The sequence below is a fragment of the Excalfactoria chinensis genome, chromosome 12 (genome assembly GCF_039878825.1).
Source record: "Excalfactoria chinensis isolate bCotChi1 chromosome 12, bCotChi1.hap2, whole genome shotgun sequence".
Taxonomy (NCBI): Eukaryota; Metazoa; Chordata; class Aves; order Galliformes; family Phasianidae; genus Excalfactoria; species Excalfactoria chinensis.
Genome location: NC_092836.1, coordinates 5609552 through 5897909, shown reverse-complemented (window position 1 = coordinate 5897909; position 288358 = coordinate 5609552). Strand labels below are relative to the sequence as shown.

Below are 288358 nucleotides of genomic sequence, written 5' to 3'. Positions count from 1 at the left end.
CCGGTATCTACGTTTTGCAAAATAAACATGGCAGAACAAATCCCTCCAGAAACCGCAGGCTACAACTTTTACACGCTGAGTTTTAAAGCGTAAGAGCAACAGAAGGGTGCAATTTGGTTTTAAAACCTGTTCCCAGGCTAAAACCCTCAATTATGGAGTGAGATTAACATGGACGGAGGTGTTTACAAACCTCTCCATGAGGATTTTATACACAGAACAGCTGCCACCAGCTGAAGGGCACCCCTGAGAGCTCTGAGCATTGCACTGTGCTTTTCCTGTCCCCAGAGGTGACCCATCTCTTGCAGTCTCACACATCAGCGTTAATTTGGGACCAATGACTCATGATTCCTGTTTTCCTGAACGTTCAAACCAATATTATGAGGAAACCTGGTGTGTTGGTTTTTTTTTTCCTCCCCTCAGAGCCACAGGAAAGGTAGGAAGAAGTAAAAGGAAAAATAAAAGACCAACAGCCCAGATGCAAAATTTCTCACGTACCTCTTCCAAAATCACACCGCTGGGGAGGAGTATTCCAAAACATTAAGCTTTCATTTGGCCTAAACAAGGAGCCTGGCACCAGAAATGCTGAAATTACACACAGGGAAAAGACAAAAGAAAACAAAAAGCCACACAGCAATACAGGCAGGCCACCCTGGGCCTCTGGCCATAGAATGCCAGGCTCTGCCTTTGGCATCCTCTCCCTTCAGCAACATGAAGGCCAGCTGACACTGAAGCTGGAAGACTTCTGCACTCTGCACATTCAAAACACTCTGCAGAAAGCAGGCTGGCAGTTGGAAGCCCATCCCAGGTGTCCAGGTCCCTGTGCAAGCACACAGTGCCAGGCCGAAAGCTGAAGGCTTTACTGGCTGCAACTGTGAAGATGCAGACAGGCTAAGGCTACACACGTGGCACAGACGGATGCTGTCCCTGTGCCCACACACCTCTCTGCCCAGAGTCCCAAGGTGCAACCTCATTCAATCAGTCTCCGTGGGATCTCTGCCATTAATTATGACCAAACATGACCCTTCTTTATTTCCCAGCAGCCTCCTGCCCACCTGGCATGAATTGGGGCAGAGGGAGGTTGACAAGCACCAAGGCTGCTCCCTTGGGGCAAAGCAATTCCAGTGGAAAGCATCCCCAGCATCCTTGGTATTAAATGCTTCTGGCAAAGACAAAAATGCATTCAGCTTGCATTTTTTATCTCCAAAGTTCTGCAAGAGTCACATCTTTCCCAAAAGCTGCCCTCACAGGCTGGAGCTGTGGGAAAAGGCAGATCTCACACAAACACCAGCCAGTTCAACTCACTGACTGCCTGGGGCCACTTATGCAGTCTGGTTCCCCAGGAGAAGCACAATTCAGCACCCACACTACACACACAAAGTGCTGAGCTTATACCCATCGCTGTGTCACCCCAATTTCCTGTGATTAAACCTCTTTCAAACCCTCATCTAAATACAAATGGAAAAACAAAACATGCAGTCAAGCCAACATCTTAAAAAAAAAAAAAAGCTTTGACTACAATTTGGCTGGACAAGAGCATTATGAGGAGCAGCTGTTTCTTCCCCCAAGGTTTCTGAATTATTTTATTAGCATTCCAAGAGCTCTTAGAAGAGGCTGACAAGACCCCATTAAATCACCCAACATTTAACAGTCCCATTTATTACATTTTGCCCTTCCCCCTCTGCCCAGCACCAATCAATCTCTTTTCTTTTTCCTTTTGCTTATTTCCCAACTTCATTCACTCTGCACACAACGGATTTCTATCACAATATTGGATGGGGAGCACCTCATCTATTAAAATGCCATCAGTATCAGCTCTGTACATGATGACTTCCGAGAGGAAATAACATTGTGTTTTGTTTTTTTTTCCTCCTCCTTTTTTCTCCTCTTTTCACTCTACAGCTTCACATTTTCCCATTCTCTTGCAAGGAAAAGGGCAGTGTGCTCTGAGACTGGAACTCAAGAACAAAACCATAAAAAACCTATGGAACAAAGAAAGGCCTAAAAGCCTCAGGATGGGCCATTCTGAACTCCTGCAGAAAACAATGCTTTTCCTAGCTCGAAGAAAATGTTACCGGGGGAAGATACTGGATGAAGGAAAAAAGGATTAGAGGGTTTTTTTTGTGTGTGTGTTTTGTGTGTGTGTCCGTGGGTGTCAATTTGAACTCTATTCAATTTAATCCACAATGTTTTTATAAGGCAAAGAATCAAAACATTCCAAACCAAGCACAGCCAACAATCATGTTTAAACCCAAGCAAAGCCTGGCTCAACAACTCTTCTGAGCAACCTGAAGCCAGCTTCCCAGGCACACCTCCCATCCAGGAATAACATTTGCCCCAAAACCAAGTTCTGCCCTGCACTACCCAGCATCAGATCTGTGTTCTCCAGGCTGGACCAGGACAGCTCACTGGATGGGGTAAGATGTGCTAAGATGCTTCAGAGAAAACTTCTCAATGTCAATTAATATCCCAGAGTACAAATCCCAGCCCTTTCAACGTTGTTAATTTCAAAAAGTGAGGGGTTTTGAGGGGTGGCTTTTTACCTTAATCTTCAACTATCCCTATAGGCTGTTTAATTACTGGCACTGTCTCAGGCACCATTGAATTTCTGGCCCTCAGTAACACCCTATGGTAAGGAGCTCAGTAAATTACCACAGGGAAACCATTCCTTTATTCCTTTGGAGTTCAGCATTATGGCTGCATAGCCGAATTCCCAGAGGTCAGGAAATGAAAATATGAAATACTATAATAACCTCACTAAAGAACTCATGTTTTACATGTATGTCATTCCAATGAAATATTTTTCTGATTTAGTCATTTAGGGATGATTAAACCCCATTGCAACTCCTTCTGGTGTCAAAGGCTCAAACACATAAGAAGAGAACTGAAGGATCACACACAGGAATCTAGTACAGGGTGTAACATAACCGGGCAACCACTACTGCAATACTTCAAGTTCAGCTTCACATTGTCTGATTTTGTTGATTCTAACTAGACAAGTTTAATGGCACCGTAATTATATAAATTACCTGGAATATATGTCACTGCATAAACACAGTAAATTAACTGTTGCAGAGGAAATGCCAAAGAAATATTACAAACTGAGTTTCTCTTTGGTTTTCCGCCTAAAAAAACAAAGGCTGTGCAACTGCAGCAAAACAAGATGAGCAAAACCAAAGCTTCTGCGAGAAGGCTTCTTTCTGCAAACCTGTGCTTAAATCTGGACAAGTGAAGGACTTCCAAGAGCCTGAGGACTGCAAACCAACAGGGACATCTCCCCCAAAATTGCCACATGAAACAACTCAATTTTCTTGTCTTTTTAACAAATGGAGATGGGGCAGAGAAACAAATCTGGATGGGAACTGCAGCCTTACTGGAAAAGGTATGAGAAGCCCCTTGTATTTCACATTAACCCAACAGCCAGGTGGGTAATCCAGAGCCATACAGACACTCCTTCTCTTGACACTCATTCTCTTGAAGGAGCAAAAAGGCCTGCAGACTGAAGGGGGGAGCATAAAGTTGATATACATCTGTACGTACATTAAAGAAAAATCAAACTGTAGGCTTTTGAATACAGCCAGAAGAATAAAGCATCTGACTTCAGTCTTCAAAGAAAAGGAAATTCAGAAATAACACTGACTCCTGTTACTCATCCCAACTGTGCTTTGTTACGATACACACAGGCCACCCAAAGTTAAGAGACCTCCAGAAAAACGTTCAACTCAAAGGGATATGTAAAAAAGAAGCCCAAGGCAGGTTATGTGGTTGAAATATAATGCACAGCATCCATCAAGAGTGCTGTATATGTCATTCCTGAACAGCAACGGTTACATTCATATGGTTATAATTTACAGATTAACAGTGGTAAAATGAGAGTTTCCTCACGCTTTGAGCTGAAATGCCAGGTATTTTACCCAGAATTAACTTTGTCCTCCCTTTCCTTTTTGGGATTGACTGCCATTTTTCATGGCAGTGGTGTATCTCTGGCAAACATTAAAGCTCTTAACTCTCCCGTAGGCGACCGTCTCATGCGCAGCAAAATTGTCACAGACTAAAAAAGCAGCAGCCAATTTTGTCTGACCCATTCATATAACAGCATGTCAAACGTTTTGTGTGCGCACCCACAAAATAATAAAGAGAAGTACAGAGGTGACAAGGAATAAAGCTCAGGAACAGGCAATTTTATGCTAGTCCAGCTCTCTGTTCAGGGCAGCAAACAGAGGTACTGCAAGAGCACAAGGGACACCAAGAGAAGAGACTGTCCCACTGGAGGAAAACACGAAAAGCTTTTCTTCTTCCAGTAGCAGCACTTTGGCTGTATTTAGGTGGTGTGTCATCTCCCATATGTGGCAAAAGCAGCAGTTGAGGCAGGTGGAATTTCTGCAGCTCACTGCCTCCTGGTGATGCGTGCTCCCCGTGTGATCCCAAAGCACACCACGGCAGCTCATTGCATTGAAACATCACCAGCAAGTCAGTGCAGTCCCAGAAACCCAAAAAGCACAAGGACATTTCCACAAGGCTCTTGCTGCAGCACTCTGTGGGGCTGAGCAGCATGAAGGAGACACGTACCCACATCACTGTGCAGTGAGCATAGGGAGAGGTGCAGTCATGCTGGCTCCCACTGCCTTGCAGACCAAGGCTGCAGCAAGGAGAGACAGTGACTCAGGAGCAGTATGTGAGCACCATTAATTACAGCTCCCACATAATGAGGTCATTCCTGTATGGGTCCTTCCCAAGCCCTCCCTCTGTTCTGGCTGTGTGACGGGAACAACAGCAGGAAGGTGCTTGCAGCCACATAGGCTAGGAAATGCAAAACACATGATGGAAGCCTTCCTCTGTTCTATGCTAGCCTAGCTCAGGAACAGCATCTCTGCAGAATGAAACAGCTCAAATACACCCTTTACCACAATGCTGGTTTAAGCTCCACCAGGCACAAAGCCAAAAACAGCTTCACACAGGGCTAAAGATGATCTTAACTCCATCAGCTCATTGGGACAGCAGAAGAACTGAACACCCCAAAATTCACCTGCCCCATCCTCACCCTGCAGACTGGTAAGAGCTGCTCCAACCCTGAGAGGTGGCTTCTCACATTGCAAAGTCCTGTCTGTGCCAGGACAGCCTGCAGCATTATCACCTTCAACTTTCGACCACACAAGGTCCCCATCTGCACAGAGCAGTTTCTCCTGTTAGTGCTGCCGCAGCTCTGCTCCCAGCGGTTTCTACATACTGCTTAAGTTGAATGTGAAAAGCATTGCAAGCAAAATCACTAAGCGCTGCTGGAACTTGCACCAGTGTGTAACAAAATGGCTTAGAACCAGCGTTTTCATAAAAGGTGCTTCTGCCTCACCCTTTTCCTCTTGGGAAAGAGGATGAATATTAGACTCAAAACCAGCTTTGAGCAGCAGCTCCCAACACAGCAGAAAATCCGTCTGCTTCACAGTATGACCAGAGCATGATATTCCCTGGGATGGGGGCAAAACCAGACCTGCAAACATTCAAAAAACTGAATTTCTTGTGCAAAAACTACACTGATCTTGCAAGCTACTACAAAGAATTTTTCAGAGCGGTGTTTGCATGGCTAACCAACAACTTTACAGCAAACCACGTAAGTTGATTAAATACCACTCTGCAATGTGAGCAACACGGTGACATGGATCATCCAGCACTCTAACAGTGGAACCACTGATTTTATTTAAAGGCAACAATCTGCTAATAAATACAACATCATGTCCTGGCTGGCAATTGATAGCATTAGAAAGTATGTGTTGCACAAATCACAGAATTAATTATAAAGCCATGTCAGACCACTCGGTTGGAAAGCAATTATTTCGCTTCACGACAATGAATGAAAGACAGTATCCCACCTTCATCAGCATGCAAATTGCAGTGGATTGCTTGGGACTAATCCAGCAATCTTCAGCACTGGCAGACACCCAGAATTACCTCATAGACTTCTTAGGGGTGAGATGGATGAGTATCACCTGGAAGAATCTGGTTTGGCAACAAGGAAACCTCAGCAGGTAAAGATGGATGGCAATGAAAAACCACAGCTCTGGTGAACAAGTTCTAGGTTACCTGCAGTCAAGGAACATTCCAGATATAGCAAGTGTTGGCATCATTACTTGATGACAGAAAATCTGTATTTACAAGGCAAAAAATAAAAACTAAATCAGGCTCTCTTCCTCCCTGAAACATCTGGCACAGTTGATGCCATACAGAGCAATGCACACTGAACCCCATCTTGTTCCTCTGTGCGCTTGCATCCTGCTTACCTGCAGCTTGGCAAACAGCACAGCAAACTGAAGGTGGCTCCCAAGGAGTAGTTGAGAGATGTCAGATATGGGGGTGTGTAAGATTTGTAAAACTAAATTAAATATACTCATATTTGCATACAGTAGCGCTGACATTTCATTATCAAGGCAAACGGCCTGGCCCCTACGCATCCTAAGGCCTTGGGGTGATGGGGAGGTGTGGATGCTGCCTGGCACACAGCTGCGTCCAAGGAGTTTTCCAAGTTAATCCCTGAGCTCCTGCCTCCGGATTTGCCCCAGCATTGGTATGTGGCTGCCATCAGCGATTCAGAGAAGAGTGATCTTGTGCCGATACAGGGGGATCAGTTTGCATCTCAAAGCACAGAAGGTTTAAATCTCCCACCTGGAAACTCATAAAGATGAATAAACATTATGCAAATCCTCCTATTTAAAAACTGGGTGAGAAAGGAGTAAAACTGCTTGCTTTGCAACGGGTAACACCCCACCAACACCACGTACACTCACACAATTATACTAACAAAAACAAATAAATCAGACCGACTTCTCCAAGCCATAACAAAGCCAAGAAGTCAGCAGACTCCGAGCAGCAGCGTTGGAGGCATTATCATTTCTGCATAGTTGCGGGGAGCTCTATTTTATATAAACACTTGCTTTGTTTCTGCTGCAAGCGCAGGGATGGCAGTGAGCTCCACTGTCTCACCCCAGCTTTGGGACACCACCGGCCTGTTTGATCTGCTTCATGCTGCCACCCGGCTTTCCCACTCCAGATGAGCCTGGCTGCATCTGAACTGCACACGAGCAACAAGTGTCCAAACTCCCAGCAGCCCCTCAGCTGCAGTTTGGGTCGTATTGTTTAAAATGATTTGCAATTCTTTTCATAGCTATTCACTTTTAATTCTTTTTTTGTTTACTGTTACTGATCTTCACCAGTCCGCCTTTGCTTATGGCAATGCTACTTGTCTTTTTTTTTTAAATGAAGTTCTAAATTTGGTGGTTTTTTGCTGTTTTAATCAACTTCTTTCTATATTAATTTCCTCTGCGATTCAGACAAAGTTTAGTCATATCAGTTTCGCGTGCTCTTCTCCTTGTTGAATACAACTCAAACATACTCATTTCCTTATGATAGATTTCTTTAATTAGATTTGAATCCTCTTTGAGCTATATGTCATCTCTGGATGGCTTCCATCCAGAGTTTCACCTTTTGTGTAATGACGCCAGGGCTCAGCTCCTCACCAACCCAGCTCTCTGTGTGAGCACACAGGAGCACTTCAAGCATCTTCCTCCTATCAAAAGAGTTTTGCAGAACATACTGGTTTATCAGGTTCCACAATTGAAACTTTGGCTGCAGCCTAAGCGAGTTTAGATGGTTCATAAAATATTGTGGGTAGGCCAGATAAATGAAAGTATTTAAATTCAGAGTGATGATTAGACATTATTTATTTTAAGAATGCCTACCACTTCGTATCCCTAATGAGACTGTGCCACAAAAGAGGCTTTAAATGAGAACAGGTGAGGGATGAAGGAGGGCTGCGACGGAGGTTTGGAGGAGGAGCTGCAAGGCTGCTGAGCAAGCAGAGCGGTTGGGACCACTGCAAAGCAGAGGGTTGGAGGAGTATGATAATAAGGAAGGAGGCTACAGAGAGCTTCAGAAGTGGTGACATTCCAGATGCTATGATAGGAGACTCTCAGCCATCACACAGAGCAGCTGCAGGTCTGCATGTGATCTGTTTCATCTTGAGCACAGCAGATGCACAAGTCTTGCACACATTCAAGGCCAGCCCTAGGAAGGCAGATCCACCTGGGATCTGTGACCACAGCAATCTCTGGAGCAGGGAAACCCCTCTGGGCTGAGAGAAGCTTAAGGTTGGGCATGCTCAGAAATCCACAAAGTTTCACTCGAAACATCCAGGAGGTGCTCAGCAGCTTTTGCAAAAGATCAAGACAGTTGATTCATCGTGTCCTTCATTTGTTAGTAATTTCCAAAGGCATTTTGAAGACGTCTGAAATGCAACTTCATCCAGAAAACTTTCTGTTCCAGATCAGATATTAGCAAGCACTTCACCAGCAAGTCCAAGGGGTTTTGTTCACAAGCTCCCAAGAAAGAAGACAGCAAGCCACAACCACCATTCCAGAGTGCTGCCTTTGTGATGAGAGATGGAAATAAAGTGGGGGGAGAGGGACGATCCTTGCATTGGCTGACATTTTGCGGTCATGGCCCAACCAGCCAGACGATTCCCATGAGAAAAGTCTACAGTGAAACACTGACTGGCCAATCCTAATTAAAAAATAAATACATCCTTAATGTGCGGAGCCAGGACAAGAACACAACCAAAACCTGCAGGATTAAAACTGATTGTGTCAGCCCAGTTTGATGCATCTTAAATCCTCACTCAGAGGGTAGGTCGCCTAATACTTTCTGAATAACTTCTCTTCACTCCAATAACCACGCAGCCGAGATCTGAGTCTTCAAATCATTTTTAAATTCCCTACTGTCTGCAGTTCTTAAAACCCGAAATAAGCACTGCCTCTCGACTTGCTCATCTGCAGGAGACAGTAGCAGCTTTTGTTGACAAATGATAAACTTGGTCAATACGAGGCTAAGGGAAGAATGGACCGAGCATATTGAGGGCCTTCAGCTAAGATGCAGAAGTAATTCCAGCTGACAAGCATTAATATGCAAAACTCAGCCACCTCCTGTTTAATTAAGTTTTATCGAAAGCGCTGTTATTTTGCGCATCTTGAAGAACTGGGTGTGCTTCTGAGGTACTCGAAGGGTCAGCGTACCACAAATCTTTAAATGCTTAAAGTACTTCTGTGGGTTCTAACTCCACTTCCATGGATTTTCCATGGTGCTTTTTCATCTACTTTCATCTCTGCTTGATTTTTGAGCTGTTATCATATTGCTGTAACGAAAAGATTAACTTCCCCGCTAACCGCAAGTAAATACTTTTAACAGTTCAAACCGGTGAATCTGAGGCGCAAACCATTCTAGCTCAGCCAGCCTGGGAGATGGTTTTGTCTCACTCTGTCTCAGTAACAAACGGTTTCAATCAGATACCCTCAACTTTTGTCCATCAGATTTAGATTTGTCCAGAAATGCAAGACAGACTTTGCTCCCACCCCCTCCCCCTCCTTGCAGAGCCAGAAAGCACTGAAAGTCTGAAAATTAAAACCTGCTGCTTTATCCTTCAACATGGTACAAAATGTAATAAAAGGACAAACTTCTCTTTGCCTTCCCCTCCTCGTCAAGTTGAACTTAAAAATAAAAATACCCAACAAAAAGCAGGAACGTAGTTGCAACTCAGCCTATATCTCCGATAGCCAAACAGTTATGCCACAATAGGGGTATTTTGTTCACTCAGAAAAAATCATCTAATGAAAAACTATGTTGGTGGTTGAATCCGTTTCCTTTAGGAGGAGCTGGCTGTAATCTCAGTGGGACTTGTGGTTTCAGCTATTCATACTGCTCATAGCAGTTTCTGTTTTTTCTCAAAGCAATGTAACCCAGCAACGCAGAAAAAGCTGTGATTAACTTCTTCTGAGATAGGAGATGTCACAGCAATGCAAGTTGCCTCTTTGCTGCAGAGAATCATAAATCTCAATTGCTCTGTCTTTACTGCAGGGCCATCTCACAGCCCAGACAGCGTCTAAAGGGAAGTTTCGAGTCACTGACATTTTCTCTCCTACCCCAGCACAAACTGACTGTAACACTTAGACCAGGGCTCATCCTTCAGAGCTGCATTTCTTGGAGCTTAATCCGTAGCTCCACTTCCTCGCCAACCGCAAGAGCTTTAAAAATAACAAGCATTGTATTAGCGGACATAGACCAATGAATAGCTATCCACTGTCTATAAACAGAAAACCTTCCTTTTACTTGGATGCAAACATCCCTGCGCAGTGGAATGAAACTAGAAGGGAATGTGTGCACGTGGAAATCTTAAATAAACTGTATACTCATAAAAATAATGCACTAAAAGCTGGTGTCAACCCTAATAAATACAAAAAGATCTAAGAGAATAACATCGTTTAGGTAAAAGAAAAAAAACAAACCTCTTTCCCCACTCTGATGATCCCCATAGCACAAAGCCTGCAAACAGAAGTGAACTTTAGGCTCAGCCAGGCAGAACACTGAAGCCTGGTGCACAGGGAGACTATGGGAACCCACCACCCACCCAGCAACGCTGCAGATGACCCATCCAAGTGCTGAGGGCAGCCAGCATCTCCAGGCCAGGGCAGACGGAGCCAATTTTCACACTAACTCATGGCAGCACGACAAATGCCGGAGCTTCTGTCAGAGCAGCAGCCGGCCACGTGCTGCAGCGGGACTGCAGCCCCACGCTCCTCTATGGCCAAGCTCCGCACCCTGCTCTGGGCCAAAGAGCAGCCAGGCATTTCACTAGCAAACATTCTGATGCAGCCACTTTTTTATGCTCTGAGAGGTTTACTTTTTTTTTTGACAAGACAGGTTCTATTATCTGCCCCATATAATAAAACTGGCCTTTTGGCTCTTCCATTAGTACCAGACCCCCAAGCCAGAGATGAACTTTGAGCAACACAAAGCTGCATTTCCAGATCAGGGCAGCACTCAGACAGCGCATTTGACGTGGCATCTTTTCACATCTCTTGGGTAATTTTTTCCCTCTTGCTGCAGTCCTAACTCAGGGTTTCCAAACTGCTCTCCAGCAGCAGATATTTATTGCTGCTCTGTCCTACAGTGTCATTTCCCAACCAGCCAGGTGCTGTAGGAAGAAGAAAGATGCCATTCCCTGCTATCAAGAGCTATGAAACGTCTTGAGAAAAACTTGTGAAGGTTAAGCAGGTGGGCACAAGATGAAAGCAAAGCAATCCTAAGACTGAAAAGTGCGACTTCAGTATTTTGCAATGTTGAACACTTTTTTACTTTTAAAAGAAAATAAAGAGAGAGAATCAAACTTCTCACAACCAAAGTAACAGTGAAGAAAACTCTCTCCCATCAGGATTAAAATACACTGCTTGCCCACAACTGGACACACACAGTGGGTCTGGTTCCCAACCAGGACTCACAATACTGATGCCTGTAACTCTTCACATTTACCATCTCCCTCTGCTTCCCTGTGCAGCACCCAAGCCTGCCCCTGGTGAAACGATGCCAACTGAGCAGAAACAACAAACTCAAAGCAGGCAGCTCCAAAGAGCCCTATGACATGTGGGAACGGCACGTCTTTCTCCATCTGTGCTACCCTGTTTGGGAAGCAATCCTTCAGGAGCCAGTTATCAGCTCCTAATGACTAGTTTTGTTACTTACGGGCTTCCACAATGAAATAGAGGGCGGCTGAGGTTACCACGCTGTGGTAATAAGGAAATATAAGGGGATTAGAATCATTAAAAGCTAATCAGGGTAGAATTATATATTTTTAATTAGCAGCTGCTGTGTGGTTAAAGCACTAGAATCCCCTCACTGCTTGCTGGAAAGTGCAACCAACTGAACGCTATTTGAAGTGCAAGAAACATACTTTTACATGGAAAATATATTAAGGAAAATTTTAAAATGGCTTTAAAAATAATAGATGTTGTAAAACCTCATTATAGATCATTCTTTTTGCTTTCAGCATTGGAAAGATTCTTTTTTTAAGCCCATAAATTCTTGTTTTTAATCTTAGACTGAATGCAGGCCAAATATATAAAAAGGGAATTGTTTACAATACATTGCACATATTGTTTCTTCAAACCACAAAGTAGTTACCCGTAAATCCTCCAGCATTTGGTATAAACATATAGTGTTTGTCTACTCATTCTAAGTCTAGAAAAGGACATATTTCAGCAGAGCCTGAAGAGGTATTCGCTGCATGAATAACAGAGTGAATAAAACTTGTCATCTGGATTTTCTTGTAACAACACACTTTAATCCACAACTCCCAAGTACAGAACCAGATCTCTGTGGTTTCTATAACCACTCCTGTTCATACCGCTGTGTTTTTAAATTATTCTTTAGTTGCATTTTAGCTGAGAACCTTCCTACATTATCACTGAGAGACTCTGCCAGGCACCGCTCCCCAAAGACTTTGCTTTGTTTAAATCTGAAGCCAACCCAACAGCCCGTCATCTGAAAAAAAGCTTGTTTTTTGTTGCAGGGAGTTCAGCTCTAAGGAGGCTGATCACAGCAGGCAGATGCTTGCCAACAAGAGCTGCTCTCTTAGCACCTGAATCTGGCAGAAGCCTACTGAAAAACCCCAAAGAGCAAAGCAGCTGGTCTTGCCTTCAAACAAGTCCTTCATATTCCTGGTGTTAGCTCAGCCTCCTCCCCAGCCCAACAGCTCTGTCCTGTTTTGGCCCAACAAAGGGCAGCAGCAGGACAAGCCCCTCGTACCCCTCAGCTCTGCTAACTGGTTCTTTCCACTAATAAAAATGCCAATAAAAACAAGATGCTGGTGGGAATCTCCTGCAGACCCTTCCCACTCACTCTTACCTAAATCAGAAGTAAAATTAGCACAGAAGAGGGGAAGATTCACAAGGACCATTAGCATACGCCAAGACATATGTTTGCATGGTACTGATGAGGATCAACAAGCTCTTTGCCCTCCAAATAATCTAATTTTGACTACATCACATCCACCAAGGGTGGGCATATCCCCAAGGCCAGTCAGCTGGACAGCCTGGTCTGGTTCCAGTACCAGTGGTGGGCATCATCCTGCCCAGGAAGGGGGACAATTCCCAGCCTCCCAGGCATCTCTCAGGGAGATCATGTAAAGATTCTGCTATTACAAAAGATAAATGTCTTTAGATTTGACTGTTTCTGATAAAAAAAACAACATTTCCTCTGAAACATCTGCAGCATAATGCAGTCAGCACAGTGTCTGCTAACAGGAACTGCTGCTTCAAAGAGTTATCAAGTCCTGGATGACATCCGCTGCCAACTCAGGAGGCTTTGACTAACTGTCGGGAAAAGCCGACTCAGAAAACCCAACAGCCATGAGATGACTTCAGGACCAAATACTTCAGGACCTCTGCTGATTCAGACCAACACAGCCTGCCCTGGAAAAAAGAAATCAGCCTCCTCCTTGGTAAATTGTTGGGCCTCAGAGATGGGTGCTGTTGGTAAGTCTGTCCTCATCAACACCACACAGAAGTAACACCCAAACTATTACCATAAACATGGCACTTTGAAGTCAGCCATCCCTGCAGACACCCCCTGCCAAGAAAAGGCGAGCAGTGGAATCAAAGGCTTCCACACAGCCATGACATGGAGCTGCACCCAGGCAGGCAAATAACGGCCGACGTTAATTGCCCGTAGCATGACATGACTGCACAATCCTAGAGGTATTGACTTCTTCGCGACATCTTTCTTTCAACTCCACCCCATGCTGGGACTTTAATCTGCAGGGCTGTGATGGCACTATCAGCAGTGTTAGAGGCGAGACTAAAAATAAACATGGGACAAGAAAAATGCAAAACTCCTCCTCCCGGCGAGGTCTGGAGGGAATTTCCTGAGTCAGGCAGACTGCTCTCTTCCTTGTTTACTTGTTACTAAGTATGAATTTTCACAGCAACGTGTGTGGTTTTTCAAGTCAAAGCCAACAAGACTCTTAACGTCCTAACACTGAGCATCACTAACCCTGTCTGGAGGGATGAGATCCTTGCTGCTTCCCTACCACACTGCACACTGCACTTCCAGGTCAAATATACAAGTTGTGGGGCAAACACAATCCACTGGGCCACAGGATGAAGGACATCAGCTCCCACAATAGCCCGCAACACCTCTAGCACCTGAGATACCATGCTAGACCCATTAAGGTGTGTTTACCACCAAGTAAAGAAGGCACCACCCCACACTGAGAGGAGCTGGAAGGGCGGCCCTTCCAAGAGGCACCACTTCAAAGGCATTCTGGGGAGCAAAACTCAGCTTTTCTCCCTATGACAGCCATGGAGCACACAGCAGCCACCACTACAACTGACTTCAGATCTATACAAAAAAATTGGCACAAAGATTGTTTATGAAGAGCTAAAAATTAAGTTTGATTTTAAAATAGCGCAGCCACCAGTAACGGCTCAGAGGGTCACATTCTTCTCCCATCTCAGCCTCCTCCCCTTTGAGACCTCCTTTTTGCCCAGAAGCCTTCCCAAAATGGCCTGCAAACTGGGCAGAAACCCCCACCGAGAGGGGAGGGGGGAAATGCCAGCCTGAAAAGCTGAAGGAAAGGAGCAGACTCATGCAAGGATGCTCAGCAGCTCATGGAGCGCTTGCTGTTTTCTCAGAACCAATGCTGCAGCAGAGGCCATTCCTGTCTGCAGAAACTTGGTACATTAGATGCTGGGGAATTTCATGAAAATTTTAGGAGATAATTGCAGGTTCCTGCCTGCTCTCAAATTCAATCAGGCACTTTTTCCACTTCACAACATGCAACTCTCCATGTACCCTCGTTCACCTTCCCTAACCCTGAGCACACACACAAGGAAACACAACTCTCCAACTCCGCAAACCTCCAGCCTAAGCCAACACTTTGGAAAACTATGAGTTAAACGCAGGAACACTTCAATCCCAACCCACAAAGGCTGTAAGAAGTGTGAGCTTTACTTGGTTGGTAGGGTATCTAAACAGAATCACAAACTGGCTGATTGCTAAACGTCTGCCCCTGTCTGCAATGCGGTGTCCAAGAGCTAACTCAGTACCCATGGAAAGAATCAGAGAAGCATCTAAGAAAAATAAAGCATTAGCCCAAAGATAGCTAACTGGCATTACACATTACATGCCTTCTCCCCAAAAAGATTCTAGTCATCCAGAGATCTTCCCCTGACCACAGAGGGATGGACTTCTACCATGCAGTATACAACACCCTCTGTTACATACCCCTTGACCTTACATACAATTGAAAATCTGACTTGTTAGAGCTACTAATTTCCAAAGGCTTTGCTATGTACTTAAAAATCTCATTATCTAGAATTAGAAATTAGATTCTTTGAATAAATACATCAGTCCCAAATGACAGAAACAGCCTCTATTGAGCAAGTGCCACAGGTTTTGTGGCTTCATTTATCTAACACAGTCTTCACAGTTATTCACACGTATGTCCAACTTTACACTACTGGCATTACAAAGCACACAGCAAGTTCTGTGATAGCTCACGTGTAACTTCAGAACATTTGAAAGAAAAGCTCTGAATCCCATAAAACAGCTGCAGTAAACTTTAAAGCCACAGTATTTTCAGTTAGCAGGGATGCCCTTCTAGGGTTAATGGAAGTTTTACAGTTTATTTCCTCCCTCTACTTAAAACCATCTTGTACCCGAATGACACACCAGGCAGAGTAGATGAAAATGGCAAAATAAAAGAAATCCACAATGAGAACATTAAGGTACACATCTTGTAAATGCAACAGCCAGCTGACCTAAATAAAAGCAGCACAGGGGAGAAACACAAGGCACTATCTTTGCACAGACAGATGAGGAATTGCTGCTCTCAGCCTCTCCTCTTGAGTGATACGCAGCCCTCAGTGGCAGCTCCTGCCGTGGCCAGGGCCAGGCATGGGACTGCAGCCCTGAAGATGCAACAGAGATGAACTGAAATATCTCAGCTAGCTCAATTGCTGGCCACAGGCACATATATTCTGTTTTTACTTGCACGGCTTTGTTTTAAACCAGACCTTGTCCGCAGGGTTCCAAAATAAAGCAGTTGCTCATACAGCTTTTAAAGAGTCAGAAGCTTTGGACACGTTGGGACAAATCCCACCAAATATAAGAACAGTGTATTGTACGGATTAACACTGCCTTATGTGGCCTTCGAAAGACAGGCAGGAACATCTGCCTCAACTCTGCACAGAAGGATGGCCTCAACCTGAATTCAGGCCCATATATGCTAAAAATTAAACCAAAACAAAATGGAAGTTGATGCAATCAAAGCCTCTCCAGTTGCTCGGCACTATGACCAGGTGTCTACATCAGCCTGCCAAACTTAAAGGTTGGCAAACTTTTAAAGGCATTTACTTCTACTTTCGGTGTATACTCTTGTCCTGAATCATTAAAACAAATGCACTGAGCTCACTCTCCCCCTGCCCCCCATGCAAGTAGCAAAACTTCATTAGTGGAACAATAACTGCAGCGTTTCGCTGGGAAGAGACTGGAGTGCAGGGAGGAAAAATGGTAAATGGGGCAGAGTTATTGAAGAAATGGGTTAATTATCAACCACAGGCATGAGAGTGTGGGAACACAACAGCAACCTGGCCTGGCACAATTTGGACAAGCAGAAATTGACCCGAACGTGTTGCAAGAAGAGAGAAGTTGGTTTTGCAACATATCTGCGGGGTATTTGGGATGCACTAATTTTATTAGCCAGGGATGCAATAGCCAGTAGGACAGGTTTAATAACCATTAAAAAATACATTTTATGTCTGATATCAGGATTCAGAAACAGATCAGACATTTCTTCACATATAATGAAGAGCCAAAAGCATAATTTATATTAAAAAACAAAAGGAAGAAAGAAACACCATAAAGAAGGACCAGAAAGCCTCCATGCTTCTGGGCACAAACTGCCTCTGTGTGCAGCACACCAGGACAGTCTCGCAGGGACAGGTTTGTCTCACCAGTGGGTGCCAGTTTCTAATGTTCTCTTCTAAAACGTGCTGTATTCACAGCAATCTGTAACAGGAAACTCACTGAAAGGCAGTGATGCATCCTACAGCAAAGTAAGCCACAGCATTCCAGCAACCAGTTCGTTTCCTGAACCTACTCACCAGAAGGAAAACAAAGTCAAAATGCAAAAATCAGAGCAAAAATTGTAACTAGCAAAAATCACTTTACCACATCAGCTCAAGTTTGTCAAAAATGATGGGCTTATAACAGATTTTAAAAAATATATATTACAAAACTAGTGGGTATAAATAGAAATGCCGGGATATGACATGCCTTCAAGATATAGAAAGCATCAGGATTGTCCTCAGATTGCCTCCTGACTGCTGCCAGCATCCCTTCTGAGCAATGGGGCTTCCCCAGGCAGAACAGTGGGTGACAGCGACCTGGTGCCACACAGGGCACAGCACCTCTGGGCCAGGAGGAATGATGGGGTTGTGCCCTCAGTATCACAGCTCAGGTGCACCCAATGGAGCTTGGTTCATCACAGCAGTGGTTGGCTGCGCACACATGACATTCTTTAAGAGAAAACAGCCTTTTCAATTGAGCAGTTCTGACATTCCCAGCAGTTACCGCCAGCTCCATGACTTTGCATCCAGCACCTGCCCACATACGCTCCTTCTGGTAAAGCATCAGCTGCACAGAAGTAATTGAAAACATTTAAGCAAAAAACCTTTTGTCATATTGCAAAATGTTAACACCACTCAGGGCACTTCACTGCTCTAAAGGACAGTACAGCCACGTGGCTGCAGACGCAGCTTTTCCAGCCTGAATTATGGATTTATAACACTCAGAACAGTGAGTCCAAAAAGCCAAGACTTTGCAGTGTTCTTCCACTGCTTTTCCTCGCTGTCCCCATTGACTTAAGCAGGGAGATAGTTGATTTTTCATGTCTAAGCTCAGGCACTGAAAAAAGTAAAATGAATCCTCATCCAATGGGAAGTTGAGGAACGCAAATCCGAGCAGCTGCGTGTGAAAATTACATGAAGGCAAAAAACCACTAAGTGTAAGCCTCGGGACAGAGAAACATTCAGTCAAGTGCACAAATGCCTTCCACGTGTTCTGGATGGAAAGAAACTGAATTTTTTAAAGACCAACATGGAAACTGCTTTAAGCAATTTGTCATTTTCAATAGAGCTTCTGCAGCAAAAAAGAGATGTGGACAAGTTAAACAAGTTCCTACAGGAGCAGCTGCATGCGATGCTTCAGCTCCTGCTTTCAGTCTTCTTAGAAAAGAAATATTTATAATTTTGCCATTCAGGAAGACTTTGAAACATCACTGCCGTTTGATTTTACTTGTTAGGAGGAAATGCAGAGTTGAGAGCAGAAGAAAGCACTGCAAACACCATCCTGTATTTTATACGCTTTGGTTCAGGCGCTTTGGTGAGCAGGTGCCAACACATGAATATTTCCCATTTACCTAAGAATGAGGAACCTCAATATATTCCCTGTAAGCATCACAAATTAAACCTCACCTGAAGCTTTGAGGTACATGAAATGCAATCAGAAGGAGGGCTCTGTTTTAGAGCATCCAGGTGCTCGGCTTGACCTTGGGACAATGTTCTCATGAAAAAAACATCCTCCAAAGTTGATTCACCACAACGCACAACGATGCTGGGGGTCTCTCCTGCATTGGGGATTTGGGGGAATCAGACACACAATGAACATTCCCCACTATTTGTGCCACTGTTCTGACTGCTATTGGCATTCAGCAGTGGTCAGAAGGCTCTGAAGAGCCTCTGGGAGAGAAGCAGGCTCAGCACAGCACGGAGGTGCCCAGGAAGATGCTTGATATCTCCTAAAATCAGAGCAACAGAAGCAGAACAGTAAGCACACAAATGCCCACAGTGTGACTGTTGCCTGTTACAGTGAATTGTGCCTCCATCCGCAATCAATACACCACTTGTCATTTAAGGACTCAAGGTGGCTAAAAAAAAAAAGTTCCAGCATCTCTGGAAAAAGGCTCAAAGCAGAATGCAGATGTAACCTTCCCTGCCCAGTTAATGCAGTGTGGAAAATACTTGTATTTGCAGTCAAGGGTAAGATACCATCCCATCAGTGCAGCTGCCATGACAGCAGATGTACCCAACAAAAGCAATGTGAAATAGGGTTTGGTTAATTCATCACAACCTCTAAACATCAGTGAGCTCTCAAAGATGATGACACCGTGCCCAGCTTTTATGCAAACAGCAGTTTGCATGCTGGTTCAGACAAGCCTCAGCACCTTTTATGGACAGACAGACAGACGGACAGAAGAAGCCCTCTGTGATCTACTTACTGTGCTAGCACACACTTAAATTTAAGCCCTCTCATTTTCACTGGGGCTTTTCTCCCATGTAACAGCTTCAGCAGATCCAAATTCATGTACTCGCTGCTTACCACCCCATGATGCAACCAAGCTATCCTATCCCAGCTCAGTACTATACAAAGGCTGCCTTAGCTCCTGGAAAACCTGATGTGTTTTCTACTAATAACTGGAAAACTGAGAGCAGAAAACAGAACTAAATGGAAAAGCCACCTTGGATAGTCCCCAGGTCATCTCTTTGGCAGATAAAAATCTCAGTTTTGCAATACTTGGCCAGCACACAATCTGGCGTCACTTTGAGACTTCACAACCCCTCTTGCCCGTCTCTCTTGTCCCATATCCAGGCAGGGACAGCTCTGTGGGTGAATGCACTGCCAGCAGAACAGCCTCCAACACTGCCAGGCTTAAAATATTGCCGTAATTGACCCAGGTCTTCATTTCTTCTGCCACTCTCACAAAACCAATCACCATCTGTTAAAGTGTAACTTTCACCTGCCTTTGGAATGAGGGAGCTTAACCAACTGCATTGCCTTTTAAGGGCCAGGGAACTGCCAGCAGGGTGGAACCAGGCACCTTCCTCAGATAACCCTTGGAGCAATGCTCCAGTTTTCCCTCCCAAAATGACTCAGGGGAAACAAGGAAGGTCATGGCAGCAGCCACCTCATAAGCACCAGTGGGTAAGGAGTCAGGGTCCTGCCCTACTGAGGGCTCAGGAACACACATACCCCATGTTCCTGCAGGGACTTATCCAGGCATCACTAACTCACCCTCACCACGTGAACAGCATGGAGCAGATCAGGAATGTTTTTACCACGTTCAGATGCTGCTTGTGCATCCCATGAAAAGGGAATGGGTATGGGAACTGTTTGGGGCCACTACAGTGGTGGTTTTATGCCGTCAAATAGCTGTTGCACCGCAGTGTTTTGCCATTTACTGTGAATTTTACAGCATTGGCTGTTTGACAGCCTGAGCTGCTGCTGTCATGGGATAAGTTTCCACTAAAAAGAAAGAAAAAAAAAGAGACAGAAAAGATGCCAGAACTTCTTACTGAAGCAGCATTTGACAATAAGAATGCTACAGTACAAAAAATTGAAAATATCTATATAAACACACACAGGTCACATGTCTGAGGAGCCTCACCCAGGAATTCGAACTATTTTGATAGGTGATGCACAATGTTTTCTCAGACTCCTCCTGTTTAGCTGAGTGCAGACTGAAAACTTTCCCCTACACATAACCCTTGGACCAGCACAGCCCTGCTGTCCTCAGCGCCCTGTCTGGGTTTTCCTGCTGTGCTTCCCGCAGCAGGCAGCTATGGGGCTGAGCAGCCTCACTCCTTGCAAACACAGCCTCCAGCTATGGGAAGGACTGATGCAGGCTGTGCTTCAAGTTCAGACCAAAAGACCTCCATGTGAATTTGGGTCAGTGATTGATACTCTCAGCCAACCCACGCTTCTTCATTTATAACTGGAAAAAAAAAAGAAGGGGGGTGGGGAGTGGGGAGGGAATCCAGCTATGGTAAATGTAGGACAATACTCTTCAGCACAGGTCTCCATTCGGAAGCAGTCTGGTTTAATAGCAGCAGGTTGCACAGGACTGAGAGGAACCAACAGAACATACAGACTATGCAGAAGTTGACAAAGCGCTGCACACCGCTGCTATTTGCACATAAAACTACGACACAGAAATTGCTGGGATATGGGCAGAAGACAGTTCAATTACAAAGAAAATTAAAAGAAACAGTCAGCGCCACGATAAACAAGTTGTGATTTACTTTGAACATAACCCCTACAGAGTGCCCGACTGCTCACCCAGCAGTGCCAGAGGACATGCTCAATGCAGTCACACTGCTGCCAGTCCTTTCAACCACAGATCAGTGCAAATTAAGACATTATTCTATATTAGTCACTTCATTGTTTAAGGAAAAACATATACCAGAGACAGAGAAGAACTTGACTCTTTGTTGTGCATGAAACCAGCCTCTCTCGTCCTGAGGGTAAGGGAGGACAATGCTGGAGCAGCACCGAAGGCTGCCAGAGCCCTGCAGCTCCAACACTGCACAGAGGATGTTCAGTGGGGGGGACAACCATGTCCCCAAACACAACTAGAACAGATTTGCCCCATGTCCACCAGCTATCAGCCAGCCTAGGGCACATTGTGCCACATGGCCCCAGCTGTCCTCATGCAGGCTGTCCTCTAGCAGCAGCCCGGGGCAGCACAAGCTATTTCAGGCACCGCATCCTCACGGGGATCCCACAGCAATGCTGCATCCCAGATTCTACATCGATGCAGGCATTTAGGGTGAGCAGAACAAAATGATTTTTGCCCAGACTGCCCTGGGAGAGCTGTCTGTAATCAGCTGGAAATACGCTTCTCCAGTCCTGCAGAAAGCTTTCATGCCTCTGCTTTTAAGAGACACGCTGCTGTACAGCAGATCCTCTCCCAACACCCATCTCCCATTTAGAGGCAGGAGACAGCTGTGGCACTGGTAACAAATCCAGAAGGGAGCATGGGGAAGTCTCTCCTGAGACCAACGCCTGAGCAGTCCCCTCTGTCTCTCTCCAGCCACCCCCAGCTTCCAGTGAACTGCCAGAGAACTGTTCCTCTGGCAGTCCAACCCCCATGAGGTCCTCCTGCATCCCTACATCACTACCTGATAGCTGCATGCACACCTTTGGGAATGGAGGACTCCATCTGTTCCTTACACGCTCCCCACTATTTTTAAGAAAGATCCTCTCACAGTTACTCTGAAGCCCGGATTCTTACCTTTCCAGTTCAACCTGTTTGGAGACTGCTTACCCATCTTTTGCTTATGCATCACCCTCAAAATAAAGAAAAACAAATCAAGGCATCTGTGTCTGTCATCAGTTAGGGCTAATATCCGCTCTGTACAGGATCCTCACCGCAGCAATAAGCGGAGCTGAACATGAAAGTGTTTTTTTGAAAGCACACAATATCTGCACAGCTTTGTTTGTGTTGAAGGAGTGGCTGGATTTTAGGCAGCCTCACTTTCAAAGGCTTTTTGTTAATAACTAAGTGAAAAACCCCAGAGCTGAGGTTTTCCCCTGATTTAAGGATATGAAGAAAGAAAAGTCTGGTCTCTTCCCAACCTAATTGTAAGGAGGCACTGATCTTCCAAAATTACACATGTGCAGTCCAAGACAATGGACTCTTTCCACAAGGATTAGCAAACTACAGAGCTGATGCCTCATTCAAATGCACTGCAACTGTGAGTGCATCTGCTCCACTCTGCAAGGGAGACTCCCTTGTTTGCTTTGGGGGTTTTGTTGTTTCATTCACAAAGGCAGGAGGACACCTTGTGCTATTTACTTACCAAGCAGCACTGTTTGGCCTCAAGAGGACACTCAATGAAAACAGTAAAGACATTTGTTTGTTTGTTTTCTTTTCAGTTATGATACAAACCCTGTGCAGCACAAAAACAGGAACTGTTCTCAGCCAAAAGCCAACTCTGCAAAAACAGAACCAAAACAGCAGGACCTGAAGAAAAAACTGCTTTGCTTCTGAAAGGTACACTAGGGGCAATTAAAAATATATGTGTAGGCTTAAAGTATATTATTAACACAAAACAGCTCAGCACAAATGATGCCAAAGGCAGAACCGGGAATTAGAAGAGAATGGTGCCATCATTCCAGCCTGCAGCAGCTTTGGAAACCATGGGAAATGTCAGGGCACGAAGGATGGATGGAGTGTCTGACCTTTGGAAAGTGGAGGGTGGATATGGACAAAAACATCCCAGCTCGCCTGAGCCACACCATTCTAATGGGGCCAGGAGGGATGCTGGCCCACCTGTCTGGTCCGGAAGGAAGAGACATGAAAAATATATATAAAATAATAATAATAAATCCAAGCCTGACAGCATATCAGCCTAGGGTGAAGGCTGCCAAGATGCTCTGGGATTAGGCAGCTTCTGCCACAGCTCTCCATCAGATCAGCAGAAAACAAACCCTGGCCAGTAGCCCAGGCTGAGGTTTGTTTCCCAACACCGGCTCCCTGAAGAGCACCTCACACTTAATGCACAGCATGCATTTCATGTGTGGCTCTCCGGATGGAGCAGAAAGCCCGGTGTTCTTCAGGAGCTGCTCCTGCACTCCTGGCAGTGCTGCTGCTGTTGCTGTCCCACAGGCAGTGCCTCCAGTGACGTTCATCTGACACAAGGAGGATGGTGCACCCTGTGCCTTTAGTGTAAAAAGATGACTTAACATGTAGGGAAAAAATATACATATCCAATCTTGTATATGACTTAGAGATCTATTCTGCAGGAACATGAAGCCAGAGGGGTCAGGATTTTGCTGCTCCAGGGACTGGTACCCATTGCAGGAGGAGGGGGGGACATTTCTTGGGCAGCAAAGAAAGAGATACAGCAATGGTCAGAAAGTTCATGAAGGATCTTGAGCCAGGACGAGATGACAATCCCAAAGACAACAATACAATGAGCTACAGATAGTTTAGTTTTCAAAGCTGTTAAGAGGTTAAATTGAAGTTTCTAACAAGACACGCAGAAGATGAACCTTAAATCTCACAACAGCAGCTCGGTAATTCACTCGTGCAGAAGTTGTAACTGTCTTAAAAAATAAGCTGAAACAACACACGGGATGGTGTTAACATCTTATTTTGCAACACTGCTGCAATACTGCTCATAATGAGACTTTAATTGTGATTTAATTGCACTGTGATCTGGCTGTCCATAAAGAGGGAGCCCGGAGTCCCATCACAATGAGTGGAAAGATTAACCTCATTGTAAAAAACATAATCCCGTTTCACGCCATTAGAAGGATCGTATTAATTCCAACTCAGGGATGCAGCACTGAATCACTGCCCCAAGCAGGACGGCTGCGCCCTACCACAGCAGCATCAGCTTCTGCACCCTTGCAAGGAGAGGGCCCTATAGTCAGCACAGCAACAGCCAGACAGCCATCCAGCAGCAGCATTTCAGCAGGCAGGCGGACATCTTTCAGATGATGCAGGCAGTGCCACTTTAAAGAGTGAAGATTAATGGTTTGCAACAAAATATATGAGAAGCGACGCGAAAGAGAGGATCTGTCCTCTTTTATTTTACATCTCGGTAGTGACTGGCCCTGTCTGATGCTCATCCCAGAGGGGCAGCATTGAAAACAGACCTTACCAGTCTAAAATGTACCAACATCTCCGCACTTGGCATGTCGGAGTTTTCACTCTGAATCCACTTATGTTCTCAAAGCACTTTTCTCACAAACCATCTCTAGGAAGAAAAAGCCCAACCTCTGCTCACGCCAGCTTTTGGGAAGAAGCTGTTTTTATTCACTTTGGTGAGTGAAACTGATCTCAACACTTCGCTGCTATGGCAAATGCCAACCTGATGTTGCAAGTGTTCACTCATCCAACCATGCCTGAGGACTTACCTCAGGGCCAAGTTAATGTTTGAAAAGGAAGGAACAGAGCCCATATCACAGGGTAAACAGCCAGCAGTTCCATCTGGGGCCACACCTGCTCCTGCTCACCCTGAACGTGGCTGACATAAAGCCACAGCTCCTCAGGACCAGCCCAGCTCCAAAGCACTACCAGAATCATTAATTGCATCGACCTGATGGAAATCCATCACCATTTCACAGCCATTGGTTACGCAGGGAGTTAGGATCCTGAGAGAGACTTTTTTCAGGAGCAAAGAGTTGAATGAAGGACTGAAAAAAAAAAAAAAAAGCAATTTAAAACTAAGCATACGGGAACAAAAGCTTCAGCAGATCTCCTGCCCCAGCGCCTGGCTTGGGCAGCAGCTGGCACAGGTCACCAACCAGAGTACGAAAACAAAAGGCCAGAGCCCAAAAGCTCTATAAATGCATCTCTCCCTCTCAGGGGGAGAAAGAAAAGCCAAACATCATGCCTTAAAGGAAACGCCATGTGGTAGATATGAAGATACAGCCTTCATTCTTCCCTCGTAAAGACAGTATGATGAACTGCTGCTGCGTTGGGCCACACTGCCGTACTCCCACACAGGGTGCCCAGTTTAGCACCCTGCCACTTATTTCTGATTTCTCTGAGCGAGCTATTCTGAAAACCATGAATTATACTTCAGCTTTAGCAATACAGCCAAGAAACAGCTGTTACAGCAACACACGTTTTATGCAAGAACGTGCTACCACCGCTCCTATAATCCCATCTATTCATTCTATACTCTCAGACCAAGTAATAATAAAACAGCATTCATTAACCACACAGGAGTTCATTGCCAGTCTCATCAGAATGAAGGCACGGATGTAAGATGAAAACAGTCATAAAAGCAGTGCGTGTTAACGGAGCTTCCCTTTGCACCTCTGACAGCTCTGAAAGACACACGGCAGCAGATTCTTCCTCTCTCTTCCCCAAAACAACCCACTACAGTGGTATTTTTTCACCCTCAAACATAACACCAAAAAAGGGCACAAAGGCTTTTTTTCCTTTCTCTCCCCCATAGAAGTTCTTTAGCTCCACACTCTCCCTCTCTCAGGGTAAGCGAAGGACCAAGAAATCCCACGCCAGCAATATGAAATACTGCTCTTCCAATTAAGCAAATTCATGAACGTTCCCCATTTTTGTACTTTGTGGGAACCTACTCAAACTTACAGCTCACAAAAGAAAAAGAAAATATTGCATGTAGACCTGCAAGTCTATAAACCTCAGTTTAATGACAGAACACGTGCACAGCTTATTCGACCTTAGTTTCACATCCCAGTCCCTTGTTGTCCACTAACTGCAAGGTCAGAACACCTATTTTCTCTGTTTGTGCTCATAGATGACTGACTCATTTATAGTAAATTTCCTGTTTTTCCAGCCTTGTAAATGTCATACGAAATAAACCAGGCAGTAAAACGTATACATTTCCAGGCTAAGATCACCCTAGTGCTGCAGCACCAGCAGACCAGGCACCACGCACTGGGAAGAGGAGGAGAATCAATTAGATGTGTGCTTCCACCCTCATCTTCACATTCCTTCACTGCCTGCTCCAGTGCCACACGCCTCCTGTCGCGTGACAGCTGCCATCCCCACAATGAGCTTTTTAATCAGCAAAGAAGTCATGTATTTTAATTGAAACACTCTCCTTTCCTACGCGTGGAATCCCGACCCACGAGGGAGCTCCCTGCTCAGTGTAGAGCAGCACACAGATGCCAGGCTATCATTGAGAGGCACACGGAATGATTTCCAAACCACAAAGAAAGAAAGAAAAATGAACAATAGACAAAACTATATATTTCTATTCTACATTTCATTCTAACAAAGCATTCAAAAAGCAATCATCATCACCACCATAACCAGGCTTGGCTCTCCCCTCTGGGTACGGATGATGCAAGGCTCAAGTGCCTGCCCTGACTTCAGGCACAGCTTTGAACTTTTTCCTCCCCAGCTCCAGGAAATCCCAACCAGCACCCTACAAACTCCTGCTTCAACCATCCTGGAGCCAAGGTGTGTTTACCATCAAATTCTGTCATTTCTGGTTCATTTCAAAGATAAGTTTCTATTTAGACTAATGTATGTTTTCAAAACAAGCAAAAGTTTAATCACCAGTCGCTTGCTGGGAAGGACTCACACACCTTCCTTCACACACCAACCACAATGTAACATCGCAGGCTGTATGTTAACACCTACAACAACTGGTACACCAAAACCTGCCCTGTTTCCCCATACTTCAGCCTCCTGCTCTCCCCCCCCCCCACCCAATCTGGGCAGCCTGCACCAACCATTCTGTTCCTCAGCAGCAGGGAGAGCAGGCGTTAAAGACAGCTGGGTTTGGTGGAGTTTGGCACTGTTTGCTGGAATATCTCTACAATGCAAATGTTCCTAGAATCACTAAGGTTGGAAAAGACTTCTAAGATCATCCTGTCCAACCATTCACCCACCATCAATACTGCACTACCATTATCAGCCCTTAACCACCTCCACGGACTGAGACTCCACTGCTTCCCGGGGCAGTCTGTTCCAAATGTTACTGTAACTGCACATTGGTAACCTGTTTCGAATTACAGATGAATGGCTGTGCTTCCATGCAGCTCCACCCACTGCACACCCCCAAACTTCGCGATGTGCCGGGACCACGACAAACTTTCTCCTAACGACTCTCCCTATGGAACCTGCCCTTCCTTCCTCCCTCCCTCCCAGCTGTCATCGCAGGTGTCCATCTGTCGTCCCACCCATCCCATAGCAGCAACACGGGCACTTTCCTAGCACTGAATTCCAGTCCTGCCCTGGAAACTCCAAGTTGGTTGCCACGCTTTTGACGTTGACCTGTTGTACCACTGCAGGGTGTACATGGATACAAAGTGGATTCTAAAAGTATCTTGCTGTTTCGCTCCCCAGCTCAGCTCAGAGCTATACCTGTGTGTGCCCTCACCTAAGGGGCAGCAGCCCTACGCTGGGCTTCACCCGGCGAAGAGCAGCCCTAAGGGATGGGTGACAGCACTCCCCCTCTCACAAGTGACGGTCCCACACAGGCACGGAGCTCACGCTCACTTCTGGCCAAGTCTCCATCCACCATCGCTGCAGGGAGCGATGCGGAACTGCGGGAGGGGAGGAACCCAGCACCCGGTGCCCCAATACCAGATGCCGGCCCCGGTCGCAGGGCGCGCGGAGGCCAATCTCATGCAATCACTTAACGCAGGCTGGGAACGTGCGAGGAGGGCTCGGAACAACGAGCCCAGCCGTAGGGATGCAGGCGTCCGGACGCACGCTTGCACGTGGCAAAGGTGAGCACGCGCGTGTGTGCAAGCGTGACACGGGCAGCAACCTCGCTCCTCGCGCAGCCTGCGCTGCCCAAAGGGAAAACGTTCACCTCTCCCTTCCCGCACCTTCCCCACGCGCGGACACCTCCAACCCCTCGCACCTTGTCTGACGGCTTTCACCACGATGGGCTCCTTGCAGCTCCGGATCACCTCCAGCACGTCGTAGCGCGGCAGCCCGGAGACGCGCACCCCCTGCACCTCCAGCAGCAGCTCCCCCTCGCACAGCGCCTGCTCGCCGCCTCCGGCCGCCACCGCGCCCGCGTAGGGGAACTCGCCGTGCTCCGCGCCGCCCAGCAGGACGAAGCCCAGCTGCCCGCCGGGCCCGCGGCTCAGCGCGCACTGCCGCACCCGGCTGGCCCAGTGGTTCTTCTTCTGGACGACCCGCGACATGGCGCTGCGCGGCTCTCCGCGCCCGCGGCGGCGGGTTAAGCAGGTGCGCAGGGGCTCCGACCCGCTGCCTCATAGACCTCTCCGCGCCGCCCGCTCACAGCCATCACCGCCGACGCCGCGCCCGCATGGCTCCGCGCCCGCGGAAAGGACTTTAAAATGATAATAATTTTAAAAAAAATAATAAAAAAATAAAAACTAAAAGAAAAAAAAAATGTAAAAAATGTAAAAAGTGCTCAGTAAGCAAATCCGGCTCGTTCTCGCCCTCCTTCTCTCTGCCGCCGCGGGGCCGCTTTGTTTTCTCTCCTCCACCCTCTGCTCTCTCTCTCTGTCTCCGCGGGCGCGGACTCGGCGCCTTTAAGGCGCTACAAAGCCCCGCTTGTTTTGTTTCACTTCGCTCCGTCCCGCTCCGCCGCGCTCCGCACCGCCGGCGCAGGCGCCCTGACACGGCCCGCCCCGGCCCCCGCCCGCCTCCCCGCCCCCGGGCCGGCCCCGCACCCCGGGTCGAGCCGCGCGGGGCTCCGGGCGGGTGGAGGCGGAGCGCCCCTCGGGGAAGCCGTGCGCGCGGCGGTCGGTCCCGAGGGGCGGTGGGTGCCGCGCTTGGCCGCGGTCCGTGCGAGTTACGCAGGTGCGGGGTGGGCGCCCACCTGTGCTTTCGGGAGGACGCGGTGGGAAGGTTTGCACGAGCTGTGAGCGCGGTAACGAAGCGCTCGGCGGTGCCGGGAGAGGGCTGTGCGCGAGTCCGCGGTTCTCTGCTCGTCTGCTCCGGAGTGCCCGAATTTCTGATGTCGGCGATGTTCTCGCCTTTTGTTTTTTTTAATGCAGTTGTTTAGACGCAGAACAGAGCTGCACTTTCTGGTGGGGAGAAATGGTGTGCATCCATCCAGCCACCTTCGGCCACAGCTCTTCAAAGTTACCCAGAACTCGTGCAAAAAACTCTAGTGGGGACTGTCAGCGTGCCTGCACCAGCTGTCCCTCCCCACTCACACTCTGTACCGCCAAACCTGAAAGCCAGGCCACATTTTGAGCAGTCTAATGCATGACTGATCCCCGTTCAGCAAGGAGTTCGGTTGTCAGATGAGTACCTGCCCTGTTTCAGTGCCAGTCAGAGATGAGAAGTGACACTGAGGAGCAAAGCCTCTTCTTGTTCCCTGCGCTGCCCTCTCGTGTGCCCTCATCTCTCCAGTCATGCATGCACCCAAACGATCTGTGATGCCAACAGGCCGGGGGATGTATGCAACAGCTGTGGCTGCAGCTCAGCTGGACTTGGTTGCCAGACCCCAAAAGTGGGGTGACAGCAGTGCCTTTCCCAGCCCTTCCATCTGTCCCAGTTGAAAGAGGGGATCCCATCCTTCTCTCACACCCAGCATCCCCATCACTGCTACCCTGCAGCTGAGATCCCTCCCACAGCTTTTTCCCTCAAATTCCCATTCACTGCAGGTAATGCTCTGCACCCACAGAAGCTGTGCTCTCCAGTCTGAGTGGCACAGCCACCTTCAGGCTGGGGAATGGGCATGTTTTGTCCCATTGACAGAGCACAGCAGCACAGCAGTCAGCCCTGTGCTCTGCATGCCTCCATGGGAAGCTTATGGGATTGCCAGAGCTCAGAATGCTGGAATGAATAACAGAGCCCCTTCCAAGGAGCACAGCAGAGTCTGCCTCCCTGAGAGCAAAGGGAAATGCAGAAGTGAAATACAAATCGGAACGGAACAAAATGGAACAGAGTAGAATAGCTACATTAGAAGGGACTTTCCAAAGATCGTTGAATCCAACGTCCTGAGGGTGTTGTCCAAATGCCTTTTGAACACTGACATGCATGGGGCAACATGTGGTCCCCCAAAGGGAAGGCTGCTATTGACTCCCTCCAGTCACCGCAAGGAAAGCTGGGCTGCCCTCAGGAGCCTTGCAGCTGGTTGGCACTGCAGCCCTTAAAACCATCCAGGGCACTGACCTTCTGGTATATGCAGAGCAAGACAGCTGCAGCAGGCAGTGTGAGGCCAGCATCAGTTCTCTGTTGGCAAGTGTCGGTCTCTCCAAAAGTAATGCCTCCTACCTATTTCTATGGAAAATACAAAAGATACAAAGAGCACAATGAACACTGTTGAATAGAGCAAATTCTCAGCTACAAAACACCATTTTTTCCACCACAGTCGCCACCATTAGCAGCAGTTTTGCCAGCAGTGAACAACAGCCTGCATGCTGCGCTCATAAAAGTCTGCACTGCTGCTGAAATGCAGCACCCACCACTTCACTGTGCTCACATCCACTGTTTGGTCTCCATACATGTTCAGCAGGACTTGATAAATGTCAATGGGTGCATTTCTTTCCTCGTGGAGGAATTCAGGTCCACCCCTTTTCTCCATACAGCCCTCCATATCAGACTTCGTTTTGTCAGACCGCCCCTCTGCAGTCTTAGACAAGAAATAGTTTTCCAACCATTAGTGTAAGCAGTTACGAAACAAAGCTGCCAAAGGTAACATTGGATTCTTCAGTGCTAGACATGCTTTTATTAAGACCAAATAACTCTTGAAAGAAATTTTCACTATCATAGACAGATAAATGTGCCCTCCATTTCTCTAAAAGGTTTCTTTCCACTTGGAACTTTATTTCTTACCCACTGAAAGCTGTGCTGATTCTCTAGGTTGCTGCAGCTGTAGCTGCCTTAACATCTGCATTGGCTGGCTGTGTAACCAGCTACCCAGTTTGTCACTTTTAGGATCAGGGTACACTTTTTATTGTGCCTTGACCAGTAAGAACTGGATCAGTGATCAAGCTAAGCCCCCGTAGGGAATGAACACAGCAGCGTGGCTGAGGGGAAGGGTTTGTATTTCATCTGCCTGCTGGCTGATGGTTGTGTCACCCATGTGAGATCACAGCCCACAGAACCTCCTGTCTGCAGCTGGGACCTGGGCATGACATATTCTCATCACCACCGTTGTGGGTGATGTGTGATGTGACAGCCCCACAAAGCTAAAATTCATCTGGGACCCACGTGAGTGTCACATGAGTTGCGGCTGCCCTGAGCAGAGCTTACAGAACTGCTGGTGCCTCATGGAAAAAAAAAACAAATTGAAGAACATTATTTGGAAAAGCAATTTTGCTGGTAAGATTTATGGCACAGCAGATTTAAGAGGGTCGTTTTCTGTTTGCTTGCAAACACTACAAAACTAATGCAAGTGTCATCTGTTCCTGTTGTAATGCTAATGCTGTACTGGTGTCTGGGCCACTGTGTTCCCAAAATTGTTCTTTCTGGTAATGAACAAAAACCACAAACTTCACCCAGTGCTTTCTCTTAATTTTAGGACCTTCCTTTCAATTTTCCTCCACACACACAGTGTTTGACTGACTTCCTACCACAGGACAGGGAGAAGCACAGACAGCTCTCACCCAAGCAAGGCTCTCTGCAGTCATCCTGCCTCGCCTGCTGCTCAGGCCTCACTCCACATGGGATGCCACACACTTCAGCTTCCAGCCCATCACACTGCCATGAAAAGCTGCTTTGGACTGGCTCAGAGCTCTAAGCAGAGTCCAGTTCCCTTATTCTTTCATCTATAGTAACTATGGTTTGGTGGCCCATCTGTCAGCAGCCTCTAATCTGTTGGGATAAGTGAGATGAGGCTTTCTTCCTCCTCCAGAAGGGGTTTTGTGTGCTCTGAGTCCCACTGCAAATATACAATAGAAGCTAAAATGGTTCTTCCAAAAACAATGTCGATCTGCAGTCTTGGTCTCATAAGCATCTCTGAAATTTTATGCTTAAAAAGACACTGATTAAGGCTACAAATGAAAGCATAGATTACTTAATACAACAGAATGAATTCTTAATTCCAGCTAAAAAAAGAATCCTCAGTACTTTGATATCAAGGGCTTTCAGGCTTCAAAAGCCCGAGCCTTTGGATCCTGGGACAAAAGAGACAAGAGACCTTAAACAAGGTCTGTCTGTTTTCCTGTAGGTACGTACACTCATGCTGCCAGCATCCATCAATAGACAAGTCATGGTTTGCTGCACTTCTGTAAGGTGAAATGGTACAAAGATGGCAACAGATATTCAAAAGGTTATTTATAAGGAAAACTCACCAATATGGATGCCTTCACTGGGAAATGCTGAGGCAATCTCCACCAGGGAGCAATCTCCAAGAGATGCTGCCTTAGTGGAGGTCAGCCCTTAAATGAGGTCTAGAGGAGGTGAAGTCAAGCTCCACCCCTTCTGGGAGCACAGCTAAATTACTCTCACCTGTGCTCCCACAGCTGACCTGACACTTGCCTCAGCTGATTAATCAGAGGTTCAGGCTGTGATTACCAATTTCCCATACAACTTCCCAAATAGGAATTGTTGTTCATAGTAATCCCAGCATCTACCAGAGAGGAACTTTCTGCCTTGTATTTCTGTTCAAGCTGGTACTGCTCCATGGTAGGTGCTGCTACTTGGAGGAAAGCTCCAGATCCAGACACACTCAGATCTGCTCAGTGCCACAGAGCAGCCAACATGGACACGCTTGAGGTTTCTCTTTGGCTTGGGCACCAACCCACAGCATGCTCAACAGAAGACCATATGATTTTGGGACCATAGGATCCCTCCCCGGTATGCACTATCACCCTCCTCCACAATTTATTTCAATAATATCACACTCAGTGGAATACAAAGCTGATGATCAATCTCATAACCATATTAAGACACTCCGGGGTGTATTTTATAGGGCCATTAATATACTTCTTAGGTGGTTAAAGTCACCCACAGCTTCAATTAATGGCACCATAAAGAATGCTCTGTCATATCTTATGGCTTAAATAACACCCAGCAGGCTGGGCATGGAGGAAGTGGTTACGCTTGTTGGATGCAATGCAAAGGCACAGAATCTGACTGCCTGGCTGTGGGCACAGGTGTTCTAATGATAGCGTGAGATCAGCAGTCGTTTTAAAAAGCAAGACTTTAAAAAACCAAAAACCTCCCCAGTTAAGAAGCGCAGATCAGTTTAACTCCCACTGGCATTGTGCTCCTGAGCTTAACAGCTTCTTTCAGGCATACCTTCCCTACAGAAGCTGTCGCTGTTCCAGGATGTGATTGCTGTGGGTGCGGCTTTTTGGCACAGATGGAGTCTGTCTGTTCCCAGCCTTGTGGGGCTCGAGGAGTCCAGAGCAGAGGAGATAGGGCACAGCCTGTTGGTTATATTAAGGATCAGAATTACTTTGCAAGGGAGGGTGAGCCTGCCACGTTTTAACTTTCCAAAAGATAGATGAAGGAAACCTCCACACAGTATTTGGGGTAGTGAAGGTCTGGGACATGTAGGAGCATTTACCACTAGTATTTTCAAAATGGAAAAAGCCTTTTTTAGTCTTTCTTGTCTACAGAAGGAGGGAGTTCCTGCCCCTAGTCTGGTACATATTAAGTTTTACCACTTCACATTCTTCCCTGGGAATTTTTCTTTTGCTATTTTAATGGACCCACATGAGTTGAGAGGGACTTTTCAGTAGACAATAGCTTTGCTCTACTATCCTAGTTCATTTGTGCCAGCTGATAAACTTCCCTCTTTCTGCTTCTACTGATAGAAAACAAGAAGGTCTACCGCTGATTTATTCTGTTGGAAGTTAACACAGCTGCCCAGGGCCCCAAGAGTCCCATCCTGTCCTCCTTTATTCTCCCTTCCTTCTGAAGATACATAGTAAGCTTCTTTGCATCTTCAGACTCACTGCCAGCTTTGCTGAGGCAGAAGAGACAACATTCCTTATTCTTCCACTGCTTGGTACACACTACCTCCCTGTCCCATTCTCTCTATCATCTATTTTCTCCATGCATCTTCAATGCTTAAAACTTATTATTCTTTCTCTCTTTAAAATGCTGAAAGCTACTTGGAGACAGCTAAATTAGGAAAGGCTTCTGCTGTAAGTCTTTACAGTACCATAGGTTCACATCTTCAGTACTGTGTTCTGTGTTGGGCCCCTCACTACAAGGAAGACATCAAGGCACTGAAGTGTGTCCAGTGAAAGGCAACTAATCTGGCAAAGGATTGGAGCGCAAGTCTTATGGGGGATGGCTGAGGTAACTGGGAGGGCTCAGTGTGGAGATGAAATGGCTCATAGGAGACCTTACTGTCCTTTATGACTGCCTGAAGGAGGCTGTGGCAAGGTGAGGGTTGGCCTCTGCTCCTGGTGATAGAACAAGTGAGAATAACCTTAAGTTGCACCAGGGGAGATTCAGGTTGGATGTCAGGAAATTCTTCTCTGAAAGAGTGGTGAGGCACTGGAATGGACTGCCCAGGGAGTCACTGTCCCTGGAGGTGTTCAAGAAACATATAGATGTGGCATTAAGAAACAGGTTTTAGTGGGCAATAGTGGTGGTAGGTGGATGGTAGGACTAGATGATCATGGAGGTCTTTTCCAATCTTAATGATTCTACTATGACAGAGAGGCAGAAACTGAACCTTGGAAAGATGCTGCATGTTAAGCTGCAACTCCTTTGCAATGGAAACATGTTCAAGTCTGTCATCCTAACTGTGGGAAAAAGCAGGAAGGGAAGGCTCAGAAAACCCCACATCTCCTCTACCTGCAGTGCAGCCTTGTTCAGAGAGCTTACATGGAGCCAATTAGAAGTGTCCATGCAATTATTTCATTTCATGATAAAACTAGCTTCTGTTGCGGTAGGACAAGGGGAAGAGGTTTCAAACTAAAAGAGGAGGTATTTGGATTGGATACAAGGAGAACATTGTTTACAATAAGGGCTATGAAACAGTGGCACAGTTGCCTTGAGGTGGTGGATGCCCTATCCCTGGAGACAGACAAGGTCAGGCTGGACAGGCTCTGAGCACCTGATGGAGCTGTGGGTGGCCCTGTGCATAGCAGGAGAGGATGGGCTAGATGGCCTTTAAAGGTTCCTTCTGACTCAAATGATTCTGTGAAATAAAGAAGTCACAATAAGGCACAGTGACAGAACATGATAAGGGTTTGGGGAGGAATTCCTTCAGAGCAGTATGGACACATTCTTCCTTCAGCAGTGCTAAGCAGCTGGTAGGTCACAGCTGTACTTCTGGCAAAAGCCACAGCAGGCAAGGCAGCAGCACAGCCCTGATCCTGCAACCATCTGGGGAACGGCTTTGCTTTGCTTTCATGAGAATGATTTACAGGCATCAGACAAGCCACATGTGTAAGGCTGAGCACACACATAAATGTTCTCAGAAGCAGAGCCAATTAACACACCACAGATATCATTCAGTGATTTGGGAGACAGATATACAACCCATCTCACTTTTTGAAGCACAAGAATTCATCACAGTGTCTGATGTTGTGTCTTCACAGAAGTGTCCCAGATCAACTTACTGCTTGCTGGTCCTGCAAAAGCAATGTTACACTGAAGCAGCACCTACTTCACACAGAATCTTGATCCAAAAAAGCAGCATCTTGGATATGAAGCACTACCCCTACAGTGCCTTACCCTCTCTGGAAAGATTACTATCTTTACTATTTATATATAATAAAGGCCAGACGCCTCAGCCAGGATGGACGGCCCCCAGGTCTGAATCTGCTGAACATCAAGGGAGATATTCTTCTTCTTCAAGCAGCTCCAAAGAGGGACTCAGGGCCTGGGAGCAGGTCAGTGGCAGTCAGGATTAGGATTCCTGACTCCCTGCCTAGTGTCCTAATATTAGCTTGCATTGTCTCCCAGACTGTCTCGTAATTCTTTCACATGAACCACAGGCCTGAATTAGCATGTCTCACTGCATAAACTGCCAGATCATCCTGCACACTAAATTAACCAGGGGCTGAGAAAACATCATGGGAACAGCTCTTGTATATTGTATGCGGGCTAAGTTTTTCCTGCAGTGTTGTTTGCTCTGTATTTTCCTAGCATTATCATGGAAGCATGATGGACTGAGGGGCTGGCTGTATGCTCCCTCCTGCTGCAGTCTCTCATTTCTCTGCAGCCCTGGAGATTAAGCCTGGCTTGGCAGCAGAACTAACAAGCCAAATCCAGTTGGGTGTCAGATGAAATAGTGAGCAGCAGCACAAGGGCTTGTATGAGCAGCAAGCAGCCTGTCCTCATGGCACACGCTGGCATCCTTCATGTGGTATTTACAAGCTTCTTCCCTTGTTCCACATCCAGCTTGACAATGGGCTTTCCTCTGCCACGTGGGCATCTTAATGCAAGTTTCAATGTACTCTTGTGGAGAAAACCTAGCTTTCCACTGCCAGTAAGACTTGAATGAGCAGATATGGGAAAACAGTGCAAAGCCCACACAGGTCACTTGTCTCCTCCACTGGTGAGGACATGCAGGCTCAGAACATGAGCAAGGCTGGATCACAAGGAGGATATGGAATGTTCAAGATGGCCTGCATAGTTCTCTAGCCTCACACAGCTGCTTAGCCATGGGACTAGAAGATGCATGGGGCCTTGGGCAGGAGCAGAATGACAAGTGACTTGCTAAACACCATCCCTTCCTGGCAGCAGGATCGGCACAGCCAGCTGTGACATCTGAGTCACATCCCTGGGAGGATTCAAGAGGAAGCAGCTCCACCTTCTTGCTCTGCCCAGCCCAGATCCAGGCACCCGCAGCACTGCCCTGCCTTCTGCCTATTGCCAGACCTGTCATGGAAGAAATCTGAGTGCTGTCTCCATCAGGCAACAGGAACAGCTCAGCTCCAAGTGCTCAGCTCTCAGCATGAGATCTCAGAGGCTTTCCACAATCCAAGGCTGCTCAAAGCCCCACACAAGAAACACATTTATATAGCACCACAAGGATGATGAAGATTGCCTCCCCTACATCTATGCATGCCAATAGTCACATCTCAGCACTGTTAAGCTCATTTCTTTTTTTACTGCCGTAGAAGTCTTAACACTTCTGACTTGCATCAAGTGAGCTTTTATTTGAAGATCTGGATCCATGGAAACAGAACGACATCACAGTGCAGCAAGTAGTTCACTCAGAGGATCAGAACTAGGAGAAAGCCCATCAGAGATAACCTTGCATGAGATGTTGATGCCTGCTCTTATGAGACATTGCTCCTCAATTGCTCTTCATAGGCAACATGCAAAGCAAAAAGTTATCCTTGCACTTCTAATGTGCTGGTTATAAACTGCTCCTAAAGTACATGGCTCTATTTTCCATCTCCTCTATGTGTCACCAGGCCCTACGTACAGCTCCTCTGGCTGGAGATGAGTCACATTCATCCTCCACAATATGACAGGGATTAGACTCAAGGCAGAGTGGAAGGTTTGCTTTGGACAAAGTCCAACTTCAGCATGTCGATAACTTAAGAAAACACATTGCTCTCCAACCAAGCAAGTTTCAGTTCCTAGATGATTCAGCAGCAGCTCTATAAGGAAATATGGATGTGAAAAGTTCCCCTAGGAATTCCCGCAAAATTCTTCATTAAAATAAAATGCCTTGGGCCCAGCAATTGGATGGAAACTGGGAGATGATAATTTTGTGCTTTCATGTCTGCAGAGACTCCTAAGAGCTGGGAAATTTTTTGTGAAGTTTCAGGGCAGGAGAGTAAAAAAAAACCATTATGGGTAAGAAGGCAGAAACCAGAAGGCTGAGCAGGAGAAAGGAGGGATATGCAGCCCTGGGTTTTGTTCCAACCTCTTCGCATGGGCTGTGACTTTGTGATCACTAAAAGCAGGAAAATACTGTGAGCAGGTAAGGGGAAAGTTGAAGCGAGAAACCTTCAAAAGTTGTATGCAGAAAGCAGCCTAAGAAATGTGAGGAGGCAAAGACAGCTCCAAAGCCCATCTGAGCAATTTGGGTTTTGGATGAGATCCAGATCTACTTAAAAAAAATGATAGTAAAAGGAAATATAAAAAACACCCAAGAACTGCCTGACACAAATTAATTTCTGAAAGGGCACGGTAAGCCAAAGATGAAGCATTCATCTCCTCATCTGTTCTGACCTCTTCCAATTCATTATCCTGATGTTAACTTCAGCACCACACTTAAATTCTGCCTGCATGCAAAGTCAGCAGAGACCAGCCAGCCCTTGCTCAAGGTGTAAGAGCTTTTCTGAACACATTTCAACAGCAGACATAATGGAGGGGACTGAGAGCTATCAAACCACTGCAGCAGCAAGAAGTTTCTCCAGTCAGTGTTTCTGGGCAAACTGCTGCATGCTTGGAAATACTTTCCAAGAGATGCAAGAGGTAGCACAGCCCTGCTCCCCTCTTTCATCATTAGACCCTAACAGCCACTTGACCTGCTGTGCCCAAGAGTTTCACAAGGGTACATAGCACTTTCTGAGCATGCTCCTACAGAGCAACATCCTCTCATTGGGTAGTTTTTCTGCTCATGCTCACCTACATGCAGCCTTTAGGGAATCCATCATCAATTCCATAAAGGAAATCCACTTAAGTTTCCCTGTGTAGCACAGAGCTGACCCTCCATCCTCCAGGAGTCCCACCATGGCTCCCAGCAGCCAGTGCTTAGCCCCACACTTCTGGGCTCTAATTGCTGCTCAACACTGACATTTCAAAGGATGCCACTTCATTCTCTCATCTGTGTAGAGCTTGATTGTGTTTTTTGGGTTTATTTTTTTGGCTTAGTGCTGCCTCTTCCCCAGAGCCCTCACTAATCAATGCAGCATGTTAATGACTTCTCCATTATAAATAGTTTAATATTTTTAAATAAATACAGGCTGGTGCTACGGTTGTGTGGGTATTTCACCCAGTCTACAGCACTAAGAGCTAGATCTGACAGAGGCAACCATTGCTTTATTTGTCTTGCTGCTGCTTATTCATCAGAGAAAGCAAGGAGAAGGGGCCAGCACCCCCATCTAGCAGTGTACAGCAGTGGAAGTCTTATTATAAATGCATCACAAGGAGCAGCTCCTCATCACAGTGCAGCAGATGGATGCAATAAGGAGAAAACTTTCTGGTTATTATCCAGTTACTTGAGATCTACAGCACTGCAGAACTGTTAGTGAGCCACAGAATGAATCAGAGGAAGGTGCATGGAGGGGTTCTGTTATATAGGTTTCCACTGCACTGCAACAGAATTAACACATTAGCCTGACATTTAGCTGATACAATTTATTCCTAATATGGGAGCAAAAAGCATCCTGAGCAGTGGTATTAAAAATCAGAAGCCAAGCCAAATGTGACAATGAGAAAAGGGAAAGAGCCCACATTCAAGTCAGATTTTGCGATACATTGGATTTTTCAGCCCAGTAAATTTTATTGTCCTGATTTCCCTTCCTTCCCTCTGTGTGTATGCAGATGTACTACACAGATCATGGTGGGTTCCATCCAGACATATTTGTCCCTCACAGATATCTTCCTTTTCAGCAAAAGGCTCACAGGGCTCACCCAAGCAGTACCCAGGGACTGTGCTTGCTCGCAGGTGGCACAATGCCAGTCCTGATGCTCCTCATCTTCCATTCCCAGCCCACGACTTCACCAAAGCACAGGGTGTGAGCAGGGCCCACTGCCAGCCGAGTCACTTACAGCAATAAAACCCATCCCTGTGGACAAGGAGGAGCAGAAATAGCTGATACCAGCTGTTCTCCAAATGTTCTCACCAAGAAGGGTGCTCCTGGGCTTAAAACACATCTCCCAGAGCTGAGAAACCTCAGCCCTGCTGTCACACACCTCCAAGCATTGGGCAGGCCAAGGCTGCAGCGCTGCAGTTAGAAGCAGCAGGATACATAGGCACACACCCAGGGTGCCTGAGTGGGCATGGAAGAAGCAAAAGCTCTGCCACCCAAAGACTCACAGCAAACAGATGAGTAGCAAAAAGTCTCTCAACCAATTTTCTTTGCAGAGAGCAACGCAAAACCTGCCTCAGCCTGAGAGCTCAACTCAGGACAGCAGAGGTATAATTACATAATTGCCAGTAAATCGCGTTATATATTAAAGTGCTTTGCATAGTACAGCAGCCTTCAGAGGAGGCAACCCCTGCCATCATCAGGTCCCTCCACGCCACCCTGCCCGTCAGACCAGCTCCTGGGGGAGGTGACAGCCTTGGGGACTTGTGGGTGCTCACAGCCCCCGCAGCGCCCTCTCCTCTGCTACCCGATGGCCAAGCACTCATGCTACTCATGGTTCACTGAGTGCCTGAATGGTGATTCTATTATGTAAGAGAAGCTCATGCACATACACATGTGTGTATATATATACACACAAAGCTCTGTGGAGTTAACCTGCCCTGCAAGACAGGGTGGGAATAAGTGCTGTGTTATTAACCTCTGGGAAAAAATAACTGAGTGCATTGGCTAAGAAAGGGACAACAGCCATAAACCATCTTCCCCGCAGTTCCTGAAGTGCAGTTCATGAAACATTACATTCCTAATTACAAAACCAGGAAGTTTTAATGTCAGAAGTGGCTTCTGGGACAAAGCATAGGTCTTTCTGCTCATTAAAATATGCACTGCACATAATTTCTTTGCCCTTAATTGTGGACTTAAAGGTTTCTCCACAGATAGTTAATTGGCACAGGTCTCTCCCCATCACACAGCTCTTGCGGCACTACTGGTCTGGCTGCTGCTTTTCTTCAAGTCCCTTTGGGGACCACAGCTGTGTGTCCCCTCATGCACAGCACAACATGCTGGAAAGCTACATCCCAGCTCCAGACAGCTCTTGGGCATTGGACAACTCACCTCCACTCCGGAACCAACCCACCAGCCCCAGGGAAGCTCAGGGAAGATGCTCCTTAATATCACCCATACTACCCGTACACAGCACGGCAGCTCAAGGCACATCTCATTTGAAAAGTGAAGACTATCCGTGAGTTATTTCCCACTGAAAGAAAAGCAATAGGGTTTGTTAACCAGATTTATTCACAAAGACTAAATAAGGCCTAACACCAAGATCACCTGCCTTCCAGCCATACTTCTCTGACAATCTTCTTTCCATTTGTGTTTGAGATGCAAATTCATTAAGCCCTGTGTTTCCTGCACTCCTCACAACAAATGCAGACATATCTGCAATCTCAGACAAGGGAGGAAATGCTTTGTATCAAACACTTTCTCTCTGTACTATAGCTGAAGGACCTAAGGACTCCTGTCTTACCCCAAGGTATTGCAGGGATAAGGAGTCCCCGCTTCTCTCCAGAAACCTTCTGATACCTAAGGAGGGGCTATGAGAAACAAGGCGATGTACTCTTTATCTGTGTTTGTTGTTACAGGATGAGGCAAAATGGTTCCAAACTTAAAAGAAAATAATAATTTTAAAAAGGGGGAAAAAAAAGGAAAAAGAAAAGAGATTTCAATCAGGTAGAAGGAAAAAGGGGTTTTGGGATAAAGGTGATAAAGCATTGGCATAGGCTGCCCGTAGAGGTGGTGGGTGCCCTGACCCTGGAGACACTCAAGGTCAGGCTGGACAGGGCTCTGAGCACCTGATGGGTCTGTGGGTGCCCCTGTTCATTGCACAGGGGCTGTAGTAGACAGCCTGTAAAGGTCCCTTCCAACTTAACTCCATACCTGCTCTAGATCACCATGAGCATAGAGTGGGGTTAGAGAGCAGAGGGGATGGGATATATCTATCACATGTGAGCAGCCACTGAACTCCACAGCAGCTTCCCTGCTTGCAGAGGTGGCAACAAACCCATTTCTTCCTCAATGAAGAAAAATAAGATGTAAAACTAAGTTATACTCTGTTTATGTACCTAATTCCCTGCACGCATAGATAAAAGCGTGCCTGTGGCCTATCCTATGCTGCATCTGACTCTCATTAGGTGCAGTGATTCCTGCTCAATATGGTTTTATTGCTCCCAGTGACACAACCCCAGCCAGGCAGCTCCCTCCCTGTGCCTGCTCCAAGCAGATCCATGTCAATGAAGCTTCCCAGCAGAGCGCAGGGAAAGCTGGAGGCACTCAGGGATTTCAGCTGTTTGGGCACAAACCCTCATCTTAAGGTGTCTTAATATTTCATTTTTCAATTAGTTAATTTGATTAAAGAAACTGATGTTCTGTAATGGGAACAAAAACAGAGTTCTTACTTGTGTTCATGGCCACCTTCAGCTGTGGGAAAGGATGTCATATAGAGTGCTTGGGGCACTTCACAAACATCCATCCTGATGGTAATCCTGCTTATAAAATGCAGGTTTACCTTGCAGAAAAAATCCCTGCAGTAATCAGCAAGAGAATGATTTAATGTATTCACAGTTTTTTTTCCCCTACTGGCAAGGGAAGAGCTATGGATTTACCCTAAACCCAAAATTCTTTTGTTAACTCTGAAGAGACTGGGGGAGTTACTCATACAGAACAGAAACATCAGCTATCCATTGCTGTAGCAGCAATAAAATATACAAGTTTAAGCTGAAAAGAATACATCAGTTTTTGATCCACAGCTGAGATATCCTCACAGCCCCAGTTTCATAGTACTCTGCACGACCAGCCCCTGCCAAGAAAGAAGCAACAAAGAAGTTCCTTACCACCTTCCTGGCTCAGAAGAGTGGAAGAGCCCCCTCAGAACAACCACAGACACCTGAAGCCCACAGCCTCACTGGGGTTGCACCAGAGCCGCCAACTTACTGCAGCAGAGCACCAGGCACCTCCTTCCTGCAGGGAACTCAGGGATACTGTGCTGCTTTTATACCCCTTATCAAACTACCCCTCCAGCACCTGGTGGCAGCTGTTAACCCAGAGTCAGAGGCAAAAATGGTTTGGGAAGGGGTGATTTTTAAGTGAGAAATAGAAGATACATTCAAATGCTGAGGAGAAGTGAGGCAGGAAACATTCGTGTACCATGCAAGTGAGATGGCTAATTAAATCAGCACAAGCATAGCGGCTGTGAGTGAGCCATGGGTCAGAGATTGCAGAAAAAAGCAGGCATGGAACTGATTAATTGTAGGTAGCTGTGATCTGTCTATCTATAATTCAATCAAGCAATTAGTACTGGGCAAGGAAATGTTTCTGCACTTGGAAGATTTGGAAATATTTCTCTGTTTTATCTCACAACAAAAGAAATGTGAACTGAAAAGGAAAAGAAAATTCAGCTGAAGTCTGGCCTGAATCTCTAGCTTAGTTTGAAAAGTACCTTTTCCACTCTGGCCTTATTGTAATTACTTTATAATTATCTTACCTCTGAATATGAGAAAGATGACTCAGTGTGGATATCTGGAATGTAATTTCATTTTAAACATTGAAAATATTTCAGGCTGTTAAATAAAGCTATATTGAAACCCATCTTCTTAAAGTGAAAAAGACATTTTCAACAAGTCAGCATTATTTTATTTTATTTTATTTTATTTTATTTTATTTTATTTTATTTTATTTGAGAAAAAGTCTTCCAGCTAAAAATCCTTGACCCCCTCAGTCATTACCCATGGCATGTTACCAGAGCTCTAAAGGCAACAGCATGGGGGAAGGTCATGTTTTCTTAGTTATCTTAAATGAGACACCCTGTCAAACAGCACTTATTAATTATCCAGATGTTGAAAGCAAAATATGACCAAGGGAAGTGGGACAGAATGGTCACAATCCACATCTCCCTCACCTCCTTAATCCACTACTTTTCTTCTTTGTTTTAATCGTTTTAGTTATCTTAAATGAGACATCAGTCAAAAACACAAGCATTTCTCCAAAGAGAAGACGGAGGAGATAAGATTTCATTTGAGCCTCGAATTCACAATGGAGTGACTCAGTTTCCCATGACAAAAAGTTGAACTTGTTAGGCAATAAGATTCCCCAGAAAGTCAGGAAAAGGCCAAAGCAGAAGCTCTCCTGCTACAACACCGCACAGACACAGCCTCCAGAACAGAGCAAAGCATTTTGGAAAGTGCTCTTTGGATGAAGAGCCCCAAAACTGCATCCCAGCACCCATTCTGCTGCCAGAAATTGTTGATTGTTGATGGCAGGACGAGGAGGAGCCTGAGGCATTCCTGGCTCCAGGAGAGGAGCAAGCAAAGCAAGGTGCCCTCACACATAAGGGCTTCTCTCCTTGCAGAGAAGGCACCTTTCAAACACATTTCAGCCCAGCTCTGGTCACAGCATCCTGGTGACACATCCCTGGAGCAAAGGACACTACACGGAAATAGCAACATGTCTCAACAATTGGCACGCTGCTGGAAAGGTGACTTCAGTTTGCCCTTCGGCCCAGGGACAAAGGACTGGCGGTGTGATGATGGAGCTGTTCGAGTCCTGCCTGGCAAGAGGGAAACTGACAGAAGCACCACCTGGCTTTTTTGAAGCAAAGAAACAAGGTCAAGGACTCAGCTCATTCCATCTGTGGTATTTTTACCCTGTAATTTATTTAACAGTAGGAACAAGAGGCCCTATCAGAAACCAAGACCCTCATAATCCGGGAACAATAGCAGAGACTGAGACCTCAAAGCTGCTGTGCTCCAACGCCAGCTCCCCACATCCCCATCCTGGGAGGGTTTTGCCATCAGTGATGATGGATCTCCATCCATCCTTACTCTGCAGAGAGCCCTGAGCAGCCGCCAACAAAGTCCTCACAGTTCTGCCTCCAGCACGGATGGACCTCATTGGGCACAGGGTAGGAGACAAGGTGGATGCAGAGGCATAGTGGGTCAGCCCAAAGGGTGGGAACCAAGATTCAGCTGTGTCTTGCCTCATTGGGCTGTTACTGTACAGAAACTTGCTCCCTTCTCCCTAGACACCTTTGCACTTCACTGATGGTATTGTTATGCTAGCCTAAAGCCTCTTGGATGCTGTAAGCATCCCCCTGTATGAATTATGCTCTCAATGAAAAAACAACTTCCACTCCCAGGTACATCAATATAAGTCTTCAAATGGTGATTTGAGCTTTGCATCACTGCCTTTGACAGACATAGACTCCTTGAGCCAGCTTGGCTGTGGCTCAGACATGGATTGCAGCAGAGCTGCGCTGCAGACATAGCTTTCCTCCCAGTCTTAACTCTGCTCAGCTCTCTGGGAGAGTTGGGGCACAAAGTGCACCTTCTCCATCTTTTCACCCCATCTTATTCTTTCAGCATTTAGGGAAGGCTTCTGGTCTCCTCATTAATGCCATAGAATCATTAAGGTTGGAAAAGACCTCTAAGATCAAGTCCATCCCTACCATGCCCACTAACCATGTCCCTCAGCACCATATCTCCACAAAGCCAATGGACTCCTGTTGGAGATCCATCTGCCACACATAAAGATTGCACCCTGAACAGAAAAGAGTTAGGTAAAGGCAACTGCAAGCACAGCCCAGGAAAATCTGGGGTTATGGTTTACCTGGGTTCATTTAGGAATCGTGGTCACTACAACATGGTCCTTTGCTGTGACATGTCACTACTGAGACATTTGATGTAATCAGCTTGGTAAAGCCAAACTCCCTCTGAAATGCAAATAGTTTTTCCCTGGGCAACAAGGGTGTTCAATTGGCCCTAGAAACTCAGGATAGTGGTTATAGATAGTTTTAAAAAATAAAAATAAAAAGGAAAAGAAGCAAAAAGAAAAGAAAGAAAAGAAAGAAAGCTCCCTCTGGATTTAGAGTCTAGCCATTAACAAGGTGTCCCACAGGTAGAACATGATTTATTGAAAACTAAAGAGAATGTCCTGGTTTTGCTAGAATGGAGGTTTTTGTTCTACTCGGGGCACTTTATATGAAACAGATGCACAGTCGATAAATCACGCTGTCCTGCAGTAAGGATAGACTGCATTTTCTGTATAAATTATCTTGCTCTCTGTAGGCAAAAGCTAGGGATGAATACAGGGGTACTCTCACATCCTAAAAATCATTGATTATTATTGTTGGAGAAAATAAATCCCTTGGCTTGCAGAATGTAGCTGTGGCAAGAACAGCCAATGCAAAACTCCCTACAGAAATCACTTCCAGAGTAAGAATTTGATTAAAAGATGAAACAATGAGGATACTTGAAATTTATGACCAGCAGGACAGGCTGCTTTCTCAAGTTTCCCTTAGAGTGATTCAGATGGCTGTCCCCCAAAAAAGCAAGCACATTCAGATACTTCTTCAAGCTGAAAACCTATTTACAAACATTGTATTTTTTATTTGTGTCAATCCCATTGATCAGTGCTCGGGCAGCTTAAAGCACCCTGCGAGGTTTGGAGTGATGCTGTGTGGAGGTGTAGCTGCAGGACCCACCAGCTGAGAGAGGAATTGTCTCTGTTGGAGAGCTGCTAAAATATGTATACAGAAAGCCATAACGTGGGTGGCTTTATACAGAACTTAGAGTGCAATAGGATATTGCAGTTTTTCAATAAAACTAGTGAGGAGCACTGCCATGGGACAGGATTTCCTGGAGCTTACTGCTTACCAATGATAAATATGTAAGACACAAGGCAGAAGTTCACCAACTGCCTTTTCTATGTGGCTGTGTTTAAATGTGGTGTTTAAATGTGTTTCCTTGCTTCCCTTCCCACCACGTTCAGTGAATTGTTTGGAAATGGGGTGTTTTCTTGAAAATGCCCATGAGGATGGTGAGCATGGATGGTGGTATGGCACAGAGCAAAGATCTGAATGGAGCCAAGCTGGGCCTGCCTCTTTCTTTGCTTTTCTTCATTTAATCTGCATAAGCTGCAGATGAAAAATATATAAATAGGGATTCTATATATAGTCCCAGGATAAAACTGTAGTTCATTTATGACAGCTGACAAATCTAAAATGGGCAATGTAAGTGCATTACAAAATGATTAAACCTTAAGTTCTCTCCCCTCCGGCTAGAACGGCGCATTAACATTACATTACCCGCTGAATAATGTAATCTGCTGCAGTTTTCTGCCAATTCAGAAATATAGCCAAAATAGCCCTTTCTCTTCTATTTACAGATGGAGTCTCAAAAGCCATCCTCCTTGCGGCAGATACAGCATCTACTCATTTAAGTTTGCTCAGATTCAATAAAATCCGAATCCTACTGAGTTAAAGTTGGATTCAAGCATATTCTTGGTTTTAAGCCATACAAATGGCACGCACGCCTAGGCTTAGGCCCCTGCTCATGGGATTTCGGAGGTATCGGACTACATATCCCTGGAGTTGAGACTGAAATCAATACCTGGCACTTGTGAGGGATGTAATGGATTCAGTCTGACCAAAGCTTTAATTGCGTTTTTCATTATGATACAGACTTTCCTATGTCTTGTGTTTAGAAAGAGTATTTCAGAGCACTACATAGAGGATCATCAAATATCCTCATCAATCAGTCTCCTGTTCAGGATGCTGCTCTCTGCATCACAGCAGTCAGACAGGTGGATGGAGATGGGGTGTCTCAGGTGTCCCTTTGGCCATCTTCCAAGCTGCAGGGTGCAGAGGTGAAGCAGTAATAATTTACTCCCAGATTTACAATCATAACTTGATTTTAAGATACACTGACATTAGCTCTTTTCTAGTTGCAGTCTCATGGTGGCGTGATATGAGTTGAAGGATGTGAAACAAAAAAAGTATGTTGAGTATGTTGGCTGTCTTGCAGAGAAGTTTAGGTTTGTTGGTTTGTTTTCTGCTGGGGTCTTACATATGTGCAAGGGACAACAAGTTGCTTAAGAAGCAGATTCAGAGAGTTCAGAAAGGAGTAATGGTCCCTTTGGATTTTTGCAGGGCTGCTTCTTCACCTCATGGTTCAAACCTTACTTTATAGCACTGACACCACTTAATACACCATGGTCCCCTTCAGCTCAAGATGACAGGTAATGAAAGCTGTGCTGGAAATGGAGCAAATCTTATCTTTCATCTCCTGTGACCTTCAGGATTTGGCCAGGGCTTGTCCAGGGCACACATCTCATCCAGCTTCCCAGAGAAGGCACCAGATCAGAAAGCCCTGGGGGAAAACCCCAGAAACAGAGTGTGCTCAGGTCACGTAAGCAGTACCTGTTTTTCCAGAAAACTCAAATCCATGCCTATAAAGAAAGCCAGCTATCAGCCTTCTTTTTAAGCAGCTGTAGAGCAAATAGGGAAGAAATAACATCATCCCATTTACATATGGAGTCTATTTTTCCTAGGGAAAAAAAAAACAAAATATAACAACTCTTATTCCAAAAAGTGCTGTTCTGTCAATACTGCTGCTGTTCACAAAGAGGAGCTATCAGACAATTCAAGCTAAAACTGGCATCGTACTAATATCTCAGTATCAAGACTTGAATGAAACTGAGCTGAGAGCACTTGCCATATTATACTTAAAACAGCTGGTTTTATCTTCACAGCGCTGATCCCTGCTCCATCCAGGAGGTGTGAAAGCTCCTTCCACAGCACACAGCAAAGGGAGAAAAGAGGGACTGCCGACCACAGTGTTGTTTACTTAGGAGCTGCATGCACTGCACAGTGTTCACCCTCAGGGATGCTGATCCCAGCATAATTTGCCCTGTGCCATCCAAGTAGGTCCCTTGCGGGTGGTGGTGCCAGGAGACACATAGACATGCAGAATGTGCCACCACTGTCAGCACCCTGCAGTCCCTGAGAGTCACCCATTTCCTTTGACTGCTTGGACTCATAAGGTGCTGTTGCTACATTGCCACAAAGTGTCATGAAGTGGAGAAGCTGATACCCAGAACACGATGTCTCCTCATCCTGCCCTTTGGCTGTGGTTGCAATTCCAGTTGTATGTTATTACTGATAAGCCCCTAGTTATTACTAGTAACCCAGTGCTCCATCCCTCCTGTGCCCATGAAAGCTGTCTCTGGATGGGTGCCCATTAAAGACCCCCTGGGATGACATGGCTCCAACTGCCCAGAGCCACTCTCCCTACTGAGTCCGGTCATGCGGTGCTGGCCTCATGCAGCCCAAATGTACCTGAGAGCATCTCCTGACTCCACTGATATTCTACATTCATGGCTGCCCAGCAGCTTAATGCAGTACTACTGGCTGGAAAATTCACAGACCAGCATGTGTGCCCAGCTGGGAGTCTCTTAATGGAGACCTCTCGCCTTGAACGTGATCTCAATGTTAAGCACAGCCACAGAAAGGTCTGAGAGAGCTTCAGTGTACAAGTGCTGGGGAAAAAAAAAAGAGTTATTATCAATGTGATTTGGTGGTGAAGTTTTCTCATATCAACCAGATTTTGGGTTTCAGCCTGCCCTGTGTCCTGTGCTGAGCTGCATCCTAAGATCCCTGCCCTGGCTTGGGAGCTTTGGCCAAATGTATTACCTGTAATAATTTGCTTCATATACACAGCTGCCTTTCTATATATATTTTGAAATATTTAATGATGTGTGGCTGAAATATAGTGATATCTTCCTAATGGAATGCAGGGGAAAGCTCACACACACATGGAGACATCTTATCTGTCTTGGCAATTAATAACCAGGAATTAAAACAAAGCATAAACCCAAAGTGTTTTAGCTGAAGCCATGGGATATGAGCCCACAGTTCCAGTCCATACAGGCTTCCACAAGGCTTTGTTGCAGTGGAATCTGGATGACAGGGAGCTCTACCTTTTAGTTATTCATTTCTTGTAGGCCGTGAGTTTCTTGGTATTTTGGTGTCCCTCAGCTCTCTTAACATCCATGTATTTGTAAAATCACATTGATAGAGATTTTTCTCTCACTTCAATAGTCTTGTTTTAAATCAGAATGGTCAAATGTGAGGTGTTTGAGTTATCAAAAGTCACTGCAGGCTGCTCTGGACATGGCACAAGCGTTTGTTCCAGGATCCAACCCTCAGCAGTTCACCTGCATTGTGACTCCGGACTTTATGGAGTATCTAAGCCAGCTTCACCAATGCTTCTCATCAATTTGACAGCCAATTAATGAGTTCAACAGCTATCACCAATGCTATACCATTAAGAAATCCATTGCTTTAGGTGACAATTGACACAAGATGCATTCTCCAAAGCTTATGCGAGCTAGATGAAAAGTCTGTACCTAACTTGATTAAAATAAGTTTGCTATGAGAAAAATATACCACTGGAAAAACCTGGATTGCATTAGGTTATCCAGCTTACCAGGCCAAATAAGAAAAATATTGAAAATGCTGCTCTTTGATTTTGCAAAATTACTTTAGTGGATTCTTCTTGTTGCAAAGAAAGAAATCCAAAGGCCAAAAGTAATTTAGTCTCATCAATTCATTTTTAAACACAGAGATCTCCTGACAACCCTCAGCATATTGCTCTTACATGATCAGAATAAGTGAAAAGAAAAATTTCCATCTGCTAGCAAAGCTAAACCTCTTCCATTGCTCTTGAATACAATGAGAAATTGCTTTTCAGTATTAGGCTCACAGCACGCCTTCACTAGGCAGAAATACTATTTACATTCTTCCTTAGCAAACTTTAAATTAAAATCATTAGCTACCTTACATAATTTAAGCTACAAAGAAAACAATATATAATTAAATGTAGGTCACAGGAAAGTGACTGTAAAATTGAAATATAAATGAGCAATTTCAGGCTATCTCCATCTCACCAGGCTTCATGGTGTGTATTTCACCCTCCCTAAAGTTTTAATAAAAGCATTGTACTGTCAGCACTTAGTAAATATTAAAATAATAATATATGCCATAATTACTTTCTAGACATTACTAACGTGTTCCCATCTGCATAAAGCTTGGTTCTCGAGTTACATCAAATCCTTAGAGAAGAATTGTTTCCTGTTCTGCACCCTTCAGGAGGAGCCAGCGCAGCACAAGGGCTGGGTGCCAGGGTCCTGGTCCTTGGCCCAGGAGGCCTGGAGGGGAGCAGACCATAAGTCAGAGCAATGTTAATACGGTTCTTCCCCTCCCACCTCAGCTGTACTATGGCTGTAGCCTCACAACCATTTTGAGGTGCAGACAACCCAGTTGGAAATGCTGTGGTTCCCATCCCACAAACAGCTACAGGTCTATCAGAGGGTTCATAGAATCACAGAATCATTAAGGTTGGAAAGAAAACACTAAGGTGGCCAAGTCCAATAACCCACCCATCCCCACCATGCCCACCAGCCATGTCCTTCAGTGACACATTCCCATGGTTCTTGAACACTGCCAGGCACAGTGACACCCCACCTTGCCAGTGCCTCACCACTCTATTGGAAATATTTCCTAATATCCAACCTGAACCTCCCCTGGCACAATCTAAGGCCATTACCTGTCATCCTATCGGCTTATTTGCTTTGGCACAAAAATGTGCATTCTAACACAAGGGTGGCCCATTGCTTTGCTCCACCTGTGCCACCTATGGCCCTTTGTTTTCCTTTTCCTGTTTATTTGGGATATTCCTGCTGATGTCCCAGCTAGGGTTTTGAGCAGTTGGAAAGAGGAGGGTTTACAGCACTGCTGTTTATTGGGGCCCAGTGCCAGACATACGAGCAGTGATTAATTGGTCAGCTGGAGTACATCAGGCAGTTTCCTGACCTCGCATTTGTGTCCTGTTACCACACAAAAGCTTTCAGAGAACGAAACTAAAGGTAAGAGAAGAGACAACGAAGCCCTTAGTCAACAGGAAAAGGCTCTCAGTGTGATGACTGCTGCTGGCTTCAGGGTCAGCATCCTCGGCACACAGCTGGAGTGGCAGCACAGCTGGAGGCAGCTCAGGTGACTACTTCTCATCTGGCACATCCTAAGCACCTGGTGTGCACTTTGGGAATGACACCAACAAGCTCTGAATGAGCAAATGCTTCAGGAAGGTGCTAGTGGAGTAATGCACTGTAATGCCCAAGAGGTCAAGAAAAGTACTTCTGATTTCTTTTCTAGGCTACATATAATTTCCACACCATTGCCTTAGCTGCTTCGGATGGAAATGGAAGCACATTCAGATTTAATATTTTAGGCTAAAACCAGAAGTAAGTGAAAACACGGGTTGCTCTGACTCATTTCCATTGCAGCATAAAACCATGAGCACACCATGTCCCTTTGCAAGGTCCTTAAGGGGAACCAGAGAGTTCTCCCTGCAGGTAGGTGGGACAACTCCAGCACAAGGTTTGGAGACTGCAGCCTGGAGGAAGTCTGGGAGTAAAAGAATCACAGAATCATTATGGTTGGAAAAGACCACTAAGACCATCAAGTCCAGCATCTCCCCAGAGACGGCTGAGTATATGGGATCTTTTGAGTCACCTCTCAGAGGCAGAATTACCCCACTGGGCAGTGTGGACATGTTATTAGTCCAAGCTTCCCTGTTGTTTGGGTTAGGGAACACAGCTAAAGAAATGTGTTCCCATTCCAGCCCACATTCATAAACCAGCGTGTGCCATCATCTCTTTATATTTGCTAAAGTTCTCTTCTGTTCAGTACCTAATGCTGGACATTTTCAGTTTTACAAAGACTTAAAAAGAAATGTTTGTGCTGTAATTGTAATAAAACGATAGTTTTAATGGGAAGAAAAGCCAACACATTTGCAATTTCCTTTCCCCCAATATACAGTAATTTAGCAACGCCATCATGAGATAATAATTACTTTGAGAATAATTTTCTTTTAATAGCTCTGTCTGAAGCAGAGTAAAATTCCTTCCTACTCATTACAGCTCCTGGCCTGCACCAAATGGTTGGAGACTGAGCAGGAATTGAAAGGCAGCATCCTGCTTTCACACACACACAGTGCATACCATAACCAAACTTAAAAAAGCATTTCACATCCTTGGCCACAGTGCTATGCCTGCACTGACTGTCCACTGATGTGGTGGATGCCTCATCCTTGGAGACACCCAAGGTCAGTCTGGACAGGCTCTGAGCACCTGATGGAGCTACGTGTGTTTCTACTTATTGCGGGGAAGTTGGATCAGATAGCCTTTCAGGATCCCCTACAACTCAAACAATCCCCTGATTTTCTGAAAAGACTTTCCTTCCAGGAGCCAGGGTGCAGTGAGGCCCCAGGTAACTGAGCACTTTCTGAAGCAGGGATCCTGAATGAGACATGAAGTCTCACTAGCTGTGTTTGACCTCAAGGCTTTCAGTGGCAGCTTCTTCTGTTTCAAGTTTCTGTACCTGTCACACCTAATATAAGCTTCCATTCTTTAAGTGTCCACAGATCCTTGGCCCTTTTCAGTGTGAGATATTGCTTTGTTAATGTGTATAAGCCTGCTGGTGTGAAGTCTGGCTCTGTAGACTTTCCAGAATCTGAGAGATATTCAGTCCCCATCTGCAGTGCAGGCCACGGCTGTCCTTGTCCTACCACGTTCTCCTTCACTGCACACATCATAGCTGTGGGGCTGGATCGTAGTGCCAGTTTACAAATACAATAAATTGCATTTAATTTTTAGCAGAAGCAGAACAGAAGTCTCAGCAGACGTCTTATCCAATTGTTATTTATCAAGTTCCTCACTCTCTTCTGCTCCTATGTGAAATCTGGCTCCATTGCATTATCTAATTATGATGGATATTTTTAGATCTACAGTTTATCATATGGAACTTGTATCTAACGAAACTGTTTTTGTTCTTCCCAATACAACACAAGGACAAGAGCAACAAATTTTCCCAGGCACTGCTGGGGCAATAAATGAGACCAAAGGACTCCTTCCCTATGGAAAAGTAAAATCTAAAGTCAGTCCTTTTTGCTTAGTATGAAGATTTACAGCTTTTACTTTGGCATTCAACAGAGATTCCCAATCCAGTTTTCAGCTGTGATCACCAAATAAACTGAATTAAAGCCTGAGAATGTTATTCCATTTTGAAAACAGAACGAGAGCCATCCTTCTGTGTGCAGTACTTTTGATCTTAATGTTGAAGACATTAAACACAAAATACCACATTATCATTTCAAAATTGCAGGCAGGACACTGAGCATTTGTACCAGAAAAAAAAATAACGTAAATAATGAGTATGTCTTGATCTAAGGCCATGCAGTTCCCTTAGTGTTTATGATAGAAGGAAAGCAACCACGAGCATGTAGGGTAACCTCAAGTCCAAAGAACCTGAGTAGCTCCAGCTCTGCAGGATATTGGTCTCATAGTGACACGGGGATGGACCACATGGAGGAGCCAAGCCAAGCTTTGCCCATTCCAGGCCAAGAGGTGACCAGATGGCACAAAGTAAAGTGCAAGTGGCAATCTTCATGGCAGCAAACAGCTGAGGGTGCTCGTTCAGCTCCCCCTCATCCATGCACACTGAAAATGCTCCTTATTTACAATCAAAGGTGAGCAGTTCATTAGAAAAACCAAAGCAGCCTAACTCCTCTACTGAGTTCAACAGCCATGGTAGCCTTAAGACACTCTCGGGCATGCATTTCATTGATATAAAAGGAGCGATGGAGGAGTTTACTGATGAATCAATTAGAAAAATCAATATGATATTTCAGAAAACAGAATTTCTTCATTTAAATTAGGCACATTCATTTTCCTAAGGAGAAAGGGAAGAATATTTCAGAGGCGCAGGGCCCCCACAACATCTGTTATCTCTAATGAGGACTGTGGTTACTCAGCACTGTCAAACCAGAGTGTATATTTCTTTCTCACTTAATTGCTGTTTTAGTTCCACATTATTGATGATGAGCATAAAGTGTCCAAATATGCCGCCAGAAAAAATATTACCTTTAATTGAAAAGTTCAGAAGTTAGTGATGATGGGAGCAATGATTCATGTCCTCCAAGTAAAGTGCTGGATTAACAGCTTCAATAACACAGCATCCAAATTGCCCATTCAGAAAAGCGTCTGCAACATTTACAGATAACATTGATTGTTATCTCAGTTGAAACGCACATCGTTATGGCCATACCTGAATTGGCATCTTGCTCTAGTAAAATTCCTGACCATCAATAGCAATTAACAGAATTTGCAGCTGTCACAGCTGATATAATACAAAGTTCTCCCTCAACCTGTCACACCTCTTGCATGCCCAATTGCCCTGCTTGTGGCTAAACCCCAGTGCCATTGGCACCATATGGTAACTGAGTATGTTAGTTATCCATCAGCTTTGCCAGCAGTGAACGACCTTCTCATATTTGAGCCAACACAGGAAATAACCCTAAGCACACCAAGTTGAAGCTCCAACTCATTTCTGACTAACTCTCCAGGTACATCTCTCACTGGATCAGTGGTTGAATGCTAGGGAACATTGTGGGCAGGCATTAAGCAGTCACTCAGCAGTTTGTTAAAGACTTTTTGCTCTCACAAAGAGAGCAAAGCCTCTGCAGAGGCAAGCTGCAAGGTTCCCCCAGGCTCTGGCAGACATTTCATGTGATAGCTGAAGGCTATTTCATAAAATGACCCAACTCTGAAACAATGCAAACAAACATCTGCGCAAATTGATCAGAAACCTCTGTGCATTCCCTGATCTGTTGCTAACACAAACCTTCATTCTAAAGGAGGGAAGCAGAGATGTAGGTTATCAGTGTGCCTCTGAAAGAAAGCAGAGCCCAACTTCTTGAAGATTGCTTGGTTGTGGGAACGAATAAATACAGCAAAATGTTTCCTTGATGAAAGGTTTGGATTATTCTGTGCTTGTTAATTGGTTTCCATATCTAGCACACAGTTTCATTTTTGTAGGTGGGCTGTCAGACAGATTTAATGGGGAGAAAACTTTGCAAATGCTTTTTGGCTGCAGTGTGACTGTGCTGTTTACCCAAAGGCTCTAATTCAACTAGTGGATTACTACTTGTGCTCCATTTGTGCTCACAGATCTTGCTTTCTGAAGAGAAATAAAGCCATGTGCACTGATTCATACATGCTCATAAAGCAAGCTAATGTTTGCTGTGCTCTTATGCTATACTATGCTACATGAGTGGCTGAGCACGTTCTACAGTGTTCTTCATGATATTCACTGCAGAAAGCTCTGTGCTCCACATTGCGCTGAGGCTTGCCTTAAGTGTCCTTGAAATCGGTGGCCTGGTGAAACACCCTTCCTGAGGACAAATATAAGATCGCTTTGCTCTTTATGGAGCTGGAAGAGGAATGACTGCCCAAGCTCACACGGGAGGCAGGAAGGCAATGGTGTTAGCAGGTGTCAGTGGCCAGGTGACGCTTATGAGCATGTGGGAGAGCACAGAGACCATGACACAGTGACAAAAAAAGTGAATAGCAGAAAGGTTTGGGCAAGGCAGGGTGGCAGAGAAAATGCAGCTTTTGCAGAGGGCTTTGTACATGAAATTGTTATCCAGTCCTTGGGAACTGGAGAAGAGAAATACATTGCTGGACGTGCAGTGGTAATGGAAACAAGGAGTCAGGCCTGTCTAATGAGAAGGTAAACACCACAGAATTCATTAATTTGGGCTTCTGGAAATTAGTTTGCTGAGCATACTTAAGGTCTAAATACAGGAGTAAAGCCCAGCCATTCCCACGGTAAATTACATGGTCTCACCTACATACATAATCACTGTCTATTTAGGGCATTTCCATACAGCTTGCTGTTACCATATCCAGGCAATGATTCTCATACTGGTAACTCAATTCCTGTTTTTACTGTACTGCTGAAGTACTAAGTAGTGCTGCTTTAGTCTGTCCTAGAATTAATTCCTAATGTTACCAGAGGAGCAAATGCAAAACCTGATGTATTGTTCCCCAAAGGTTAATATCATATGTTTCTGATTGACCAAGGAAAAAAAATCATTTCCTTACAAGATGGATTTTGTTACGCCTCTCATACAGGCGTGGAGGAGGGGAAAGCCCTCAGAGGATCAGTAACAGGACTGGAGCTTTTGTCCTTGTGTCAGAGCCAGCCTGGGGCAGTTGCTCCAGAAAGCTGTGGCCACTTGATGCCTTCTGTCCACACTCTGGCAGGCAGGTGTCTTCATTGCAGGTGGCAGCACCAGTGGGGAGGTCAGATCCTGGGATGACACCAGGCAGCAGATCACCCAGTGGGACAGCCAAGCCCTTGCAGGTAACTAGAGGGTTTGACTGAAGCTTGCTTTACTTTTTCTTCTGCTTAGACAGAAAGGAGATTGTCAGTCTGCCTGCGGGTCTGAACATCCAGCAAGAAAACTTCTAGCTTTGCAGCCAAAGTGCTCCTGACCCCATCCAACATCCAGGGCATTTTACTGTGAACAAGCAAGCAAATGGACCCTGCTCTGATGCTGGTACACAATCAGCCAGTGCTTCTTTTCAATATACTCTAAATTGCATGGTGGAGTATGACTCTTAACAGCTAAGTGATGATTCATTTATGATGGCACCAGGACAATCCAAGTGAGTTTTTACCTTTTATCCTAAATGTAATGTGCTCCATCTTTTACAGTTTCAGCAAGATCTGAGCAAATTCAATAATCAGATCAGTATTCAGCTCTCTTTATGCACAGATCTATGCACAGAACTGCTACTAAAAGTTTAACGAGACCAGTCTTTTGCATTACTACATAACAAGAAACACAAGGCTTAGCCTCGGGTTTTGTGAGCACTGTCTCTCTACAAGATGTGTAGGCTTTAGTTTCAGGCTATGGAGCCACAGAACTTGGTGTGTTTAACAGCTGCAAGAGGAGACAAAGGGGTTCAGGGCTCCCCGGTTGTGACTGTGAGCTGTGCACTGGGGAAACACCTGGCTCTGCTCCAGCTGCTCAGCCCCATTAACCCACAGCTCAGATGCATTAAGTGCATTCCTGCTACGGCTTTCCTGTGTAAGCAAATGTAAGTGGGGAGGGAGGTTATGTGATTGGGAGTGAGGCACAAGGCAATCTTTTAGTGAAGATGTTGACCATGATATGAAAAGAGTTAGAGAATGCTTGAGTAATACAAACATTCCTGAAATAACAGGAAAACTTCAGCAGATGTTTCCTCACTCTGATTTTCCCTCCTCCTTCCCCTCTTTTTCTGTGTGGCTTTTCAGGTCTCCCAGATTTCTAAAACTCCTTTTTGTATGAAGGGTCCACATTTATGTGTCAAGTCTTATTTCAACAAAAGACAACTGCCAGAAATGAAACCCTAAATGCTCATTTCAGCGCTAGGCAAGGATCCCTCGGGACCTGCTGGGAATCCCACCCATATTTCTGATTAGATTTTTTTTGTCAGCAGCATAGGAGCCAAATTCTCAGTTGCCAAAAGGCTTTCATCTAGATGAGAATCAGACTTGGATGCGTTCTGAGGTATCAGATTATATTCACTATCTGTGTTAGTTATTGTCGAGGCATCTGGAAATACCTTGGGGTTGGTGCTTTGCTTAGAATTTGGTCGGGACTTTATAAAACACAGGTATGAATGATCTGAGTTTTAAGCCAAGAACTCAGCATATTTGAGGAAGTGGACATTTATATGTATGAGAGGAATAACTGTTAGCAGCAGTTTACACAAAGAGCTTTGGAAGGGATCAAAACCTTTCGATGCGCAGAGCAAGGCAATCTCCGACAATCTGGGACTGGGAGAAGCCTTTTGTAGGATAATTACTCTGCACAATTTCCTTGAGCATCCTCTAAAGCCCCTGATCATAACTGGAGCTGGGAGACTGATGTAGACTGTGGACCAATGTTGATGTGTGATGTTGATCGAAGGACATCGTTGCTCCTGTTTATATCCAAGGTGGCCATGGGTCAGCCCTGAAAAGTCTCACTAAAGCCCCCATTTCAGTGGGCAGACATAAGGACTGTGAGCTATTCATGTACAGAAATATATAGGTGGCAAGCAGGAGAGGGTTACATTGTCCAAACTGCCTCTTCCACTGCATCCGTGGGGGTCTGGAGCAGCTGGCTATTGTGAAGGGAAGTGAGGATGGGGCTGTGGGCAGGCTGCAAGAGGGTGGCTTTGCCCTCTGCTGGATGCAGCCAGATATGCCTGTGGAAATTCCGGAACCTCTGGGTAGTTTTTTCCCCAGAAGATAGCATTTAGAAAGCAGTTCCAGCCTAACAACCACTTTCAAGTCTGCTATCTTACTCTATAAGAAGATAACTGTAAATTTTCACCCAGTATCTGAATGGGTTGAGAAAGAAGGAATCCAGTGTCACTGATAGGAAGTACTGGGAGATACTGAAACTGCACTGCACAATAAGAAAGAAAAGGAAGAACAAAGTGGCAGGTTGTGACCATTTGACTCTCGTCCTTTGCTTTTGAACATCCTTTCTTGCCTGCAATCTAATATACTGACAATAATCTCAAATGAGCATATCAAGATGAGCGTATAAAGCAGATCCAAATTACTTTCGACAGTTATTGATTTAAATACAGCAAAACCTACATGAAGTAAGAGGATATGCCATCTGCTTCTTGCAACAGAAAGGCCAGAGAATTCAGTTCCAGGAACATGGAAAATTTGAGCATTTTCTACCCATTTCTCTTGCATGCCTGGCAACAGCCACTCACAGTCATTCTGGGGTGCAGGGAATCCTTTTGGCCCCCCAGGCTGGCTACTCACGACCACAAGGAATGATTGAGTAATAGAATTGTCTGAGTTGGAGGAGACCCTTAAAGGCCATCTGGTCCAACTCCCCTACAATGCACAGGGACAACTACAGCTCCATCAGGTGCTCAGAGCACATCCAGACTGAGCTTGGGTGTCTCCAGGGACAGGGCACTCACCACTTCTCTGGGCAACCTGTGCCAGTGCTTCATGGTGCTGTCAGCGGATAGAGAAATGCACTAAATCACTGCACAGCAGATTCCAGCCCTTCAAAAGACTTGGTTTCTGCTTTAAAAAACATCAAGAACTAATTATAATACAGCCACTATTTCTCTTCCTTCTTTCATAGTTTAAAAGCCCTTCTTTAATTTCAAGCCCACAAGTTCCCAAAAGATAAACAAAATCTACAGAGGGTAAATGATTTATCTGAGGTCACCCAGAGTAGCACTTGTAGAGTGAGAGAAGAAACAAAGAGGTTCAGGCCCCCCCTACCCCCACCATAAGAAAATGGTGGTAGCTGTGTTGTCTTTTCCTTCATCAACTCAAAACAAAGCCAGAAAGAAAAATACAAATGCTTCTGGGGCATCATTGTCAGCTGAACAGTTCTATTCCAGTGTCATTTCAGAGAGCTGCAGTGCGAAACCCAGCTTTTTCTCATCCTCTGTGCTGCACTCAGGAAGATAATAACATTAATTTTAATAGCAACAAACAGCCTTAATTGAAATTGCAAAATAAATACATAGATGTGCAGCTTTTTTTCTAAGCAGGAGTTTAGCATCAATCTCTATTACTGTTATTAAGTGTTTGGAGACCAGAACATTTTGATGAGTAATAACGCTGTGTGCCCGATCAATGCGTATTTAAAATATATGTTTACAAAAGGCAGTGGCATGAACATATGACTGGTGAGCTCTGAGGCTGCTATGGCCAGATAGATTAATACCAGTAATTCATCATGTGTGTGGGGATTGCTGAGATGACTGATTGCCATGGCTCTCTGGCATGCAGACTGCAGTGACATCCCTGCTCCATGTCCCAACCTCTCTGCTCTCATACCTCATCCTCAGAGTTGTGAAGTCAAGCTCAAAGATAAAGTGACTTTGCTGCCTGTTTATGGTCACTTGGAATGTTTGTTTTACAGAGAATAAAAGCAGGAATCAATTCTACATTCATTTGCCTGAGACGAAGCTTGGGAAATTCTAGCTTGCTTTATTTTTTCCAGGGATTTTCAACAAGTAAAATGGGAGTTTGTATTCCTGTCATGTGAGGTACTGTCAGCAATGACCCTGACCCAAAATAAAAGAACAGAGCTTACTTTAAAATGGAAATTCAGGCAACCCACAGTCAGGATCTTGCTCTGGACTCAGGTTCATAGATTTGGAGGTACCACTGTGGTCACCCAGAAATGTAAGGACCTCAAATTATGTACCCAGCATTTCCCATATTTAGTCCAGGAATTTGTGGATGAAGCAGAAAATATGCACATAAACCCCCAAACTGCACCTTGCCCTTGAAGCTCATGGGAGTCATACTATGGCCCACTGATTTGTAAAGGGATTAAGTCTCCTCATACGTGGGATATCCTGACCTGGCCAACAAGGATCCTAAAAAGCTGGTTAAATGGACTCCTAATGCAGAATGCACCTCTCCTTGAGAATCCCACTGCCAGAAACCAGTGATTCATAGTGAAGTAAAAGTCCCTGTGTGTTTTATCCTCCCTCATACCGGTTAATGTAAAGCAGTTACACCAATGAATCTCACTAAGAATCTCTTGGCTGTGATTTAAATCAGTGCAGCTCTATTGAAGTGACGGAGCTGTGCATATTTATTATCAGCTGTGGAGCCAACCCTATATATTTTCCAGAGAAACAGCAGGGCTTAAGACAGCAGAGTAAGTTCTTCAGTGATGGAACCAGAACAAAACCCCAAAATGCAGGGAGCACTAAGAGCACAAACTAAAACAGACAAGTGGTCCTGATGCCTGATCCCACCTTTTGACATGGACAAATCATTTGCTTTGATGCACAATGGTAGTGCTACCCTCACTGATATGCACGGGCATTTTGCTGCAAATATCATTGTGGTCAGCCCCACTTGATGGAGTCTCAGTAGGAAATAACAAATCCAGCTAAATCTCACCTACAGTTTTCTTGGGGAACTATGTCCATGCCTTACCCACCACAGGCATCCTCCCCCAGAAACGCACACAGTTTACATGCCTTTGGTATTTATCGTGGTTCATTTCTAAAGGTAATTTATGACATGTTTGTGCTGCTACAGTACATCACTTTGTGATTTTCTGCAATAAAACCATTGCACCGACTAGTCTTAGTTCTTTATTACATTTGAGGTCACTTAGAAGGGTAATTTCATCTACTGAACATTAAACCCTGTAATAATTCAATACTTTCAAGCCATCTGAAAGCAGTACACTCCTTCACTTTTACAGGATCATGTGGCTAGCACCGAGGGTAGCCATGGCTGGGAATGGCACGCAGCTGTGGCTGGAAGGAACTGCTATGACGGTTGCAAAATACACTCTGGTGACAATTTCAGAAATGCTAAACATGGTTGAAATAGCTTGTATGGAAATATTGAATGTCGGATCCTTTATTAACAGTTATTATGAGGACACCCTGCTGAGCAGAGTCACAATTTATAGGAGAAGCTTTGGTCCACTCCCAATGGAATTTCCTTTCCAGATGGAGTGAGAACTAACTGAGGGCAGGTTGGGTGCTGGGTGCAGATCCATAGGCTGGCACTCAGCTGAGAGAGGATTACTGTTTGGTTTCTGCCCATTGACCTGTGCTGAGAAGCCCGGGCTACTTTGTTGCAGAGTTTGGACACATACAGTTCAGAGAGGAAAATGATAATGAGCAGAAAGCTGGAATGTCTCCAGTGACTTAAAGAGGATGCTGTAATACACACAAATGTGCTGATTGCAAGGGTTGATGTCTGGGATATGCTAAGGCTGGAAGCTGTGTGCCTGTATCTCATTAAGCAGATTTTTTTTCCTTTCCTAGAGAGCAATACAAGCCATTAGGCCCCAGAAGCAGCTTCTCCTGCCCTCTGCTATTTCTTCTGCCCTGTAAGGTTTTCCACTACCTACATTTCTCCATCACTCTTGTTTTCCTTCTAATTCCTGTACTTCACTGTTGCCTCTCTCTGGCCTTCCTTCAGAACAAGAGGGCAGGACTGAAGGTAGGGGCTGTCTACAGGGAGTAATTTGGTGGCTCACCTTTGCCACTTCACTCTCTGGCTTCGTAAAGCACTGTTGATCACAAGGATTGGGGGTGATTGCAAGAGTGGTTGGCCAGCAAAGAGGCTGGGACAAACTGATGACTTGGATGCTCTAGAGGAAAAGCAGTCATGACCTCTGCTCTTTGGTTTTACCAGCTCAGTGCCTTGCTGCTTCATCCCTGTATTTGTCCCAGCTGCAAACCAGGGATTGAAGAGGCTTCAGAATCCCTGTGCAGGAGAACTTAGATGAGAGGTTACCTTGGGGATCTTCACTTTTTACCAGTCACTAGTAGCTTCTCACTTCAGGGAAAGAAAGCAGCCTCAGCCCTGGATGTTCGATTCGTGGAGGAAAGAACACAGACAAGCTCTCCTTGTTTCAGCTGAGCTGTTCGTCATCAAAATAATTTGTGATCAGTCTCCAGTGATTCTCAGCTTTTGCTGGAAAAGCCCGCACTGCTGTTTCCTTCTGAATTTCAATCAGGTGCCATTACTGTGCATTGCCCACCTTTTGCTCAGGACAGATGCTTCTCTTAACCTAGTGGAATTGCTCAATGCAGTGAACTTATTCTCTTCAAGAATCTGAATCACTCTAAGTGGCATTGCTTACCATCTGCTTTTTTGATTTGCTTACTCTTCTCCTGCTCATACTGTCTGCAAGAATCATTTGTTTCCATGCCTATAAATTAGTGGTCCAGAAAAAAAACTGCAGTATTGTCAACATATTATTGAAATACAGCTCCGAGAATGGACCTACAAAAGAGGTTTGGAAGCAAAACTTAGCAGAGAGCCAGACTATCTGTAATTGGATTTTGAGACCAAAACACTATAATGAACACAGAGAGAGAAATAAACAGGATCATTTATTTTATTTGATCGTTAGCAAAACTCCTCGGTTACATGTGATAATTACTGGTGAAGATTTCCGTACAGAGTGAGTGCCAGAAAGTGTTCAAGCCTATTTCTTTATAGCACACCCACTACCAGCATACCAATTACATGACATAAAATGCATCGAGCTCTGAGAAATCCCACAAGGCTTTCAACAGCATAACCTGCTAACCTTTCTCTGCTCTGTGCTTGGGATTGTTTGCTGGATGTACTGATTTAAGCAATGAATATACATTCTCAGCAATCCATCATGTATGTTTACAAAATTATCTCTAGAGAAACTTACAGGTTAACCTGGAAATGAGAAGTGACACAAGATCAAGATCTTCAGTCTCTGCTCTGATAATTTACTAATAGATCATAATGAGAGATTTTGTGTAAGCAAGGTATTGGATACTTCTCCATTAAGAACTTTTCTTTTCATATTGTGCTTTAAAACTGCAAAGTTTAGAACTTTGCTAGAGTTTATGTTTGTTAAAGTAGAGAACAGAAGTCCAGCTTGTGTCTCTGAGATTCTACAACTTCAGGGGCTCATAGAAAGGTCATTGACTGGAAGATATGTAGAGATATCAGTATTTGGATCCAGTGTGCGAAGATCATTAAGGTAGATGCAGGGAAGGAAGGAAACCTCCATACCCATAAGTATACAGAGATTCACCTTTGGAAGAAGGTATTGTTTGATTGGCTGTATTTCCACATATAGAGAACAAGAAATAGGAAAGTGCACATAGCTTTCACAACTGCCATGTATTTTGTAGAGTGGCTTAATGACTTTCTGTGGAAAACAAACACAAAAAGAACCTGTTAAGTCTTTGGTTGTGTAGCCTTTGGAGAAACAAAAACAAAACCAAAAACCAACAAGCTTTCTACCCAGCTCTCCTGCAGGCTCATTGCAGAGAAGTGGAGCAGCAAAAGGAAGATGGCCTTGACAGATGTCCAGTCTTGAGCCAGGCCAGTCATCTATTAAATGAAGTATCTGGGTTAGAGAGCCCTTTGCCCAGCTTGCAGCTCTAGATATCACTTTGGCTCCTGAGGCACTTTCCAGGTGACACAGAAAGGGAATATCGTAAAGACAACAGAGCATCTCCTTCCATTGGTTTGGATGCCAGTGAGGTGAGGCTAGGGCCATGTTATTAACAAGCTTTGGCTATGGAAATAGAGGAAATCTTGGGAATCTTTTGCTATTTTGTAGATTAGAATCCATACCTTAACTTTTTTGGACATTAGGAGGGATATCTAAGATTTTCTGGATCTTGTATACTTTGATTTGAGCCCTAAAGCTCAGGAAAACCTCTTCTTCAAAAGTTCACAGAAGTTCTGAGAAACAACATTTTATGTATTTAGTGGAATGATTTAGCAGAAGTGACCTGTGGGATCAGAAAGATGGGAAGAACTGGGTATCATCAGGAAGCTAATGTGACAGGCTGGTAACAGCTGAATGGCATTTCATTGCTCTGAGACTCTTTGCTGCAGCCTCACAGGGAGAGGATGTGCTGACAGGAGCTGATGTGCCCTGTGCTGCCTGAGTCTTACCCCAGCCCCTGCTGACAGTCATTCCTCATCAGCCTGCTGAACACGTGTCTGGCCGTTCTAGAGGATGCATGAAGGCAGATGGACATGATTTTCACAAGGATGTTGCTTTTGTCTACTTCATCTTTGTATCTTAAACACACCAGGCTGGTGTAGCACTGAAATAGAGCTGTTGTCTGCCATGCTTCTTGTGTTGCAAAGACATTCATGGCATCATTCTGGACACTGTGCAAGAATGACAAAGATCAAAATCCAAAGGATAGTTCTGAAATTCACATTTGTAGGTGAACAGAACACAATATCTATTGCTTATATTTTAGTTTCCAAAGAAACTCTGCTTTGTTTTGTGTCATTTCATTCCCTCGCACTGCTGTCTTTCTTTACTGGAAATGCACATCTTGTGCCATTTTCCCTGCTCCATTTTAGTCCTAATATTGCTGGTAGAATGGATTAATGGCACACTATTTTCTAGCCTAGCAATCTTTGTCACAAAAGTGAGTGAAAGCACACAGCAAACATGAAGATCTATCAGCACTGCCATCATACTGATGGCTCACTCTGATTGCTGACACTGAGATGAGAAGATGAAAAGAAAGAACCCTTTCTTATTTTAATACCAAGAACAGTACACAGCACCTGTATCCATCTTTTTGACAAAGATGTAATGAAAACGGTAGCATGCTGGGATGTCATCTTACCACTGTAATTTCATACCCTTATGTGGGCACCACGGACAGTCAGTGGTCTCTGTGTGGGTATGCAGGTTAAAATGCCCTTCACTCCCTGTATGTTGCATCTTGGGATCACCAGATAGTATTTCAAGCTCCTCACACTACACAAGCTACAGCACATCCAATTTTCTACAATTGGGCAGGGACAAAAAGTACAGCATGCAACTCATGGACTCATGCAATTCATTTGCCTGACACAATGTATCGTCTGCTGTCAGCACAACATCTTGTTGTCTGCAGGCTCTAGATGCAAATGCCACATTAATACACCAACTCTTTAATACTTTAAAAACCTGTGAGACGGTCAGATCATTGATCATTAAAGTGAGTCTGAGGATGAGGACTGGCAGCCTTTTAAAGGGTAATCTTTTTAACAAGTGATTATCAAATCCCTGGCTTAAGTTAAAATAAAACAAAACAAAAAAACAAACCTAAAACTCTACTGTGAAAACTTGACTTAAAACCAGTCAAACAAGGCTGAGCATGTTCTGGTTCTTACTGACTCATTTTTCATGCGAGGGCCATAATTTAAATTGGATCTCGGAACTGTCCTGGGAGGAAACCCTGCTCTACACAGTTCTGCATTCTGAGATATTTGAAATGCAATGAGGAATGAGGCAGCTCAGGCAAGCCACTGAATGAGAAGTTACAAAATGGATGCATAAATCATTTATCCTAGATTTCTGAGGCAAGATCTCTAATCTTGATTCCTGGGACATTCGGGTCATTGTCTCCTGGCTGAGAGCAGCACACAGGACTTTACAAAGGTCTTCAAAGTAAAGAAGTGTCCTGTAAGGGCAGCTGAGGTTTTGCAACTGGACTGACCACATCCCTTGGTCAGAGCACATCTCTAAACTGCAAGGGTACATTAGTGGGAAAGAAATGGCTGCCCGCACTGCAAATTCAGGTGGCAAAAATAGCTTTGAAACATGCCTCAAGTGAGTCCTATTATAGCACCATAAAGAAAGTCAAACATTTAGAGCAGCTGAGTGATGCATACCCCAACTAACTACATCCTCTCTGCAGCACCAAGTCTTGCTAATCTGTAACAGAATTCACTTGAATCATCAGATGAACAGATTTTCATTTAGTTTGCTCATGCAGGCTGGTACACGTGGCCATGTCATGCCTCCAGAGCCTGCTGGGGACACAGAGCATACACATGTGTTGGCTGAGCATGCTACATACAAGCTGCCCCAGAGCCATGCACCAAAGACACTGGGAGGAGACTCAATGATAACACCTCAGACATCTTCATCCTCTCTTTGAAATGCATTTCTGCTGAGCAGAGCTGTATTTCTCCTAGTTAGAATCAGGACATCATGTGCAGCCAGCCACCAGCATATACCCATAGTATGCCTTTGCTCAGTGCCATTGCTGGCTTAAGCCCGAGTTTACAGTGATTAAATTAAATTTTTATTTGGCCTGAGTTAATATTGAAAGAAGCAATGTGACTTCAATGAGCTGTTTATTTAAACTTATCTTGGAACTAATTACTGAGAGACGGAATAGCTGCAGTTCTGTACCCTGTAGAATGACTGAGCCGCTCTCAGTACAGGCACCGCAGTACCTTCCTGCATGCCATATAGTGAACACAATAGGACAGTTCTGCTCCTCTCTGGATGTGCATGACTAGATCTTTGCTACACTGAGGTTCCTGGCTGGGAACAGAGTCACTGCCTTTCATAGCTTTAGCACCAGCAGGGAGTTAATCAGCATCCTCCATCAGGAATGTGCCTTTCAGTCTAAACCTGGGGCTGCATGCCCATGTAGCTGTTCTCTATCAACATGTAGGTCCTTTGGGCACTTAGAATCTTTTCCAAGGTACCTCTAAAGTGATGGCTTATTTTGTTCAAAGAAATGACGTTAGCTACACCAGCAAAAACACACCGACTGTACTTACAGTCATAAATTATCTCTAGGACCAAACTATGGATAAAAGTTTTGCCAACACAGCAATAATCCTTAAGAATGCAATTTTTTTACGACATTTCTGTGCCAATAGAAGTCCTGTGAATGCAGCGATGCCAGCATAACATTTCTTTTGCCAGCATAGAAGTGCTGGCCAAAAAAAATCTAAACTCTTAACACTTATTTCCTTCCCAGGAAGTGTCTCTAGTGTAGAACAATGTATTTTACATTTGAAATCACTTCTTTCAGCTAGATAGGGAAGGCACCTCCAAGAGCATTCATATTGCATGGGTTTGTGTTATTTTCAGTGTCCCGGCAGTGCATCATTTTCCCAGGCACTTATGTATCTGGAGTTCTGCACCAAAGATAATGTGCCAAGCAAATAATTTAGGAGATGAGCAGCTTCATTTGTGCTCAAGGAAACAAACTGTCGGAGAGGAGCAGGGCAGCTAATGCTGGAGCACTGGCTAGTGCTAGAGCTTGGTGTGGTACCCTGGGTGAGATGGGACCTTGGAGGTGACCCACACTAATGTGCTTTCATGAGAATTGCTTGCTATAGTCTGCAGCAGGGGACAGTGCCCGAGCTGAGGTCTGAAGTGCTCAGGCATGTGCAGGTGAAACCAGGCCAAAAGACAAAAATCCAAAGTCAAATTCAAGCTGCTGCAAGGACACTATCAGCTACAAGAGGGACAGAGAGAACAGGGGGGTCCTACTGAAATGTAACAACACTACAGCTGATACATTATGGGAAGGTGTTAGGCAGCTCTCCAAGGGAAATGATAGCTTGTATAAGACTTGTGATGCCATGGTCAGACTGCTTGAGTAGCATGAAGTAGAGGGGATGTATCCAAGTGAAAATAACAGGGCTTGTTCTTGTGCTAATATTCAACTCATCTGTCTCATCCCATCTCTCTAAAATAACCCTTAATGGAGGAAAGATAACAAGGCATTTAACTTGCACATTAGGAACAAATGGCCCTACAGTAGTTAAGCATCAGAATGAATTCACAGGAAGCTTGGGGAAGCCTTTTTTTCCCCCTAGAGACGTTTAAGCGCTGGTTAGATGACATCTGCCCCAGAGATGGAACAGCTCCAGCACAGGGATGTGTGAAACAATCTGCCCCACTGTGATACTGCAAACCCTGAGCCATCCCATGGCAAGCCACATAGGAATTTAAAAACAAACAAACCCTAAACCATGGGATCCCACCACCCCAAACTCCTCACCCTTCATCACCATTTAACCTTGGTGTGCTCTGAGCTCAGTCAGCTCTCAAGCAGGAGAGGCAGCACTTGTTCCTTCTTGAAATTCCTCAGGAACATGCATAGATGCAGAGTCTGTTTCTGGCCGTGCTCTCTGGATTGTAGTGTTTCTACTATCCTCTGGATGCAGGGCAATAAAATTAGCATTCACATTCAGATTTATAACCCAGTAAAAGCAACTTCCCTCTAATAAAAACATGCTCATTTATGAGACCAGATTTCAGGCATGACTTGCAAGAGGGAAAATAACATCCTGTGTAATTCTAATGGCCCATTCCTCAGTGAGAAGACGTGACACATATTTTTCTGCAGCTCTGTTTCTGCAGTCAGCCTCCCCTGTCTGCAGTGTCTGTGGGTCTGCACAAGTGTGATGCACACTTGCTGAGATATGTTTTGATCGAGTACATCCTCATGCAATGAGACAACTTCTCACCCTCTGTGCCCCTGGCTTACTGATCTCTTTTCTTACATCCCATATTAAGGCTATGCTGGTTGGGAAGTGCATAACCATCCACATAGCAAAATGAAGAAAGAAGTTGTGAGTTTAAGATCTGATGTTACTGCGGCATTGCTTGTCCTGCCCCCAGTTCCCATCTAACAGGTTGCCATGTAAGATTGCCCTGGTTTCATATATTTCACAGTTTCCATGGCCTGCTTATGCTCTCTTGAGCTCTCATGCTCAGCAGCAAGCAGCATGAACGTGGGTCACTTAAGCAGCATGAACATGGGTCACTTAAGCAGCATGGGAAGGAGACAGCCAAGTGTGGGAACAAGGGGACAGCTCAGGGCACTCACCAGAACAGATTTTAGCCTCTGATACAAGGAGAGTTGTGAGTTATGGAGCAGGAAAAGCACAAGCAACCAGAAGACTAAAGGCCACCATTTCTCTCTCTGTGTTTACTATACCAATAAAATATCTTCATAGCAGCTGGCTGTAATGTAAATACTCTTTAGGGGGTAAAAATTGTATAGGGGACCATTAAAAAAACAGCTCCGTCATTAAGGCTCTGGCTGGGCATTTGCAGATGCTGTCCCTCTATTACACAGAGCTGTGTGCAGACTGCCTTGCTCTCTGTTTCATCCTGCCATCAAAGTCACAAGCCCACTGTAACCCAGAAGGGATGCTCAGTGCACATGGGTGGCTCTGAGAGCATCTTCCAGCCCAAAGCCCTTCTTGTGCTGTGACTTTCTGCAGCAGCACGGCCCCCTGCTGCATTTCTCTGCAGGCCTGTGATGTGCTGCTCTCCAGCAAGCCCTGCCTCAGGCAGGCTTTCCCTGCCATCTCTGTGAACCCTGGGTATATTTTTCAGAGTCTTTGCAACATAACACTTTCACGGACACATTAAGAAAAATAATAATAATAAAGTCAGGTATCACCTGAAAAGCCATTGATTAGCTGCAGAACCTGCTCCTTTTGAAGAGGTAATATAACTGGCTGTCTCACTCTTTGTTCCTGGGACATCTGACTTCAATCTAACACCTTACAGGCTTGCAGAACACCCATAATGCTAAGTTCCTGACAAGCAGCACTTGGAGTATTCTCTTCTGATGCACACAGAAGTAAGTAGAGAGGACCCTGTTTATCTCACTGCATCCCAGGGCAAGACTTGAATTCTTAACACGTAATGAAACAAAGCTGCCAAAGGGCAGGCAGAGGGCATGCAGAGGAGTGCAATGGGAGTGATCAGAGAAGGAAGCCACTGACACAGCCCTGTTTGGTGGCTTCAGTTTGATTTAATCCATGTAGAAGGGTACTGACAAAATCAAAGCACACTGTAGGGGCAGAAGCCAAGGGCACTGCACTAATTGAAGAGTATTTGCTTGTTCCTCACAGTACAGCATCCTTCCTCAGCCATTCCTCCCAGCACCTTGCTTCATGCTGGATCCTAAAGCATTCTGGCATAATTTCACTAAGCCCACACACAACCAACCCATGAGCAGTAGGATGAGCCTTTGCCCAGCAGCCTTGCAGCATGATATCCCTCAACTTCCCCCATTTTTTAATCTCCAGTGTGTCAGGTTGGGCAGTGGAGATGTGTCCACCTGCACTTATTTGCCTGTGCTCAGGCCAAGGGAAAAAGATAACTGCTGTCCACTTGCTGTGCTTCCTCCTGCTGCAGTCAGCTACGTCACTTGCTCTGCCTGGGAACTGAGCACACCAACAGCTCTGAGGTCTCTTCTCCACCTTGGCTGATGCTGACCAGTGGGTCTGGAGGGTAGTGAGAGGAAGGAACAGACAGACAGATGTCACACTGTTCATTTTGACCATCACCAACCACAAAACATTATAGATGCTATGGAGCCGTGGACTGCCAGCTTTGCCATACCATGGGTTGTGCTAGTGACAGTCTTTTATTTTTGGGATGATGAGGCAGATGATGGGCCCAGCTCACCATAATTCAGATTCTTCCAATAACTGGGAACAAAATTCCTGATACTGGCTGGACCCATCACAGAGCTGCGGCTCAGAGCCATGCTTTGCAATCTGCTTTGGAGCAGGGAACCTGGCACAAGGTTCAGCTCCCCTGCAGCATTCTGGCTGGCGATCACCTGGCAGGATTTAACAAGTCATGTTCGTGAGATCCAACTCAGCCTGCACCTGCTGACCTTGGGCCCAACACATGCAGTGTTACAAATGAACACAGGCTTGCAGTTCCATTGCTTTCTTCTTCTATGAACCAGTTTATCATTTATCCAGCTCATCCTGGTGACTTCTGTGCAATCAGCGCACAGATGTCTGTTTCCTTTTCTTAGGAAGAAAAAGAAAAGAACAACCATGGAAGAGACAAATGAAAAGCAGCTGCATTTTCACACTTTTAAAATGGATGCCTGAAGGCAGACCCTCAAAGAGGTTTCACTGAGTTAAGGGTTCACACTATCATTGCTGAGATTTTTAAGATACACAAAAAGAGCCAGAAAAAGATGTGTCAGTGCATAAGGGACCAGATCCAAATGGAAGCTCATTCATTATCATACTTCGGGATTAGCAAAAATGCACTGTATTCTTCAGGACTTTTATTTGGGGGAGGTCAGCTTTCACACCAAAGTAGAGGATTCTTCCTTTGCAGAACTCATCAAGTCTTTGCTACAGACCCATCCACAAATAATAATGCCACCTTGGCTATAAGAAGTTCTGGTTTGTTCACAGTATGAGTGAATTCAGCTGAAATTCCAGTAGGTGTCATCTCACATTGACTATGCTCATATTATTTACAGTATGGAAATCAGATGTTGTAATTCTCTGCTTTTACAGCCTACCAAAGTTTTCACCTTGATCATTAGAAACCACAGTGTGCAACAGATGGCTAATGGGCACCGTGTAGTTTGCCTTTAATGCAACATTTCTTCTGACTTTTTTGGGGCGGAGGTGACTCTTAGAATTTCAGATGCGAATCTCCTTGTAAATCATGTCATAATTTTGACACATAAAATCCACAACTGCGTCATCAGGAGCTGGAGTTGTAATTACACGTTTTCTTCTCAGAGTTCCAACCTGATAAAACGTTCCTGCATTTCCATGCCTGGTGAAACTCATCATGGGAGCAGGCAGCCATGAGATTTTCTGAGCCTGCTTTCCAAGCTTGGTTAATCACATAGTTTTAAATAGCAATAAATCACTATTTCAACAAAAGTCTGTCTCTTCAGCAGAGACATGCAACTTTTACTCACAAAGGTGTGGGTTTATCATGTTTATTAATAGACTTGCTCTACTACTTCGCAAACTGCAAGTGGTGACTCAGCTACCATGCCATGGGCACACAAACATCATTAATAAAACCTTATTCTGCCACAGTTAGACAGATTATGTACAAATGATAAGGAGGTATTTGCATACGAGCCATGCCATCAGAGGTACATGAAAGAGGTTCATATTTTCTGGTGCATTAGATATGCCATTTTCTCTGGAAAATAATCTGAAATTCAGGTGGTTCATCACAAAGTGCATTATACCCTCAAATATGGTAAACGCAGCTGCTAGTGTTCACATCAGTACTTTGTTCTACCAGTAACTGGGACATGTCAGGATACCTCCAAAAGAGGGTTTACAGCTGGCAGCAGGGCAGTGCAGTGTGCAGGTTCTGCCTGGGATGCAGGATGAATAAAGCTACTCGGTGAATAGCAAGAGCTTTGCTCTGTTTAGCCCCAGCACACACTGCGGAGTTAGAAAAGCTTTGTACTAAAACACCTACAACTGCTGCTGTTAATTTCAGGAAGCTGACTGTTAGAACTGCATGGCAATCATGACTGAGTATCCCCTGAGTCCCCACAGAGTCAGGTCATCCCAGGAGCCCCACTGGCACCCCGCTCTTCCCAGGGCTCTGCTGTAGGAGCAGTGGTGATGTTTTGTTGCACAGGGAAACATGTATCTTTGAAAATTTCATCCAGGCAAGATTTTGTGGCAGCAGAACATCCTGATCAACCCCCAAATCTCATTGCTGGTGTAGGAACCCTGTGTGAAGACATCTGGCTCCACACTTACTGCTGCATGGCAGGGCTCTGCTGCAAAGAGAGAACTGCTGATGGTTGTCAGGTCCCAGAAATTGTCTCTCTATAGGGGTGCTTTCAGTACCTGTCTCTTTGTGAGCCTAATAAGAACCTCCAGCATACGAAAGCCTACAAAATACAAGTAAACAAGGCTTGCCAGGAGGGAGACAGACTCTCTTCCCTTTCCCTCCTACCCTCTCTCTGCATGCAGTCAAAATTTAGCACTGAGCCAGGATTTACAGCTTTAATTACGAACTTTAGCCCAAGCAGTTGCTCTGTAACTATCCTCACTGGGGAAACAGAGAGCTGGACTCAAGCATGCACAGTGAGGTGTACAGCTGTGCTGCTGGTTAATTGTACTGATTCTGGTCCTTCATTAAGTTGATTTCATGTGAAGGGATTTTATCTCCCCCCTACTGCTTGTGACAAGCAAAAAAGAGAAAAAAAAAGAAAAAAAGTTATCTCAATTTGTCTTTTACTGTGTTATCCAATAAACCAGCAAAACTTAGCATCAGCAGCAAAGATTAGCTCTGTGTGTGTGTGCTTTCAGCTCATGCACCTTAATTAACCATGCTGAGCTCTGGCTGGCATCACACTCACAATGTTTTACACTGTTACAAACATTATTTTACTGTCTAGTCATCCTTATTTTTACCCATAATGATGACCAGGACAGCCTAGCAACAAGTTGATCATAACGGTGGGCCACCACTTAGAAACACACTTGGTTGTTTCACCGGGATTTCAGATAAGAAAGGGATATTTGGGGAACATCTTCAAAAAATGAAATCACATATGAGCCATTTTATGGTGCAGAACACTGCCACAGTGACGCGTGGTCTTTGCATTGAGGTACATTTTGGATGTACAGACAGATGTATGGTTGCAGAAATTAATGACAAGATATGTTTTTTCACTGTATTTATTACTCAACAACCACCCTAGAAAGGGGACTCACAGCTCCCCGTGGGGACAAGACGACCAACACCATCTCAGAAAACATCACACCAGCCCCAGTCCCTCTGGGCAAACCACCCTGTGGCAGGTCCTGGCACAGGAGCAAATAGCAGCATTCTGGCTGCAATGACATGACATGCTGGGACATTCCATTATGCTACATTTGATCATACCAGCTTTCCTAATAGACTGTTCTTGTCATTGGGACCTAAAAAATGCATCACCTTGCTGGTATTTGCTGCTCAGCAACAAGTGCGAATCTGAACCTCATTAGCTTCATTTGGGGGTCTCCAGCACTCTGATTTAAAAAGTAATTTCAGAGGCTAAAAAGCTTACGTTTTTTTCCCCTAGAAATATTTAATTCCTAATCTTTTTGTAAGAAAGCATTTGCAGTTGAGCAGTTCTTTTAAACTACATTTCACTCTTGATAGGAAAGAAATTGAAGTGCATTAGAAAACATTCAACCAAATCAGCCTTCTTAAATATTAGCGTGCAGCAGATACAAAAAGTGCCTTTCCTACCTGTGTGATCCAAGAAAGGGACTGAAGGGACTTCTGAAGCCTTTGCTCTGCATCCGTGGTGTGTTTCCTCATTTCAAATGTCCTCTTCATTATTCTTTGAAGACTCTCAGCTGGCTGACACCTAGCTGGTCTCGGTGATCTGTATAACAAAAAGTCAGTAGTCAGCAATAGAGGTCATTTTCTCAACAGTATACTTTATTGTATCACTTCTTGATGTCCCTTTTGATAACATTCACATTACACTGAAGATACTTGCAAATATATTTACTAATTTTGAACTAATTCTGTTTTGCAAAGGTCACACGATTTGTCCTTCTACCAGCCTCTCCTAAACCACTTCTAGACGTAATGCCTCATGATGGCTACCTCTCAGAAAAGAGCATATGAGCATCGCTGCCACTGATAGAAAATTATCTTTATCCCAGCTAGTACAGTACATGCACTCTTTTTAAACCATCATCCCTTGATCAAGTGCAAGCAGAAATTCAACCCTTTGTAAAGTCCAGTGTGGCATTTTGGCTGTTCCTTGCCTGCCATCATCCCCTCCTGAGACATCAGCATGCCTGCCTCTGCTGTGGTCTGACCTCACTCCTGTGGTAAGCAGACCTGCCAGATCTTTGATAGTCCCACAGACAGAAAACTCAAACACCAAAGTATTTGGGAATAGCCCAGAACTGAAGGGATGGGACATGGACACTAGGGATAGCCTTTGTTGGCCAGGCCAGACTGTGTCTGCATTAACAGATGTTGCCTCTGAGGAGTGAGCAGGAGCTGGCTGGAAGATTGCAGCTGGCATCAGCTAACAGGTCTGCAGCATAGGCTCACTTCCCTGTGCAGTCTCAGTACAGTGTTTTATTTACGGCTGCACTTATACGTGAGGAAAAATGGACATTGGAAGAACCTATGAAGGAGTTCTAAAAGGCTATGCAAATATTCACCTTAACCTCCTTTGTATACCTACACCTTCACTCTTAGCACCTCCCTCAAAAGTTGCCATGAAATTGCATACAAAGGCTGTATTTCCTTTACTAGGGAAATTATCTGGAAGAAATATTGAATTAGCTGGAGTTCACTATTGCACAGCCAAAGGCTGTCATTAAGTAATACATCATGCATTAAAGATAAAGTTAAGGGCTCTAAAACAGATTTGGTAAAGGAAAATTTAACTTACAGTAAATTACCTATAGGAATAACTCTCCTAAACATTAACTTAACTCATTATGATTGGTACCATTATAATAAATAGCAGATATATTCATAATTGCATGACATTTATCTCTGTTTAATGACCCATAGGAACATTGTTACATAGGTTCCACCCTTTGGTTACTGTATATTGAAGTGTTCACTAGGCTTGCTTGCAGTTTCACCTTCATCCCTACCAGTAGGTATTTCTGAGCTCTCCTGCAGCATGGACAAGGTGTGGACCAGCTGATAGCTCAACATTCACCACTGTTGGCATAGCCTGCCTGAGCAAGAAAGCAACTCCCTTTTTATTGCTACTGCCTGAGCAAAATAATAAAGGTGGCCACGAGTCCCAGGGATCTTTTCTGTTAGTTGAAGGAAACAGGAATCCATCCACATGCCTTGTGAGCTTTAGGTTTTACAGACAAGCCACCAGACTGGTGCCATGTTGCTAGTACTGTGTGCAGCTGCACTGCCAAATCCTAGAAGGCAGGCATGAGCTTACCTCAGTGCCAGGTTTTGGGAGCTATGGTCCAGGAAGCTAGCTGGCTGAGTGCCGGGTTAGAAGTTGCCAGCTTCTTTTTACTTTGTGAACTTGTTTGGCTTCCTTTACCAATAATTAATTCAGTTAGTGAGGGTGTTTGAGGTGCTGTGAATTTGAGCACTGAGGGGACAGGTGTTTCACAGCCAGTTCAACACTAAGAGAAGTGGTTGGTGTGTCAGGTGGTTGTGCTGCCCTTCAGAGGGACCTTGTCAGAATGGAGAAATGGGTCAACAAATGCAAAGCCATGCACCTGGGCAGGATAACCCTGGGCATTAGAACAGGCTGGGTGCTGACCGGCTTAAAGCAGGTCTGCAGAGAAGGTCTGGAGACCCTGATGGATACCAAGCTGGACATAAGTCAGCAGTGTGCCCACAGGACAAAGAAGACTAAGGACATCCTGTGCTTCATTAGGTGGAACATTGCCAGGAGGTCAAATGAGTAGGGACAAGGCAACCTCCAGAACTGCCTCTCAGCTCCAGTCACTCTCCAATTCTGCAGCATTCCCTATTTATGAGGTGAAACTTACTTTCAGCAGGGTAAAATTCACCTGAAAATATTTCTGTCATTATCTGAATTTCTACCAGAAATTGGCTTTCCTGTTTTTTTAAGAGCAGTAACTATCTGTCCTGATTCCCTGAATGAAAGCTTTTACCTCCTGTGAGCAAGAATACTAGGAAAGAAACAGCAAAGACTGGAAGCAGTTTATTGTTTGTTTGTGTCTGAGTGAATTCATATCATCTCTTGAAAGTGCACAGTCTCACGGATACTAATTATTATCCTGGATATCCCTCATGTAGGTATAAGTACCATTTCTTTAAATCTATCCACCCATAACTTCATGGCCTCAATGAGAATTCCTGTGTGCAAGAAGTCCCTGAAAATGTTAATAAATACTGAATATATTCCCTAAAAACAAAAACAAACAAACAACAACAACAAAAAAAAAACACCAAAAAAATAACCTGAGTCAAGGTGTGATGGATTGTGCAAAGATTTGCTTGGATTTTTCAAATAAAAAAGCTGATTCAAGGCCTGGTGATAGGGGAGATCTGCAATTGAAGCAGCACGGTTACCTGACCCCTGACAGAAGAGTGAGATCCAGAGAGAATGGCAGCAACAGCCTTTCATTCCAGCATCGCTGTTGTTCTGGTTTTATTTAAATTGGAAAGGCAAGAGGGGTTGGGAAGCTGCCAACATTAACGCTATAGCCACTGACAGTGTAAAATGTGACTTGGGAAGATACACAGCTCTCCTCTTACAAAGGTGGCTGCCTCACTTTAAAGCTGAAGCTAAGCATCTTCACAGAGCAGATATGAGGGGCAGTGATTGCTTCAGTTCCTGGCCCAGAGACATTCAGCAAAGATTCAGCATCTCCAGCACAGTCAGCCCCACTGCAAGTGAGTAGGTAAGGGTCCAGGATGCTCTGCATGGTGTAATTGCCCACAGCAGCGGTTTGCTGAATTACAGCTAGCACTCACCACTGTTTCATCATGAGAAATAGAAGCCAATAATGAAGCAGAGCATTTAGTCAATGGTGGTAAATAAAAATAATTTCTCTCTTAAGCAGAGAGATCCAGAAAAACATGTAGGAGTCAGAGACAGGTGATCAGGCACTTCTTTTCTTCTTAGAAACCATCACCAACCAAACGAGGAGTTTTAAGGAGTCAGATGCTCACCCAGAAGTTTATTAGTGTGGCAGAGCAGATTCCCTTCTGACTTGGCTCTGCCATCTCAGACCTTAAGCCTATTCTCAATTGGGCATGCATTTTAAGAGATGTTACTTCTCTCTTTATTCCCTCTTGCTTTAATCTCCTGCTCTTAGCAGAATCGGAGTCTCCCACAGAAGCAGAAGCTTCTGTCTTCCTACCCTCAATGGCTGGACTGGCTCCCTGTGAATGTCCCGGTGGTTTTCACTGTCCTTAATATTGCTACAAAGGGACCTGCTGTTTGGAGGGCCAAAGAAAGACTGAGAAGAAAAGGACTCTGGTTGACAGCAGGATCCCACCCACAACCCCTCCAGCATCTTGCTTTGGGATTGGGTCCAGCCATTGATTGTTCAGGAAGGCTTTAATTATATTTAGGAACTAAAACAAGTAACCAGGATATCATGTAAGCTCTTACTGCCTGCACAAGAACAATTTACAGAGTCTGTTTAGAACAAACAAAATGCCTTGGGATGTTGCTGGCACTGCTTGGTTCCTGTGTACTTACTCATTAGTTCTTTGTATGCTTCTCCTACAAGTGACTGCTATCAGCTTTTGGAAGGATGGTTGTGTACCAGTGCTGATCAGGCTTCCTCTGTTCTGCACCTCATTAGTTGCTCCTGGCATGTTGAGAAAATATTCTCTCTGCTGCGACAGGTTGTGAAGGAATCGGCATGACACAGAGGATCTCCCCATGCTGTACCTCATGTTCATGTGACAGGGGGTAGTTCAGATCTGTCTGGGATCACCCAAGCACCTTGCCCTTGTGAGTAGGCCTGTGGCCATGTTTGGGCTCATCCAGTGTGAAAAACCTGGGCCTAAGTGAGGTCTGGAGCAAAGTGGTGGAAGCTGAGGCTCACCACTGGGCTTTTCAAAGTGAAAACACCTTGTTACTGCATGTGTGTAGCCACACAAACAGTGAGCCTGGGGTGTGTGAGTGTCACCCCAACACACAGCACATGCACTAGTAAGAGAAGCGGATGCTTTCTGCAAGCCTTCTGGTGACGTATGGCTGCCAGCATTAATACAGCAGGATAAGCACTGCAAACGTCTGCAGCACTGACAGCAACCAGGCTTGATCCATGGGAGCGCTGTGCATTTTCAGCAAGGATCAGGAAATCAGCTTCACGAGGAGAAAAACAGAAAGCTTGTTGGTTAACACCTCATCTTTCCATGTCCTCCCCAGGATATGGATGCCACATTTTGGCTCCTATTTCACACAGCTCCCCGGAGGACAAAATGGCGGCCTCCAGAGCAATGAGGCACCACCAGCAAGGAGTGCGGCCTGCCCTGCGGCCTGATCTTTGGAGATACTGAAGCATCTCAGCTCTTTCTCCAGCACAACTGCTTTATGTTCTCCATGGGGAGATGAAGAAAGGAGAATAACTGCATAAATTACCAGTAGAAGCAATTTCTTCTCTGACAGTCTTCTCTGCTTGCTCCTGAAGGGCCAGTATATAGCGATGCTAATCAGGCTGTCTGCTCGTGTGGGGAATTTCAACACCAGCAAGGATAGGAGAGACTCTGCTTTCAATCCAGGGAAAGATCTCCTGTAGCACAGATTGCTCCCCTGTGGCACAGGCCCTTTATCCCCATTGATCAGAGGGAAAAGTTGCTCCCAGGCACTACCCAGACCCCTTGCCCATCATTTGCACAGCGTTTGCAAGCAGAAGGACATGTGAGTGCCCCCTACAGGTCCCATCTCCGAGCCCAGAGGAAAATCACTTCGTCTTTTATTGGAGTTAAGAAATTTCAAGGGTTTGTAGTTTTCTGTAAATTGTTTGCAAGCCTTGCAGAGGCAACAGCTGCTCTCTGCATTTTAGCACCTGCAAAAACCACTCAGATCAGCAACTTGCCAGAGCTACAGAATACATAAACCTAGTATTTTTGCATCTCTTTAGTACGTGCTGTTCACAGGAACCAGCTGAGTAGGTTCCTGTTTTTTTGTGTTTGTTTCTTTGTTTTTCTTCAGGAAAAAGTAGATGACAAAATCCCTTTTCTTATCATTTTAGAAGAAGGCTAAGAGAAGCCACTTCTCTCTCCTGCATTAAACATTCAATAGGGCTCGGTATTTTCCACATTTTTGTATACATTTAAATAAGCAACAACTGCAGCTGAAAAAAAACAAACACCTGCATCCTATAAACCATGAGACACTCATCTGAGCTGACCTGTCCTTGCTCTGTGCACCAGACCAGAAAGCAGAATACTGATACCTACAAAGCGAAATCAAGCCTTGTGTCAGCTGAGGTGGGACCAAGCAGGCCCTTCGGCTCAGGTTTGCATGAAACAATTTTGTTCTGTATACACCAGTATTTTGCAGCCTTCTCACAAGTTGTGAAGATTTGGGGGGTTTTCTAGGGAAATGGGACGAGAAAGAAAAGAAATAAGCTGATTCTGAGTTGTTACATGTCATCTAAAATTGAATGGCTGGAGCATGATAGGATCCTGCAGCTGCACATCAGGCTAGAATCGGTTATTTAAGTTCTTGCTTCTCCTCCTTGGGCACCACCTGCTGGCACATAATTGAATTAGCATCACCAGCCTGATAAACTCAGCAGTTCCTGAGAATATGCCAGGTTTTATACAGATTAAGCAAATCGCCTTGCATATTCCCAAGGTGCACAAGGTATGCAAGTATACCAACCAATGCTTCTTATAAAATTAAATACATTTTTATATATGCATTAATGTATATATCTCCTTGCACTCATCTTTTGCAGTGTTCAGACTGTGGCAGGGAGCTCTAATACAGAACATTTCTTTGGGGGACTTGCTGCTGACAGCAGGCAGGACTAGCTGGGGATGGTATCTTCTGTGGGGCCAGCAGCCTGGGGACAGCACCAAGGCTGTCCCTACTGCTGCCTCTGTCCCCTCAGCATGTGTATGACATGGACTCCCAGCCACCATGAGACCAGCCAAAGCACAGATAAAAATGGGAGTGAAAGAAGTCAGGGTTTCTTGACTTACTATAGCCCCAGACTAGAAAATCACTTAGCTGAGAAACACTGTCCTCACTCAACTGGGCATCCCTGGGTAGCCGTTCACGTGCTGGCAGTACAGTAATCGACAGCACACACCATGCAGTGCTCCTCCCAAGGTATTTCCTACTCAGCTTTTGGCTGGGAACTTTACAGCTGGTTCCAGACATGCTGTTTTGTTTCTCCTTATTGAAAGGGAAATGATAACCAGGGCCTCGATTGGGAAAGCTGAGGGGAAATGAGAATTGACATCCAAATGCCTCATTGCTTGCAGGATGCATGCACACCACAGGAGGAAACAAGAAAAGAAAAAAAGAGAGAGAGAGAGAGAGAAAGAAAATTAAAAGCTCTGCTTATAAGAAATTGCATTGAGAGTAAAACCCTCCCAGCTATCATTTTTGCTGTAATTCGCTGTTGAAGGCTCACTGGGTCCCTGGTGCTGTGGGATTGCTGCATGTCAGGTGGCTCTGCAAACAGAAAGGAAAGTCCTTGGAGGCACACGGAACCATTTACACAGTACCTGCCTTTAACTGACTGCAGAATAGCATGACTTTTATGAGCAAGGTTGCTTTTGGGAGCTCTGAGCACTCAGCTACATTCACAGTTCATCCATACCACCTGTTTCAACAGCATCATTCCCAGAAGCCTTTTAAGAAGGCAGAGAAAAATATACTGAGTTGTACTAGAAGTTGTTATTAAAGAGTAAGATTCACTCACAAGGTAACTTTGCAAAAATATCACTTCCCAGACCTTCACGAGAAATCAATGCATAAGGCCAAGTAAGAATGTTTCCTTATCAGGCCCAGAGAGAGAAATCCAAGCGTTTTGAAGTGAGCTCTGGAAAGGCTTCTGCACAATGCAGGGCATGTGGGGCTGCAGTGTAATTTGTGCAGAAGGGATACAGCATGATCTCGTGTTTGTGAAAGGATCCCCAGGCTACACACATCAACACTCATGTACCATGATGGGGCTTTTGCTTGGCAACCCAATGCCTGCTCTCAGTCACTCAAATCTGAATCAGATCCCTGCACAGATAGGAGAAAACTTTTCAAAACAGACAGAAAAAAGATTTTTAAAACATAAAGCTGTAAGCTTCCTCAGCACACAGAGCAATGCATTCCTGGAAGAGTCTTCCAGCTCTTACAGAGACAAGAAGTGAAAACAGAACAGCAGAGCAATTGCATTTGTGATGAAAATTGCACCCACATGCAGAGGAGCTTGGGCTTCCTCCGGTCACTGTAATTTCCTGTGGGTCTGCCAGAGCCAATTACAGCAGCATAGAAGGAAGCAGCAAGATGCAGTACCTGGCACAGCTGTGATTTCTCCACTTCTTTGTTACTTCAGCACTGATTTAGTGCTGAAGGGGAAATGGTGGCATCAGAGGGCAGCATGGGCATGGGGCTGTGAAAACCCATGAGTGCACTCTCTTTGCTTGTAGAGACCCAGTGTAGCTGCAAGGCTACATACTCAAAAAACAGCAAGAAGGATTTGAAGCATGTTTGGACAGCAGTAAAGCTTCCCCTGTGTTGGCTCAGTCTGACAATCTGGCCTTATACAAATTTCAAAGAAGGTTTTGCCCTAGTGAAAACAGAGCAAAAGGCTCTCTTTTATATGCTTTTTAAATCCTGTGCAATCAAAAAGCTCTTTGAAGCTCCAGGAGCCCGAAACATTGTCTAGAAACATCTGCTTCTATTTTTCCGCTGTAATTTTTCTTGATTGGAAACAAAACCAATCAAGCCTTGGATAGAGGCAGCACAACACTGACAGCCTGGGTGCTGGCTGGATTGTAGCACCTGCACAAACCAATATCACCCAACTTCCAATCTCAAGCTCAGCTTTCACTGCCTCTTCCCTCCCTCAAGCTCATTGCCAGGAAGCCCTTCTCTTTGTTCAGCCCCATCTGTGATGAAGCAGAACTCAATGGATGGCAACAGAAGGCTCAACACTGTCCCCATTCTGCAGTCCTCACAGCTCAGAGCAGGGGTGATGTTGGGCATCTCAGGTCACCACAGAGAGCAGTCTGAACTTGCCATATTCAAGTGAATTGGAGAAAACTTCCATGCATTTGCCATTGGAAAGCATTTTACAGGAGGAATGCATTTTTCAGTGCAAAAGCAAAAGCTTGGAGAAATTATGGTCTGCGAGCATTATTCTATGCTTCTTTCACAGCAGGTCTGAGCCATCTCATCTGGCATCCTATGAGGAAATTATTTTACATTTCATAAGAAAACTGATGGCTAATGGAGCAGCTACCTTGCTGCTTCTCCCAAGAGGTAATTGCTTAATACAAATGTCCCACTGTCTTCAAAGAAAACTAAAATCACCAGGCCTGTGAGTCATCTTCCACATCCATTCTCTTCAAGTGCCCACAGATGCCGTGGGTGATTTCTAGCACCATCGCTGCTTATGTATCACAGTTGCAAAGTTAATGCCACTGAGAACTGCTCCAGTACAATATACATGAGCTGGATTCCCGTGGTGCCAGACAGGGCAGCACATCTCGAGTCCTGGAGCAGGCAGAGCAGCTCACATCAGGTCAGCTCCAAAGCTCCTGGCCTTGAAGGACCACTGAGCCTTCGGTTTCTGTCCCTCAGCCCTTCTTTCCCATGGAGGCAGGTTCTTTCCAATGGCCAACACCAGCTTTCAGTAACTCGGATTTTTGCCATGGCAACCTGTAAAATTCTGTACTTGGATTGAGGCTGAAAATTAGTGTGCTCCCCATTCATTCACCTGGTTCCTTTCCTCCCTGTTAGCTCTGCATTGAAACATCACACAGTGTATTTCTGTAAGAGGGGGGCAGGAGCGAGGATGTGGCTTTCAGAATGATGGGAAGAAACCCGCGTGAGAGAAACACAAGCGAAACAGGAAGGTTATGAGAAAGATCCAAAGCCCTCAACACACACTTTCTAGAAACACACGGGAAGTCGTTTTTAACAGCGAGGCCGACTGGTGATGATAAGGGGCTTGCAGCGCAGCACCAGCCGCATCTAGTGGCAAAGGAAAGTAATGCTTCTCCTTGGGGGAGCAGGATTGTCGCTTAGTGAAAAACCAAGCCCAGGAGAGGAACAAGAGCTTCCTTCTATGCTGCTCAATTCTGGAGCCTATGTTGCAAGTGTACTGCCTTCAGGAAAAAAAAAAAAGCAGTTCACACTAAGAGTCACAACCCTCAGCAATTCAGCCAGGGCTGGTTTGGAAGCTACAGAATACCAGCCCTCAGGCTACTTCAGCCTCCTTGAAAAAGGCTGCTGCTCCCTGCACCAAGCAGGGCAGCATGGGCAGAAAGGCACCAAATGCAGACCAGTGCAAGAGAGTTGCATGCATTAGCCAAGAGCTAAGCACAGAGTAAGGACAGGGGGCACAAGCTGGTTTGCACAGAGCTCTATGAAGTCGTCTGCCTCATAGCTGCTTTGTTACAGGAATGAGGAAACGAGGTGAGAAGTGATAGGCTGGCAGATAGAAGGCTGCTTTGGAGGAGCAGTGTCTGCAGAGCAATCAGGCTGGAGGGGAGTCTGCTTTGTCCCCAGGAGTCTCGCTTTACCAAGGGACTCTGCAGTTCCATATTCTGCTCAGGGCTAAGTAGTCCCTGCTTGCACATTATTAGGATCCTCAGCATTTCCTCCAGTAAATCTTGACAGCATGCTGACAACTCAATTTGAAAGCCAAGGTATTTCCTTGATGTAGGACTTGTTCTAAACAGGAGACAGAGTACATCAACCCATGGCACGATTCATTACCCTCGGCTCAGAATTTATGGCATATCAGGGATACAGCCGTGAAGTTTTGATTTATACAGGCTAATCAAGGAAAAAGCTATTAACCAAGGGGCAATGGATTATTAAATAAAATGACAGGAGGAACAAGATGTCAAGATACCCAGTTCTGACTTTTGGAACATGTAATTGCTCTTCCTATCTACATCAAGTCTTCACTATAGAAGTTAAAGCCACCCCTCCAGCACAGATAATCACGCAGTTTTAAGTATATTGAGGACCTGATCTAGCCTTCACTTCAGTGCTTAGAGCATGGTAAAATACTTGCTGATCTAAATAGCTTCACCCAAGGGCTTTCACAAGTGTTTTCAGTAATGAGAAGCTCAAAGATGAGGACCTGGGTGCTACATACTGCAACAGCTTTACTCCTCCTGCTCCAGCCCTGACGCTCTTCCCGATCTTGGCCCATTCCTGCCAAACACCACTGAGAACTCTCCATGTATTCCCACCATATGCTTATAAGCCATATTTCAGATCTTCCTCTAGACTCTATGTTGCTAGCTATGTTGATAATTGTATATTTAATCACAGATTAAGTGCTCTTAACCAGTACTTTTATGACCTGGTTAGAGATAGTATACATTAGAATGCCTTACAACAAACTTTCACTTATAACAGTTCTAGTCAGACATAGCATATAACAATTCTTAAGTGATGCAAGTAACAGAACTGATCTTTAAAGAAACATAAATACTCACATCCTATTTGTCTGCTTCAACTCTTTATCTTACTTTTACATATATCTGCCTTTTTCTTTTCTTTAGGTTCCCTTCCTCCAAACTACAACCTATTACTCTTCTATCTCAATATCTATTTTATAACAATCTAATAACTGCTGAGCATCTTTCTTCCCTCCTTCCTTATTTCCCTTTCAGGGCGAGGAAGTCACAGCTCTCCCTCTAGAGTGCTCTCCTCCCTCACCTTTTAAAGGACTGTCACTCCTAGCCAAGGCAGTATTTACCTTTGATTCCTGAATGATTGGGATCAATTGAGGACAGGAAGAGTCTGTGATCCATCACAGATAAAGATGAACCCAGTTGCCAGCAATTTCTTCTCCCCACCAAAAGCTTTTTGGTCTGGGTGCTGCTTGTTGATACAGAGCAATGAAACAAGCTAGAAATCAATAAGTGAACTCTCATTTTATCTTACTGCTCCCTTAAGATCAAGGGGGTAGCAAAGCTTTCCTTCTTGCAGTGCTCATTTCTCAAGATGAAGGAGATGAGTGCTGCTCTGTATTGATCTTCTTTGCACAGTTAGCTGATTGTGAGCCTTTCCTGAGTACTTTTTAGTTCAAAGACAGCCTGTGTATTTTACTGGGTGATAACAAATAAGTCTGGAGTCGGAATTCTGGGTTGTGTTTGGTTGCTTACACAGGGCAACTCTTCATAAGCTGATTTCCTAGTTTTTATGATTGGTCAAACATTTATGAGCTGTTCTGGAACTACCATGACACGTGAACATGTGATGAGCAGTAGATGAAAGTCAGTTGTCCCAGAATTCCTGCATGGAGTCAAAGCACTGAAAAAAGGCTCTTGTGCATACTGCTATTTGTAAGCTTCCACCATTTGTTATTTTTTAAGTGATCAGCCTGGAATCTCCCTTGGGTCTTGATCTCCAAGGGTCACCATGCCCAACTCAAGCAGTTGTGTGGCTGTTGGAGGCCCTGGGAACTGCAGGAGCAGGGGTTGATGTGCTCCCTGGCTCCGTGCAGTGAGAACACTAACAGGTAAATGAAAGGGAGAGAATCACAGAATCTTAGGAGTTGGAAGGGACCTCCAGAGATCATTGAGTCCAACCCTGGAGGGGTAGGAAAAACTCTGCTGATATCACCCCCAGGCTGGTGGAAATACTTCTCTGAGTGACCACTCAGGTTCCTCTTATTTTTGTGTTATCTTTGGCAAAGGAAAATGTTGGTGACAACTCTGCCTTGTAAGGCTTTCTTTAAATTTCATGATACTACTTTTTCCTAAAAAGGATTTCTTGGCTGCTGCCACACAGCCAGCATCAAGAGAGAAAGGAGCTATCAGGTTTAGATGTCAATAACGTCAGTTTAATGCTAGAGGGAATTACTTGCCTGCCTGTCAGTCCTGAATGGGTTTTCCATTTTCTCATGCTCTGGCTGTAACAAGTGAGAGAAACCATTGCTTCAGCAATGGTCTTTGCTTTGCAAAATCTCTTACCAATTGCTGACCAGAACACCTTGCTGTTCTGATACTGCCTTCTTGCCTAGAACCATCTTCCTCAGGCCTGCAATGAGATTTGGGTGATTTCTTATTAGCAAAGTGATCTAATTGGACAAGTCTGGGGACAGCCTGTTTCCCCCAGCAGGAACACCAGGCTACTTGTACAGCTCATACTGTGATAGTCTCAAGCAGGTGCTGTCAATAATCCCGGAGCTCCATTAAACTGACCATAACAATGCATCTGCAAAGGAGCTGGGATTCTCTTTATACACAGTGCTATACACAGAGAAACTAGCCAGATCTTTGTACATATTATTCATGATAGAAATCTGTGACATCCCCTTTGTACTCCTGCTTAGGAATTTGGGTCATTTACAGCACTGTCTCTCTCCATTTTCCAGGTGGGACAAACTGAGACAAGGACCCTCCTGTCTGCAGGAACCAAGTCCAAGCCTCCCACAGAAAGTCTCTATGCCTCCTTGGCTTAAGTTAATTATTTCATTTGCCTCAGTTGTTTTATGAACTGGGAAGCGGTCACATTTCCCAGGCATTTGTACATAAGATGTTTTGTGGGATGAGAATTCTGGGTTGGCTCTAAGCATCCTTGATTGCTGGCCCCAGCACAGATGAGCAAACAGTGGATTTCTACTGGGAAAGATTTCCTTCCCTTCTGCCCCACTGTGAAAGAGCAGAGGGCTCTGCTCTCCAGCAGCCTATCCCTTTACTTTGTTTCTACTGCTCCATGGCAGGAATGCCTCAGCTCTTAACCTGGCGTAGCCAAATTCTCTTTAACCTATGCTACTGGGCAGTTTTAATTTTCAAATGGCCTTATCAGTCTGAAAGAGCTGATCAGGTGAACTGAGGATTACAGCTCGGCTGTCTGAGCTGCAAGAGAAGTCTGAGATACAAGCTCTCCAGTGGACTGTGAATAATTTAAGTGAGCTGAAAATGAAAGGCAAATGCTCTGAAAATGGTTCAAGAGCATTGATACCATTAGCCTGAGGATGTCCAGACCCTCTTACAGCACTGTGAAATTGTCAATTTGAAGAAATAAGATACCTTTATACTTTCAGCATCAAAAGCAATGTAATGGCTCTTCTTTGCTGTCAGTGGGTTAAAGGCTTTCTCCAAACTACAGTGTTTTCAGTGGAAAATGTATCTAATGAGCCCGGCATGATGCTGTCTGTCACAGCTCATTCAATATCTACAATAAAATAGAGCTGCCTGAACAGTCCCTAATGCAATCTTTTTTTCTACTTGAAAATGCTGTTACAGCACATTGAAAGTGTAAGTGGAGGAATGGGAGGAATTCAAGGCAGCTTCATTTGGAAAGGCAGAAGAGTTTTTGTTGGTCAAAGGGGAATTTCTCTTTTTTTTTTTCTTTGTTGGTGTTTCAAAACTACTTCGGAAAGCATAATTTGTATTGTGAAAAGTAACTCAATAACAGTCAGAAGCTTGAGAAGGCACTTTATTAATTCAGAGCATTTAACATTCACAGTGTTTTCCAGTTTCTCTTTCAGCAACCTGGCCAGAACAGGGAGTCCCATTCCCCTTGCAGGACTTGAAGATCACTTGGTATCTCTTGATATGGGCTGATTTTGCAGCAAATCTCACCTAGATGATTCAATATTGCTGGAATCACCTTATATATCCAAGGTGTACTAATACCAGAGTAGAAGTGTTATCTGTTTTACTGGACCTTTGGATGTCAAAGGTGGGAATCAAAGACATCCATTAGGCTTCCTGCAAAAGTTATCATTAAACCGGCTCAGTTCCAAGTTCATATAAGCCTCACTGATTTTTCTGGTCAAAAGCAAACAGGAAAATAAGATGGCATCATATGGCCTTCGGGCTGTCTCCTATTTGTACACGTCTCAGGAGATGAATAACTTATGATAATGTAATTACAGAAGAGGACAAACGGTTGCATTGTACAATTTTTCTGCCCAAAGGAGCCGCAGTCTGCCATCAGGACACTAGATGGTAGTGTCAGCTCAGGAACACTTGGCTAAGCCGTAACAGTGAATCATGGTTCTTTCAGTGGAGTTTGCTCCCTCCAGCACTCCAGGTGAAACGAGGAAGCAGTGCTGCGGAAATCCTCCTCACAGCCCAACTCTTTGCAGTTGGGTGTTGAAGCTGGTAGCCAACTTCTGGCTGGTGCACAGAAAAAGGGAATCTCAAGTCTGATAGTTTTTGCAGTTAACTATTCCTGAAAGTGCTGATGTCAGAACTGTGTTTCTAATGGCGTGAGCACTAAATCTGATCCAAAAAAACAGTCTAGTTCCAAAGGATGTTGATTACTGGTATCAATAGGATGTAGGAGACATAACAATCCTTTTTTACCCCCAGTTTGGTGCAGATGCATGAGCAAGTATTACCTAACAAGAAGAAACTGCCCTAGCTTGGTTGTTTTGTGAAGTTCTCCTGCCATACATTTGAAATGAAGAAAATATGACCACAAAGCCAGGGTAATTTCATTCTATGTGATGATTGTGGCATAGTTTACTTAATGTAACTCATTAGGTGCTCACTGTATTGCTTCCACAATTCCTTTGAAGGAGGCAGGCCAGAAACCTGAACTCGTATCTTCTGTAACCAAACCCCAACACTGCAAGACATTTCCTTTCACCTGCTTTCCCCCTGAAAGCCATATTTTTTAAAGACTTCCTACTGCAGGTATAGTTACATAAAATAAAATCCACAACTGCCATAACAATTAATGAGCACAAGAATTTAGCAGTGGTGAAGCAAAAGAGGCGCAGTTGGCTCCATTCCCCACTGAGCAATATTGAGGCTACTGCAGATGTGCTGCTTAGAGAGGGAGCTTCTTCCAGCTTTCCCTGAATCAAAGAAAAGATTTCCTTTGACGGTGATGGTAAGGAAAACTCAAAGATACGTTCCCGCTTGCTTTGTTCAATATATGTTTAAATGTGAGGTAAATAATAATAATAAATAATAATAATAATAAAAGTGTAAGAGACTTGAAAATTGCTTCTTAAAATTATGAGATATCATAGATTGACTGAAAACTGAATCCAATTTTCACACCGGGAATAGAATGCAAAGAGAAATCAGGCATACATTACTGGTAACTCCAGCATTTCACAGTTTCAACAAATTGCAAACTAGTATTGATTTCTATACATCAGCTGAGAACAAACAAGAATTACAAAACTTTTAAGCGGCCTGAAAAGCCAATATCGACCAACTTAGAATGGCATTTAGCACAGCAATGCTTAGCTGATGAAAATAAATGGCAGTAAAATAGCTTCTCACTTGTAATTTTTATCTAATATCGTATCAGGTCTGTAATCCGTTGCAAGTGTCATCTAATGCATCGCTGGCAACCAGAGAAATGGACAGAATGCATAAAGAGATGCCTGGTTGTGGAATGGCTAACTACATCCAGCCTTCCTGAAAGGCTTCCATTGGATATGATATTCTTCTGATGAACATATAAGATCTACCCAATTCATACAGCAAGCCTTATTCTTGATATAAAGCAAAAGTAACACTTTAGGAGAGGCCCCAGTTTCACAACGCCCATCCTGTGAGTGCAGCCATGAAGTCACACAGCTGCAGTTACAGCACTTCTAACAGGACTGGCTATGGGGCTGCAAATGGAGATTAGAATCAAATTTGAGTATTTTGCCATCTCTAGGTAACTGAAGTAGAAGAAGCAACGGTTAAAGAATGAGAGTGACTTGTCAGGCTTCTCATGAAGGGAACTTTCTGACAGGAATCAGAACACAGCATGGATAGGGGTTCCTGGGATACTGTGAAATGAAAAGGCGTGTCAGAAACCCCCACATATAACAAACATTCCCTGGAAGAGAGGCAGATTTGTTCCTCTGGAGATACCTTCTTTCTGTTCTACACAAAACATCACTGTTGTAGCATATAACGATCATTCTTAGCAGTTAAGGGAAAAAGAACAAGAAATTCTTTCTTATTAACACAGGCCAATCATCATTTTGCATTTAAACCTTCCCTGTCGATGTTTCAGTTTCTTCTGTTTTAGAGCAGGCTAACCTGCAGAGCACAGCATACAGGATTGATCCCTTTAAACATGCATCGGCAAGGCCTGCTTCCTACAGTAACCCTGGTACAGAAGAAAAGAGCCTGTGCAGCAGGTTCTAGGTCTCTGAATGCATCTGCCAACAGAAACCACTGTTCCATGTATTAATTTTGTGTGGATGCAAGCTCTTGCTTAATATGGGAGGTAGCTGCTTTCAGTGGGATGGATACTGGTGTTTCAAGTTCAGCACACTCTGCCAGACTGGAGCTCAAACCTTTATCAACGTTTGGCTGGTTAGAAGCAAATGTAGCTCCCTCCCTTAGGTTAGAAATATTATTGCTTGACTGTTATCTCAGTTTGAAATTAAATTAAACTGAGAAGCAGGTGTTGCATATGACCAGACAAAGTTCAGTGAGCCTCTATCTGTATTTTCAAATCAAGATGAACTTTGATAAACTTGGTTATTGAAAAAACAAGCAGCATTTTTTCTTCCTTGTCTGACTTGCAAATGAAGCTAAACTCGCATTATCAAATCTGATTGGAATTTATTTTTCAACTGAAGAGTTTACCACAGATTTAAAAGACTAAAGCCAAGAGTGTAATTACACATTGTGGATTGCCCCTGCTGCAAAACTTTGGCTGATTTCAGAGCAAAAATCTACTCAGTGAAAGGTTTTTATTTTGATTTTTTGCTCTAACCGAATAGTTAGAAATGCAGTAATTGATGTTTCTCATTCAAATGCAGAAAGAATTTTGATTCCGATCCCTCCTCCCTCTCTTTGAAATGCTATTTACCTACATCAGAGTCTAATAAGGTTAATGTGCTAGATGTTCCCCCAGTGTAAATTGTATCAGTGGGAAGAATGCTGCTTGAATAGAGTCCTCCAGCTCTATTCATTTGCTTTCAATGTGTCAAATTAATTTTGCCACATGGGTAATAAAAGCTGTGCTTCTGTGTATTTCTGTAAACATTGTACGATTTAGAAAGTGTTTATGATTTCTTTTAACAATGAAACTTAAACTGCGCACAGTCCAATATCAGCAAGTAATTTCAGGAGCGACTGAGGCATGTAATTGAGTTTGTCAGTGTAATTGTATTTTGGAATAGATAGGGGTATGGTTTTTTTAGTTGTTAGTGAGTCTCATATTTAGTGCGCTGATTAATTCTATTAGAGAAGTTAATTAGACTGAGAGGGTGGGGGTGAGAATGGCTACAAATCACTTTAAAGCACTGCATTTAACTTGGAGTTGATTATTCTGTGTACAGAGAAATGATGCTTCTCCCTGTTTCAGACTCACGTGTGTGATTAGAGTTCATCAGGGCAGCCCCGTGCCTGCCACCAAGGACGAAGGAGGAGTGTGGATACAATTCCTTCTCCTTTCAAGTGTGACCTTCCAAATTGAGGCACTGCAGGGTACAGAGCTGACCTGACTTGAAAACAAGCTTCCGTGTTTGCTCCAAAATAATAATTACAATATCTATTTCTGGCACAGCCTCTCCATATTGGTTCCTGCAAGGAATAAAAGGCAACAAGGAATAAATAGGTACCACTTAAGGGCACTCTGGCTTTGCAGACCTAAGGGAAGCTCGGGCTCAAGTCTTTGCTTGCGAGATACAGGTTTTCCAAGACACTTGGATGCTGGAGGTCTGGCAACTGTAATACCTACCCTAAAGGTAGGAGATATGAACCATTTCTGGAGTGCATCCGCAGCTTTGGGATGACAAATGGAGGAAGGACAGATGTTGACTCTCCTTGGGAACTGCACATAAAGTGCACCCTTAGGAGAAGCAGAGTGTGATAGCTCAACCACAGAGGAGCTGATGTGGCTCTTCTGCACCTGGGCTAACACAAATCCAATGAGATGAACTGCAGGCAGGCTGAGCTTGAGACCCTCTACACTTCTCCATCCCCACAGTGTGCCTCAAAGCATTTCTGGGTGTGAAATGAGAGGGACTCAGGAAACCTGGGATTAGCGAATTGAAATAGCCTCCTATAAAGCCAAAATATGTGAAATAAATCTATAGAGAACAGATTTTAAGAAGCCGTGTGTAAATTGAGTCACCTGAAATACTTCCAACTAGACAAACACAAGATGCTCTCAGAAGAGCACTAAAACATGCCTTTGAGACATCATCTGAGCCGGACAAAAGTCAGGCTCCCTCTATAAAACTGACATACATATTGGAAGCTCATGTTATTTTCTGGAACAAAACAGTTTGGGTAGATGTGGGGGCAGGATAGCGTCAAGTGAAGCAATCAATGGTCAGGACTACACAAAACCCGGCTCAACAGTCTGCACATTTTCAAGAAACTCAGATATCGTGTCAGGGAATGATGGCTCACAGCCTGCCTGCCCAGGCCATTATGACGCTGTCAGTACAATTCTTATCTTCAGACTTTTTCCTCATATAGATTATCCAGCCGTGGTCAGTATGGGGCATATTTTAGTAAGATTCAGAGTGGTAACATCTGGCAAATTCACATGTCATGTGCTTCTTCCCCGTGTACAAACAGCCTGTGTTCCCAAGCTTCTGTGTTTCCCTTAGATAAAGGTTTCTCTGCAGCAAAATACAAACAATAGGTTATCTGCCAGGAATGGCAATGCATCTCCTGATGGCATGATATGAAGGAACGATCAGAAACTTTCACTGTTGGGAAACTTTAAACCGGAAGGTGGCTGTGATAATCTTATTGAAAGGAGAAGAGCAGGCGAGGTTCCCTTGCTGCACAACAGAAGGAAAAGGAAAAGGGCCCTGGAAATTCACAGCAGGATGAACAAGAACTTCTTGTCATCAGCCTCCTTCCTCTGTTCCTGGGAAGGACCCTTTGACTGTGTCTCACCAAAGGGTTGGTCTGCACAATGTCAAGGAAAATACCAAAGATGTTGTCTAAAGGCTTAAGTATCTCAGTGAAGAATTTAAGTTGTGTGGAGGGAGAAGTCAGTGGGAGCCTCATGCAGAAGAGCAGCAGGGTGGCTGCTCAGGGATGTCATGTGCTTTTAGGATAAAATGCCTGGGTTCTTTTTGTAATGGAAAATCATGTCCTGACTGCTGGGCAAAAGCTGAGTTGTTGGGCTCAGTGGGGCTCAGTGCCTGTTGCAATGATAGCCCAGGGCTACGTGTGCCTACAGCAATGCCTCTAAGGCTATTGCCCAAGAAGTCAACAAGAAGTCTCTGCAGTCAATGAGATTTATTAACTTGAAAATGTTTAGGAACCACTGAGACTCTCAATATCCTGTTTTATCTCCTTTTAATATCTCTGTTGTGTAGTTGGGATTTCTGATGTGTAGAAACGTGTGGTACATGGACAACCATGCTCTGTGTGCGGTACTGTGGTTTCTTTGTCCTTTTCTGAGTGGCCAAAACAGACTGAGAGAGACTTTGCCTTGAATTACAGGATACTAAGAATGAGTTATATCAAGTACACAGCACCAAGCACACAGCACAAGTTTTCTTAAAGCAAATGTCATTATTTTTATAGTGTACATTTAAAAAATAGCTCCAGTTTACATGCTGAAATTCAGCTGTTCAAATAAACCCTTAAGCTCTCTTCTTCAGCAGCAGCTCCCCATAGGTGTATCATTTTGACTGCGGTGTCTGATCTATATGTCATTTTGAGCACTTCCCATCAGCCATGCACCGTGGGAGCCAGAGAATGAATTTAGCTGATAAAAACCTCAGAGCTGAGCAAACAGCTGGCAATGAACTAATTTTCTAAAATATTTCTCCTTGTCTGTATGGAAATGATTGCAATTTACTTCTGCCAGGAGGCTGATGGAGTTGAATGGAGGTGAGGGTCACCCCTGTGCCAGAGCCACACGCTTCTCCTTGGTCAGTGCTGGGTGGTGGTTTTGGGATGCTGGACCTGCTGGCACCAGGAAGGAAGCAGGCAGTCTTGTGCTTCACTGGGGAGCAGGATGGGGCCAAAAACCAACATAAAATTCAAGGAAATTCAATTAATCATTCTTTACAAAGGCCCAGCCAAACTGCCCAATGGGAAGCTGGGTCTCTACCAGGAGGGCTTTGACTCCTGTTGGTCCATATAGGTAGGAAAGGGAGGGACAGAGGGTCTAGAAATAATGTTGGACCCACTCCTTCTCCTAGGAGAGCACAGCTCACCCTGAGTTTCATTCATCCTACCTGCAACATCTGGCAAAGACCAGGTCTGTTGATCATCTAAAACAGAGGAAGGCACTTGGTCACCAGAGGAAGGAATCAAGCAATTTGGTTGCTGAAGGATGCTGGTGTCCTTGTTCCAGCCATTACTGAGGAGTGTCAGAGATGTCCATCTGAGGCAGTTTGGTACTGCACAACTGCCTGGGCAGTCTAGGGCCATCCTGCTGCAAACTTTTTCTTAACTCTGCTTCCTGAGTCATCTAAGTAGTTGCATCAGCCCACAAAACGAGCTGAGAACAGATGTGAGTGATTTTAGTTGTCCAGTCTTTGGACTATAACCACAAATGCAAGCATAATTAAGATTTTCCTCCATTTCTCTTACGTGCTAAATGGAAATATTAAATCAGTTCAGCTATGCTGTAAGGCAAACTGCAAAGTATCTGGAAGATGCTCTCACATGGAAAAAGTCACTGCATTGCCACTGGATTGTTATTTCACTTACTTAACCCAGCAGTTAAAAAGGACATTTTGTGTCTTTCGCAGCCCACTCAGTGTCCAGGCAGCCAATAAGGCGGAATAAATGAGGATCATCAGAAGGCTGTATCATTTAAGTCTTTCTATCATTATGCAAAATCTACAACTTCATTAATCACTTTTATCTTAATGAATTTGGGGACTAGCATTTCTGCTGCTAAGTACTCACAGAAGTTATTAAACCCCTGTCTGTCTGGTTCCCCCATCTGTTTCCATAAAATCCTTCTGCAATTAGTATTTCAGCAAGATTTCTAACACCAGACAGACTTCTTAAGAACGCTGCTGTAAGAGACAAGGGGAGCTTAAGGTATGCAAGGAGCAAAAAAAGAAAGGGCTGTAAAATCCACATTGAAACAACCTTCCCTGAATATTGCAAGAGGATCAAGGCAGTAAGGGGGAGACTGATAAAACAGAGAGAGGCTGGAGAAAATGCTGCGCATCCAGGTCCAGCTGTCTGCTGCTGGTGAGATGTTGGTGTAATATTGAATTCGTTCTCATTTTTCTGATGGAAACAGATCCAGAGGCCCATGTAACAGCCAAGGACATGAGCTGATGTCCATAGCACTGCAACTGAGCATGCAAAGGGGCTATGGGGCACTGGTGTGGCAGCTGGAGGCAAAAACCAGTTCTGGGGTATGCATTGGGCATGCTTCCTTGTACCTGGACACTCAGTCTTAGGTTGCCTCTGAGATTTTACTGTATTGAAGCTGAATTAACAGGATTCCTATGCCATTCTGTGTTCCTGTAGTGCATTGCAGCCCCTTGGGTACCACATGTGGGCACATCTTTGAAATCCCCCTCCAGCTGGCCTTCCTGGCCCAATTATGTACCTGCTCGGGATTAAATTAGGGGGATCTAAGAGTCCTCATTTTTACTGAATGCCAGGATATTTTTTTGCAGCAGATAAATTTCCATCTGCTTTTCACAACAGTGGGATAGAACCAGTTCCTCAGGAAGGAAGAGTTGCAGGGTGTTGTCTGAGCTGAAGCAAATCCGATGGTCCAAAGGGGGGCTGGCTGACTGGAAGAGATTGGCTTGGCCATGCCTGAATTGCCCAGGAGAAGGATAATAAACAGAACGAGGAGAGCAATTGCTTTAATAAATAAACTGGAACACGTGTGTGACTGATATCGCCAGGGGCTGATATATTCCAAAAAGTCTGTTTTTAACATCTGGTCTTCAACAGCCTTAATATATTCTGACCAGATCGATAAATCTTTTGCTGCTAGTGTCAGACTTCCCACAGCAGCTAGAGACAGAGAAGGAATTACAGAGTAAATAATATATATACATACAGATACATACATGCCTTTTCCTACAGAAATATCCACCAGCGGGAGGATTAATAATGTGGAACTGATCCAAAGTAGTGCTTGAGTAGCTCATAAAGAGAGGACCTACCAGTGCCTTATACTCATTCCCTATGATCTGTTTTACTTAGAACAAGCCATGGTGTCAGCAACACATATGCAACTCAGGGCACCCACAGTTGCAGTATGTTCTTTATCATGCTGTGATTACACAGCTTTTCATCTCTTACCAAAGCTTTTACGTGCTGCAAAGGTTGAGGGAAGCAGGTGAGGTGCCATATGCATAATGGTCATTTTTAAGAGCACTTTCACCAGCATGCAGCCACAGGATGAGAAAGCCTTTGAAAGTGAGGAGTAGGAGATAAAAATGGAGATAAAAAAATGGGCTGTGAAGTTGGAGGCTCCTGGGTTGCAGTGTTTAACTAAGGACAGAGTGCTAAAGGGGAGAGGAATAAAAGAAATTCTAGAGGCAAGAAGAAAGTGTGTGAAATTATTCAATGCTTGAAAGTCCTGTGGGTGAACTGAATGAAAAACTTGAACTTATGTGCCATAATGGGAAGCAGGACTCTACAACAGCAGGGTAAGCAATATCTGCTGTCCAGTGCAGATACGCATTCCTTATGCTGCTGCTCGGCCCATCTTTTCTGCTTGCAGTAGAGATGCTGTGCCGTATCCATGGTGTTTTCTCACACGGAAGAAAGGATGTGAGAAAATGGATTTCTTTTTCCACTCAACTTACTCCACAAGCTCAGGGGGAGTCCAGTGAAGGACGTTTGCACAAAGACTAATGTTTGGCCTGCAGCATTAAGCAGAACTTGTTCATTTAAGACAAGATGGTGGTTTGGAAGAACAAGAGGTTGTGGCCTCTCCAATGCAGCAGCAGATCTTCAGACAGAAGGTGATAAATAAAAGAGACTTTCACTGAGAGTACTTGAAAGCTTTGTGATGAATGATGTGAAAAAATTCTTGCTATGACCCCAAGCACCTTTACATCAAGAGACACATGTGGAGAATGAGGTCTCATTTTAAGTGCTGCCACCAATGGATTATTACAATTCATTTACTGCAGACATCTAATTTATTATTATTATTTTATTATTTTTTCCCCTGAATTTCACTCTGAAGTACCTAATTTAATGACAGACATGGACTTGGAAACCAAAGAACTCTCAGCTTTTTTGTTTATTTAGCCATTTAGCCAGAAACTCAGCTGGAAACAGTAGATTTCAGATTTTACTTCTATCTAAACAGCAGGGTTCTTTCAGCAAGCCAGGCACTCTGCTGGGCGCCACTCTAATAACTGCTCAGTCCAGTCTTCCCTACACTGTAGCTGATATATGTAACTATGGCTCCTGCTTCTCCAAGGAAACTGAACCAAGGTTTTCAACAAGTAATTCCCAGGATAACAAACTGCTTCTGGTTGACCCCAAAGCCCATCCTAGAATTCACGTGTTGGAAGAAAGGTGGTCGAGCAGCCATAATATAGACAAGAGTGCTACTATAGTCAAAGAAATCCACTATGAAACAAGGAGGTGACCTTCAATGAACACAGCAAAGCCTAAATTAAAATACCGATACCCCACAAGGTTCAAAAGTTGTACATTAGGACCAGAAAGCCACGAGGACAGCCTTAAAAACCAAATGAGGCTGAAAAATAGAATAGATTCAGGTTCCCTCTGTATTTCAGCAGTATTATACGCAGCAGAGATGACCCCAGAATAGAGGCTTCACTTGTTTCCCTACACACTGCTCGGACCTGTTATTTGCAGAACAGGTTTATGGGAAGCACGAAGGTGTCATCAGCGCCTGCAACCCCAACCCTATAGAAGGACAAGAAGAACGCAGCACTAAGCGCTGCTTCCTCGCTTCCCACCGTGCGCATGCGCGGCGCCCAAGCGCAGGCGCAGTGGCCACACACAACCACCTGACCACCGACCGGGGGCAGCAAGATGGCTGCGCCCATGTGTGCTTGGAGGTCGGCTATGGAGAAGGTCTAGTTTTGTACTGTCACCGGTAGAAATAGACTCTCCGTGCTACACCGTGTCGCTACGTCCTGCTGCCATCCGTGCATGGAGCCGCGGGAGTCCTGGGCGGCCTTGGCGGTGAGTGCCCGGGTCGGGACGTGCTCGTTGTCATGGTGACGCCTTGGCAGTGTCTCTAGGCCTCTGCAGACCGCACGTGGGGCCTGATTTCACTTTAAGTGGCTGCAGTTTGCTTTAATGACGGCACTCAAGTCCTCGTAAAGGTGCTTTTTGTTGTTGTTTGTTTGTTTAACATCTATTATTCTCAGTGCTAACATTGCTGAGAGGTGGGGAAGAAGGTGCAGTTTGCTTGTTTTATTTAGGCGCTGTCATCACAGAATCACAGAACGACCCGGGTTGGAAGGGACCTCAAGGATCATGTAGTTCCAACCCCCCTGCCTGGCAGGGCCACCAAACATACGCCTTTACTAGATCAGGTTGCCCAGAGCCCTGTCCAACCTGGTCTTGAACACCTCCAAGGACGGGGCATCCACAACCTCCCTGGGCAGCCTGTTCCAGGACCTAACCACTCTCCTAGTAAAGAACTTCCCCCTAACATCCATCCTGCCACAGGTGCCCTGTGATCTGCTTCTTGGACTTCAGTGCCATTGGAGATAGAGAAACTAGGAGACTGAAGAAGCAATTAGTCGCTTTTGGTTTGTGTTTTAGCAGGTGGCTGGGTGAAATCAGATTCAATGTGGTCAATGCTGTTTTGAGCAGATGAGGATTTTGATGAAAAAGAGTGAAGAAAAAATCAATGCATGCAAAATAGCCAGATAGATTAGAAGAGTAATTAACTTATCGATTAGAACTCCAGCGGTAGACACCTCTTTGAGTCCTCTGTTGGCACTGAAATAAAATAGAGTACTGCAGCAGAATGATTTGTTTTCAGGCAGAATTAACATTCCGTGCTTGTTTCTTGTGTGCTGCACTTCTTCAGCAAACCATGCTGGCTGTTCCGAATCACAATGAATAAATAATAAATCACACTTCTAGTAAGTGGTACTTTATAAAGGTTATTTTAATTGAGTTCTTCAGTTTATTTGAGTCCCTTCCTCCTGTTTTCGGAAACCAGTCAGTCACAGTCTGTGGAATCTCTTTTATAAACAAAATCAAGTAGAGACCCAGGCTCTAAGAAAGACTGAGCTTTATTTGAAATTGCCATTACAGTTTGGTATTAAGAATTGCTTTGGAAAAGGAGAATGCATTTCCTTGTGATTGTGAAAACATTTTGTCTTCTTTTTCTATATGCTTTTGTCAACAGAAGAAAATAAAGTAGTTTTATTTATGCTGGTGAGCAGGAACACTATAAATGAAGAAATTTGCTATGAAATGCGAATGTGCATTCTTGAGGTGGTTGCAGGGGAAGCAGGATTGCTTATGTCTTCCTTCATCTTATCATATGGTTTCCTGGAGGCATTGGTTATTCTGTTCTGTGGCAATTTGACATCTAGCATTTACTGTCTTGATTCTGTGTTTGGTAAATAAGTGTTGCAGTGATTACTTGTGATTCTCAACACAATGAGGTTATTTCAGAATTACCTTAATATGGTTAAATGCTGTAACCTTTCTTTCTCTTGTTATAGCTAGTGAACTTACAGAGTCTGGGTAAGACTATCTGTTTGTAATTTGACTTCAGAAGTTATATATTCAATAATAGTACCTTGGCTTTGGTGTGCCTCAGTTGCTTAGACAAGCATTGTATATTAACTCCTGTAAATATTAATGTACTTTAGTCTCTGATTTTTATCTTAAAGGCTGGTGGAATTGCTGGTGTTTTTGTCGACTTGATCCTTTTTCCTCTGGATACTGTAAAAACCAGACTGCAAAGTGCCCAAGGATTTAGGAAAGCTGGTGGCTTTCGTGGCATCTATGCTGGTGTTCCTTCCACTGCTATAGGATCCTTTCCAAATGGTAAATGTTGTTTGGATTATGCTTTGTCTTCCTCAGAGTGGGTACTTACATAGAATAGGACATTCATGTCTGTGGCTTCCTCTCCTGCAGATGATTACTTTGATTCTGTGAGAGAACACCCAGCTGTGAAGAGCAGGTTTTAGAATTGTATGACATTGGGAAACGTTCTGAGGGTGCCTAGAGGAAAGGCTGCCACACTGAAAAGCTCTGTTGTGCTTCTGACCTTAGTGCTGTATTTCAGCTTGGAACTTGCCCGAACAGAAATGCTTGCAAAGCAATTGCAATTCATATTTGTCTTTCATTGTTCTTTAGTTAGTTTAGTACTTTGGTTTCACACTGTAGTTAACTTTTCTGGAAGCTCTGATATAAATAGATCACTGACAGCGGCTCTTTGATAGGGAGTGAGTGGGATCTGGAGTCTGTACCTGGATTTGAAGAAACTTACTTATGTCATGGGCTGTATACATCTCTCATGTGGGTTCTTTTTGCTCCCTTCCTCATGTGTGTCTTTTGTTGTGTGAAGTGTCTGCATCAATCCTACTACTGTAAACCTCAGTGTGGTGACAGTATTACATACGTGACTGATTAGTACATCCCAGTTCTTTAGACATATCTTAGATGAGCTCTGCTCTGAAGTTTGCACGTGGGCAAGTAGTACGTAACTGCTGGTGCTAAATGTTACTGGTGCTTTCCTGTAAGTCTCTTACTCTTTGGAAGTGTTCCTGGATTTGTCTTCTGATCTGCTTTCTATTTAATCAGGGCATTCTGAGGTGCCGGGACAGAAACTGTGCTTGCTCTGCACACTTTTGTCACGACAGCATGAGAAACATATCAGAATTCATTGGAATAAATCAGAACGTGCTTAAGCACTGGAGGCCTTTAAACTAAACGGATGTTATGTGTATCTTTTTTCTCCCTAAGAAACTGCTCTGTACCACTTAAAGTCAGAAGACGCCAGGAATACTTTTGAAACTGAAACTTTAAAAAAGTAAATGTTTGTCCCTGCAGAGGAAAAACATCTAAAATTCATAAGGCCTTTGTCCATTTTGTCTTTGTAGTGAAGGAAGAAAAACCACCAAGTTATGCTGTTAGTAGTAAATGTTAGGAGAACTTTGCTGACAAATCCCTTTACACCTTCAGATGTTTGATGTCCTTCATAAGATGATATAAAAAATTCAGTTCTTTATCTTGTCTGCTCTGTTATCTTCTTTTGAGATGATAAGCATCTTTTGATTAGCAGAAGGCGATTCACGTAGTCCTTCCTTACAATTAAAATCTGTTCCCCCGCAAGCCATGTCAGTATTTTCAGGATTTACATCTTCAAAATCTGAACTGTGGTTTTATCTTTCCAGCATATGACTGAAAACCAAAACTGTCTTTAGGAGGAGTAACCCTTAGGGTACAAGTACCTTTGTTTGCAGTTGAACGTTGCTGTGAATAAACACTGTTTATGTTTCTAAGTTCAGTTTAATTTTCTGTGTTTCTTGTCCGCTGGACAGGAATTTTGTGAGTCCTTCAGAAGCTTTGAAGGATTTATTTCTGGGGCTAAGATGCAAAATATTGATCTCATCATAGCTGGGAAATAGTTACTGAAAACTGCCACTGAAACTGTTCTGTGAGACAGCAGATACTCGTATCAAGTACTTCAGTGGCTTTTTTGTTTTTTATGGTCATCTGTCCAGTTCAACCAGGATTGAACAATCTCCTTTCTGCCCTTCCCACCTATATGGGAAAATATGGAAGACACGTCTTAGCAAAACCTGCTGGACAGTCATGACTAATTAAAGTATTTTTCCTTATCTTAATTCTGAGTACTGCCTGAAGCTCTGGCACTTCTTATATCAATAGGCGTCTTTGACATCAAAAGGGGTTTGCCAGTCATAACTGAGGGCATGAACTTCTGAAGGAATTTCCCTACAGATTGCTTTTATGTATTAGTACTGTTTTGGGTAAATAAGTAAATGTCCTGCTTTAAAAAGTGTTCTTAAAATAATAGGTGACAAAATTAACCTCTAAATGTTTTTGTGCTAGTTCTGTAGTGAGAGAACGGAGAAACAATCAAATGACTTCACGTATGCTTAAATTTCAGCTGCTGCATTTTTTATCACCTATGAGAATGTGAAATCTGTGCTGCACAGTGACTCTACATCGTACTTGACTCCAGTAACACACATGGTGGCTGCCTCTTTCGGGGAAGTGGTAAGAAAAAACTTCATGTATTGCGCCTGTGTGGGAGGAGAGGAAACCCAGTATAAAAGCTCTGGTTTGGTGCCATGTCTCTTTTGAGTGTTGACATGTTTGTGCCTGACAGTTCTTGGGAAAATACTGATTTTTTATGAAATATTGACATTTGAAACAAACTCTTACAAAGTGTATATATAAGTTAGTAGGCTTACTGGTGAACCTTGCTAAGGACGTAGATGGTGAAAGTTTGCATTGATCTGAAATATGAATACATCTTCACACTATAGTGGTTATGCATCAGCATTAACTTTCTAGAGGGTTTTTTTGGTGGTTGTTTTACAACCGTTCAGCATCAGTTGATTTTTATTTTTTCAACCATAAGTTGCTACATCACTTCACTTACCAAATTATATGTCCTGCTTTACTGACAAAGCCTGTCTTAGAGGAAAGTATCATGTCAGGATGACTGGACAGTCCATAGAGCTATAGAGCTGTTTAGCTCTGCAAGAGCTAGTATGTGATGTTCAGTAAAAGAAGGAAACTTCCTTTGCAGTCTGCAGGTAGCGTTGAATGAGAACACTTCTTGATGTGATTGAAAAGTGACCAAAGCCTCCATTCCTGCCTGATCCAGATGTAGACTTGTCTGCACTGCTCTGTGATGCAGCCTAGAGGCTTCCTTTCCTTTGTGGCAACATTCACAGACCAGCTTGATTACTGCATTTCAAAAACTTTCTGAAGTTTTTGTTCACTTTTCTGAGCTGTTTCTGTTCCTTCTTGCAAACAAAAAGAGCAGAGTTGCTTTGGGTTAGCTGAATCAAACGTTTTCCACAGTCAGCAAAATCTTTCTTTCTCTAGATGTCCCTCTTGTTTTTAACTGCAGATTTGGAACGGTGCCTTGGCAGTGTTGGGGCTGGGTGTTCAGCTCTAAACAGTTCAGTGCTGTGCCTGCCAGCACTCTGTCCACCTCCTTATTCCTGTTTTTGTCACTCTGGGTGTTTCCTGGCATTGTAGTGATGAAATGGGGTGTGAGCTGCTGTGTTCCCACAGGTTTAAGGAAGGACAGCGAGCTCTAAAGAACTAATAGCAGCCTGGCAAAGCCACTTCCCATGAGAAGCGGTTCAACTCTTCTTACTCTCCATGGTTTCAATTTTGATTCCCAAGTAATTTTATTTTTCTGTGAAAATGGTACTGGATAGCTCACTGTCTTAATTTAACGTACCAGGCTCATGGAGATAGATGAATGCAGCATACTGCTGTGGTAGTGATTATGTGCAGGAGTAGGTAGAAGATTATAGATTGAGGGGTTGGTGGGATTGTGTTGTCAGTGTGTTTGTGCTGCTCCCTCAGGCAGATTCTTTTTATCTTGATGAGATTCTGCTCCGTTAGCTTATAACTTCTATCTTTAGGCAGTGCACAGGCTTTATTTCCATGGAAATCCAATAAAGGCTGTTAGGAATCAGCAAGAAGTTCTTCGCACCATAGTAGTGCCTAGCTCTGAAATTCCTTGTTTGCTTGAAATGGCACGGAACAGCAGATCTAAGGGGTGTCTTAAGGTTCTGGAGTGCTGTTTCAGAATCGAATAGAATGATTGGATTCATGAAAATGTGCCAGTGTTCTGTAATAAAATTGTCTTCTTTTGCAAGTGGATTATTTATAGTGTGCCTCCTCTATGTGTGAGTGTTCTGTAAGAGAACCATAACTGGATAATTTAATCATCAGCCAAAGAATACTTGGCTACAGATAACTTCTTTGTGTGATTACAGAACCTGTTGCCTGAGTGTTCCAAGGTGGTCTGTGTTCTCATGATCCTTATAAATCAGGCACGTACTGCTTTCATTTTCAGGTTGACAAACTGAGATGCAGCACAGCTAAATGAGTTGCTCGGGGCTGCCTTTGTCTGAGCCTCATCTGTTTGTCTCTTGCTACCCTAGGGCCAGAGAAATGTATAACGATAGCCTTTAAAATGGTAGTCTGATTTTATAGTGTGGGAATCACGATGTTGTAACAGCCATTTCTCAGCTAATAAGGTTTTGCCTTTTGCTTGCTTTTCTCCACTTGGTTTTTATGGGAGAACTGAGCTGTAAAATAATTGAGGTAGGGATTTAGACTTATAAAAAGTCTTAATATCTCTTGATTTATCAGTTAAGTTAAAAAGGTTAAGACTTTTTATAAGAGCAAAAGTAATAAAACATAAAAATATATATAACTATTCCAGGTTGCATCAGTGTGAAAATTATAGCTTTATTGATCGGTCATTAAGGTTTAATCAAGGCATAACCAGTGGGTTTGTCAGCTTTTCTTTGTTGTTGTTGAAAACATGCCTTCCCTCCTTTGTATGCTTTAATAATTACTTTGATAGAAATTACTTTGAAATAGGAAACAATAAGCTGAAGACTCATTCATGTTAGGATTACCAAGATACCTCTTTTCATTTCCAAACTTCTTTTTACAAACAGAGAAATTAGGATTGAGAAGAGGAGTTTGGATTTCTAGGCTTGCTGGTCATTCTCTGGCAAGCATAAATGAGTCAGCTACTTTCTTGTGCATTAGTAAAATGTCAGCATACCTCTAAGCTTAGTGAATATTAATGCTGACTAATTTGCGTTTTGTATGTGCACAGCTAAAAATAACAACAGAGGTAATAGAGGATTTAGAAAACGCTGCATCAAAGCGTGGTGAAAATGAGATCAATTAGTTAATTGGGAGATCTTTTCAAAATCATAGCCACTCTTCAGTATTGCTCACAGTCAGTAATATGACAGTGATAATAATAATAAGGTTTCATCTTCAGGAATGAGATAAAGAAAGGTACATGCAACATCTGACCCTATTAAACACAGTTATTTTTCCCTTTAACTGAGCCTCACTGTATAGGGACATTGGATATCCCATAATACTTGAAAAATGACTTAGAAAGACACAGCTAAAACTCTAGAGGAGAGATGTAGGGTATATCTTTAAGGAAGAGAGAAGGTTGAAGAATACAGGAGTTACCAAGGGGGGAGAAAAAAACCCTTAGTATGCTGCTTGTCTAACTGAAATTTGGAGATAGGAAACACTGCGTCCAGGGCTTTGGAATTGTATTTATTTAGGTTCTTTTTATTTGACTTTGTCCTCCATGTTTAGTCTGCCTGTATCTTTACGGTGAGCTGCCAAATGTGCTTGGAAAACATGATATCATAGTGGGTGGAAAGGAAAACCAGATGTTATAAAATTGTACTTTTCATACACTGAAGCAGTGTGAATAACTCCGTGAAGGAGCAGCGTGTTTAACCTCCCAGTGTTCTGTTTTATAGTAATGGGGTGCTTTTTACAGATCCTGAGTTAATGAAATTTGTAAAGACTTTTGTTTAATTTTGGTGTAATATGGCGGCATATACTATTAATTACAAGAAACCTTGGTAAAGAAATCACCATCAGCCTGCCCTTACCAGCGTCCTACAAATGTGGTTTTATGAGACAAGTTTAAGGTTGTCTCAGTTTGTCTGATGAGGTTTCCTTCGTGGGTGCCAAAGTGCTTGGATTCGGCACAGTTAATTTTACATCCTGCTGGCTTTTCCATGGAGGTGAGAATAAAGTTGTTTGGATCTCGTTCTAGAGAAGCGAGCTGACAGCAGCCTTTTCCATCTAATATTTAGATATTGTTATGGTTACGATCTGAGCTTTGGAGGATACTCAGTGAAAGTTTGGGGCTTTTAAGTATCATGTCTATTCTTACTGTTTTTTTCTGATTTTCCCAAGGTTGTGGGATCCCAGGTTGCTTGCAGTAAGGTGGTCTGTCTTCACAGCATGTGATAGCATGAGACAGAGAGTAGCTTAGACCCTGAAAGATTCCTGGTCATATTAGTGACTCTATGCTTGCATTAATTTGCTTGTGAATTTTTAAGCTGCTGTAGCCTCAATACTGTAGTAGATTCATTGGCTGGCTTGTTTCCATCCTGCTTCAGTGTCCGTGCACTGTGCTCCCATATGTCATATAAATACTGGACAAGCTTTCAGGTGCAGAAAGGCATTTCTGGTCTGACTCCAGGAGCGCTGTACCTCAAGCTATCTACCAGGCTTTGCTGGAGCATGAAGCTCATAGGAAAAGATGGAGCCATCAGCTGTGTTCAGAGATAGCTCTGAGTGTGTAGGTAGAGACTGCTGCCTCCAGAAATGATAGGCTTGGCTGGCTTCAACATAAAGACTTATGGCTTAGTCTCATACTTAACTGTTTTTCCAGAATTGAGAAGTGAGGGATGTTTAATGTGTTTAAATTGAAACATCCAGAAATTTGTCTTTTCACTGCGGAAAGGGCATGAGAATGGCTGACTTGTCATACTTCAAATAAATTAAACAAAGTAGCAGCAGAAGCAGATTCCAGAGAGAAGTAACTAAAACTTAGAAATGCATTTGTGTATTCATTTCACTGCCTCATCTCTGCTTAAATACGTAGTTGGGAGGTGTGCCATTGTCACTTCATGTGGCTCCATGGGTCAAGGTGAGGACGTGTTTCAAGGTGAAATTCCAATCCCCCTTGTGTTATACTAGTTTGCTGCCACTTGCGGTGCTTCTGTGATAAGAGCAAAGTGTGTGGTTCATCTATGATTAGCATCTGACCCTCAGTATTAATAACTTGGATTCGTATTATCTGCTTTTGAGATGTGTCAAATAGAAAGGCTTCCTAATGCAGGAATTAGCTCTCTGGGGAATTCAGCAAGCTTCCCCTACTCGTCCTAACTTGTTTCTTAGAAGGAGCAAGCCCGAATGTAAGCAAGTACAGTTTGTAGATCACGGTTCTGTAAAAAGACATTGTGAATGTTTGAAAAGAAGGGAAGTGAGTGTTTTGTATTTAGGCTTTTAGTTTCTGAAACAAAAACAAGAAAAAAAAAAGCATTTTAGACATGATAGATGGCACAAAGCCTTCTTTCTCTGTCCACACAATAACCTCTTCTTTTTCCCTTTGACCTGGCATTATCTTTTTGTAACTGTTAACTAGTTCTGAAAGTATATCAGTACGGATTCCATTAGACTGGCTGGGTCGGTCAGAGGGGAGAGTTGCTATTAATGCCCATTCTGAGGAGAACACAGAAGCATGAGCCAGACAAATCCACAAAGAGTAATGTCACAAAAGCCTCTCCAGCAGGTTAATTAGCTAAGTGTCTGCAGCATTGTAAGCTGCTGAAGACCAACTTGCAGGACTCAAATCTGACAGAGATGGCACAGCCATTCACATCAGACGTGGAGTTAAGATTTTAGCTGTTTGAAACTCCAAGAACATGTTGGAAGATGTCTGTTTCAGTTCAACAACCAAGTTGGACACAAGGGAGAGCTGCTTCTAAGTCAAGAATCATTTGCTGGAGCAAAGAGGTGATTTAGCACTCAATCTGTCTAGACTTTAGGATACTGGCTTTGAATTTTTAACCATCATTTTTCTAGGAGATGAACTAAGAAATGAACAAAAGCTGTTTTTTCTGCTTTGCATTGTATCTGTTCCCTGCCAGTTTAGTATGGGCTGGCAGACTGAGGAATTCCAAGTACCTAAAGTTTAAAGGCAGTCAGTGTTTGACAGCAGTTCCACACTATGTGTGTGTGTGTGTGTGTGTGTTTTGTTATGCTTTTTTCAGTGTCATGTCATTTGGGGTCTGATTCTGTGCTGTACACAACTGGCTGCATACAGACGGTGAGCAGTGGAACCTGCTGACCCTAGCAAGACGAGCAGTGGTGGGGAGTGCAAAATGTATGTGGTCTTTGGAATTAATTGTGATGGATTTTGAGATATTTTGAGATATTCATAAACTAATGTAGTTGAGGTTGGGTCTGCTATGCAGACACAGTCGGATTTTTGCCAAGCCTTTATGCAAAAGCACAGCTGAGCAATGGTTGTGAGATGGTTGTGAGACTGATGCTGTTAAGAGCAAGGGGAGAAGAAGCAGAGCGGATGGGAACTCAAAGCTGCATCTGGAAATTGGTTGTAAATAAAGACAAATGGAGGCATGGATTCACAAATGCTGCCAGCAAATTCATACATTTAAAGAGTGAAACAGCAAAATAAGAACTGTCAAACACCTAACCAGCTACCCAGCTGATTTTTATTTTATTTTATTTTATTTTATTTTATTTTATTTTATTTTATTTTATTTTATTTTATTTTATGTTGCATTTAATTGCATGTATTACCTCTTCTTCATCCACTGCCCTTTCCAGATTGCTTTGTCTTATCAATTCAATTCAGGCCAATAGGAACATGCTTCTTTCATTTGTAGAGTAGAAGCCTGATGGTGGTTGTCATCTTTTTTTCTGGGCTCTGCCATCTCAGAACTGATACACAGCTGATTTAAGAATATTTGTAGCTCAACAAACTCATTTATAGAGGAAAAATTGATTTGGCTTGAAGAGTATAAGTGAGAAATAGATAATTAAAAAATATTTCCTGATTTGCAGTGTATTCTGCCAGAGTCAGTTTTGGAAATGACTGAGATGGCTTTGAAGTAAGGTACGTTTATATTCCACTGTAAGATTATGTACAGGGTTTCTCAGCTATTTCTGAACATCTCCATATGTGAGCAAGCCCATAATTCTTAAGAGGAAAAGGCTGTAGGAAAGACTAAGGGATCAATTAAAGGAAAATACTTGATAAAATACAGTGTAGTTGAAATTTCCATGTTCTGGGCCAATGTTAACCCCAAGAGACTGAGCACATTGTAAAATACTAGTCATCTTTCAACAGGAGACTTAATGTGTTTTCAGAAAATACTGCCTGTGTTTTCTTGCCTGGAATGTCATTAACGTTTGTCCTCCTGTAACACAGTCTGACCCCTCCTGGCTCTTTGGAAAGAGTTTTATGTTGGATGTGATGCACTACACGAGTCTGGGAGGGAACTTTTGCTGAAAGAACTGTTTGGCTGGTGGATGTCATTAGTTCCTTAAGTCTTTTAAAATAGATTTAGCAGGCTTACAGTGGTGAAATTGTTACAGGGATAGATTGGATCAGGCAGACTGTTCTGTACATTGAATTAAGGCCCTTCCCTTCTTCAGCCTTAAGGCTTTTTGTGTTTAGAAGTGGTAGTAACTGATTCAAGCATCATCATGGCTAGGGAAAACGAAGACTGGAACTTCAAAGCTATTCAGCTGTCAGATTTTTGCTCCTCAGGGATTTAATTCAACTGTTTGTAACTGTACTGAGGAACATCAAAATTGGTGGGACTCTTGGTCTGTGCTGGAGTACAAGATGGACGTACATAACAGTGGGACATTCTGCTAAGTTTGAGGTTCAGTTTTACAAAGGAAACAAAACTCTACAGTGATTAATCTTGCAAAGACCAATTTAATTTTGCAAGCTTGCGTGTTCTATATAATATCTGTAGGAATAAGTAAATGTTTAAATGTGAACCTTGTCAGCCTCACAGGCTTTCCCTGTTTGTTGCCCATTAATTAATACATCTGGGATAGCAGAATTTCTCCTTGCTGTGAAGAGTTTAACAAATTCCTGCTGTCTGTGGGCAGAAGATACTGGTCAGTTTTCTAAGGTGTAGCAGACGTGGCTGATGGAGTGGTAGGCAGGGGGACCACAGCATGAAATTTAGGGCATCTAGATGGACAGTCAAAGAGCTGTGTGGGGGGAGAGATATCCAGGAGCCCAAGTTGAGAAGCTACTGAAATGATGGCCAAGTAGACAGCTGAGAACTTCAGGCCACTGGGCTCAGTCAGTACAGCCTGTGTGAAGAAAGAAAGGTGTGGCAGTGTGGATAATGCTCTAGAGTAGGAAGAAGGGAGCTCTGGAAAGCATTAATAAGGAGGTGGCATAGGTTTGGCAATGATGAAGGGTGAAATAACAGTCTGCAGAACAGCTGTGTAAATTCCAGGTAGTCATCTAAGGTGGAAAGTTGGAGGAAGTTGCAAACGTTAGTGCAGAAGCTCCAGTTTTCCAAATGATAGAGACTTTCAGGCCCTGCAAAAGGTATCATCTCTACAATAGTATGTTTTTAAGCCCTGGGAAGTGCTGAGATCTGAGGAATCTTGCTGGGTGAGATTGCTCTTTGAAGAAATGTTTCCTGCCAGCATATAGGGAAACTGCAGTTAAATTAATGAAGGCCCTGTTGTGTCAGTCAGAGGAAAAGGGGGGACAGAGGGCTTGGCAGTTGTCTAAACCTTCCCATCCAGGGCCCATTAGTAATAACTTATTCCCTCTGTGGGCTTTAAATTAGGAGTGGAGTCACCTGTTTGTGACCCCAGCAGCTTTACATAGAACTGAATGTAACTCAGCTGGAAGGGCACATTCATGCTGTGTGTGAGTGTGGGAGGAGAAAATAAGATAAGCATATTCTGAGCTATTATTTTAAAGATGAACACTTTTTTTTTTCTTTTTTTTTTTTTTTTTTTTTTTTCTTTTTTCCCCTCTGAGACTGGCACTTAAAGCAGAAACTGAGAGCTGACTGTATGTTTATAATGGGCAGGTCCTGTTCTCTGTGGGGACAATTTCCATACTGAAATAGGTGTTAATGCTTCAGCTCTCCACTTCCATTGTGCCTTAGCAGGTAGCAGAGCCTGCTGATAAGCATGCGAGGAAGGGTTTACTTGAGCTTGTGATCCACAGCAAATTACAGACCATACTTACATTTTTGTTCTGTTGCCTAAAGGGCATCAATTATTTAGCTGAACTGGTATTTGAACTGCTAGGAGTCTGTAATTGCAGCAGATTAGGCTTCATTGTTTAAAGAAAATATGAAACAAATCACAAATGCGTATTTCATTTATTCCCATTCTTCTGTTAATTTTCATGGTGTTGGAAGGGCTTGGGCCTTTCATCTTGAGGTCTCAAATAGAGCCTTTGTCCGCCACCTGCATTGCTACTGAACGTTCCCAATCCAGGAGTTGTGGCCAGAGTTTAGATAGTTATTTTTTGTCAATCTCATAAAAATGCATTGGAAACACTCAGTTTTTCAACTACAACAGAGCAGAGTCCTGGTGAGCTTTGAATAACCAAACATAAATTTACAAGCAGAGTTTGAAGAGTCATGGAAAGCTGGAAGTTCAGATTTAAGGCTTGTCAAGAGACTCTGACTTGAACCCAGATGAATTTTTTTTTGTTGTTTTGTTTGTTTGTTTGTTTTTTCAAATCCAAAGGGAAATCCATGCAGTTCATGATCTTTCTAGTTTTAGTTTTCCTATTACTTAAAACAATCATTCAGTTATCTGACGAGTGGGAAAGTAAATACGTCCTACATAGAGGGAGCATCTGACACAGAAACTGAGACTCTTGGATTAAGTCCCAGTTATTAACCTATATTTTAAGCAGTACTTTTCTCTGAAGCAAACCTGAACTGCAAGGTAGCTTTTGTCAGCAGGAGTACAGGCAAGGCTAATGAAAAGCAAATTTAAAATGAAACTAAACTGGAGGTAAAAAAAAATGAACACCTGAAAACAAATAAAACAAAAGAACAGACAAAAATATTTTGTTGCTTCTTCCTCTCGAATGGCGTTTTAGAGTTGATTTTTCTTGGCTTTTCTGCACTTTGTTGCTGCAGGTGATCTTTCTGACCATGAAGAATAAGGTGAGAGATGGGGATTTTCTTTCCAGAATGGCTATAGCCCAAACAAATGTCCTTTGCTAAGTCACGGCCTCTTTGTTACCGCTTCTGTGCAGCAGCTTTTTCTCCTGAACGGCTGGCTTAGTGATTATCTTGCATTGGTACTCTGAGGTTTAGTGTAATGTCTTTGCTCTCCAGCTACAAAGCTGTATAGTGTCACACATTAGATTCTCATTTGATTAAGAACAAATTTATGCAAATGAGATTTAAGAATAACTCTCCCCAGGTATATTCCTTTAATTTTGTCTGAAGTATTAAATTACATTTATATGGTGAACATCAATTAAAGCTTCCCGGCTCACCTGAATAAATCATTAAAGCTAACTTCCTGCTCAGGTAAACTAAGATCCTTTATAAATACAGTGTTCTGTGTTAGGAAAGTTTTCTGAAGTGCACTGTGTTTTTCTGTACCTGGTTTTCAAAGCAAACTTAAGACATGTAAGTTAGACTTCACTCAGTCACTGAGAAAAGATTCCTAAATCACCAGGCACTGCTGTGTTCCAGAACACGTCTCTGTCCTTACACTGCTCTTCTTCCCCTTTGCAGCAGACTGGCTGGCTAATTACTGTGTGGGAAAAAACTTGGTCTTGATCCTCACCCACACCCTTGTTAGTACAGAGAATGGATCAGCTCATTAGCCAAGAGCACATCAAGTGCCAACATCTTGATAGACTGGGCTGTTGGTCTTTGCACTTCAGTCTTCAGAGTATGGGTAATCTCTCTCTTATTAAAAGTGCTCAGACTTTAATGGGAGTCTTAAATTGTGTGAGCCAGATCATCTGCTGTGCTTGGTCTGTGCCAGGTTGCATAAGGAAATGCTTTTTCAAGCTGCTTCCCTTAGAGGTACAGGGCTGTGAATTGTGTTGTAGCAGCTGTGTCCCCAGTTCTGAGTAACACCTGCAATGCATATACCCAAATTGCCTGCATAAGCCCTTAATAGCAATGATAACACCTGCTCTGACTTATTTCAAAGGTTTCTGGACAGATCTCCTGTGCAGATCATGCATACAAGGTTAGTGATCAAACTAGTGTGTTTGTCTAAAAACAGGTGCATAAATGTGATGCATTTGTTGTGGATTCTCTCCTTAATCCACAAAATATAGTCATGTAGAATATGGTTTTTAGCCTGGAGCACGAAGGATGGAGACAAAAGTTTGATATTTAAATGAGATCATGCTGTATATAAGATTTAGATTTCTCATAAATTGAAACAAACTATTTAAATCATTACATATGAAGAGGCGTTGTGTTGATTTCAGTGCATTTCTGGGACTTTAAATGCACTGATCGTTCATCAGGGTCAGTTGAGATGTTAGTCAAAGCAACCAGGGAAGTCTGATTCCAACATAAATCTGACCAGGAGATGGCAGCCTTGATGCATGCAGGGAATATCAAGTAACAAGCATTTCTTCCAGAACCAAGAGAGAAGAAATTATCTTCTTTTAATGGGGAAATATAATGTCTTAGCAATACCTAGGTAAATGTTAACAAAATAATCCTGTTTTGGCTTTTATCTCTTAGCCGGCCAATGCAAGGCAGTGAATTACAAATGTACTTAGATTTAAATCTGAATACCTGAGTCACCAGTTCAATCTGGTAATGATTTCAGACAATGATTTTGGGCTTCTGTACTGTTTTGTGTTTGTTGTTGTTGTTGTTCAGAATTATTTGCAGTATTAAAAGGCTAGACAGGTAAATAGATGCTAATGTTGTCACTTCTGTATATTTGTTGTGTAAACTAATAACTGGAATCTACAGCTAGAATCAAAGCTATTTTCTTAAAGCTTAAATCTAAAAATCCTTGAGCTTCTTTTTCTTCATTCCCATCCTGCCCATGCGGTGTGCTGATGCATGCACTGGCTTGGGAGATGGACTGAAAGAGACTGGAGAATAGAATGCTGTTGTTTCTGTTTCTCCTGTCCAAGATGTGTCTGTTTCTAGCCCTGCTTCTGGTAGCTTTTATCTCTCTGTGAGCCCTTCCAGGAGTGTTTCTGTGCAGTCACATAACACCTGTCTTAGTTGCCAACAGCCCTGGCTGGCACCAGCACCTGCTGTTGGGCACTGACCCGAGGTGTGGACAGCCTATGGGTGGGGGAGAGCTGCCCTTGTGTACCTAATTATGAGCACCTGTATGATCTACTGTGAATTACAGCAGAGTGAAACTTGGTTTCCTTACTCATATTATGCTTTTACGCTTATGGTAGTGTGCAGAACAACTTACTTAGCTAGCAGCTGATGCAGGTGAAAGCACACATGTGGAGATACACTGTGGTGCAGCCATGCAATTATATCTTTCATCCTTGCTCATGCAGTGGCAATTTGCTTACAGTATTCAGGTGTCTGAAAGCTTAAATAGGTATTCTCTCAGTGCAGTGTTATCATAAAGGAGCTTCAGCTAAGAAAGCAAACTGTGGCGATGTGCATTGCTTGTGTTCTTTTAACTACTTCAGCACTACCTGGAAGGCACTGAAGTGATTCAGATCTGTGTGTAATAGAATAGAGGTGTTTTTTTTTGTATCCATCTGTCCTGATTTGTTACTTTCTTTTAGCTCGTGGCCTGAACACGTGTGGAATAAGTCTTCCATACTTCCCTTCTGAAGACTAGTGTTGACTGACATCAAAAGACTGCTTGAATTGTTATTGATAGTAGGATACACTTGTAGAAACAAATAAGGTGGCACGTTGTAAGTTCAGGTGCACGCTGAAAATGTCACCCTTCAGCCTGATGTTAGCAGTTGCAGCTTGTAGCTTTTCTGGTACCGAAGTGCCCTATGGAGCCAACCTGACAGCCTGGATGACATGAGCCTTTATTTCCTTTCATAACAGCACAACTCATTCGCTGTTTTTGTTCTTGTGCAGCCAGAGATTCCCTTCTAAGCTCAAATTCAAATGGGAGAAACATCAAAGTTAAATTGAAATGCAAGGCTCCCCAAGTAGTCCGGGGGAAATGGAGACATCACTTTGTAGCTACCTCTCTCCTGCCAAAACTGCAGCACCCCAGATGTCAGAAAGCCACGCTGTGTTCTCTGCCCGCTCTTGGTCGACTAGATTGTTTTCATCCCAGTCTTTTTAAAGTTTTTCTCCTGCTTCCACGTTTATTTATTTATTTTAAGGAATAAAAAGCTAATATAAGGACACGGAGTGTTATGAAGCATGAAGTTCTATAAATATTTATGCTGAACTATCAAAGAACTTGACAGTTCTTATTTTCCTGACATATTGGGGTCACTTGTTATTTTTGACCCTGAGAATTGAGGAGCACATGGAGTTATATCTGTTTCTAATGACTTGTGGATATTGTTGTCTGGTAAACTTCTAGGAATATAAAGGGATAACAGACTTTTTCTGAGTCTCTTTGTGAAACTAAAACTTAAACTTTACACTATGTTACCCGCATTCAAGTTACTGTAGCACTTGTGTATCTGTACAGTCTGGCACATGTTTCTGCAGCAGGAGTGGATTGAAGTTAGTGACTTGGTTTGCCATTGTAGGCATGCAGATTACTCCTTTGTGACCCTTGATTTTAAAGGGGTCCTTCCTCCTAGGAGCCAAATCCTGCACAGCAAGTTGCTGACCCCAGCACAGGATGGGATTGATGAAGGTGTAAGGCCTGGCAAAGGGCTGCAGCATCTCTGGTTTTTGGCCACCAATCCCAGAATCAGAGGAAGACAGCAGCTCTTCCCAAAGGGCCGTGTGCTGGTAACCTAGCATTTTTCTAAAGATGAGGCTTGTAATTTTTTGGCATCTCAGTATCCTCATTTCATAAAATTATGTTCATACAACCTTAACTCTAACCTGAAAGCTTAAATACCATGTCTAAGTTTCTCAGTAAAGCTGGGAGCTAGTTATATAATATTATTATCTGGTAACTAGTTTTACTGCACCCAGCAAAATGTGCCTTCCTTGCCTAGTTAGTTACATAGAAAAAAAATGAGTCCAGTGTTTCACTTTGAATGTAACCCACTGTTTGTTTTGAGTTAAGCCTTGAAGGTGTTGTGTGCATCTGATACCAACTGGAGAGTCTCTTACTGTCGGTCACTAGAGGGCACAGTGGAACTATCTAGGATATTTGGTTGTTTAATCCCAAATCTCTAGATTTAGGCCTGTGAAAGTAGGGGAAAACTTCCTATGCCTGCTGAAAGACTGGATGAGTTCAAAATGTGGATTTTATTGTTGACTTTCTTCATCTCAATCTACTTCTATCTTGGAATTCAAAATCTGGAGTGTTATTTTCAAGGGTACTTACATTTTTCTGTTCATACAATTTTTCTTCAGGAAACGTATAGCCCTGAGAACAAATACATCAGCTCCTTATAATCAGCTTATGTTCAACTCATATAATTACAGAAAACATTTCTCAGTTTCTCAGGTTTCTGTAATGGGAATAAACTCCAGATGTATCTGTGAAAGAGAGAAAGAGTCGGCAAAAGAAATTGCTGTCTGAATATATTGTTCTTTTGCAGGTTGCATGCCTCATACGGGTTCCATCTGAAGTTGTCAAGCAAAGGGCCCAGGTTTCACCTTCTGCTGGAACCTTTCGGATTCTTTCCCACACCTTGTACCATGAGGTGAGTTCAGAGAAAAAAATCTTAAGAGGTTTCTTCATTCTTCTCACTGATGCTGTACACGTGTAGAAGTATTTCTTCAGTTTTACTCCAGTTAAGTGCTCTCCTGCTACTTTTCCATCAGTTTGTTTGCTGGTAAAAGCAGTAGACAGTATGTGTAAGGAAAGCAAACCTCCACCTTCCCCACACGCGTGTGCACTTCAACACACATGCTTGTATGCTTTAAACAACTTTTTTATGTTGGGTGCCTACATAAGAGGCAAGGGGAGATGGGAGGAGGGTTGGAAGGGGGCTGAAAAGTGTCCTCAAACTCTATTTGTATATTTATAAATGGTCCTTTAGGGACTTTTGCTGATTGGGACAGCAGGGCATCAAGTTTGGTTATGGTTTGGGAGGGCATCCCAAAGACACTATTTCAGAGTTTCCTTAGGAGAAATGAGTAATCCTCCAGTGTTGATAACTTAAAAGAAATAATAATAATAAAGAAATAATTTAAATAAAGGATTTGGTCATCTTTTCAGTAGCTTTATACTGTTTGTTTATGTAAAACCTATTCACCACTGTTTTTACTGAGTCTCAAAAGGGGCATTTTTCAAGTTGTCTTCCATTAGAAAATGGCTTCTGAAAATACATTATAGAAATTTCCATGTAGAAAAAACAGGAAAAGGAAGACATAAATATGACTCTTTAATGATCCATTTGGTTTTTTTAGTTGCTTTTAAATGAAAACTGTTGCAATAGCCCTGCACAAGAGAATCTCCAGAGTTTTATTCTCTGGGCGTTGGTGGTGCTCTCCAAATTATATTCTCTTTCCTTTCTTTGTTGCTTACCAAAGAACTGCAAGACTTGAAAAATGCACAAGAAATTGTCCTATAAGATATTAATTGTGTATGTACTTTTCAAATGATTTTCAATTGTTGTGTGTTACCAGCTGGTTAAAAATGCAAAATATTTGTCTGGGTAAAATCAAAGGTAAGAATATGGACACAAGTTGTCATCTTGTGTTTGTTTTGCATAAAGTGCTGTAGCAGAAGAGGAGTAATTTCAAAATAGGTGTGAGATAATGGATACTTACCAAACATTAGGTAGAGTTTGATGTAATTTTACTGTGCTAGCTTGCACTTCTAGTTTTAACTGTAAGGTATATTTTCTTCTCTATAACTGATTATTCTGGACAGTGCTCTTTGAAATGAACGTAAAACCCACCAGCACTTGTAAATGAGACAATACAGTATACATAAATATGTTATAATCAATATAGTCAATTTGCAAGAAGCTCAGGTCTGACACCTGGTATGGCTGCAGTACTTGCTTTGTAATTGCCAGTAAATTGTGGTCTTTGGCAAACTAATTCTAACTGATGCTTTCTTTTGTTGGTTTACAGGGTATTCAAGGACTTTATCGAGGTTATAAAAGCACAGTATTAAGAGAGGTAAATACACTTGTCTTTTTTTAAAACATTCATTCCTTTGTCTTTTTTTTGTTTACTAATAAGAGGTGATAGCAGTACAATTAAATTCAGTTGCTCTAACCATAATCTGTAAGCATTAGCTTATTTCATTCTAGGTGAGTTACCAGCCTCTAATTTAAATAGGATCTGATAACGTGCATTAGAAAGACCTATGATACACACATCTACCCTCCTCTTGCTTACTTCTGTTGCTGCCAAATTGTTATAGGATGGAAATGTATATGTGAATGTGATGAAAACCATAAAGTACTGGAAACTTCCTCGAATCTTGTGGTTGCTTCATGTGAAGTATGAATGCCAACAATGGTGAACTGGTGGCATGAGGCCAGGTTTGGCACAGGCGGATTTACACTTTCTTTAAATGTGTTTGCCAACAGATGACAAGAGATTTTGTCATCTCTATAGAGGAGTGATTGTGCATGCTCTTTTCTCTGCTCTCCAAATGTGTGGAAGAAATGCTTTTAGTAATCCGGTCTATGGATGTGACGTGGTGTTACTCAACTCAAAGTCAGATGTCCTTCACTGTTGGCAAAAACAAACAAACAAAAAGCTGTAAATATTTTGGAATTCTTGACAGAAAAATAGTTTCTAAACTTAAAAGCTCTACTACCTGTTGCGGGTTTAGTGTCATGCAAGTGTTTAATACCCTACCTGAGCTGAAGAGACCAATTACAAAAGAAGTAGGAAGGCTCGTTTGTAGGGGTTTGTTGCCCTGGTTTGGGCACACTGAATTTAATGTGTGGGCAGAGGCTCTGATCCTGTTGTTGTTCACTGTGTGCCCTCATGGCTTCAGTTGTGAATTTAGCTTTTCTTGGTGCTTTCTCATGCGTCTGGAACTGTGACAACTGAGGTTTTCCCACAGCAGTCTCCATGCTGGCCGATGGCCTTTGCTCCTCTGACTTCAGATCTTAAAATATGGCATCTGCGTGACTTCTTAACAACTCTTGTCTAGCACATTGCATTACCCCTTATGATTTCCTTGAAAACTTTACATTTTGGATTTATTTATTTATTTTAAATAAACATTTCCTAACGGTAACATTCTATAAAATATACACAGTCATTTCTGGGCTGTTTTGTATTAGCCTGCACACAGAAAGATTACTTCTGCCCATTGACATACACCAAGGCATCCAAAATGCCTTAGAAAATCATATCTCAGGAGGTCATCTCTTAACAAAGCAGAACTTGCACTTTGAGTACCTGAAATAAAGAGACAAGGTGTGCTTCTTTTGAAAACGTAGCAGCTGCTTCTCATAAGGTGTTCTTTCCTTACTGTGCTCAGTGTGAAATGGGGAGATTTGTTCTTTTCTTATATAACTCAACTGAATGAGTTGGATTTGGATTATTTTTTTCTTTTTTCCAGACCTTTTGGCTCTGTTACCGTTGATCACAAAGCTAACTGCAGAGGCTTTTAAGCCTGCATTCAGTAGCTCTACTTTAAAAAGCCTTTCTTCATACTGGAAACTGTTCTTAGGGCAGGTCCTGTTGCAACGCGGCATTAAGGTAGATGTTACCTGAAATAAATAAATCCCACATTTAGTATTCCCTGTAGTGCTGAGAAATGACAGTGCATTGCAGTTTATTTGAGCTGTTCTGAGTGTTTCAAAGATCAGTTATTTTTGCAGAAATGACACCTGCTTTCCTGAAATGCAGCCCCCACCACAGCTTCATCCTGTACTTATTTTCTGGCTCACTAAACCCGTGTTGTTCGCTCCAGTTTCATTTGAAGATGGGCAAAAAAAAAAAGGCCAGCGAGTCATCTTGATTTCTCTGAGGAGTTCTGAATAAATGAATACATTTAGATGCCATTGAATACAGATTTTGCATACTAACAGGTAGATAAAACACATGGTTACAACTGGGTACCATTCTTCTTAAAATTTGTTTTGACATATGTCAGGGTGGTAATTAATTTGCAGATCATATTCATGGCACAGTGTGTGACCCTGCAGAGATAACTTTGTTTACTCAAAATGGCAGCACTTTGTTGGAAATTTAATGGGGTCCTCTCCATTATGTATATTCATAAAAGATCCTTCAGAACTGATTTGTGTGGAAATATTGCTTTTTGGGTAAATCTGTCCCATGGAATGAGAAATAAATGATTACCAAATGAAAAGTGCTTTCTTTTCAAAATGAAACAAATCGTAAGTGATGTTTTTAAAAATAAAATGAAATACAATCTTTGAATTTAACACTCTGTTAGGAACGTTGCATTTTTAGACACCGAATAGTAAAGCAATGTCCATTCAAGTAAGAACTGAGTACTGAATTTTCAGCTTGAAATAATGTAAGCCCAATGTTTAATCTTGGTATTTTTCCCCTCTATTTAAACACACTTCTTTCTTTAGGGAAAGTCTCTATTTTCAGATAAAAATCTATATTCGTTATCAGACTCATCCTGGTAGCTGTGTAGCATATGTGGACTCCAGCTGAATTTTATGCTTATAGAATTCATTTGTATGTTTTGGTTCTTTAGTTAGGCAAACCTCTTTGTTTAGTTCCAGTGGAGTGCGTTTTTGGTTAGAAGGATTTCAGTGCATGGTTCAAAGGAATAGAAGCAGCTGTGAGTATTGATGCTTTGAAAATAGTGAGCTTCTTGCACTGTTAAAATTGAGCTAGATTTTAAGAAAGGTTTAATTTTTCATCAGGGTAAGGTTTTGCACTTTACGTAAAGCAGGTCTCAGTGCCTGGACAAAGATCTGTTTGCCAGTTGCTTGGAAATGAGTCTCTTTGTTTATAAAGGGAATGCAATCTTGAAATCTCTTCCTTTTTTTCCATAGTGTTTTGTAGATCTTTTCAAGGCAGCCTTATTCTCTTCTAGTTAATTTGCGTTAGCTGTTGTGTTGCTTCTCCTGTGGCGTGATAGTAGTTTCCCCATTTGATTTTTGATTTTATATATTCATTTATGTCTCTTCCTTCTCATCAGACAACTTTCTGTGCAGACAGATAGTAGAAAGGATAAAAGATAAGTGAATATGTAGTGCTATTTGGAATTACCTTTGTTTGAGTTAACCTCTGTGGAGAACAAAGCACAAGTGCATGCTTGGAAGTTTTTTCTGTGACTTTTTCACATACTGTGAACTACCAGCCCTAAAATCTAAATGGGAGCAAGGTATGAAGTATCATTCTCTTTGCAGTAGTAGCCTTAAAGATGCACCCATCCTCTAAGAGGAGAGCTTTAGTGACAAAGTGCAATATGCCAGTATGGTTATTAAGTGCCTGACTAAGACTTTGAATAAATGGTAGAAATTGGAGGCTGTGAAAAGATGTGGAATTTTCATGATGTCATTTCCAAAGCAAATCAAAGTGAAAATCGTCCTTTCCTGTGGACAAAGTGTGCCTGCATGCACTGGTGTGGAAACTGAATCATGCTACCAAGAGCAGGCAATGAACAGGTAAACAAAGGTATTCGTGTTTCCTGCAAGTTGGTTTGTAAAATCATCTGCCATCTTATAACAAGACAGGAGTAGACTGTAAATGCACTGTAAATCCTCTAGAATTTCTTAATGTGAATGTATTTCTGCTGCTGAGATCTTATATAAGCAAATGGAGCCAGATTTTTAATTCCTGCATAATTCATTTTATTAACTATGACCAAGTAGAACATCTGTTAAAATTCCATAATGTTCAGTTCATGGGAAAAAGACAGAAACCGTGAGTTCCCTTTGGAGTTTTTCCATTTCCATTAATGTTACAGGACTCTAACAGATGTCTTAAAGGATGTTATTATGAATGAGAAGACAACACAAGAGAAAATGAAGTGCCTTGTCCAGTTTCCCCATGTGCAGTAGCTTGTTGGGCAGTGAATTACTTTACTCTTTATGTATCTGTATGTTGAGCTTTGCGCAAGCAGTGCCACAGTGAAATGGTGTCTCTTCTGCTGTGAGGTACTGTGAAAGTGTTTGGGAGAACTGAGTGGGTGTTTTGCGTGGCTTTAATTTCTCACATCCAAAACCAGGGCAGATGGGCTGAGCCCTAGCCCAGAGGTAGACTGGGAAGGAGTTAAAATGAATACTAAATTATTTCTTTAAAGACAGAGGAGATGGAGGGTTGGATCTTTATAATTCGTGGATGACTTGAAAGGAGGAACTTGCAGAAAAATTACTGACAAACAACAGAAAGGTCTCCTCCGCAATGACTTACCTGGGAGAAAGTGAGAGGTATCTGAAACAGCTGGAAGCAAAATGAGCTTTAAAGATTCACCTGCTGCATTTTCTGATGTTTCAAGTTTTGATGAACAGAAGATGCTAAGGAGGTTACATAGAGAAATATGGAACCCAGCTGAGGTGTATTTAAACACTGTTGACCAAGCCAGGCAGGGAGTCTCTGACTGAGCTCAATAGAGAACAGTCTGCAAACACGGAGCCTAGTTTGTTTATCCACTAGGGGTAGTTCTGCATGCTTTTCTTTTGTTAGGACATCTTTGTATAAATATCCTGTTCTCTTAGCTGTTAAGTTGTTGGGTTTTCTTTTTTTCTTTCTTTTTTTAAAGTAGATTTCTGTTGCTGTAGGACAAAAGGAAGGGTTGTTAAGACTTTCTTGCACAATTGGATCTTTGATCTTCTATCATTCTCTGTATTACAGAGCAGATGTCGATAGAAATAGGCAAACAGGACATTATCTTAATACAATATTTAGAAAAATAAACATCCTCTCTAATGAAATCCGTGCAGTATCTGCCTTCTATTACCTTCTGGAAAACTGGGCTAGCTTTATTTTATTTTGTGGTTCTAGAGAAGTTAGGTTTAACCAGCAATTTGCCAGATAGGATCTGTAAGACTGGGTTTTTGACTTCTGCTGGGCTGTCAGCATTTCTTTGGCTTCAGTGTTTCCATACAATACAGCAGTGATGTCATGGAAAGGGTGGAAGCTATAAAAACTGATTAAGTAGCTAGTCCTTACCTTGTGGGAAACCATGTGTAAGTTATGTGAGGTGATAAATAAGGGGACAGTTGTGGGGGGGAAGCAAAAACCAAAACCTTCTGCTTCCCCTCAGCTCTTTATCCCTCTGGTTTTTGTTTTGCAGAGCATATCACTAGAGTTGTATCACATACCTAGAGAACACTTGTATTTTTCTAGGTACAAAGAATGTATCTGTATACAAAGGATTTTCATTTTGGAAGGTAAAGAAGGATTGAAAAGGATGATTGTCTTCAGGAGACAGTTCCATGCTCTGGTGTAAGGGCTCATGGCCTGGAACCCCAATGGAAGTAAAGAAGCAGGAATTCTCCTATTTTTGTGGGATGTTCTATATATTCATTACTTTCTCCCAATACATGCAAGAGCAGTATTTAGAAATGAAAACGAAAATCTAAAAAGATACTTATAAAATACTTCTGCAGACTGCAAAATAAACCCACTTTTTGTGTTTTACTAGTTTTGGGAACTAGGTTATGTGACTTGCCTGAAAGATAAAATAAACTTGCCAGGATGGGCAGAGATGGAGAGTAAGTTCCTTATTGTAAGGTGTAGGGGGAAGAGTTGTTTGTCAGCTGTATGCAGTGATCTGGGATTTTTTCAGTTGGATGCCCTCTTTTCCTCAGGCTAGTTGGAACATCCGTATTCACTTCTTCTAAGGCCGAATGCAACCAACCTTGCTGCCATTGATTTACCAATATTGCTTACAATTGTAGGGTCTCTCAGACATCAGTGATCATCTTCAGACGAAAAGACTTTCATATCTGTGGGGTGCATTTGGAAACGTACAGCCTTCCGTGTGGGGTCTATGAACAGACAAAATGTTTCTGAAAACTACATGCGCTAAAAATGGCTGATGTGATTTGATAATACAGATTCTTTTCAAATTAAAGTGTATGCAAGTGGAGTCTTGCAGGAAGCATATTTTACTTCATGCTTGAAATGGAGGTACTGTTCCCAAGCCTTCTCAGGGCGGTTTTCTGAAGCTTTATTGCAAGCAACTTTTTCTGCAACATTCATGACGTAGGAATGCATTTTGTGGCTCAGAAGAGACATTGTCGGCATGAAAAGTTTGAGAGAACACCAAAATTTGTTCTGATTTTCTTCATGCTGTAAGTTTTTTGTTGTTGTCATTTACTCATTGGTTCTTAAGGAATCTAAGAACCGTATTTTTTTTATATTAGTAGTGCTTTTTGTTCCTATGTTTGGCACTGATTTGAAGATCATAGTCTACATGCTATCTGTAGGGGAGAATGTTAATATGAATTTCCCTGCTTTATTTCCTCACCTTAATAAATTCATCAGTAATAAAGGATTGGGAGGTGGTTGCAAATCCCTCATGAAGGAGAACACATGGAAAGAAACCCTTTCCCTGACATGAGTGGGTGACTGTAGCAGGAGGGAGGACAGGCAACAGAAGATTCCTCAAAGAATGAAAAGGAAAAGAGGAGAAAAGGCTTAAAGAGGTAGAAGTAGTTAGGTAGCAAATAGAATTGACTATAAGAAGTACTTTTAAAAAGTATTAAAAAGAGAATGCTAGCTGGTAGTGTTGCTGAATGAATAACATTGAAGCTTTCCAAGGCAAGTTAAGTATATTAAAAGAATAACTCTATCTTCAGTTATTATAGCCTGATAATATGACGCTGGAGTCGTGTCATATCTGGTAGGGTTGGATAGCTGTGCCTACTTCTGTAGACTTGTGACTGCTTAAAGGCAAAAAGAAAGAACCAAACAAAAACTTGTGGCATTTTTGGCCAAGTAGTTGATTTTGATTCTACAGCTACATTCCACTATGGGCAACTGTATTTTGTCTGTCTCAGTTCTTTCTGCAGTTTGCAGTGAGAAACAAGATTTCCTGTTTTACCAAGTTGTGCTGCAATCCTGCAGATGGCTGAAGAGTTGCCAGGCTCTATCTGGTGAAGACCGCATTTCATTTGTGGGTGAAGCAATTTGTGTTTGTCTGTACTGAAGCAGGTTGTTATCTAAGCATAGAAAAAGATAGGAGTGTGTGTGGTATATCTGTTTATATAAAATCTGTACAAAGACATGTGCATGCATATACACGTAAAATATGATATTGTTTTTAATAGTATCTTGTAAAGGGTCTTGTACTCTGTGAGGCAAATAGTCATGTAGGCACATAGGATTGGTCTGGAACAGCAAGAAGTTTAGCAATATCGTGCTGGCTTTCAAGGGTGAAATTCTTGCCTGAAGAAGACAAAGAAAAAAAACACACACAAAAAAACTTTCACAGTGAGAAATTTCCTTGCAGAATTATACTGCTGTCAGCACTAATAGCAGTTATCTGTTTTTTGTGCTTTTGGCTGCTCTTACCTGGTTTCTTTGCATCTGCTAAAGAACAGAAGAGTCATCAATCCAAGATCAAAAGCTTTTCCCCAAAATTCCTTGCATGATGTTATCACAGCCTGGTGTTCTGCTTTAATACAGCATCTGCACTGGTCAAGAGATGTGACTGGGGACCTGAGGGTGCAGTGAGAGTCCTGGGCAGCAGACTTGGTATGGGACCAGAGCCCAAGGTGTCTGCTTTCTGCTTGGCCTGGAGCTCAGCACTGGTTGAGGGCCTCTGATACTTACAAGCCTTCAGCCACAAGTTGAGCGAGGACTGTTGTTTTGTTCTCTCTTTTATTAGAAAAATGCTTTCAAATTCTGTAATATGTTGAAGGAGATCAGCAAGAGGGAAGTCTTGGGCACTAACACATGAACGCTACTGATTTGTTTGGAGGAGTCCCCTTCTTACTGCTGGAAGGTCAGTACCTCTATAGTACTGGCTTTAGGGGAAGCCTTAGCCCTTGAATTATCATTTGTGAAGATTATCGAAGTCAACAGAGATAATAATTTCTCATCTGTAGGTACAGCAACAGAATTGGAGCGATGTAGCTAAAGCAAGTAAAAGAGAGGACCTGCAACAGAGCTTATGTAGTTTATCACAGTCCAGATAATGTTGGGGAATACTGGCTGGGGAGGTGTTTGGGTCAACTTGCTACAAGAATAATTCTTTGCAATAGTTAACCCAGACACTAGCTTGTTGTCTGGAAGGAAACTGGACTTGATTTCAGTCTTGTGAGTGTAGGACAGGTGACTCCTGAAAAAAAGAAAATGCTGAAAGTCATACCTAGCTTCAGAGCGTATCAAGGGCCAAGTTTAGCTGGTTTTAGCTAACTGAATAGAACAAACAACTTAGCTTTTTTTTAAAGGGAAATCTTGAGAGTGCGCTAGCAGTCAGTCCTTATAATAAACATTTTTGTCTGGCTGATGGCAAAGAAGTTAATTTTGGGCATGGGAACTTTTGCTTCTATTTAAAATAAATAAAAAACAGAGCACAGTGACCTTTCTTCTGTTCCTTTCTGAGCCTGTTGACTTCAGCGCTACAAGCAGTCGTACACTAGAGGGCACACAGCACCTGTGTTTGCGTCAGTACTTGTTGCAAGGGATCCAAGCTTGGGATGGTCTGAGGCTGCTGGAATTGGCTTTGCTTTAAACCTGCCTCTCAGCCTGGTTGTAAAGGAAAGGTGAAATTTGTAATGCTATTCATTTTCTTTGACTGTGGGGAGTAGTCCCCTTGAATTTCCTGGGACTAACTTGTGTTAGTAAAAGAAGTGAGATGTTGTTTGGAAGCGATTTTAACTTTGATTAGGTTTTCAAATGGCATGAATGAATTGTATAGGATCCTGAGGTCTGTAGCATTCCACCCCTGTATTCCTGCCCTATGAAATAAGGCCTATGTGGTTATAAAGAGGGGAGTGTAAGCTCTGTCATCTTTGAGATAATCTCCATATGATGTGTATCTTAATTTGAGAATCCCACTGGAAAACCCAATCCTTTTTGAGGATACATAGCATCCTCTATAGCAGTGCAAATTAGGGACTTGTTGTTTCTTTGGTTGGACTTCACTTTAGTTTGGAGATGCACAGAATATCCCATGAGACAAGAGGAGAATAGCATGCATTGGTGGGACTTGAGAGATGTAAGGACCCACCGTACATGTGAGTTTAGTTCAGTGTTGTGGATGGGATGATTCCATTCAGGGATCTCTGATTTTGAAGAGCAGCTTGGCTGTGGTCACCCTGGTGGAAGAAAGGACTGTTTGCATGGAATGAAGAGCTGGAGTTGTAATGGGAAAGCATGCAGTCACTTTATATATAGCTGGAAGTGCTTGTGGGGGATGGAACGGGAGGGACAGATGGTAGCATGACTTTCATTATTTTTATAGAAATGTAGGCAAAGCAGGCCCACTGCATATACTGCAAATGGAAATAGCGTTATTAAACCAGGCTCTTATCTCGCTTTTATTTTTCTGTTAATTTTATAGAAGCTAATAAAGTATAAGCTCTGCAAATTTTCTTTTTATGCAAGTTGAGTAAGTGAAAACTGTATTCTTGCTTTTCAAAGCCAGCAGCAGGCCTGGCCACAATAAAGTAGATCTTGGCCTGAATGCTTTGGCTTCACACTGCAGATACAGCAACTGTCAGGTCACTGCCAAATCTGTTTGTCCCAGGCTTCAGTCTTCTCAAGCTGAAGATTGCTGGTGATGCATGTGAGTGAATTTATGTCATGAAATTGGCACTTAGGCCTGTGAGTGCTCTCTGAAACAAAAAAAGAAAAGAGAAATATAACCTTGGGTAGTACCTCTGTGTTCTGAGGGAGTAACTGCCAGTGCGTTGTACTCTGTGTTTGCATTTGACATCGTACTGTCTCTAAACTTTAAAAGAGAAGAGCTGATAAAGAAGTATCCATATGTATCTGAGTAAGAAATAAGCTCATACCTGTGTGGGTGGTTATCTCCTCTATTTTTGCTTTTGCTGATACAAAATCCTGAAGTGCAAGAAAGTATTTCAGGAGTCTTATTAAATATAACACCACGAAGCACTTAACTGAATCTTGTCTTGCTGAATTTAATGTACCAAATGCCAATTAAAGCAAAATTTGGCCCACTATCGTTTTGCCACTGGCTACATACCTCACAAGTTTGGGGTGGATATTTTTTCTCCTTTTTCTCAAACTCTCTCAGCATTTTGCCTTCTGGCCTGTGCAGCTGTGCTGCTTGTATACTTTCTATTTCTGGAAATGACCCATGCAGTTAGGTCAGTTTGTTTTAGCCTTGCTCCTTGTTGCTGAAGTAGAATAGCACATTTCCCCTAACTGCATAAAAGTCAGGGTAGACAATCTTGATAACTATGATTAATGGGCTTCTCTGCTTTGCTGTGCAGCTGAAGGCTTCTGGAGAGCGTGTCAACTGGGTTACAGCTCCCCAAACCAACTTTTACATAGAAATTATAACTCAGCTTTTGCTATCGGGAAGTCTTTGCACTAGGAATGTGGTAATGGAGTTTAGAGAGGTAATACTGGCCAGAATAGCATGCCTTGTTGTTACCTGGTGGTCTGTGGATTACATTTTCTGTGGCTGAAGTTTGCTCATGCTGTTCTAAAACCTCACCCTGATCAGCATGCTAGTAGCTATGGTGGTCCTATGGTGGTAGTTGGTAGCAAGTGCTGGTCAGCTTCCATTGTAGTTGGTTCAGTGCAGTGAGTATGTTTGTAGATAACATTTGTGTTTAGTTCCAGTAAGGTGGCCTTATTTTTATTAAGTTCTATCAGTACCATATTTATCCTTCATGTTGTCATTTTTGTTGGAGGGAAAAGCAAAGGAAGTGTCATATTCTGATGAAAAAGGTTGTCCGGAGACTCCAGTAGCTGTGTAACTGCTTCTTCAGAGTTAACCTTAAAGAATATAGGGAAGGTGGAGGGGGAACACTGATGTGATCGGCATTGAGAAACATTCAGCGTGCACCTTTGTTCATTTGCTTATTAGTGAGAGTACTTTGCAAACTGTCCTTGAAAATCAGAGGCTCAGCTTGCATCCTGCTTGTGGGAAAAGCTGGCTGCAGCCCGGGCTGAATCCATCCAAGCTTTCTTGGAGGCTGCTCTGCAATTGTAATTGCAGACCTCCTGAAAGGAGCACATCAGCCTCCCCAATAATTGAATACAAGTCTTAATAGCAAATAATCCTCTTGAAGTTGTGTTTTCTTCCCCCTGCTGCAATCAAAGGAGAGCTTTGTTAAGGCATTAACTAACAAATTAGCTGCTAAATACTGGTAATAACCTATTTCCTATAGATTGCTTTTTAATTATACCCTAAGCTGTGTGATTCCTGAAATCACTTCTTTGGCAAACCAGTGTTTGTGGACATTTCAGACCACTGTAACTAATTGGCCAAAAAACTCACTTCTAAAAGTTATTGTTGGTATCAGAACACACTTTGCTGATACACTCCTGTCTCCAGAAGAAACATGTTCTTAGTTGTGTTGGTTTTTTTTTGTCCATTATTAGTGATTTAATTTAAACATATAGTGCCGTGGTGTGAAATACTTGTTTTAACTTTACTTCCATGTACAGATAATACCATAATTAGATTTTAGATAATGTAGATTTCTTCCATTTAACTGTTAAACAAAACTTTCTCTGCAATAGAGAAGGAATGAACCGTTTTATTTTTATGTGCAATGGTAAATCCAAGCTGTATTTGTTCTGCTAATCTTTGTCTCAGCAGTCATTTAGAAAGCTAAATGAACTTTGGGTTAGGATGGGAGGAGCATTTATTTATTTATTTATTTATTTTTGGTATGTTTGTTGCTTTTCCTCCCCAGATTTCAATAAAGGCTGTACTTCTTCCAATATATCACTCTGCTTCCCTTCAAACCTGACTCTTCTATAAAGGAGCACAGCCATCAGAACTGGCAAGCGTTAAGCTTGATAATTAGTTCAATATAGTGACCGATTCTGTGAATTACGAGTTCAAAGCAACATATGGACATGGATGAAATCAGATTTTGGCATTTCTCACTTAGATTGTTTCAGGACACTGCTGGAGCTTCTTTGATCTGTAAATAACAACTGCAGATCAGTGCCTTGCTTAAAATACTTCAAACGCATTCATGACTTCTGCTTTTAGATATAGACCTCGCTTCTAGTTATAGTTCTGAATCAGATTAATATGGCTATTCATGTTTTGAGATTTCATAGAGAAAGCTCCCAAAGACAGCTCTTTTCTTCGTGTTTTGAGAGAAGCAGCAAACATTTCTCTGCCTTAATCTGTGTTCCAGACCAGATCAACAGATGCTTTATGAAAAGCAACCACCTCCTGTATTGCGGTTCCTTTACAGTCTGGTGGCAATTGGTGCCTTTATTCTTGCAATGGCATTAAGAAAAAGGAGAAAAGTGAAATGAAGGTTTATTTTCAGTGCACCATTCAGTTACCTATGTTGTGACTCCATCCCTCCTGTAGCTTGCATGTTGCAGCCGCTCCCCAGTTCTTGACTTTGCAATGCTTTAAGCACAGCATGCCATAGATAGACAGTAGTTGGAGACAACCTGCCAGGCTCTTTGTTGCTCTCTAAAGATATACACAGGTGCTGACCTGGTTCAATAAGCAGCCCTGCCTTTCAATGGTTAGTTAAATGCACTGCATCTGGGCTTATCAGTCAGCTATGAAAGGGCTGTATGATTTCTTGGTAACAAAGGAATGTGGGAATTATCGATACTCGGTGTTTTACCAGCAGCTTTCCAGCTGGGTAACTCCATTGCCTCTAATTTAGCTCCCACTGTTTCGCTTAGAAAAGTTCAGCATTCAGCTGGAGTGCAGTGGATTTCTTTTCCTGCTGCGGAGTTAGCTGTGTGCTTACCCGAATTCTACACAAACAATAAAGAGTTGTTTTCATAGTGCTTTGGGGTCTACTTAAATCAAGCTCTTTTCTTATACGAACCTTAATCTACAAATTTGTACCCTATGAAAATTCCCTGCATCCCCCTCCCTCCCCATAAGCTTGAAACTGAGCAGAAAGACAAGCCTTGTTTCTGAGGAGCCCCATCCCTTTTCTGTTTATAGTCCCTTGATGAGATGCCAGATACCTCTCTCTCGGTGGAGCATTTATTTTCATGGGCAGCAGATGAGAACACCCAAGGAGGAAAGTTAGACTTGCCTGACAGGATCAGACCCAGGTTCTGTCCAGTATCTTGTCTCTCCTTGGGGCCAGATGGAAAATCCTCAGGGAAGTCGGGAGTAGGAGAAGTGCCCTGCTGAGTTTCAGACTTGCATCTGGCAGCTATTAAAAGGCAAACGTTCACTCTCTCCTCCAGTGAGTCCTTGTTACTACAAGCACCTCCAACAAAAATGACTGTACAAGTAGTTACTACAAATCCCAAACTTTTACATTAGTCTTCTTAAATGGATGCAGCTGGCTCAGAGATTTCTTGCACCAGTAATTGATTTCTGAGGGGCAACTTAAATTTATTTTTGGGAAAATGAATGATCCTTCCTACTTACTCCCTATTTGTGTTTCCCTGCAGGTTTCTCCTCCCAGGTGCCCTTATTTATTTCTATATCTTCCCTTGCAAAGCATCACACTGCACAGATCCCCACAAAAACTCAAGTATGTATCAGTTATAATCATGTGGCAGGGGGCTACTCAGAGTGCCTGCTTGGTGATCCCTTACCTTTGTTGCAGAGTCCTTTGAAATCTGCAGTTCATGATCTGAAAAGTAATGACCAGGAAAAGGGCTGACAAAGCTGTGGGCAGAGAACGCATTTCAGGAAGATGTCTCACCATGAAGATTCTTGGCAGCTTCAGGACAACTTCATCTCCGTCCTGCTGTGTTTGGCAGCGCTTCCATGTTGTGGGAAAAAAGGAAAGCTCTGCACGTCCAAAGAACCCTGAGGTCTGTAGATAGTGTGATACGAGAAAGGCCTGGCATCAAAATTTGGCTGGAGCTATCACAGAAAGGAAAATAGCAGAAGAGAGCAAGGGGATCCTGAGGTGCAACAGTGGTTGGAATATGGAGGTGGAAAGTAAGATGATGTTGTTCTGTTATAGACTTAGTAAAGAAAACTTGATGATTTAAGCTAGAGATCTCAACTTACTTCGTGCTTTCTTATCTCCCTTGACTTCCCTCTGCAAGCAGTGTGCTCAGTTGTGGACACTTGCACATTGTCATGTGCTGTGGCTGTCAGTCACATGTTGGGTGTTGGAGGGACAGTTGAGGATTCTGGCTTGGCTGGTTGGTTAGAGGAAGGCTCACTGGGCATGGAGTAGGCTAAGAGGGTATGATGGAGGGTAAAAGGATGATGAAGCTTGTGGGATTAAACCAAGCAGTACTTGTTCCGTAGATTAGTATCTGAAGCTTCTTGATGTTTGTTATATTCTAGTGAATGTTATTCCTCTTCCAAACATCTCTAATATTTCAATCAAAATTGTGTCCCTCGAGGTTATATCATGCATTTTTATTTTTTTTTTTTAGTTATTTAGTTTTCCTATTTAGCCTTTTTGGTCCTCTGAAATTGTCATATTACTTGTGTGCTCACGCTTGATGTCAAGGTAATCAGTAGGTATTCAGTACTGGTTTCACCAAGGCTCTTTTATTTGTTTTCTACATTTGTTTAAAGTCTGGGTACGTGTTTATACTCTTCATGTTGAATTTTACATAGTTAGGAGATGCTTATTCTGAACACGTGATGGTACTAGCAGTTATTTACAGAACATGTGGTTACTGCAAGAATAAAATTAGAAACTAAGCCTAGGAATCTGTGTGGCAGGTTAGGCACTGCTGGCCTCAACTGTCATTGATTGGAAGAAGAATAAAGCTTCTAATGCTTCTGCAGATCTGCTGCCTCATTCCCTTCCCTGATATTATGGTACCCGTCATACATCATAGAGAGATCAGTGTCCTCCTGGATGAGCACTGTCTGTGTGATTTTGGATGTTATTTTGTCTTCTCACTGTGCTTTTTATGATCCACATCTCTCAGACTGATGTGACTATGTAAAATACAAGTTGCTTTTAAAAAGCAAGGGGTGCATACCTCTAATAACCGTGGAAACAAAAAGGGTCTGAGAAGCAAACTAGATTCTGTGGTGAAGTTTCAAGCGCCATCCAGCAAAAGAGCTGTGATATATTTCCTTTCATTCTTGTATTTCTTAGAACCCGTTTCATGCTGTTTTCATGCTGGCTGGTGTTGATTCAGGATTTTAGGAGGGCACTTGGATAAAGCAGTGTAATTTGTGCTGAGAAGCTGGTGAACTTCAGTGGCTTGTGTACATGGTGCCTGAGAGCACACTTACCCTGCCTAGATGTTCCAGATATGTGGGAGAGAAAATGAGAGAAAACAGCAAGAATTTGGGTAGGGAAGAAATACTTAGAAATAGATGTTTGAGATTGGTAAATAGAGGGAATTCTGCTTGAGATGCTACATGTTCAAGATGTTGAAAGGCAAGATGCAGCAAATCTTTCTACTTTAATCTTTTTACTTTAACGCGAGTCAATGTGTTGCACAGATCCATGAGACAGGTGAACATACATTGTGCAGTTCAGCAGCTTAACCTCTGACTGACCCCAGCAATGGTACAGCATTACAAATGAAGTTTACAGGGAAAGATGAACAAATTTCTTAAGCCATCAGATGCAAAAAAATCTCTTGGAATCACTTGAGAATACCTCCCTGTTCCCTTGCTCCATCACCTCTTGTGCCCTGAGATGTATTTATTGTGGCCAGCACTAGGAAAATTCAGTCTGCCTATTGGTATTTTGCGCTGAAAGTGACTAAAAGCACCTTTCCTTTTCCAGTGTTGTCAAACTTACATTTAGTTTTATGTCCTTTGTGTATCCCTGTGTCTTTAGTTAATACAGAGGAAGAGTAGCAATGAGTAGAGCTTGGGTAATATTGCTAGGAGGAAACCAGCTCAAGTATCTGATATGAATTTGTTGCCACCTCCTTGACACAAACCCTGTCCTGCATGCTTATGCTTATGGAAATTCACGGTATGGATGCACGCTCAGGGCTGCCATTCTGCTCTTCCCTTACTCAGCAAGGTGGGTAGTTGTGGCTGCAGGAAGGAGATTGCTTTCAATGTTCGGAGGTTATTTTGAAAGCTTTTGTTTCAGTGGCTTTCTTACTTGGAGAGCTTAGAACAGAATAAACTGAATTCTGATGATTATTTGAAATTTTAAGTTTCAGACGTTATAGACGAGTGTTTCTTGATTTACCAGTTGTCATGACCTCCTAAATTGCAGTTCTCTTTGTTTAGTTGAACAGAATAGGGATTTCTTTCTTTTTTTCCTTCTTCTCTGTATGTTTTTGCTGTATGTTGAGAAAACTCTGAGAATATGCGAAATCCAGTGTTTTCTCTTAGAGGTGCAATGGAGAAGGGTTAATATTGTTGCCACCTGGAAGCCTGGTGCCAAGACTGTGCCTGTATCTATGGGCCCCTTTTAAGTGTCTCATCAGCTACCAACCTTCTAAAGTTGTGTGCAACAGGTAGGTAGGTATTTTTAGAGCTTAGGGAGGTATTTTTAGAGCTTTCCCCCTGTTCCTTTCCTTCTAAATGGTGTTTCCCTGTGTGTTCTTAGCATGCAATGACATGTGGAGCCTTGGCTCTTGTTGTCACGCTTAGCTGTGGTGATGCTGTAGAAATGCACTAATTCATGGGATGACTTAGTGAGGTTAATGTTTGATCTCTCAGTCCACCCTGAAATGTTGATCTTGAAGCTGTATGGCCTTCGACTGCTTGAAATACTCATTTTTCCTGTGAGATGCTAACATGGAAAGTACTTTTACTGTACTGTGTATATAGATAATTCCTTTTTCCTCTCTAAGGACAAATGTGACCTTGATTAAATTGTTTCTATTTTTAATCAACTTTAAGGTTCCTGGAACTTCTGAAGTTCTCAGCAGCTGTTCCTCAGATGTCTGCTGGCCTGCCAGTCTCGCACATTTCCCCATCTCCTTGGCAGGTCTAAGAACTCCAAACAAATCTTAAACAGCCCATAATCCCATTTTTGTGACTCTGGTGCTGCCCTGAGTTTGGAAAAGGGCACAGCAAATGGTTTATCTAGAGAGGGTGTGTATGTTAAAGAGAACTTCAGCTTTGATAGTTGCACAGTAATTCCTGATCACTGGATCTTCTTTCTGCTTCCAGTCATTCTTTAACCAACAAGGTTCCTTGGAGGGTAGAACATGGGCAAAATCTCTCAGGCTCCTGCTTTACTCTGTAATCCAGCACCACAAACCAGCAATCCTTGGAATTTAAGCAGCTTTGCCATTTATTTACATAGGTCTGCGGTGACTTTGTTTGCTTTTCTGTTTCATTTGTTGTTCCCCTCCTGCCCTCGTTATTTTATATGGTTCTGTTTTCTTTAGGGAACTCTGAGTGAGTGCACGCATGCTGACTTCCCAGCACATTCATCCAGTCCTATTTAAATATGGTGCTGTACTTGTAATACTGAATTACTACAAGCAGCAGAAACATGCTCTTCTGAAAGTGGACCATAGTCAAATCTCCTGGCCATTCAGTAGGATGTTTATTATATCTTGTTTTGTAGCTTACTGGTAAGTCAATGAAATAAATTAATGTTTTAAATAAATTAAATTTGTCGGAATCAGATTATGAGGATTTGGAGGAGGTGGAAACCTTAGTACCAATTAAGTGCTATTATCCAAGTGATCAGTTGAAATCTTACCTCCCAGGCACTGTGTAGTTGGAGCCAGTGGAAGGCAAAACCCAACGGTGATGATGAGATTTGAACCAGGAGCACAATATGGTCTTAAGAATTGACAGAAGCTTTGAATTTTACTGTAATATCCAAATGGTGTCATTTATCACATCTCAAGTATTCATTGAAAATATTCATGAGCTACAGTCCAAATACCTGTGGAAATTAAGAGATTGAAGATGTATTGGTGGGAACTCCTGCAGCCCCTCAGGGTTAAAAAGGAAGAATACTTTTTGGTACGGAATGTCCTTATACTTCATCAGCACAGATGTCCTTTCAGTAATTGTTATGGATGATCTGCTAGCAACAAAATCATGATGCAGGTCTGAGCTTCCACTCTCTCCTTTTCCTGGTAGATATAAGACCACTTAATTGGAGATTTAGTTATGGAATTTTCTCTCAGCAAACAGAATTCCATAGTTTATTATACTGAAATTCCTGAAATAGCAAGGAAAAATAAAACATTAAAAAAGGATCAGGCAACTTAAAGCAAAGATAATTGAATTGCATGCTGTTGTATACGCATTGAGTTGTAATGGCCTGTTGTAAATCAGACTTATAAATCGAACGGATTTGCTGAAGTGGAGTTTTACTGTTGTTGGGTTATTTTCATAATTGCACCCGTAGCAGTAAAGTGTTATAATTGCTTGAATGGCCTTAGGAATCTTTGTTTCTCGTGTTTGGTCCTTGCTCCTTTTGTTTTAGGCTTTAGCACTGTTAGTCAGGTTCTATATAAACCTATCAATGTTATTTCTGCCATTGGTGATGTTATTTGTGACTGGAAGCACTACTGTTTAAGTCGGTCAGAGGTGTTTCTGTAATTAAATTTGTATTGCAGCTTAACAACAGTTTCAGAAGAGTGTAAAGCTCCCAGTGTGCTTTAGTTCTATTTGAAAATGGATACCCGGGCTGCAGTTTGATTAGAGACTGTAAAATTGGATAGTGTTTTGTGACCATAAAGCTTTTCTGTTCAGTCGCATCGTAATATCCCACATTACTGCAACTGGAAGATTTTTCTGTACATGCATGTTTTGAAATATTTTATTATGTTGAAGAAAAAAATCATGGTAAAATAGAACTGTCAGCCTTTTCTGTGTAGCAGCTACACTGCTCTCCAGGTTCCTGTTAACTTCAGTGTGAAGTGCTTGAATGGGATGTTTGCAAGATCAGAGTGCTTCTAGGCATGTAGATGGAAGATATCCTGGGTTTCTTTACTTGATGAAGCATGTTGAGTGAACAGGAAATTACTAGTACCCTTTCTCTCCTTCTTGTATTTTTCCATAGCCTCAGTAGCTATAAGAAGTTTGCTGCCTAACAAGTTGTCCTTCAACAGTAAAGAAAGGACCAAAAACATTTTGCAGGTTTTGAAAACTGAAGTATCATAAATGTGGGTACAGTCCAGGAGATAAAGCTTGAATGAGCTTTCTGATCAAGCAAACAAGAGTACCTTTGGATGAAAGAAAGCAGAATTTAGCAATGCTCACTTTTTAGCATGAGGTTTACCCAATATATCCTTTACTGGCTGTGCTTACACTGACACAAAAAACCTTTTGATTAACAGTGCCTATAAAGAGCAGATGGTATCTTCTGCATGTGTTTTAATATGAGAAGGTATTGAGTACAGATTGAGACCATGCATACTTTAGATCAGATGTGTCTGTAAACTCCATTTCAGTGTTACCTGTGCTTTGAAGAACTTATGACATTTAATATGTCTACAGACATCCCATAAATTCTTAGCAACCCCACCTGCCTCCTTGTGCTAAGTTCCTGCTGTTACAAGTGGAGCTTTGATGGATATTTAGATTGCACCGTAATGTTCTTTCCTTCTAAGATATGTTTTTTCCTCACAGAGAAGGATTGTGTTATGTCTGTGGCTAAGCAATGTTGCAAGTGAAATGGAAAGGAGCGGTTCTTCCTACAGCAGTGAATACACTTTCCTGAGACCTCAAAATCTTGGTCAAGAAAGTTTAGTATATACTTATAGTTTTTTTGTACTGACACTGTCTCTTTCCCCAGTTTTGAAATGACTGCAATAATCACCTCGATAGGTACTGTCCTGTTTCTTACATGCCTGTTAATCTTGTGACCTTACAGCCACCATCTTTTCTGCCATCCGTTCTAAGTATCAGGAGTCTCAGTTATAGGAACCTGGCAGGGCTTTCTTTGTTTTCCTTTTCAGGAATCACCTAATAGTTATGAGATGAAGTTTTGCATACATAGCTGTTTGAAACTACAGATCCTTTTTCTGAGGGGGAATATTTGCTATCCTTATACCTCAATACCAATCCAACTATGTAGTTCTTCATTAATAGGAGCCAGGCAGAAACATCAGTGGGAGGCTACAGTCTGAGATTTTCATTATTGCTTTTCTGTGTTGTTGCTGTGCTTGTAAAGTCACAAGTTATCCAGTGTTTTTATGAGAAGTGTATGCTGTTTATCTGACCAGTGAGCTTATATAGCTTAGATTTTTATCATCTTCCTTGTTTGTCTTCAGAGTTGACCTCTTTGTGAATATTTCTAGGAGACAACCAATTGATCAGAGCTGGCTTTGAATCATCAGATCACTGAGGTTGGAAAAGACCTCCAAGATCATCTAGTCCAACTGTCCAGCTACCGCCAGTATTTCCTCACTAAACCATATCCCTGAGAGTAACATCTAAACATTTTTTGAACGCCTCCAGGGATGGTGACTCCATCACCTCCATGGGCAGTCCATTGCAGCACCTGACCACTCTTTCAGAGAAGAAATTTTTCCCAATATGAAACCTGAAACTGTCCTGGTGCAACTTGGACACGTGGGAACTGCTCCTATCACTAATTACGTGAGAGAAGAGGCTAACTGCCACATCACCACAACCTCCTTTCAGGCAGATGTAGAGGGCTACAAGGTCTCTCCTGAGCCTCTTTTTCTCCAGACTAAACAATCCCAGACTTTGAGAGGTTTCCCCTAGAACTTTCTGGAAGATCTCATCATTTAATGGCTTAAATTGTACTTTAAGCATTTGACTTCTGTGGAAAATCATACACTCCTGTGGAAAATGTACAGCCCTGAAGGAGGAGAGCTGTGATCTTGCAGCTAGTGGAAATATTTTTGTGTTACAGTAGCAGGGTCTGACCTTCTGTAAGCCTGTGAGACAGCTCAGCAAGAAACCGTGGTTATGCATGTGCTGCTCTAAGCTTTGAAACAAAATCTGTAAACATGATCAGAATTTTCCTTGTTTTGCTGAAGAATAGATCCACAGTTGGGATGTATTGTGAAAAGTATTCAGAAGATTGTCTCTTCAGAGAGTTATTACTTTTTAATGCAACAGAAACCACAAAGAAGTTCTGTTTCCAGGTAGATTCCATGTGTGTTATCATTGCACATGTGGCTGGCACACTTGGTTTCTGCAGACTCTGATGTAGTATGAATAATCCATAAAAATGCTATCAAAACCACAGCCTTGCTGTTGTACTGACTGTCCTCCCAGCTAAAGGTTGGCTCTGAGCTGAAGACCTTTTGATCCAGTGGATGAGACAAAGGGAAACCATCCTGTCCAGGTGTCAGGTCCAGAAGGATGGAGATCTCTGCCCAAGGTTATGCTATTGACTTCCTCCCCAGTTGGAGAATTCTTCTGATTGCAGGCTAGTTTCTTAAACGAGAGACCGTCCTGCTGCCTCGCTTAAAGGATTCTGTTGTGAACTAAGAATTGAGAACATACCCGGCATTTTTCAAGGCACTGAGAGTTTTGAATGTCACGCTGGCTGATTTTGCTAATGATCTACTTAGAAACTCGATGTACGTATGTGGTGACTTATGCTCACTTCTGAGCCCCAGAATAACATAGGCTTGTAGCTCAAGCTTCTGCATGACAGCGTGCTTGAGACTACACAAACTTAACTTGCACAGACTCGGGGTTATACTTGTTTCCCACAATTTTCTGCGTGTTTGTCTCTAAACGAACCATGAAATGATTCAGTGCCCACATGTGGTTTTAATAACAGGCATATGTGGGCAAATGAGCAAATACAGAATGTTCGACTGGAAGTTTCCAGCATACAATATGGGCTAAAATCAAGGTAGACTTGGAGTAGGGTGTTTTTCAGTGTTGGTTTATTACTTTTGAGTTGTATGATGTTTCAGATGAGACTTCTATCTATAACTTTGTAACAACAGCTGTGGTGGGAATACTTAAAGAAGGACAGATTTGGAGAAAGAAGTTCCAGTTTGATTTTCACTTGAGCTGATTATTTTTCTGCAGTTTGTGTTGTGTTTCTTTGGTTTTGTTGGATTACTATTATTTGTTTTCGTGTCTGAGGGAAAGTGCAGCAAGTAGCTTTCTGTGATCTTGTTCTAGCTGTGAGTTATGTCCAGGGCTCCTATTTATCAAATGGAAGGTCACGTTGGACATCTGCATCTCAAAAACAGCTACTGCCGCAGTTATATTCTGGCTTCAGTGTGTTTTATTGTTGTTGTTGTGTTTGTTTTTTTCAGAGTCCAGAGCAATCCTTCCTTTCTTGCATCCTCAGCTATGCAAAATGCGTCAGAAAAGACTGTATTTTATTATTATTTTATTAGAGATAAGTATGTCCTCAGACTTTCAAAATCTGTTTTTCTCCTCTTTTTTTTCCCACCTCAGAAACGTTTCTTCTTCAGTGGATACTGGAATGAGACTGTGACATTCCACTAACCCAAAATCAGAACAAGCAATTTCTTGCTGTTAGATGGGGAATCTCTCATAGTCGGCTCTGACTTTTATTTTCCTTTGCTCCCAGCTGTGAAGGTTTAAAGTTGCTTTAGGAATAACTAGCAAAAGCTAATGATCTGGCTTAAGCTTGTTGATGAAATACGCATTGAGAATTGCCTTTGTCAGTCTTTGAGACTGATGTCCTTGTGTGAGAAAGGGAGGAAAAACACTGGAAGAGCCACAGGGAAGAAAAAATGATAAATAAAGGCAAATATACTCAGAAGTTTTCTTCAGAGGGGAAAAGAAAAATCTGTTCCAGTGCTTGTGATGAGAAGGTGAAAAAGTAATGACCTAAATTACTCTGGGGAACTCTCCAGCATTGCAGCACCTGAGTTGATCATCTGTGCAGACCATCCATCACAAGAGGCCATAAAAATTGGTTAGACAAACATGCGGGGAACGGTCTCTGCCCTTGGTCAGGGGAATGAAGGGCCTTTGAATCCTGTTTCCTCCATAATATTGTAACTTTGGGGAAAGGCGGGTGTAGCTGGAAGAGAGGACAGACAAGAACTGCAAGGAAGCAGAGCTATTCTTGGGAATGCAGTTCTTCGGGTTATTGTGTACAATAAGAAATTTCAGTGAAACAGATGGATAAAGTCTGTTACTTTTGTTTTAAACTGAATTGCTACACCTGTGTTACTGGAAGAGTTGTTCTCTATGGAGATTTGTTCAATACCTAAATGATGTATAAAAGCATCTGTTGGTATATAGCTGTGTGTATGAGCCATGTTGATTCGTGTTGGTTTGTTCTTGCTGAGAGCTTTGCAACCAAGAGGAGTTGCACTTCACATTTGTAGATCTTCTTGCTGCCCTGTGACGAGCTTAGGTCTATGGCTAACATGTGTAAAACAATAAAAGTGGGTTTTAGACCAGCAGTTTTAAAACATGTCATCTGGACATAAAAGCTGTAGAAGGCCAAGCGGTCAGTGCTTTGTGCGTGCAGATGGCCACAGGAGCACTCTGAGGCTGAGGGACAAGATGTGCCCCTGTGGCTCTCCTTGCTTTCTGCTTGCCTTGGGTTTGGATCCAGCCCTAAGAAGTTGATGGCAGTTCTCACAAAGCGGAGACTACAGCATCGAGTCAAATAATTGTGTGATTGAGAGGGGATATGTGCTTCTCTGAAGCATAAACATCCCAAGGTACTGTAACTGATAACACCTGTATGCAGTTATTTTATCTCTGGGCTCATCGGGCTTTAGGAGCAGAGCCATATCTTAAAGGAGCTGTCACAGCAATCCTTGTTTGCCTTCAAGGTGTCTCCTAAAGTGCTCCTGAAGGTAATTAATCACCTAATAAGATACACTCTTTGACAGCAGGTGGAATTTGGAAATTAATTTGCACCCCTTAAATGGCGCTTCTAAAACTATAATTATCATGAAAGGAAGAAATGAGCTGTGTCAGGTGTATAGATGATTTATCTGTCAAGAGTAAACTGTCACCAAAGTGGCACTTAAGTGTCTGTGCTGCATTTCTTTTGAGTGAATTGAGCAATGGCATTTGCCTTCCCTTCCGTATTTTTGCAAGTCCTGGGGCAAATCTTCAACTGTATGTAAAGAGTTTGGTACAAAAGTGACCTGCAACAGAATTACAGCTGCTTCCCCGTTGCTTCCTGTGTAACTCCTTATCCATAGAAATGCCCTTGCCCTCCTCAGAGGATGTGACAAACCTTGTGCTGCCCAGTGGGCTGTTTGGATTTCTCTTTCTCTATCCGAATGGTGGATTTTGTGAAGTGGACGTTGGTAACATCAGGAAATATTAAGGGGTGAGGAGGAGAATCCAGACTCCCAGAACCCAGACTGTTCTCACCATACAAGAGTAGTCCCATTTTAAAAAGTGAATTGTTGACAAGAATACCATTAAAATCAAGCAATTGCATTTTGAAAAGGTGTCACAAAAGTGTCATGATGTGAAGTGATGCTCCGCATCAGAGCATCCGAAGGTTTAGTTTGGTTATGTAGGTAAAGGCTGCTTGGTTGCAGCCTTCGCTGTGAAATTGCCGCTAATGACTGTTTTAGTTGCTACTTCTGAAACGTGTTTGTTGCTGATAGTGTAATTTGCTGGCTTCAAAGCATGTCTGGTGAGCTGGTATAATACATGTACTTTGTGTGACATGGAAAAAAATAGCCTCACTATTACATATTAATCTTGCATTATTAGTGCTTTAATTTCAGAGAAAGCCCAGGAGGATTTCTATTCATTTGTATCGTACTGACTTCTCTAATGTATACATTAGCCCTCTAGGAAGGGCTGTGCCGGAGTATTTCCCTTATGCTTGTTTGCCCAAAGTTATGTTCACTTCCAAAAGCAAGAGGGTACTCGGTGCCACTGGCGTGATTCAAAATTCTTGCACTCAGTGAAGGTATTTCTTGAATTAAAACCCCTCGAGAAAAACATGTGGAAGAGTGAAACTACTGACAGTGCCCTTTGTATTGAAGTTTTCAGAATGTCGTCTCCAACAGCCAGGAATTGAGTTTGTGGGAATGCATCACCAACACGAACAAAGCAGCCATTCTAAAAAACCCTCATTTGATGCTATGAGGTTGTAAATGCCGTATTTTAGTTTACAGGCACTGACAAATTGCGGACAATTTATGTGAGTGAAAATACAATTTGGGCTCTTACTTTTTGCCTAGGAGTGTCACTTTGAATAATGCTACGCAAAATCCTTTCAGCATAAACTAATGCTGCTCTTCTCCCCCCTCCTGCGCTTTTGCCACAAACTATTTTTACTGGATTGCTGAATTTTTTGAGAGTGTACTGGAAATATTTTTCATGAAACCGAGTGGCAAAAATTAACTGCTCAGGAATGCAGCTGAAGGGGCAGCCCAACTACCCTGAGCATGTCCTGGTTTGCTTGAAATATGGTCGCCCTTTACAGGCACTCAATTCATCTTGAGGCCAATTTTAACAGCGCACAGTACAGAAATGACTAACTGTTATGACATGCCCTGAACCAGCTCCAGTTCAGCTTGTGTAAATTCTACATGTGGGGTGCTTTTGGAGCTGACAGGTGGAATTTTATTGTGATTGTAATTAACTATTCTGCCACAGTAAAGGCTTTTGTCATTTATCTTTTTGGGTCGTTATGTGTTGCATGCAGAGGCACAAGTCTTATTCTGGGATGGCCACTACTGCTCACAGAATGGTGGTGGGGAAGTAGCTCAGCCTTGGGTTAAGCCTGAGAACAAAGTCAATCAGCACGGCCTGTTCCTTGGGCTGTGCTCCAAAGTCTTGTTTGGCTGAAGAGGTTGCAGTCCCCAGGTGCCTCCCAGCCTTTAACCTGGCTTCATTGGCTTCAGATGGAAATGGAACAGTTAGGTGAGGAGCCAAACCGTCACTTGTGAGGACAGAGACTTCAGTTTGTTACAGGGGTGTTGCAGAGTGCTTGGGAGAAGGATGGAAGTGGGGACGGCTCTTTATACAAATATACAGTAGCAGTCTCCTTCTGCTTTAGATTTTCTTATTTTACTGGAAATTCATTGTAACAGGCTGTTTTCAGTGTGTTAATTGGCATTTAAGCGTGACTCTTGGAACCTGCTTTCCTCTCCAGATCAGTCGTAGGTCTAAAGCACTGATAATGTTGCAGGACTTCCAAATCACATCTGCTCACTTACTGGCATTGTGATAGCTGAGCACTTAAAATTGTGTGTGTGAACTTAGATTCAGCACAATCTTCTGTGGGTTTCTTGGCCCTTTTCGTGATCTTGTAGTCTATTACCAGCATTTGGTGGTACAGTTTAGAGAAAGATGTTAATAATATTAAAGCTTTGGATCGGAAGTCAGGGTTTGTTTTCACTCTTATGACTTCCTCAGATTTTGGTTGTTTTAAGTGTTCTATTGGTACTTGCTGTGAGATAAAAATCGTGTTTTAAGCAAAGAGAACATTGTGGAGATTTCAGAGACAAATGAAAAATGTAATTAAAATTTGTTGAGTGTGAAACATTACGGGAATTGTAATGTATGGCTTCCTAAACACATCAGAAAAAATCCTGTTCTTTGTCATCTGCCAACAGCAGTTTGTTCTTTTTCAACCCAGTAGGTTCCAGTGTTACACTGCAAAAGGTGTTTGCCATGAGATTAGGTAAAAATGTTGCTTTCTTTCCTCTTCTCTTTGGTCCTTAGTTTTCTTGTTAATTTTTCTTTACCACACTGCCTCTTGCCCAGCTCTCTGTTTCCAGATACATGTGTTCACTGATACCACATCTTTCAATTGGGATCAGTATTCTTTTTCTTCAGCTGCCATCTGACAAATTTATTGAGCTGATTTGGACAGTAAGATGTCAGCGTCTGGAGGAAAGGGGCATAGTATGATAGAATAACCCATGTTGGAAGGGGTCCCATAAGGATCGTTGAATCCAACTCTGTACATCAGGGTCTGGAGCTGACTCTTAAAAGGAAGCATCCAGTTGCTACAGGAGCAGTTGCAGTTCTGGAGACCCGCCTAGAAGGTTTCTCAGACAGGTACTCGAAGACTTTGCATTAAAAGGGTAAAATCTGTAGAGATGTTTTGTGGTGAATGAATGTCTGGTTGTTTCCCTAGCCAACATTTTTGTTTGATTTTCTGTCCTCTTAAGTAATGACTGTTACCATGAAAACTACTTCATTGATGCCGTTCTGTTCCTTAGCTGGAAAACAGTTGTGAAGACCAACGTTCAAATCACATCTCTAAATCCAGTCCACTGTTGTGTGTCACACACAGAGCCCATAACAGGTGTTACAACTTCCAACGCTATGTGTATTATGGAGGTACCTGGTGTGAGCAGGGAACTGCTGCAATGGGCATTTGACACAGCTGCAAAAGCAGTGAGATAAAGAAAGAAATTGTCTTAGTGGAACCTTCTGGATGCACAATGCCCTTTAAATGAATTAAAGCTGTAAGAACAGCATTTCCCATTCCCTTCCCTCTGGAGGCTGTGCTGCAGTGGGCGTGCAGTTTGGCTTTCTCCTTTTGGTGTCAATGTTTTCCACAGAAGTTGGATTCTTAAAGGGACCATCAGCGCAGCAGATACTGCATAAAGAGGAACGTGCTGCAGTGCTGGGATCCATTCCTATCCCAGGGTCTGGTGCTTCCACCCACTGCTGGTATTTGTCTGCTCCCAGTTGCGGTGCGGAAAGCTCTTGGTGCATCATTACCTTATCCTGTGTTTGTTGTGCCAGGTCACTTGCAGCTCTTCACTGTATATCCAGAGTAGCCTTCAGTAAAGTTTAGACTGTTTTCTTTGGCAATTTTCTTTGCTCATGACATTGGTTACAGCACCAAATTAGCAGAAAACTTTGCTTAGGCATCAGTTCAACAAAACACTTGGGCCCAGCTCCAGCTCAGGAGAAGCTTTTAGATTAATGGGAAGTTGAGAGCGTAAAGAAGAGTAAGGAGCCTAAAAACTTGTTTGGTCTTTAATGTTTCTAAAGTGTAATATTGTTCCTATTCAGCAATAGTTAAAGTTAAGCATGTGCTTAAGTGCTTTGCCAAGCTTGGAAGGGGTGATTTATACTGGTGAAGTGGAATCTTAATAGTGTCTGCTTTGCTGATCACAGCTATTACAGCACTTCATAGAACAAGAGTTAGCTGCTGTCGTGCTCTGTAGCTCAGTTCCCATCAGCTCTGAAGACAGGGTAGATCTGTAGCTGGTGTGTGTGAACAGGGTGAGCAAATGGAGAAAATAAGGCTTGTGCGTGTCTGAGGGCATGCAGATGTTCCAGTTGTTCAGTACTCGCTCACCAAAGCACCCATGTTCCCGCTGATCCCGTTCTCATGCTCTGGGAGCTTGGCACACTGTCCTTGTGCCCAGCCGTCCATATGCGAGAAGCTGTTTGGGTTTAGTTCTGTGATATAATGTGGTTATGACAGATCCTCAAGGCAAACGGAAAGAAGGTGTCTGTGTGAAGACAAGCAAATTAATTCAAAGGCTTACTCTGAAAGCATCATCTCTACAAATGAATTAGATCATTGGGAGTGATGCTTAGGAATGGTGTTTGATTCCCACTGCCTTACAGTGATTGTGCTGAGTTGTGCAAACAGAGTTAGATGCTTGTGAGGAAGCTGCAAGAGGTTCTTGAAAGCAAATCCTCCCCACACGCTGGGTTCCTGCATGCAGCCTCTTCCCCAGTCCTTTCCCAGCCTGCTGCAGGCAGGAAGCTGGGGGCTGCATGCTGACTTCCCAGGGCCCCAGTGCTGTGCACTGTGTGAGCCTGCACCTGGGAAGGAGTGCGTGGTCCCTGTGGCAGTGCAGCTGCTGCAGGCTGAGGCAGCTCTGCTTGCAGTATCGACACGGAGCTCTGCGTCTGGGGCTTCCTGCCTGGGCAGTTACGGCTCTGCAGAATTGGTTAAACTGTCAAGAAAATTTATGGAGGGTAAAAAAAAAACAACAACCAATAATGAGGGAATGGTCCTTCCTGTGTCTGTCCGTGCATCATCTAGCTGTTCGTTTGGGTTTGGTCAAGTGCCTGTGGAGATTTTTCAGTTCACTGTAATGGATTTTAAATTAGCTTTTTTGTAATGTAGAATCGGGTTGAAATTGGTGGTTCTGTAGGTGCAGTTCAGGAAAGCTTGTGCTTTAATACATAAAGGACTGGAAAAGACTACTGTCATAAGCTAGCAGGACTCTCAGTGCAACACAGACTTATAACACTAGCAAGTCACTCAGCTGGTAGCGTCTATGGGACCGTGTGTTGTGGTGAGGCTGAAGCAGCACTATTATTTATTAAAGAAATGAATGAAGAAAAAAGAATGAGTAGCATTTCCTACATTTAGTGCTAATCTGCGTTTTTTCTCTCTGCCACACGATGGAGATAATGGTGTAAGATATATGAACAGCACCGCGTGGGTCAGATGCGTTGGAGAAAGGAAAGTTGTTCCTCTTCAGTAGCTGTTCTGTAGTGGTGTTTTTGCGCTAGTCTGAATGGGCTCATTTTCTCATAATATCTACAGGGTATTTTGTTTATAGCATGTATTTTGTTTATAGCATATTCTTTTGTTCTGTTCTATTTTCTTTTTGTTTCCTACAAAAGTCAAATAAGCAGGTGTGTTCATCATCAGGGCTATTAATGCAGCGAAACACCAGGTTTTACATTGGCTGGAACATTCAGAAGACTATGCTTAGCTAATGTTGATTTTACTGGCACCTTAAGTTGTGTTTAAACATGCAGTTTGGGCTCAATTACTTTTATAAGGACTACCATAGCTTTCTGCACATCCCTGCTGACTCTGCATCCTGAGAGGGGCACAGGGGTACCTGAATTGGTTGGTCCTTGTTCTGTGTACCAGAATCCTTGCATCAGCCCTAACCTCTGTCCTCCATCATGAGCACAGAGCCTGATTCAAAACGTATTGAAGCCACGCGTACAAATTTCCCAGCAATTCTGATGAACTTTGGATCAGGTTTATGTATGGAGAAAGAGATGGATTTTCCCTTGGAATTGTTTTTAGTTACATTCCAAAATCTCCTGGTGAGGGATGCATTTATTTTTTTTATTAGAAAAAAAAAAAAAAAAAAAAAAAAAAAAAAAAAAAAAAAAAAAAAAAAAAAAAGAGCTGCTGTGTTATATCTATAAACATAATGTAGTAACAAGACATTTGTAACAAAACTCCAATAGGCTGAGATAGGTCCAGGAAGGGAGAAACACATGTTTCTTTCCAGCTTGTTGATTCTTTTTGTAGCTGTTACTCTGAGGACAAGAGTTCCTACGCTGATGTCAGTGCAATTACAGCTGCACTGTTGTCAAGTTTATTTGATCGAATATTTGCTGGATGAAGCAATGCTCTCTTCCCCTCTCTGCAGATCCACCTGCCTTATGAATCAGACACACTGCTTGTGTAATTCCTGGTGCTTCAGTCCTTGTTTCTCTCTCTGAGTTCTCACTTTGGAAACTGTTCTGCTGTGTGATACTGAAAATCTGGCAGCGATTTCTTCCTATATATACATATATACATATATGTGAATATATATATAGGAAAATATGTATATATATTCCTATATAGGAATATATGTATATATATTCCTATATATATATATATATAGGAAGAAATTCTAATTTTTGAATTAGATTTTTGTATATTTGTATTTGGAGGATCTCACTTGATAGTTACCTCTTGTAGGCACTTCTGTAACAATAATCACATTAGAAATATTGCACGTATGTAAAATGAACGTAAAAATATCTTCAGAGTTACAGAGCAGAGTGCTCCACTGTCAGCAGCGCACAGCCAGGTGTGTGTGTGTGTGTGTGTGTGTGTGTTTACCCATGTATTTTGTGTAATAGTTTCTCCAAATGTTCAGGTTTTTCCTCAGAAGACATTTGCAGGAGTGCTGTGCCCCATGCTCTGGGGTTCTGCTCCTACAGTTGTTTTTTTTCATGAGAACAAAGATCAGTCCTTCATGGTCCTAAACTCAATGCATGTGCATGACTTAAAGGCATTACCTACCAATAAATAGGAGATTAGCCGCGGCTTGTATATTTCCTGATCAGTTCAGGTTTTTTCAGATGGCTCATTGTTATCCTGTTTCCTTTAACGATGGGACACTTTAATGAGTTTGCCATCTGACATACATCTGCTTCCTGTTAAACAATACCTTCATTCTTCTAGAGCTGCTAAACTCATCTTTTATCCTACAAGATTTTTATCTGCGCCTTGAAAACAGCATGTACGAATTGATGCTAGCATATTCATTTTCTCGTTGAGGATTTTTGTCCCGTATGCTGTTTTTGAGAAGGAATAGCAAAATGAGTGTCTCCTTTAGTACTTCTTCATTGAAGAAGTGGGAGAACATGGATATTATTTGCCAATTTAGAGCCTAGTCAACCCAGCTCTTGTTTGAAGTCCAATCAGATCAACTTACATGCCCTGCGTTATACAATTTCTAATAGTTATTCTGTCTTCCCAGCAAAGGAATGGGCTGCAAAAAGGATTTTGAAGGCTGTTAATATTGTTCCTTTGAGGAAGGAGCCTTCAATAGCTGGCTGATGGTCTGTCTCACGCGTGTGAAAAGTTAGTGCTCTGTGATCATCAGGCTCTCTTAAATCAATCCATCTTGCATTGAGTTTGTGCATCTGCCTCAGTGCTTCTCTGTTTTGCCATGTGCTGGGAACATGCAGTTATGCCAGATCTCTGGCTGTGTCTTTCTCCTTCTCTAATCAATGTTGGCCCTCCAGAACAGGGGAGGAGTTTTCTTGTTGTTTTTTTTTTTTTTGGTATCCTAATTTTTCTTTATTTATTTTTTTTCTTGTGCAGGGAAAACTAGAGAGAATTTTCTTTATCAAAAGAAGAACATAAAAACTTACGTACTTTCCTGTCTCTACAGAGTGCCCTTTTTGTGTTGCTCTTAGAACAAGTACGCTGTGCTGCTTAAAAGAAAATCTGATTGTATGGGAAGTTGTGTCATATAGCTCCAAAAGACATCACTGAGTAATGGCTTGTAACCATATAAAGTGACCCAGTGGGGACTCAACTTGTTTTGTCTCAGAATAGGCCAGGTGTGAGTGGGACTACTTTGGTTTTAGAGCCGGAGAGACAGAGGAAGCAAGGTGCAAATATTAATTAGAGGGATAGAGGGTGGTTGAATCAGAATGATTATTATAATTCAGGAATCTCATGTTTCTTCCCATTGAGGGCTCACAGCTCAAGCAGGATTAATGTTATTTGCCTCAAAATGAGAGAACTGTGAACTAACTCAGGTTGCTGCTGGTGCATCAGCTGTAGACTTTGTTTCAGTTATACCCTTGGGTCTGCTGGGTCTTCTAAATGCTGTTCTTTTGCCCCTGCAGTGTATCAGAGGAACACGTGCAGCCCAAAGAGTCGGGAACAATTCTTGCAAATGGAGTTTGAGATTTTTAGCTCTGATTTCCCCCAGGGCACCACCCACCACTCTTTGGTTTGTGCAGTTTCATAGGAAAATGCTATGTGTGGAAATCAAGTTCTGCTATGTCTCTTTGAGGAGTGCAAGCAAGAGAAGACATTCTCTGGTCACTGTTCTACCAGTGGTGTCATTTTCTTGAAGGCTCTTCTTTCTCTTTGCATCAGTGTTTATTAACAGAGCTCTCCGCTATTTATTTAGCAGATAACCTTGTTATTCTTTCGCTATGCTCACTCCTTTCATCTCTCAGAGCTACAGAAACACAGCTGATGACTCTGACAGCCTTTCATTCACATTGGGATTACAAATTACCTTCATTAGGTTTCTTGTGGAGTCTGCAATTTATGGAGAAGGGCTTGGGAAGCAGTGTTCATTGAAGCTTTGCAAGGAGAGAAGTTGACGTCGTCAGCTTCCTGACACCCCTGAAGATGGCTATGTTGGGCTCCTCTGTGTCTTCACCTTCAGGCAGCCCTGCAGAAGGTCTTTGTGCCATGCTGTATATAGCTGTGCTAATTGCTATGGTCTCCGTCATGACCAAAGGAGATGCTTACCTCATTTCGTGCTATCTTCTCCAATTGTGTTATGGGGAAAATGTATTTCTAGTTGGAATACAAGTTTATCATAATCCAGATGTACTGGGCAAGTGTGTGAAGAACTGTAAGAGAAGACAAGACCCAAAGGCTGATTTGCTGTGATTATTAGCTGAAATATGTTGGTGTTGACTTGTGTGGGCAGGCAGGGTTATTTTACTCATCTGCAACCTGCTTTAAAAAAAGCTGATTTTTTTTTTAAAGGACTAAAGGAAATGAAAAATGGATCTGAAATTTGCATCCTTAGAAAATATTTATTTTTTCCATACTCAGAAGTGAGTTGTTGTTATTTTCTTTGCGATTACAGTGGGACAGCCTCAGTCTGGCGCGTGCAGCTCAGGCGCTGTGGTGGAGCCCTCCTAATAAATGCAGGGTTCAGCAGTGATAGCATCTCTATGAGCCTCATAAAAGTGCTCACGAGTGACAGATTAGGTGCAAGTCTGAGAACTGCTCACTGGTGACTGCAGAACTTTCTCCCTGAAATGAGCAGATGTTCTTGCCGTTGCCTTTGTGCTATCAGCACTGTCTAAATCATCTTCATCACTGCTGATTTTTCTCCTGTTGCTGTTAATATAGGGAACGGTGTAGGCATTAGTGAGAGAAACTGATGAGTTCCTGGGACAGAGGTGCAGTTTCTCGGGGACTTTGAGAAAGCTCTTGCAAGGTGAGCCTGCTTCTTCCTCTAGCTGTTTATGGCAGTGTCTCCTCCGGTATTTACTCTAACATTTGTAAAAGCAGATATCTCTTTTGGAGAGCAAGGCCCTGCTGAACTGGAGACAGAGAAAACCTGAATAAACAAACACGTGCCACAGATTAGTAAGAACATCTGTAGGTTTTATATTGTTTTGAGAATGCATACCACATCGTTTTTCATTTCTTACACTTTTCTTGTTTCTCTCTTTCTTTCTCCGTTTTCTTCTTGTTTTTAAATAAATTGCTAATAAAGGTTGGAGGTAGAAAGCACAGCTGGACTCTGCATGACATGCCACTGTTTAATTTCTAGCTCAGAGGATGGGAAGAAGAGTGGTTTTATTGTATTCTAGAAGAGAATAAAGCCACATGCAAATTCCAGCCATGGACATCTGTTTCCTCTTTGTGTGAAAGAATTCTCATATTTTGCAGGGAATCCCAGTTTTGAAGGGGCTAATGAGGTTTTTTTTCTTCCTTTTCATTCCTTCCCCTCCACCCTCAACTTTCTTTTCATTGCCCATCCTTCAGCATGCTCTCCACGCTCTCTTCCTGCAGTGCTTCCTTCAGGACGATGGCAGCTTGCAGTTTAGTAACAGATCTTGAATGGGGGAATTCTCAATTCTCTTAGTTACAAGGAGTATCACCACTACCAGTGTTCTGTATTGATGCACTTCCATGGTACTAGTTCTAAGCTCCTCCTTAAATCATATTTTATTAAGCAGTATTTAGTGGGATTTCTTTTGCTCTGTGATATCTTAAGTACTTGCAGGCAGGTTGGTATCTTTCTCAGAAGTGGAGATCTGTGTATCCGTTGCTCTGGCTGTGACATGTAAATCTTTCTAGGAGTAACTTACTAAAAAATAATCTTTCAAAACCCTTTTGTATCAGAGGAATTAAGTGAATCTATAAAAAATAAGAATCTACAACATGAATTACATCAAGTTAGAGTGCTAAGGAACACCAGAATGACTGACAATTTCACTAACCTATAAAACACTTCAGAAGAATGGTTTACAGCTGTTTGGGAGCTTTAAGCGTTTTTATTTTTCTGGTGTAAGATTTGACTCTGCTGAACAAACACTGAGGTTATATAACATTAGGCCAGACATGAGGACTGGTACTCTCTGTCTATTTTATATTAACGTTAAATGAGAGGTTGGTGGAGCTTGCCAGGGTTTCATATTTGTTGGCAGAAAGCTACCCACATGTGTGGACCATATTTTTATTGTTGCCTCAGCCTATTTCAGGCATAAATATCACTGCCTGGCAGGGTGTGATTCTGTTCATTGCTGAAGAGCTTTTCTTTTAAGAAGTAGAATGTGAAAAGGAATCAAATGACAAATGCTGTAGATGTTCAAATTAAGAAGCGCCTCAAAATGAGATTTTATCACGTCCCTCATGGTAGAGGGATAGCTAAAAGGCATCCGAAGGCTTTCTCATTGTTGGATTAGTTACCCTTGTAGAGATGTTTCTTTTTGCATACATTAATGCTACTTCTGGGTGTGGGCTGTTTAGTCTGGGCTTCTTAGGGAAACAAGCCTTATGCAAACAGGGTGTTTGCTCACCCAACCACCCTGTGGTGAACATGGCCCATGGCTGCTTCCTGCCCAGTAGGATGCATTGCCCACAGAAACATGGCCAGGAGGCACGTGGATTTCAGTTCTTCAGGTTTCTTGAAAATAGGCGTGTGAGGGGAGAACAGAGGTGATGGTGGAGTTTGGGGGAAGGCTTGCAATATGAACTGAATGTTCAGCAGTGTGGTTGAGAGAGAAGTGATGGAGGTCCCAGTCCCAAGAAGCTCACTGAACCCAGCTTGTGAATTATCTGATGACAAAAACAAAGCTGCAAGAAGCCAGGCTCCCTTTAGTTCCACTCCCCGTGAAATTGCTTGTGTTGGTTTTGTTTGTTAAGATGTTGTCAAACAAGCTGGAATAGAGACTTTGACTCCAAGAAATGGGGAACATCTCTTGCTAGGATCTTCTTGGTGAAGGCAGGTCTGTCTTTTCTCATAGTGTGTCTTTGGTTGCTTATTTTTGCAGCTTAGGAGGGAGCCCCATGGCTGTCTGGACCCCACTGACCAGCCTCTGAAACGTTTTCAGGCCTTCTGGAAGCCTGAATGTCACAGCCACTTATGGGGGAGGGTGAACTGATAATCCCTGTCCAGGTCTGATTCCCCCTGATTGGGACATAGAAGGCAAACACCATTAATTCTGAAAATCAAACAGCAGCTGTGAAAAACTTCCCTTTGGTTGAAGTGCTTCTGGCTAATAATGGAGATAAAAAAAGAGCTTCCTGTCAAAAGCTTCCCTTGTCTTATTAATAGCTGCGTAATTTTTACCACTCATTCTCAAGTATGAAAAAGCAAAACTTTGAGACAGCATTTGAAAGCTTGTTTTGTTTGGAGTGCAGCTGGATATAGAGTGTTTCCTTTTCTCTTCTTTAATAAATGTGAAGCAAATGTAGTGGGTATTGTTTCTCTTTTTTTTTGGTGTTTTTTTGGCCTATGTAACAGAATATTCTCTTGCTTTTCGTTTTACATTGCACAGAAATCATGCTGTTTAACTCCAGTTCAACAATGATGTAGCAGCATGTGGATATACATATATCTTCTCATAAATATATTACCGCACATTACTGTCAAATAGCTGGACTTTTTCACCCGGTATTAAAAATGAAATTTAATTGCTCCAGTTGAGTTTCAAGGCTCTGATAAATAAGAACCATGCCTGACCTTTCTTTGGGGCTTTGGGATGCCACCAGGGAAACTGCTCATTGTTCAAGATGACAAACTTCCTCTGAGATTTCAGTTTGTCAGCTCAGTGTACAGCAATGACATTGATTTCTTCTCACTGCCATTTCCTGCCTGAATAGATAACAAATTTTCTGTGGCAGGTGTCTGTCAAGCTTAGTTTTGCCTGGCAGATTAACTTAATAGACTCATTTATTAATCATTAGTTGCAACACAGCGAAGGAGACAATACTCTTTAACTCTTGTGATGTTGAATAGATGTTTCAGGTTCTTTTGTGTAGCGTGAATTTAGATTTAATAAGCTGCTCATATCTCTGCAGTGAATGTTTTTAACCTGATATTAGTGATGTTAAAAATGCCATCAGTTACATATTAACCAAATCTGATCCATTTTGACTGTCTGCTACTTTTCATGGCAAAAGTTGCTTAGGCATCTTCTGAGGCTAGCAAAATGATACAGAAAATGCTAAACCTAAATAAAGGAGAAAACTAACTCAACATGCATCATTTCTGGGGAAGGGAGAGATGGTGGAGGTACCTCCCAGAGCCTGCAGAGCTGAGGGAGCAGTATGTTTGTTTTTCTACTATGTGTTGAGTTAGTCCCAAGGCATTTACTGGGGCAAGAGCTGTAAATGCACAGCCACTGCAGAAGCAATGAGGTAGAGATGTGAGCTGTTGGGCAGAAGACCCTTTTATTGCAGCTGATGAGAAGTGAAACATGAAGCTTCCCCCTTAGGTCTTGCTTGGGTTTGGTAGCTCTTCACTACCTGCTTGGAATTCTCAAGGGAGCTTGTTAATGTGAGATCAGTGAGAGATGCTCCAAAAAGTTTATCTCTACAGCTGGTGCTCGACCTGCAAAGCCCTGGGCAGCTGGGCAGAGCACGACTGTTTGCAGCTCTGTGTGAGTGCATGTTACTGAAGATGTCTTTCTGACAGGCCGTGTTCCTGGCCTTGGCAGCATGTTGCCATCCTTATGGCTTTCTTGGCAGAGCATCAAACTGAGAATGTCCCTGCACTAGATCATACTGCTCATTGCTCTTCTAGGCCACCCTGGTTACAGTACATTAATGTCTCAGCAGGGAATGCGATAAACAAAGTAGAGCTGCTTTAGTGAAACCAGTCGCTTAATGGCAGAGTACATAAAGTATCCTTAAAGATTTGTAAGTGTAATAAGATGTAGTTCACTATGTGAACAATAACTGTTACTAATTTGGCTGGTTGAGGAACATGCTAACCAAATTTACTTTTGTAACATTGTTGTTTTTCTCTATTCCCACCTCACCAGATTCCCTTCTCTCTGGTACAGTTTCCTCTCTGGGAGTTCTTAAAGGTATGTCCTCTTTAGTTATAGAAATGTAAGTTATACAGCTCACATGGTCACTTGTCCCATGGTAACTTGTCTAACTTGATTATCACAATTATGGGCACATCCAAGGATCAATAAGTAGGTACTGACCTACCTGTGCATGTGAACATCATTTGCTTGGCTATCTGAAAAACAACAGGGAGCATCTGACCATTGATATGTGACATGCGGTCTAAATTTTAGTCTCCAGCATGCCAGGAATCATATCTGCTGCTCTGACTGTTTTTATTGATTGAAATAGAGTGGGAACCATCTGTGTTGTGTGATTTATTTTATTCTGGTTTATTTCTTATTTTATTTCAACTTTTTTTTTTTTAGCATTTTGTTCTTTGTGGTAACAGGAAATTGCAAATGATACAGAGAAGACTGATTGAGCTTCTTTTTGTGAACAGGGAGAGACTCAGTACATCGCTGACGTGCTGTTTTGATTGGCTGTGTATACATTATTTCAAAGGTCATTTAAAGAAGGTATCGGTTGGATGATAGTTTAATAGTGCAGTCTTTCAGAATGATGCACTGTTCTCCCCCCAGCTGGTTGCTTTGTTTATCATGGACGGAGTCATGGTGTATTTTTCTGAGCACAGAGATGAATTTGAAATGTAGTTTCTCTGCCCCTCTGTTTTTCCTTTAAATGGTAATGATGGTATGGTCCTCACTGCAGGAGGATGGAGCAGAGACAGGGTTTTTTAGGTACTTTGAGATCCTGGGTTGGAAGCATGGAAAATTATTGCAGATTGTGCAAAGCTGTGTAGCAAAATATAGCATTAATAAGAGGGGAGCTGAAAAGAGTAATTTTCTTCTTGTTAAGGGTACTGAACTTATGAGAGAGCCTTGCACTGAGACCCAAACTGGGAAGTTCTGGGAAGATGGGAGCCAGTAATGATGTTCCTTGCCCCTTCATGCTTCTGTTTAGGAAACGTGGTCTTATATTCTCAGTCTGTGTGCCTGTTTGGGAGCTCCTGCTTCATGTCAGTACCTTGGGTCATTCTTGGGGCAGAGCCCCACAGTGGAAATGTTTGCATCTTAGAGGTTTCAGGGAAGCAGATGTGGAGGGGACTGTATAGGTAGGAGGAGCACAAAAGGCATCAAGACCTTTCCTGTAGCTGAGCTGTAGCTTGCAGCAGGCTCTGCAGGTGCTTGGTGAGCTCTGGGCATTGTTCCCTGATGGAGCTCTGGCTGCCTTATTAAGGAATCTGCTTCCCAGCCAGTGTTTCAGAATCGCTTTCTGTAAACTCCTTGCAGCCCTGCCAGCGTGAGCTGCTAATGGTTAGTGAGGTTGAAAGCAAGAGGTGGCAGCTCTTAGGGAGAAAAAGTGCAGTGTTCTCTCCCAAACCACTTGAAACAGCAACATTGTGTAGTTGTTTCCAGAATGCAAAGTTGTTTTAACTAATGTCCACATTGCTGTGGCAGTAAAATTTATTGTTTAAACTTGAAGTAGACAGTTTGAAGACAACTAGCTACCAAAGTGAGCAGGCAACATGTTTAATCTAATGGTCAGTGCAGGCCTGAAAAGAAACAAAACCAGGTTAAGTTTGTTCTGCTGCAGTATATTTGCTATATATAATTCTGTCCTCAGAACCAGGAGCAGGAACCTGCAAAAATCAATCTTGCATGCTTCATTCATTTTGGTTTTAGCACATGAAGAGAGCTGGAGGTTTGTCACATTGAAGCCAACAGGCAGTGAGGACAGAATACGTTTTGTTTATCTGAATTGAGCTCTTAAAAAACATTATCGTGACGGTAAAAGGAGAAAAATCATTATGAAAAATCAGCTGGTGGGATGTGGTTGGCAGCATCAATAGCAGTGTGACTCAGTGCAGGGCTTCTTGTGGGTGCTTTGAAGGGAGCATGAAGAGGCAGTAATTAAGAAGCGATTGGAGCATGAGGGACAAGAGACAAATGGCGCAAAATCTCAATATCCAAGGGTTAACTGAAGACAGTGGCTGAGGGACTTCTCCACACTGTGTCAGTGGGGTTACTATGGAAAGTAAGTGGAGTAAGGAGTAGTTGGGTGTGATGCGTAGATCATTGCATAGGAGCATGGAACAAGTGCTGCAGCTGGATGATTTTAAAAGCCATTAGAACAAAGCTGTACAAGCTGATGGATAATAAGCTCAGGCTTTAAATTCCCCAAACAAGTTAAGTAGCATAAAAAGAATGAAAAATATCTTTCCCCTGTAAAGGAAAGTTAGTGAAGCACATTGAAGGAGAGCATCTTTTCCTTCATATAAGTGTTCTGCATCTAGGAGCACAATGTTAAGCTTAAAGAAGCCTAATAAAGCCTGGTGGTAGGCAGCAATGAGGTTGTGCTGCATCCCATTTTCTATATCTGCTTTGCTTTAAGCTGCAGTGGTTATTATTTATGCTTCCAGGTGGCTTTAGCCAGATAGTTTACATGCAGTTTTCTTTTGTCTGTGAATGTGGACCAGCTGTCCTGTGTGAGAGTTAACCTGCATGTCCTGCACTGGTGTAAAGTTAGAAAAAAAGAGATCTCTGTACGGATCACAAATCTGAGGTTGGTTCTGACAACGCAACGTTGCAGAAATTAGCGAGGAATTGATGTTGCTCCAAACACAAGTTTGCTTCTGGTAACTCAGTTGAACACTCAATTTAGAAACAATTAATAGCCAGTTAGTCTTAGTGCTTGATTTTCTTTATTCAGTTGTCTCAAGCCGCGTGGAGCTCAAGCTTTCTGTATTGTTTTCTAATCTACTTTGTTAGGTGCTTTATTCAGTACTTCTAACCATCATGTCTGAGCACCTACCAACAGCACGTTAAAGATTTATCACTTGTTCCATATTGTATTTAAATACATCTTTTCTCTTCATTGAGACCTAACTGAGAAAAAATGACACCTATAGTTCCTGTTGTGAGGATACTGCAGGAATCAGGTGTGTTTGTTTGTTTTTGTGCTTTCTAACAAAATAGGGTTTAGAAACAAAGCAGCAGAACAGAGCACTGCTGGCTAGTTTTCAGCCCAGCAACATCTTGTCAAGAAAGCCTGCTATTTATGGCTGAGTGGAAATGATCAGCTCCCTAGGAGAACAGTGCTGTATGCAAGATAAACCCTTCTCAGGTGGAACGAGAGTCAGCCCTCTTGGGTTTTATGTTTCTGCATGTTGGCTGCACTTCAGAGCCGCTAAGAATTGCTCCAGCACAGCTGTAAATGAAGAATGCTCTCTTTATAGACCTAATGTATTGTCTGAAGAGAAGGGTCTGGTGGTCAGTGAAGAGGGAAGGAACAAACAGGACAGGAATACATAGGTCTCAAATGAGTAGACTGGAAAAATACATTTTTATTTGTTCGTTTGGTTTTTGTTTTAATGAGAGAAAGCAGGCCTAGTATCCTGGGAATCTTTTGTTTTTCGTGTGACACATCCAGAGATGAGACATTTGCACATTGCTAAGACTTCATAACGTCAAAGTCAGGCTGACTTCACACTGTCATCTGTGTGTGTAAGAGAACCCAGGTGGACAGGCAGCCTCCCAGGAGAACAGCCTGTGCTGCTCAGCTGCCCTGGGACCTGTGGGGCACATGCACTGACTGCTGAGTGGGGCTGGGATTTGCCTTTTAGTCTCCATGCTGGTCAGCACCCAAAGCTCTGAGTCTTCCCATAGCTATGGTGAACTCGTGGTTTTTGACACTGGCTTTTACCATAAGATCATAAGATAGTTTTCTCAAATCTGTAACCTCGCACGCTGGCAGCTGTTCTACACAACCATGTATTCAAGTTGCACCTTGAGAGGCAGCAGTGAGAGAGAGGGAGCTGCAATGCATGGGCAGATCTCTTTTGTGGGGTTTTGTAATGGCTGTGCTGGTATGTGATAGCAGACTGAGACCCTGAACAAGCAGAGAAATGCTTGAATGGCTTCAGGCAAAGAGAACTGTTTGTGAAGTACACAGACACGTTTCCACCCTGTGAAATAAGGGGCCTGGCAATGAAGAGAAGGGGGAATGTCCATCCATTCCTATGAATCTGAGTGGTAGCATAAGAGTGGTTGGATCAGAACTGTTTTGTGTTGTTCCTAAGCTGCCTTTTGTACCCATGATGGACAAGGTCCCTTGTTCTCTATCCAGGTTTAGCTCTCACCCCAGGCATAAGGCATTTATGTTGGGAGTGAGCAAAGCTTGGGAACTCTGCTGGTGGACTGGATTATCCATTTGAGTGAAGGCAGTGGTACATGTGCTCATTCACTTGATCCCTTTGGTTCCCTGCTCCAGAGGGCTCAAGTCCTGGGGGCTGGTTCTCAGTGAACAGGTCAGGTTGTGAGGGTGGGCTCAGCCCTAATCATAGCTGTCAGTGCAGGCAGACCTCGAAGCAAGCTGTGCAGGGACTGCTCAGTGGGTTTCTGTGACGGCAAGGACTGATTGGAGCTCATTGCAGCTGATTTTTAAAGTTGATAAGAAAGAGAAGTGTACGGAATGCTTCTACCCTGACAGCTGGTAGAATGCTTCTACCTCAGCAGTAAGACGTGTTTATAACTCGACCATTGAAACAATAAACCACATGCTATTTCCCTCCTAAAATTTATAATCATATCTGGTGCTGTTTAACAGAATCAGTAGAAAATAGAGGACTGTAGCCAAACTGGACCCAAAATGGTTTTCCCTGCTCTGCAGGTAGGTGACAGCTTTCCATTTGTTCCTGGAGGAGCAGTTGAATGTTTCTTTTCTGCTGCATTCAGCTGCACGTAGGTCAAGAGTAAATGAAACCAGGTCCCGCTTTAAACCCATTTCCTTGCAGGCAATGTAGTAAGTGTTCTACCATGCCTCTCTCACTCTTTGAGTAACGATCGGGCTGATTTAGGGATTAAGTCCTAATCGTTAAATAACCCTAACGTGTCTGCCATTTGCTTAGGTGCTGTATCAGGAAAACAGATTTCCACGGCAGGATTTCAAGGCGTGATGTAATTTGCAGCCAGTGCTGCTGGTGCATGCCATTAGCATAACGGCTGCATTTTTCTCACAAAAGAACAATGTACCCAACAGCTGTTCAGCAAACAGCCCTGGCTTTATTAGTGTCACAATAAGTGTCATTCACACAGTCTTTAAGCGAAGTCGAAGGAATGCTCTACACCATCTGCACCAAAAAGAAAGAAACAAATGCAGTCCTTACTTACAGCACTGGAGTGGCCTTGGATCATCAATGCAGCATTTAAAGCAGCAGAAGTAAAAGAGACTCATGCAGTCTGTAGATACAGAGCCAGATTGTGATGCTCTTGGTTGTGCCTGTACCACAAGGAGCTCTCTAGAAGTCTCCAAGCTTGCCAGTGGCATTTAGTAGAATATAGAAATGATCGGTGCGGAGGGTTCACCTCTTCACTTGGGTGCTTTTTCTTGTTGAAGAATCTTCAAAGTTTCTAATTCTTCCATGTAATGTATTCACACAAGTCTGTGTGAAATGCCTACTTACTAGCAGGTAGTAGCGGTGTGTATGTGTAAGGAAAGCTGGCCTAGCTTTGAAGTGATTTCTTAGAACTGTGTTTTCCTTCCCAGACACTTATATGGCCCTCTGTGCCATGGAAAGTGAGTGTGGCTGCTGTATTATGTTCTGCCTTGCCATGGGAACAGTGTTTGGAAGACATTTTCTTTAACCAGGCTTTTAGCACATCCATTTTGATTTACATCCAAATGGGTCACAGACATCAATGCAGTGTTATATATGGGGGGGGGGAGGGAGAGGGGATGAAACACTTTTAACATGAAAAATACACTGTTGCATGTAGGCCAACTTTTGTTCCCTTTCTCTCCATTTATCTGGGATTTGGATGGGTTTAATTCTAGGGCCAAACTCAGTACTGGCCTAAGAGAGCACAACTCCACTAGTGTGAAAAGCATCTCAACGTTTTGACAACAGTTAACTTACTTCACTGAATTTTTCCCATGTTTGAGCTTGCATGTTTCCTGCATGATAACGTACACATGTACTGCACATATGCTGCACATATGCACGTAAGATTCACTGGGAACAACATTTGTCTCTGTGCTTTTCGACTTTGTGTCTAGAAATTGCAATCTGCTTATGACATTTTTTGCTTCTCCTGTAGCTAATGTGCCATGCATTTGTAAGGATCAGCCATGCAGAATGCCACGTTGTGAATAAAAATAACATACATAACAGCATAGGCAAGTATTGACATAGCTTTTTTTTTGCAGTATACATTCTGCAAGAAGGTATATACGCACAAACCAGTGTGATTATTGTGAAGAGATAATTTCTTTCTGTTAGCATGAAGCTGAGCACTGCCCTGAACAGAGGGGTGCACAGAAATACTACAGGTACTTATCATTGGAGGGAGCTGTAGTATTTTCTCAGCTTCATGCCTCAAATGTAGAGTATATCATAAGACCTGCTTGAAGAGTAGTACGGCCAAGGCAGAGCTGTCTCATTGTCTGCAATGCCTCTGGCAGCATTAGGAATATTGCTCTGGTCATCAGATTTGAGAGAGAAGTGTGAGTGTTGTGCTGTGCCGGTATCCTTATAACGTAGGTTATGAGGTTATACTCCTGAGTGTAGACCAGGACCTGATGGTGCTGTGAACAGAAGGATGGGAGATGAGCTCTGCCCAGAACTTTTACCATGAACGTAAGGCAGATATGACAGATGCACAGGTAAGGAGTTCTTTGTATGAGTAAGAAAGTTATTGGGCCATCTTGAGGCCAGGTGTGTGCAACGTGCACGCAGCCTTCTCAGTGCTGTGCATCGCATCTGTGGGCACTATATATAACTCCTCTTGGATTTAAAGGAGACTGTAAAGTTTTCTTCTTTCTTTCTTATTTATTTATTTATTTATTGAAAGGCCTTTGATGCATCCTAAGAGGGACTTTTCCCAGTGCACCCTTTGCCCAGCAAAATGGGGTGTCCAGATGTGATTGTATTCTCACTATCAAAAAAGCTAATGTTTGAGGTGAGAAGTAGAGGATACTGTCCTCTGGGACAGTGTGAAATGGAATCATTAGGAAGAAATTAAGACACTGCTTGCAAATAAAACCGGACCTTTCTCTGCAAACATTATCCCTGGGAATAATTGGAGATCTGCATTCAGGCTTCCTGCTGGGTCCAGTCCCTGGAGGACGCAGCCGCTGTATTGCTTTACATGGTGCGGCAATGCACAGGGAGATTTACATATATATCACATAAAAGTGTTTACAAAAAAATTAGCATGTGATTGAGCTGGGAAGCTGCAGAGGGCCCCAACTGTATGAGTTTCCATGCACTTCAGCCAGAAGATTTATTTCCAATTTGTTATTCATAAGGGAAGAGCGAGAGATTGGGATGGGGTCCTTTGAAGTGGAAAACAAAGTCTTCTATTCAGCCTTCAGCTTAATAGAATACACATGACACAGGCTTGGCATGGCGGCCTGCTTTCATGTAATGTGCTCGTTGTCATTTTGCTTTCGTAGGCTGTGAATGCTAGTGGGAATGGGTACTGCTCTGGAAAAGTCTCTATCTCCTGCTGCCTTCTGCAGGAGATGTGCAGTGTGAGCAGGTAGGAGCTGGGTGGTAATGGTGAAATTAGGCAAATCAGGTTGTTGCCATTATGTTGCTAATGGTCCCCAGTTTGGGTTTTGCAGTGGAAGAGCATATTTAGTAAAAGCAGAATCACTGCAAGGCTTACACATGAACTTCTGCCTGGACTTGGCCTCTCTGGAGGCCATGAGCAGGGAGCTCTGACCTCAGTCTTGTGTTGTGGCAGTCATAAGCAATTCCATCAGAAGTCAGTGTTTTCAGATAGGTGAGTAAAGCATGTATTTCCTTTCAGGAACGAGGCTCTATTTTTTCAACAGTGCTGTTATTACCTGGGTCTACAGCCTGTCATAGCTTCTTTACATTGCACTGTATCAGTAGTATTAAAACCACACTTAGTGCAGCACGTGGACAAGTGTTTTTGAAGACGTTACCAGCCCAACTTACTGTAAGGCCCTGTCAGTGATTGGGTCTGTGGGCTGTGAGAGAAACCATGCGTGACCTTCAGCACAGCAGCCCAGCCCGCAGTGCAAGTGTGGTTAGGAAGAATTTAGAGCAGAGTCTTGCCAGGCCTCTTGGCTCCATGACGTTTGTTCCTTTCAGCTTCCCTCTCCCTCCTCGCTTCTCTCTCGTTCTTCTGCATATTCAGGTTTGGAGCTCTGGGTGAATCACCGAAATCAGAGATGCAGGAAAGAAATGCATGAAGTCATCTCATCCTGCCCCTGCCAATGCCGGATTATTCCCCACAGCACAGTGTTGAGTGCCTTCTCCAGTCTATTTTTAAATGACTCAGAGGAGAGGGCTTTCCTCTCCTCCCTGGGGAGGCTGGCTCTGCTATTCAGTAGATCTCACTGTTGGGGAATTTTCTTCCTGTTCTCCAGTTCTCCTTTACCCTAATTTAATTGAACCGTCTCAGGCTCCACCCTTCTAAATAATTTCCCATATTACGTGACACTTGCAAATACCTGTTGTCAATTTGCAGGCATGATGGATGGGAATTCATCACGGTTTGTACAGACCTGTACCAGGAGGCCAGACGTTATCAGAAACTAGATTTCAGACTTAGAAGCCAGTTAATAAGAATGACATGTAGAACTGTTTCAATAACACCCTTGATGCAGAAATCCATTGTGACTGAGGGTGGGCTGGGCTTCTGAATGTCTGTATTAATATGTTTGTTTCACTGTCGGTCTTCCAGCAGATCTTTCATAGCGCTCTTTGCGTAGCGGAAGTAATTGTCACAAGTTCTCAGGTTGAACTGTAGATGTATATGCATTTGGAGAACTTTTAATTAAAAAAGGCAGTGCTGTTTCTGTCAAGGGGCTGCAGCAGTTAAATTTCTAAACCTTTCAGGTTGAGGTTTCTTAAGCTCTGTAAGTGTTGTGAGAAGGGTTCTGAAGATGGGATATATTCTTTGATAATACCTAGATGTTTTGGAGCAGTGCTCTGTCTTATAATGGAGCATGGTGTCCTTCGTCCAGCAGGACTGACTTGCAAGAAAGCTGCGTGTCCAAAGAGCATAAGTTATTCCAGAAAAGCATCTTATGAGTTTGAAGAGTTATGATTCCCTATTTATTTATTTATAAGATGAAAATCATTTTATGCTGTGGTTGACAGAAGAATAGAAACGCATTGTGAAAACACCAGGAAAAAGAATGGCTAGCATTAAGGAGACTGAGATCCCTTTAGTGCTTTCGTAAAGCAGAGCTGCAGCTATTTAGCTGTGGCAGGATACCAAACAACATTGTGGCTGGCCATTGTTGCTTGAACAGTTTGATTTTTAAAACATTCAGCTGAAATATAACCACCAGCCAAGTTGGAAGAAGCAAGTCACAAGAACAGCATGTTAAATCAAGAGTCAGCAAATGAGGGAAATGAGTTCCCGTGCCCCAGTGGAGTGTGGCTGCATAGCAGAGCAGGAGCCTGAGAGCAATATCTCAGCTTAGCCCAGCTATCGGGTTGCTTTCGAGAGAATGTTATAGTGTGGAAATAATACAGCTTTAAAAGGAGTGAGGTGGTGCTGTAGCTATAAAATAAAGTTATTGATTTCTCTGCAGTAGGCCTCAGAAGGACCGTGGGTCCTCCCCTTTCTGCTAAGCAGCATTCCTGAGCTCATAAAACAGAAGTCTCTCCTCCAAAGAACATCCAATGTTGAGCATTTCAGAAGATGGAATAGGGATGCTGAGGGGGGTGGAGGAGGACAGAACAGTGACTATAGCTGGCAGAATAAAAACACACCCAAGCAAGCTTTGGCCTTAGTTGCTGGTACCAGTTGGACATCAAACTGTGTGTTCGACCTGATTCTTAATACTTGTTTTTTAGAAGACTTGGTTCTTGTTGGTGTTTTAGAACGTGCATGTTTATGTGAGGGTTTAATGGGTTGGAGCGTGGTGTGTGGGAGCAGTGGCAAGGAGAAGGGTGTGTGGTCCCTAACGACGCCAAGTGAAAAACAGACACACCTGCTTCTGAATATAATGGGAGTGATAAGAGTTATTTCTTAATGATGGTTTCTTATGGGAGCACAAGGGGAGGGGTTGGTTTAAGAAGTGAAGGGGAACAAACAGTTCGTATCACACTGGGATATGAACTGCTCATCTCACATGGGAGTGCTGGGTGCATCTGGGCTGAGATGGTGCTGCTGCCTGCATGCTGCCCCCTTTCACACGGTGTTTTGCTTTGCATGGTTTTATCTGCCAAAAAGAAAACAAATTCACAAAATATTTGCAAGGTTGCATGGCCACAGGCGTAAATACATACATATGAAATCCTTGAAAGCAATTTGCTTCAAGCCGCTCTCCGTTCCAGACATCTTTCTCACTCCATCTGCTCGTTTAAGTACACAAGTTCCTTGGGAAAAATCACTTATTACATCACTGAAAAATGCCACGAAAATAGCTTTTCGCTTAAGTTCCCATCCTCAGAGTTAACTCGCATGGGGATCAGATAGATTCAAACATTTATTAACTTTTTTATTTTCCTTTCTCTTTAAACACAGGATCTCTGGTCATGGAAGCAGGGTCACGTGGTGGATTCTTGGCAGTCAGCAGTCTGTGGAGCTTTTGCAGGTGCAAAGGATTATATGTTATACTGGGAATGACTAAAGAAGAAAGGGAAAAATGTGCAAATCTATTAAGTATAGCAGAACAGCATTCCTTTGTAATTCAAGTTTGTTTAGAAGAAAACGGATCCAGTTGTTATTTGGAAGCAGAAAAGTCAGCAAAGGAAAGAGAAGGGGGGAAAAAAAAGCACAGCAGACTGACTCAAACCAGGGTGTCTGTTTGAAAGACAACCAATTTGTTTTTGACAAATTTCTGTTCTTTAAAATCCAGGGCCCTGTCAGTCAGGCTTTGCGATTATTTCCAAGTTGATTTGTAAAATCCTCATCTAGGAGAGACTTCGCTTGGGTGCGGGTTTGTGCAGCTGTCTGCTCTGAGCTCTTCCCCAGGGCTTTAAGTGATTGCAGTGAGAGGCCATGATTCACCATTCATGTGACAGCTCTGACAGCCATGTAGATTAACTAGAGTCAGGAGAGCAGAGGCTAGCACTGCACGGCCCGGAGGCAAAAGCCTTCCGCAGCAAAAAAACGGAGGGTGAAACATCTGGGCAATCTCCAGACGCTACAACAAGAATAAAGAGTGGCAGAATACAATACTGCACTATTTATTACCAAACAAGCCAGAAGTTAATTGAATTCTTCAGTAGGCTTCTTGCTTGACTTTAGACTACTGTAGTTATTTCAGAGAAAAAGAAGTAAAGAATCAATTAATGACTCATCAGTAGAGCTGACAAGTTAGAGGGAGGAGAGACTTAACTGTCTTAATAGAAAAACAGATTAGTCGTTCGGAGATGGATAGCCAGAGCTTGTCCCCGAGGAATTAAAATACGTTCTGAGATTCCAAACCAGTAACAGAGTATGTGGAAAAAATAAATCCTGTTTAAACAGAAATTATAGCATTTCTTGAAACAGAGATTATCAGAAGCGAAGCTTGTTCTTTGATGACTTGTAAAATCAGAGCCGTTACATTGTATGTCATTTTTAAAAATAAGCTCTCTTATGGGAATTGAAGTATTAATAGCAACAGAATTCCAGCAGAGGCTGAGGCTTCCTTTTGGTAGGCACTGTAACGACACAGCTGAGAAGAGGGCTGATGGCTGTGAGTGCGCTCAGTTTAGAAGACCAGGCATGCAAGCAGCAAACAGCGAGGGGAGTAGCTTGGATAGAATTGATCCCATTTGGGGCCAGAGGGGGTATTTTAGGTGATCTGTTGTGTGTCCAGATGTATTTTCAATGTTTATTTGATGTGAAAGCAGTTTTTATTCTGCTTAAAATTTGGTCCGCTTTTGCGTTATACACGGACTTAATCAGCACAAACAAAATGAGAGCAGTTGAAAGCAGATGGTTCATTTTTGTTTTGAAACCAAACAAGCTATCAGACTAAAAATGCTTTAAAATGCAATCTGGGTGTCTGCAGGTGTGATAGGAGATCATTAATTTAGCTGCGTTGATTTCTTTACAGTCAGATTGATACAAAAACTGTGTTAGGGCACGTTCAGAGAGCTGGAAAGGTTATCTGATTTACCCAAGGCTCTGTGGAGTAATTTCCTGAAGTCCAATTTGGTGCCTCAGTTGGAAACTTAGCCCATTGCCTCTGTTTCCTTCCGTCGATGTCTTGATTCTGGCCAGTTGTGCTTGAACTTGCTACTGTTTGATGGATGTTTGGTAGTGTGTGCTCACTTTCCAGTGGAAAAATGCAGAAGGAGCTCCCAGAGGCGCAGTCATGCACAGGCGCTTTGCTGCCCTTGGCATGCACTGGGAGACCCGACTCTTTGCACTCAAGGGGGACACCAGGTCCTGAAGACTCACAGGGAGTTCCAGGTTCGCATTCAGTGAGACAGTTTGTAAGCTCTATTCTCAAAGCAGGAATCTTTGCAAAACTGGAGTTCCATTTTGTAGCTTGTGATGAAACCGGTGATGATATTTTCTGTGGTTGACCTTGCAGCTTCAGTTTCTCCATCCAGGTTTTCCTTCTTTGTTCGTTCTTTCCCCATTCTTCCCTTTTCACCAGCAACATTTTAAACTTCCTGTCTGACGTGTCCTTTGAGAGCCTGCTCAAAACTCACGGGGTTAAACTGGCTTTGGATCAGAACCTTACCTTTCTTTCCCTTCCTCTGCAGACACATAACGGGCAGAATCTGCATTGGACTAACCCAGCCCCGCATCCATTCTGTTTTACTGAAAATATTTAACCCTGTTAGTGAATGGAGGAGGTGGAAAAATAATTTCCTGCTTTCTGAAGTTTCTATTCCACATGAAAAACATTTAACTACCTACTTACAGATTCTAATGAGGGAAGAAAAACCAGACCAAACATTTTATCCCCCCCCCTTTTTTTTTTCCCACCCAAAGTGAAAATTGAAACGCCACCAGTACCCTGTGAAGAAAATAGGGTGTATTTATGCATCCGAATGAGTTTAAATCATCACATTATAAACCTCCAATGGAGAAGATTATCCAAAATCCAGCTTTTAAATGCAGAGATGCTATCAAATGCCACCATGGTAGTTGTGGGTTGGAGAAGTCACACAGACGTGATTTTTCTCCTGTGTTCCTTGCTTGAATTCAATGCTTGCTAAAAATATGTTAGAGGTCCTGAGGGGCAGGGTAATAAGCCGAAACAAACTGAATGAGAGGTTCTCTTTGGCTTCCCCTTATGGTGCACACACACATGTATGTATGTATGTGTTTGTGTTGGTTAGTTCCTAGCTACATCGTAATTGATTGTTTGGCAAGGACAGAACAAAGAGTAACAATATATTGAATTCCATCCCCAATGCCTGTGAAATAACAGTGATTTCAGCCAAAGCGCTATGAGAGGCCTGACTCTTGTTGAGTGCACATGTGTGAGATGTATGTGTGCTATCCGTGGGCTTTTTATAGAAACGTAATAGGCATGAACATAAATATCAGATATTTGGAATCTTCTCTCTCTCGTCTGTTAATAATTTAATCCCCAGAGGCCTTGTCCAGCTTTCTCATCATCTCTGGTGTCTTAATTAGAGGAGTCACTTGGAGCAGTCAGGGACTGAGAGAAGGAGATACGTGAGCAGGCAGCGGGGAGGAACTCAAGAGCAGATCCGTATTATAGGCTGTCCCAGAAGAGAGGCCTGTGTGTGTTTCTGGTGCCCTCCACAGATTTGGGCTGGTGGCAAGGAAATTCTGCCCGTGGGTATTGAGCACTGTTAGGAAGGCAAAGCGCTGCCCTGCGATGGTGATGCCTCTCCTGTTTGTCAGAGCACCCGAGTGCCCATTTAATGTGACTGAAAATCGCCTCTATTAAAGATGCTTCCTTTTTCTCCCAGAGTTAAAAACAAAAACGACTTAACATTAATAATTTGTGCTCTGTTTTGACAGAGTCACAGAGAATGGAGGCGCAAGCCTAGTGAATAATAAAAGCACTAATGAGACCTTTTTGCACGTTAACTGGAGGGAATTCCCATCACTTTTGTTTTGATCTAATTGGCTCTGACAAGATTCACACTGTGTCTGAAGGCCTCTTTAACTCTATAGCTCTGAATACATTTCTGAGTAGTTTTCAAGATCTCCGTTCAGTGTTGGCCTGGACCATGCTTCTAAACCCAGACCAGTCCAACACTGGAAGAGCAGTACTTCTCCTCCTGGTACTTCTGCTGAGGTCACTTTACTCTGCCACTGGAAGGTTCTTCCTGCAGTGGTAAAGAACCAGAATCAACTTCTTAAACATTAACCTAATATCAATAAAATACATCTTCAAACAAGAACTGCTTCCTTACCACTAGATGCTAGGGTTATTACTTGTTCTCAAATGAAGTACTTCATTCTGTTCTGATGCTTCTCAATTTTTATTTGCACATGACAGCTAGGAAGGATAGGAAATGCCAGCAGAAACCTTGAGGATTATCTTGAAGTCTTCAAGATTTTTTATTTCTATTGTCAAGTAAAGGTAAATTGCTCTCTGCTTGGCCTCAGTATACAGTGAATGTCTGTCTCTAGCACCTCCATCGTGACTTGGTCAGTGGGAAGGTGTGAGTAGCAGGGGGATTTTCTGTTTAACACCCTGCACTAGGTAAATTTTAGGCTGTTCAGTTGACATGTGTGAATATACAGTGTCCATTGTAACTTCTTAGGAGACAGGTGATGAATTTTCCAGTAGCATGAACTTTTATTTTCTCAACAGAGGTGTTTGTTGCTCTGCTAGAAGCATTAACAAGCCAAGAGCCTTTTCCTGTGTGCAAATCTATCTTTATACCTACTTGCTGAGCTCAAGCCACTGGCAGATCCTTCTAAGGGCAAGGGGTAAAAGGAGTCTTCATTCTGAGTGAGTTGGTAAGTCAGTCGTCTCGTCTGGTCCCAGGCTGCTCTGGAGGTGCCTTTTCTCTTTGGTAGCTCTACAGAGACAGAAAGATCACAAGCATGAGGTTGGATGTGTCTGGGCCTTTCCTCTCACTCTCACTCTATACCTTATTTTTTCTGACTGTTGAGCAGACATTATCAGCCATGTGTGACAGCTGTTGGAGTCTGGAGATATCCATGCAGTACTGTTGGTGAGGTCACTCTAAAATTACCTTGGATAATAAGGGTTAAGGCTGAAGCATGTTCATTTTGTCGGAGTTATTGCCCACAATAAAATGTTGCTCCTGACAAATGTTAACCTTAACCTTATGTTTTTGTTAAGCATATGCAAACTTTCATTTAATTTAGCCGCTGTCCTGCTGCTTGTTGTGCTTGCGAAGCATTTTATTGTTGCTGTTGTCTTTCTAAATTGACTGGTAAATCTGTACCAAATACTTCCCAGTGATGGAAAAAGAAACACTGAAAAGTTAATAACCAAAGAGTCTGCAAGATCCAGATGTTAGCTGGGGAAAAATGAAAACCAATTTGTCTCAATTAAACTGTTTAGATAAGAGTGTTTTGGAAGGTTGTATTGGAATGAATGTGTTTGTTCTGAATGCTGTCAACTGAGATCGAAGCTGTTAGGAGTGATTGCTTAAAAAAATTAACAGGGTCCAATAAGGAAAGTAAGTTTGTCTTACAACAGTGCCACCATCACCCCTACGGCTCAGTGCTGTATTGAGATCTTTGCTTGATACATATCCAACAGCCACGTGATTCACTGTATCTTGATTTGTGGGCAAAGGAAGAACTTCCACATCCAGACTTGTAAATCCACCATTTTCCATGGAGATTATTTTTATTACTCTAAAAATACATCGCTGACACGAGTACCAAGTCTCTAACCTGATCTCAAACCCTTTGGGTCATTTAGTCAAAAATTGGCTCACAATGAAAAGATTTTTGACCTTAAAGAAGGTCCAGGAACGGGCTGGAATTGACTTTAACTTGCTCATAGTTTCTGCTTTGGCTTCGTGAGTGCAACCCATTTTTCTGCTTTTTAGTGAGATGTCGCTGCTAGAAAACTTCCGGCAGAGTGAAGCTGATGGACCAACCTTAAGTGAGCAGAAGCTGCTGCTCGAAGCAGGGCGTTCATTAACTCTGCTTCCCTGCTATTCTTGTTGGAGATGCAGGGGATTGCACATTTGCCTTACTGCACACCCTGAATTATCATGGGACGTCCCTTAATTAGCTGTGAGAAGTCATTACAGGGTGCCAGCTGGCCAGCCCCCGTCTGACAGAAAGCAGGGCTTTAATGTGTTACAGCTGCGGTGGCTGTGAGAGGTGCAGGTAAAACCATCCACTTGGGGAGGTGACATTTTTTTTTCATTACTTGTCAGATGTTAGAAGAAATGTTTTCTCCCTTTCCATCCCAAGAAAAGGAAGATCAATTTTTCTACATTCCAGAAAGCTTGGAGCAAAAAAAATAGGCTATTTTTAGCTTATTCCCTGGGTACTGCGTAGGCTTCAGCCTCTGGAGTCACTTTGTTCCTTGCTGTAGCAGATGGAGAGTTTATCCAAGCTCCAGAGCAGCGAGATAAAAAAAAACAACAAAGGGAACACAAAGGACAGATTTCAGAACAAGTCTTTTTTTTTCTTCCCTCCTTTCTTTCCTTTTCTTTCTTCACTCACTGCTGTGCTGCTCCAGTGTTTTAGAAGTTTCCTTCACTTTGGCTCTTCCTCAGTGCGAATTACTCGCTTAGAATACTGTGAACAGAAGAGGGAGAGAGAAATCAGAGTTAATTTTAGGATGGCGAAATAAGGCAAAGGGAATAAGGGCCCAGGAGAAAAAGCGGCAAAAAAGCTGGTCTGTAGGTAGTGCAAGAGGCCAGGCTGTAGCCTGTAGCCACAGTGTTAAAGTGTAGAGAAATAGACACATGTTTGTGGATGAGACGTGCACATGGATAAGCTTAAGATTTCTGGCTTTTGGGATGAAAGCCACAGCTGAGCTGGCTGCTCTGAGTGAAAGTAATGAGCTCCAAGGGTGAAGTTTGGGAGTGATTAGGGAGAATAAAAGTGCCTGGGAGAAGATGGCACTTGTGGCAGCAGACTTCTGACAATTTCCAAGATCTTTGGACAGCTTCACATTGTTGTTTTCCAATATTGAGCTCATCTTCTTCATTGGAAATGAGCTCCATCCCAAACTCTGGCTTGTTTTCTTTCCCTTTCCCTTGGGTCTTGGGTCTAACAGTTGAAATTCAGATCCAGTCTGTGTGTTTCAGATGTAGAACATCTTCCCTCTCCTTCTATCTTTCTAAAATGTGGGTGTTTACACTTTAATTCTCAAGGTAGAGCACAATGTGATGCACTTATTTTGCCTTCTCATGAGAAGCAGAGAAGGTTTTTCCTTCCATGCTTGCCTGCAGTTGTTGAAAGTAGAGTCTGTTATTGCTAAGGCTTTTGCATATTCTTCATACATGCCCAAATTGAGAGGACACCAATCTCAGCAGGGATACCCGAGTGTACGGTTAATAGCACAGAACTGTTATTCCTTAAGCCAACATACAAGAATAAAACGCTCTATATATGGAACTTTGACAAATGTACCTGGATTCTGACATGAGGAAACACGCCGTGGGCATTAATAACGAAGCAGTGTTGACCACAACCATGAGAATCATAGGTATTATGGCATTCATTTTTAACCAACAATGTCTCACTTGTGTTTGGTATTTTAATTTGCTCAGGTGGATTTGCAGCTGCAGTTACCACACCTCTCGACGTAGCAAAGACAAGAATTATGTTGGCAAAGGTAAGAGTGGGAAATACCAGCAGGCATGTGGATGAATGGCGGGGGTAGTTTCAGAGTGTCTCAGTGGCCATTACAGAATGAAATTCAGAGCATATTAATAATGACTTCTGCTCTTCTCCTTGGAGACAGGATTAGATGTGAGCAGGCACTGTGTGCAGAATTAAAGGGGTTGTGTTCTGTTCCTTGAATTGTTCTTCTGGTCTTTTCCCAAAGTAGCTGTCTGAGAAGGTGCTGCAGTTCTGCTGGACCCCAGACTTGCTGAGGGTCACGCAGCGATGTCCGAAGTTAAACATCCCAACAGGAATGTATTCCTCTGTTGTTTGGATTGTGGTTTCTGTGTGTGTGGTTTTTGAGGAGGGTTTGACACTAGATTTTCATCCTACATTTTTAAACCGCAGAGATCACATGGACTTAGTTCTGCCATCCAAGGCAGAAGGAAAATGGCTTGTAAGATTAGTATGTTTAGTGAGCAGTTAAAGTGCTAATAAATCTAGTATTCCCATCATTCTCACTGATCCAGAGCAGAGCTAAGCAAGCCACATAGCTTAAAGCCTTCAGTGGATAGTGTTCCTAAAGCCTTTACCTGCCCTGAAAAGAGCTGTTATGTTGGCAAAGGTCAGGCATCCTGGAGTTCCTGTGGATTGTTTTTACCCTGTGGCTCACATCTTTCAGTGAAGGGATGTTTATTCTTGATGACATGCACCTCCTCAGCTGAGTCATGCGCATCTGTGCTCACCATGTGTTGTCGTATCTCTTATTGCTGGGGGTTGTTCCTGATGCAGCTTCTTTGCCTGTGGACAGCATTAATGATAAAGCTTTAGGAAATGGATTTCATTTGTCTGCTGCTGTCCTCAGCAACCAGGTCAGCACTGGTAAGGGAATGGTGGTGCTTTGAGATGTTCTGAGACCATTAGTCATCTCACACTAACTAGATCACACATGTAATTTAATTGTCTTTAGTTCTGGTGTTTGTCCTGTTTTCCACTCAAGGTAATTTCCCCATTCAGAACACTGCTCGTGTCTTTTAGACGTTGTTGGTAATTAGTATTTTTAAAATTAATCTCCAGGATGCTGTTTTATTCTGAAGCCAGTGAGTAACGAAGTCACTTATCGCTACTATTAGAGTGTGTTTTTATTTATGTTGCTCAGAGTCAGTTGCTGGATGTAGAGCAGAGTGTAATGCAGAAGAGACCGAAGCTCCTATTCTGTAATTAGCCAGCTCTGTGACCTTGGGGTGATTGTTTTGTTCTTCTGTGCCTGCATTTCCCCTTCTGCCCTCGGCCTCATTCCCAGAGACAATAAGCTTTTGCCTGTGCTGGGGTAAGGAGGTCATTAAGACCTCTGTAAGGTAGCACTAGTGAGGGACTGGGTGCTTAATAAATAACTAAATGTCTCTGGCAAGAGTTTTCAATCTCTCTCTCTTTTGGGGCAGGCTGGTTCCACCACTGCAAGCGGAAACGTTCTGGCTGCTCTTGCTGGCATCTGGAGGACACAAGGACTGTCAGGGTAAGCGCATGCTGAAGAAGCACATCTCAAGTGTATCTGTGTGCCTGGGGAGGGTCAGGAGGGGGGATGGTGGCCTGCTTGTGTTTGAATGGTGTCATACAGAAAAGTGTTTTATTGCTGTGTGCATGGCCAGGGAGCAGCCGTCAAATAGGTGAGAACAGCACTCAGGGCAAAAATACAGGTTTTCTGAAACAAGCATCATCTTAATCAATCCAAGCAACTCCAGAGCAGTTTTCCAGCTGCTTTCCTCCTGTCACCGGGGCATAGAAATGTTGTTCTGGACTTTCTTCTAACTGCTGTAGGAAGTCTGGGGTGATGTCAGTTCAATCTCTTAACTGCCTCACTTTACTCGTTCCTGAGAATGGCAATTGTTCTTCTGACCTCGGAGCGATGCTCTGAAAAAAAGAGTCCTTTGGTAGCATTTGTGGAACATTTTGAAGGCTTTTGAAGGAAGTGTCACAGGCTTATAAATTTATTATTAGATTTTAGACACCTGCTTCATTTATGTTCCCCTGCCCTCTTTGAGTGCAAGTCATGCTGGTTATTGGCCTCTCAAAGTCAATATACAGAATATTCGATTCAGCCTCAGCCAGTGGAGGCTCCTCTGGCCCATGTGGTCTGGCCTGTGCTTCCTGTGCTGGGGTCTGTGTCCCACCTGCCCTTGAGCTGAAAGAGAAATGAAGGGTTTTTTTTGGAAGCTTTACTAAGGGCTTTGCACTGTCATTTTTACAGGCTTGTAATCCTCCTGACATGGCCGATACTTTTGAGGTGCTGTTCTAACATTTGTAAACTGCTGCTTGAAAGCAGCAGGTACGTTTTGGCTTTGCAGGAGATGGTTTTCTGTTAACATCCGATCCGTGCTCACATGACCAGTAAAAGTTCAGTCCTCTTTTCTACACATGTGGGAAGTAATTCAAAACAAATTGCAGGAAGTTCTGGGCAGTCCCTCCAGGAAGCCGTCCAGCTGTGTGCCCCCAATGGGCAGCGTGGCTGGTTGTCTCACGTTCTCCCTTTGAGGTGTCCATCTGAGGATGCATTTCAGGTCTGCTTCTACTGCAGAAGCTGACCTGAAAGCTGAAGCTGATGTTGGAGGGCATAATGAGACAGGGGTTTGGCTGGGGGAAGCTTCCCCTTCCCTCTACCAAGAGCAGACCTTTCAGGCTGTTTCAGCAATGCCCTTTTCTAAACAACCCCCAGTTAAGCTCTGCCTAAAGACAGTGCCCGTGGATTAGGACCAAAGGGAGCGCAGTTCAATTGAAATCAAAACAATGAGTGATCTGGAGGAAAAGTGAAATGTAAAGTAGGCCAAGCTGCGTCAGCTGCAAGGAAAAGGAGGAAAGTCTTGGGAAAAATAAACGCAGACAGACACTGCCATGCCTGCTGCCAATTATAAATCTATTTATCAGAAACAATAAAAATGTCGGGCTTTTTTGGCCAGTTGCAACATGAAATGATTTATGACTTCTCTAATAAATCTTGTATTTGAAGAGGAGGAATTCTGGGGGCAGAAAGATGCATTGCTTATTGCCACCTTATTAAAACCAGAGTGCAGGGCTCAACTTCCTGTTTTGCACCTAGTAAATCCCTCTGCTTCACACCAAGAGATTTCACATCCCTTTCTGTCCAGAGAGACAGGCAAGCAGTGGAGATAGAGTAGAGATGAGACAAATGGATCTGTGCCTTCTTTGGTCCCACCAATGGAGGAATGAGCCATTCACATGAGGTGAATGATGCAGTGAGGATGCAGTGATGTGAGGATGCAGTGTGGCACGGTGGGCAGCACAGGGTTTGATCTTAACAGATGTGGGTCATATAAGCAGCCATTGTGCCAAGGGCTTGCTGCTTTCGTTGTTGAGTTGTGGCCCCAAAATGTAATGTTTGGTGTTGGAACCGTGGGACTGAGGTCTGTTTCTGGGTTAGGAATGCTGAAATGCAGAGCTGCACCCAGATGGAGGGGAGGGCATGTGGTGTGGGTTTAACCCACCTGCAGCCAGGCCTCTTCCTGGAATTTAAATGTTCCTCCCAGGTCTTCGAATCATACGGTTGAGGAGAGCATGATGTATCTTTACCTGAAAGCCCACCATTATTCTTTGCCAGTCAGTCATGTTTTGTGCATTTCTTACAGCTGTTGAGGCCATCCAGCTGTTGGTGCTGGATCTCATTAGTAGCTGGGAGACCTGCTTCAGCAATGGGGAAAACCCCAGTGGGAACAGAGCACTGTTAGAGGAGGGGCAGGGTCACAGATGAAAGCTGTACAAATAAAAGTCTGTGCAGATACAAATAGGTGGCAGAACTGTGCCCATCAGAGGGGCTTTCTGGTGGGGCTGCTGGAAGACGAACCATTTATTTCATCAGCTGATGGGGCAGGTGTGCTCCAGCAAGGCCCAGCTTGGATTGACCTACAGCACAGCTCAGCTCTCCTTTCTGCAGGGGAGCTGTGGGTCTGGGAGGGACAGGCCTCGTGGTGGTGGGTGAGAAAATGAAGCAGGGGTTAGCATGCCTAGGGTTCTTGGGAGTGATGGTTAGTAGTGAGTGCTGCCAGGGATGCAGCTGCTGGGTAACTTGGTTATCTGCTTCTGTTTGGGTACTAGCTGAGCGCTGAATGTGCTGTTCTGTAAATGAATGCCTGCCATTGCTCCTGTAATAAGGGCTGACTAATTCGGCAGCAGAAAGATGGTGCGTGTCCCGAGAGCAATGCTGCGCTGTAGGATTTACCCTATCAGTGCTCTGTCCATACATGCCTTGTACAAATTACTCTGTTTTAAAGCTGTCATTATGGTAATAGACCAATTGCTGTCTAGTAAAGCCATAAAATGTTTCCATCTGCTCCAGGCTCCTTAGCAAAGCTCATTACAGCAAAAAACAGTGTTACTGCAGCCAGAGGTTTCCCAAGCTCAGCGTGAGCAGTGGCACAGGGAGACAGCAGGGCTGCTTGATTTCCCAGGGGTTTGCACACAGTCCTACCATGGACAGACACCCAGGAATGGTGCAGAGCCAAGGGCAGCAGCATCCGTGTGCAGCCCAGCATGAGGCCTCCCAACACTCAGCAGAGGAAGGCGGATAGATTTGATCCTAATGTTTAATCCTTGCTCACAGCAAAGGAAGCCTGTAATCCTCTGGAAGGAGATATTGGCCTATCCTGAAGTTATTAAACCGACTAAGGGCTTAGATGTGTTGGAGTAATTGGCTTAGTGTGAGTTTCCAGTTAACTTCCAGGAACTGTTGGGATCAGGCACCCCAAAATTGTCATGGCTGCACACAGGGCCATTCCTGCTCCATCCCTCCTGGCCCTGTTGCATGTTACTGGGAGTCGTCTGTGCTGCTGTGTCTGCCAGGGGAGGTCCTGGCAGAGATGCATCTTGGCCTTGGCATGCCTCTGCCAGGCTGGACGGGGTGGCAGGGAATGGGACGCCTCCCATCTGAGGTGGTTTTGCTTGGCTTTGTTTCCCAAAGCCTTTGCAGCCAACCACGCAGCATCCGCTCTCACTCTGAATCCACCTTTCCCTTCCCTCCAGCTTATTTGCAGGTGTCGTCCCGCGGATGACAGCCATCAGCCTGGGAGGGTTCATCTTCTTGGGGACCTATGAGAAGACACGCCAGCTGCTGCTCTGAGCCGGGGCTTGTGGAAGCTGCCGACACTGAGGAGGAGTCTGCCCACGAGTGCAGCCTTCTTCCTCCTGCCGCCTCTTGGCTGCGCCCACAGCAGCTGTCAAGCGGTGTGAACGCCACGTTCACCGCTAACGAAAAGTAAATCCTCAAATAATCCAATTTCCCAAACATGAAATTTTTTCCTGCATGGAAAATGAGTGAAGTCATTGTGAGAGTCGTGCCAAAAAAAAGTGATGTTTGGGGGGCAAATAGCTCGTTATGGTGGCTGTGAAAGGCGTTGCTAGAACTCCTGCAGGGGAAATGTTTTGCAAACCTCCAGCTCGTGGGCTGAGCTGGGAAGCTGAAATAAAGCAAGTGTTCATAATTTGGTGGCACCTGCCTCGTAATGCTGGGAGGGTTCTACTGTTTGTGGTAGAGTTACAGCTTGCCGCCCTCCAACAGCACGGACAGTATTCCAGGCTGGGAGGGCTCTTGGTGGGAGACAATCATCCATTTGTTTGGGATTGTGAGCCGTATTTGTGAAAGTTTATATTCCTGTTTATACCTACAGGTGCACAGCAAGCATTCCTGCGTGGTAACCGGTGTGGCATTATTAATTAGACTCACATTTCTCCAGTAAGAGCACGGGGTTGTGTTATTTTACAACTGTGCCTCTGCAAAGAGCTGCAGTTTGGCCTTTTCTTGGTCTTCCTCCCTCAGTGAAGAAGCAGGGATTGGGAATGGCAGAGCCCAGAAGGGAGTGCACGAGTTGGGGTGGTTCCAAAGTGCTCCTTGGGGCTGCTGGCAGGCAGAGCAGTCCTCTGTGTTGATGTGGTGCTAGGAAGGAGAAGCTGTGATGGCCCACATGGTGCTGGGACGTGCTTGGTGGAAAAGGCACGATTGGAATTACTAATTTAAAACAACACCAGGATCGGGAATGGGGGGGAATAATTGGCAAAGGTTTACTGGGCTGTGTGACCCTTGGAAGTTGTTAAGACAGAGGGTTTTTGTGCAAGGCTGGCTGGGCTGGGTGCAGGTTTCCAGCTGCATCAGCACAATGCAGGCTGTTGGGTGACTTTTGTCTCCTCATGGCTGTGTGCAGGGGGCCAGGATGGGTGGCTGCTGGGCAGGGCTGGGATGATGGGGCAGCTGCCCAGCTTGCACAGCCACTGCGGGCACAAAGGCCTGGGATGCTCTTCCTGTCCATCTGCTCGACGTTTTTGAGGTAACCGAAGTCAAGTCTGTGATTATGTGTTTCCCTGCATTCTGCGTGTAACGTTTTGGTTGTTCTCCTTAAAGAGGGATGTTTTACGATGCTGTCATCCCATGACAAAGCAGTCAGACTTTTCTGAGTCCCAAACTTAGAAAATCATTGGCAGGCAAATAAAATGTGCAGAGCAGAGATCGTAATTCCTAAAAATAATCGGCAATTAAAATGGGGAATTTCAACCAAGTCCCATCTTGGCTGCTTATGTCTCCCAGTTCCCATGGCGCAGTGCAGCACTCCTAAGGTTGTCTCCTTTATGAACTTTTATATATAGCAGGCTCAGTTTTAGGGGCATTGGAGGGTGGAAGATTTATGACACGGTCTTAAAAGCTACATCGTATTTTCTATTAAAGCTCTTTAAACAGATGAGAGGGTTAGAACTGCTGTTGGGGTATTTAATTACCTGAGCTGAACGTAATTGTGCCTCCATCCCTGGACCCAAGTAAGAGTCCAAATAAGAGTTTTTCTGTTGTTGTTGAATATTTACGTAATCAATTCTTGTCATCACCACCTAGAAAACGTAGCCAAATTGAGAGCAAACTGAGCCAGGCATGGAGGAGGGAGAAACCACTGCAGTTCTGTGACATTAAGGCTGCTCATCCATGCTTGTTTTGTAATTCCTGAGCAAACAAACAGCAGAACTGCCTTTGCTCGTGCTTGCTCCATCTGTTTATTGATTCATTTATTTATTTAGCTGAGGTTGAATGGTCAGTGGGTAAGAAGGGGAGGTTAAAGCACCTTCTGGCTGCTTGGTACCCAGGGCTCAACATTCCCTGTCTGTGGGGCAACTGCAGTGACAGCAAATTCAGCAAAACAAACCCCAACCCAACAAACCCCAACACAGCAGTTATTAACTGACGTGGCTTTGCCTTACAGAGCTGTTTGCTGTATTTCCACCAGCCTCCAGGCACGTCCCCTTCCTGTTCCCTTCAGGACCCGCTCTGCGCCGCAGGAAGGACCTGTCCATGTACAGCAGCAGCAGGCAAGTGGGGAGAGGGGCTGCTGTGCACGCAGCAGTGCGCTGCTCCTGCTGGAAGTGGCACTTAGTTGTGGGACTGCAGGGGAGGAGGAGGACTTGAAAAATACACTTCAGTGTTTTTCCTCTCCAGCCTGTTTGCCTTCAGCTCTTGGATACAGGCTGGCAGTTATTTTAAGTTTACTGAAACTTGAAAAATTCATCTTATTGCAGTCCTGGGATAATGTTGGATCTGAAGGCATTGGCTTCTTAAAGGACCTTTCTTTTCCATTTTAAAGTACTTTAACTCCTACGTGTGTTAAGGGAAGTATCAGATACTGCAAATTAGCAGTCAATGCATTAGAATTGTTTTTCCAATGAGTTCTTCATTGTACCTTTCAGTACAGCCCCCAAATCCCACCCCATGCCCAGGTCAGGCTGCAGGTCTCGCACTGCTGTGCAGTACCTGAGGTGACTTCACAAACAGCTGTGGGTTATTCTGTACCTTCATCAGAGATAGAAAAGAATACAGCAACAGATGGGAATTGTATTGGATTTTGAACTGAAACCCCCACAAGCTGACTCAACAAAAAAGCTGTAATATTATAAATGAACCTTTATTAAAGACGCTTCAATGCATTTGTTAGACACTTTAATATCTTACATGTTTTTTCAATGTACAACATTGTACCAAATCTTCTAATAAATAAATAACTTTGTACACAAAAGTAATACTTCCTCTTTCACATTGCCTCTTAGAAGCAGCAAATTCACATATTTAGTGGAAGTCGTAAGGTTAGGCAGTTATCTTTATTCAGGAACCTCATTATCAAATGTTAACGTGGCAACTACGCTTTGTCTCTGCAATGGCGATGACATTTCCACCAGCAAAACGAGTCAGGTAAGTCATTCATTCCTTCCCAGTTCTCACTGAGTTGGTTCTGAGGCACAACTTTCCCTCGAGGAAAGGGAAACATGTGCCCTGTTTATGACTTTTCTAACATCCGTTTCCTTTGCTTGGAACAGACTTGGCACTCAACATAATCAGCCACCTGTCTCAAAGTGCAAACGTGTCAATAGTCAGAAACTGATACAGACAGGTACCTGGCTAAATTATGCTTTGCTTCATTAAGGTCGGGCTCAGTTGGCTTGTTTACAGCAGAACTCGCCTTCAGCTGCCCTGCAGAAGAAGCAGATCCTTCCTTACAGGAGATGTTGGCTTCTCAAGGTAAGGTGGGACACAACCAACATTAAAATGAATGGGCACGTTGCCGTTAAAGGGCAGCGTGCAACTTTACTTGGACTCAGACAGATACAAAAGTAATGGATCTGAACCCAAACTGCAGCGTTTCTGCATGTTATGAGCCACAGTCTAAGCAAAAGTAGATTTCCACTCGATTCTGCTGGCGTTTGTGTTGCTCCTAAGGAAAAAAGTAACAAACCCCCCTAATAAACCTTTCCCCCAAGTAGTCATCACCAGAAGTTAGCAACCTTATATTAGCAGAACTCAAATTATAAATAACTGGAAGGGAGTCCTCCATCCACAGGTACCAACACCAACAGGAAGCAGCCTTTCTATGAACAAAAAGCTTCGCACTCAAGTTAGAAGTGACAAAGATCTGTTCCACCAAAATGGGTATTTTTTTTTCCCCTCCCATTCATGGATGAACTTAAAGGACCAGGTAAAAATATTCAGGATGTTTCCATTGTAAAGAGTACCGTCAGCCACAGTTCCTCTTCTAAAGGAGATTTCTGAGCAGCCCAGCATTGCTACACAAGGCAGCGGCATTCATCTGAAGCGGATATTTTCATGTAGAGTCTGGCTGCAAATCGGGGCAATGGTGTTGAACAGGCAAGTGGGATATCGTACTGCGTGAATTAAGGGCACAGCTGGCAGAGCAGGATTTCATTTCTCTTCTCACAACAGCTACGTGGTTTTGAACCCTATCAGGGATAGACGTGCATTGCTTGGTTAGCAAATGCATTACAGTGGCAGAGGTGATGGCTCCTCCCGCACACGGCCAGACTGCAGCACTGAATGCACCACTCCATGCTGGGGGCAGCATCTGCAGTTTGGCCGTGTCAGTGATGAGTTGTGCACAACACACGAGGCCAGCCTGCAGCTCACTGCATGAATTAATGACCTATTTAGGGAGCGACTGCTCGCCTCTCGCGATATCCATTCTGCATGGTTGCTTTGGGGCTCCGCACTGTTGCTGGGTTATTTAGTGCCACTCGTGCGGTCCACTTGAACATGACATGGGGAAGATAGAGATCTATATGGAGTTTTGAAGAATAACAGAATTTAAGTTAAGTTCTTCCACAAACAGGGAGAAAAATCAGGTCGCTACGGAATTTCTCACTGCTTGTTCTCTTTATTCCTGCAAGCTTCATTTCCAACAGTTGCAGATCTCTGTTTAAATGCGTTAAGTGCAATAACTTTCAGAGGGGAAAGAATTTGTGCTAAGTAACCCAATCGATACTTGATTTAAAGGGACTTCCACTGCAAAGAGGACGATCCCTTTGGAACAGTCTGGCTTTTTCAACTTCTGTTTATGCATTTAAGGCACCAGAATGATTTCTCTCACAAAGTTTAACAGCAACCTGATGATACTGAAAACAGTATTGCCCAAATTGTACAATTTCACTCAGTTTTCCATGCACTAAAGATTAAAATAGCCTCTGTAAAAGATATATATATATATATTTATATATATATATTTATATATGAAAACTCTTATGTACAATTGTATCAAATACTTTTCTCTTTACACAATAACTCTTGCATTTATGTGCTTCATATGCAAGTCAACTTTTGAATGCTTCATACTTCACAGGGAAGTTTTAAACTATGTACAAACAGACGACGCTCGAACAGGAGTTTGTTCCCCATGCAAGCTTGTTTCTCATACCTCAGCTGTTTTGCCTTTGACAGATCATCAGTTCAAGATTTGAGGTAGAAGTAAGTAGCCTATATACTCTGTGCAAAAAATAGTAATAATAATAGCATGTTTGTTACTTTGCACATGGCAGTCCGTCCTCCTCAGTCTGCTGATCTGCTCGGTGGCTTAAATGCATGACTGGAGTCGCACGACTTGGGTGTGAAGCCATTGGCCAGGAGGGCCTGTTTTGCTTCTGCTTCACTCTGCAGATCCAGTAGTGTTGGGGGGATTTCAGGAAGCACATTCAGTTGCTTTAGTGACCCTCCTGCCGGTGAAGCTCTCACCAAGTTCAGGTTGTTAAGCTCTGAAGGCTTTGCTCCTGATTGCGAAGAGCCTGCAGAAAAGCAAAGAAGTGTCATGGTTAGCTGCTGCTCAGCCTGCACAAAACCAACCCTGCTGCTGTCATTTGTGCCCTTCAGCCAAGTTAAAAAAGCAGATGGGGAACGACGTACCGTGTTGGTCTGCAAGCAGTTGGCTGGCTGCGCTCACAGGTGTTATTCTGTCATGGTTGCTGGGGTAGAGGGTCCCGTCGGCTTCTGTCCTCTTGCTGCTGGCAGTCCCATTGCACTGCTGTGGATGAAGAAGGTTGGTGGTGCCTGCACCCCTCTTCCTGCTCCGCTCCTTGCTGCTCAGTGCTTTCTGGTAGGAACTATCCAGAGTCTGAAGGCCCTCGGTGTAGTACTCCGACTCGCCAGGATAGATGTGGATGTTCATGCTGTCTGTGCTGCCGCTGCAGTCTGTGCACACGACGGGCAGGCCATAGCCTTACCAGGAGGAAGAAAAAACAGCAACAAATGCAGATTTACCAGCTGGAATTTGTCAGCTCTGAGGCACACACAGCACTCAGCAGAACAGGAACCTCGGGCTAGCGAAAACTTGTGCTTATCAGCTGTCCTGGCACTAAAGGCAGTTCCAATAAATAGCTGGGTGTTATTTAGTTTTTTTCTAACTCCAAAGGAGGTTTGATTTCGGTTTTAAAATATCAACTACACATTTATTTCCTTTTCCAGTCTTTCTAGTCAGGGCAGAAACAGAAACTGGACCTTTCCTATAAGCGCTTTAAAATACCCCATTTACCTTGCTTGTTTTTGTGCTGCCGCTTTATAGGGATCACTGTCAAATCATATTGTTATCTCGGGATACTTTATTGCTGTTAGGGGGAACAACAGCTGAGCAGAATTCAAAGCAGCAAGATGAAAGGAGATTCTGAGCCTTGAAAGTCAGTTTCCTGAGTGCACTTGACAGCTTTCCATTATTCTACTTTACTGTTTCTCCTGGAGAGAGAATTTCAGCCTAAAAATAGGGAAGTGCAACAGCCAAGAAATTGGCAAAGAGCAGCAGCAGGTGCAGTGCCCAAAACAACAGTGAAACTGTGAAAATTAAAAGGGAAAAGCTGAGCTCTGAAGATGACAGCGCCTTTAAAGAGCACGACAAGATTTTAACGCCTTCAGTTTGGAAGAGCTCTCACAATTTAGGACCAGCTCAAATCCAAACACCCCTCAGCCAGCTGCGAGTGATGGCCAGCACAAGCTTCAGTCCCCCTCCTTCTGATGGGCCCATGAATTCAAACCATCCAACTTTGAGAGAGGATCAAAGCAAGCAGCAGAACGCAGATTTATTGTGCTCACACCTGAGAATCATTCTGGGCTGTTTTTTCTGAAGGTAACCATTTCTCTTCTTGTTGCTGTCTGACTCGGAGGGCTTTCTGATCTGTACAAACACCAAATACCTTTCCAGATTAATGAGTTTTGTACCTGTCTTATCCGGAACAAGCATTCCGTCAGCTGCGTCTTCAGTTTTCCAAGTGTCTTTATTATAGCCAATACACAGCTTCGGCTGTCTGCAACCTACAGTGGGAGCTTCAACATCTGGACACCTTCCAGCATCAGTCTGACACATACCTGTAACAAACGAACCAGCTGGCTACAGATTACAACCACCTGCCCTCAGCTGAATGACTTGTTAGTCATATTTCTACCCATAAAAGCTGCAGAAGGGAAAAACAGCAACGGAGATAATAGATTCTGTTAAACATTAGCTTAAAATGGTAAGTGATGTCTAATCTTAGGAGAATCTTAGTTCAGAACACTTACTTTTTCCTTCCTAATGTGCTGTGTTTAAATACTGTAAAACCCCAGCATTTAATTTCTAAGCCTGAAGGCAGGGTCAGGCAATGCCAATGTCCTTTCTAGTGGAGCTGAACTGTGCTAACTGCAGTGCCAAAGAACTAATCCAAAATGAGCAAAAAAAATACTTGTTATGGTCTGACTGAGCAGTTTTGAAGCTGTCTGCTTAATTAAACTCAGTTATAACGAGGAGAGGGTAGCTTTGTAAAGTGAGAGTCCTTGTTCTACATATATGCAGAGACTGGAGAATCACACTGTAGAGATCTATCAGATAACTCATAACAACACAGAAATACTTCATATTATGTTTTTTTCCACCCTTGCATCAAGTTCAGGTGCAGTAGTACAGAAGAAATGAACTGGTTCTCACCACTGCTGTCTATGTGTCCATTAGGCTGTTGGTGATCTCCTCTGACGACCGCTTCCTGCCGGTCAGAAAGAGTCCCTTGTGAGGACAAGTAGCTGGGCACGTCTGGAGGCACAATGGTCTCATCTGGAGCAATGGGAGAAAGGAAATATGAATTCCTAGGACAACATGAAGGCTTCTGTTTGCACTGCATCTCAAATCACATTTTCAAGAGGACCAGATCTATGTATGCACGGTATTTTCTGTAAGAGCTGTGAATTAGAATCTGGCTGCCTAGAATACCCTAATGGCCCTCAGAAGCCCCACTCCTGATTTTCCAAGGCCTAAAGCTGTGAGGTTTCATGCTGATAAACTGTTCTGGATGTTGGCTACCCTTGGCTTTCTCCATCTCGTATCAGGCAGTTTTACTTTCCCCTGCCATATAAATACCAAGTGAAACTCAAGTAGACCAGGAGTGAATAAAAGGGAGACAAAAATCCCACTTAGACATGGCACTGGTGATATGAGATCCAACATTTCCTACTGAAGTCCACCCTGAACTATAACTAAAGCTAACAGTAATACAGGAAGACCACGAATCTGAGAATGGGGAAGCCTTAAATTGGTTTTGCCTCACTTTTGTACAGAGACTGTATGAAGCTGATGGCAGGAAGAGTTTTTCTCCCTGCAACATTTGTTTCAGCACCTAATTATCCCCTTGGAAGAGTGGCAGAAAGCAATAAGCACTGCTTCTTCCCCCAGGAAGAGTCGATGCCCCTCATCACTATGGTTACAACAGCTCATGGGCACCGTGGAAAAAAGGGTTTCCTACTTCAAGGCTCATTTTTCTACATTCAGAACACACAGTCTTTGACAATCCAGGCAGGGTCTGAGCACTGTGGGCATCGCGCTGACCGTCTCAAGAGCTGGTTATCATTTACAGTCATGGAAAATTGAAGTTGCAAAACAATAGTTGAAACTACTTCCACTTGGAAAAGACCTTTCTGAAGAGCCAGCCAAGGACAGAAATGCAGCTGTAAACACGCAGGGAAAGGGTGGTTCCAGCTCCTGCAGCCAAGAGGACTGCTGAGAAAAGCCAACTGCTTTTCCAGTAAGATTGTGGCTACCTGACATGCTGATTTGGCCCCAGCGGGAAGTCTGACAACACATGAGGTTAGGGAGAGCCTCAGCAGGATACGAGAGGTACCTGTGTTGGTGACGCTGTATTCCTCACTCTTCTTTCTGGTTTGGTAGATGATGCAGACCCAGACCAGCGACGTCAGCACGATGCTGCACACCACAGCAATGGTGATGATCCCCACGGTGGTACGGTCTTTTCTACACCCAAGAGACTGTAAGATGCTCACGTGGCTGTGTGCACGCTCTGTCCCCAAGGTGTTGGACATTTCGCAAGTGTATTTCCCAGCATCTTTCAAGACAACATTCCTAATGACAAGGAGCTGGTTGCCAGAGGTGAAGTGATGCCTCTCTGTCACAATCAGGGGCTGGTCACCTTTCAGCCAGGTAATGCGGGGAGGTGGGCTCCCCGTGGCTTTGCACAGAAGAGCCACAGTCTCACCTACAGACACTACATGGTCTTCTAGTGGGTGAATCAAAGACGGTGTCTCTGTAGGGGAATAAAGCAGAAATTAATTCTTGAGGGACACCGTGACACTTTTCCTTTACCAGTACTGAATGTAACTCGTGTTTCTGCAGACAAACACTTGGCAGTGCAGTATGTGGCCATGTGCCTATGAGTCTGGCAGCCATGCACCAAACAGATCTAAAAATCATGACCAAAGCAGTCTCTTAACCAGCTGGTGTTTGTGTTCCCAACAAAGAAAAAGCCTCGGCTGTGGGGCAATGGCTGACATGTGAATAATCTGGCAAGGCCAGAGAAAGGGAGTGCAACTTCTATTTGAAGTCAGCTTCCTAGGTAGGAAATAGCATGGCTACAGGGGCTCCCCAGAACAGAGCAAATGTGATCTGAAGCTCCTTTTCTGTAATCAGCAGGATATTTTTCACTACTTAACTACAGTGTAAAAGAATGAACAAGAACGCAGAGCGTGGCCTCTTTGTCCCGTTTCTGCAACTGCTGAAGAACAGCCCCTTTCCAGTTCCTGCTTCTAGACCAGTTAGTCTTCCAAGGGCTCTCAGGCATCTTACCCAGTACAGTCAGGGTGGCATTTGCAAGCACAGACCCTGCAGAGTTCTGTGCTGTGCAGCTGTAGACGCCCATATCTTCTATCTTCACATCCGTAATGAAGAAGACATCATCATCAGGCATGACGTGCATGCGGCGTTCCCGGGCTGCAGGGAAGTCCGTGCCTCCATCTTTCTGCCAAGCAATTTGTGGGGGTGGGTGTCCTTCAGCTGCACACTCCAGCCGTGCTGTTGTCCCTGTCCGGCTGGTGATGTCGTGGGGAGTTTTGATAAATGAGGGCAACACTGATCAAGAAAAAATAGCAAAAAAGGATGAGCAACTCAATGGAGAAGACATCATCTACCAAACAGTTCTAACTAAAACCCATTATCCCTCCTACTTTCAATCACCACAGTCCCTTTCTATCCTTTTTCACTCCTACAGGCAAAGGTTCCACTGGAACAGCCAAAAACAAGTGATTAAAGCCATTAAAACTGTGCCTAGCTGGATGGCAGCCATCACAGGCCTGGCATGTGCTCCTCACATGGCATTTCTCAGCATGCCCTGAGAAGCAAGCAGCTGGCATTAAGAGGTTAAGAACCCTTGAGAGTACCTAAGGTTTACAGCTGACCACAACAGGCCCCAGAGAACTGCAGAAGGAAGGAAGGAGAACTCAGCTTTCTACTCACCATTAACAGTGAGTCGAGCCTTGTTGGAGTAGGTAGAGCCAAAATGGTTGGTGATGATACACTGATATCGGCCCTCGTGGGCGAAGGTGACGTGGCGGAGGTGCAGAATGGTGGTATATTCCATCACCTCACCATCCTTCGCCCGCACGTGGGCAAAGTTCTCAATCTCAGCATTATGCAGCACTTCGTTGTCTTTCTTCCATGCAAACATCATGGGGGAGCTGCTGCTGCTGGCAGCCGAGCATGTGAAATGGATGTCCTTCCCAAGGACGGCCACTGTGGTCTCTGGCTGGATGATGATCTGAGGCTTGGGGAAATCATCTGAGAGGAAACAGAAAGCCCTGTTAGTTCTGGGCTGTAAGGGCAGACTGGAACAAGCAAAAGGTGCAACTAGAAATGAGCAGCATGTAAGTGAAAGACATCAATACACTTCTGTCTTTACATCCTCTGCTGTCTACACCAGAAAAGCAGCTTGCTCTTGCAAAGTGGGATAATGTAAGTTAGGATAATGCACACAGGCCATGCACCTCCATTGAGCAGCTGGTCTAAGCTATGGCTCTCATTTATCTGGTTCCTTCTGTTAATCTGAATGAGACAGTCACTTTAGAGGTGTGAAATCAGAGGATGCCCAGCTCTTTTCACCCATGTAGCTGAACCTCAGAAAGATACTGGTCTAAAGAAACTATCCTTCCCTGCACAGCGCACGCAGGGGGCTCCTCTGCCTTTTAACTCCTTGTTCTTGTTTGCAAGAAGGAGCAAAGATAAGCAAAGAACACAAAACCACAGAGCGAGCTCAGTGCTGCAAGATGAAAAACGGTACAGCTGCAGTCTTGGTAATATCAAGCCAAGGAAACTGCAGCTGTGCAGCCCCTTTAGGAACTGGAATGAGCAAGAGTCCCTTTTGATTTAATACTCAGGGAGCCCCGTACAGGATTCACGACATGCAGGCAATGCGCTGTGCGGTTGTGGTGGGAAATAAATTGTAGCCAATGACAAATTTTCCAAATGCAGGCTTGGGCTTCCTTTGATCCCATTGAATAACAAAACAAAACTGAAACCCTCTCATAATAACATGCTAGTAGTCAAAGAAAATGTTTCCCAAGTGAGTTCTGCCCTTCATACAACCTCAAAGTACACAAGCAAGACTTACCACACACAAAACTTTCTGGCAGGACAGCAAAAATGCTTTTGCTCTTTAGCGACTCGGGATGGGCACAGGTGGCCACCACGAAGGACTGCAGCTCCTTCTCCACTAACCATGGGGGCAACCATTTCAGCTGGCAGTCGCAGAGGAAGCTGTCACTGTTGATGTGGCTGCAGGGAAACAAAACCAACACAGCCCGCTGTGAGTTCTGCATGGAGGGAGGGCTGCAAAGCTCACAGCCCTTTCATGTTAGTCACATTCCTCCCTTCCCTTCAGGAAGTTGAAGGAAGAAAAGTACTGCAGGGTTGTCCTCGAGGCAGTGATGGAGCTACCTACGTCACACATTTAAGGGGCATTTCATCTCCGCACAGAACCACCCCCTCCTGTATTCCAGTGGCACTCCCTGGTGCCTTATTATTCAGCTTTCAGAGTGGTCCCCAGCAGCATTTATCAGCATCCTAACAGTCACTCAGCACCTTCTGTTACGGAATGAACTACAGATGCAAATAGAACTGGAGACTCAGGATGTATTTTGTTTGACTAAGACCAGATCAGTCTTTCTCCTCTATTTTGTTTCAAGAGTCAGTGTAGCAGACAGGTAAAGTGGTTAAAGAGACAGTGGGCATGCAAGCTTATCTTACTGACCCTGCAGTCACTGTCACTGTTGTCTGATTCCCATTTGCTAAGTCAGAAAGAAGACCCTGAACTTGCCTGAGTACCAAGTGATTTCTTCTTCCACAAACTGCAATACTCCAGAGTGGTGACAGTGGATTAAATATTTATGGAGAAGAGGAGAAAAGGAAACCAGGCAAGACTGGAAACAGTGTCTGATAACAGGGCAGAGCCCCAGCCTGGAGCACAAGCGGCAGCTCCGATAACACATCTGTATTTTTATACCAGGGGGCTGGACGACAAGTGGATTCAGTTCAAATGGTGCTATCACTGAAATGTCAGTTACTGTATGTGAACCCCAAACACAGGTACTGCAGAGGAGCAGATGGGCCACTGGGAATTACATCTGTGACGGTGTGAGAAAGAGAGATGGCTAACAGGACCTGGGCTGGACTTCCTGAGTGGAGATGAATCATTACACAGATGCGAACCTGCTGGAAGAACCTGTTCTGATGATCTAATTTCACTCACTATTAAATTCAAGATGTTCCTGTGACAGCTACTCGTGTGTAAAAATACCCTGCAGAGGAGGACAGCAGGGAGGAGGAAATAAATGAGCAGTAATGTGAATAACACCCCATTGGAAACAACGTGCTACTTCTCACGTCCAGGGCAAGAAGGATCCGTGCTCCTTAATGGTGTGTCCAGCCCAGTTACTTACAGCTGCCGCAGGCTCTTCATCTTAGCAAAAGCGTCTGCTTGGATGGAGCGGATGGCGTTATCTCCAAGGTTCCTGCAGAGCACAACCAAAGGCAATGTGAGCAACAGGGATGTTATGGCTGGGACAAGATCTCTCCATACCCAAGTGCTGGCTCTAGTAGCAAGTGAGATTTTAGCTCCTGGTGAAGGCACTTGCAGCTCATGAAAATAGGTTTCGAAACACATTCATATTGCATAGGTAATAGCAATATGTGAATGAACAAAACACTCAGGAATAAATCACTAAGTCGGTCCATGCCCCACTTTCTCACTACAGTTTCTGTCTCAGCTACTTCCATCATCCATAGCTCAGAAATTCCTCAGCCCTCTCAATAACCAAAGATAGTCAGGAATGTCGCGTCCCAGGCCAGCCCTTCAACAGAAGTGCAGAAAGCCAATACTTGCACCCAGCGGCATCTCACAAAGGCACTTTGAGGATACACAGCAGTGCTTCCAAAAGAACGTATTCTTAAAAGCTTCCCTCTCAACTAAAAAAATTCACTTGTCCTCTGAAAAGGACAGTGTCACATTTCGGGCTTGCATTTAATAAGTCAAGTGCAAGACAGACCAACACCAGCTGTGCTTGCAGAGGAACTCTCCATACAGCATTAATAAGGGAACCCTTCAGCAGGGAAGGTACCCCCTGAGTCAGGCAGTCCCTACATTCTCAGTGCTCACAACATTTCTTAACAATCAACAGTCAATGAAACGCTGACAGCAAAGTCACAGATCCTTTAACGTGTCTTAATTCAGAAAGGAAGCTATTCATGAGTCACCGCTGGAGCCATCAGCCTTGGAACACAGAAAAAAAATTACACAGTGGCAGCCAAAATCTGCTTCTTGCAAATCACTCTAAGGCAGTTGTGCTGGATGGGGATGTGCAATGCCTGCATCATGAGCAGCCATCTGCAACGTGTGTCACTGCCTAGACTTAGGAAGGAGTCAGGGCAAGGGAGGAAGAGAGCAAGCTCCATCAGAGAGCAAGCTCCATCTGAAATAGCGCATTTTCAGTGCCGACGGCCTGCAAAATAGCAGTGTGCAAGTCAAGGCGGATTTATCCAAGAACAAACCAAAAAATTAAGAGCATGCAGATTTGCCATATGTTCTATAACTTTGTTCTGGCACAAAAAAAGGCCAAAGTTGAGGCAGACTTATAATGAGAAGGAAGCAGGTGGCCCCCACAAATGGACTGGCTTCTCAGTTTACAAAGACACTATTAAATTGCTAGCAGATCTCTCAGGCAGCAACTTTTGGCAGACCCCCCTTCCCAAACTGCAAGGCATGGTGGGTTACTCACAGGTGCTCCAGGGCCTCCAACCCTGAGAACGCTTTCTTGGCCACCGACTTGATCTTGTTTCCAAACAGAGTTCTGCAGTTTCCAAACATCCAGTGCCAGATAAACGGAAAGAAAATGGGGAGAGGGAGGCAGAAAAAGAAGGAACACAATTAGCGTGGCTTTATCTGATATACGCGCTCAGTGCGAGTCCCGGGAAATCTGAACTGTGTGCAGATTAAGAAGGCTGAAGTACATTCGCTTTCCCACTCCTGAAATTAAATCCTTTTATCTGTGTTTGAATTTAATAGTGATGACAGCACAAAAGGGAATGTGCCATATCATGTAAAGAGGCAGGTTTGCTCCAGTGCCTGGAAACCTTGCTGAGTAACAGAAGGTCCCCTCTATTCTTTGAAGGCTGGCTTTGGGCAGGATTAAGTGCAACAACAGTTGAACAAGACTTTGGTCTCTTCCTGAAACACTTTTCATTTCTGACTTCTTCCCACACAGTTAAAGAGTGGCCATCTCTCCCCTGCTGCTTGGCCTGCCTGGCCATCCACACACAAGGGCTGGGGCTGTGTGCATGCAGCGCCCAACCAAAGTGAGTGCTGACCTCCCTCCTTGGCCTCTTGCAAATACAACAGCAGAGCAAAACAATGCAGTAAATGACAGCAGAGCAGTAATTTTGGGGGCCAAAGGGAAGGAGAGAAAAGGTAATGTGCAGAGAGACCTAAACAAGGAGCGTGCTTGCCTCTACCTGTGGCCACAGACCATTCCTGCCCACCAGTAAGAGAAGGATCATCAGTAGGCAAGAGCCAGCTGAGTGCTCAGAACCCAGCTGGTGTGCAGAGTCTTCTATAAATACTGACCAGCAGTGACTGCTCAGGGTCCATACAAAATGGATGATCTCCTCGGCTGTTTTACAGAAGCATCAGCCAATGTCATTAATTAGGAGATTCCTCCCTTCCCCAAGCTCTCTCTGTGTGAGGTTTATCTGCCAGGTGCATCTGTTTATCACCTCTCGCTTCACGTGGCTTCCAATGCAAGTCATTACTAACAGATCCAGTGCACAGACCGACACATCAGGTGCTGCTTTTGACTTTTCCTTCAAGATTTTTCTTTCAAATATAGGGTGCAATGCACGTGTTAATAACACTGTGATCATGGCACTGCCTGCTACCAGATCAAGATACAAGATCAGTGCATCAGAAGTCGTATTTACTGCAATAGAACTGCTCTATGTTCTGGCTAACGCACCCCAAGCACCAAAGATGTGCACAATCACGGGTACCAGAATTTGGTAAAAGGTATCTTGTATTAATGAAGGTTTTGGAAACTCCATTAGAATGATTAATAGAGTAAATAATTTACTGCATGCAAACTTTGGCCATATGGCTACATCCATACACAGTAATTTCCGGAGCCATAATCCTAAATGATTGCTATGCTGAGCTTGGATTTGATAACTGGAGATCTGTGTTTACTGTTTCCAGCAGATCTGTTATCACAGAATCATATGGGTTGGAAGGGACCCCAAGGATCTCCAAGCTCCAACCCCCCGCCATAGGCAGGGCCACCAACCTCCAGATCCAGATGGTAGTACAGCAGGCTGCCCGGAGCCCCAGCTTTGAAAACTGAAGATGGTGATTCTCTCAACATCTCTATCTGTGCAGAGGTAAGCAGGAAGCCTGACGTTCTCAATACCCACATCTATAAGCCACTTGCAAACAACTTGATAGTTATATTTGCAAGAAACCCATACCGTACTGGCAATAACACCGTGCCCCAAAAAACTCATGTTCACCTTTCAGATCTCAAACAGCCACTTCTCCAACCCCAAAGTGGCTCCAAGGGCCGTGGCACACAGCTCTGCTGCTCATCTGCCTGCTGCAGTCCCCAGCAGTGCTGCTGTGAGCAGAGCTGGGTGCGACCGCGCTCTCCCAGCGATTGCATCAGTGTAATTAGACGCCAGGCACGCAATTCATTAGAAAGCAGCATTTTCTCCTCCAGCCAGTTTTGCACCTGCAGGAAGATCTCAGTCACTGAGTGAGCCATCAAAAAAACCGGTTACATTGAGCAGCTTGAATAATTAGGAGAACCGGTTGCTCCCCAGCGATTCCACTGATGCTTTTCATGCTTCGGTGCTTCTCGACTCCCTTTCTTGAAGAAACATTTTAATTTAGGCCTGTTCTCTCCATCCTGGACAGCTTCATATATAATTCAGGGAAGGCTAAAGTGACCGGCCCCCCACCTCTCAGTTTAACACCTTCATTTCAGCGAACAACCCTCTCCCCGCTAAATCCTTTCAGAGGCTAATCTGTGCCAGATCAAAGGGGAGCAGCTTTTAAGGCAATCTCCACAGAGCCGAGGTGATTATTAATTCATTGGAAGGTCTCCTCTGAAGTGCCCATTTATTTTTGTATGCTAATGCATTTAAAGCCTATTGACGGTTTAAATACAGGCCTTAAATCAGGCAGTGAGACGTTCTCTGTAGAGGCTGCTGCTTTACTTTATTTAAGAAAAAAAAAAGCCCTGCCAGTAAGAATAATACTCGCTTCAGCCTTAGATGAAATTACGAGTTTGGGATTTAAGTGCTGATGAGCTAAAGTGGACCTGAGCACGGTGCTTTAACAGTGCACGCTCTCTTAGCGTGCCCAGAATGCTCTACAATGAAATAATCTCATACTCAAAGAGGGTTTTTTCTGGCCATACAGCTGACTGACAAGAAACGATCCCAGCAAAGGTACAACCAGCTGCTTCTTTGCCCTGTGGCAGCTTTGCTGTTGTGTTACCAAACCTCTCCTGTCTGCCAAAGCCCAGCCTGGTCCATGCGCTGTGCCAGGCTATAGAGTTTGCTGCAAACTCAGCCTTCTTTACACTTGCACAAGCTCCCGCCACATACAAAACAGCAGACAAAACCAGCTACCTTTTGGAGCTGCTGCCTGTACCCAATGACCAACGTCAGGTCAGGCTGGGCTGTTCCACCAGCAGCGACAGAGCTCTGCCCAGAGCTCCACGCACACAGCCTGCACAGCCCCGCAGGCTCTTTGCTCCATCCTGTTCCTCCTGGCCTCTGCCTGACCCCCGCAGCTCACCAGTGCTCATTCCTCCTGGTCACTGAGTCAATCCTTCTGAACTCTTTCCCCCCATCCCATGCTCTCCCCCCTCTGGCTGTTTCACTTTTCTGCCGTTCGCACCCAACACTTCTGACACACTCAGGTATGCAGGAGCACTACTCGTACTCCCATGATAGTGGCCCCATGGAAGCGATGCCCTGTGGTGACATCCCAGCAGGACAGTGACCTCTCCTCTCTCATGTCAGAGCAACACTCCATTCAGACTCAGAGCACTGCAGCCTGCAACTCCCTGTTTCCCAACTCACATTAATTCCTACTGGCTTCTCTCCCTCCCACACATTTTCTGCCCCCCCGCCTGCCCTCAAATCCATTTCTGCCTTCTGCCTCACTTGTAGCTGCTACTTGTTCCCTCTCCTTCAACCCAGCGACTCCCCTCAACAACCATCCATTGCCATCTATGTCTGTGACTTGAATTTTTTCTCCTCCATCTAAGCATTACGACCCCACCAGTCCTGCATGGCTCTTCCCACTCCCCCAGGAGCCTCTAATGAGAACACGACAATATACCGCCCGCCAGGGTTCATTCTGGCCATCTGCTATCCATCGAGGTACTTTTACTGCACCTCTAGCTGTGCCATCCCAGCATCAGAGACAGCGTGATGGGAGGGTGCTGAGAACTTAAACAAAGGCAAGAGGTAATGATTAGAAAGACTCTTGGTTTGTCACAAGCCATCAGAGACTTCCCTGACAGGGCTGATTTATATAACTGATTTCAAATGGAACACGAACAAGCACAGACAGAGCAATGTGAAAATACTTGTGAAGGCCAAGCAAGCAATAAACATTTGCAAGGCGCATGCTTTGCCTTAGGTTTCTTTTTATCTCTTTAAGAGCCTATGCCCCGTGGTGCCTTTTATTGTCACTGCACATGGAAGCAAGCCCAAAAGATCACTCTCAGACAGAGTATCCCACAGAAATGAATCCTGCCTCAATCCTCTGCTGCAACAGGAAATGGTATGACTTCTCTCTGTTTATTGTTATTCGTTCCATCAATCGGTGGTTTGCTGAAGATTGCAAGGGGGCTCTGGTTGCTGTTTGATTTTGGAAGCAAAGAACAGTTGTGCTGAATCTTAGAGCTGAAAACAACCTAAGTTTCTCTCTCGGGTTTCTGAACTGTGGTATATGACACACAGTAAGCAACGACCTGTGCTTTAAAAGGCCCAGAATTGCCTCCTATCTGCAGAACTACCTTCCTCAGATGTTCTGTGGATTTCTATCTTGTTCCAAGGGAAGGAAAACAGCATCAGAGAGGAGACAGATCCACCCCCCGGGGCACACAGCACAACTGTTCTGCAGAACTTCAAACCAGGGATACTCACAGCTTGCTCAGATTTTCTAGGCCTGTAAAGGCTCCGTTGGTGTCTTCTATTGTGCCTGAGATGTCATTGTGGTCCAGTTCCCTGGGGAGAGGACAAGAGAAAGCTCATAATCGGTGTCTAAGTCTTAGGGTCATCACTAAAAACAAACATAAGAAAGTCTGAGAATGGCAAACAAAGAGCTTCCCACTTTGTCCTAACAGTTACCAAAACTTGTTAAGTCCTTCAGCAAAGCCACACTAATCACTTATTAACACTAAAGTGTTTTTTCCTGGCTGAACCTCCTTTCCCCCCCAAGTTCTGAACCAGTAGCTACTTTTTAAACATGTGGGGTGTAGTTCTGTTCTGATTTGGTTATTCAAGCAGAAAACCAAACAAAAAACATGCAGTCCCAAAAGTAAACTGAAAGAACCAACGGGAACTGAGAGATGAGGCACTGAGTCCCCCCCATCTGCACCTAAGTCTCTGAAGGTGAAACTTCACCGCATTTGGATGGTGCCCACCAAAGGCAAAGGAAAGTACAGCTCCCCTTTCTCTCTCAATTGAAATTCCACCAGGACTGAGGATGGATTAAATCTGAACAACCAGGGTTTAACAGCTGTCCTTAAATACCGCTATCATGACTCCAGGTAACTTGGGGTTGTTCCTATGCCTACCCGAGTTTGCTTACAGCTTTATCTTAGGAAGACGATGGTGTATTTTCTACAAAGCTGCATTTTTTTCTGGCAATGAACTTGAAAGTTCAACAAAGGAAAGCACTGTCATCATTGCGCAAGCCGAACTCTGTATAGCCATTAAAAAAGAAAAGTTAGAATTCCTTTTCCAGCCTTAGCTTCTTTTGGCTTTCAAATTCACCATCAATTATGAGAGTCAAAGGGGTCTGAAGAAAAACAAGCAGACAGAACAAACAGAAAGATCCACAAAAGCTGTTCAAACAGCCTGCTTAAAAATCCTTCCCTCCTGCGCTTTAATTCCAGCTAGCACTGAATACCCGGCAACACAGACAGAAATCTATCATTTCCAACGCTAAGTAAAAAGAAAGAAAAAAATAAATAGGCTCTGTTGGTTTTGTTACATCACTCCGATTTAAAGCCTAGCAAAAAACCAACAACAAAGCCAACAAAATCATCCAGATAACCCCCTGAACCCTCAGGTACCCTTTTCGCACCTTTTGAAGCCTATTATCAGATCAATCTCAGTTTAAATATATCAAAACCAAGAAAGAAAAACAGTTCTGAAACAAAGCCTTCTGCATTCTTTCAAATGCCAGGTACAGGCATCACAGTGTAACTGTGCTGTAAGGCACAGACATGCAGTAACATACAAAGGAACAAGAATAATAACTCCACAGTTGGAATATTCACACGGGATGGGGCTGAGATTGCTGTGCTCAGTACCTAAGCTGGCTGCAGGCTTCGGTGTGTGAATTAACAACGTGCAAGGAGATGGCCCAAAGCCACAACTCCTCTTTCTCAGCTGCTTTCAGCGTGAGAGCCGAACCCCCGTCCCTGGGGAACGCTGCCCTCCGCCAGCATTACTGCAGATGTCAGAGAGATCTGTGGGTACACCGATGCCAAAGGGATGGATACAAACCCAACACCTCAGTGGGGTATGGACAGTTGCAGGAGAGATGCTTTGATGTGCTGACAGTTTCCGTGCTATCTAAGTGGGACGAGGCAAATAGCTCCTCCTGGAGCTACAGTTTCTACAGTTTCCCTCTGCTTGCCAAGCCGATGCCAGCTGTTCTGTTTGTCTGTTTCTTAAAGGCAAATCCCTTCTCCTGTTCAGATCCACCACTGGTTTCTGGTCTTCGGACCGGCAAACCTTTTCCCATGGCAAAGACAGCCGGGTGGGAACGGCCCACAGGAACCCTCTGACATGCACTTCTATTAATTGACTGCCACGCATTGTGTTTTCATGAAAAAGGAAAAAGAAAACGGCATTGCTTGTTCATCCAGAGACAACTCAAAGGTTTAGTGTCAGAAAGGAGGAAAAAACCCTTCTCCACAAATGGGTGAAAATAAAGAAAAAAGAAAGAAAGAGCGGGGTACTTTGGCCCTGCTCTCTTTGTATTCCAGCTCCTCTCCCAGCCCCTGTTGCCAATTTCCTATTCTTTCTGGCTGGCTGAGCTTGAATGCTAGCAGCCTTGTTAATCATTGTGCTGCAAGGTCTCTGGGCCTGACCTCTATTTGAATAGCTCCACATTTCAGCAGTTTCACACCCACCAAAGGCTCCCCAACAATGGGCCATAATTAAAGCATGCTCGGGTCTTTTTCACCAGGTGCAGGACCCAATAGGCCTTTCTCTTTATTAAATTAGAGCTCACTCACACACTCCTTCTCCTCCTCCCCCCTCGGTCCTAAACATAAAAGAGGCTCCACATTCACTGCAGAGCAAAGAGAAGGCCAGCTCCCCTTCCCTCCATTTCTCTTTGGAAACCTTTAGTTCCGGTCCTGACAGCTGCCTCAAAGAAGGCATTTCTGAATGCCCACTGGCTGAAAGGCTTTCGTTTAAGTTTCCAAGAAAAAAGGAAAAGAAAAAAAAATCAAACAAAACCCAAACTCACTTTCCTGTCACTTCCTCCACTGTGAACTTCAATAAAAGAGAGAGATGCAGAAAGTACTGTAAAGAGGGAAGAGATCTCTCTTCCCATTTCATTTTAATTACTCAGACCGTAATGGATTGCTGGAGGAACGAAGTATCAAAGAAGGAAGTCAGCCTGCTGAACACAAGTGGCCTGGAGGCTCAGCTGTGTGTCCGTACCCTCAGCAGCTTCCTGCTGCCACAGCTGAGCCCTACGCTGGGGTGAAGCTTCAAGTGTTGTTAAACTCTTGATATCCAGACATATAAGCAGATCCCAACCTCTGGATCTGTTTTGCCACTGCTTTTTCCTTCTCGATGCCATCTTCACCAAGAAGATGCAGCAGCACAAATACTTAACAGCACACTTACGGGAGATATTTGCATTTCCAACATTGTTACTGGAAGGAATTGTTCTGCACAGATTCTGAGCGTAGTGAGCCAACAGAAACACTCCTTTTCTAAGAACTTCAATTAAAGTCAGTATGACAGCAAGAGAATTCTGCTGCTAGCTGAACTAAAACCTTAGAAATTTTTTGCTTAGCTGAGCTACATTCAGGATCCTGTCCCATGTTCCTTTATTTTGGGGCCCTCTGCTCTGAAAGCACTCTGTAACACTGAGCAGTCCAGTTGCAATGCTCCTAACTGCAGTAAAAACTGTGAGTTCACCGAACTTGACTAATGGGGTAAACACAAGAGAGCGGCCCGCAGGGGAGTTTGCAGCTGAGGATGCGGGAGCCCAGAGAAACTGCAAAGGAGAACAGTTTGGCAGAACACAACCTGAGGAGGGAAGGTAGGCGTTGTGTTATCTAACAAGCTAGGAGCAACTTACAGGACACGCAGGTTTTTGAGTCCCTTGAAGGCACCTTCCGCAATATGATTGATGGAATTGTGGCTCAGCCGTAGTACATGCAGTCCTCCGAGGTCTGCCAAGCTTCCCTCATCCAGCCTGGTGAGGTTGTTGTAAGAGAGTATTCTGAGGAGAAAAACAACAGCCCTTGTCATCCAACCAGCCTGTTCCAAACTCCTCTGCACCAGCCAGTGCCTGCCTCCCATCCCACAACTATCTCACAAGAGGCAGTGTATGCTGGGTGGATACATAACAGCTTGATTAGGAAACAGCGCTGCAGCCTGCAAATATTCCCAAACGATACCATGGGGCAGCAGGCATTTGGCACCCTTCTATGGGGAAGTCTTTTCAGCGTGAGACTCCTCCAGAAACGAATCAGAGCAATAACCCAACACAGATGCTGCCAGTTACATGGAAAAGAAGCTACTCTTTCTCCATGGACTGTGTCTCCAAGTTAGGGCCTGGCAGCACCATACCTCCTCAGGCCCCAAATGTTTAACTCCATAACACTCAGATATCAGCCAGAGCTACCAGTCCTGGCTGTGCTCAGCCCTCACTCTATTTGGATATCTTCTGAGGACAAAGCAGCCCCCTTCCTTACACCCCGCGAGGTGGAGAGTAATGCCAAGCAGAAGGATTTGGAAGCTCACACGTGCTCTTGGCAGCGTCCAGACTCCAATATTCAGGATGTGCCTTATCGTTCTGCACTTGTGCACAGCAAGCCCCAGGCACCTGGGTGTGGGTGTCTCCACAGCCCGCTCCACCCCAGTCCAGAGCCAAAAGCATTTCACCACGAGGCAATTGAATGCTTCCTTTCATGCACAGGAAGGAGGTATCTGCTGCAGACCAGCTGCCTTCCCCCCAGCTCCCCTCTGTCAAGGAGCACAGAGTCTCTGTGAAATCATCTCCACTTACAAGTGACTAATATTGGAGGGCTGCTTTTTTTTTTTCTCCCCTCATTTCCCCATTGGTTTTATTCTTCCTTTCTGTATTCAGATGCATCCTGCTACTCACTCTTTCCCAAGCTTCTCTCTCTACAAAGTGCATAGGATTGTAGAACATACCATAGTGGCTTGGGAGCACAAGTCCCTCTGGAAACCGTAGGGCTTTGGACTGCTAACTTCTCAAAAGAAGCGGAGTGCTGCTTTGTACAAGGCACTGAAATCCTTCATTGTACAGGCAAAAAAACCCATCACACTGAGTTCCAAGCCTCCAGATTCCTTTTCCAGTCCTTCCTGCTTTGAAAACGCGTCTAAGGCTTACAAAAAAATCAGTGAGAAGCCAAAACCTAAGGCAAAAAAGGGCACAAGCTCTGAAGCACCGAGAGTGTCATTTACTTGGCCAATGAGCCGTCTATCTCTTAGCTGTGTGAGCGGGCAGAGGGCAAGCTCTGGAATAAAATCAGTGAAGATTAATGAGTTTGAAGAAGGTATGGGACAACATTCCTAAAGAAGTTGTAGTGTTAGTTATGAAGAACTGGCATCTGGTCAAAATTATGTCCTCACCTGCGATTAAAGAATTTGGCTTTAAAAAAAGAAAAGGAAGAAAAAAAAAAAAAGGCGCTCAAAAGTAATTCTAAACCTGGCTGAGGAAGAAAATATTTCCTTTTGATTCTACACAGAAGGTTCCTGCTGCAACTGGTGAAAGCGTGTTCCCATCCTTTCCTCCTGACGTCACCTCAAGACGGACAGGCAGCAGCAGGCGGCAGGGTCCCTCCATGGCTGCAGCCAGATGGAAGGTTTCAGGAGTGAACGCACCTGCTGGTGGCCTCCTTCAGCACATCAGGCCTCTGCTTCCTCCGGTGGGAAAGGCCCATTTGTAAAAAAAAGCACGCTTCCCTCCTTGGTGGTTTGGATGATCTGGGTTGAGAGAAGCCAGCAGGTCCCCCCACTGCTGCCCCTTCCCATCTCTCTACCAGTGGGAAATCACCGGCTAACAAATGGAAATGGTTTGCCCATATGGCTCTTTTGGCCTGGCACAGAAGTGGGAGAGAGGCTCAAAAAGCAGCACGCTGAAGAGATGCACAAAGCAGTTAACCAGAAACGTGTTGTGCAGCTGCAGCTCCTGCTGTCAGCCAGTTCAGGACCAGGATACCTAACTCATGTCATTCCCACTGATGGAACGATAGGTAACAAGTGAGACTTCTTCATCTTTCTGAAGAAAAAGACCCAGAAGCCAATTCATTGTTTACATCTGATGAAATCATTATGTTCCCATAGTGGATTTTTCCATCATATTGCTGCTTTAGCACCTGACTGGTGAATACAATCAGCCCCATCTCACGCCCACAAGAAGGTGAGTGCTCTCCTTTCTTGGTAGTTTTTATATGAAACCAGAGTCTTGAAGTCACATTCTTTCCCCACAGCTGAAGGACAGACAGCTCATCCTTCAGGTGATCTCCTCTTCCCTCACCACATATAAGTGGAGGTCTGGCCAACTCTCTTTTTTTGCAGTCAAGGGCTTTGAGATTGATTCCATGTGCAACCACAAGCAGTATTTGCTGAAAACTGAAACCCGGTAGATTTAGCAATAGGGGAAACAAGGATCTTTTAATAAGAGTGTGACATACACATTCAAAGAAGCACACGGAGACAGCTTAGGTGTATCTACTCCTTCCTTTCCTCACTCTTCAATTTCAGAGCAGACCTCTCCTACAAGCACTCTTTTGCTGTGGGAGTTTCAGTTATGAGTATCTGATGGCTCTCTTGCAGCAGCTTTACCCTAAAGGCAACACCTGCAACAGCCTGTAATATTTTGCAGAGATGTGTGCTAACACCCACATAATCGCCTTCCCAATCTCAGCTAACACTGTCATCTCTGGCCTCGCACTAGTGCAATCCTGCCTGTCGGGCCCAGCATGCTTCAGTGCCTCCTACCACCTCCACCAGGCCTTTCCCAAACCTGCTCCATTCTGCACCACAGCAAGTGAAGCCTTCTGGCACGGTGGATTGCATGGTTACTGAAACAGAGAGCCTCTGAGCCAGAACAGCTCAATGTCTGCAGGAGATCCCAATCCATAATGGAGATATAATGATCCAGCACCAAGTGCGACTTCTCAGCTAAACCTGAAGGGTTTGCAAAGACAATGTGAGGTAGAAGAGACAAGCATGTTTCTCCCTAAAGGAGCTCTGATGTAAGCTCTGCAAAATGCAGATGGGACTTACCCATTCCACTGGAACTCATGTTGAAATAGAGCTTCAAAAGAGCAGCTGGATATTGGATCTCTGAGAGCAAAAAGCTCCCAGAGCTCCATTACTACAGCAGTTTAGTAATCCAAATTTGGCTGTTCCAGGGATCCAGCCGAGTGCCTTAGAAATGTACACTCCCCTTTTTTGATGCTTCAGATTTAGGCAGGTCATGGGCAGAGCACAGTTCTGTTTCTGATGCATTGGCCTTGAAGATTTCTACACCGATGCTACCTTAACCTAGTAAAATATCAGTTGCTGATCTGCACATGAAGGAAATGTAGCTGTCTGCAGCACCAGGCCAAGCAAAAGAACCCTTCAGGCATGGACAATTTCACAACAGTTTGGAAAATTAGTTGATTAAACAATCACATATGTATTCAACTAACAACAAAAATATCTCCCTGTGCCAAAAGGAAAATCCACATCTGAATGAATAATTCGGGTTTAACAGAATATCATAGTTGGTCAGCGTGCAACAATATTTATTCAAGAGCTTCTAAACTTAGTGGAACCACATGTGTCAGGACCAGCTAACTTTGAATCCAAATCCAAAAGATGAGGAACTCACAGCTGGATAGGCAGATAGAGACCTCTAGTCTGAATCCTGAGCAAGCCACTGAAAACAGCGAGCTCAGTGCTCTTTGGTGGAGGAGAATCCCTAACAATATTTAACAAGAGATTTCCGAGCACCAAGCAGAATGAATTACAGTTCCACTAACCACATGTGTCAAGTCCTCCAGAGAAAAAAGTGAATCTATCCACAGTCCCACCGAGGGGATGACAGCTACTTCTGTAAATACTGCAAGCGTCCATGTGTGTCTCTTCAAAAAGGCATTAAGCAGTGCCACAGACCCCAAAGACACACTCTGTGGGGCTTTCTGCAACAGCAAGGGTTCCTTTCATTTATCAAAGAGACCATATTCACAGCTGGAAATCTCAGGAGAGCAAAGCCAATGCATTTACCTCTCAACAACCGAATCCGACAGGAAGGGTGAAGTGTAAATAGGAGAAAGAAGGAGAACTGCCTTTAAAGAGACAAATCTCTGCTAGCTAAAAACAAGACTGTTCTTTGTAAATAAGACAAAGCAAAACTTCCTTCAGGCTGTACAGTCACACAACAAGCAGCACATGCCTCCCAACTAGATAGATAAAAAGCCCTGGTAAGCCACAGGTCACAAACTCTCCAGGTTTTTCAGCACTGTGTACTTTCAGTCAATTCTAACCTTCATTTCTGGTGCAGATGTATTTTAAAGAGGTACTGCGAAGGTTGTAACATCATGAATAACAAGGGCATCGCTTCGAGGCTGCAGTTCCTGCATTTCTACGTGTCTATACAGTGGAAGCTGTGGAGTCCTTACTCCCCTTGCCTGCCAGCATTACATTAGCATCACATTCTGACTGAACAACCACAGCGGGAAACAACTTACAGCTCATGCAGCTTCTGACAGAAGCTCCAGCCGTCAGGGTTGATGCGGGATATGGAGTTGTTACTGAGGTGAAGCTGGTGGAGAGATGAAAGGCCATAGAGCGAGCCGCTGTTTACTTCTGTCAGGCTGTTATAATCCAGGTGCCTGTGGAAAAAAATTGGAAGGAATTGACAGATGTGCAGCATCTCCAACAAGAGCTGGTATTTTAGCTATTCCTGCACACATTTCTACATACCTATGTGGATACACCCAAGTGAAGGCACTTCTTGTGCAAGCAAGGGATAGAAATTCAAGAGCAACACAAGGTGTAAGGCCTTCACTTAGCCCAAAGCCCTCTACCATATGCAGCCCCACACAGTCTCTCAGTACAAAGGCAGAACGCTCTCTGCCATCAACACACAGCCACAAGCTGCCAAGCCGGTATGTTCTGAGGGCTTAAAGCCCAGAATGAGGTGTGACTGCAGAGGTATGCTCCACTGCATGTAAATTGGGCTAAGCATCCCATTCAAGTTTGTATTTGCAGAGTCTCAGTTGTGTGACAGCAGCTTCCACAAACATACTGCCTTGATCGCTTGTGACTTTACAAACACTTGAAAGCCAATCACATTGCAAGTTTCAAGCATTTCTCTGCAATGACTGTTCTATTTGCTCTCTCCTACGGAAAGAACGCATCACTGAGATTAAACCAGCTTTAGTTTCTAGGTTTCCCCAGAGGCAGAATAATCAGGTCTGCAACACATAGTTTCCATGTATCAGTTGAAAGAAATGTACAGGAGCCAGATGAACTTTTATTTAAAGCCCAATTGAGAACTTATGAACATTCTAACTGGTAAGCTTACAAAGGAATACTGCCACAGCTTGAAAGACAGGATTTTTTACTGAACACCTAGCAGAGCAATGAGTAAACAGTGGGTCAAACAAAGGCTGTTGCAGCATTGCAGAGATCTTTTCATGCAGGACACGAAAAGAAACATGAAGACCGGCACCAGTGCCCACAGGTCTCTGCTAAATAGAAGAACACGTTAACAGGTGAGGTCTAGACTGTCTGAGAGAAAAGAATGTAGCTTTCCAACTTACAGAACTTGCATCTTGGCCAGCCCCCAGAAAGCTCCATCAGTCAGTTTGCTGATGTTGTTGCGCTGGAGTTTCAGGACTTCCAGGCTGTCCAGTCCCTGGAACGTCAGGCCTTCAATCAGGCGGATGCGATTCCGGTTCAGCTCCCTAAAATTGCCAAAGCCAAACAAGTATATTAAATCCCAGTCCTTTCTCACAAAATCATCTGTGCAGCAGACAATGGGGACAGCAATGCCAACAACTCTTCCATCAACAGTTCCCAGGAGAGAGCAAAGCACACCGGAAACTTTCAATCCCAGAGCTAGCCTGGGAAGTCAGCTGGGTGTCATCTGTTAAACAAACTCACCCTGGGACAGACTCTCACTACAGAGAAATAACAGAGACGGGGGCTGCAATTCTTCTTCAACCCTCTTTTCTCTGAAGATCTTTTCAGCCATTTATCCTTTTCACCAGCTTTCACACCATTTGAACAAACACAATGAAACATCAGCATTTTCTTCCTTACAATCCAGGGTTCTGCAGGACTTTTTAACGGCCCTGTAAAAACGCCCTCCCAAACAAATGGGTGCTGTATGAAGAACGAGTGGAAGTTTTATGGCAAAGTTAGAAAAGAAAGCTCTCAGTTCCCTTAAAAAAAAAATCCTGTTTTTCTTTTTCCCCCCCTGTTAGGAGAAACTAATAAAGACTGGAACAAGTTGTTTCCAGTAATAAGGCAGTCTTAGTATTCCACCTATACAAAAATCTTCAGCTTGCTTCATTAAATTTCCTCTTCTTTTTCTCCACTGAATGAGGGGAAACTCAAAGACTTGGGAATACTTTCTTTTTCTTTACCCCCAGAATAATGATCCAAACATCACCACAGCACTCTTCACCAACCCATGTGGAACAGCATTGTGCACTATCAGACACGCCAGGTGAAATTCTTCTACCATAACATCAGTACAGAACTTCACTGACACAGTGCATCGTAGACAGAGCTGCTCAAACGGATTGATCCAAGGTGGCCTCCCTGTTCAGTGTTTGTGTTGAACAAAACGAGGAAGGTTACAATGTCAGAAATTGTTTTGGAAAAAGGAGGAAGATGGGAACTTCAAGCTTACTTTTCAACTGCATTAAAATAACAGTGCTGAAGTTGCATTGAAATTGAGAGTAATTAAAGTCAAGTAAGCGACTAGGAAGCTTTCAGTCCTAAGGACTGCTGCATGAATACACTTCCTAGACTATTGCTGAGCAAAGCTTGGCCAGAAAAAGAACTGTACACAACAGATTCTACAACACATCCAGTCTGTATAAATTGCTATTCATTCCTGTTTATCTATAGGGTAAACAACTAGCTGTGAGACTGTCTTATGAGTCTAAGAAAACCAATCACTCTGAATTTCAGTGAAAACACAGACTGAGCTGACCTTCAGTTTATTACACTTTTGCACACAGTGCAAACACAGCATATTGCAAGCTCTCAGCTAACGGAGAGCAACTTCTAACTGAGAGGCAACAGACTCTTAAGATGCTGCTGTGCTACACAATCCCAAACTGACAGTGAATTCTACACATATGCAAGCATTAATGCACATCCATTCAATTAGCCCATCTGAAGGACCTGGCTCTCAGTTAAAAGGTTGCCGTGTAGAGGTGTGAGTTCCAACAGCCTTTGTGGAGCTTTTGTTAACAGACAGAGGCTGAACTTTCACCTATCAAATGTGATGGAAAAACTGCATGAGGCCTCGGGCAGGGACCATTCTTCCAGCAGAAAAAGCAAATGGGAAAAGTTCACCCATTAAAGCTGCTATTCGCCATAAAGCATATTTATAGCTGCAGATGTCCATGCGTCTCCATGCAGCTCCTGCCATGCAGGCTGCAAGCAGGACAATAACGATGTGTGTGTTAACTCATCTAGAGTGTTATTTTCTCTGCCCAAATACCACCGCACAGTTTAACGACCTTCCGTCATTGCTTTTTTATTGCCACATAAAGATACCTGTGTGGTCTTGAAAACCTAATGTGGTGGCTGAGCTCTGTCACTCACAACAGACACATCTTCCAAGTCTCACTTGCAGCACAGACACCAGCAGTTTTCAAGGGAACAGATTTGTTCTATGCTGTCACTGCACAAGATGCTGCTGCTCACTGCGGCATCCATCCCTTCTCACTCCATCAAGAGAATGGCCCGAGAAGCCAGGAGTTAAGAGGAAAAAAAACGAACCCTCTCCCAGCATGTGCTGCCAGAAGAGTTCTGAGCAGTACGTTCTGAGTTTTACAGACAGCAGGTGAGGAAGGGTGACATTTGGTGCACGTATCCCCAGGGACATTTTGTCTCCATAAAGAAGCTTAATTAAAGCACACATTTCTACTCACAGTTGTGTCAGCCTGGGCAGCCTGAATGCCTTGACAGGAAGCTGAGTGATCCTGTTTTTACTCAGACGAAGTGTTAGCAGGGACCGTGACAGACTATCAAAAGCACCAGGCTCCAGGGTGCTGATTCTGTTGCTCCCCAGGTAGCTGCAATAAATCACAGCAGAAAAATGAACAGTCCTGTCAGAAATCTCCTTTTATTGGCATTTAGTTGCTCTCCAGACAGGCTGGTGGAATGACAGAGGTGGTTTGGGTTTCTGGCTGCACAAGAAGCACAGTGCCTTTCCCAGAGCCACACAACAAAGGTGGAGATGTGCTGTGCCATCTCTGAGGCCTCCTCTATACCCTCCTACTTCAGAAAGTTTGGAGCAGAAGGCAGAAACTAGAGAATACTGCATTGCAAGGTGACTCCAACCATTCCCCATCTCTTAAGATTCTTCCCTCAGCATCTGTCCCAGGGCTCTTTCTTACTTGGGACCCTCCTCTTGCCCACAGAGGCTGGTCCTACAGGTCAAAAGACAAACATTGGGTATAACACATACCCTCTTCTATCTCCTTACAAGCAGGGCAGAAGCTTCTGTGCAAACTTTAATGCAAACAGATCTGTTTGCAGCTTTTCAAAGGTACTTAAAACAGCTTTTTAGACTAGGGAAAAGGCTCTGTAGGGAGGGCATTAATCTGCTTCACCTCCTGCTTACATCAAATAAGTAAGGAGCAATTTCTGTTCTTAATGTTCAGTAGCCACATTTACTGCAATTACAAAATAATCCTTCTTCCTGCCCCTCTTCCAGGTGCAAACGGGCTGATCTGGGAAGCAACAGGACACTGAGGAAGATACTGCCCTGCACAGCAGCTCTAGCTTCTAGGTCTTTAGCAAAAAGACACCCACACCCGATGGATATGCTATAACTTTCCTTTGCTGTGAGATTCCCATGCAACACAAACAGCATTCTGTGTTCTTTACGGGTATATTAGAAAACAAATCCAAAAAGCCCAATAAATAACCCCACAGTGGGGACAATCCCATTCTCCTTTGCACTTAAAAAACTTACAATTAAGCCCATGCTTTCTGTGTCATTCCTTTCCCTCCTTTTAAAAGAAGAGGTTTGAGGCCCTTTTCTCTGCTGTGGTAACTCAACAAAAGCTGTTCCCAACCAGAGAAACTCACAGCTCCTTTATGTGAAGTCCCTGTGGAAAGCAGCCGTTTCGGATTTCCGTGATGTCATTGAAACTCAGGTCCAACGTTTCCAGGGCAACGTAGGGCTTCAGTTGACTTGCTTCAATGCTGCGGATCCTGTTGTGATGTCTGAAACGGTCAGGAGGAGAAATGGAGACAATTGAGTTCTCTTAACATCTGAAGCTGCAGCAGGTCGGCTACTGAGCTGAAGGTTGGAAGGACACCTTCAGCATGTATCATAGGAGATAACTTCCCTAACCCCCACGTTGTCCCTACAACTAGGAGGAGTGGGGCACATACAATTGGAGGTTTCTGGACACTTTCTCTGTTACTGCCAGTGCTTTGCACAGAGCTATCTACAGCGGAAACACAGATATAAAGGATCTCAGGAGAAGTTACAAAATATTGCTTCTCTAATTCCTAAGGACCTTTCTGAAAGCACTCAGCACTGAACTACATTACAGTGATCTGTAATACACAGGAACACTGAATGAGGGCTCGTTCTTGCAAACATTTCCTCATCTTTCACTGCCTTTGACCCAGTGCACCATCAGGGTGACTGCAGCACCGTGTGCTTAGCCCAGGCACTGACTATGGAAGTAGACCCGGTAACAACCACCTGCATTTGCTGCCTCATCAGCAGCACTGATTGAAGGATTCCATCTAATGCTTTTCTTTAGAGAAAATACTGCGAGCTGTCCTTGGGATTTCCACAGCCACCAAACAGTCCAATTCCTCTAGACTTCATCTGGACTCAACAAGGCCTAGCAAAAAATCCCCTGTCCTTTCCTCTGGTTTCTTTCCGGTCTGAATCAGTGGAGAGAACAGTAACCAATTAAAAAATAAATACGTGGTGCATTAGTCACAAGAAGCAGAGCGCATGCCTGATGTGAATTTAGACCAGTCATTGATATTCCTGGCAAGGCTGAGAGCGAGGCACTCCAAACAGAGACGCTCACCAGACACTTGAGAACTTGCTGAATAATAAGAGATAGCAGAGTGGGTTCTGACAAGTACCATGGCTTGATCAGGCTGCCTCCCTGCTGCACAGCCAGCTGCCAGTGAACGCACTCCTGAATGCAAACCGGGATGCCCCAGCTCTCCTGGCAAAGCATCAGCTCCCTGAAATCCACCCCTGCCCCGTGAACCTGGCAGAGCCTTCGAGGCACCGGGGAGCCGCTCTCCTCCTGCCTCAGCCCTGCTCAGGCTGTCCCATGTACCTTCACAAGCCCCTTGCAAAGAGCCTCTCCCTCAGAAGGAAACACCCACAGCACGTGGCAATGGACCAGCTCCCCAGAATCTCACAGAAACGCTGCTTTGACTGAAAGGCTGAAATGCCCCTTAGTTAATGCAGCGCAGGCTCACAAAGTCATTAAGGACAAATTTTACACTGCTAGAGCAATGCTCTGCTAACATGGTGCAAAAAGGCCCCAGGAAAATCAAAGAGAAGTCATAACTTATGTCCCCAGATGGTGAGCGCACGGGTTATGGGCACACCAGCTGTAGAAAAGGCAGCGATGTGGCTGCTACCCAACTGACCGTATTCCTTTACGGCAAGGAAGGAGGACGTGTGAATTTTCACATCCACAGCACACAGCGGAACAGAGCTGCAGTGAATTTGTTAATAGTACAATTGAAATAAAGGAAAACTCACTAGATCCACATTTCTGTGACCACCATAAACCAAACACGTGGCTAAGGGAGATTTCCAGCAGGACTAGTTTATGTTGCAAGGCCTCAATACGCAAAAAGGGCAAGTTCAAATATTTCAATCTTTTTTCCTACCCAAAATAAGAGTGCAATAAATGAGAACGTGTGACCTGCTTCAGGGAAGTACCTCAGAGCAGAGCTAAGTGAAAGCAAACCCCCAGCATGCTCTCTGGAGTTCTGCTGAAGCAGTGGCTCCGAGTTCAACTCTGATCTCATCTGGGCTGTGATGGCTGAGTTGAATCTGGCTGTAAATTAACAGGAAATGAAGGCTTGTACAAATGAACATGAAGAATCTATAAATTACCTGACAATTCCTGTGCAGGGCAGCTAAGTCTATAAGGGAGTGAGAGCACCAAGTGAGTTTGGACATGAAATGCTCTTCAGAAGCCAATGTTATTTTTTTGGAGTATTAATATTTCTGTGCTTCAGTTACTCAACATATATCCAGTCTGCCTGCCAGAGCTCCCAGCCCTTCCCAAAGGACGGAGTTTCAGGAAGGAAGAAAAAGGCAGAAAAGAACTGTATTTGTCGAGCCATGTTTGCAGCTTCCAGGTGCCTTCTGTCCATTTGCATCTTGCTTTTTTCGTGCTACAGCTGGCAGATGAGATGGATGCGTTACTTCACGCAGGAATAAACCAGCCTTCGTTCTCTGCCTCTCTCCATCTCCTTCAAACATGGGTTGGCTCCAAACAGAGTGCTCAGCTCCAAGCAGCATCCTGGCCAGCCCCAGCTGGGGAATGTCAGACAGTTTGCTGCAAAGCACTGCGCTCTCTTCAAACAAAACCAGCCCCACTGACTTTTCCTATACAAAGCATGTGATACGAATGCAACATTGGCCAAACCTTTTACTAGCCTTGATTACATTTTTTGTTCTTTCAGGAAGAGCTAAAAGGTGATTTAACCCTTCCTGTAGCTACTTGCTTTCTTTCAGTTTGTCATCCCTTGTTCCCCAATCCCACCACGAGGGGATTTGATAGGAAAAAAAAGACAAGTAACAAAGCTATGACCGCCTCTCTCCTTTAGCACCAACTGGAGAAGGGCTGAGTCTGTACTGACCAGCTCCTTAGTTTACACTTCCATGGCTTCAAAGGTGGCAGATCAGATTTTAGTACCAATTGCTGAACCAGGCTTTAAAGCAGAAATTACTGCTGCTTCCACATCCAATCTGCCTCCAGGTGTCTTTTCCTCTCCCCACTCCCCTTCTTCTCAGGTATCACAGCTTGGAAACAAATTTCCCTGCTTCTCTTTAGCCAGCATTAGCTTCAGAGTGTAAGATGACAAGGCTTCAAAGAGAGATTGAGCAATAAGAGCCAGGAGTATGAGCCAAGGCTCTTAGTTTCTATTCGAAGCTCTGGCACCAACTCATCTGCCTTGGACAAGTTGCTTAACCCCTTTCTGCCACTGGGTTATCCATCTGCACTGGAACACACTGGCAGACTAAGATGCTGCAAGCTGCCCTGACTGAGAAAGGATCTGGAGTAAAAGTAGCTCAAGTGAAAAATAAACGCCAGGGACTAAGGAGCCCATCTGGGTTTGCTCACAGATGAGGAGGGCAGCTCCAATAATAGCCGTATTCCACCCTCACTCCTGGAGACGTCCCATTTGCAGCTGAAGCAGATGGCGGTGCTGTATGAAGGTAACTGGCAGTCAGTGCTGGATGGCTTTAGCACTGTATGCAGCACAAGTTCCAGCTGCAAACAGAAAGGTGAGTGCAGGGGGCACCAACCCCCACGCAGCACCACTTACCCCACCAGCACCCCAAGATGCTGCAGCTTTGCACAGCTCTCCAGTAGAGTCCTCAGGATTACAGATTTGGACTGAACTCAGCCAGCCCTTCACTGAACTGAGCCCACGTGGGGCTCATCAGGAAGCAAATGATCGCTCTGCTCTTCTCCAGGCTGCTCGGAGGCACAAAAACAAGCAGAGTGGTCCAGTGCAGTAAAGCATGTTTGGGTTTGCTCTGAGCCAGGAGGGAGCTGAAGGGGGCGGCAGGAAAACAACAGGTGGCACGAAGTCAAAAGCTCACAGCATTTTCAGGAATCCCAGCTTGTATTTTAGAGGTAAAGTTACACTTTAATCCCAGTGGGTTTCCAAGTTCAGAGCGTCTTAGTGAATATTTATTTGATAAACAGGCTGTGAAACATTTTCCACTCGATCTAATAGGAGATGAATTTACCTTCCTCCTTACAGCAAGCCCATCCCTTGGAATACACCGATCAGTTTAGTTTAGACTGTGGCTTCACACTACTTCTGGGAGATCGATGCAGAGAGCAGTGCAAACACGCTCTGTTGTCAGAGCCACACTATTTTCCATTCAGCAGCTGCCCATTAGAAAGCTGACAGCAGAAAAGCAAAGCAAGCAGCCCCTCAGATGGGAATGTGTGAGTGACTCTGCTCCAACCGACTTAGATACAGCAGCACAAAACCTCCTGCTTTCCACTAAGCTTGACTTACAGCACAAATGCGGGGTGTGAAGTGAGGCTGGAGGCAGGGAGAAGGCACATGCTCAGCCTTCGTGCAGTGTCAGCTTACAGAGCTGGCGGGGCTCGGTGAAAAAAAGAAAGCCTTAATACAGCAAACCTATTAAAACCGACACCTGTTATAGGCATCAAGAATAAAACCAAGCTTCAAAAGAGGTTCCGCTCCTCGGGTAGGGTTCTATTAATGTGTGAGCACATTTTCAAAGTCAGAATATGAGAGAGATCATAGGACTGAAAACACGAGGTTGAGACGCACAGGGTTTGGTTAATACTTTCATATGGGGAAGGTACTAAAGAACAAACCAGTGGCAGAGCCAGAAAGATACAGGTGTGCTACTGCAGGACATGCCAGGCTCAGTGTCAGACAGGGCACGGCCAGAAGGGAGATCAAAACTACAGTAAGACAAGATGGTTCACACAAACTGTGACTAGCCCAGGCCTGGAGTTACCTGCCCTCCTGCTCACACTGATACTCATGGAAAAGAGGAAGATTTAAGGTACGGGTTTCTTAGCACCTTAAATTATCTGCCACGCAGGTGACAAGCTAGAAATCTGTGCATGAGACCTTCCCTGCAAGTCTGAACTGCCCAAAGCACGTCAGCCTTCAGGCTTCCCAGCTGCTCTGAAAAGACTGTCTGACATTGCACTGTCATCTCAGCCTTTGCCAGCATCATCTGCGAGGCTCAAGATTTGGTACCATTACAAGAATGCACGTTTCTATACAGCCTAACACATGCTGTATTTGCTTAAGGGAGCAGCCCTACTTTCTTTTCAAAGTAGCACTGCATGGGTTATTCTTTGGGCAGGAAGCAAGGATGCCTGCAGCAGCCCCCACTTTTCTCAGATGCTCTGAATCACTCCTTCCCTGAGGAATCCTGGCAGGGACCCAGGCTGCCACAGATCCAGCTCTGTTTGTTCAGGTGCTGGCTGCCTGCGCAAGAGCAGAGCAGCAGCAGGCCAAGCAGCCACAAAAAGAGAGGGGAAAAACAGCACAACTTTTACAGGTATCCCAACCTTCCCTTAAAGGCTCACATGCTCTGTCTGGATGTTAGGATCTTTCCTCTCCCAACTTCTCCTTCAGAACCAGGCCTTTGCAGGGCACAGCAATGCTCTCAGCCTGTGTCAGTGCTTTAGGATGGGCAAGCACCAAGAAAAGCACCCACAGCCATACAAGGGCCCAGACACACACCGGCTTTAAAACCAATGCTATGATTTGCATCCTTTAAGGAAATGGTAACCCTGATCTATCCTGCAGGTCATGGGTGCTCAGTCAGACAGCAGGCTGGGAGATTGGATTTGCTCATTCAGCCCCTTGTATCCAGGAGCATCAGCCAACTGCAATCCAGTAACATTACAAAGGCCTGGGTTATGAACTCCTTATTCCCACAAGCAAACCGTTATTCACACTAACAGTTTCACTGCAGTCAACAGGAGTATTCATGTGAGACTAGCATGACTCCAAGGGCTAACTTCTCACACCATTAAAGGCTACTTTGTGGCTGCCCACAGCACCAAGCTCATCTGCCTCATCCTGACAGACTGCAACCACTGACTGGTGTAGGTCAAGTACAGGCTCAAAGCATCCTCAGGCCCTGGGTACCCGAATGCAACAAGGCACATTCTCATGGCTCATGAAGCAACCACATGGATAAGGACTTGGCAGAGACCAAGTGTGCTTTCTGAAAGCTGGACCTGGAACATTCATTAAGGACTCCTCTTAGGTTCAGCAGTGTCTGCATGAAGCAAAACCTTTCTGCTAATGTAACCAAAAAGCCACATTCAGAACGAAGCATTCTCTCAGGATATTTTCAAACTGGCAGTGTTTATGTAAACTTTCTGACTTGTTAGAGAACTGTACGCTGTGTGTCAGACCCACTGAGGTAAGTGATGTAATTTTAAAGAAGCTGTCTACCTTCCTTGATCTGCATGGATTCTCACTAGGCTTTGACTTGCCACCGTAAGATTTTGGATACATTTTGCAATACGCAACTTCCTAAGCTTTCACCGCTCAATCCATTAGTAGAGTAAAATGTGCAGGACAGGCAGGACCAGAAGTCAGTCATCTTTAAAACAGAGGCTGCCTTATCTACTCATCAGATTACACAACCGGTTATGACATCAAAGCAAATTAAGATTTCTGAAGACAAGACAGTCCCTGTTATGGGCACAGTCCCCCCCATCAGCAAACAGGGTGGTTCCAAAAGGACTGGAGTCTTTCCGCTCTCTTCTTGTTATACTTGATGCAGCGTGATGATAATACTCCAGAGAAGCTTTTTAAATGTTGCATTCACAAAGAGAACAGATCCCTTGAAAAGCTGAGTAAAGCATCTTTCATTGCCTGTCACAACCCCTCTGTAAGGAGTTTCCTTGACCTTTTATGAACTTAATACCACAGCACCTTTCCTCCCTGACCGTAGCTTGCAGTTGAAACACCTTGGCATTGATCTTCAGAGTCACTGCGTGCACCCATGCATCCATCTAAAGGATGATGCACCCTGTAGGGCTGGTGCGAGGGACCCTCACTAGGGGCTGCTCAGCATACACTGCATCTTGGCCTGTTCTCTGCCGTAACTGAGAGCAAACATCTCTGAACCACCACTGGGCATTACCAAGGCTGGTTTGGAAACAAGCAGTTTGTGAAAACTCACAGCTGTGCTATTCTGTAAACCCCTTCAAATGCTCAATCAGCATTCGAAAGGGGTCATTCAGTTGCAGTTACTAGAAGAGGACAGTCAGGTCACTGTTTTTATGCTATACACCTTATATCTTTGGTCTGCTTTTGTCTCTTGCTCCAATAGTTGCTTTTCCTCATGCATTTTTCCCTCAAGGGCTTTTTTCTTGCTGCTGATATCTACCAGCCAAACGCAATTTTCTATCAGAAATTGAAGGCATGAGAAAACCTGGCATCCACCTCACCAAACTGGTGCTCTGTTGAGGTCCTGCTCTCCAGCAGCCCACACTTGTATGGTACCTAGCAGAAGGGCTGCTGTCTTACCCCACAACCTCAATGCTGCCCTGAAGGATAAGGGGGATTTGTGACAAGGAGAGGCAGAATCACAACAAGATGCAAACGTAACTCACAGAGCTGCAGCCAGGGCAGCTACCCTGTCTCACTCCCAAGCAGGCAGCATCCTCTTTTCATTGTCACTGCAAGCATGTTTTGTGCTTCTAATTAACATGGTTAGCATCTTTATGTGAAAGCCAATAGGGTCCAGGATCACAAGGCATGTAGGCACTTCTATCCTTAAATCCTGATGCTGATTTTAGTTTCTCTTTGTGTAATACATGATCAAAGCAAAGAAGATCCACCACAGCCTAGTGAGTGCATGTGTTCTGTGGGTGGCTTTGTTTTGCTTTTGTCTCTCCACAGGAGTGACGAGGGGAAAATACACAAGTGGAGAAGCAATTTAAGCGCAAACCAAATGTAATGATTCTGCCCGTAGTGCTGGGACATTAATCCAACGTGTAATTACAAGCAGACTCCTTGATAGCACACACTGCGTGTGCCTGAACATTGCCAGAATATGCCACAGGCTTCTCCCATCTCTGATAGGAGCACGGTTCTAAAACCCTGACACTGAGGCAGCTACTTAGAATAAAGGACAATATACTCGAGTCTCTATCTACTCCTCAGACCATGAAACTCTCAGAAGTCTAATGATATTTGCAGCAGACCCTGACAGAAGGCAGCAGTTACAGAAACAAGCATTTCTGATTGGACAAACGAGCTCCTGTTAGCACTTGGGAGATGTAGATAGGCTGGCTGGCTAGTCTGTTCCAACATGACACACACTTGTGCTCTGTTGAAAGGGCTTATCTCTCTTGTCAGCAAGGTCGCCAGAGCACAGATAGCCTCCGGGCAGGCTGCACTGGGGAGCTGCACTCAGATGAGACTGTTCAGCCTATAAGAAGGAGTCGTTCCTACGTGTAAAAGCAATGGTCAAGTTCACAACAAAAACAGCTCTCTAGGCACCTTGTTATTAATAAAGCATGTTGAGGATGGCTTCAGGAAACTGCAGAACAAGGTCTCAAGATGCAGGGAACAGAAGATTTGATCCCTGAAGCAGGACTGCCATTGTGCTAAAGCAAGCCAGGCTGATGTAAAACACTATCTGTTCAAGCTTCTACAGAGTAGATGTTGTAAAATCACTGGTCAAAGGCAAAAGCATTTGTCACCTCTTACTAAGTTCTTCAAACCCCTTTAATAGGGCAGTTTAATTATCCCGTTTCTCACATCCTGAAAAGGAAGAAGGCTGTCTCAAGAACAAAATCTGTGGGCAAAGAACTTCAGTAAGGCCTCCAAAGGCTGTTCTTTTCAAGGGCTCCTAAATCCTAGAGGAAGTACAGACCCTTTTCCCCTCTCTCTCCTTCCCATTCAGCAACTGCCTTCATGCAGCACTACCTGCAGTACAGACAGGATGGGAGAAGGTGGTATTTGCAATCTAAAGACAGTAAGCCTTTCTGAGAGCCTTTAGAGAGCCTTTCTGTTGCCATCAACTCATCTCTTTTTCTCCATCTACTTCTGCTATTTTCCCCAATGTGCAATTGAATGTTAAATGGTTTGAGACAGGCAGAACATGCACTCACCCAGCCACTCGCTCCTGATCAATATTCACACGGAATTCCTATTACCGAGTGAGCAGTTTGCACACGTGGAAGGGAAGGGGGCTTCTTAGGAAACCATTTCATCTAAAGGTACAACCGATCATTTCCCCATCTCCCTTAACCTCTTCTCCTACCACCAGCACAGCTGTTTTACAACACCAAGATCATAACTTTTAAAACCATCTCTGTTGTTCGTCTCTGCAATTATTTGGGGAATTCAATATAGGTTTAAAACACCATAAAACCCAACATGTAATCTGCTCCTATTCAGCTGAAGTTAGCTTTCTAAAGATTCTTTGCTAATGTTTTCCAATCTAGACACGACAAGTCCACATTTTAGTGAATGCTGTTTACTCAAGCATTTCCTTACTCTGAATTATGCTCTATTCCTAATGGTGCCAGTGGAAGCAATGATGGAAGTGCTAAGCATCGTACGGAGCAGAAGGTAAATGGCAAAACTGATGCTTTTACTCACTGAGCTTTGAACCACATTCATTTCTAACACCTTTGCTGAAATAGTTTTAGCCTTGTTATACGCAAAGGAACTAAAAGACACTGCCTGGTCTCAAGCCTTCCAACATACTTGAAGATAAACACAATGGATTTTGAGAGAGCACTAATGGCACCACACTTCAATAAAATAAGAACAGTAAATCAGAGTTTGACCCCTACTCTTCCTTCTCATTAGGCATCTGTTTGTGGCAACTGCAGGGAAGGGGGTGGTATGGCAGGGAGGAGACAGTGCTCTGAACAAGCATCACTGATCTAAGAACCAGGACAAATGGCTGGACACATATAGAGTGATACAGAGGACAAACTGGGAAAGGTAGAAACCATGGAAACTGTAACACATTGATAGTTTCCTGACATTGTGCAATTTTGTCAAAAAGCTGCATCAGTTTAAAACTTTTGGGGAAAAAAAGAAACGGATAAAGCAATCTACATGAATAGATGACTTTAACTGTTTTTATTGCACTTGCAACTTTGCTTCTACTCACCCCTGAGCAAACTACATCGGTTTCCAGCACTTTTTTTTTCAGGCAGAAAAGTTCAACATGCTAAAAAACTCTTATCTCAGCAAGTTATTTATGACTGAAATCTATTCAGCCTGTGAAGACTAACAAAGGAATTGCCTCTGGAGGCATGTGCTTTATTTACCATATGCCATTAAATGAGACAGCCTATCTACCACAGATATTAATAGTAGCAAGTTTGGGCTATTCTGAGGTTCAAATATGAGGCTGTTTTTCATAGTGTCCTTAACAAAAGATCATGGTCACGAATAACCTTAATAACTAATCTAAGCTTGGTCTGCAGAGGGACAGAAGTCGGAAACCACCTTAAGCAGTGTGCATGTCACACACCTGCCCTCAGACAACGCCAGAAGATGCTTTGTGCTCATGAGTTGCATCAGCTCTAGGGCAATGCCCACTCTTTGGCCAGGAGGAATCAGGACCACCCAATCTTACTTGGACTTTGGTTGTCATGAATACATGGAACACCACACACACACAAGAAAGATATCAGTCCAGTATTTCAGCTCTTAATCTCACATCCCGTTCCAACAGACTGCTTGGGTCTTCTTCCTCCAGAAGGAGCACTCAGCAAGCACAGCCAGCTAAGCAACACACAGACATCAGAGCACACCTAGCTGAGCTCACAGCAATTCCCTCTCTGCAGGAGAAGTTCAGGGCTCACTATCTTTTCCCTCTGGCTACTTTTCACATTGCTCAGCATGTGCCCAGATTGCTTTCTGACACTCTCTTGTTGAGTCTGAGGAGCAAGTGCTTCCTTTCTAACACCTTTTCTAGAAGAAATGATTACTCACTTCTCTGAAATAGCCTTGGATCCTTTGCTGATTCTATACACATTGGATTGGAGAGCTCGACTAGGACATGCAAATGATTTACAACAGTTCCAACAGCCCAAATGAGAAGTCAAAACAGTGTTTCTCCTGGTGCATGGGAGCACACGATTAACAAGAATTTCCTCCACTGGGAAAGACTCTTGCAGTCTTTGGCCTCAAAAGCAAGCAGACTTTACACACCAGAGCCTTGCCATAAACTCTGAGCAAAGCAAACGTAAGAGGTGAGTATGAGAATATCTTACGCCTGCACGTTGCTTGCATACCGAACATCCTGGCTGTCAGCATTCTTTCTAGTCACCTTTCCACATCAATATGTTCACATTCAAAAATAGAAGCTGAGTAGTGCAGCCCGTAGTGCAGACAAAATCCTCAGGAAGAAGTCTCCCTCCAACCTATGAGAAGAACTGCCTAAATAAACACTGGAGAACTGGTCCCTGTAGACACAAGTGAGAACTGAAGCAAGCGCGACAGATGGTAAATCTGCTCATGCTGATGGATCTACATCTGCACACACCACTTTGCCCTGCTCACCAGGGAAAGCCCTCTTTGTGCACATCCCGTGCATGAAGACAGGCAGTTGGCTTGCCGAGCTGCCGGAGAAGTCCTGCACACATGCAGAGCCCAATGACTTCAACCAATCTCTCTCATGGCTTCATCTGAGTCACCTACATTTTGTGCTTAGCAGTATAAAACTGCTTGCTGTGACAAAGATGGAATTAACAGAGTATTCTCCTCATTTCTAATTAATATTTTTTATCACTCCAGCAAAGATGACTCGCACACTAATTCTCTCAGGGGTCCTGGCAGTTGTTTCATTTGTGCAGCAATTAGTATAGCAGGATTGCAGGCCACAACAGTCCCCTAAGGCTTCAAACATACTGGTGTGTTCATTTCGTCCTCAGTTTCTTTAAGATTGAACCTGCCAACTTTCAACATCACTTACATAGAAACTTAAACTCTGACCTAGTCAAAAACATGCAAGTGAACTCACATTTCATGTACAGACTTGAGCTGTATTCTATAAACAGTACCACTTTCTCTGTGGGTCCCAGAGCAGCTACCACACAGCCAAGAATTAAAGCAAAGCAGCAGTTCTCCCGATACTCAATCAAATCTTCACAATCTTAATTTGAAAATCAAAGAACTAGAGTCACACATCAACACCTCAGCTCCTGGTCAAAAGCTTGTGGAAATGAGGGCACATTGGCTTGATAATTTTTGGCTCCAATCAACAGTTCAAGCTAACAGAGCAGGACATGTTTGTCCTGGATTAAAGCACAACTGCACTTCTAAATATCCCACAGACCACACAGATCTTTACAAAGAGGCTTTGCAAATCTCATTGGATAACAGCAGAGAAGCAGCGCAAACAGCACTGAAGTAACAGTTGCTTCCAAAGCATTCTCGTAAGAAAGCAAATGGCAACAGTTTCAGAAGGAGATCAACTGTATGATCCCAGTTCTGCCACGTTAGTGATCTTCAGTCAGCTAATCAGGTACAAAGGTCTGACAAGTTGCAATATAAGTTAAAGCTAAAGTTAGGCATACAAGATTCATGTTAACAATCCATATTAACCAGGAGGACGGTGGAATTCCCAACACTCCAGAGGAAAGAAGAAAAATCTGAACTATGCAATTCCGATGGAAACATGGCTCCTGATACAGAATTTCTGGCTGCAGAACGACCCCTCTCCACCCTGACACCCAGATGGAACAATGCAGAGCCCTCTTTCATTACCGTGCTGCTCACTGGGCACCTGAACTCATCACCGTCCTTTCAGAGAGAGCTTCCACACTCCCTTTTACTCCCAATCCCCACTTCTCCATGTCGTTAGTTTACAAATTTTACAGGATATATTTTGCCTATGGCACAGTAGATCACCTACCCTCCTCCTATTAGCTCTCTCTGTTTAATTACAGTTTAATGTGAATTGATCTTTACATTAATGAGCCTGTAAAGAAGATTGATTTTCTTCAAGGGACTTTTATGCTCAGTTTGGCAGCAGAGTGGTCCTATTGATTTCGCTTTCCCCAGTAAACACGCACAGAGTGCCGCATCCTCCGTGAATCAGCTAATCCTATTTCACGCTCTTTTGCTTCAAAAAATCCTTGTTCTGACTTCCTTGTTATCTGTGCTTATTCACAGCAAGATCATGGGGCCAATGCATCTCAAACAGCTCTGGCTGTTGCTAATATACAGCAGACTGCCGTGGGTCACTATCCCTTTTGTTCCTAAATGGTTAGGGGCTTAAAAGACTTACAGTGAAAGAAACGAAAGTTATTTTTAAGTGTTTAATCTGTTAACTTCCTTAACTCCTAACCAGCTAAGGATGTGGCCTGGAGTGCTCTGCTTGCCACACTTGCTCTAGAGGTCTGGTTAGCAGGCTCTCCACTGAGCTCCACAGCTGCAGAGCAGCCTGTGCTGGTGTGTCCACATCACTGGCTGCCAACTGGATCAGGTTTGCTACGTTGGTACCATAGCAGAGGATGAGGATCCTCCTACCACCCTGTGCAGCCATCCCCAAAGCTCTCCAGGACATATTCACACTCACCCAGCCACAGGTAGGTAGGTGAAACAGGAGCTGAAGTGCAGCTAGGCACCACAACTGACTCTGCATCTGTACAGGTGATTGGAGGATACCTGTGAGTAGCAGATCTATGCACAGCTCATTGCAGCTCTGCTCCTCCTCTCGTCTGCCACACTAGCAAGGCTAAGTGAGTCTCTGCTCGGGTTGGTCAGGAAGTTGGATATATGCAGACTCAGTTCTGCTGCAAAGAAATGGTTACTTCCATCCTCCTTTCCCCTACCAAATTATATCACAGCTCGAGAAAAGAGCCTTCCAAAGAGCCTACAGAGTTAACACACTTGAGTTGCAGCAGAACACTGGGAAGGGAAATCCTCAGCCAAAAGCATGTCAGTGAAAACATCCTGCCATCAACTCCCAAACGCCCAAGTCTAGGAACTGTAGCTAAATTACAAACGCTGTGGGAATTTCAGCTAAGATTCTCCCCTCAGCTACTCCGATGTAATTTCGGAATGAATCCAGATTCACAGTCTCTCCCCCTCCCAGCTGAATTTCCTGGCTTTTGTTTGCACTAGCAGATGTTTGCATTTAATGTCTGTCTTTATTTGGTAACCCGTCCATAGATTATTTTCCCCTTCTGTTCTATTAAAAGCCTTATCAAGTCCCTTATGTTTGCTCTCGTTCAGATGAACAACTCTGGCAGTATTTTCAACGTGCAAGGCAAACTGGCTCTTCAAGGAATAATTAAACTGAATTAAACTTCATGGCAGTATATTAAGGCATAGCATATTTGATACACATGTCACCCTTGCATCCATCTGCAGCCTGAAACATTCAAAGATTTGCAATAAGCTTTGAGAACGCTCTTTCCAACAGATTCCCACACGTCTGCAAATCAGTTCTTGGTACACATGTACATACGGTCAAGTAAATGTGGGGTGATGGAGACAGATACAGGAAGCCCCAAGGCAGGGAGCAAGAACTGATCGAGCTCACCATAACAACCGTTATAGTACACCTCGCTTTGGCAACATGGCATTTTCCTTACTCCCAGCATCAAAAGGATAGAAACTCTCTCCTCCAATATAGGAAGAGCTGGAAATGAAGCAACTCATTCACCAGCACTGTTTTGAGCGACAAATACACAACCACTGCTTTTATAATACATGCACAGCCCTGTGGAAATACTTAACCACATGCAATATACAAAACCTACTTCAGAGGTTTGTGAGGTAAACACACTTCACACATTTATAAACACTGAAAGAAAAAAAAAAAAAAAAAGGAAATCTATTTATTTTTCTTTAGCAGTAAGAATACACTGTAACACTATATACTTAAACATAAACCAATTTCTCGGTACACAGCCTTCATTATGAGTCTTCACCCTGAGTTTGGTTTGGCAACCTCCCCGATTATTACTTCACTGATGTGAGGGCTAGAAGAAACCAGTATGATGGCACGATCCTACTCCTTACATCACACAAGGCTAAAGAACTTCACCCGACCATTTACATACCAAGTCCATTAACCCGGAGCTGAACTAAAGGACCATCTTTTAGGAAGATATCCAACTGATTGACTTCCAGCGATGGAAAAAGCCTCACTTCCTCAGCAAATCATTCCGATGCAAATCAATCAGCAATATCGATTAAAGCAGCTACTTTAAAACCTCCTTCAGATTATTTTTACTCCCGATAAAAATTAAAAGGAAATGCAGGGGTAAAAAACGCAGCAAACTCTGAAAGAAGCTAAACAAAGAGATCCTTCTTGCAGAGGTATGACAGCAGCATTACAAATGCCGCTATCACGGTTATTTATGTGTAGCAGCTGAGGAAAGCAATACAGATTTCTGGAAAGTGATACTAAGCAGGTCTGTTTAGAATATCGTCCTTTTATCATCTGGCTTTGTACCTTCCCTTTCCTTCTGTACCACTCTGAAATTTCAGAGGAGCTGTAAATCTACTGCCTTCCACCGCTCATTATTACTCCTTTCCAAACCACTTATTTCATTTCAGAAATAAAAAGCCAAAGCTCCAGCAATTTGGTCCTTTGCCAAAGGCTAAATTAATAGCAAAAACAACAACAGGGGCTTGTGAAGCTCAGATCATTTTTAGACTTCATGAGAAAGAAAAGCTGATTTGGGGGGCCTATAACTGTATCCTGGATGGCAAACCGTATGCAAGCTTTCCATCCATAAATCAGATTTCTCAAGTTTTCTGAATCCCAGTGCATGAACTGTTACACAGTGGGTTACGTGGCAGTCTAGAGAGCTCAGTTCAAGTGGCAGGCAGATGGCCTCTCATGTCTGGGGATCGTGCCTCAAACAAGAGATTCTGCTTGGAGGGAATTACCACACAGCACTGCAGTCAGCAGCCCCCAGATCACGGATCTGGGCTTCACATGTGGTCACGCAAGCAGGGAGAGACTGTGGCAGGAGGAGAAATGAAACAAGTTGGTTTCACACCAACTGCATGTGACATATTTGACAGGTCTGATAACTATTGAGACACAAGCTACTCCTCCACCCAGGAGGTGGAGTGGTTACTTGCCCATTAAAATGAAAGACACTCACTAGATTCGGTGCTGATGATAGCATAGGAGTGCTTCAGCTCTTTGTAAGCTCAGCAGGAACACACTATACCCAAGAACCAGATCAAAGGCATCATATCTCAAATAAAGCTAAGCCCACTTCATGCCAGGAGGGAGATGTGGATGCTACTTTTAAGCTCAGGTCCTTAAACTGAATTAAGACAGTGAGGGAGTTCTTTTGCTTTGCATATTTTAACACTGCCTAATGGAAGAGCAGGAATGGAGCCAATTCATCTCACTCAATTCCGTTCTTGATTTAAGTAATAGGAATGTACTTTTAGTCAACTGACGAACGTTGTCTCAGAGAAATTCAGAGCCTTTCAAGTGTGAGAGGATCAGTCACCCACCCACTGCTATGGACACTGGCACCTTCCACTACGAGAAGACACAAAGCCACCACAGATAAGAAGGGATGAAACACCTGCCTGCAGCTGTATGCTGTATGGCCATGCACAACGGAAGCCATCACTTGAACTGCTCAGGCACTTTGCTGGATTCCATATCACACGTACCTCAGCAAATTCCCTTCTCACTGTGCATTACAAGCAGATGCATGCAAAAATAATCATAGAAATCCACACTAAGATACTAAGAAGTCTGATAACATAATGTCTTTATTCCCTTCAGCAGTGTCCCCAGTCCTAGGTCTACAGTGGCAGTACTGCAAGGATTCTCAAGGTGTCTAACACTTCTGTAGGTACCTAAAATACCAAAGTTAGCAATTTCAAAGCTTCTGTAGATCTACAATTGCCAATCACTCTCCAAAAATAAAAGAAAATTAAATGAAAGTTGAAAGAGACCATAAAAATGGGTCTGGAATGAGTTTCCTGAAAGATTAAGATGTGAATAGTTTCTGGCTTTAAGAGAAAATAAAAAATAACCAGAACAATGCCAGGGGAAAAAAAACAATAAGGTAGAAGTATATACTCCTTTAATAGCAAAAGTATGAAACAATGGTTGAAACCCAAATGCAGACAGTGAAACAAAAAACACAACCCCTGCCCCCTTACTCAATATACAAATAACTGATGGAATTTACTGACTTAAGTTATCACTGACCATAAGGTTTCAATGGTTTGGCAAGGGATGAAATGTTAATGAAAAAAAACGAGGACAATCACATAAAAACAAAAAGACAAAGAGTATTTGCCATCTTCCAACAACAGGAACGCAACAGTAACCAGGGCAGATTTCAGTGTGCCTTTCAGCTAGGGGCATCTTATTCTGTAATTATTCATGGCTGCCCATCATGGCAGTCCTGCAGGCTGCGTGGAAGCACTGCTCACTGTACTTAGCACAGTCCAACAGGACTTCCATGTGACTTGAATCTACGATCATTTTTCACAAGGATTCTGCTGACAAACAGGCCAAAAGGCGGTACTTCAAATCTGTTAACATTTACTAAGTTCTAGGCAGCTCCGTCCCAGTCACACTGGCACAAAAGTATCTTTTAGGACTCTGGAGGCACTTACACATACTTGGATGTGCTGACAGATGGACAAAGTGGTTGGATCACTCCATAAAATTAAATATCAAAGAAATGATCTGCTCATGGGTTTGAGGATTTCTAATCAGTCTCCAAACATTATCTTCTTTCTGCCTTGCGCGTACAAGCTCCATTAAAACAGCACATTTAATCACCCACAATCTAGACCAAATCTCAACTACAGAAGATATTTCTTAATTAAACAACCAGCAAGACTGATAATGAAATCTGAAGAGCTAGCAGAAGCAGTTGTGACACACACGAAACTCAGCAGATACATCCACCCCACAAATTGCAGCAGAAAGTCAAAAGTAAGGAGGCAGCAGCAACTCACAGGTGGAGGACACGGACGTTGGAAGCAGCAGGTCCCAGGGAGGGAATGGCAGTCAGTTCATTGTTGTTCAGTTGCCTGCAACAAAAAATGAACCATTTAGCAAGGAGGTTACGAGGAGGCGTGCATCAACTGGGCACATCATGCTGTATTAGTGTGCTCCTCCTCAGGAGCACCAGCATTTTCACAGAAGTGGCCATCTCAAGGGCTTTCTCTGACCGTCTCACCTTTTTATCCCAACCTTTTAATATATGAGAGCTACAACTGCTCCAACAATGGCCTTCTTTATCCTAAGCAGATCTGCAGCCCCCACTCATCACACCAGGCCATGGCGGTGCCATGGCAGCCCCCATCCCGCACCAGGCCTAGCTCTGAAAATCCCACAGGGGCAGCCCCACAAAGCTGGCCACGATCACCCAAAAAAGGCGCTGGGCACAAAAATGGCACTGAAACAGGTGACCTGCTCCAGACAGCTCCCCCAGCATCCCTGCAGGGCTAATGGCAATTGCAGACAGGCCTTTACAGAAATGTCCCCCTCAATGGCCTAATGTTTGAAGTGTTTTTCTGACTGAAAACAGATCCTGGCCATGTGACCGGCTCTTCCTTGGTTTAAAGAGCCCTTGTTTGTACGGTGAATTAGTCAATTAATTACTGTAACAGTCGCTTGTCTGGCTGCTTGAAAATTACCTAACTTCTTAGCCATCTTGCCCTTGTTTCCCCCCCCTTCTCCTCCCTGCACACACACACACTGAAGCCATTAAAGCTGAACCCTGGCCAGGCCAAGCCCCGTGGCCCCCAGCCATACAAATCAGCAGAGCCTCAGTGCTGAGCCTCTGCTAAGCACCACCCCTTTCTCCTCCACGGGGGGGGCTCAAAAGCACCCCGATCCTCTCAGGCCTTGCCCCCAAAGGCACTCCTTCCTCCCCAGGACATCCTGAAAATCACATCCAGATGCATCCGACTCCAAAGCGGGATGCACGGTACAGCTGAGGGGTGCTAAACCCTGAGTGTGAGCTGGGGCGATCCTGAATTCTGCTCCTTTTGGCACTTGAAAAAGATTTCTGGCAGGTGGGAGAGGGCAACGATGCCTCCATTGCAGAACTTCCTCCTGACTCCTCCGAGAGCAGGCACTGTATTTGATTTCATGAGGCATTCCAGGCACTGCTGGGATAAAAGGGTTTTCTCGGCTGCAGCTCTGTCTCTGACATTATACCCATACCTTAAAATGTAAGGGAAGAAAGCCAAAGGCATTGCAATTCAGCATGGAACTCTACTTTGCAACTAAAAGCTCATTGTTACTGGTATTATAGCAAGGTCTCCAGCTTTCAACAGTGCAAAGCAAGCTGGAAAGAGCATTGAAATGCATGTATTTGTGACACATTTACATTAACATCCAGCTGAGCATCTTTTTGAAAGCCACAGAAAGGGAAGGCGAATCAGGCTCACCCTCCCCTAGTGCTGGTTAAGCAGCTCTAACACTAACCAGCATCTAGCAAGCGTCCAAACCCTCCTCTGACATAAACGTCATCTTCATCTATCACTGCCCTGTCAAGTCTTTCTCAGTTAAACAACACAGTCAGAAAGCAGCTCTCCCACCTCATTTTCTCTTGGCTCACAGGCACCAGTTGCTGATGCAGAGGAGACAGCCAAGCTCATTATTTGTCTGGGATTTCCCTCTCCTCTTCCCTTTCCCCTCACATATAATGAACAAATAGTAAAAAAAAAATATCAAAAAGAACCCCACAACTAGACTCAACAAATTTAAACATCCTTCTTCTTTCTCCTTGAGGACACAAACCTGCTGCCCCTGAGCAGCAGGGGAGGGCAGGAGGGGGCCACCCGTATAAAATATTTACGGTCCGGTTGCCAGGCTGGTGTCAAGCTGAAATGGAGCCTGCTCAAAAATAGCACAGCTCTCCAGAGCTTTCAGTGAAAGGCACTTTAGAAAATAAAAGGTGAGTTGTTTGGAGAGGAATTTTAGCACAGTTACTACCTCTTTGTTATAAAATGAGCTTGGAAAACCTGAGAGCACTGTAACCATCATTCTCATGGATTCCACATGACCTGAGGAAACCCCACAAAGGACAAGAGGGATGCCCCACAGCAGCATCCCACTCCTATCCTTGCAGTCGAGGCATGTGATCAGGGGTGTCTTTAAGAGGGAACACAGAGGGGCATGGAAGAAAGTACAGGTGTCCTGAAGGAGGGAGGTAGTGCAATGCTGCAGCCCCTAAGTAGCACACAGCTACGTAGTCCTGAGTATATGGGATCATGGGGTTTCGTATCAATTTAACGTCCTCCTAGAAGGGATTAAACTTGAGGGGAGAAAAACTTTTAAGAATGAAAAACACCAACTGCTACTGCCTTATCTTAGTAGATCACAGCAGATCACCCATTGTAAGCTATCAAGTTTAGACCGTTAGTTTGCCAACATCTTCATAAAGCTAAGGGTTTCAACAATGATTTCCAAAATATGTGGCACTAATTATTCACATACAGACACGTCACATTTGAGACCCATCTGTAATGCTCAGGAACCGCAAGCTCCCTGTTTAAAGCATCATGGGAGGTTGCAGGTCTTATCAATGCATCTATCATTTGGGGCAATCTCATTCCCCCAGGGTGACTTGATTTACCCAGCATTGCGCGCACAGCAAAACACTGACTTGCTCTCAAGACATGCCACAGCATGATCCTTATTTCATGAATGTTTGCAAGTGCTTAAAAAAAACCCTCAGAAAGAGATGCTCTGGCAGTACAGATGTGGTTCTCTTTGTGAAACGCAGTTTATTTCAGTGGTCTGTGGTTTAGCTGTTATTCAAAAGCAACCAAGATTGGTAGATAGGGCTTTTAATAGAGCTTCTCCCTCACACTTTCCAGAGCCTGCCTTCCAGGCTGGACTCCAGACTTCTGCCTCCCCTTCCATCTCAATTTTCTTCCTATTCATTCCTTTGCTCTTTCCCTTTCCCCTAACAAGGCACTCCTAGCCATGCTATTACTCTGTAGGCTGCATGGCTTGCCTCCCTCATTCCTCAATACTTCTTTCCACATTCAGCCCTTGATGCATGACTTTGCATGCAGGAGCTCCCTACCTGCGGAACCATAAGCCACACAAATGAATCTCCCAGCCCCACGTGCCTAGTAGTCAAACACCTCCAGGCATTTCCACAAATAAAAGCAATTGCTAAGCCACAATCATGTTAGGATAACTCTAAAGTCTCATGGGATCAGGGCTGTGATTCTGATCTCTAAGCACAGAGCAATTTAAGGCTTTTCACTGTTTAAAGAAGGCAGATTCTGTAGGCAGCATTTGCTCACCTGCATCACTTTCTCTCCCCTCCTGCTCTTTAAGGCAATCTAGGGCTGACCTCCAAGCACTGCCCTCATTCTTGATGCACATTCCTCACTTTGTCAATATTCCCAGCAAGTCCTTACTGTCAGTGTAAGCAGAGGTGCCACAGGCCGGTGGAGACGCACTGCATTAATCTCCACAGTTCAACCCTGCAGGCATTAGCCAGACAGAATTCCCACCACTGCAAAATGCTTCGCCTATTTCAGAATCCCAGGATCTGGCCCATCCACGAGTCCCAAAGCCAACACTTAATGAAAACAGACAAAGGACAAGAGGAAAAGAACGATGCAGACAGAGCACAGCATTGTTTCTGAAACGAAATGTTTTTTCAGTTTCCCATGAGGCATCAGTAGCTCTTCAAACACAGCCCAAACCTCAAGTATGCCAGCAATTCAACATCCAAATGAGAGCTCATTACCTCAACCCACCGCTTACAATTTTAGTCACTTTCGTTTTTCGGAACCCAAATCAGAGCTCCGGGAATTGCTGTGAATGGCTGACAGGCACTGAGCTTCCATGAGCATGGTGGCTGAGCAGTTACGCAGGTCAGCAGGTAGGATATCCTGCAGCCAGCCTTTGCCGGCTCCTTCTCTTCCCCCACCAAAGCAGAAGATAGCTCTGCCACTTTAGACTGACTTAGCAGACTTCAAACACAATTTGTCCTGGTTCCAAAAGGAATACAAATGTCTAAGAAAGGAGGAGACACAGTTAAGTGCTTTGTTATCCACTACACTACACCTTTGTTTCCTGGGAGATGTGGGTTAGGTTGGCATCAGATATCACGATCCAGGCTGTTCTGTCTTGCTTCAGGGTTATGCTGTCAGCAAGGAGCTTTTTGTGTATGTTCAGGTGTGTTAGCTGAACTGCTCCTTCCGAGCACTGCACAAAACGGAGGGAGCAAACTCCAATGATTTCCAATAACAGCTACGCTCTTTTAATTGAGAAGTTATGTTCTGCTAATTGATTCGTTAAAGACAAAGAAAGCAGCAGAAGTACTGTATGAAAAAACCTCCACACCGAGTCACATCTCATTCATGTTCGCTAAAGGAAGATACTGTCTCAGGAAACTATATGCAATTTCCTCCTGTCCCACAAGCTGTCCTTGCAAAATACAACTCAAACCTTGACAGAATACTTACACTTCCTGCAGGTTCAACAGCTCTGCAAAGGCAGAAGGATCAATCTCGGTCAACTTGTTGTAGCTCAGGTTTCTGTTAAAATAAAAGAAAGCGGCATCAGCATCATACAGTTACTGCGCTCAGCAAAAGTGTCATCCTAATTATTCTGGACTGCATAGGAAGTGGTTTGGGTTCGGTTATTTTTGCCTTTTTTTTAGAGAAAATTATGTCAATTTAAACATGGTAGGGGAGCAGTTGGCTGCTGAATACATGCAGGAGTTACTTCAGTTCTCTATCAAAATGTTATTTAGCTTGCTGTATGCTTTCTCCTCTTTTGCATTAATGTGGTGTTAATTTGTCTTTATATTACACAACTACATTAGTATTCCTCTGCTGGTTATTCACAACCACACAACTCATCACAGATGAACAGGATACTTCCTGACAAATTGAAGTCGGAACTGAAACAATCAGCAAGGCTTCTCCTTAATATTTCATAGTTATAATGATATTTGGGAGTTTTAATGTACCACACATAAATAAAAGGCCTACACAGATTCATACACTTATATTATATGTTGACATACAGTATTTTACATTTTCTAACAGACCATGTCATTAACATATCACAAAATGCTGGGCACGTAGTAACACTTGCTTGGTTCCTCAACAACTCTCATCAATTCCCAACTGACAGACCACATCAAGATCATACAATCCCATTTTACTAGGGACAGGTTTTGCTATCTGAACACAGCCTGCTGAAGCCCTGCTTTGTAGGACACATCCCTGTTTGGAAACACAGCTGGAATAAGGTGGCAAGAAAGCAATGCAGAAAGCCACATGCAAGACCCTCGCAATGCTCTGCTGCAGCATCACGACAGTGAAATCCCCGCTAAGACATGCAGCATCAGCACACTGCACACAGGTCCAGCCTGCATTTGGGGATGCATCGGGAGAGCACAGATCAATTAGGACCAAGCAACTAATGATGTGGAAATTAACAAATGGCCCAATTAATATGATGTATGCTGTGCTGGAATGTTACTGTATGTAATCTGAAGAGGGAGGAGGCCAACTGACAGGCAGTAGCAACAAAAGCAACCACAAGGAGCTGCGAGGAAATTGAGGGGACCTGCTTTAATTTCGCCCTGCTCCACACCCTGCTCCATGATATTATCCTGGGTAATACTCAACCCTCCTGTCTCCTCTGCAGGGAGGTTACACCCTCTTACTGTACCTCTGAACATGACCCAAAAGATTCACAGTCTGATTTTAGATAAGCCCTCAAACATCCAGCTCCTTATTCAAACCACCAAGCCAGTCTGACTGGAAAACAAGCCAACCTTTCCCAGTTTGTGCATTTGCTTTGTGTAGAAGCTGTGCCCACAGACCCCAGGCAGGTCTGAAGCCCCAACAGGACCCACTTCCCAAGGCTCCTGAGTGCCAATCCCTGCACTGGGGGGGAATCGGTAGGTGACAGACAACAAGGACAGCTGCAAGAAGGGCCCAGACCTGCCTCACGTGCCCCATACAGAGAGAGATTCAGGCCCACAGCAATGCATGTGAGCACCAAGGCTTGAGAGACTAAGAAGTTACAAATGCCTCTTTTGAAATAAAAGGCAATCAATCATTGATCATCTGCTCTCCTGCAATGCATTTATGGGACACGTTCAAAACATTCCCCTCCACATGGGTACTGTTCAATAGCTCTGTGCACACACAGTTTTCCAGCACTTAGAGAAGCCCGTGAAGGCACCTTGTACCATGCCTGAAATGCTGCATTTCTGCCAATAGCTACTGCAAAAGAAGGCTCTACAAATCAACAGCAGAACCGAACTTGAAGCCATATACGAGTGTAAAATCTAACCAAGCATCTAGTTTTAAAATATGTTGTCCTGTAAGCCCCTACTGTCTTTTAAAACACTCAAGAGACCTTTAAATCAATACCAGCCTGCAGCAGATATCCATTTCACTATGAACTCAAAGGCATTTGTCTAAATAAAAGTCAAACTGCAGTTTAAACTCAGAGTGCGTTTGAAAGCCAAGTCCATATTCATAGCACAATTACGAATTAAAGCGCAATTTGCCCACAGATTACATTACTACTATTTTTTTTTCCTTTATAAACCACACAGCAAAATCAGGTTGGAGCTTGTCCCTGTCTGATGTACAGGCAAAAGGAGAAAATACAACAGGTAACATCCCACGGGACATTATATCCCATAGGTTCGATGCAGCAAGAACAAAGCAGGCACAGAAACGCTGGGGACATGCTGTAAGAAGGAAATAGAGACACGGTGTTGGCACAGCCATGATTGCGCCAGAATCCATCAGTTTCAATGTATTTCCATGCCGCAAATCTTTTAAGGTAACCATATTTATCCTGAAAACATTCCTCTGCAATAAGCTACGAGGCTGCTCCACAAACCAAACACTGAGGATCACAGGCACACTGATCATCTCTACGCTTGTCAAGGGAACCGAACCCCGGCATACTCAATGCCCAAACACTGAGCAATGCTGATGTAACCTTCAACAGCTCTAAAGTGAAAGATACAAGAGTCTTAGCAGCATAAAGGATTTCATGGACTAACATCTTCCAAAGCAGCTTTCTGATGATTGCTGCTGCCATTTGAGAAGCTTGAACATCAATGTGAGACAAGCAGTTAGCTCTTCAGATAGAACAGCTGTATTTCACCTACTCCAACAAAAGAGACTTGCCAGTGTTTGCTGCAGAAATACTGGTAAAACCTACCTTATGTGCCTAAATCTTCGGTTTTGCCCACGCTACCCACTCCAACTTGCAGCTATCCTCACCAAACACACAACACGCTGTTCAAAAATCAGTGGGGAAAACGAAAACTAGAAATATAGCATCAGTACAAAATACATTTCAGACTTGAAAATAGATGGATACACCAAAATAAACAGTTCACTCCACTTCTCCGATGTTAGCATGCAATAAAATGCCCAGGAATTTGTCGCCTGAAGCATCAGCAAGCAAAGGATGAGTTTCCCAGAACTCAGATCTCCTCGCTAGACAGTATTTAGCATGCCAGTCACAGCATGCAAATGGGAGAAAGAATTAACATGCTCTGATAGATAGATCATTGGGACTGGGAGTCAGGAAACCTCAGTCTATTCCTGGCTCTCTTAATCTCCTGCTGTGTGACTGGGTCATGTCACATCACCTCTCCAGAGCTTTTGTTTCCACAGCCACCCTTTGTCTGTCTTGCCTATTTAGACTGTAAATAAAATTGAGGTAGGTATTGTCTTGGTTTGCCCAACGCTGACTAAATGAGGCCTCAATCTTGGTTGGGCTCCAGTAATGCAAATACAAAAGAGAACTCAAAACTTGAGGTCATGGGTGCACAAGACGCTCCCCCACCACAAAGCACGGATCTCAAATGCAAGGCATCACGTGTAGCTGCAACATCCCCATTGACTGAGCCAAGCATCCCAGCAGAGATGGAGATGCCAAGCTCAGGGTTCTGCTGTCCCGTCAATGGAATTCACCACGCTCCTGCTCTGCCATAGCAAAGAGTGCATACTTCATCATGGAACCCCTTAGTCTGATTGATACAGTGCTCGGCTGTGCAGTTGAGCAATGGCTCTCATTGAGCAAATATTTCTTCACCAGTGTTTTAAGAAGTCTTCTCTGAAGAGCCCTGGAAAATCTGAGCCCAAAGCCCATCACATGCTTCAGCATCCTACAAGAGTCAGAAGCTGACTGCAAAGACAACAAAACAGCCACCAACCTGAGTGGTCTAATGCTCAGCTCCTTCTTCTCCATTTGAACAGAAGGTAGCATAAGGCTTGTGGAATTTATTAAGGTATTTTATTTTGACTTACTGGTACAAGGAATGTGCTACGCATTATTTATCTATTATATACATAAGTATCTAATTCCTTGTATTGGCTAATCCAAAAACAAGGTGTTTTCCTCCTTCATATATGATGCCGCTGATTGAGAACTAAGAACAAGCTAAACCAACACGGGAAGGGCTCTCTTCTGCCTATTTATCCCTTCCAATCTTTAAATAAGAAAGCAGTGTTTGCCTTTATTTGGCATTGTAGATCACTAAGCACTGCAGAGGCTCAAAGGAAAGCCTTGTTAAATAACCCAATATAGAGTCTGCCTTTAAACTACCTCCTCAAAGTAATAATGCTGTCACAAAACAAGCCGTGTTTGCCTGCAAGAAGGAATCAGGCAGCTCTCTGACCTGACAGATGCTGATCCTGCCTCCCTGGCAAAGTGCTGGGTAGACTGGGATTTCACGCACTGGTTTTGGTTCTAGTTTGGGAAGCTGGCCAACATGCTGTATTGAGAACAAGGTACCTGGCTGGCTTGCCAGACAAAGAAATCAGCAGGCATGAGGCTCGCAGTCCCTGCTCACCATAATGATGGCTGAGTTCTGCTCAGGGAGGTGGAAGTTTCCGACCCGCACATCGAACCCATTCATCTGTCAGCATGGAAGATTATGTCAAAAGCGTTTCTGCACCTTTTGATGACAGGCTGAGGAGAAAAGGAGGATGGCCTGAAGTTCTGCCCCTGCCAACCGCGGCTTTCATTAAACACTTTGTCAACCATTGTCATAACACAACTTTTCATTGCGTCTGCACAAAAGGGAGCCGAGGGCCCAGAACAATCGAGCCCTGCAATAGAAATTCCTCTGGCTAATCTGTCGAAAGATAGCTGCCTAGTCCGCAGCTTACTGAATAGGCACCATCCTCTTCCCACATGTTTGTGGATGGCTTTACAGCACCGGCATGGAGGCCCCATGCACACTTCACTGGGTATGAAAAGCACGGCAGCAGCTGAATAAGCCTGGGGATGGGAGTTGGGGTAACAACAGGGGGAACACACTGCCCGTGCTTCGAGTATACAGCTGTGCACAGAAGAAAGCATGCATGAATTTCTCCTTTAAACAAGCTTTTCATTCCCAGAGAGACAGCAGAGTCCTCGTAAGTAGTGACATGCGAGACTTAACACTGAAGCACAAAGCAATCAGAGACTGCAGGGATTCAGTTGCTTGTATGAACTGCAAGGGCAGAAAGAAGCATCTTTAGTCCTTTTTTCTTATATACACAGCAAGCCCCAAATCCATTTCTTTGATCCAAGAGCACAGAAATGGCTACTGTGGTCAGAGCCAGCTACCAAGCAGTGCATGGCACAGCAACACCTTCCCCTATATGGGATTACTTGAGTCCTCCTTAAAATGGAGTTGCAATAAGCCATCCACACTGGTGAGTCAGAAGGAATTGTCACATTCAAGACGCGTGCAGTCCTTCATTATTTTCTGCCAGGAGTCCTTGGGGAACCACTCACCCCAACCTACTTCAGCCAGTCCCACATGCCCTTCCACTCCATCTGCTAAATGGGTAGCAAACCAAAGGCCTTTGAACCCTTTGCCTCATTCATTCTTGCCTCTGTTTCACCTCTCTCAAGCAAGGACATCAAATAGAAATTCACCTTGGACAAAGGCTTTGCTTTAGGGCCTGCACTCATGCTCACACTTGGTGAGCCTGCTCACTCAGGCTTTGCTTGTGCCCCAGCTCAAATTAGCAGCCACAGCAGATTAGCTTGGGTTAACAGTGCGCTCATATAAGGGGCTCTATGTGCAGAAGGGAGTCAACTTAAGGGCAACCCTCAAGCCATAACATGAGCTAATTTGACTGTGAAGACAAACTTTGAGAGGTCATCCAGACACCAGGAGAACTGCACCATGAATCACCCCAGTCATGACTAACAATGCCGTCTAAAGGAAATTCCTGCAGCATGATTACCAAAGAATCAATACCACACCGATTCCAGCAGATGCACACAGTCCTTAATGCAAAGAATACTAATTAAAACCACATCACTGAGAACCATCGTATCAGCCTACGGTTTAATATAACTTGTGGTTGAGAAGGCTGAAGGAACGAGAGAACTACCTTTGAATAACTTCAAATAACATCTTGGGCCCCGGCCCTTCCTCCTGTGCTCCCAACAGCTCCCAGTGCCTGGAGCAGTGAGACGGCAGTGTCTGGAGGTTGGCTGGGCTGCTCTCACATCACCACCATTGCTGTCAGTTCTCAAGAGCAGAGCATCTCCTGCCATGGCACTGGATGACATCGAGCTGCAGCCGAGGGTTCGGAGCTGCCCACAATAAGGAGCTCCCTTCTGCTTACTTGTCTCTTCTAAGAAGGGAACTGTTGGGTTATTTCAGGCCTTGTTTGGTTTACACAAATGTGTTTTGACAACGCCTCGGATCCTATCTCTTCCTATTTTAATAACCTTAGCAAAAACAACAAAAGGAGTTTTTTCTTATTTTTTTTTCATTTTCCAAGCCAAACCAAACAGCCTCCTTGAAACACCCCGAAAGTTTGAATCTTAGAAAGAAAAACCAAAAAAGAAACCATCTTTGACTTAATCTATATAAACCACAATGATACAGAGCCACACTGCACAACAGCAGAAGTTAGGGCAAGGCATCACAAGAGGGAAGGCAAGACAGTGGATTCAAACTTCTCTCTGCTCCTGAAAGTAATAATAAGAGCAGCAGCCACACAGCCTGTAGTTACTAAGGCTACCAAACAGCATTACGGTTGCTTGTTCCTCTACCCCACAGCAGACAGCCCAGTCAAAGGCAGTATTGTGTGCAGGGAACAGGGGATGCTGCAAGGGTAAGAGCAGACGGTGTTTAATTGCAGCAATTTTTCACTTTATTTGCTGTTTCTATTGAGCTGTGCTGCATGAAGGAGACGTATTCTCTCCAAAACACACCAAGTCATCAGTTGCAAGAACTGCCTTAGAGCAAGAAAATAAAATACAAAGAGGGTTGGAGCATCTAAATAGAAACGACTGCATTTACTTCACCTTAAAGCTATCCTGGTTTGCCACCTGCGGCAGGTAAAGCAGCTGGAAGGAAAATTAGGATGTGGAAGTCTTTAAGCCACAAATTAACTCTGCCCAGATACCCATAGGGTTTGTTCGGGCTTCGTTGTTTTGCTTTAATTAAAGCGCTGCTTACTCTCATGAGAAAGACGTGTCCTGAAAGCAGAGCTGGCAGCTCCTTGCCTTGCAGAAGGCAGAGCCCCACATCCCCAGCACAAGGGCTGCAGGCATCGCGTGTACGCCGGGCGCACGTGAACCAACTGCTTTGCTCCTTAGGTAAATCAATAAAGGCCACGACTCCTGCACTAACATTTCAATTAAGGTTCCCCACTGTGTATTCAACATACTAAACCAATTTATTGAGGATTAACAACTCTATAATTTACTGTATGCGTCTACCTTACAGGCACTGCTAAGCCTCCATTAACTGACAATAATACACAAGAGCTGCATTGATAGACCAGCATGAAGTGCAATTTACTGCTTCAAAAATTGCTACTTCTGCAGAGCTAATATTTTTACCTACAAGTTGTGTAATTTTTCACAAGTACGGCAGATAAACCGCGTTAAAACCTTTGGCTTTTACGGATGCCTGGAAGGACCAGCAGCATCACATCCAGCTGCTGGCAGCCCAAACCTCCCACCACATGACTGTAAAATCCAGCTGTGGGTTACAGGTCGAGCACAGATGGAAAAGAGATAATTCACAAAGTCCCTGAACACTGCTCAGAAGTTTCCACGGTTTAAGAAAACATCTGAGGCCAACAATCATTCAATAATATCCAATAACCCATATTTTAAGATACATTTCCTACTAAAACACAGAATGGTAATGTGCTCTGAAACCACTCGGAATCCCCGAAGACGGGGGTTGTGTCTGTAAGCATTTCTGAGAAGCTCGCAAGTTCTTCCAGTGCTCTGACACCCCAATTTGTTTGTCAGAAGTGTTCGTTCAGGAAATGCATCCCTGGGCAGAGCACTGCAAATTGAGAGCAGCACCCATGGTGCTGGGGGAAGGGTGAGCATCAAACCCACGCTCAGTTTTTGGCACCTGCTGAAGTGCCTTCCTTTGCAGAGCCCATCGCTCCAGCAGCACACAGCCACTTGTGCCACCAGCTGCCACCAAAAGCCACTGCACAGACAGTGTCCCACACCGGTCAGATGCTCATGGCAAAGGAGGGCAAGGGACCCCTGGAACTGTGTTGTTCCCTTGCCCTGCTTCTAGTGAACAGTTAATCAGGAAGGGCTGATCTCCCCCCCCTCAAAACACACTCACTTGGAAGAGGCACAAAGGAATATTTGTGCGCTGGTTAAAACCAGCCAGGCAAAGAGGAAGGGAAAAATAGCCTTGCAAAAACAGCAGGCGGGTTTCTGCCACAGCACAGGGGCTTCCACAGTTCACTATGCTGCCCAAAGCCAAAGCAGCCAGCTCTGCAAGCCACCCATCAGCACCAACACAACTGGATGATCACCACATCCACTGCCCAGTTCCCACCCATTGCCAGCAATCCAGTCTCACACAACGCTCAGCCAACTCTGCAGCTTCCTTACATGGAGGTAATATCCTTTCCAACTGCACCTGCAAGTGGAATTGCAGCACTGTGCTCCTTGCTGTGCTCCTCATATAGTTTTTCAGCTTGATGCCCAAGACAGAAGGGACATTCCCTGCCGTTTTCAATGCCACAGGCTGCAATGGAAGAGGGGCTGGATGAAGCCAAACACCTTGCACATAGAAAGAAATCATGTATACAACCCCAAAGCATTGGTAGAGGGATCTGTGCTGGCAGTGCTGCAGGTTGCACAGCCAGCTCTAACCTCCCAGAGGTGCAAAGAAAATACTGCTCTACTTGCAGTTTTAAAATAGCTCTTCTTTGTAACAGCAATTTAAGGGTAAAACATGCACATTTTGATCTAAAAAAACTCCTAAGTTGGCCATCTTAGCTAGAGATGTGTGGTTAACACCAGCATTCACCCTCTCCTTTTGAGTAATCAATGTCCAAACATAATGCACTTTCATTCCAAGCACTTTTATATTGCCAATAAAGCACCAAGCAATTTAATGGATTTCTAACCCCAAATTGGAAGCTGTACTGCATCCAACTGACTCAATTTGTTCAGGCTTAGAGGAAGCCCTGGAACAAAACGCTAGAAATAAAACCACATGTACTGATAACATTACAGAAATAGATACACCAAGAAGCAAATGTTCTGTCCCTTTATTTTATCTGACCTCCAACCTGTTTTAATTGACCTTCAAGATGGAAAGACTGCATTTAAAAGAAACCATTTCCACCTAGATCAAGAGAAATGGAAGCCAAGCTATATATAATGCACTTGCTGCAAAACAAGGCAAATAAATCTACCATTAAACTACCTTTCACTTGACAATGAAAAGCTAGAAGAGACTTTCAAGTTAATTTATTCCATATTTTACGTCCTAAGCAGAGCTATTTTCTAGACAAACTTGCTTTCTCTCCATGTGAAACGAACATAGCCAGGAGCTTCCCATATCCCCCTGCATTACACCCTGTAACACTTGGTGGAGGACAGTTGTTTTGAACAGCAGAAAACTGAAGCTACAGATCTCAAAAGCAATGGTGCGACACAGGTGTTTCCAGACACCGGTCCACAGCACACTCCCTGCCACTAGAAAGCTAAATAACCCTCAAATAACTTGTACCGTGTAAGTAACGGTGTACCTGTAAATTCAGGTAGTGAAACATTCAAGTAAGCAGACATGCACACATCTCTATGTGCACTGCTGCAGAGAGCAACACACCCACAGCCAGGTATGCAGACAAAGGCTTTATCAGCAACGTCTGGGACAGCTGAACAGATTATGACAGTTGTGAGGAGCGCTAGTAAAAGTCTTTATTACACTCCTCCCCAGCATATAATGATATATCTTCCACAGAAGCACTGTTTTTAAGATCTCTGAGAGCTTTACAGTTTTTATTGGTGCTCTTCTCCAACCTCTTCCGCTTATAAAGCCAGATTTCTTCATTAGCGCAACTCAGACTGCACAAAGACCCAGAGAGAGAGAACAAAACTTACAGCCAGCAACGTTTTAGAAAGCCCTTCCCACAGATTTGCTCATCCCACTGCAGCCTGCCATCCCAGGATCTGCCCATACTAACAGAGCCCAACTGAAAATGGGGGCTCTGGCACAGCCTTTGGTCACCTCACCACCCCTGGGGCAGAATGGGACCCCAGAGCTCCTGTCCCACATGCCCAGTATGAGGCTTGATTCCAGCTGCACTTCATCAGCCAAATAGCAGATCCAAGCACAGGCTGCGCCTTCAGATCAGAAGTTATTTCTCCATCCATTTCAAACATCACCTTGCTGGATGCATGCCCTACTTTATTATTCAGTGAACTGCCTCAGATTTGTGCAATTTCGCAGCTAATTCACATCGAGGGCAGATGTTACTGAGGTTGAATCAAGGAACACGTTCTCCTATACATTTTTATTCTTTCCACGTTGCAGAGGTTTAGAGGTATGGGAAGGGAACACTACCCCAGTATTCTGCTACAGGAAGCAATTAACAGCACAATCTCTTGCAGAACTGCTGGATTCCAAGGGAATCTGGATAAACTCATTTCATCTTCTTGTAACCGTTATTCCTGGCATCACGCAGTTCCACTTGGCACTCAAGACTGCACATGTTGCTGTATTTCTGTCCCTACCTTTGCCCACCAGAAGGTGCTTACGTGCCAATGGAGGCTCCAGACCCAGCTTCCAGCACTGGGAACTCCATCCAACAATCAGACCTACAGGAAGATGTAAGAGAAAGCCAAACCCTTCCCCTCTTCTGTTGAGCCGGTCCCATTCACAACCCAAACTAGCCGCTATCTCAACACTGCACTGATGGCTCTGAAAGTCAAAAAGTCCTAAAAGAATGAAACTCCACATGGGTGGCCACATGGAAAACAGCAAAACTAACACAAAAAAGCTAACACTACAGGAACAGAAATACCCTTCTTTTTTTTGGCTCTTCTGAGTGATCCTTGCAAGCCGGGCATCCTGCCAGGATGCTCACAGGGCTCTGGGCACACCAGCTTTGCACCAGATCCATGCAATTCAAAAAGGTGCTTATTTAAAGAATAAAGTGAATGCAGAAGGCGCTCAAAAGGTTTGTTGCTGTGCAGAGAGGGTCACAGCTGTGCCCATAGCTTTGAGAAAGTAAGAGAAAGGTAAGTGAGAAAGGTAAGTTAATCTCTGGAGAGAATAAGGAAAGGGAATTGGTACTGTCTCCCTAAGGATGACTAGAAGAGTTCTTAAGAGTTGGTGGTAAATCCTGCTCTGAGCATAGAGAGAACAGACAAACAACTACACAGGTCACTACTGCAGCTGTGAAGCCACAAGCTTAACAGAACTGTACTTTCTGTACTGCTATGTCGACATCAGCTCCTCCCAGCACATGGGGTTGGATCCCCTCAAGGAACAGGGCAACAAACTGTCCCATGTGAGCAACCCACAGAGATGCTTCTCCTCTGGGTGTATTCTTCCGGGTCCATCCTAAAGCCAGGCAATGCCAGCAGCAGGACTTGGGCCTCAACCAGCAGGGCACAGCCACACACCCCAATATACAATCAGAATTCCAAGCCTGGCTCTGCTACACCGAAGCCACATCAACAAACACATTTTCCTCCATTTGTTGCAGCTAGCCAGGTATGAAATAAAAGGCTTTCAGAATCTTCCAAAAGCACAGGCTCCCCCCTCCAAAGACTTCAGCAAACCAATGAGAATTGTGTAAAAACAAACCATAGCACATTTTATAGGGGAAAATAACTTTGCTGCGACTGGAAACACATAACTGAGTTTTTCTCTAACAAAACGTACAGGAAATGGCTCTGCAAAAGTTAACTGAGTGATACTGAGCTTTCTCCAGAGTGTCGTATAGGAAATAACACTGCAGCAACAACTGCCTGATTTAACCTTTTGTCCAGATTACACCACAGAGCCGGAGCACAGAGGTATCTGGTTGATGTTAACAATCCTCTGGTGCATTCTGCAGGAGGATGGCGGCACACAAAGCAGGTTATCATGCTCAGCAAAGCGCCCCTGCTGTGGTCCTGGGCAACCAATTGCTGATGGAAAGCAGAATTTCATGATTTTCCCCTCCTGCAGCTGGCAGTTGGTTTTTATTTATTTATGAAAGATATGGAGAGGTAATATCCATCCCGAGATGCAAAAAGCAGGACGGACTTATGCATCCCATGCATGCAGAATCGTGCCCAACCTACAGAGCAGACACAGAAAGGAGCCCCATCCCTGCAGCATGTCATACAGCAGCAGCCCAGCTGTCCCTCAAGGCGACACCACAACACCTTGGGGTGGGAGCCATCAGCTCCACCATCCCAGCAGGGGTTGCACCAGTGGCAGTGATCCCCCAGCACTGCCAGAGCAGCACATCTGCCAAGAAATATGGTGTCAATATTTGCCTGGAGCCCTGCAATCACAATTACACGAACTGAGCCAGGCTGCCCTCTGGCCTTTCTCCCTGCTGCCCACATGCTCCAACATGGAGAATGCATTGCTGCACAGAGCTGGAGTGAGTCCACTTCTCAGCATTCCTCTCTTTTAGTCAATAAAAAAAGCACTGCAGCATCAGGCATGCATCTCGCCCACTGAATCCCCAGCACCTCACTCAGCCATCGCTCCACATAAAACGTGCTGTCTGGGAGAGAAAAAGGCAAGGAAATGAAATCAAAGCTCTCCCCGTTCCCACAAAACTTGAGTTCCCATGTAATTGCTGCAAGAATTGTTTTACCAGGACGGAGCTCCCCAGGAGCAATGGGACACGCTCACTGCCTCACCAGGTTAGCCAGCAGGAAAACATTTTCTTCAGCAAGCTTGACGCAACCACCAAAGTTGCTCCAAGATGAAATAAAACTGGGGCAAAAGCCAAGAAAACCTTGAGCAGGGGACAAAACCCTCAGTGCAGGAGGCTCACAATAAAACACTCCACACAGAACAGCACTGATTTTAATGCACCAAATTGGCTGCTGGGAGAGAAGCCAACTCACGGCAATATCACAGCTGGCCTCAGGAACGGCTCACGGCCAGGGGTGGTTTTTGCAGCCCCACGTTTACGTGGAGTCACGTGAACACCATTACCTAAACTGCACCTTTTCCATGAACACCTTCCTCTGGAATAAAGGTTCTCATTTTGCTCTGTATAAAAAACACCCTCCACAGGTTTATAGGCTTTAATTGCTATGGGAGCACATAAAAAGTGTCCAAATAAGTCTATTTAATGGTTACACATTAACTGTCATACACCTCCAGGCTTCTGTTATCCATAAATTCGCAAGATCAATAAACTCCTTATAAGCAAACTTTAAAATAAATAGTTGCTGCTGAAAACGTTCCGTTCCTATTTACTAACAACTTTGTTAAATGACTTGGAAATTCTTACCTTCATCTGAAGCCTCCCGCTAGGGAGAAAGTTGTCTTTCAACACAAAGAAAAGGAATCAAAAATGTCTATTTCTCTCTTGCTTGGAATTGGACGTGCGCCCACAAGGTAATGCAAGAGCAGTGCAATGGCAGGCTGGGAAGGACTTGGCTACAGCAAAACATGTGTGAGAGCCTGTAGAGGCAGAGCCCCTCCAAAGCCAAGGAGAAAAGCCTCCAGGAAACACTGGGATGCTCTGCGCAACTCCGCAGGAAGGCAAACAGGATTTCATTTGTTGCCCTGAACCTAATGGGACTCAGCACCACGGTGCAGCACACTAAATGCCTGCTGAATTTTACACTGGGTGTATAGGGAAGACTTGGAGTGCAGCACAACGCTCAGAGCAGTGTGGGGAAGGGGAGAGGGCGAGCAAGAGCGAGGCAAGCAGCCTGAGAGTGATTAAGTGTTGATCAAATCCAACTATTTCATAAAGTTTCTGGTATGCCCGACTGGCTTCAACGGTCTCCATGCTTTGCTGTGAAACCCCTGCAATGTTTATGAGAAGTCTGCAAATGGCTCCTTTGTCGCCTTTATTTATTATTATTATTATTCCTCTTTAATAAAGGAAACACAAAGCCTGAAGCTGCTGGGACATCAAAATGCCATCAACCACTGGCTGCCCAACACCTCATGCCTCCTGTCCTTCGGGGCACATGTAAGGTACTGCCCTCTCCCTAATCCGACCCCTTTCCTGCAGTGCAAAGCCAAGCTGGGCACAGTGCTGACCCCTCCCTATAGTTGGGAGCACCACATTCTGGGGGCAGAGCTGTGCCAGCACTCAAGCCATGCCCAAACCCTACAACAACCCCACAGCCTCCCCCCCCACCCATCCACACTCACTGAATCCCCACTGTAAACAGCGAGCAGAGGCCAAATAACACAGGGAGGCCCTTGGAAAGATGGAATCACTTACTATCGGGAGGGAGGGAGATTATAGAGGTTATTTAAATTAAAAACAAACTAGACAAACAAATAAGCCCCATTTCCCTCCCCCCGACCGCTGCTGCCTGCTCTGCACATGTTATCTGCAAACTGCGGGCAAAGCAATTCCCTGCTCCGTGCTATTTCACAATCTGCTCGCTCTGAACCTTACACTACGTAAGAAATTAAACAAACATTTCCTCCTTTTCCTTCTTCGGGTGTCTGTTCCCTCCCCCCTCCACCCCTCTCCCCTTTCAGGGCTGGGCTCTGAAGTCCAGCCCTACATGAGGCCAAGTCATAGCCAGCAGCAGGGCTCCCCACCAGCCCCCAAAAAACCCCCAAGCTTCCCAAAAAAGAGGCAGGGGAAAGTTTGCACAGTAGTTTGTGATTGCACAGGTTGATACACACAGCAAATAGGCAGCCCTGTGCACTTCCAAAATACACCAAGGACAGCCACGGGGGAAAGGAGGAAAGGAAGGCGATACCAAAACACAACGTAGAGATAACAGGAAAACTTTGCAGAAGTCAATTAAAAAGGCAGCCAACCCTAAAGACAGAAATCCTCAGGAAAGCAGCGCTCCTTCCACACCGACTGCTTGCTATTACATGCAGCCGCAGCAGCAAACTGGCAAATAAAAGCCTTTGCCTCAATCCGCTCATATTTGCAACAGGTTTACATTACAAATTCGGGGTTTATCCAGCTTGCAAAAGGCTGGGAAGTGAGAGCATGGAATGAACCAAAGGGCCAAAACGCTGGAGACCCAAGAGTCAGGTTGTTGGAGTTTTTTGTGGTTGCTGCTGTTTAATGGCAATGCCTCATTATGGTTTGGGATAAAGGAAGCTTTTGTTAACTACCTGCTCTCTCCCTCCCTCTGCACCTTCCCTCGGGGTTTTGAGATCACATGAAAAACACATCCCAAGCTCCTCCAGAGATTTTTCTGCACAGCCAAGGCTGACAAGACTTGACATTCCTGAAATGTTTAAATGAGAGGGAGAAACAACAACATTTTTTCAAACCCACTTTATACATTGTGCACAAGCAAAAACTGGCCCAAATCCGATTCAAAAAAATTATATATATATACACACACACACACACACACATACATACATTTGCAAAATCATCTTAAATCAAATGTTCTGGATTGAAGAAAAAAAACATTTGGGGCAGAGCAGATGCAAACCCCTGCGCCAAATGCAGTGTGTTCCTGGGGGAGCTGCAGAGCAGAGCCACGGACAGTACCAGCACTGAGCCTCAAACAGCCTGGCAGCCCATCACACAGCCGTGACCTGAACACAGCTCGTGCATCCTGGGCTCTGCAGTGAAACCTCTTTTTGGGAAGGGGCTTTGGAAACCCCTTCCAAAAGCACAGGGATACTTACAAGCCAGGCTCAGAATTAAACAGTTCAGCTAACAAATGGGCAGCAGTCAAGAAACCCCATTTCAGCCAAATAACCAGGAAAAGCACATCGCAATCAGCAGCTGTTTCATTAACTGATTTACATGTTGGCTCATTTTGGATATTTTACCAGACTGGAATCTTGCTTTCCCTAATGCTTCTGGACAGACCTGGGTGAGGAGCAGGGTCCTCACAGATAATTACAGCCAGTAATAAAACCTGCTGCAAGCGATACAAACCAGATGTGGGAACAACTGCATGTGCTGCAAAAGGTATCACTGCCCAGAGTACCAGCTGCCAGGAGTGAGCACCTCAAAAACCATGCCACAAACATCACTGAACAGCGGGCAGCATGCCCGTGGGTGCAGAATGGGTTACACGAAGCACACCAGGTCCTGCTGGTCAATTATTCTTGCTTGGTTTACTAGCATAGAAATTCAGGCATCAAAGAGGACCGCTGTGCTCCACTTGTGCAATAAACTCCTTTCACCAACATCACTTCACACTTTACAGAGTGCAAAGTTCGCGCTGATATTGTTGGCTTTCTCACTTGCTGCTTTTTGGCACCAGCCTGCCTGCTTGGCCGTTCATTAATATACAAGCAGTACCTTAAAGGCTTTGTTCCACAGGCCTAGCTGGGCTGTGAGCCATCATCCAGCAAGCACTGCTTTGGGGGGGACAAGCAACAAAAGTTATCTGCAGGAGTGCAAACGTGTTTAGATGATAGGATACAAAATTAAGACAAACCCAAATCCTACGTCCCTACCAACGGGTTTTAAAGAATAAAGGATTACCACTATTAACACAAATAGCATCCAGAGAAAACTTGGAAACAACACAATTTACACTCAACATGCTTTACTCCTTTACACACCAGTTATGCTACAATATTTTTACCTTTCCTGTGAGGAGAGGCTGAGAGAGATGGGGCTGCTCAGCCTGCATACAAGGAGACTCACAGGATCTCATCAATGGTCATAAATGCATGACAGGAGGGTGCCAAGAGGATAGACCAGGCTCTTTTCAGTGATGCCCAGTGCCAGGACACGAGGCACAAAGTACAAGAGGCCATAGGTGCAAAATGGTACAGAGAAGGTTCCATCTGGACACCAGGAAGCACTTCTGTGGCATGGGGGAGACAGAGCAACAGGTTGCCCAGAGGTTGTGGGGTTTCCTTGGTGATCTCCAGTACACACTTGGATGTGATCCTGCTCTAGGAGGCCATGCTGGAGCAAGGGTTGGACCAGATGGACCAAGATATCCACGTCAATCCTGTGATTTTCATACAACCTGCAGCACCACAAGGCACAGGTGACACAGCAAAGGCTGCCTATGTGCACCAACAATGAGAAAGATGACATAGTTTTTTGTCAGCTAGCTTGGGTTGCCATGTAAGGCAGCCACGGACAGCCCAGACAGCCCAGTGTGTGCAGGCCTACCTACAGCAGGCTGTGCTGAGCTCCTGGCAGCTTTGACATGTGGAGGAGTTGTGTCCATCAACATCCCAACCAAGGAAACATGCTCCAAATGTCCTCTCTAAAAACTAAGCCATTTTCTTTGTTTACTGGGCCCACCCAGCATCAGCAGCTGCCTTGCTTTCCAAACCAACCTGGCAGCCCAGATGGGAACAAGCACAAAGAACTGACCCTAGCCTCCCTTAATACGTTACTAAACCTCGTCTTATTTGTCTTCCCTGGGAGACTAAACACAGGTTATTAGTTCAATATAAAACTCTAAGTACACGCTTGAAAGACAGAGCACAAAAACAGAGTTTAATTGTTAAGAGTATTAAAAAAGCACTCAAGGCCTTTCATACCACATTAAGAAGTTTCTGTCCCAACTTTTCAAGATTTGCTTATGATGGAGATGAGCCCAAGTGGAAAATCAAGAAGCCCTGAGTTCTGAAGGAAGCTTTATCTGACTCTGGGCTCATACCTGCACACAGTGCAGTGCAGTGAAATCTCCAGCCCTGTTCATTGCTATCACCTCATGCTCTCTCCCCACCAACACAAGGTCAAGACAAAGTTTCTACCCACGTCCCCCAGACCTATAAATTGTTACAGATCTGGATTCGCATCAGTGGGATTACATGAGATCAGCCAAACATGCACATGCCGGAGAGAGAAGACAACACGGCTCTTTAAAACTTGAGAGTATTTTTCATTTATAAATAGTTTACATTTTTTGGATCCAGTGGTGGACGACTCGCTCAGTCTGTACGGAAACCAAAGAAATATCATGTGTGAGCACTAACCACAGCGTAACAGAGATAATAAACAACAGATGGGCAGCCATGTGCAACGGGGCTGGTGCTCATAGTAAAGGCAAAGAAAAAGAAGTAAGAAAACCAGCAAGCATCACTCAGCTGAAGGCCCTGTGGTGTTTCACAGTTCTGGGGACCTGTTTCTCCATGTTAGGCTACACGAGTAATCTGAAAAACAGCTTGAGCATGCAAGCAAAGCACCTGAGTACTGCTGGGCTCCTGGGAGGCCTCCAGCTTTGTGGGCTTTGCCAATGGAATCAACCCAGTCAACAAGCCTCCTGCCCAGCATCTGCCCCTACACACAGCAAATTAAACTAAAATGGATGCTGACGTCTCCCTTGTCCATGCTTTTATAAATGTTTTAGAGATTATGTCAAACAATATCCCATACCCCACACAATAGTGTGGTAAATAGTGTTTAAAAACAAAAAGCAGGGCAATTTCGTATTTGCCAAGCAGAGAAACCTGGAACTGGAGCATCTCTATTGAAATTAGCCTGCCAAGACCAATTTGATGCCTTTTCTTACCACAAAAATTTTGCAAATATGCTGATAATGTTTAAGCATCAATATGTGTCCGTAGATAGAAGGAAAAAAACACCACTCCACAATACACACTTTCCAGATTTTGCCACCATTTACCAAATGCAAGAGAATTCTCAGACCACTCATCTGCCACAAGCCTGCAGACACCAAACCAAGAGTCCAGCACCCACCTCCTCCCTGAGCGAAAGCCTACAGCCCGACACACTTGGCTGAACAAAGGTTTGTTCCCAATTATATTTCAGATTCTTCTAACAATAACTGCGTGGCGTCTGGCACCAACACATCTGAGCCTTTGAAGTGGTTCTCAACTCCAGCAGGAAAGGGAGGGAGGACAAAAGGGGAATCAACTGGCAATTTAGGTTCCAGTCAAACCACCGCGCTGAAGAGAGAACCTTAATACCATAATCCCTGAGCATATCAGAAATGTTTACAGCTAACAAAAAGAACCCACACAGGACAGCAACACGTTGGTGCTGCAAGGTTTGGGCTAGGGGGTGCTTGTGATCAAATCTCTTCTTGATGTGCTTAAGTCAGCATCCTCACGGAGTCTAAATGGAGCTTGCAGGGCATGCAGGTACATGGGCACTTTTCTATCACTTACGTCCTTTAGGGATCCAAATTCCTTTTCAGATCTCACCTTACATGACATCGGCAAGAAGCATGTGAGAAATCAGAGCAGGGCAATGAGCCTCACTTTTAAAAATGCATATCTTATCTGTTCTGTTCAAATAAGTGCAGTGAGGTCTAACAGCAACAAGGTAGCAAAGCGGAACAGCTCCTGCGGTGGAGGTTTTGATTGGAACGATTGAGGAAAAAAAAAAAGGGATAAAAGCGCTTTATTCACTTTTCCCAAGCTGCATCCAAGTCCTACCAACTCTTTTTGTAAGGCTGGGCAGTTTCTGGAAACATCTTCTGTCCCAAAACATTCTCAGAATTTCAAGAATCTGCTCCACAAATCTTGAGGCTGTTTTGCTCAGGAATGCTGACATGTGGGCAAAGGGAAACCTAAACGGTTCCCTTGAACGTTGCAGAGAACTTTAAAGTCTGCCCAAGCTGAAAAATGCAAGAGTCAAAACTTTGAAGGAAGTGTGGGTTTTCTGCTCAAAGGCAGCTGCATTTCAAATATCAACCAGAACACAACCTTCCAACGAGGGAGCACAGCCGTGCCTGGACAGCTTGTGCTCCTAGCAAGGCTGGTGGCCTCCATGTTCTCCCCTCAAAGCAGGACTGGAGCTGAAGCAAATAAATAAAACAGACTTTCAGATCGAGTTGTCTCAGCCTTTACGAAGCAGAGATGATCGTGCTGTGAGAAGCTCTTGGCAGAGCTGCTTCTCCCCAGACAAGTTCCACCCACTTCCCAACACCTCATCAGCTCCAAATGCATAGGGCAGGCGTGCACTTTGTATTCTGTTCATGTAGTTCCTAGGATGACAATCCTGGGTCACAACTGATAACCAAGGACTTAGAGTTGTGAGGATAACAGGGTTCTCTGGTCCCGCAAGTGCTCTTTTTATTGCCTATCACCCAGCAGCATCAGGAGAATAGTTTCCTGAGGGTGTGAAGTTACTCCGGCTGGCTGCAAAGCAGAGATGCAAGAAGGGACACATCTTACCACTGTAAGGCTGACTGGTGGTCAGGATGCACAGGAAACCAGAGAGGAAGTCATCGGAAATTGTTGGACAGGGAGACTTCCACATTTTGTATCCAAATGTGCAGGCCTGTAGCCTGCAATTAATTGTGCTCTTATTTTAGCCACGTCTCTCGCAAACAGAAAGCCTTGAGGTTTAATTAGCACAAGCAGCCCCAGAATTAGAGCTGCTATCTCCAGAAAGGTGGATTTTTGTTATTTTGACTTCTTCAGAAGTTGACTGTCAAGCTTGCACAGCTTCAACAGGCACAGTCTGCTTCAGAACAAGCTGTATACTGGCACTGTAACATGTGCATGGCGAGCTGCAGAACCTAACGTGAGAGCTGGCAGCCAAAGGTGAAGCAAGCAGCAAGGGAGCCAGGCTGGAAGCACAGCAGCAGCTAACTGGGAATGCTGGTGCTGCAGGAGTGGAGCCACCCGGGGCTTGCAGTGGGGTGCTAGGGAAAAAAGCTGTCACAGTCCAAGGAGAACAAGTACTCTGGGAGCTGGAACAAGCCACGGGGACACACAGATGAACGTGGGATCGTGTCGGTCACAGGCACCCCTGCCAGCTAAAAGAACAGCTCATAAGGCTCTTGTATAGCAGACCACAAAGTGCTAGCACTTGAGACACAAGTGCTGGAAGGAGACTGGGAGCAAGCAGCATTGCAGTAAACAGCTCAGGCTGCTATCTGGCAGCACCCAGGGATGCCATGCTACTGCACAGCTCTACCCTTCCCCTAGGGATACTGGTAAAGCCCAAGGAGCAGGACTGCGTGCCCAGCACATCTGCGCATGCAGCAATACTGCCAGGCTGAGAGGACACAGGCACCCAGGGTGATTGCTCAACACTCGCAGGCTTGGAGGCACAAAGTCCACTTCCTGGAAGCTCTTCTCCAAACACGGAGCAGAGAGTTGATGAAACTGTTCCCAGCTGTGGCTGCAACCATCACAGAGTCTTGCTGTTTTTGCTGCATAGAGGAGTGAACATACTGGGCGCCAACAAGGCCAGAATGCAGGAGGTACTACCACTGGTAACTTCCAACTAAAGACCATTATACTAAGACAGAGCTAGAGCCAACTGTTATTTGAAGTAGACAGCACAAACCCAACGTGTTCTGCCATATTCATACAGCTTTCCACCCAAGCAGAACAACCCAGTGACCAGCTCACATCTCCACTGACAAGTTCAGTAAGAATGAAACCAGAACTCCTGCAAAGGGTTCAATTCAACAAGACATCAATAAACCAAGCAGCTTCCTTGGGGAGCTGGGCTGAGCCCCTCAGATAAATACATGTAGCAGAAGTCCAGGGGCTGATTGCACTAACTGGAGACGCAGCCAGCAGCTTCTTGTTCAAGAGGCCACCAACCAACGTTGTTAGGCAATACAAGAGTGCTAAGGAATCAGGGTGAAGCCTCAGCTCTGCAAATCTCCTCTCACACCAGCAGCTTCCTGCAACCACTCATACAGGAGAGCTGAATCTGCCTAACCACAACTTTACGATCATCAATAAGCCATTTCCTAACCTGCTAACAAGGAAAGCAAAGGTCATTCGTCTGCTCTTGTGAATGCAGAGTCATCCAAACCCTCTAAGTTCACCGATCTCAACAACTTCTGGGCAGCAATCTGGCCAACAACAAAGGTTGGAGAGTGGGAAGCAGGACAAAGTTTACAGCCCTGCGAGACAAAAACAATTCTCAAACACCGCCATATAAGAGAGACCTAAACATGTGAATAAGATGTATATGTTTAATGCGGCACTTACGTGCCATACTTCAGAAGAAACCCATAAGGCATTTGAAAGCCAAGAATTCTTACTTAAGACTTGTTGGGAGGAATAGAGTTGTTTATAGAGCAACACGGAGAGGAACAGCACAAAAACATGTTTAGTAAAGGAAGAGTGGAAAGTACTGTGACATTTCAAAGTGAAACATCATATGGTTTGCTTAAATCTCCTACAATGGGATAAATCTCCCCCCTTTGCCAAAACAGATGAAGCACAAGCATTGCTCTGACTCTACCCCGGGCTCCAGAGGAGTCAAAGGCTTCCTGGCAAGGTCAGACCAGGGCAACAGGGGGGTGAGTGGAAGCCCCAGATTTAATTCTATTCATTTATTTTAATATAAAAAACCACGCTAAAGGAAGGCAGCTAGTGCTTTTTGGAAGCTCTTGAACAGATGCATAGCCAAGCATCACCTAAAAGAAGCCCTGGAAAACTAAGCTGAGCTTTTCAGGACTGCTCATAGCACCGGAGGAGGCAGAGCAAGCTTTCCCCATCTTCCCCCAGCTCACAAACACAAAGAAGAGGACGGATAGGCAGCTATGTTTGGACAACTGGAACACATTTAGGGGGTGATTTTTCACAGGGCCTCCAGCCAGGCAGTTTCCTCTGATAGCCATTTTATTACCCGCAACACAATTTGCAGACCAGCAGCTCCCCTACCCAGAGGGGCTGCTGCTGCACCAGTGCTGCCCAAGCACAACGGAGAAGCCACCCACCAGCACAGCAAGCCTTGCAAGCAGGCAAAAGCCTGCTTAGGTGCTAGCACTGATAGCCAGTGCTAGGGCAGCACAGAGACAAGGGCATTCCATCCAGGTGGGCATCCATCAGCAAGCACAGGCTTGGGGCAACTGGGAAAATACTGTCATCTGCATCTCTGTGCTGGAGGAAGCAGCACAGTCCAAATCTCATGTTTTGCTTCTTTCATTCCTCCCATGGCTTGCCCTGCTTTTCTGCAGTGAGCAAGGGCCTGCCAACTGGAGGAGGTGGTCTGGAGAGCAGGATCTTATTTCAGGGTTTCACAGCCAAATTTCCACCGAACTTCAGGTAGGCATTTTCTAATCTGGAAGGATTCAACTAAAAATAGGCACCTTCGCTGAAAGGGAAACGCTCTCAGCACACTGCCTGCACAGCGGATGGGTTAAAGAGCAACTCATTTAGGACGACACCTCTGCAGATTTCCCAGCCTGTCACAGACCAGGTGGCTGCCTGTACTTCAGCCCCTACTCAAGCTGAAAATGCAACCAACAATCAAAGCAGACTCCTGAGCTCAGCCATGATGCCCCATCACATCCTGAGGGGTGCCCCCAAATAGCAGGGCCTGCTTCTAGACTTCCTCAAAATTACACAGCTGTGTCTGGAGAGCCAATGTGCTGAAAAGATAACGAGGAAGCGTAATGTACTGCACATGTTGTGGTCCTGGGCTGAAGCTGGCACTGGCTGGGGGTGAAGGACTCAAGCTGCAGAGCAGGATTTGGTTAACTATTAATGGATGACTCAGCTCCAACAATAAAATGCATTTCGTGTTCTGCGTTAGCAAAACAGCATCCTGGTCCTTGACTCGGGCCCGAGTGCACTGCAGGAGAAAGAAAAATTATCTCTGCTCCGTTCATCAGCATGATCCCATCAGCTCCAACGTTGCAAAACAAGGAGTCACACTGCGCGATTAGGTTAGCAGCACAGAATGATGATGTTAAAAACCGATGAGCTGAGCTAACTCAATCCGAGGTGTCTGACAGCAGGATCAGTGCAAAGCCCCACAGCCTGATTGGGATTTCTGGGTGCAGCTGACATGCAGGACAATGCAGCAGGTCTTATCTGAGCTGGGCACTGCGAGGTGAGAGCCACTGGGAAGCTTTGCATCGTGCAGACCTCAAGGCAAAACTCCAACCTCTCTGAGAGGGATGGAAGTAGCCAAGAGCTAAAGGCAGCACTGCAGATTCCAAGCACCCACTGTGCATTCAATGGGTCAGCTGTGCCAGCAGGCATGGAGCTAGGCTGCACAAGGGGAAACCCAAGTGATGGGAGAAGGCAAGACAGCCCCACAGCACGCTCCTTCAGCCTGGGCTCCTGCAAGGCTCAGTCACCCTCTAGCCCCACACATCTGCAGGGCAGTTTGCAAAGCAAAGTCAAAACACTGAGCTGCTACAAAACCATAACAGGTTGGTTTTCCTAGAGAACAACTGCTGTGTGTTCATTTCTCTGATGCCTACTGGGCTTCTTGTCCCCCTGCTCTGGGAACTTTCCCTCCCCTTTTCATGCTGCAGCCATTGTAATAGGCACTGAATATTAACACAGCCCATTGAGCACTTTCCTTTTGTAGGGGACCCTCGCGTTTCAAATTGCAGTCACCGTGCAGAGAGAAAAGCCTCAAAGTGATTAAATGCCAGAAGTTTCTCAAAAGGAGAGGGGAATATGGAGGTGGCTGTGGGGTCCTGCAGACTTCAGTGCAGCAGTCAGAAGGGCTTTGGATCTGCACCGTGGATCTCACATGCACATCTAACCCCAGTCCGGGTGGGATCACTCCTCCCAGCCGGGGCACAGCTCAGGATTAAGACACGAAGATCAGACAGCAGATGAAGGCTCGCTGCTGTTCTCCAGTGGGAGCCAATAAATGTCATGGCATGCTGGGGGTGGGCAGTGAATCCCAGACACATGTTCACAGGCAGGGCGGATTTATTTGCAAGCGTGCGGCGCTGCGAGGACAGGCTCTGCCATCACCCTGACCCAGCAGCCCCCCCCCTCCCAAAAATCAGCCCCCAGCAATGGCTGCTTCATCTGTGTCCCATTATTTCAGCAGGCTTGGAACTGCCAGAAACTTTCCCCCTGTGACACCTCCGCGTTCATCCCCCACTGCCTCCTCCAGCCAAGGAAGCTGCCTTAACTGTTGCTGTGCTCACAAGATCTGGCCTTAGTCTAATAAAAACGTTAATGGAGAATTTTGAGCACAGGCATCCCGGACTTGTTGCTTTCAACCAAATCTCTCCCTGTTCACATTCCTGAGCACAGCAGGGCTCTGTCCCAGGCTCCCAGCTCAAATGCCTGTGGCCAGGCACCCACAGGACTCCCAGCAGCACCCAGGTGCTCGGCTGAGAGCAGCAGCACTGGGCAGACAGCCTCAGGGCAATGTAACCAATACCCCAATTTATCTTCCCGGGACAGCTCAGAGCAGGGACCTGCAAACTCAGCACCCCGTGTCCACAACCAGCCAAGGGCAGGGGACTCCTTCCACATTCAACTGTTGCTGGAGATATGAGATGCAAGCATTTCATTCTTTTATTCTGCTTTGCAGCCGTTAACATTCAGTCCTTCTGGGCTGCTCTAGCCCACGAAGTTTGGATCAGCTCATCCCTTCTTGAGCTGAACTGAAAGAGGTTGCACTCACTTGCACAACACCAGCTCCGGCACAGCACAACAGGAGAGCAGTGCCTGCTCTGCACACAGCCACCCTGCACTGAATCAGCTGGGTGTTCAGACCAGGGCTGTGTGGGTCCTGCTCTATCACAAGGTGCTGCAGCTGGCTGTGCAGTGCTGTTCCCCCTAAGAACCCCAACCTGTGCCACTCTGCATTGGTTGCGAGCGACCTCAACACGCTGCCCTCAGTGCATCAGTTCTGCCCTCTGAAAGCCAAAGAGAAAAATCACAACTGCAAGAACGGCAGCCAAGGAAGAAATAACAATAGTTTCAAAAGCTCTCACTGCTTTTCCTGGGCACTGATAGCCCTGTTGACAAAATACGTAGTGATTAGGGCAGTGCACAACCCTCCCCAGCGTGCAGAGTTTCCTGCAGTCCAAACAAAAGCTTTATCTTAACGCACTGAAAACCAACCCAGCACCGCTTGGGCACTGGGGCACTAATTAGGAGGTGGGAGGGGGGGAAAGATAAACTGCTAAGGAGGGATTTTTGAAAGCAATCAGTGAAGTGGGGACACAACAGTGCAAGCCACTGAATAAGGGATCTGTGTATGAGGTCCTATGAGTGATGCCATCAGCAGAACTCAGGCTGAGTGTGTGCACCTGGACTAGGGGTCTCAGCCCCACAGCCCTGTCCCATTGCTTCCACAGCAAAAAAATAAGCCCTGAATTATGTATTGTCAGAGAGGAAAAACTCCTCCTTAACCAATTCTGCTGGTTTACTGTTTACAAAATGACAAACCATATCTTGCTGAAGTGGCTACAAGTCCAGCAGCTCCCAGGCAGCAGATTTATACAAGTGATTACTTTACCCATAAAACTCTCTCAACTCAAAGACGTTCCAAAATCTGTTCCATATGAAAAAGACACTCCTGGGCATTCGCACACCCAAAGAAACGCAATAAATTCGGTCAAACCAGGCTATTAATGCATTTCCCTGCATGAAACAAGACGCGCTGTCCTATTTTTACAAGGCACGTGGGGATTCTGGCATTATGCTGAGATGAAGAACCTCACAGGACAGTGGCTGATGCTGAGCAGGAGCGAGCAGCAACAGGTGAGCAGGGAGCCACAGCATAGCAACACCGGAGAACTCTGGGTGAAACACGGTATTTCTGCAGCCATAAGAAGGGAACGCAGAGAGAACCTGACAGGCCCTCATCGTTCTTAATAGGAAGCTGGATGGTCTGCAGCAATATTTGGGTGACTTTTCTCTCCTGGCAGAGCTGAACCCTATACAACTCACTGCTGTAATACAGACTCCCCGGTAACCTGTAGAGGGGTTCGAACAGCAGGGCTGCAGCAGTTTTCCTGTTTCCGTTTCTGGATGTTCATTTCCAGAGGTTATTGACCAGAGTGGGGCACTGATCTCTGCCCAACTATAGGCACAGAGACGTTCGTCGTTCATTGCATCTCAACCATGGGACGCACAGAGCTGTCAGCACTCGGTTTCAGTTCTGAAGGGCTCAGCCGGGGAATGTGCCTAAATCCTTCCTAAATCTCAGAGGGGAAACCTCACAGCAAATCAACGAGCGTAACTCTAAGCACAGGGATACCTCGATGACTTCGACAAGCAGAGACGAAGCGAGGGCCGGCAGCGAGAGGCAGGCGGTTGGGCAGCCTGCGGTTCATTTGGCAAACCCTTCGTGTTCCCCACAACCACCCCAAACCGCCCCGCCGTGCCGCAGTGGGCGCTCAGAGCCGCAGCGGGGCAGCCCGGCCCTGTATAAGTGCAGCGCGGCGGGGCCGGGCGCTGCCCCTCGGAGATGCCCAAATAAGGCTCCGGCGGAGCGCGACGGGACCCCCGCTTCGGCCGGCATCGCCGCTTTCCTCCAGCCCCGCACGGAGAAAGCGGAGCCCCCTCAGCCAGCCCAAACACCGCCAACACACCCGCCGGCCCCGCAATACTCACACGTGCCGCAGCCCGGAGGACAGCTCCCGGGGCACCTCGGGCAGCCCCAGCCCGCCGCAGCGCAGCCGCTCCCCGTCGCAGCCGCAGCCGTCGGGGCAGGCGGCGGCCGAGCCCAGCAGCACCGCCAGCAGCAGCGGCAGCGCGGAGCCTCCGCCGCCCCGCGACGGCATCACCGCCATTTTGTATCCGGCACCGGCGCAGGGTCCGAAGCGGAGCGGAACGCGGTCCCGGTTCGCGGCGCCCCGAGCGCTCAGCGCAGCTCCGCCGCCCGCACCATCGCCTCGGCCGCCGGACCCCGCGGGGCGCTCAGGGCATCCGCCGCGCAGGCAGAGCGGCGCGGATCCGCGGTCCCTCCTCCGCCACGAGCGCTTTTTTCCTCCCGGCTGACCGCCGCCGCCCCCCGGCTTCGGTTGGTGCCCGCCGCCCGCCCGGCTGTCCCGCGGGACCCCGCACCCCGTCCCGACCCCGCCGCTCCGCTCGCCGCGGGCCCACGTTGGCTGCACCGCAACATGTAGCCGCGCCGCCCCCCGCGCGTTCGCCCATTGGCTGGCGGGCGGGCCCGCGCCCGCCGCTATTGGTCAGGATCGCCCCCCCACTCGGCGTCTCATTGATGCCGGCTGCCCGTCAATCAAAGGCGCTAAGGCCCGCCTCCCTTTCCCACTCCAGGTGTGAACGCGGGCGGCCCTCGGCCCCCCCGGCTCCGCTCCTCTTAAAGGGGACGCGCCCGCCGCTCCAAGAACCTTTGCTCACGCTCCTGGCATCACATCCAGATGAGTTCCATGATCCGATGGTAGATCAACACCAAATAGAAAACTTAAGCCTCTGCAAGAGCTTCCCTCACCCTACTCTGGGGTCACCAGGATCCTCCGGTATCCCATCCAGCACCTTCTCTGGTGACACTCAGCAGCATCCATGACCCTATGGGGGCCAGGACAGCTGCCATGCCTCCATACAGCTCCAAAGAATCAATGGGCTTTATTTTAAGGCAGAGGTAGAAGCTGAAGGATTAGGTCTTTGTTAAGCCAAGGGAAGACATAAGGAAAAGGTTCACTGTGGGTCAAGGATTGTATTTCAGCCTCCGAGAACTGGAGAAAATAGAATATTTGGGTTTAGTCCTTCCATTTATCTGAAAGCTGTCTGCAAACTAAGAGAAAGCAACTCCTCCCCCTGACCAACCAGGGTGACCTGATAACGGCCTTTCAGTATCTTTAAGGGTGGCTGTAAGAAAGAAGGGGAGATTCTGTTCATAAGGGGGGGTGAGGCACTGAAACAGATTGCACAGAGAGATGGTGGATGCCCCATCCCTGGAGATAGCCATGGTGAGGCTGGAGGGGCTCTGAGCACCTGATGGAGGTGTAGGTATCCCTGTACAGTGTGGAGGACTTGGACCAGATGGCCTTTAAGGTCCCTTCCAACTCAAACGATTCTATGACCCATGCTAAATGACATTGCATGTGCAATGGGGATCAGTCCCCAGCAGCACTCAATGGCAAATGAGTGCACTCTCAGTGCTCCTGCCATGCCCCGAGCCCAACTCTGTGTTACGGAGCTGTGTACGGTGTGGAGGATGCTTCTTCCTTGAGCCTCATTAAGCCTAATTAAATAGCTTACAAAAGTATTTAGGAAAACAAATTTTAAAGTGGCAAAGGCATGCCAACACGGAAGAGATTTCTAATTCTGTCATGTCTTTTTGTGGATTTGGATTCGGTTCAGAAAGTGCACACTTGGAAGGTAATTGCTGACAGCATGCAGAATCCATCAAGCTGTAATTAACACTACTATTATTCTAATTGCCTCACTCAAGCTTCTGTGTTTTTTAATTGTAGAGCAATTTGCCAATAGAGAATTTAATTGCAATACATATTTTATACATTTTTTTGGGACAAAGTACCATTATTTCCACTTCAGTAGAATGTTCCTCAGTTTTTAATAGCTTTCCTTATTCTTCTCTAGGACTTTTTTATTTATTAAATTTTTTCCCCCTGATAAAGGAATTTGATTGCAACCTCTTGTGAAATTAGTAAGGATATAATATACAGGAGTGCCCGGAGGCTTCACTTTGGATCATGACTCTATTAAGCAAGGAACTGTACATACATGCAGCAAGACACAGCCCTAAGGAGCTTGAAATCTAAACAGAGAAGACAAACTGAGGTGAGAACAGAAGCACCATCCCTGTGGCACAGATGGGGAATGCAGCCACGGATCACTCACCTCGGGTGACCCTGTGCTGGTAATTAGGAACTTGCATTCTCTCCCCCACATCCACATCCTGCACATCACAGCAATTATTCAGTGCAGCCACATTGATACAGAGCTAACATAGGTCCTCAGCACCAGCTGATCCTATGGCTGATGGCTATGCCTTGTCACCAGCTCCAACCAGCCTCCCAGAGCTACAGGGGTTACAACAGACCTGGAGGGATGAGGTGATGGCTGCTCACCACGCAGAGCTGCTCTCTCTCTGTGGTCCCAAATCCTGCTGCTCAGAGCTGATCTGGTTGGAGAACGTAGCAGATATGTATGTGACCCACAAGCACCCAGCAACAACGGCTGATTTGTGACATCACACCTCACTGCTTCTATGGGCAACGCTGGCTCAGCCTAGCAGAAGGCAGTACACTACAGGGAGAAGGTAAAGGAAGAGATCATGAAGTTTAAGGTCAGTACTAACATTAAAGTTGAGTTTGGGCTCAGGGTTCTAAGGGTTTACCTTTGGTGCCACAAACGTTTGATAAAAAGCAGAGACTTGTGCTTGAACTTTAGTCCTCCAGGAACAGAATATCTTTGATCAAGACCAGGTCATCCTCCATTAACTTTAAAGTTCACCCAGGTATCTACCATAGTTTCATTTAACACAGGCAGCGAGTTAAATTGTTTCCCCAGCCAGGGACTGACACAGGCATTCAGAAGAAGATGAAGAAGATGGTGCAAAGAGTGAGATCCAATTAATCCTGTCCCTGTTCTGTCACACCGATGCCAAATCTGACTCTTCCTCCTCCCCTCCTAAAGGGCTTGTTTGAAAACATCTGCATAATGAGAGCTTCTTACCTTTTTAAGATCAGCCTCAGGAAGGCACAGCAGCAATTTGCCGTTGAGACAGAAGGGGGAGAGAAAGGAGGCTGTGAGCAGCAGAACAGTGCCTGCCATTTGGATGGGTGAAAAGAATGAAGCAGAAGGCAGCTAGCAGCTCGCTTAGACTGTGCCTTCTAGCTTGTTCCCTTGTGATCAAGGTCCACATCCAGAAGTTTCCTGAAGCCCAGAGATTAATTTGGTCCCATACTGGCAGTATCAGGGCTCACTCCTTGGCTCTGAGCAGCAGATCTGTGCCCAGTCTGACAGCAAGAGAAGAACTGGAGACACAGCACTTCCCAGCAGTGACAGGTGCTGATGGTGTTTGTGCTATGAAGAGTTCTATTAGTTGGTATAATAACTATAATTACAAGGTGCAACTTCTCATTGCTTTCACCTGCAGGCTGAGGTGGAAGCGGGAGGTTCTTGCAGCCCCAGAGGAATACATGAGATTAAATCATGAAAGTGGAGCAAAGGAGCTGGGATCCAGCTAACATGGGAGGCACCTGCCCAGAGAATAACAAAGTCTTAGAGGTATCAGAAGGACCAGGGCTCAAAAGGTTGTTATTGAGTAAAAAAATAAAAGGCAGATGGAGTAAGTGCAGGATGCCCCTTCAGAAGCAATCAGCGTTATTTAATAGGCACACGCTCCAGATGAAGGGCACCATCAGCACAGGTGGTCTCTGCCTGGCAAAGTTTCCAAGGCAAGCTCAGCTGTAAGTTGCACAAAGTAGTGCCTATTTGCAAAGGTTGAAATCCCATTCAACAGCTGAAGGAAGGTGATGGCAGAATGACCCCCACAGCCAGGCTGGGAAGGGCCCAGAGAGCAGCATTGCCTTGCAGGTCAAAGCTCATTTTCTTTCAGCTGTTGAGCTATGTCTGCAGTAGAAGTGTGGCAAGATACCTTATGACAACTTCCACTGGTACTCAGATGCTGCCCCTGTGATTTCCACAAGCTGTTACTACCAAACTACCTCTTGTTGCTTTATGGCTGGAAGATATTAGTGTTTGTCCATCACACTTTGATCCCTTGTTTAGAAAACAATTCTGTTTCCTTGCTCTTGAGTGCCTCATTCTTGGCTAGGGACTGAACTGTAGGCTGATATTTCTGCTTGGCCCTCGAAGCCAACTGTTAACCACACTTCTTGTCCTGCTGGTACCACCCAAGAGCTCAGCAATACTGCCATACAAATGGCACAGCATCATTATATGAAGAACAAAATATGTGGCAGGGCCCTGCTGTGGCTTAGAGGCTCCGAGAAGAATCTGTCAAAATATCTTAGACATCTGCCATGTGTAAAAATCTCATGATTGTTCTTCAAATTCTTCCACAGATACATCAGCTTCTCCCCAGTTTCTTTCCCCCATCTCCCTCTGCTCGTTACCAGCTGTGTGTGACACAAGAGCTTTTTTCCTTCCATTTATTCAATACCTGAGGTCATTATGCTCTGTTTTGAGACATCCTAAATCACTTCCATAGCACACTGTTGAGATGACATGAAGGATTATGACTTCATGTGGGAATAAGGAGGAGCAGATGAAGACTTAATAGACACAGACCCTGCTTTATGCCAGTGCCATAACTAATTAGAAACAGGGGGGAACAAGTAGATGGTAACTGTCTCAAGCTTCTAACAGAAGAGTCCCTAGTGCTCTCATGCCAGCATCACAGCAGTTGGACAGCTTTGTCCTTGCATGCAGTGGTAGGTATTTGGGTATTGGCACATGGCGTAGCCCACAAACATGAATGGCCATGGGAAGCTGCAGGGATGCACAATGACTGTGTCTGTTCTGTCCCAAGAGGATTATATTCCTTCTGCCTTTGAGATGCATTTTCCATCAGCTTTGCAGTGAGGCACACTGTAATGCAAGAGCTCATGCAGAAGTAACAAGGTTAAAGCAGTTACCAGGTTGTGATCTGGAGGCAACGCTGCATGAAGAGGTGAAAGAGCTTCCAGTCCCTTCCCACGCTTCACTAAGCTTTCAACAAAATGAGAACACATCTCAGTATGCTATAGTTTGTCTTCTGAATTCAAGAAAACTGCTGAGAGCTTTCAGCCTCACAGCTGTGCTGCTCCAGAGAAGCAAAACTCAATCATAATTCCTTATTGCTCTTTGGCTTCTATGCTGTTCTGAGGGGTCTCAGTCACTCTCCTCCTGACCTGCATGGAAGGACTCTGTTCTGGTTACTGTGGGCAATAAACACATCATCCCCCACAACTTGGCAGACCTGTAACCAGCACCCAAAGATAAGAGCTTGCCAACCTCCTCATCCAGCTGGGGCAACATACAGCAGCATGCGCCAGAGCATTAACAAGAGATTCTTTGTGAGGGTAGCCTAGGAGAGATGCAGCATCCAAAGGAAGCACCAAAGGAAGGGTAGGAGAAACACCACCCTTGCCTCCTACTTACTTTGCTGTCCATCAGACCCATCTGATGAAACACAAAATCATTACCAAGCTGCCTCTCTAAACAAAAGTTACTTCTGTGTCTTCCTCTTCCAGCATTTATAGGGTTTATAGGATGCTGGCATGCCTCACACAGGGCCTTTCCCAATGGGCTACACCTGTGGGGAGAAAACTCAGCTGCAAGCTATCAATTACTGTGTGCTGGGCACTGTGAATACTGCTCCAAGATGTTATTCTTAACAGGATCTTTGAGGGAAGCTCTGCAGGTAATGGGCGTTTTCTTTATGATGTTTTTTTGCTGTTCTTTTGCTAGAAATGCTAAGGCTGTGGTTTAAAGGGTTTCCTGTTCCCTAGAGAAGGGAGTAGCTCTGGGGTTGTGCTGGAGGTATGAGGGAGCCTGGTGGCACTTGGCCTGTTTGTGGTGATTCCAAGCTCCATCTTGAGGGGTGGGTCAGTGAGAGCTGCCAGTCCCTCCTGGGTGGCAGGGAGATGGCTTCTGTTTTTGTTTGTTGCCTTGTTTGCTTCTGTTAGTATTGATAACAGCTGGGTGACTATCAGAGCTACAACATTGTATGTACTTGTGTTATTGTGCAAGATGTTCCTTGGGACTTCAGATAAACTTCTGTCTGGTCTTGGATGTATTTAGGAGGGGTTATGGTGTGTTCTTGAGAGGTTTGCATATGGACCAGTGGTTTTTCTTATTACTCTGGCATCATAGCTTTCCTAAACATCTCCCTCTGACAGCTGTCTAGAAGGTAATGTAAACAGGAGGTCCACATGTATAGGTAACACAAAGCTTAGGCTGGTTTGTTTCTGAGATAGCCAGGCTGTGCCAGTTTCAACAGCTTCTTTACATATGTGAGCCTGTAGGTGACCAGCATCCACTAACAGATCATCTATAATTTAATAAAAGTTAGCTCTCTCTATTAGTGTAAGGCAACACGTTGGAAAAAGCCATTAATCATAGCAAGTCTTGATGGCTGCTGAGTCTGCACCTGCGAAGCTGGAGCCTTGGGAAATAGTATTTTGAGCAATCTGCGTGGCTTTGACAGAATGCCTGTAACTTTTTTCCCATTACATCATTACTGGGGCCAACACAAAGGCTATCTGGGTTGCTCAAGGAAGTGTATTGTGGAAAACAATCCTACTTTGATGACTGATCCAGGCATTTATTTAGGCAAAGCAGAAGCAGTTGCACTGGCACATTTGATCTGCGCTGTTAATGGGAGACAGCTCAGTGCATGCTTTTGTTACACTTGCTCTTGCTTGCATAAGTTCTTGAGATTATTTCTTTTGATGAACAGATCTGTCTACTCCTTCGCATGGCAATCCCGCAGTGTCACAATCCCACTTATCACTCATACTTTCCAGATGGGATTTTTTCCAAAATCTGGCTCAGAAGAATTTGCCCAGGTTGAAAAAAAAAAGCCACTCAATATAACACTAAACAGATAAATGTGTGTATGTACGCACCAAGGAGGGAAAAAAGCCACACAAGTGGGATGCAACGTGTAGGAGTGGAGTAAAATAAAGCAGTGACTTGGTTTCTTGTTGCGCTGGTGTCTAATTGGCCAAGGAGATGTCAGTATCCCTTTGTGTTGTTTTGTAGCAAGCATGCAGAAGTCACTGCTTCCCTCAAAGGGAAGAAAATCTATTACAGGACTTGCATTGATGTCCTCCAGCTGTTGCTGGAGCACCTTGCAAGCCATTTGTTTTTTCAGTGTTTGTCCTTTGTTAGCATTTCTTATGTGTTGTTGACTGTTATTAAAGACTCGCTAAATGCTTTGAAGGAAAGACTTGCAGAAATGGCCAACTCGCTTCTGTGCCTTCGGACTTCCCAAGTTCGAGTGCTCCTTATTTGAATGTTGTTTAAATAAAGATAAACAAACCTTCTGAAGGAATGAGTAGGGCTTTCAACGATGTAATATCTGAAAGTAAAATGTGAGACTTGGTTAGAAAGTGGCATATGGCAGCTGTGCCCTTGCCAGGTGTATGCTGTGTGGTAGAACAGTGTCAGAGCAGAAGGTTCCTGCACTGTAGCGATGTTTTTCTGGTTTAGGTTGTTTCTAAGACTCTGAGAGAGGAGGGGACTGAGTTTTCAGCTGAGAAATGCACTGCCCATTGCTTCAGCCACCACTGATCAGAACTGCAAAACCTTTCTGTGAGGGGAAATCTGTTAAGGTAAAGCCACGAGCAATATGTCTGTCCTTCTAAGCTGGTCTTTAGAAGACTCAGCCAGACCTGGTCATGATCATTCCTTGCACCAAAAAGCAGCAAATGGGGTGTGCAGCTCCCCAGGCTTGTGGGTACACATTCAGCCTGCTGGCAGCTGGCTTCATACTCTGCCACAGCTGCTGGGTCATTCAGCTATTTCCCAGCCCTGGGTTTAGCCAGCAGTAGCTCCTCGCCACCACCTCCTTGTTCTTGGAATTAATTCTCGTCCATTTCAGGGTGTGTCTATTTATTTATTAATTTCTCACAAAAGAGGTCTTGTGATTCATTTGAAAGTGACCAAAAAATCCTCGTTCAGAATGCAAGGCCAGAACCACACATGTGTGCCTGTGCACTGCCCTGCAGCTACCGATTCCTCCTTCCCCGGGCAGCTCCATGCAAGCAGCCCAGAGCATGACAAAAGCTCTTGGCTGTCATCCTGCTTCCTCCCCCCTTCCACCTGAGCTCTGCCTTCCAGGTGTTACGTGCGTTTTGAAGTCAAAGTGCTTGCCAGCTCCAATTAAACTTGTGGTTTGCAGACAAATTGGGAGCCGGCCGGAGAGGAAGCGGGCGGGAGAGTTGTGTGGAGCCTGCAGCAACCTGCAAGCTGCTTGCTCGGTTGCTTGCCCTGTGGCTACTGCAGCATTTGGGTTTTTCCTTCCATTCTTTACAGTGTCTTTCTTGGGCAGAAGCGTTAGGTGGGCGCAGTGATGGCATTGCTCTTTGTCACTCCGTGTTAATCCAAAATGCTCTCCTTGCTCAGCTTGACTGCTCTTTCAGGAGAAATTAGGCTTTTGTAGGGAGTTTCTGTTGGTTAATAGTAACCAAATTCAGCGCTGCGGTGGATGTCTCCGTGCCAGCTCAAATTCCACAGGTTCCATGCAAGTAGCAGTAAGTATTCTACTGTGAATATGTTAGAGGCATTTGAACAACGCAATTCCCAGACTGCACAGTGATCGAGTTAGAGTCATTGAAGGTTGAGAGTCATTCAGGGTTGGAATCCTGGAAATAAAGATCACTGTGTTCATGACTAGAAATATAGAATATCTCAAGTTGGAAGAGACCCATAAGGACCATTGAGTCCAATCTCCCTGCTATGAGTGGTCCAAAACCCAACTTCAAACACTGGGCTTTGTTTGGGAGTGGCAGTAGTGATTTTGATTGTTCTTCTACTTGCAACCTTGGACACAGATACGTTTTCACTGGCACAGCTGCCCAGAGCTGTGGGTTCCCCATCCCTGGGGGTACTCATGGCCATGGATGGGGCCCTGGGCAGGTTGAACTGGTGGGGGGCATCCAGCCCAAGGCAGATGGTTGGAACTAAATGATCTTTAAGGTCCCTCCCAACCCAAGCCATTCTATGATTTTTAAAAGCAGCAGGAGAAAGGACCTTCCATTCGGGCACTTGCCAGAAATGGGACTCCTCACCCGCATGGAAAAAAAATGGACCCAAATGGCTCCAAAATGAAACGTTTCCTGCAAAAAGTTTGTTTTGACACATTTCTTTCTTTCTGTAGGAAGTGCCGTACAGTGAGGAAATTGCTCACCACTTCTAGTGTTTGAAGCTATGGGAGACGTCTTTCTGAGCTTAAAAAGAAAACATATTGCTTTTTTTTTTTCCTGTTTGCATTCATACTGCTTGCCAAAAGGGGCTCTGAGAGCAAAGTCAGATGCAAAAGCATCAGGAATCAGTTTATTAGCTGGGAAGTGACTTTCAGCACATCTTGCTTTTGTTTCAGTGATCTTTCAAACCTGGCTGTTGGCACTGCAGACACATCTACAGTTAATGTGTTCCTGGTAATGTTTTTCTCCAGTATCAGGGGTGTTGCAATGATGTTTCTCCCCAGCATCCTGATGTTTGCTCCCGGGGGACTTCCAGCCCTCTGGTTGCTCTTACTTTCTGTTCTGTGCCTGAAATCACTCCCCCCCTCAACACCCCAAGATACCTGTGTGCCCTTGCCATGCTCTTCTGCCATACCCTTTTAGGTTTCACTTGCTGCATCCGCTCTGGCATGCGTTGTTTTCATTTACTGCCCCTACTACACCCATAAAAGCTCCTTGTTGATGTCTCTGAAAGCCTCCAAATAAGCTGCATTAAAGCAGAAGAGGAGTACTTGATTGTGGACGTGAGGATAAAGAGGATTAGGGACGAGTGCCAAATCTACTGTTTAAAATCCTGCACTTGCTGCAGAAAGTATCTGGTGTGTCCTTTGCCAGAAGTGTCTTTGGCCCTGGAAATGAGCCCCGTGTCTGTCGTTGTCCCAGCAGCAAGTCCTTTGCAGGAAGAGCAGTCCCTGAGCTGTTCACCCTAGGAAGGACTCACGGGTCTCCATTCAGCCCTCCTCTCCTGCAGCCATCTCCCTGAGAGCGTTTCTGCTTTTCCTCTCGCCCGTTCCTCTGTCCTCTACCCCCCTCCGCCTCCATCTGGTTTCTATCTGGGCTGAACAGATGTTTTTCCACTTCTTAAATGTCCTGTGCTCTCACCTTGACGACGACGTCTAACAGCGGTTGTTCATTCTTCTTTCCCCAGGTGTAAAACTTGAAAAACTGGAGGGGCTGGAGGAGCACCGGCTTCTCACAGCCCCTTTGTGCACGTTGCTGCTTGGTGGAGGGATAGAGAAACCTCTGTGCTGGTTCACCTTGCAGCCTAGAACCCCATTTCTCTTTCCATCTCCCCTTTCCGTTGTACACAGAGGATCAGACCTGTGATTTATGCTGGGGCAGTGTATATAATATTCTCACTTTCATGTTATAAATGTTTAACAAATCCGTAAGGTATCAAAAGAGCTCTCAGGGGAGATTTGCTAAGAAGGGTTGGTGGATAAACCTTTAGGGCTTGGCTGGAAAGCAGACATACACAGTTTATTGCTTCCCCCTGCTGTGGGGTGACAATAGGTTAATTGTAGATTTTTTTTTCCTTAAAATAAAAGTTCCTCACTTGGCAACTCAATCAAGTGGTATCTGTCACGTGGAGGTCTCATGAAGGATTTATTCCCATTTTAAGTAATGTTTTGGAGGTGTGTGCTCCATCTGGAATACATTAGATAGAGAGCAGCAAGGTCTGCTGGCATGTGCCTGGGCTGGGGAAGGTGTGTGAGGTGGGGACTGGCTGCAGCATGGTACCTTCCTGGTACCGTCCTTCTCTCCTGTTCCCACTTTGTGGCTCTGAAGTACTGCAGGAGGGATTCCCAGTATCCTCCATCAAGGGACTGTGAGCATCACAGCAAGGGATAGGGATGATCTGAGTAATTCTGGTCCCAGAGCTGGTGGCAGCCATTACTGTGACCACTTCTGGCCATGGCAGTGCCCAGCTCCAGGGCACTGTGGATGAGTCAGAAGTTACCAGCTGCTCCCTCCTCCAGTGAATCCACCTCCCTTCTCTGTGTTCTCTGTTCTTTCTCTCTTCTTCTTGGTACTGTACAATCAAGTGAAATCATGCCACTTGGAAGCTTCCCTCTGCTTAGCTTTGCACTTCTTTATTTTTTAGCTGCCTGGACCCTTTCTCCCATAAAACAGCAGCAAATGATAGGATAAGAGAGCATGGCACTTCAGAGCTGAGCACCTGCTGGGTGCAAACCCAATCTCAGAGCCACCAGCTGCTACCCTGTGGGAGGTGGGTGCTGAGCAGCCCCACCTGCTCTGCTCTGGGTTTTGGAAACTGTCCTCCTTGGAGACCATATCTATGAGCACTGGCATTTTCCATGCTGCCTGCCAAGGGGGCTGTGCAGCACGGAGCAGACAGCCTGCGTGCGTTTTTTGCTCGCTGGAGCACAGCCACCTTCCTGATGGAATGGGGCTTTCATCACGCACTGTCCCTGGCCACTGAGCGCCCATGTCTGTGCCCTGCAAGTGCCTGAAAACCCATTTGAGAAGCAATGTTGGGACATTGAAATAGGATGGGTGAATTGGCATGTTGTCTCTAAATCCGGGGAGAATGGGGTCTCCTCCAGCATCACAGCCCTGTGAGGTCTTTTTGAAGATAGGACCTCTCTGTGGGTGAGGTCAGTACTGTGTGATGCTGCTGCCATTGAGAACAAAAAGAAGTTTGGTTTTCAAGAAACATATTTCCCTGAGCTTCCTGCCCTTGGAGATCTTGGCCAGAACTCTGGTATTTCGTGTTCCCCAACCCTCTGAAAGATGAAACTGGGCTTGGGGTGCAGCAGGAGCGTTACTAATGGGATGTGGAAGTGCCATATGGCCCCAAACGATCACTGTCAGCGAGACGGCTCCAGGAACCCCTCTTGCTGTATGGGCAATTAATCACTTTCACCTCCTGATGTGGGTGGAGCTCCCATCCCAAGGGGTGCTCCGGTTGGAGGGATGGAAGAGGTTTCCTTTCTCTTTTAGTGCTGGGGGGGTCTGCACGGCAAGGAGGAATCCTTCCCTGTGAGCGAGTACTTGGCTGCATTGCCTTCACAGGCCTGAGTGCCTGCAGGATCATTGCAAAGCTTAACCAACACTTCCCCAAAGCCACCAGCTGTCATTTCACTGCTGGAAAATCAGCAGCGTTTCATTCTTTTATCTTTAAGCTCCGTCTGGATTAAGTTGAAAGTGGTATTCAGGGCAAATTTGTTGATTCAGGCTTTTCTTGCTGCAACAGACTTCCCTTTGTCCCCAGCACCTCTATTTCCCACATTTCCCTCTGTGTTGCAGTCTTCACTATCAGCTTCTGGCCACAGCCAGGCTCATGTCCCATTTTAGCCTTTTATCACTGCAAACCTGGAGGCGTGCTGGAAAAAAATCTGAGCAAATTGTGTTTCAGCTCATCCCTTCGTTTACTGCTCACGGATAAAGCATTTCTTCCCAATCTCGTGGCAGTTCATAAATATTGCTGCATGAGTAGGGAGCGATAGCAGAAGTGGTACTGGGAGAGTTTGCTGTAAGGATACATCCTTTGGAGGCTGTGTTGCTGCAGCTCTGTGCTGCTGCGGTGGCTGTGGCGATGGTGTATTTGTGGGGAAAACCCATCCTTTTGATGAGAACAGTTGTCCTTGATCACAGGGAGGGCCTAAGAGCAGCCAGGCTGGGAGCACACGAGGCTTGGGATGGGTTGGAGTGCCAGTAGTTGTGTATCCGGTAATCCCTGGCAGTTCACCATATCCTAAAACACTGTTTCATTAAAGCTGTTTTCTGAAGCAGCTCTTGCCTCCCAGCATGGGGAGGTAGGCCACTGAACCAGCTGTGGTTTTCTGTTAGTTTGCTATACTGGAGTTTGAAACTGTGCCGCTGGGTTTGCCAGTGCTGTTCTTTCTGATGCTACCCAGTTGTTTCGCACAGCCTTGAAGTGGTTTCCCAGCTATTTGAACTCCCTAAATGACAATGCTTCATTATTGTCTGATGGAGAAGTGGAATCTTCTGTTTATATGTAAAGGTTCCCCTCCTTCCCCCCCTACCTCCTTCAACATATGCAAAGGCACTGCAGAAACTGGAAACAGATAAAAAGAAGAAAACGGGCTTTTAAATGGAGTTCTGAAGTGTAAAGATGTGAAGGCCACTTAGAAATCATTGCCTTGCGCTTTCTCCCACACTGTGATTCATTTGGTCCAATCCATCATTGATTCAACATGCTCATCCGCCAGAGCCTTCAAAGACAACTGTGCATCTGCTTTCGCCATTCATCAAGGAGAAGCACAAAGGAGAAGGGCAAAGGAAAATGTATTGCCAGCTCCCTTTGGTGCTGTTTAATGGGTGTGAAAAAAGGACAGTGGAGAAGCTGGGTTAATGAAAGCCAGCACTGCTGGGGAAGTGCCCTCGGGACATATATTTCTCAGCCCAGGTATGGACCTTGCTAAATTTGATTCTGCAGAGGAACTTCAAAAGCAGAGCAGGAGAGCCAAGATGAGGTCAATGTGCAGAAGGGTAATCCAGTGCAGGTGGGGGCTCCTCCCCAGATGTGGCCTCTCAGACATTGAGGGGAGAGGGCTGTAGACCCCTCATGTCTCCCATCTCCCAAATATGCACTGAAGTATTTTCAGAAAGATGATGCTTTGCTGCTCTAGAGAGTTTTGTAGGGTGCACCATCTGAAGAAATTGGTTTGGTTTGGTTTTTTAATGCTAACTCCTAAAGTGAAACTCTACCTTTTCGGCCCATTGGATCCTAAGTGCTCTAATAAATACAGAAGATGTTTTATGCTGGGGCACTGATTTGCTGATAGGAGTTGACAAGATATATCTTTTTTTCCTCCTTCAAGCAGTTCTGCATGTGGAATTGTTAGGATGAATTGGATGAACACTGACTGGGGCAGAAAGAGAAAATCTTGTGGCCATATGAAGGATATGCGTGAGAGAGGAGACGATGCTTTTAACTCCTAGTTATGCCATAGGAGATACTCCAGATGGGTCCTTCCATGGGCTTTCTCTGAAGCTTTCAGGCATTTAACACTTCTGCTTTTCCAGTAGTGAGGAAAAATATTTTGGGGACAGCTACATGTATTTCTGGGCTTCCTCAAAACCCACACAAACCCACCTGGGCCAACCCAGAGATTATTTGTCCTTCTATAGCATGAGTTTATCTTGGTGAAGAAAGCTTGTTCTGAGATGTACAGCAGCAGGATGCTTTGTGCAAAGCATGGGGAGGACTCTTGGGCAACTTAGTGGCTGCTATAGAGCAACAAGTGAAACGATACGCCTCGCAGTTAATTATCTCACTTTTGGATGAGGCCTAGACCTCCTCCAGGGTTCTCACGTGCTATTATTTATCGCTAATACTATGTTCATTTCAATCAAAGATGCTTAGCTTGAAGTTTTGTGAAGACAGCTTCCAAGTAGTTGAGCAACAATTTGTTCTCGGAATAAACCAATTTGCAGCTGGGGCCTGAAATGCTTTGAAGAAGATGAGTTTATACTTGCAGGCATTCTGCTTTGTGCTTATCTTGATTTGGCCTTGCAGATCTTAGTCCAGATTTTAGCTGAGTGTAGTCTTTTCTTCAGCTTCAGGATGGGGAGGGGAAGCAACCCAAGAACTTGTGGATGAGTGAGCTCATGTCCCAGATCTTTCCCCTGAGAACCAAATAGAGCTTCTGGAGCTTCGTGTAATGTGCTGGCCAGTACGTGCTCATTGGGGTCCTTTCCATGTTGGAAAGAAGATATAGATGAAAGCTCATATGAATTATTTATCTTTGTGCTTTAACTCTATACATAGAGAGAGCTGGAGGATGGGCCTCCTTGGGAAAGGCTGGGAGATGTAGACAAGAAGTTTATAGAAGCGCTGGGAGTTTTTAGCACACCCACCACAGAAGCCCTGCTAGTTCTGTGTTCATGTGGTTCATCTTTCAGACTAACTGAACAGACTTTCCTTCTTTTGATTGGTGTGCTGCAGGTTGGCTTTTGCTTTTCCTGACTTTCTTATTAGCACCCACGCTGCAGCTTTTTGCTCTCAAGTTCCTTTGATTTCACTCGGTTCTGCAGCTTTAAGGGGAATGGGAGAAGCTTGCTCGTGTGCCTACAGCTCAAATTAAGCGCAGCAACCCCCTCTTGGCAAATTCATAATTGTTATGGAAATATTATAAATCATTCCTGTGAGGTCCCGGTTCGCTAACGAAGGAAGCAGGACAATGTATGCTGCTAAATGAGAGTCCTGATGCTAAAAGGCTCCTGATGGACATCTGGGACAGTGAAGTCACATAGCCTTAGTCTGGGTGTGGTCAAAATTGCAAACAGACGTTGGTTTTAGATAAAACAGCATTATTGCACTTTTATAGAAAGTTAGTAGCGTGGCTGCTGACCTTATGTTTGGCAAAAGTAGCCAACCCAAAGCATGCATGCAAGGCAGATGGGGAATGCGATTTAATTAAAAAAGAAAATGTTATTATATTCTGAGAACAAAGTGGTAAAATCTTCTGACTGCGTAGGAATTTCTATTGAGAAATGGAAGGCACTGACAGGCTGGACTGGGAGGGGATGTGGGTCTGGGCCATCTTCCCCTGGTTAGGAGGAAGAAGGACAGTCTCAGGGTATCTGCCAAAAGCATGGCTGGTTGTTGCCTCTGGAGCAGCGATGACTGGAGAGTGGCCAAGCACTTTTCTTCCATCTGGAGCTGTGTGATAGCAGTGATGGCTCCCTGCCTGCTGGAGCTGCTGCTGGCACCCCCAGCCCCACCTGTGCCTGCCCTGGGGCCCCCAGCACTGCATACAGCAGCCAGACCTGCAGGGAGTGGCAGCTGAGCGTGGATGCTCACTGCCCACAGGAGATGCCTCTGGGGATCTGAGCAGATTGCTGACAGGGTGGGGGTTCTGGAAATGGGGTGATTTAAAGGGTTTCCAGGGGAGTTCAGCTTGAATGTTAGGAAAACTGTAGTGAGTTACAGGGATGCATCAGCTGAAGCAGGAGCAGCTTCTCCATGAGGCTGCTTGCAGGAGGCCATCAGCATTGGCCATCAGATGTCAGGGTGACATCTGCCATGGGCTCTGCTCTTCAGGGCAGGACCCCCTGACCTTCGGAGACCTGGAGACCATCACCCACCCCTTGAATTGCCCCAGAGAGGGCAACGCAGCCTGTGACCCTGATCCACCAATCCATCATCCAGTCCTGTCCCCATGCAAAGCCTGTAAGTCTTCTGGGCCTGGCTTGGGGGGTTCTTCAGAGACCGGGGTGAGCAGTTCTGGCTGCAGCCACCAGGTCTTCATTTGTAAATAAGCACCTAGCTGCTATGGTAATGCTTATTTAATTTGGGCTAAGTATTTCTACAGCTGCTCTGGGGGAATCATGCTGGTTTATGCTGAATGTTAATTCTCAGCTGCTCACAGCTGCAGAAGCATATCGGTCAGACTCAGCCCTAAAAGCAGATTGTGTTGTGTGGTGAGGTGTGGCCACATTGACTTTCCCTGCCTTTGGGGTTCACTGAAAAGAGCAGTGAATTTCCAGGACTGCTTGCACTCACCTAACGCGATCCAGGGACCAATACCCATCTGTGCTAGCAAAGCAGGTCTTTAGGTATAGTTTGCCTTAGGCATTTTTTAAGGAAAAGAAATGCCACTCCACATCTCAGCTCCGTCTGTCTTTACCCATCTTCTCACCAAGCCACAAGCCATGCTGTGTTGCCTTGCTTTGATTACGCAGGGCTAGATCTGACTTTGCTTTGAACAAGCAGGGTGGGCCAAGGTGCAAGATCCAAGGGACCATCCACAGATCACGTGTCATGGTGTCCATGAGCCCAGGGACTGTAAGATGAGGGTGGAGTCAGTGAGCTGAAGATGAATGGTCCTTGCGCCAGGGTCCTCCAGGGACCACCTGACCTTCTGCAAAGACCCCACAGGTCCCCTCTCTGCACTGCACCTGAGTTATATTAGTGCCGAGAGCTCTCCCAGCAGTGGGATCGATGGGCTCCAGGGCTGAAATGTTGCCAAGCCATCCTGCTGCAGCAGGTGGGCCCCGCTCTTGGCCCTGGCTCCTCCAGCACTGTGAGCAGCTGGGGAGCTGCTATCCTCAGCCAAGTATAGATAAAAGCCTCCCTCCATCCTCCCCTGGGCTCAGGCAGGTTAGAAAGCCTGGTTTTGCTTGTACTACACAGGATGCTCTTTGCAAAAAGTGGATTTTGGAGTGTGCCGTTCTGCAGCAAATTCAAGAGCTGCTCTTTGTTCAGGGTGGTGTTTTGGAGCAGGTTTTGGGGAGCAGCATGTTGCATTGCAGCATCCCCAGAATCCTTTAGGCCCAGCATCATCTGCAAGCTTTGCACCACCTGAGATGATGCTGTGTCCACGGTGTGCTAAGAGGAGCTCTGACAGGGCCCTTTGCGAGCTATCGTGCAATCTGTTTATAGCTTGGGATTGTCTTTGACTTTTAAACACTGCAGTGAGGAGTAAACGCAGCGATCCCAATGTGGGCTTTGTTATGACATTCTGTTGCAGGCAGGAGGCAAGCTCCGGCTCTAATAACAAACACCCAGTGTTATGACACTTTTACCTTCCCAACTATTTATGCAAGAGCAAATATTTTATTTTAAGGTTTGAAATGGGCGGATAACATAAAGCAGTCCCATTCCTTTAAATAAGGCCTGGTTTTTGCTTCAGGAGATGTTGTTTAATGGAAAGATTAATTGTGTCATATAGGGCTGTATTGCCTACCTACCAGTTTCTGTCTTGGAAGGAGCAAAGATGTGGCTCTTTGTGCTGGTACCAAGCTACCAGCCATGAACACATGCAGTTCCTAGGAAGAAAACAAAATGTTCTACAAAAAGTTCACAGAAATCAAGGGTTTGGGTATTGCAGTTCTTTTTTGGGGCTGAAAATTGATTTTAGCTGCAATGCTTTGCAACAAGTCTACCCTATGCTAACACCCTATGCCTAGCAGTGTAAAACGAGAAGGGAGTTTCGAAGAACTTGAGCTGTTTTCTGCCTCGCAGTAAACATTCAGCATCTCCCTATCATTGCTACACCGCGTTAGAGAAATCCTGCGTGCATTTTCATCTCCTGAGATTGAATTAATTAACTTGAATTTTCTTCTTAACAACACATAATGACTGGGGAGAGCAGGAGGAACTGAAAATTTAATCTGGACTTGTCAGCAAATTCCTGCTCCAGCAGCCGAAGGAGAAGCAGCCATGCACTTGCATAATGCCCTGGTGTGGCTGCCTGCCTGTTTTGATTAAATGGATTCTGGGGGTTTAGGAAAACTACAAAGTTTATAGCTATGGTGATCTTCGAAAAAGTGATGTCAAACACCATAAAGCTGCCAAACTGCCACTGTGGTGCTGGGATTTCATGCTGGCCTCCTCTGCAGCAGGGATTTTCAGTCCTGGAAAGCGCTGTTAAAATAGTGTGGATGGAGGAGGGGAAGGCTCGCACCATGGAGACCTTCCTTCCCCCTCTCTGAAGATCACTCATTTTCCATCAGTGCTGCTTGGAAGCTGTGTCTGAACCCAGCTTGCTGCTGGGAGCCAGGAGTTCCTCTGCAGTGGTATCACTCACTCCGCTTGATGGGATGCCAGTGGGGCTGTGACACGGTGCCCTGCAATATTAGAATCCCCAAGCACACAGCCAGGGTGATGTCTGTGAGCTTTTCTCAGCTCCTTCCATTGCAAAAATGAGCAGGTTTTGGGCTGGCGCTGTTGGGAACATCTGCCTCTAAGAGCTTAAGGAATGCTCCCTCTTTTGGCAAATTTTGATATCTGTTCCTACTGACTATAGAGAGGCAAAATGCAGCTTAGGAATTCTGAATTCCTGACTTTAAACTGCATCGAGATTGCAGGCACCTCTTCTTGCAGTAGGTGCTGTAGGGCTGTGCTGTACAGACAGAGGATTTACATGGCCACGAGCATTTCAACATCCTAGGCCCTAAGGAAGAACAGGGAGGGAAACTGCACCTAATCCCTGCTGAAAGGCAGCAGCAGGGATGGAAATATTCAGAAAGCTATGTCTGATGAGATAAGGGCTGAAGGATGAAGATTGATGGCTTTTTTTCCATTCTCCTGGTTGGAAAGGTCTGGTATAGATTACCCACGCAATTTGGGACCTTGTGTAAGTACATCATGCAGCCCAGAAGGCCATTTGGGTGCACAAAGCTCTTCAGGCACCCAGCTCCTGCACAAGGATACATGAGAGTCTGCAATGCTCAGCTGAAGGACTTATGTGTAACCTGAAGTTCTGGGCTTGGGACGTGACTCACTGATGGGAAAGTTGTACTTTCAATAAGGTTCTGCCTGGTGCTGGTGGAAAACATGAAGAATCAAAATACCTCCAACATATTAATGGGGGTACTCTAAAACTGAAGGTTTAATTAGTATTTTCTTCAAATAGCAGACCAAAGTTGAGTAATTTAAGCCATTTTACAGCAAAGGCAATTGAATAATTGCTAATGGCTTTCAGCTGAATGTATTTAAAGTCAGGTCAGGAACCCGAGCTGATTTAAAGACCAAAGGGCATTCCTTTCTCTTGCAGAAGAATTAGATTACAATGATAATTACAAGGTGGGATTCAAAGTAGAACTGAGATTTGAGCATTGCCTTGGCAGACCAACAGCAAAAGAACTGATCTGGTGAAGAAAAACAAGAAGAAGTGGCAAAACTAGGCCTGAAAGTTGGTGTCGTGTGTGAATGGGTGGGAGAACAGAGCAGGAAGGAGATGGAGGTCCTTCTGGCTGTGATCTGGTCTAGGTAGTGGCACAGCTGTGAGTGATGGTCATTTAGGATCAGGTGATGCACATATTGGGGGTGTTCATCTTGCAGATGATGCCCATCATATGGCTGAGAAGTGTTGTGCCCAACTGATACATCAGGAGGGTGTTTTGATTTGCCCCTGAAACATTGGTGGCTTTTATACATCTGGTTCTTGAAACCATTTGTAAAACAAGGGAGGTTTGGGAAGGTGAGTGCCTATCCTGTGGAATGCTTGAGGGGAGTAAAGCAAGAAGAGAGGCCTTCATGTTAGAAATCTGAATTTTAACATTTGTTTAAGGATAAAAATTGAAGTATTTTATTTTATTTATTTTATTTTATTTTATTTTTAAAGAGTTGTTTGAATGAAAAACCCTCCTGGCAGAATTTTCAGTGGCTCTGCTTCCTTTGGAAGAAAGTCCTTGTGCCATAACACTCACAAGAAGGTGATGGAGCTGTGACCTGCATGTGTCCTGGCATCATGAGGCAGAGCTCAGGATGGCGCAAAATTCCCTCAGCTGTGGCTGCACCCTGCATCCATTCACAGGCTGGACGCTGGTCTGGGACAGTGGGCATCTTGGCTGGAGAGCCCATAGGGATGTTGTAGCTTGTAGAGCAGGGTAGGTTACAGCCACAGGCCATGCACTGAGAGCCAAGTCCTAAAAACCACCAAAGCCAAGGGGAAGCAGATGCTCAGAATATTTGCGTGGGTTCTTCTCAGACCAGAAAAACCTCATGCAGTTCCAAAGCACAATGTATAGACAAGCTAGAACTCCTGCCCCCAGCTGCTGTTGGGGCAAGTCCTTGTTTTGTTTGTTTGTTTTCCTGTTGCTGGCTGAGGAATTTGCTGGCTGAGGGAGCTGGCAGGTGCCAGTCTTCCTGCACAGCTGCGGGACACTGGGGCACAGTTACACCATGCTGTGTCTGCTGGGCCTGCAGTGCTGGTAGCCTTTCTTTGTCCCTACAATGGTGTCTCATCCTGCTATGGGGTGGTTGGGAGTTGGTGGGTGGGAGAGGAATCTGGTGGTTTTTCTCTAGCACATTACTCAGTATCTAAAGGAGATGTAGTTTAGGTGCAGGTAATGGCTTCCACATCTCAGTGACAGGACTGCAAGAGATTGCTCTTTGCTGTCCGCTGGAATGACCTTGCTCCGGTACTTCTTCAGTCACGGGAGAAGGAAAAGATAAACTCATGATTGCTTTTCTTCAAATAATAGAAAGCCCTTCATTTCCTCCTTTTTGTTTCCTTTTAAGGTCATTGGCTCTTTGACTTTCCTCAATGTTTACTTGGTTTCCCTATCTCCTGCTGTGCCCTCCAGTAGGGTGGTATGGTCCTGCTCATCTCTGTGTTCCGCTCCATGATGGAGATCTATGGAAGCATGCTGGTCACCATGCCCATACATTCAGCTAAGGTTATCTAATGGCTTCCTTTCAGCCCCCTGCAATCATACGAGTAGTTTCCATCTTTTGACTGCTTGTGCAAGGCACAGCTGTTTGGGAAATTTTCCACATCACAGATTGCCTTTTGCTGTAATTCAGGTTATTTCCATTGCTAGCCACCACATGTGGACGTATGGCCTATTAACACTAAACTGCACTGAACTTCATCAGAACTACCCAGAATACACCGTGGGTGGCTTTGCTATGGCATACATGCCTATGATTACCTTTTGGCATCCCAGTAGTATGAATGAATTGTACTTGCAGCCTTCCATGGCAATTTCTGTCGGCTTTCTTCAGATTTCATCACTTCTGGCAGAAGACAGTTCCTCGCTGGATCTTGTCTGTTCAGTATCCTCAGTTGAGGATATTATTTATTAAGGTCTTGTTTCTTGCAGATTCCCTGTCCTCCAGTCTTTGTCCTGATGCCACCAGAGCACTTCATAGTCTTCCTTTTCTTTCTCCTGCCTTTGTAACTTGCTCCCCAGGATTCTTACAATGGGATTTAGGGAGAAACCAAAGAGCCACCAGTGCATTTTTAACATCCCATTGCCTTGGGAAAAGCCGTAATCTTGCAATTCTCTGTTTTCTTTGCTATCACCCAGCTTTCCACCACACTCCAACATGGGAACAGTTAAGGAGCATAAATAGCAAACAGGTTCATGTGCCTAAGCACTTCCAGATGCCTGAGCAGGTAATGCTTTGAAATGTCTTTTAAATGAGCACTGAGTTTTGACCTGCAGGATAAATGCTGACTGGCATGACACAAATAATACTGATCTAGAAAATTATGCCAAATTATCCCCACCAGCTGTAATGGTGGTAACGGCTCAGAAACTCACACCTCAATGGAGCTATTTCCTGCCAGGACACTGTAGAGCCTTGCAGTTACTGTCACCAGCTTGTTCCATGAATTACCACATCTTTGCTAATTGTCTGTGATTCCCCATCTAGGTTTAAACACAAAACTTCTGCTGTTAATTTATTATCTGTGTGCGCATCCGTGCTCCAGCCTGTCTGATCATCCTCTTGCACCAGACCTAAGGAACTGGGTGTTGTAAGCTCTGCATTGCTCACAAAAAGCTTCTTCCTATGGTGTAGTTTCCTCAAGTGGGGATTTTGCACCTGGTCTCTGCAGCATGGAGGTTTACATTTTCCCCTCTCTCCCTCCAATTGCAATTCTTTTTTTCTGAGCAGGGTGGTCAGAAATATATTTAGCCAAGGAGCTGAGCTGTACGTTGTATTATTGCACAGCATGGTCAGATTGTATTCCTAGTGACTGTTAACAAACGTTTGCTTCTTGGAAAATGTCTTCTATACTTGGGCAAGGAATTAAATGCTGGTTTAAAATACATTTCTCTGTTTGAGAGGGATCACTTTACCTTGTGATGAGTGATAGCAAACATCCAACGTAATTTCAGAGTCCTTCCTTCCTCTTATTGTTCAAATTTCAAGTTTAGTAGTAAAATAAAATCTTAAAGGAATAATTCTCCCTTTACTGCCTTCAGTCTGCTCCCACTTTCTCCCTCAATAGCTGTAGGAGACCTTTCTTAATCTTTCCAATTAACTCAGTATTTCCTGTAAGGCTAACACAAGTGGGTAAGAAAGGAGTGTAAAGCGAGGAAAGACATCTGTCAACTATTGGAAATACTTTCCATGTTAGAAATTGAAGTGAGCCCACACTGAAGCCAGATGATCCAGAGAGAAGAACAATTGCAGCGTTGGCTTGAAAAGAATGCGGGTGATTTGTTATAGCTGTCCTCACAGTAGGCACCCAGTTGTCATGTTCATATGAGAATACCTTGGAGATATGCTAAACACATATCCCGTTCCCATCAGGAGTGCTGAAGAGCCAGAGCAGGCAAGGTTTGACTTGCATTTTCTGGAAGACATAAATTATCATTTGTTCCTAAATCTCCGTCTTTTCAAATCTTTCTCATTCCTCCCTGCCGTCCCACGACTAATTTAAAGCAAGCTGTGAAGGGCTCGTGTTTTGTGCAGGCAGTTGAAAGTGTGCATTTTACAAACCATTGAAACTCCCAGCAGATTGAGGCTGCGTGCAGAATTCTGTAACGATCTGCTTCTGACTGTGAGCCTTATGTAATAGGTCAGTGGAGACCCATTTTGGTAATGGCACAGTAAGAATACGAAACGCTTTTGGGGACGAGAGACCTAGCATTTCAGCTGATCCGACACGGAAGCTCTTGCATTGTTGTTTATTTGTTTTACTTTTTAGTTTATTCTGAAGTTTTAAAATCGCTCTGGCACAGCCTGAAAACACACCGCCTTGTGAGCCAGAGCGTGTTTTAACAGGAGAAAGGGTCCACAGACTTCCAGGGCTGTCCCACTTCTCCACCCCTCCTTGCCCTGGCGAAGTTAATTCGAGTTGCAGAGCGAAGAACCAGATTCATCCCCCTAAAGGGTGGAAAATGTGATTTCAATCCAATAGTTTCTGCACCACTTGGCGTCCTTTTCTCATTCCTGACCAAAGACCAGCTTTTCAGTAGTCACTTGCCATCCCCACTTGCAAAAAGAATCCTATGAATCAGTCAAGTCACGGCATTGCCCTACCAGTTTGACATTACACTCTTGTATTCTCTTGCACTTGAGATCTCTTATTGTGCCAGGCTCCAGGAAATCATAAAACAGTGTGAATGACTGGATTACTCTAAAGGGCAGAGGGTATCACAAGATCAACAACTGGAACTTTACATTTCATGAATCACAGGATTTACCCAGTCTCCCTGGCAATGAGCCCGGCAACTCTTGTTCCAAAATGGCCTACCAGTGAAGATGTCAAGAGATGAAGACTGTGCTAACAACTCCTTTGTTACCTTCATGGTTAATCATGACGCTTGAATTTGTTTATATTCATTTCTAACACGAATTCATACAGTTTCGTCCTCATGGAATGTTACTGTGGTGTGAGGAAAGGAGGCTGTGAAGGTCATTGCTGCATGCTGAGGTTCCTCGGAGCAGCCTGAACTCTGGATCTCATGGAAAAAGAGCAAGCTGGCCTAGGGAACCCGTCAGCACTCTGCTGGCAGCCAGCCTGAGTTTGAACAGAGATAGGATTATCCCTGAGTGCACCACATCTTGCTCGCTTGGTCCTCCTCTGCTGTCTTCAACACAGAAGGAGCTATTTTAAACAAAAACCTTTCATGAAAACTATTCAAGATGTTCTCTTCCAAAGGGCCAAACCCATGTCTCATTGCTGGGTTTCTCTCCCTTGTGCTATCTCTCCTGCCATTTAATAGAGAGGAGCTGCTGTAAGGTTTATGGAGGAGCTGCTGTTAGGCTTATGTCATTGCACTGCACATTTCTTTGCTCCTGTCCTGGTCTGGAAGACTCTCCACATTCATCAGGAGCAACAGACCTGTCCAACTGCTTCAGCTGTCTTACAAAAGTTTTATCTCTTCCTTTAGCCATTGCCTTCTTGCAGCCCATTGACCCCTCTTGCAAATACCAACTTGGTGAGACATCTCTGGCCTCAAGCTCCTGCCTCCATCCTTGAGGCCTCATCTTCTTCCTCCACTGCACATTTCCTAAGCCCAGCCTTACGACATATGTGCGATTTGCAGAGAATGTTTGTCACAACCAGGTGGTTGAAAGTAAAAATGCCACCAGATCTGCCTTTTGTAACTGTGCAAGCAGCTTGTTAAAATTAGTCACGCACTAAGCTGCAGTACATCTGTGCTGTCAGCCGGCCAGAGCCATCGACACTGCGTCTTCTCCAGTGTGAGCACAGATGGATGCTGCTCTGCCAGCACTGGGCCTCAAATCTGGGCAGGCACAGATTCAGTTCACTCCCTATTCCTGATTTTCCCTGCTTTAATTTGTGAAACTTTGCTCAAATTTAGCCTCTCACCTCATCCTCAGCTCCTAAGCATTTACGTGTCCTGAGTATCCCACAGACAGGGTATCCCAAAACAAAACCTTGATGCTGGAGTGAGCTTCAGCCAAATTTGTACTTGGCTGTTCTGAAAACTTGCTTTTTAAACTTAATTGAGAAAGGGCTGCAATTTCCAAGGTCTTTTGGGGAGTGAGGTACCGAGCTGTCACTGGAAGTTTATTAAATTTGGGCCCAATTCCCATAATTGGCTTGAAAAACTGCAAAGCAAAATTCCTGTCTGGCTCTGTGCTGTGGTCCAGCTGTTGATCTGAAGGCACCAAACCTTCTGGCAATTAACAGCTGTTGTCAGCATTGAGCAGGAGGCATCTTTTAGAGTTTTCCTTGTGGTGCCCTGTTTTTGGGATGGGGACAGTGGAGAAGACAGGTGCTGCTGCCAGCAGTGTGGGGCTGCACTGCGCCTCCAGCCCCACTTCCCTATTGAGAGCCGCCTTTGATGCACATCCAAAAATAAGGCTTTGGATCCAATGTGCTTAACTGCTCTATCAACATGCCCCACTGTACAAACACATAAACATCTTACATGCCTGTCCCCAAGCCAAGGATCTCATGTTTCCCCGTGTCCTACCTCTGGTGACTTCTGACTTGACATAGCTGACATCTGTGCTCCTCCTGCAGCCCTGCACCCCTAACTTCATCTTCTTGCCCTGCTGAGCACCATTGTTCCTCCTGCAGCCCAGAAACACAAGTATTTTTCTTTTCCCACCCCTAAAACAAGGATTATCATGACTTCCACCAGAATTTCTCAACCACCAACAGCAACAGGTCCAGCAGCCCAAGCTGAGGCAGAGAAGGGGAGAACACTGTGCTGTCTTTGCCTCTTTCAGAGCACGTTTGGTGCTGACTTCCAGACATTTTGCACATAATTCCCTGCCTGTGAAAGCCTGACATTGTGCCGGGAGGACACGAACACAGAACCTTTGTGCTGAGGGTATTATGCTTTCCCCGCGCACTTGCTCTCTGCTCGCACATGCTGTCTGGACAGCCCTTGGAGCTCAGTCTCTTGCATACCATGCTTTCTGATGGAATTTGGATTCAAATGTGAAAATTCTCCACCACACAATAAAAGTGGCATTTCCATGCCCTTTAGCACATCAGTCTTTTCTTGTGAATAGAGCCCTGAGTTCTTTGGCTTTTGCCGTATGGAACAATCGATCCCTTCAGTTAACTTGCCAACAGTAATCGGTTTCTCCTAGCCATAAATTTTAGCTATTCTTTTTTCTCCCTTTTTTGGAGGGTAAGTTGGTGGGGAATAAAGTAATAAAAAGAGACAGCCATAAAGTAGGCAGCTGTTACTAGTCAGATCTTGCTCTGGGAAAGAAGCAAAGTGAATATCAGCCTGGCTATTACCTATTGCTCTGTAATGAAGTTTAGCTATCAGGGCAGGTTGCTTTATGAAGGGTCTCAGTGTAAATGTTCTCACTTCCAGCTTCCACTTTCTCTGTACTTAGGTCAGCTGTATTCAAACAAAAAGACAAACCAATTTTAAGCACCCTGTGGGCTCTTAATGCTTGCTAGACAAGGTGAGGTAGTATCATCTAAGAGTGCAAAGTGGTAGTGAGACAGTAATTTTGCTTAGATGCAACTTTTTGGATACACCACTTTTCTCTGTTTTGTGACATCATTTGTTTGCCTGTTCTTTGCCCTGCATTGCCAGACTGCTCTCTCCTTTCACCAAGGTTTTTGCTGCATGTGTCTGTTTCTGAAGGAAGACCTTGATACTCCTTGCTCTGATGGATCTGCAGCTTTGGCACTGGTGACACTGGAGAGGTTCTCCAGAGCACAGCAGCATCCCAACACCAACCCCATCAAACTGTCCCTCTCCTCTTCCCACTGCTGTCTGTGACTTCATACTTTGAATCAGGGATGAGAAATGCTCAGGAAAAGAATTTCCCTCTGTCCAAAGCTGAGCCCTGAAGAGCTACCCATACAGGTCCTGCTTTTCTCTACACCTGGAGTATGTCCTAAGGATGGGCTTATTTGAAATAAATTTTACCTGAATGGAGACTTTCCATTCCTGTAGCTTGGTACAGCATGGTTGGTTTTTTTTACACTTGTGTGGTTTGCAGCAATCCATGAGCACTTGCCTTTTCAGGGCTTGGGAAGGGAGAGCAGCTTTGAAATTACTCATAAAATTGTGCAAAGGAACTTGATCTTACTCAGTTTCCTTCCCTGTGTGCTCCACACTGCTGGTGTCTGGGACGGAGAGTGGGAACCCCTGGCATGAGGCTTATAAGAGGCAACATGGCACGTTTAGGGACCGATCCCTCTGCATGACAAAATAAAGGCTCTGCTGATCTGTCATGCCTTAGGAAGGAGGATTCCCTTACCTGGGTTGCTTGTAGTACAACCAGAAAACCCTCCTGCAGAGACTTCCTCTTTCCCTGCTGTTGCTGGTCTGCAAACTTTTGCCTTTTCTCCAGCAGGGTCACAGTTCCTACAAAGCCCTTCCAAAGCTGATGTCATTTGGGCAGAGATCTGCCAGATTTCCTGACCTTTTTGACACATTCCCAATATCCACGGCCCCTGGGGACCCTGTGTGGTAACATGGCCAAAGGCCTGGCCAGCATCCCCCACTAGAACTTAATTTTCCAAAGGACACTCTGCTGCTCCAGTTGGCTTTTGGAGAGCACTTTGGTTTCTTCCCGCTGTTCTCACTGAGGACTGGAATGAAATATAAATATTTTAACCCCACTCAGTTTGGCAGGTGCTCCCCTCCCGTCAGCTGACACTGTTTTCTGGGGTTGTGTGGGTGCTGTGGATGTCATCAGCCCATTTGATTTTGTTTTGATGCCAACACCCAACACCACCTTCATGCACAAAAGCAGAGATGGAGGCCCACTTGTTCCAGATGTTGACAGGTTGGAGCCACCTGGGTAAAGCAATGACTTCCTACCCCCAGATGCACAAAACTTTGGACACATTTTTAAAGTAAGAATTGCTTTTCTTTGTCCCTACCTTAAGTCTACCCATATGTGAGACTGCCAGGGCAGGGCCTGCCTTCTGATGGTGTTTGCCTTGAGTCTGGCTTGAAAAAGGACCTCCCCCAAAATGCTGCTGCCACCCAGAGAAGATTAACAAACTCAAGGGATGGCCAGAAATAATATATACAGCCCTTACTCACATTCTTGTCACGATCAGTTAAAAAAAATAAATACACATAGCTGTCAGTTTACCACAGCTGAACACAGTTGTATTATCTGCTCTGCCTTCTGATTTATTTGTTAAAGTACAGCAGAGCACTTATGCTCTGTGCAGCTTATAGTTGTTCTTTCACCAGCAGCAGAAAAGCTTACGCATTCCAGTAGTTAAATGATGCAATATCCAGGTGGGTATTCAATGGCCCGTGACAAATCTGGAATGACACAGCAGACACCATAAATATCTTCACTTGAACAGATAGAACAAAACCTTTTTTATAAATGTGGTTTCCCCCTCCCCCCTTTTCTTTTTTCCCCCATAGGATGGCCTTAATTTTTAAAATACTCTTTAAAAATAGTC

The 288358-nt window shown here is 44.4% G+C and overlaps 3 protein-coding genes across 27 annotated transcripts in view; 1 reads left to right on the top strand and 2 right to left on the bottom strand.

The window, feature by feature from the left end:
• The window catches only part of MAGI1 (membrane associated guanylate kinase, WW and PDZ domain containing 1), a 291948-nt gene extending 263214 nt beyond the window's left edge, over positions 1-28734 (bottom strand). For 10 of the 20 annotated variants that reach the window (XM_072347596.1, XM_072347604.1, XM_072347602.1 and 7 more), the window contains exon 1: positions 28023-28734. In XM_072347596.1, coding sequence (XP_072203697.1) covers positions 28023-28311 — 289 coding nt within the window. In that variant the 5' untranslated portion in view covers positions 28312-28734. The remainder of the gene's footprint in view (positions 1-28022) is intronic. The other 10 variants (XM_072347593.1, XM_072347595.1, XM_072347598.1 and 7 more) reach the window with 1 other exon arrangement.
• Positions 28735-99085: 70351 nt separating this feature from the next.
• On the top strand, positions 99086-183994 carry SLC25A26 (solute carrier family 25 member 26). Of its 6 annotated transcripts, none has more exons than XR_011905066.1 (11): positions 99086-99275; positions 100952-101108; positions 103198-103307; positions 117325-117429; positions 118811-118858; positions 156276-156320; positions 166821-166890; positions 173942-174006; positions 175439-175512; positions 179028-179259; positions 179672-183994. XR_011905066.1 is itself a non-coding variant. In XM_072346996.1 (10 exons), exons 1-10 carry the CDS (start codon positions 99243-99245, stop codon positions 179122-179124), a joined length of 804 nt encoding a protein of 267 aa, XP_072203097.1. In that variant the 5' UTR covers positions 99086-99242; the 3' UTR covers positions 179125-183994. The 6 variants fall into 6 exon arrangements, 3 of the variants coding, with proteins under 3 accessions (XP_072203097.1, XP_072203099.1, XP_072203098.1); XR_011905065.1 differs by having other exon boundaries at positions 179028-180325; positions 181268-183994; XR_011905064.1 differs by having other exon boundaries at positions 179028-180325; positions 181244-183994.
• An 88-nt stretch (positions 183995-184082) lies between these two features.
• Positions 184083-260048, bottom strand: LRIG1 (leucine rich repeats and immunoglobulin like domains 1). The gene is made up of 19 exons (XM_072346995.1): positions 259729-260048; positions 232544-232615; positions 228056-228130; positions 210449-210586; positions 209284-209427; positions 206932-207075; positions 205855-205998; positions 201222-201365; positions 197813-197893; positions 193381-193452; positions 192046-192117; positions 190719-190882; positions 189569-189889; positions 188903-189184; positions 187944-188363; positions 186761-186883; positions 186019-186165; positions 184717-185028; positions 184083-184598 (listed from the first exon to the last, which is right to left on the bottom strand). Exons 1-19 carry the CDS (start codon positions 259905-259907, stop codon positions 184366-184368), a joined length of 3267 nt encoding a protein of 1088 aa, XP_072203096.1. The 5' UTR covers positions 259908-260048; the 3' UTR covers positions 184083-184365.
• Positions 260049-288358: the final 28310 nt, after the last annotated feature.

Excerpts from the sequence above, each read along its gene's own strand:
- LRIG1 (XM_072346995.1), bottom strand. The coding sequence starts at position 259,907 with ATGGCGGTGATGCCGTCGCGGGGCGGCGGAGGCTCCGCGCTGCCGCTG. Across the intron at positions 193,453-197,812 it reads CTAGAAAATCTGAGCAAGCT|AACTCTGTTTGGAAACAAGA; the intron begins GTGAGTATCCCT and ends TGGAAACTGCAG. Across the intron at positions 186,166-186,760 it reads TGGACACATAGACAGCAGTG|GTATGTGTCAGACTGATGCT; the intron begins GTGAGAACCAGT and ends CGTTTGTTACAG.
- SLC25A26 (XM_072346996.1), top strand. The coding sequence starts at position 99,243 with ATGGAGCCGCGGGAGTCCTGGGCGGCCTTGGCG. Across the intron at positions 117,430-118,810 it reads CCCACACCTTGTACCATGAG|GGTATTCAAGGACTTTATCG; the intron begins GTGAGTTCAGAG and ends GTTGGTTTACAG. Across the intron at positions 174,007-175,438 it reads CAAGAATTATGTTGGCAAAG|GCTGGTTCCACCACTGCAAG; the intron begins GTAAGAGTGGGA and ends CTTTTGGGGCAG.